The 288,358-nt window shown below is 37.4% G+C and overlaps 3 protein-coding genes across 9 annotated transcripts; 1 reads left to right on the top strand and 2 right to left on the bottom strand.

Moving 5' to 3' along the window:
- Positions 1 to 65,428: 65,428 nt before the first annotated feature.
- On the bottom strand, positions 65,429 to 213,150 carry DNTT (DNA nucleotidylexotransferase). 2 transcript variants are annotated; one of them, XM_071439172.1, is made up of 18 exons: positions 212,843 to 213,150; positions 192,748 to 192,840; positions 166,667 to 166,691; positions 166,286 to 166,399; positions 161,232 to 161,298; positions 158,417 to 158,525; positions 155,445 to 155,530; positions 142,819 to 142,898; positions 139,363 to 139,537; positions 132,836 to 132,961; positions 124,960 to 125,130; positions 123,600 to 123,671; positions 120,815 to 120,938; positions 119,577 to 119,709; positions 96,691 to 96,793; positions 89,826 to 90,089; positions 88,296 to 88,379; positions 65,429 to 70,171 (listed from the first exon to the last, which is right to left on the bottom strand). In XM_071439172.1, exons 7-18 carry the CDS (start codon positions 155,514 to 155,516, stop codon positions 70,085 to 70,087), a joined length of 1,491 nt encoding a protein of 496 aa, XP_071295273.1. In that variant the 5' UTR covers positions 155,517 to 155,530; positions 158,417 to 158,525; positions 161,232 to 161,298; positions 166,286 to 166,399; positions 166,667 to 166,691; positions 192,748 to 192,840; positions 212,843 to 213,150; the 3' UTR covers positions 65,429 to 70,084. The 2 variants fall into 2 exon arrangements, with proteins under 2 accessions (XP_071295273.1, XP_071295272.1); XM_071439171.1 differs by lacking the exons at positions 155,445 to 155,530; positions 158,417 to 158,525; positions 161,232 to 161,298; ... (2 more) ...; positions 192,748 to 192,840; positions 212,843 to 213,150 and having other exon boundaries at positions 142,819 to 143,021.
- Positions 166,453 to 254,743, top strand: BLNK (B cell linker). 6 transcript variants are annotated; one of them, XM_071439167.1, is made up of 25 exons: positions 166,453 to 166,721; positions 171,060 to 171,122; positions 195,695 to 195,741; positions 225,191 to 225,256; positions 230,327 to 230,383; positions 232,422 to 232,471; positions 233,424 to 233,464; positions 234,303 to 234,459; positions 235,595 to 235,764; positions 236,232 to 236,313; positions 237,052 to 237,132; positions 238,578 to 238,603; positions 239,129 to 239,157; positions 239,498 to 239,593; positions 240,364 to 240,406; positions 243,270 to 243,297; positions 243,593 to 243,665; positions 244,170 to 244,200; positions 245,171 to 245,213; positions 245,873 to 245,951; positions 246,363 to 246,394; positions 249,350 to 249,429; positions 251,600 to 251,683; positions 252,724 to 252,879; positions 254,130 to 254,743. In XM_071439167.1, exons 2-25 carry the CDS (start codon positions 171,066 to 171,068, stop codon positions 254,247 to 254,249), a joined length of 1,728 nt encoding a protein of 575 aa, XP_071295268.1. In that variant the 5' UTR covers positions 166,453 to 166,721; positions 171,060 to 171,065; the 3' UTR covers positions 254,250 to 254,743. The 6 variants fall into 6 exon arrangements, with proteins under 6 accessions (XP_071295268.1, XP_071295266.1, XP_071295267.1 ...); XM_071439165.1 differs by lacking the exon at positions 166,453 to 166,721 and adding an exon at positions 169,374 to 169,508; XM_071439166.1 differs by lacking the exons at positions 166,453 to 166,721; positions 230,327 to 230,383 and adding an exon at positions 169,374 to 169,508.
- Positions 254,744 to 257,149: 2,406 nt separating this feature from the next.
- On the bottom strand, positions 257,150 to 269,106 carry ZNF518A (zinc finger protein 518A). The gene is made up of 3 exons (XM_071439164.1): positions 268,985 to 269,106; positions 267,157 to 267,276; positions 257,150 to 264,822 (listed from the first exon to the last, which is right to left on the bottom strand). Exon 3 carries the CDS (start codon positions 264,701 to 264,703, stop codon positions 260,066 to 260,068), a length of 4,638 nt encoding a protein of 1,545 aa, XP_071295265.1. The 5' UTR covers positions 264,704 to 264,822; positions 267,157 to 267,276; positions 268,985 to 269,106; the 3' UTR covers positions 257,150 to 260,065.
- Between the last annotated feature and the right edge of the window lie 19,252 nt (positions 269,107 to 288,358).

The raw sequence follows: 288,358 nt of genomic DNA, 5'->3' as shown, positions 1-288,358 counted from the left end.
TCTATTTCCACAAAAACATTTCCACCAAGACGTCCTTCCCCCAACATTTTAGTGTATGAACTCATTTTGGTTAAAATGTCAAAACCAGTAGACACTTTAGTAAAAATGAAAAGCACCCCACTATCTAAAATCCTGCAAAGTGAAAGCAGTTTCAATATTAGAGGCAGGAAAATGATGTCTTCCTCCTCACTGAGGTTCAAGTGTTAGCCATTGTAACTGATAACAAGCAAGATACTAATGAAGTGTTAGCCATTAAAAGGAAGCCACAATGGCTCCAGCTCACATCTAAAGTTTATCTACAGTTTACCTTCTACTTGACAGTCAGTTTACAAGCTAAATTTTTCTTCAAATCCAAATATTCTAAAACAAGGACCAGAATAAATAATTTCTTAGAAATGTTATTTCTCTTAGTCTGCTGGTCCAAATTCTACCCTAGAGCCAAGGTACAATAATGTTAAAGGTTTTGTGATTTGAAAGCCTTAGCTGCTAAATTTTTCTTCCCTAATACACATTTAGAAATGCTTGTGAATTGATAGAAACGTTAGAAGTACATATAGCCTAAAACCTCAGAGAACCAAAGCTTTGAAATTATTCAGCTGTAGAGAAGAGAATAAGTAGAATTGAATCTGCTACAATTTTAAATAATTGAGTTTTCAGTAAGAAAAATCAGTAAAAAAATCGGCAAAAATTCCTCATGTCGTATACAATAATTAGATACTGGGAGAGAGGTAATTGTTGGAGACAGGAAAGGATTTTAATGTACTTGGGTTTGGGACATGCATGTCAGTTCATACCTTCTACACAAACGTCAAAGATTAATCCAATTAATGAAATATTCTTTTCTAAAAGGCATCAGGAAAAATAAGAGAATGACCCCAAAATCAAAAAGAGAAATATTAATTTATAGATAGTAGATATGCTTCATGTCAAAAAGTAAGTCATGCTGAACATTTTTTAAATTCCCTTTTGAACAACTGTTTCACTCTCCAATCAAACTTCTGACACTGCCTGCTATTAAAGTTATGGAGCTGAATTAAAAAGTAGAGGACTGAACTAGTTCAGTCATTCCTGGAAAATTCAACTACTTGTTACTAGAAGTCCCACTGCACTTGATAAAGTTCAGATCCTGACCAGAACAGTGACAAGAAGTCCCCCCTTTTTAGGCAACTATCACAAAAAGGAGAAGGGTGCATAATTATTTATGTTTTATTTTTTTTTTATGCACTGAGACTTGATGCTTAGCTCTAATAGAACCAGCAGCAGTACTCAAAAAGGACTTCCTTAACAATGGGACAACTGATTCACCATGTAACTAATCTATAAAATACACTTTAGTATAATCTTCCATGAGCAGAGTTATAAAATATTCATGGGGTGCCTCTACATCCAGTGTGTAACCAGGATACTGTTTCTGGAGATGCCATTACAGAAATATGATATTCAAAATGTGAACATCTGGTAATCAAATGCATGGCAGTGTAGTACTTACATGAGAAGCATGATTTATTCCCAGGAAAGAATATTAATTCTAAACACAGGGCTTCCAGACTTTCTGGAAGACAAAAACATGAAAGAGACTGGGGGGAAAGTAGAGCTGTGTGTATCAGGAGAAAAATCAGATCTGAAAAATTGCTATAGTGAGCCTCGGAGAAATATAATGAATCAATCTGGGATTAAGCTACTAGATAGGAAAAAGAATAAGGACAGAAGCACAAGGGATGTGGTAGAGACCTCCAGGGCAAGAGGAGAGGTGAGAATAAAATTCTGCTTAAAGATGAGGCAAGAAAAAGAAGGTAAAAGAAACCCCCACAAGACTATGTGAATTCGTAATTCCAACCCTCTAATTACCAAAAACCTCAGAGACACAGAGGAGGAGAAATATAGGAATGAAGATGTAGTGAATGATTAGATCTGAATTCATTAGAAACACAAAAACATGTTGAGAGCAAAGACTCTACTGCTGAGCATATTTGTTTGGCATTAGATAGACATGAGGATGGCATTAACACTTTCAGAAAATTGAAATAGTCTTGAAAAAAATTTCTATGTGAGGAGTTGATAGCTGTCTGTGTTTCATCACAGTAATGCATGGAAAATAAATCTTCAAAGGAAAATGCTTTTACAATCTACTTACACAGATCTGTTGAAAAGAACAGGAAAAAATGTGCTGAGTAATGGACATGAAAGACAGATTCTTCATCTTTGTAAAATAGTTCAGCTCCATTAACTTTTTCATATAGTTCAAGACAGGAAGGATCCATTAGATCATCTATTCTGACCCTACATGTCATAGGTCATTAGATTTCATTTTCAGTTCTACTCGGCTTAGTAGTTTATATGTTAAACATCTTACAGAAAAATGTCTACTCTTGATTTGAAGGCAGAGAGATGGAAAGTCACATTGCCCTTGGCTTTTTGCTCTGAAGGTTAAATACTATTGCTGCAGAAAAATTGTGCCTTATTTCTCATTTGAATTTGTTTGGTTTCAGCTTCCAGCCAGGAATTTTCTTTTTTTTTTTTTTCTGCTACTTTAAATAATCTTTTAACATTTAGTATATTTTTTTTGTACTTCTACATCATAATTAAGTCACTTCTTCTTTGGGAAGCCACACAGGACAAGTTCATTTTTGTAATGTCTCTTTAAAAGTCAACTGTCTCCAGCTTTAATAAATTTCCCCTTTTTTAACCCTTCTGTTTTTAGCAATCCACACCCCCAGTTATTGCACTGGTCAAAGTAAAGCTAACCTCTCTACCCACGTTCACTCACACTTTGGTATTAATAAAACACTGTAGGAGTAGGAGATTACAGAAAGTCTATTCAGCTCTCTACAATGAAACAGTAATTTTTTTTAATCTTTCCTTGAAAATGCTACAGCTAATAGGACAAAAAACTCTTTTAAACTCATTACCAAATTCTCCTCTGACTCCACCATTTCCTCTGTATTTGATAGAGGGCTGTCTGAAAATTCTGGGAAACAGGATCTCTGTGCTGTTTGATAAGGCATTTACCAAAAATTGCAAAAAAATTGTTTTCTCCTCCTTCTTGTCTCTCTTTGCTTGTGTTAATAGTAATTATTTCAGGAGAAAGGGTAAAAAAGTGCAACACAACCCTTTGGTTACCTTCACATACCTGCTTATTATTTACTTTGAAACTGCTGTCAATACCCCCCTTCAACCAAGGCACTAATGATGCTTCAGCACTTGATATAAATTATTACAGTCCATCAATGAAAATGGGTGTTCCATAAAGAGAACTTGTCGAGCAGACTGACTCTGTATATGCTATTTATTTCTACTGATAATTTTTCCTAAGTCACTTCCAGTTCTGTTTTTGCTAAATCACTTGTGAGTTATGAGATCATTTGTAACTTATAGAAATAAGTGATACGGCATGAGTTGTCTTTTTGTAAAGTGTTGTGTTAATATATTTAACTTGTATCATTTGGATTTTTTTCTAAAAAGAGGATATACATTTGTTTAGGACATATCAACTCATATAGTTCTTGTAATGAATATTAAAGTGACAATAAGGGAGCTCCACTCATAAGTATTTCCACCACTAACCATGACTGTGTAAATAAACATCACACTCTTTTTTTTTCAACAGTAAACTCCAAAAAATGTGCATCAAGGAATCTCTCACTAAGCTGGGAAAAAATTGCTACCTTAGGCATTTCACTAGGCGACCTCTTTTTATCATTTGAGGCTTTTGTCATCTAGACTATTTTAATTCTTCTCAGAAAATTTGTTTCTCTCCTGTGCTGAACTAAATGGTGCCTGGAAAAGAATAAAGGAAAACTCAGTGCAGTCTATGATGTTTTTCTTTCTTTTTTGAATCCCTTGACTAATCAGAGGTATTTATTTATTTACTTAGAGGCCTTACTAAATCTGACAAAAACTAGTAAGTCGCCATGTCATAGATTAAACAATAGGGTGTTTACATGCCTGGCAATGAGCCTTTGGTCCTACTCAGGCAAAGATGAGTTTTCTAATAAATCAGTTACAGCTCTGAGACCAGATGGCTCAGCTCAAAATGTTGAATGTGTCTGTCCTTTCTGATCTTGGGTTAGTTTCTATAATCTCATGATTGAATTCAAGCAACCTTTGGGTGACCACAATTTCACAATGCTAATGCAACACTGATAAGACTGATGAGAATAAGGATATGTAAGAACTGGGCCTCTCTATTGGGTGTAGCTTAACTTTTTCCCATTGCAGGATCCTTATTCCCCCAGCCAGCCCACAATTCACAAGGGATGCAGAGCAATGCAGGTATTGGCAAAATAACCTGTCAGAGTTTTAAAGTCCTTTTAGTGATAATGATTGATGTCCAAACCCCCATAATGCCATCTATAAAACCCTATATAGTTGATTTAAACTGAATGATAGTGAAAAGAAAATAGAATGTTGTTGAGGTAACTTCTGTTCAAATCAGATTATACAAATACTATTCCTTTGGGAATATTCTCTGTAAATCTCTCCAGTGAAGATGAGAGTAAGTAGTTTTATCCTCTTCATGAAAATAGAAAATTTTCTTTTTTGATAAGGTGGTGTATTTTTCTGAGTGTTTTTGCCAACTATGGAATAAAGCATCCAGAACAAGGATAAAGACTAAAATTGTAGTAAAAAATATAAAATGAAGGAATCTACTCTCAAATTAGTGAATAAATTGAAAATATTTTTCAAAAAATAATATTTTTTAAATATTGAGAATAAAATAAGTGGTCTTATTATGAGTTGATATTGCATCAGTTTATAAATTTTATCATTTTAAATTGGTGACATAATTATTTTTTAATTTTTTACAAACATGAAGTATTACTTAAAGACTGTCATTAATAATGGCACAGAGCAACATTATTCACCTGTAAAGTTCTCACTTCAATCTCTTGTCCTTGATCACACAGTAAATCTTTGAAGTGTACTTAGACACCACTGACTTCTTTACACTGGAAAAAAGCATATTTTCTGACAAAACAAACCATTATCCCCTGGCAATACACCAAGCCATTTAAGACTTGCAAGATGTAAACTATTAGTTCTGGTTAATTCTTTTTCTACATAACTTTCTTGATCAACATTGCCTAGAGCACTTAGTGAATTGTCTGCAGACAATTCTGGAAGCAAAGCACTAGAAATAAGAAGTTACTGAATTAGAAAATTGTTGGTTTCATACCACCAGTATTCTTCCCAGAGAGCCCAGAGAAGGCCAAAAAGATGATCAGAGGGCTGGAACCCTGTCCTGTGAAAACAGCCTGGGAGAGCTGGGTCTGCTCAGCCTGGGCAAGAGGAGGCTGCAGGGAGACCATGGAGCTCCTTCCAGTACCTTAAGGAAATGTACAAAAGAGCTGGAGAAACACTGCAGTATGTTTAGGGCAAGGGGAAATAGCTTTAAACTGAGAGAGGGAGATTTGAGTTATATCTAAGGAAGAAATCTTTCACTGAGAGGGGGGTGAGGCACTGGCACAGGCTGCCCGGAGAGGCTGTGGGTGCCGCACGTCTGGAAGTGTTCTGAGTCAGGGTGGATGGGGCTTTGGGCAGCCTGGTCTAGTGGAAGCTGTCCCTGGCCATGGCAAGGGCACTGGAACTAGATGATCTTTAAGGTCCCTTTCAAACCAAAGTTCTGTGATTTCCCTTGGCAGAGGGATGGAGAATTGTGAACTCCTCATCTTTCAACGAGGTGTTTGCATTGCAGCTCTGGATGTAGAGGCCTTCATTCATGGGGCAGAAGTCTATTTGTGCCATGTATTTTTGGACCCAATTTTCATCACACTCACTAACTTCTTTGCAAACAGAAAAGAAATTGTTCTTACAGGAATAATGGGAGGAAGAGAACATTTCTGTCAGAGTACTGGACTTACCTTTCTACTTGTTTGGCCTGTGAGGAACACGGGTTCATTGCTGGGTGAACTTGGTCTGAGGAGTACAAAGCAGATTCACTACACTTCAGCAATTCACAACCATGCAAATTGTCTTGTTAACTATTCTGAGTTCTGTGGGCTGTTTCAGACCCTGGATAAACTGTAGACAAAATGGCAAGCAATTGACTTTCAAAATTAATTCTTTGCTCCTTCATTGTTTTTTCTTTGCCTTCCCGTTTGAACCATGAAGAATCTGTGAAGATACAATCTATAGTTCATGTATGTTTTGAGGTTGTCTCATCATACAGAACATAGAATCTCATGTTAATCAGAAGAAAAGCACAAGCTGTTTTTTTAAAAAAAGATTGGAAAACACTATTTTTACTCTTAAAAATTTAGGTCAGGTGTCACCTACATCTTTCCAGGTAATTAGCAAGGAGAAATAGCATTGAAAATATAAGTAGGTAGGAGGTATTTCAGAGCATGCCTCTAAGGGATAGCAATAATTTAAAGAGGGATAACTAGCATAGTACAGCACAGGGAAAATTCTACCCAACTAGCTTTGTGGATATTATAGTGGAACTTACAATTTTTAACAGCAGATGACATTACTGATTTATATTTTTAGAAAGCCTTTGATGAAGTTCCTAATGACAAACTTCTACTAACTATAGAGTTCTACAGTCAGATAGCGAGAATCAGTTAGTATCTTATTAAAACAAATTTTAAAACCCAGCTCAGTGATCTAGCTCACTGGACACAGTTCTTGTTCCATTGAAGTCAATCTTCAAGACTTTTTTTTTTCTTATTTTAAACAAACATAGATTAACAAAGGTATTTTCACCTAAATTTAGTCATCTTGAAACAGGTTCACTGAGCTTGTTGTTTATGATTCCTCTTTAGGTATTTAAGATGGAAGCATTGAGCCTTCTGGCAGCTCCTCTTTTGCTCTAATAGTTACCAAGGGAATTTTGGTGACTAACAGAGTGACAAATAACTTTTGCATGTCTGAATTAAATCTGCTAATGAATCCAGGCTTGAAAGCCCTTCAGCAGTCACTGAGTCCAATGAATATCAAGAATAATTATTCCTTCTGATTTTGGATTTAATTTACCTGTATTACAGTCTTCAAAGTGGAAGATGCAGATAATATAGTCATACAAAAGAGTTGGTGTACTGCAGAATGCAATTGAATTTGTGTTATTTAAGTCACCAAACAATATATTCTCCATCTATTGTAGGAGAGCATATTCCACTAGTATTGGGGTATATCTGAATATAAAGGAAGCAAGTGCATTAACTCTTCTGTCACACAATTAACTTTACTTTTTAAAGACCAATGCTTCCAGGAAGAAAATGCGCCATTTCTAGATGAGAGTAAATTGATTACAAAAAAAGCTAAAGGCTGTGGCTTATTTATGTTAAATTTTTGAAAATCCAGAATTACCCAGAATCTGTAGACAAATACCAGCAAAGGAAATTTCCATGTATATGAACCAATCTAATGTCCAACAGTGATGCAAAACCTGATAGAACATCATCATGCCAATGATTTCTAACTAAAGCAGTCCTCCTATTCTAGGTAAGTAAATAAATCATCAAAATTTCGTGAAATCTCTTCTGCCACTGGGTAGTTTCTACACTGGGTATAGTTTCAAGATATATTGAAAAGCACCTAATAACAGGATACGATCAACTAGTTTCCACATTTTCCGTCCATCATTTAATATTCAGATCCATTCTCTACAATATGTGATCACATATGGAGCTATTCCATAATTTCAATATAAAAAAAAATACTTCAAAGACCCCCAAAAGACTTGTTTTCCATGAGATCACTAAATCGAGGGAAGAGAAACCACAACAGCCCATTTTGAGAACATCCCACTGTTAGGCAGGTATAACATCTACTATTACTCAGTCATAATACTCAGATACTCAGTGATTTGGGCATCTACATTTCTACTGCTTTCTGCCATCGTGTGCTGAGCACCTTTCAACTCTCACTAAAGCCAACGAGAGATGAAGAAACCTGGTACCCCACAAGGTCAATTCCCACTGAGCCATCAGGGAGATCTGATACTTTACAAACAGCAGACATTCATGGACTTACAGGCTGTAGCTGCTCTGATTTCATCAAGAGGTTTTCCTGAGTTAAGCATAAACAGGCTGAATTTCTGAGAATATCCTTTGAGATTCTGAGCACCTGCATTTCCTGTTAAGCCACACTGAAATACAAACAAGAAATAAATACTGTCCAGTTATACCCTGAAACTATCCTGTTTTAACAAATATGCAGAACAGAGTTCTAACAAAGAAGTATTTGCATGAAAGTCCATGTGCACATAGATTTACACAGAGAGAGGAGAAGGTAGCAAGAAATAATGGAGAAAACCCCCCCTGATTTTGACAAACCTTGTTAGCAAACTAATCACATGCTGTTACTTGTATCAAAATACATCTGCAAGCTAATGAGATCCAGAATATTATTATACAGCATCCCAAGACTGCTGGCAGTTTTCAAAATAAATTAAGACAGAGGTTTCGTCTCCAAGGAGTCTACAGTGTTATCTTCAGGTATGACAGAGGGTAGCAAAATGACAGGGAAGAAAATTGGGAACAAAAATGATAAGTGTTACATAGTGTCATGGTGTGCATGTCATAATGATTGCTCCAGATATTTTAAATATAATTTTTTCCTTTGTCCTCTATCTCTTTTAATGTTACCCATCTTCTTTGACACTTGGTGTGCAGACACACCTGAACTGGAAGGGTTTTTTCATTACATGCACAAACATGTGGGGCCAATTGTTTGGCTCACAAAACACTTAGTGGTTTTTGATGTAGTTGTTTCTCCTTCAGAATTGGAGCTCTAACACAGCTGTTTCTGTTACTGTTATTGCAGTCCTATTCAGCTTAACATCTACAGAAAATGGAAAGCCATATGAAAACGATACCCACACTTAATTAAGTGGAAAACACAGAATTGTTCTAGGAAAAATGATTAAGAAAATGTTTGTAATATGTTATCTGCTTGAGACACTAGAAATTTCTATTTTCCTTTTACATATTTCCCTCCTTTAAAATATCTGGAACTTTTCCATTACAGACTTGCTCTTTCTTTGAATAAAATGATATTTTTGTCTTTTAAACATGTTCATATTCCAAGTCTGCCTATTTTTTTGTTCAGTTGCTAAATCATGCATAAAACCATTGTGTTTAAAGTGCATTATTCAAAGATATGACAAAAGTTACAGTCAGAAATCTCTTTGTATTTATAGCCTTGTGTAGAAGGCTAAAGAGTACTCACCCTTCTTCTATTTTTCTCTAGTCCAACTTTTATTTCTGTGTTTGAAATTGGTGGGATGACTGACAGATCAAACAAGCAATTACAAGCAAAAAATGGCATCAATTGTGCTTATTTTGGAGAACAATTTCCTCATTGTTGTCTAACCAGTAAAAGAAAGAGACAGATATTCTTTGAGATAGCTTAAAAATGAAAGGCAGACAAAAAAGATAGTAGATCAATAGAGAAATCAGAGACATTAACCAACAGATAATATGAGACCTTTGAGTGCTGAAGAGCTTCCAAAAATCCATTTTCAGGCAATGTAAATAAAGAGCTAGATAAGGTAAAAAGATTGAAAAATATAAAATCAGAGGTATTGTTAATTATAAATGTATTTTCCATCACAAAGGGAAAGACACAGAAAATATTTCAAGCAAAATTCACAAACAAACTTATCTAAAAAAAGGAAAAGGGAGGGAAGTGTTTAAGTTGGAATGCCTATTAATGAACTGGATATTATGGTCTTCAAACTTCAGTCAGGACTATCACAAAAATCTTTGTTCTTAAGAATTAAATTGCTGACCTTGACTGACTCACAAACTGTTTGGAATCCAGAACAAACAGGACAATGACACAATGTCTTTTTCATTGCTCTGCTTTCTTAACCATTTTTGTCTCTGAATGGATAGATTCTGGATGAGCATGGGCCTGTTCCTCAAACTGAGGAATAAAAAAGGAGTGCACAGTGGAAGCAGGGAAAAGTGGCCTGGGAAGAGTGCTGGAATATGGCTTGAATGTTTAGGAATAGGACTGGGAAAGATAAGGCAAAGATATAACAGGACTTGGAAAGGGGTGTGAAGAATAACCAGGGATTCTATAAGAATGTAGGTCAGAGAAAACCAAGAGACCTAACCTGCCAATCTTTCCAGGAAAATTGCCTGGACTGTACCATGGCTGCTTCCTGGCCCTTTATGCAGGGTAGGTCGCCACAAAAAATCCTGGGGAAATAGACTGTGTGCTCTGAAATTACCTGAACAAGCAGATGATCTGTAATGGGCATCTGCATTGGCAGGGAAGTGCTGCTGAAACCAGCAGTTTCAACATTAACCCAGACACCTGGATGTAGCACATATTATACACTCTGTTATGAAGAAAATATGTAGCCACAATGAACAATCCATTTTGGAAGTAACCTTTTATATGGATTTAAAATTGTGGCTATGACTAACTTGCCTTCTTCAATAAATGAATAGAGAGTATAGAGTTTAGCCAAAATTACTGGGTGAAAAAGTGATGACAAAGTAATAACAGTTGCCTACAGATTACTTCTAAAAGAGTGAATGCCTCTATTTTTATGGAAAAAGTTCTTCCTCCAAAATGTTGATCCAGTACAACAACAAAAGTCTTCTTAGGCACTGCACTCTGAATAACAGGTGGGTAATTTGCAGTGAAACTCAGGCAATCAGCACACCTTTGGAAAGAAAATACAGACAGAAGGTACACCATACAGAAATAAGTCTTTGCTGTATTATTTAAGCTAGACTATAATTTTAAAATGCCTCCTTTAATTCACTGATGAAATTGGGAAAGAATACTTGCAGAAAATAGACAATTTATGTATATCTGTATATTCATGGACAAATAAATGCTGAAGATGTGCAGCATCTCGTAGCATAAATTTATAAATCATGGAATCAAGTGTGGTTGCTACACAACAGAGAATACCAGTGATTTCACAGCCTCCAACTTCTACCAAATCAAATGTTTCTTTTAAATGCTCTATTGGGAAAAATTTGAATCATGAGTGGCAGAACTACTCCAATTTTGAGGCTTTTCTTTGCAGTAGCACTCTGGGTCCTTGGCTAACAAGCTAATTTTTCAAAAGGTGTTGGGTGAAATCTGAAGACATGGAACATATGGTCCCAAAATATTTGAATCCTACAGGACTTTGAGGGGGGAGGGCAGGAAAGTAACAGTTCTATTGAGCTTTGATGATCAAGACTATGATTTTGATGATACAAAGGGATAACGAGGGAAGTCCAGAATAGCACATGCCATTCCTTCCAATTTGCTAGAATAATTTTTCCTGCTATAAAATGGAATACCATTCCATAAGTAGTACATAGAATATAGCAGAGAATTAATTTCATATAGAAATAAAACCTGGATTATTTGATTACTGATACAGTAGTAAGTGGAGCAGCAGTACAGTCTACATGGTAAAACTCAATCAACAGAATTAAAAATTAGAGGTTGGTGAGCTGGGAATATACCTGACCTACAGCTCTCCTAACACTTCCTGTCATTTCAAGTTGAAAATAACCAAATGAATTTTCACAGGCAATTAGTTGCTAGAAATACCTGTGAAAGCAAGTATACTCCCAGTGTCTCCAAGTAATTTAGCCCAGCAGGCGTTGAGGAAGTGGTACATCTTCAACAGCACACAAAAAATTTCCATGGTACGGTTAATAAGGCTAAGAGAAGTTAATTTCAGGAGGACATAAAGTTTATTATTTCTGTCTTATATTTAGCAAAAAAACAACCAAGTACAAAAGGTACCCCCACAAAAGCCATGGCACTCCTCAGGGACAAGCCCTTCTCAACCAGAGGACGTTTCATAATGCAGCACTCAGTGTTAGTTACACCATAAGAGTAACCCATCAACATACACAGCTTCATTGCAAGACACATAACTCATTTAACTTTCAATTAATCATTCTGAATTCCAACTGATTCTTCTCAGTTTCCTTAAATGTAGAAAGTAAAAAAACATAGAATTTTTATCTGAAAATAATAAGGTGGTATCATATATGCATATGTAGGTTTGTATATAGAAAACTTAGATAAGGACTGTTGTGATCTTGTGGTGGGTGCAATATCAGATTCATGAAAACAAGTCAAGTTGCTTTCTTATATAATACCTATTTTAAAAATATACAAAGGAAGCATTTCAATGTGCATCTACAAGATATCTGCAATTTGGCAGTGACCAAAGTCAATTGAAGTTCAGAACTTTGCCAGACATATTTTCATACCTCATATTAAAGCATAGAGATTTTTTACAATCCACATTACATCCAGGTATCTTGAGTTTTTATCCTTAATTTCTTAACTTGAGCTTCACAAGGAAAAAAAAAGCAAACAAAGTCTCATATTTCTATCCCTTCATTCCCAAAGAAAACATGAAGCAAACTTTGCTGTGCTGTGTCATTATGCCATCAAGAGCAGTAACCTGAGAATTTGTTTGCTAAATACTTTTTCCTTTTAGTGTTTATACAAACTGAAACGCATCAGAATGAAGGAAACTAGCTCTAAATAAATGAATACAACAGGAAAGTACAGGAGTTTTATTCTGTGGAGAATGGATTGCTATGGCAACAGGATTTAACTGTGCTCAATAAAGCATGGTGCATTTACAAAATTAAACAAGAATCCCATTCAATCTTTAAATGAGGAATAACTTCTGATACTTTCTTCTTAACTTAGTCCATTTACATTTTTAAGTAATTGTTCTCCAAACAGAAATTTATTATTGACTTCTGCAAAAAAAACCTAATATGTAACAAATATAACTTGGTCTTTACTGCAGCTATACATTAAAATTCTGTTTCAAGAACTGTAGAATATGTATGATATTTATTCTTACTAAGAACTGCTAAAAATCTTCTGAAGTACAATCAGAAAATCACATCAACATGCTGTTGAGGATTTACCTCTGCATTGTAAGCACAGTTAAGTATTTGATTTCTTGGGTCAGAGATACATAAATTCAAAATAACATAATTGAGGAGGGACAAAGCAGGAGACAAACCCTCTTAGGATTTGGTAATCCTGCTCATCTCTGTGTTTCTGATGGTGAAACTGTCAGCTCAAACAAACAGGAAGAACATGCTTTACAGAAGATCAGAATTTTTTATCAAATAAGGAACATATTTGAGAAGTGCCTGGATGGGATCCTGTGCCATGTGCTCTGGGATGAGCCTGCTTGAGCAGGGGGTTGGACCAGGTTACCCACAGTGCTCCCTTCCAACCTGACCCATTCTGTGATTCCATGAACAGCAGCTCAAGAATTTCATCAGCTCCAAACACTGTTAAAAAGATTTCTGGGGTAGTTGTAGGACTCATTTAAGGTTGCTTTTTACATAGAAATTATTTATTTAAATTCTGTATTTTGGTACATGAATCACCTCTTATTTAGCAGCGCCACAGCCCTTGCTGGGTTTGGTAGAAATTTCTTGATGTCTGATATTTATGGTTGTTGGATTGGACCCCTAAAATATATCTTTAAAGGGACAAGATTAGTCAGGTTCTGGCATTGCAGTGAAGACAAATACATTTTTACATGGTATGTTGCTACCTATTCCATGACACTCAAAGAATAGTAAATTAGAGGGAACCAAACATAATGAAGTTGACCATAACAAGCTTGCTTTTCTGAAGTCAGAATCTGTTAGCTCTTCTTTTTTTCAAGCAAAAATGCACTCTGAACTGATAATGTCCTAAAAACCATCCTAAAGCCCTCACAATGCAATGATGGGTATAATAGAACAAGCTAAGAATGAAAAGGTGAAAAGAATGAAGTTATGAGATCCACCCTTCTCAAATTTACAGTTAAAATATTAGCAATAAGGCTCTAAGATATCCTTAGGAACCTCAGTTACAGAAGTACAAAGTCATAAGGTTTAGTTGCTTGGGGTTTTTTTTATAATTACAGAATCCACAAAGCTATGAATATTAGCAAATTATTTTAGGTGACCTGGAGACATACTCTGAGAACTTGATATTTGAAACATTAGAATCCTATTTCTATATAATTTATATAACCACTTATCAGCTGCACAAAGTTTCCCACATCAAAGTATGACAGATACAATTAATTAAATTCCAGCATTAAACGATTATGAATAATTAAAATGATTAATTTCAATAAATATCTAATCACACGATCTGTATTATTTCCGCTATTATCCTTAACACCAAAAAGATACTCTGATAGAATACTTGATTTGTATGTCTTAGATTTAATCACAGTTTATAATCTGTTTGAATTTTTGTTTATGTACTATTCTAAGAGTATTACTAAAAAGTTTTTAAAACTTTTTTAACACGTACATTTTCTGTAATTCTTGAGGAAAACCCGCCACCATTTTGAGTGTAATGTAAATAAATCCAGGAATGCTGAGCTAGTATTTGGTTGAGGACGGAACATGGGATATGAAACCATTTTTCCTGAATATTACTGACTTTTACTAAAGTAATAAATGTGGTTTTAAACAGCTGTTTTTTAAAATTAGAGGATTTTCTTCCCCACCCCTGTAGTCAGATTCATCCTTTACCACTGAAATAGAAGATTAACTATGTAAGTTTTATCTAAACTGGTAAAATTGAAAAAAATCCCTTTAATTTGTTTAACAATCTTCATTTTCAATGCCTAGTGGCAGTATATAGGAATGTGTGGAATACTAAAATTTAAAATTGGAAGTTTAAAGGGAGTAATGAAATATATTTGGAAATAGAGCAAAAATTTTCTAATTCTTCCAGTTCTTCCTCACTGTTTTTTATTCAATTTGAGCATTACAAAAGCCTTGTCAACCTTTCTCCTTAACTTTCCATCTACTCTCGACACAGTGCTTTGAATATTTTCTGAATATCAAGTAAGAGAACACTTTCTTTATAGCTGTGTTGTAAAACTAATTGTTCCCACAGGTTATCCCATTTATAAAAATAAGATAAACTGTCTAGATGTACTCTATCATGCAAGAGAGTCTAGGGACCAGTCAGTCAAATTAGGAACCCAGTCTGGTTTTAAATTACAATAATTGAGAAGAATTGCTGTTTTGCTTATAACTACATTTTCTATTCTGATTTGCTTTATCAAGTTCCTCTTGACTATAGAAGAATGTGGATGTAATGGAAGAATTGACAACCTAAACTGTTTTTTAAAACTCTCCTAAAATATTTTTACAAATATTACTTGAGTAAAATTCCTATAGATTCAATATTATTATTGGACATCTGGAGCCTGTGACATTGGTATATATAGAAGTCCTAGAAAAGTGTGCAGGTCAGTGTACTGAAAACCAGCTGAAAGTCTACTGTGAGTATTCCATCAGACTATTTCACTTACTAAGCCTATTTGGATTAAAAAATGCATGCAGTTAAATCTCAGATTTAGGATTTTATGCTACGTGATTCATAGTAAAAGTCCACTGCAATTTCCTAAAAAGACAGATCAATACTCCAGTGCACTGAATGAGTAAATTAATGTTAATAAGCAACACTGCACTGTTTAATAACATCAGGTGTGCAGGTTAGGCTCGTGCAAAAATACTGGCCATTAGATGTCAGCTACTGAATAACTGTATTCATCATAAAGAATTTAATTCCATTCTGAAATACTACTTTGGTGCTTTCCCTTCTTTCCCTTGAGAAAGATAGAGTAAACTAATTACAATATGCTGTATTTGAGTATGAAGTATTATATCCTTCTAATTCATTTTTATGTGAAAGGAAACCTTTCCTGACAATTTATTTTCTAAGCTCTCTATTTCAAGCATTTGGTCTTACTGTAATTTAGAAAATTAGCTATCTGTACCAGTAAATTCCATGGAATTATTTCAAGAAAATAAACTTTTCAGTAGTTACTACTGCTAGTACTTATTATATTGAATTATCTGGCAGTTGACCAAAGGGCAGTGGAGGGTGATTAAAAGCAGAGAATAAATAACCACATAATGTATATGGTTGAACATTTGCCTGGTAAATTTTAAATATCTCCAAGGATGGTGTTTTCGCAGTCTCTCTTGGCAGCACTCCAGATCTAAACGTTGTGATTTTATTATTCTTTTTATATTCAGCTGGAATTTCCCTTGTAGTTTGCAATTGCTGCCTCTTGTCCTTTCAGTCTGCAATTCTTAGAAATGATAGAGGGTGGACAGTTGGCTCAGCACCTTTTGGGTTTTTTGTGGGTTTATTTCTGCTTTCATGGTCCTATGAATTTGTAGGTGTCTATTTTTGTATTCCTTTTCTTCCTTGAACATCAAAATATTTTTGTCAGACAAAGAGTAACCTTCACCCAGTTAAGTGGATTTGAATATTTCTCCTATGCAGGTATGCAGTGGTAAGCCCATAATACATATACTGGCACTGAGTGATAAACCATGGAAATACCTCTATTTCTAGCAATTATTTCAGTCACCCATGGATTTAGAATTCAAATGCTTATTTCACAGGCCAAATTTCACAGGTTTCATTTAGGTTGCAGCTTCCCTTGGGTTCTCTGTTACTCTCCCCTTCTTCCTTGTGATTGCAACAGAAAGGGAATAGGAGCTACAGCTTTATCTTTGAGAATAATGATGAAATGGAGGTAGACAGAAGTGTGCATGTATTAAAGAATGAGAAGATTCTCAGTCTCCTTGTCAAGTACTATTGTACTTTCTGGAACGTTGCCAGACAACATTTTGTTGCAGAAAAGCAATTCAAAATGTATGAAAAACTTTGCTATCCATGCCTACCTTCACACTCAATCTCTAGGTGCAGATGCAGAGCTACAAAAAGAAATCTAAATCCATTGCAAATCAAAGCAGCAAAGTTGCAAAACAAGTCTAAAAATACATCAGCTTTCAAGGTGAGTATGTAATTAAGTTCTTTATAAAAACTATGTATACAGACAGATGTAAAAAAAGCAGATATTTCTAAATCACTTTTCATGGTACTTACTATTATTTTGATCTTTCATGGTTTATTGATGCTTCATAGCAATCCATGGTCATATATGAAATTAGAATATATTATAACTATTTTTAACTACATAATGTAATTGTATTCCAAATTCCAGATGTGATTGTCAAACAAATTTGATTTGCACTGGTAACAGTGTGAACTGGCAGGGGGGAAAAAAATAAAGTATTTCAAGAGAACAAGAAGAACCTGCAAAGTCTGTAAACATCTTGAACTAATCTGTGAGTAATTCTTATGAAAGATGCACTCAAAATCAGAGTTGCCTCTTTTCAGTCTTTCAGAACTGAGTCAAAGTAGTGCAAAACTTTACCAGATCTGTTCATTAGTCTGTGCTTCATGTGTCATTGGGTTGCACTTCAATTCCAAAACAGAAATTTGAGCACAAGGAGATGCAAAGAATTCCATTCCATTCTTTTCCTTCCATCTTCTAGCATTTCATTATCTTAGAAGTCAAATGAATTTTATGATTGATATTGTCAGAAGTCTTCAAGGGTCTGACAGTCCCTTGTTATCATCTTAAACATTGTTAGATTTTTCTGTCAAAAAAAGTTATAAAACCCCAGAGGGCTGGACTGAAATAGCTACATGGCATAGATGTACCTCTCCAAAGACAAGCAAAATGCCCCTGAGGATGTAATTGATTGGAAACCTCTGGCACTGGTAGGAAAATGGCAACCTAAAAGAAACCTAATTGCAACCTAATAAACCTCTATTTTACCTAAGCGTTTCAAGATCCTATTCTTCCATAATACAGAATGTATTTTTGATTATCTGAATTAAAATTAATTTCAAAACTACTTCTATACCAAAGCGCTAGCATTTTCTATCATTATTGCTACAATGTACTCAGAAGTTACATTGTAAAAAGAAAAATTGAATAGTTACATTGGCTATAAAATAAACCACGAATCAGAGTTTGCCAAGTCTCTCTTTTTAAATCATACACCTTTTATTTATTTAAAGTCATATATCTCTTAGTGTGCCCTAAAAAAATAAGAATAAACTTTCAGTTAAGGAACTGGACAGTGAAACCAGCATATATAACTGTTTAATTGGAAGAGTTTCCAAAAAAGGAAAAAAGCACTATTTCTTTTTAACAGGAATACCTGCAGATCTGCTGATTTTGCACAAACTCAGTTTAGTGAAAAAAGTAAAACAACAAAATAAAAACCAAACATTTCTTCTATAACAGCAAAAAAATTGACCATTTTTTAATGGGACTTGTAATTTGTTTGTGATTTTTTTATGTACACAAGAAGTTCAAAAACTCTAGCTCAAGGAAAAATACTTTAACAAACCATAATGCTTTTACCCACATACAAATTTGTAATAAATTTTAATAAGAATTCTCAATTGCTTTTGTTCTGTATTCCACAAAGAAAAGTTTAAATTAATAGAATAAAAATTTGATTTTCTTTTGGCTCTAGTTAGTGCCTACCTCAGTAGTAACTTTGAGAATGACCTTGGGAAAACTTTTTAATCTCACTCAGCTCTGTCTGGGAAAATAATAGTTCCTCATGAGTGCTATAGATTGTAAATTAATTGAATTTCTGAGGTGTTCTGATATAACAGTGGTATCAGCACAGCATACAAGAAATCATTGGAGAATAATTCTTCAAGAATCCTAGTTGCACCATTTTTTCAATAAAGCCATGTCATAACAGGTCTCAACCACGATATAACTGGAGCACTTTCTCTTTTCTGGCTTTCTGCCAGGAGTGGATTTCACCCTTGGTGAATTTTACTGCTTTTTTCTTGCTAATAAATCCAGAAGACAGCAGCACTCCTAAAGAAAGGAAAACCCCACAATTTCTGCATCTTAATAGTGTATTCAGTTGCAAATTACTAAGATGATATTTGAGGAAGGTAAGAAAAAAGGGTTATTGTCATCAGTCATCACCTGACATCTGTGTCCTGTAACATAACTATGTCCATAATCAATCTGGTAACTTTTAAAACTTCCTTTTTTAAAAAACAAACAAAACTCAAACCAAAACATAAAAACATCCCTCCAGATTTAAATACTTGGAGTGAAAATGCACCCACTGTTTAGCTTTCCCAAAGTTCCCAGGTAAAATCTGAATATTTTCACATTTAGACTCTTATACATTTATCAGATAGATTAAAGAGCTCTTTGCCATCTGAAATTTTCTCTCCATGGGAATGTCAATAAGTATATTAAATTGCTTCTCAGGGTTTTGTAGGGATTTAAAAAGTAAAATAACTAGATAGTGTTTCTTGGCTTTCATTCCCTGTCAGGTTTTCTGACCTTAAATCATTGTTGTGGCTCCTGCAGGAATGTTTTTTCAATTTTCAATATCTGTTTTAAAGCACAGAGGGCATAGATATAATGGTCTCAATCACGTGGTGTAATACAGCATCACTTATTTGCCTACAATGAAACAAGGAACTCTGCTTGCTACAGCATTACTTTTGCAGATCTTATATTTCTGGCTGTGTTCTACAACGTCTAAATTCCTTTGGTTTCAGTACTTTCTTAGGAATAGGTCATAACCAGTAAGCAATTCACATTCTTCCCCATGTTGTTAAAAAAATTGGTGTGGGGCACACTGGGGAGTGAGCAAATACTGCCTGGTGGGAAGAACATCAACCTGCAGATTCACAGTTTTGCTCCCCTCTGCCTTGGATAGGTATCTTCAGGCTGAGATCCTTAACATCATTTAGATGTTGAATCCCAGAGAAAACATGTTAGTGAGATTTTTGTTACCTAAATACTTCTGAGATGAAGGTTCTGATTTTTAGGGTTGCAGTTCAAATCCAGTTATGGGACTTGTCAGGCAGGACCCCAAGGCCTGCTGTGAGACACTGTCCCTGTGTAACCTGGCCATCCAGAACCCGACCCAGCCTCTGAAAGGGTCTGGGTTTTCACTGGCTACAGATTTCTAAATTCCTAAGAGCACAACACACACAAACCTTCACACACTGCTAAATTCAACTCGTGAATGTATCAGCTTTTCAGATGTTACACAGGAGATTTATTGTTCCACTTCTGCACATTATCAAAGAGTGGTTACTGTGATGAGAGATTGGAGCAATAAATCAGAGTGATGCCATCAAGAATATACTGGAGACAGGCATTATATATTCTATTTAGTCTAATTTAGAGCCTTTTAAAAAAGTTACTCTATGAAAACCTTTTTGATATTATAAAATAACATAGCAAAAAGGGATTTTAAAAAACAGATCTCAAAGAATGTCTCATTCCATAGGAATTTTTCAGAACAAAACTTTTTTTATAAAAACAATCAATAGTTCATACTCACTTAAAATTACTTAGCAGTAATTTTATTTCAATTTAGCAGGATTTATTCCAATCAGATCTTTTGTTCCTTTGTGTCATACAGACAGGAGGGTTTCCATAAATTAATTCCAGATAGAGCTTCAAAGTCCTTCATTTCCAATCTTACTACCACATTTGTGGGTCTTCTTCAAACCTTTCTAATATCATAACGTGTCATATTCTAACATTACAACATTTTTCTCAAAGTATGAATCCCTAAAGGGATCTTAGTACTCCAAGAACTCTGTTATCCTGTTAATGCAGAGGTAGTATCCATCTTTCCACTGCATTTTGTTTTTATTCTGCTCTAGACCTTAAATCACATTGGCCCTTTTAATTGCCATCAGTACAATGGTCAACTAGTTTTCTACCCTGGCTCCAAAGAATTTTCAAAATCACTGATGTCCAGCACGCCATCTCCCATGTCATAGGTAAAGCCAACATTCCTAGTTTCTAGATGGCTTAACATTATTATTTCTTATTTCTTAACATAAGAAATATGTTCTTAACATTATTATTTCATATTCTTTCATTATTTCTTCTCTTGATGGATCCAAAAATATCATAGTTGGGGTTTTTTTTTATTAATAAAGATGCTTATTATGATTACTTAATGGAGACTCTTGATTTAAAACTAAGAACTACATAAGGAAAATAAAAATTATCCTGCTTACCTGTTTTGTTTTCTGAATATAAAACAATTAAACATAATTAAAGATCTCACCACAAAGGGAGCATTTTGTGCATATTATACAATGGCTGAGCTAATGTTAAAACAACCTGCTGACCAGTTCCCTTTTTTTTTTCTTTTGTAATTCATAATAAAAGCTAGTGACATTACATCCTTCAAAAGCCTGAGTAGTTTTAACAAATTGTAATAGGAACACTAAAATCAATTCAATTCAATTTATTTAAACAAGATGAAAACCCTGAGGAGACCTTCGTGCATTCATTTAAATAAAAACCTCCAATGTTAGGACCTAAAAATAAGCAGGAGAAAAAAACCCACACCCAAAACCAACAACAAATGAAAGTAGTTTAAAAAATATGTTCAGTATGTGTTTTATGTCCATTGCGGTATACCTAGGACTTTATAAAAATGATAAGTCAAATGCAGGTCATTGAATATCAGTAAGTTACTTGTTAAATAAATTATAATTAGGACCATATCTCAGAAACTTGCAGTCTTATTTACATGCAAGCATGCAAATAGGCATGTTTCTAAAAATGAGTCTATGAGATAATGTACAGTAACACAGGTAAAATCCTCATATCAGCATAATCAGTTCAGTCTATTCATGAGTCCTTGTGGAAATCACAAAGGTGAAAACAAAATAATTTAAACAGAAATGTGGCATATTGTTTGAATCTTAAGTAAAATGACAAAAGTTACACTGTGTACATGATCACTGAAATGAATCTGCAGCAATGAAAAACAGGAAACTAATCCTAAATGTCTTTCACATGAACATTATCTCTTACTAATGTAGAGAAATAATAATGTCTTATTCAAAATTAAGATAAAGTAATTAAATAAATGCATTAAAAGCTAAAAAATTATGTCTATTAAAAAAATGAGCAGAAATCCCTAAACCTTAAAAAAACCCCAACATGTAAATAGCATATTTTGCAAAAAATACTTCAGAATTCTAACTCAAGATGAAATAGGAACAACTTGTTAAAATCCATTTTTAGGCAATCAATTGCACAAGGTTCAAAATACATTTTACTTCAACTGGAAGGTGTGTGACAGATGGTCCACTCATGCAGATTGCAAAGTCATCTGCATAAAAGCAACTCTGGAACCTACAAGGAATCACAAGGGCCACTAATGTTTCTGAAGAGAGAAGAGTATCATAACACACAAAACCCTCTGGGGCACCTTGTTAATTATTACAGGGTCACATTTCTGTGTAATATTTTGTTCTTTACTCTAGAGCTAATTTACAGTCAGTTTGGTGTATGGTGCTGAAAGCCCAAGGCCAAAAAAGAAATTAGATTAAAACTTGTGAAGGACGATTTGAGAGTTGTCATTAGTGGAAATTAGTTTGCCATAATTGGTGGATAACTAGAGACCAAGAGCTAGTTCCAATCAAGAAACAGCAGATCATGTGAACCTGAGGGCTAAGTTCCAGCCTTCCAAAAAATGGAAAAAAAATCCCATTCATTTTGAAGGCAGTTGTGCCATTCATTCCTAGCCTAAATTTGGTCTGTGGATTGAAATATGAAATTTAAATCATATTACATCTTTCAGACCTTTAATTTTAGGTCATATGTTCTATGCTTTCAGTCCACAATTATTTTTTCTTTTAATTTAAAACAAGTGGCCATTTGATCACCTGGAGAATGGCTGCAGTTTTCCACTTTGAGAACAGGCAGAATGTTTTAATACCCTAATGAGAAGAGGATGAGAAGGAATAACAAGATGCAAATGTACTCCAAACATTCTTTGGGAGCATCAGAGTTCTGTTACCTATTTCCCATTGTGTTGTAACCATTGAAAACAGTGTTCCTCTCCAAATAATGTGCTCTCATGCCTTCAAACTGTACCATACAGAAGTATATAGGACCTCCTATTTATGCTGTTTACTATAACAGAATAAAGAAAACATGTGCACAGGATGAAAGAAGGGAAATGTTTAGAATTTTCAAGGAGGGACCTAAAAGGAAGAGGAAACTGACATTAAAAACAAACACCAACTTCATACAACCCTAGGAATGAGCAATAAAAGGCACTTTGCCCCTGTGCACGAGAGAACTACATTTTAACACCCCACATCCAGTGGGACCTTCACTGAAGATTCTTTCTTTTCCAGCCTCCTCGAGACAGGCAATAATTTCATTGTCAAACTTCAGAGAAGCCATATCAATACAGAATTTAATCATAATTTGCAAATAAAATCTTTCTGAATATCAAATATGAGACCAAATCTTCCTTATTAAACTGAAATTAATGGCTCCTCATCACTTACTTCACTAGGAGCAGTATCAGTCATGTAAATCTGTTTTACTAACACGTAACTTAATTTTTCATCCAATTAGGTCACACAGTCCAGCTTGTAAGACATGAAAACATAGATGTGGTCCTCTTTTAACCCTCTTCTACTTACTCAATTTCCTGACTTTCAGCCCTGAATGATTTTTCAAAAACAAGGTTGCTGCACACCAGATACAACACCCAACAGAGGGTTATTCTTGATTTACAGCTGTCTTTCACCAGAACTCAGATCATTTAGCCTATTTCTTTTATTCCCATATTGTCAAAATCAAACTGCACAAACATGGATTTTTGCAAAATAGAAAACAGAGGACTTGAATTAAGTTGTTAAATGATGATCATCACTCATGCTCTTCAGTGACATTTACTGAGCTTTTTTTCTTAGTTATTATTTCTGGATTAGTGTCTGCAAGATAGCACTGGACTAATAACCTAAAAGAATCATTCATACAGATCTGAATGCAAAAGAGGGACCTTGAAATATTTTTCTTTTCATATATAAGCTGAGTTAGAAGTTATATTGTGTCAAGTTGCTTTGAACCAGTTGAATCTGACCCCCTCTGTTGTCAAGATGACATTTGAATTGATGAAACTGCACTTTAAAATGGAATGGGAGCCAAAGTAGAAGGCTGTCAACTGAAAAGTATGGAGAATATTAGTTACTCATATTAAAGGTTAAATAAAGTAATAAAATGAGTTGGACTGTTCTTTTTACCATGATCAGGAAAAACATTTAAGAGTATGCCTCTCTAGTCTATTATTGTATTTCAGAAAACACTATAAAAATAGAAAGAAAAAGGGAACAATTTATTCTTTACTACTCTTCTCTGACAAAAATAAAGAGCTAATGCCTTTTAGAAGCAACTTATTCTGTGCAAGTTCTCCTGAATTTTGAGGGCCATTAATACCAGCTATTTCCTTCATTTTTCTCAAAGGTTTTGGCAAAACCTGGAGTCCCTGCATAGTAATACCATTTGCAGCTTATGGCTTGACAGGTTAAGAGCTTTGAAAAAGGCCAAAGTTATCTTTTATGTTATTTATAATATTATTAGGTGTATTTTTAGCCAGACAGTTTTTGCTTAGGTTTTTTTTTTTTCCTGCAGGATTAGAAGCAGTGACTAAAATGTACCATGATGAGAACATTTAAAGGTCATTGCTAAACACAATCTACCGCATCTAAAAGAAAACCGTAACTGTCTCGTTATGGACATTTTAAGAAGAACTAGTAAACTATAATCAAAGAAATTCTCCTTTATTAATTCTTTAGAAAGTGAGTATCTGAACAGTTTCAAGAGTTACCAAGTGTATTTCTGATAAACATTTTAGTCAGGAAGATGAATACAGAAAATATTATGTGACACTTAAGTGTGGCCAAAGCCATAACTCTCCACACATATATAAAGCAGTTTGTTGTTTATACTGGAGAAAGGAAAATCATTTGATCCCTCTCCTACTTTTTGAGTAATATGCATTGTGCGTGTGTTATGGAGGTGGAAAATAACAGGGTATTTGCCTTGACAGAAGTTTCCAGTGAAAGACTGTATATGGTTTAGAAAGTGAGATGCTGTCTATTTGAAAAAGTTATGCACAGATTTCCAGGTAATAATAGTAATCACTGTTAAAATATAAAGATGGCTGCTAAGAATGAAGAAATTCACAATTCTAATTGGTAGCTGGGGGCGAAAAAGTGCTTTTAAAAGAGTTAATCCACTTTTGAAATAAATTAGCTGTCCCTTAAGAAATTGCTGAAAAAGAAAGTTTGAAAAGCTTGTAGGTTTATTTATAAATCTCAGAATAAACTCAGGATGTGGCTGACTTACCCCGGACAGCCTTCATGTCTACAAATTATTGCTTATTAAAATAGTAGCAAACACGAAGGGTTAAACAGAAGGAAAATGATCTACTTAAATACAGCAGGGATCTAACCTAGATGGAAAATGTGTGCATTCCCTCTGGGCTCCTTCCATGCCCTTGGGATGCCAAGCTAGTACTGCCCCAAGACCAAGGGTGCCATATCCCCAGAGTTGGAGCACAGTACAAAAGCATATTCACACTGACTCAAATCTCAAAAAACTTCTCTTCTTCCCTCTCTTTGATCCATGAACATTGAAAAGCCTATATTGCACAGCCTGTGACCCCCAAACCTGTGAGGACTATTGCCTGGTACCCATTAGTGTTACCTCAACATCATTCTGCTGTATTGGCTTACAAATTCATAAGACAATTTGAGATTCAGTCTTTGCTCAGTACTTACTCTTACTAAGCAACTTTTCTGCCCTTGTGAATGCTGAGAGAACCTCAGCCATTAACAGAGCCATTAACCCCTTGCTGTAAATCAGGAACAGCAAAGGCCCCCTGCCCAGTGAGGTGAGCGCCCTGCACCAGGGCTCCTGCCCCAGCCTGGCTCCCCGTCCCAGCAGGCTCCTGCTGGCTGGGCACAGCCAGACAGCCCCAAAGGAGCCTGGGGACACCCAAGCCAGGCCCCCTGCCCTTCCCCTGCAGCCCAGGCACGGAGGTGAGTGCAAGCAGAGGATCCCTGCTCTGCACTGCAGCACATCTGCCTGCAGCACCTCTGCACAGCCTGGGGAGGTTCTGCTGCAAAACCACCTTTGGCACTGGAGTCCTGCAGCAACTCTGCTGCAAACCCTCCTCTCCCCACAGCCCCTCCATACCCAACAAAACCTTTCTTTCTAATCTCCCTCTGTAAAGCACAGCTACATGAAATACTCCTTTCGTTCTGGCCCAGAAGTAGGGCCTCCAAACACAGCAGGAAAAGTGGTATTTCAGCTGAGAACAGGATTGATAGAGGACAGCTGTCAATAAATATCAGTAAGTAAATATACCTTCTGCTTAACTGAGAGAAAACAATATGAAATTGTTTTGTTGAGATACAGTTAGGAAGCTCCATTTACACAAAAATTTTGCTGTACTATTTAACAAAGCAATCATCTGCCAAAGTAAAAATCTTATTAAGAATGTATTAAAAATTAAATACTAATGAAACACATCTAGCAATTTTTTAAAGTAAACTGATATAAGTTTCAAATGGCATTTAAGATATGGCAAACATATGAGATAGGGCAGATTAATTTTTTAGCATCTAAAAAATTTGGAGTCATGTTTGAAATGTTTTTAAGTGTGACTGTTGAGAGTTGTGATCCAGGGGATGAAGTATAATTTTAAAAAAGCACACAGAGCTCCTTCAACCATACTGGGGTTTTGCTGAAGTGCTTCAAACAATTTTTCATAGTTTTAAAAGGAGAGAGGTAGATAAATGACTATATTGATGACTCTGCAAAGACAATCTGCTATTTACAAAGGTGTAGTAAATTACCTTTGTGCTTCTCTCCAAAGGATGCCTATGAAATAATTATAATAGAGGTAGGTTTTATTGTTAAAATAATGCAGATGAACTTTTGTAGGTATTGAAAAGCTCAGTGTATTTCAACGAGGTCCAAATCTTTTCATCTCAGTTCACGATCACTGTATTATCTTAATATCTCTATAACCAGAGATGTGTAGCCCTTGAAAGTTGTGTCTGTTCTAAAAGGGAGTGGAGAGCTTGCAGGACCACTTTGCAACCTCAAGTATGTGCCTTCAAGTCACCAAAAGAAATTCCAGCAGGAGTGATAACATCTTTTCTCTTCGTGGCAATCATTCCCTATTTTCCTGCCACTGCAGATCCCGTGCATTTTTCTGCTAGCACTAAAAGCATACTGCAGCCCTTCCTACAGACACCACACCCACTGCACACACAAAGTTTGTTCATCCCAGGGATTCCCAGAACCACTTTTAATGATGGCAGTAAGATCAAGCCACTCTCCCATGTCAAGCTCCAAACCCATTCCTGTCTTTGTCTGAAAGGCCAGGCAGGGATGTGGCCACATAAAGGCCACGCAAACTCTTACAGCTGAAGGTCTCTGCTCCTGACTGACATTTATCCCCACCAAACCCTTATTGGCTCATACAGCAAAGGTCACTCATTTCTGATCTTTTCATTAATTTTACTGTCTCCTTCATAATCCCTACCTTTCTTTTTCTTTGCAGGAGAAATTTGTGACAAGTAAAGCATATAGAATTCTGGCCTCGCTGAAAGTTTATCTAAACAGCACTAGATCTAGTCAAGACAAAAAGGAGACCTCCTGAAAGAACCTCTGCATCTTGCAAGAAAAGCTGATGGCTGTCCAAAATATGCCAGAGACCATAACAAAATATTAATCAATTGAAAAGAGGCCAGTGTGCTACTGGGCTTGTTTTACAAAAACAAAACAAAAATCAGTTCAAAACTTAATCAGTTATTCTGTGCCATTTGAGTATCATAGATTGGGATAAAAGTAATTAAACTTACATTACATCCTAGTTTCAGGTAGATGCCTATTTAGTTAGTTCTTTCTATTCTGTTTGCTTTAAAGGATTGTTGATATTCATTAAAATTTTGTAAAGAGGCTACTAATTTCTAATGCAAAGGAAGTGAGAAAAGCTTATAAGGAGTCTGAAATGTAGTGAGTGCTTTATATGTTGCAGAGAAAGGGTTTCAATCCAGGTTGTTAAATTCACTAACAACCCGAATGTTTTAGTAGTTCACTGAATATTTTTCTTCAAGCTCATTGTACAAGCTCTATCTGCACTTCCTTCTCTTCTGTGCTTAGTATAATTTTTTAATAGTTCCAGTAAAACATCCAGAATACAATTAGGCACCCTTCTGCTTCACCTTCTAATTGACAATTTTCAGAGCAGCTCTCAACCCAGGTATTACATTGACATGCCTGAAGTTATACAGAGTGAACACACACTTCAGCATTTGCTTTTTGTGGCGTGCATTGGAAGCAAGGGTTGTAAATAAGCACACAGAATGTGCTATTTGTTCTTAGTCACCTCTCTGTTAAAGAAAAAAAAAAAATAATGGAGCAAAAAAGCAGTGTGTAAGTCAGCCAAAATATATTATAAACACTCAAAGTTGCCACCCACCCAGTGTCCAAAACCCGTTCAACCCTACTGCTCCTATTTTCTGAACAGATATTCTACCAGACCACAGCCACTCACATAAATTACAATAAAAGAATACTTAATAGAGAAAAAGTAGTACTTTTACAAGATTTATTACATACATAAATAAATTTTATTTGCCTCAGTTACTCTGACTGGGCAATCAGTACCTGGAGACAGTTCATGTTACCTAGAAAATAAAGTTATTTTGCAACTGGATTGCGCATTGCCCAATTTCACATGAAGTACAAAATAAATTTTTTATGGTATTGGGAAGTAATTATTTAGTACCTGTGCAATGCAAAATAATTTAAAAATCCCCAAACACCATACAATGGTATACATACATTTACAGAACTAAAGTGTGTTTAAAATGTAGTACCACACAGAATATAACAAAATATGAAGAGAAAGAAAATTCAAATAAATCTGTCATACCAAACACATCTCTATTAAAACATACTTCTCATTGAGGATGCTGAAATTATGAATTATTAAAAGCTACCCAAAAAACATTCACCAAATGCACAGTATGACTGAGATGATTTCTCAAAGTCAAAGCACAAGAAAATCTTAGAAATAAATACATTAAGACACTACATTTGAAGAAACCTACCCTACCCATGTAGATTGCTGGCATGAGTGAGTCATGCAACATTTTAAAGAATTAAAAATAGCATTAAATTGCTTTTATCCAAGCATGTTGTTAAAAGTAATATTGAATGAAAGAGTAAAACACAGGAATATAAAATCTAGAAAGAGGTTAATTGGGACATTTGGTGAATTACACATTGCTTTTAGCCACGTAAGACTCTTGCACCACCATCAAAATTGGTTTTGACCCAAGCAATCTGTGTACAGGTCAAATAAAAGAGAAGACAGGAATATCTGCTAAAGAAGGAAAGCACTATGAAAAAAAGAAACCACACACCACAAAAAACACTTTGACATTGTGGTGGAACAGGAAAGAAAACACTCAGTAAGCTCAGGAATATCTAATGTGACCATGAATAGAACAACAGGAAAAAAACAGATGCCAACTGTTCTGTCAAGCTTTGAGTGTTTTTCTAGATTAGACAAATAGGTGTCTTAAAAACTGAATGAAAAATCAATAAATAAATAGTGAAAGCTCATGCAGTTCACATCCCATTGCATGGCTCTTGTTTCTGTCAGGAAAATTCAGTGAGGTATCATTAACAGCATTATCTGAACACTGTAAGAGAGGAAAGGTGCTTCTTTATTAAAAAAGAAAAAAAATTAGAAATTTGTTATGGTGCTGGAGTATTCTTCTGATCTTCTGGGATCCCAAGCAGACCTCCAGAATTGTAGAATTGTCTGCACTAGATGAAACAATTTGCACAATACATCAGGTAAATGCAGTGCTTTTAAAAAATCATTTTAATATTTAAATGTACACTAGTGCCCTTTATCTCTTCGCCTTGAATAATTTTCCCATTTATAGATTATTTCCTGGATGGATTGAAATTAGGCATTTTTAAGATTGTTTTTTTTACTTACTGTTCTGAAAATGTAGGAGACTTTCCAGTACATAAAGTTATTGTCAGAGAAACTGACATACATCTTTATGAGCACAGGCTAATTCTCAAAAAATATCATACTATCAATTCCAAAATTATTAAGAGTCAGGCACTTGGATTTAATTTGACTAACTACACCTTTAAATGTGTTTTTTACTCCTGAATGTCGAGTGAATTGCTGATTTGAGAAGCCTGGAAGGGAAATAACCTCACCAAGATTCAGCCCCATCTGCAGGTACTGGCTCTGAACTGGAAACCAATAATGTCAAGCTTTGCAGCAATGTGGAGTGGAAAATCACATGAGAGAGGTATAATATTCTCCACCTTACAAACATCAAGGTTGTTAGAGCTTTATAGAGTTCAGGTTTTCAGAAATAATACATGATTTTATGCTAGAGCAAAGAAGATAAACAGTCCATTATTTTAGAAGATACAGAATAGCTTCAGGATATATTTCCTACATCCACCAGATGAGAAATAGATCATTTGTATTCTAATAATACTGGGTTTATTTAGTATGTTCCTATTGTGATTTTAGTAATTTATATAACTAATTTAAAGTCATTTCAGAGCAAATATTTTTAGCTTAGAATAATAATATTCTGGAAATAGTTTTTAAATGTTTGGTTTTGTTTGTTTGCTGGTGTTCTTATTTCTTGCAGTTTACAAGAAAAAAGTTATTAGCTGTTAAAAAAATTATTACAGTTCCTTCTGAAAGGTACATGGTATATTATCCTCTTTCATCTTAGGTTATTGACAATTTATCTGCTACTTAGTCCTCATTGTTGAGCTGAATTTAAGTGTAATTTAGTCATTTTGATTTCTGATTGGCACTGGTGGAGAAAATTATAGGTTTCAAAACGTAAGTAGAACAGTTACCCACACAGTTCTCTGCAAATTACTGTAGGAAAGGCTAGTGTTTCCATTTGCCTACTTTTCATAAAGGTTTTGGGAAAAAACAACCTCCTAACACAAAGATTTTTTTGATGTTGTTGCGTTTACACACATTTAATTACATAATTGCTTGGGCTTTCTAAATGAATGCTAATTTAGTAGTGTAGGAAAAATAAATGATATTAAACCACAAGATGGTGAGAAGGCAATTTATTGAATTGCACAAATGTACCTAAATCTGTGCTTCAGCTGGAGAAAACTTGCAAAGATTCATTCTGAGGAGCAGAATAAATTTTACAAGACAGAAAGTTTGTTCTGTCCAAAAAAGTCATAGATTTATTGCCATTTTATGAAAGAAAGCACCATAAGGTGATAGAGGAGCAGAAGCAGACTGTGAAACACTATTTAGCTGTGACATTCATCCACACCTTCTTCAAGTTGCTGCACATTAATGACTCACAAATACAGGCTGGGAAATTAGAATCAATATGTTTCTTTACAATTAAAAATGAACATGACCAAGAAGTAGAATTAACATCAAAATATCCCCTTGCTAATGATAGGTTCCTTCTGATCTACGTTTTCCTTTCTGGTTTTTCTTTAAGTTTCACCTAGGGTAAAACCAGCAATGGAATAACAAGGTAATCTCATCCTGAGAAGATAATAAAGTCTGACGAAGTCAGCTCTGAGGTAAATATTTCAAATCAACATCACCATGTGAGCTAACAGGTAACCGTAACCAGTGCAAAAAAAGAAAATGTTTTGAGTGGCTTATGAATCTTGATGTAATGTAAATTATTCTAGAGATTTATTTTAGAGTGTAAATTATGAATATAAATCTAGAAAGTAAATTATTCTAGAGATTTATTTTAGAGTTGTTCTTGGCTAGTGCAATTTTACAAGACTGAGGATCAAAGCATTGCATGGAAAGTAGCAAATAAACATAAAGTAGATCATAGCAGTCTAACACTGGTATGCAGTGTAGTGTAGTATGCAGTCACTGGTGTAGTGACTGCCTAACTGTAACTTGAGTTTCAAGTGTTCTCAGATTCCAAGGGTTTACTATGGCAACTTGGCTCCTCTCTTTCCAGAACACTTTCTTTCTTCCTTTTCCAATCTTTCACCTTTACTGGAATTGTCCATTTTCAAAAACTCAACTTTCCCATAAACTAAGGTGTTTTAAAATAAGGTGGTTTTCTTCTTCTAGATCAAGAATAGATCTTCCATTTCAGCATATCCTTTCCATAATACTTGTCAAATGCTCAGCCACTTAAGGCTCTATATCTGTCATCTAGTGCAAGAGACAGATGGTATGAAAATGAAAGCACAGTAGAGGTGAAGAGCCATAATAACACCAGTTAGCCATGGCATAGCATAGCAAGTAGTTGAATTTTAACATTTATTCCACTTCTAACCTCTGTTAAACCTTCTTCAGGAATTATAAATGGGGCTGTGTGTTGCACACCATCTCCTGTACAAGAAATCAGTGCTTTTCTGTATGGTCCTTACTCCACCCTGATAGAAAACACACTCCCTATTATAATTGCATTTGGCAGAAAACAAATGACACCATGTAATTTCACCTATAAATGTACTTTCTATAAGGCCTTTACTTTTTTTTTACCCTCTTTCCACCAAAATGTTTATGCTTATTTTGTATATGTTACAATGCCCTTTGTTTTCTTCTAAAACAGAAATTTGCTACTATGGCAACAGTACTTTCGGTCATAACCTGAAAAGAACAAATTTGCAATCAGGAATGAAAGGAAAAAAAGCCCTCAAATATAAAAGATTTTGCCCAAATTCCACTAGCAGTTTTTCCATAAACATTAGATTGTCAATTGCATTCTCTCAGCTTTTAGGTTCTACACAGGTGGGTGTGGAATTCTCAGACATGTTTGCAGGGAGCTGTACAGAAGGAAGGCATCCAGTTGAAGTGAACCACTGACTCCCTTTATACTCAGAGTAAGACAGGCACCTCTAAATCCATTTCACCTGAGAAGTAGGTGGGATGAGTTATGCCTGGGATGTCTATCTCTGCCTCTGGTAAAGAAGCATTAAGTATGTGACTTATAAAAACCTGCAGTAAGGCAATCCAAGCATCCCTCAGAACCCATCCTCAATAATCCCTGTCATTCACAAAGGATTTTTGGTGCTTTCAGAAATAACATATTTTTAAAGTTAAATATATATTCTGATCTCTCAGTCTGCACAGTAGATTTCCCTCTCATATTTCTAGTTAATTCTCCCTAAGCTATTTTTACGAAGTGTTCTTAAAGCAATTTTGTTTCTGCTTAGAGCCAGTGAATTGGAATGCCAAATAAAAACTTTTGTAATGTATATCAAAATTTGTCTTACTCCAAAAGAATCAAAATCCACATTAAACTGATTATCTTCATGCATTCTTCTAGTGAGTGATTAACATACATTTTAGAGATTATTAAGCTGACATCCATTAAGATTGACATTACAGAAGTATGAATTTCAATGAAATACAATTTTTCCCCTCAGCATTCACAATCCATGACTTTTCATGATCATGGTCTTTTAAATTTCAAGAAAACAGACTGCAAGAAATTACATAAATAAGAATTAAAACAATGCTCCAACAGAAAATTTTCTGGCTAACAAGATACAGCATATACACAAGAATCTGAGGGTAAGTGAGGGAGACAGGAAAAGGTCATCTGAGTTAACATAAAGCAGAATCTGATTTTAAAATACCCATCATTCTTACAAAATAGCAATGAATATAGGGCACTTGTGGGGTACACAAAAAAATTATATGTAAAGACTGAGAAGTGTTTTAAACAGGTAAGTTGGTACTTTACCTGAAAGAGACAACATGAAGTATGCCTAATAATGAAAAATTAGTATCAAATTGCTGTAGATTTAAAGTAAAAGAGAACTTTTAACACTTAATAAATTTTCTGAGTAACACTGGCATATGATGTCAATGATGATGCTTGTGTCAATTCATCTCCCCTCACTCAGGGACATTCCTGGCAAAGACATTCTGTGTGTAAGAACAAGACACTGTGTGTCTGTGTGTACACACATACACAGGCATATAGGGAGCAACAAGGCAGCAAACCACCTTTTGCCTCTAAACTCATGCCTTATAAATTGTAGAAATATTCACTTTCAGAGTATTGTTCTCCTTCTACACACTCTGTACTGTATGCATTTAGCCCCTACTGGATAGTGGGAGAGTGAAAAAAAGTCATATTTAAACAGGTACAAACACAAAGGTTCAAAAATGAAGTTAAATTGACCAAGTACTTTAGTGGAGTGAAAGGGTTAGAGTGGAAGCTTGCATCTAAGAATAAAACTGTAAATAGTGAATCCTTTGAAGCAGAAACTTTTGCATAGTGAAACTGCTATGAGACACTAAAGTAAACACAACGGAGAAAAGAGCTCACATACATCACTTAACTGAAATTAAGATCTGATACAGGTGAGGTATCCCATCAGTCAAACTCTTAATACCAACCAAAATGTACGAAAATGTGGAAAAACATTCAGACAAATAGTGAGAAGGAAACCTCAAGGGAACATACTGTGTCTAATACGATGGTACCTAAGTCCTATATAATTTTTAGACCCTGTGAAGACCAGTGATGCACAACTATCAAAACCATGTTTGGATTACAGACAGAGAATTGTTCAGAATCTTCTTCAGGACAGAACTGGAGAACCATGAAAAATAAGACTAAGTCAGCAATAGAACTTGTCAGTAAAAGAACTTGCTTAGTTTGAAGAGCAACTATGAGGAAGTCCTACAGTTACTGTCTTTTTCTTTTCAACAAATGATGCCTCTCTCTCTCTCCTAAAGGCAGAAACACAGAGTACTTTGGCTACAGCACAGCCAGCAGGGTAGGTTATGAGAGGTTCATCCTTTGCAGTCCTGAGACTCTTCAGCCCAGACACCCAAAGGTAAGAATGACATCCTAGTTCCTCAATTTTAATGATAAATCCCTGCTGCAAAATTTAAAAAAATACAAGTCCACCAAATGGGTAACCTGGCATTAAAACTTGACATTAAAACCTAGACTCATAGCTTATCTGTCAGAAAACTTCAGTCAGTAGCCAGAAGACTAGAGTTTATCCCCAGGTAGGTCGTGAGTCATTTCAGAGCTTTCTACCTCACATACACTCAGAATCAGAAAAAAAACCCAATACAGCAGAGTTGCATAACTCTCATCCTAGATCAAGCAAATACAGAGTGATTCTGTTTCATTTTTCTGACTTCTCTTGATATGAGCGAATGCACAGAAGGAATCAAAAAGGGCTAGGGAGGAGAGCTTTGGAGAACTGAGGTTTTACAGTCTGAAGAAGAAAAGTCTAAAGGAAAATACAGTTGTTGCCTTCCAATATGTTAAGGAGAGGTGCAGATAGAAGTGAAAGCAGCTCCCCTCAGAGATGCACAGTGTGCAATATCTATCTATCTATCTTTAAGCATTGTTAAGTTTCCAAGAAAAGTTGTAGAATTCCCAGTTGATGAAGATATTCTAAACTCAACCAGATAAGTGGCTGTGCAATGCAACCTGACTTGTAATTTAGCCCTGCTTTGTTCTGAGGTGAGTCTAGGTGACCTTCAATGTATGTCACAACCCAAGTTTTTGCATAATTCTAAGTTAAAGCAGACTTAGACTTCACTACTACTATCATCAAGTGTGAAAATACCCTCTAGGAGCTGAAGGGTGACAGCATGAAAAGAGTACCCTGACAAAAATGTATTTTGAATATTTCTGCAACTTCACCCACTCTTAAAACAAATACCTTACTCTGAACTGAGTAATTTGTGGAATCTCTATCTAGATGATGGACTGCATTTTAAATGCCATCTCATGACTAATTAAGGGAGCACACTGTAGTTGTACTGGCTCCCAAGAGGGAAAATACAATTTCTGGAAGCTTCCCAGTAGTGCAGTTTCTGAGGAGGTGAGGACTGCTTCCACTTGATATTTGTGTCAGTGAAGGCTTTAGATCAGTGGGTGATAGCACCATTTATAATATCGGAAAAATTCCAGCTAGCACTGATCAGATGCTTTTTATGTTTTCTTCCCAGCTATTTTTGATACAGGTAGTGAAAGTACCAGTACTACATAAGGAGAAAAGAACTGTAAAGTGAAAAGAGAATATTAGCCTGCTCCTTTTGCCACTAGCACACAGAGTGGAAAAATAAATAAGCTGACTGTAGTCCTGGGAAATGTGGAAAATGTGGTGGACAACTGGCCTGAATAAAATTCTACAGTAAATGCAAGACACTTACTACCATAAGCTTGTAGGCCAAATTCAGCAGGTCAGTGGTCAGTAGAAATTTACTGCACAACTCTTGGCAGTACTCTTGGACCATTAGATGTATTAGTCATCAGGTGAAGAAGAAGCAATTTCAGTTTATTCTGGAAGTAATATGGAGAAAATATCAATAGAAGATGGAAAAGAAAAAAAAAGGAAAAATAAAGAACACTGGTGAAGATGCATGACATGGATGAAGCCATTGTATAAAACAAACCGGCAACAGCTTTTTTGAATTTTGGAGAGTTGAAAGAAATTCCAGATTTATGAAAAGGTTGAGACATAGCTAAACAGAGCACTCAGAGCTAAATACAAAATGTTACAAAATCCAGGCCTCTTTAAAAAAATAATAAAAATTGGGTCTGTCAGCTTTAGTGGGACATGAGGAGCTTCAGAGCCCCCATTCACAAGCACAGGCAGCAAGGCTATTTGTCATGGCCCAACCAGCCACTGCATCAGTGCAAACAATAAAGGCAATTCTCAAATACAGGTGAGCTGCTGGCTTAACACAGTATTTGTTAGGAAAATGAGTTATTAGCCCTGTGCAGCATCCCTGCAAATCTCTGAAAAAGTTCAGTAAGGTGCTGACAATTTTCTACAATTCTGGCAAATTAAAAGTCTGACTTAATCATAATTCATAAGTATTCAGGCTGTTTTTTCCTCATGTTCTTGAGAACCATGAATGCAAATTTGTATTTATACATGCCTCTTAATTATAAACTTGTATACAAAGCAGTAGAATTCTAATAATTGGGCTGAACCTTTCAGCAGCATACAATCCAAACAGGTTTTTAATATCTTACATTTTATCTCTGCTTACAGAGATTTCAACTTTAAAGAGATTAGTAATAGGTTTAAAGAAGCATTTTCCCTCTATTTACAATTACAGCCAATAAGATTTAAATTTTTAATGTTGCAAATGTTTATTTATGTATTTCAAAATAACTTGGAAGCAGCTCTCACATCTCATCACAACTCCTAATTATCTGTACAGAGGAAAAAGAAGTAACAAAGTTCACTCCTTTCACTCCCCAGGCCATGCTACAGGAGCTGCAGAGTGAATAACAAAAGTAGAAGGCTGAGACCATGCAGAGAAAAGTGCAATGAAGCACAGCCAGTGAAAGAACAAGGATGGCTTATCTCATTGCAGCTGGAGGGGAAGGGTCCTGCCAGTGCCCCAGGTGACCCCAGGTGATGCTTCTGTCCTGCTGCCATTGCCTTCCTGGAGGCAGCAGTGGCTGAGGAGCTTGAGGTGCTTGAGGAGCACAAGCAGACAAAGAACCACACAGGCCCAGCTGGTTCACAGCTCAGAATTCTCCAAAGAAGGATCTTTCAGCTCCTGTCCTGAGCAGAGTCAGGCACTTAGACCAAAGTGCTACTACAGGCCTCACAAGATAACTCTAAAAATAAAAATAACTCACAAGATAACTCTAAAAATGGCATTTGATTTCCTTCAGAGAAGAAACTAGACCAGCCTGAAACCCTCACCACACTGAGCAAAAGGCAACATGCACTGAAGCAGGTATTCTAAGAAAATACCAATACTCCGGTTTTGGAGCCATCCACCACATTCTGGCATTCAGATCAATCCTTAAAATTGAAATTACATTGTATTTCAGACAATGTGACCATCTGACTCATCCTTCCTATTTACAAATAAGTTTAAAGGTAGCAGTCACCTTGTGGCCAGTAGGACTAAAAACTCTAGAATTACTCTACTGTAGACTGACTCTAATGATGCCAGCAAGTGATCTTTAGGAAATTTTGGCTACATCTTTGCCCCTTCTGTTTTTTCTCTGCTGTGGTGATATTTTATGGCTTCAATTTAAAAAAAATCACATTTTTAAGGTTAATAATTTGGCTTTCTTCCCAATTTAAGTATCTGAAATATAATACACTTGATTTTCTTAACTTTTCTTTCCCAAAGCTGAATGTACATTTGGTACTTTAGACAGAAGGACAACACAGTTAAATAGGGATGCAAGTTCATTGTTTTTCCTATTTTATTTGAGGACATTCATTATAAAGGTATGTCACATTAATGAACAGTGTGGTTCACACCACCTGCAAAGAAACATTATCAGCAACAGCAGCCCTGCAGGTCTCAAAATTTCTTGTCACTTTGGAATGTAGAATCAAATTAGCAAAGCTGTGCTCAAAGGATGAGATTCTGTAAGCTTTTAAACATCTCAGACAGAAATTCGATTAAGATTAATTCAAGCCAAGCAAGCAATTTTAGAGGCGTTGGAAGCAATTTCCTTTCACATCATGGTTGTGTGCTGCTGACATGAATGCCTGGAGAAAAATGTGCTAAGTTACCAGAAACAAGATCTTACTATGGAGCAGCAACTATGTATGTCCTTGTAAGTTCAGCTCTAAAATATTAATACTAAGGTAACAAAACTTGTAAAGAAACACAAAATATTCTTCATAAATCATAAATAAATTTACTCTTTTGACAGGGCATTTCAAACTCAATCACAATCACAATAAATTTACTCTTGTGACAGGGCATTTCAAACTCAACCACAATCACATTTTCAAGCTGGTTTGTGTCATCAGCTTCTAAAGGTGAGACTCTTCAAAAGAATTTGCTGCATGAATAAGATTTAATCTTATGCCATTTTAGAAAAATGATAGCAATGCTCATCAAATTATTAGTGCATTGGTAAAGCATTTTGAATCTAAATCCTTCACCACTTCCATTTATTTTACAATGTTGAAAAGGTTATCCTTCAAAAATTGTCAACCAATTCATATAAAAGATTTAATGTTTTAAGGATAGATAAAATGACAACATGTCATTATATCTTTGAAAGAAGATTGAGTCTAAAAATGGTAAAATTACCATTTTTCAGAAGATGGAAAAAGAATACATGGTTTTCACTTCAGACTCAATTCAACATAGGCAGCCTAAAGCTGTGTAATTATTTCCAAGACGTGAAAAAAAATTCAAAGAAAAAGATACTGAATTTTTTTCCTATTAAAATAATCCTGTGAATTTAAACCTAGGAATGCTTTTTAGCCATTTTCATTTTGCACACACACACCCATCTGTTTGGGTTTTGTTTGGTTTTGGGTTTTTTTCAATAGAGAGGCAGAGTTCCACATGTCTTACTTAAAGGTACTGACAAGTTTTTCCATTTTCTTAGTCACCATTCAAAGAGCTTTTAAAAGTAGTGGGTGGAACAAAATAAAGGATGAATAATAAAAACTCAGCCTAACAGCCTGACAGTCATTCCTGTATAGACATTCCCATTCTTATGCAAAAGGGAATTTACTTTCAAGATAAGTGACCATGAAGAGAAGAAATATACTGTTAGGAAATAAATATACAAAACTGAAAGACTGAAATTAATAACAAATATGTAAAAGATTCTAAGAAAATGTTGAAACACATATGAGTAGTCTACAAGTAGGTTTCCATCTCTCCTTGCATAAGGATTAGCAAGCATGAAACAGAGAAATGCTCTCTTCACCTTCATACTGAAAGAATTCTAACAGTTCTTACAGTGTACTTAGCTTGCATTACACAGGCAGGTAATGCAGGCTAAGTACACACTTAAAGGACAAGCTGGGTCTTGAAGATTATTTGCTCCAGTGTGCAATGGTTAAAGAATTTTAAAACAATTTCTTAGCAAACTCAACTTACCATATTTGCCAGAAGCAAAGGTTTATTACTGAGAGATGATGTCTCCATTCTGGATCAAGAGATCACACTCAGCTTCTTTATAGAAGCATAGAATCATTAGGTTGGAAAAGTTCTCTTAATCATGAATCCAGCAGTTAACCCAACACTGCCAAGTCCAACATCCAACAACAAACCATTGCTCTAAGTTCCACATCTGCATGCATTTGAAATATATTCCCCTCCAGGGATGGTGACTCAACCACTTCCCTGGGCATACTATTCAAATGTCAATCCTTTTGGTGAAGAACTCTTTTCTAATATCCAATCTAAATTTGCCCTGGCACAACTTCAGGTCGTTTCCTCTTGTCCTATCTCTGGTTAACTGGGGAGAGACTGATTCCCTCCTCACTACAACCTTCTTTCAGGTAGTTGTAGAGGCTCAGATCTTCCCTAAGCCTCCTTCTTGCCAGGTTAAATACCCCCAACCCCTTCATCTGCTCCAGACCGTTCACCATCTTTGTTGTCTTTGATGAACTATGATTAGACCAAGGAGCTGTATTGAAATATGTGAATGACTAATCATGCTGTAATCATAATTTCCCAAAGACTGTCAGTGTTATCTAAAAATCAGCCCAGTGCTTTACGACTTAATTTTAGTGATAAATTACTGTATATTGTCTACAATCCTTTGTCAGCATTTAGGAAACCAAATGCATTTTGAATTACCAGAGTTAACAGACAAATGTTCAAATGGCAAGCCTCATTCTTGGTGACATGTGTAATTCAGATCCAACATTATTCCTGCAATTAATGCTTTTTTTAAGCATGGGCATGGAACAATTTAGTTTTCAAAACACAGAAATCAATTAGTTCAAATTATGAGGTTTAAAATAAGAATAAGTGGATAAAATGAAATGGCTTTGTGCTATATTGCACTAAATTACTCAATGAGTCCTCCTGGCTTCCATGGCATAGGAAGATTGTAGACAAAATGACCCTGAGCAGAAAACAAACAGTGTTTAGGCAGAGCCTGGAACACCATATTTACACACACACAAAATCGAACAGCCTCCTTCTATCAGGAGAGAAAAATTGAGAAGATGAGAGTAACAAGCTTTGGATGTGAACACCGCTGAAACAAAGAGGACACAAGTTATTGATTAGTTTCAAAGACAAGTTTAGGCAGGGGCCAAAATGGGCAATGTTACATAGTGGTGACCAACAAATTTATGGGCACAAGGAAAGCAGAAGCAGAGGGATTGAGTACTAGGAAAAATTCAGAGCTAAAAATAACTCAAATGAGGCAATTTATTGTTTGTATTCCCTTGAATACAAACATCCATCTGTATTTGATCAATGCTATTTGGTTGAACCCAATTTTCTTTCTAATTTATGGGGGTTCTGAGCACTGATTCAATATCCTTCACTGCCACAATGTTACACCTTCTTAAGTAGTGTTAGGAGTGATTGCCAACTCTACCTGTTCCAGACTCTTTCCTGTAAGTATTTTTTCCTTTCATTTCTACAGAACAAAGTAAAACAATAAGGAAAAATATAAGCAGGAACAGGGAATGGAAGTAAAACCACTAAGTACAGAGTCTTAACTAAATAAGAACAAGAATGAACTATATCCTCCCTCAAACCCTTGGAGGTTGTGAACAGCTAACAATGAAATCCAACCATGAGAGAAATAGTATTCCTGAGGAAGCTCTGATAACTCCTTGTGGCAATACTGATCAATACCATAGGAAATACATTTGCTTTATACTAAGAAGAACAAGCAAAGTGCAAAGGAAAGTAAGTAGAGGATTTCCTGGTTCCAAATGTCTAGGTGTATTCTTTCCTAAATTCTCTACATTTCCTTGTGTGGAAGGTATTCCATCATTTTGGTCATCCTGCCTCTCTCCCTCAGGACCTTTTCCAGGTCTACCAGATTGCTTTTGAAATAGGAGCAGAACAGTCACATCGTTACCAAGGTAAAAAATGGATGTAGAGTATAGCACTTCTATGTTCTTTATTTCCTGCTTCTCCATTGATCTGACATATTCATGGACCTTCTACTATCCCCAGTTCTCCTGTGTAGTAATGGCCAGTTCAGAGCACATTATTTTGAATGTGATATTTTCACTTTCTGGCATGATTTTACATTTATCTGGGTTGGATTTCATTATTTTGCTTTTCAGTCTTGTGTCTTGCTATAATCTTCTGAAATTTCTTAATATATCATCTTTTTTCTTTAATACCATGAATAACCAGGAAACCAAAAAAACCAACAAAATCTTTTCATAAAGCAATTTGTGAACACTTCAGAAGAGCACAAACAAACTTTTGAAGAATTCAGCTGGTGTCCTGCCTCTACTGTTAAAACATTTAATGTGAAATAACTTCAGTAATTTCTACCGTGCAGGTAAATTTTTCGATGGACACAGACTGAAGTCCAAGCTAAAACTTAAATGGAAGAAAATAAATTTTAAAGTCACCATATCTCTGTAATTCAAGTCAGCTTTTTCATCAAATGCTGACACTTCTACTTTCATTCTTACTTTCAACAGAAAACACAGACAAGCTCAGTAAAACTTATCTGAATACATAGCTTATGGAAAGGGGGAAAGACAGAATCCTGTACTCACTTGGCCTCTTCACACCAAGATAGGGAAAATTTTACTGAGACAAATCCTTGACTAAAATTTACTCATAGAACAAGCCTAGATGCCCCCCAACCTCATCTACTCTACGGTATAATGTTTTCATCAAATCTACTGAGAACAGTATAAAAAGATCAAAAAAAATGAGGAAAGTTTTTATTTATAATATACCATATTAAACTTATCATACCATATTAAACTTTGTGAATCATGAGATGTCATAACAGTGCTTTGTAAGAAAGTAAAGATATAAAAATAGATCAGACTGTCTCAACATATTTCCTTTCAGTAAAAGTGTCTAGAACCAGAAGCAGCCCTATAACCTTAAATTAACTTGCATGAATTGGAAGTTGAAGATTCAAAATTAGATAGGCACTCAAATAAATAAATATGTTTAGTTCAACAGGAAGATCCTCTCTAAGGAGTCTATTTTTACATAAATGTCAGATTTGATGTAAAGAAAAACCTTAAAAAATTTAATATTATTTTCTGGTTTCATTTTTCCAAGGCCTTCATATAGACTCAGTATTGTGGAAAGTGACTAACACAAGATTTTGCTGTGTCTTTGCCTGTCAAAACAAAAGAACAGCTCCATGTGTGGAATAGCTGGAATTGTTGATTGAAACTTAGAGTCATCTATGAGAAAAATGGTCTGTGATATGTGGCAGAAATCTGTTTCTATTTGGAAACATGATGAGAAATCAACATGAACATCATTTTTCTAATCATACAAAATTGCCAGGTTGATTTTCAAGTCATTATCCCTGTAATCAGATAAAAAGTTTTCAACACCAAATTGTTTCCATTTGTGGTCCCTTGATCATAGTGTGTCTAGACTATTCTAACAATACATTCTGTTCAGAATAAATGCTTGTACCATCTGCACTGTAAATGAATAGGAAAAATGGTTTTAGAACGCTACCCTTCACAAGCTTCAACTGGCTGCATTCCTCCAAGAGCTCAGCTTTGCTATGAACACACAGAAGCATTCCTCAGAAGTCAGTTTACTTACTCATTTGTATTTGAGGCACAGACTTTGCTCACCACTGAGGTAAGCAGTTTCTACTTTAATTCAGGGAAAATATGCTCTCCAGCATAAAATTATTCAGACAAAGTGCACAAATATGATCGCTTCATAGATCTTGAACTTTTAAATAAAATCTCCCTATTGCTCATGTTCCTGAATACTTTTGTTAAACAATGCCACCAGTAGATTCTAATCCTAGCTTGGGTGAACCAAATATTTATTCAGTGGCCTATGTATTGCTTGCTTTTATGCAAAAAATTATAAAAGAGATAGTAGGAAAAATTCTTGGAATGACCAGGTTTGTTTATAAATAATATTTGACATTGTCAGTGAATATATTACTAATTATGGGGAGAGGGGGGGAAAGGAAAAACATCCCAAGAAAACCCAATTCCCATTTTGCTCTTGTTTCAGAGGCAGGAAGGAATGGCTGTTTAACACAAACAACTAAATTTAAGCCCTGTGTAAGCACAAACTTCTCAATCCATAGTAGCTTTCACTGTAGTAACTGTTCTGAGTGAATAATACAGATCAAAGGGATCACTGAGTACATGAACAAAAAAATAAATGCATCTTGCATCTAAACATATAAAAAATCAGATATAAAATTTATTAAATTATAAACATATGTTTAAATATAGTTTTAATAAGTCAAGTATATTTATATACATTGCAGACTTTCACTACCAACTGCTTATCTCACTTACAAGAACAAGCTAGAGATGGTGGTAGTGGTAGTAACTGGTGATCAAGCAGCAAAGACATAGACCGGCCTGAGGAGCAAACTGTTTGGAAACTGCTTCAATACTTTTTTTCCCTGTCTTTGGTCAGCCAGAAACAAATGAGTTTTGGCTAATGTGCCATTTTTATCTCAGCCTCTCTCCTGGGTACAAATAGTCTCTTATCCCTAAAAAATTTAGAGTTTTCCAGGTCTGTTTAATACTATGAACAACCTCCTGCAGTAGATGTGTTCTAGAAACCATACTTGTGTGGCCTCTCTGGTTGTGGCCAATCAACTGATAACCCAGTCTTGCAGCAAATAAGCAGCTCCCGACCACATCAAAGTAGCAGAAACCCCAATGAATACTTCAGAACTACTCCTGCTTGCTTTCTTCATAACAGGCTGTAAACACAGATAAATTAAAAAAGAAAATGTGTAGCTGAGAGAAACGTATTGTGAATTGCAGACATCATGAAACAGAGACATGTAAGAATTCCATTCTGCAGATCAAAGCTCACTCCTATCCTTTGTTCTTTACAAGTCAAAAACAAAAATCTAACATTCAGCTTTATTTTGAACATAGCCTAAGACTAGGTAACAACTGATTTCTGCCATTAGAAATGATACCTCATGAAAGCAAGAGGTTCCCCCAGCAGTTAGGATGCTCAAATATAATTCTGAATTCAAATATGTTTTAAACCATTAAATATTAAGTTGATGAGGGACTGTGAAGTATTACAACACTTACATTGCAAATCTTACTGTTCCAACTTGTTCAGAAGAGCCATGGGAATATATAGAAAAACATCAAGAATCATATTTTGCAGATAATTTAATATACTGTGGTACAGAATGATATACCATATACAGAATATCCAATGATAGGCAGAATATGAAATATTCTGTGCAACTACATTCTTTTATGTAGAAACACAACCACAACTGTTTGGGATTGTCCTGCTTATGTTAAACTTAGAATATGGAGCACCAACAAAAATATGTTAGAGGCACACATGAAGCACTTACAAAAACTGTAATGTGTGAAAATCTCTAGCCACATACAAACCATAAATGTGTTACAGAAAATTGCAGCATTTGTCTTTCCAACTTTCATTATCAAAGCTGTGATTTTCTCAGCATGTTCACTGGCAAACTGCACTGCTTTGAAACTAATAAAGTCAGTAACACTCTGCTATCCCTGGTATTACAGGAAGAATACCAAAAATACTAACAGAGTAAATTCACACACATCCATCCATGAACAAGGGATTTCTGCCATTATATTTGCCATTTTCAAGGAGAAGGCTTAATCTCTAGTAGCTATGAACAATATAGATTTTATATCTGCAAGATTCAAAAAGCAAAATATCTCTGATGAAACGTTTAGAAATGTTCCCATTGACTTCAGCCGATAGTAGACATATTTACAGATTTTTAATATGAAATATTTACCAAGAATATAGAATATGTCATGTGTTGAGAAAATGAATAATCTTCACTGTACCACAAACCAATTTATAGCCACACATCTAACTGCAAAGGAGATTTCTTATAACTACTTTTCACATAAAATATTTCCAGATATTGAGAGAACCTGCTGATATAATTTTTGTGTGCTTTTACTTTTAGAATAAAATTTCTGTTTATGAATAAAAGCTTTATTTGAGTATTCAAAGTTACAGACAAATATATTATATTTATTATTGACAAAGCATTTCAGTAACAAGCATGCAGAAATCATGCCATACAACTTCCAAAATGCAACAAGTCTCTCCTAGCTGCTCTTGAAAGGAATAACAGTGTGTGTATGTCATATCAAACATTCTCTTTACAACAACAATGGATGTCTCTTCCCCCATAAAACGGTATTTCTATTAATAACAGGGCATGCAAGTCACACCAGTGCACATATTAACTAATTCCTGCAGCCTCTGTAAAATCCAGTTCAATCTCCAAACAGGAAAGAGAGCTGGACTAAAAAATTTACAAGAAAATATTTAAACATTTCCAGAAGTTGAAAAACTCCATTATTTAAATGAGTGTTTTGTGCAAACTTGCCTATCTAATTTCCTTTAATCTGACAATTGAACTATAATGCTTCCAAATACAGTGTTCTAATGCGCAAATTAATTCTAATAGAATAATAATTTTAATTCTACTATCACATTTATAGTGGATTAGAGAGAAGTGACTAAAGAAATCGAGCCATTAGACCGTAAATCTTCGCTGAAACCTTTGTTGCATTTCTGTATAAACCCCTACAGAAACAACCTCTGAAATATTTTTTTGATTGCTTGAACCTTGAAGAACATTTTAGAAGAAATGCATAGGAGTGGCTGAGTGAGCTCATGAAGTGTTTCTATAGAGAAATAAATTCACTCAGAGTCACATAATGGGGAAGTTCTTCTCTTCACCCACCCGACATGATCACAGCGCTGCAATGTCTGGAAGCTTCCAGAGGAGTTAGTTTTGCCAAATGGCTGTAGTTTGTCACTGTTCCCCTCATCTCCTAGGCCACCCCTTGCCCAGAGCCTTGCAGAGGGTCAGCCCTTGCCCTCCAGCTGGGTATGGAACATTCACCTCCACACTCAGACCATGCTCCTGTCCCCTGCCCTCATCCTGGCCCCACAGAGCAGCTTCAGACACACCCCACCATGGTCTGACAGCTGTGACCTCTGGTGCTGTGCAGATGTGCCCAAGCATGAATGCAAATGTCATAGCTACACCAACATAAACCACCTCTAAAATTACTGGTGTTTGTAAGCCTTCAACCCACCAGATTATTTGTGCTCTTTGGAAGAACACAAAGCGCTGCACTGGCCCAGCTGTACCCATGATTGTTACAATGTAAACTGGTGAGTTAAATTGAAACCCTAAACATCCTCCCTTCTCTTTGATAAGCAAAATGTAGATAAAAGAATGAATTCTGCTAAGAATAAAGTGAAGTATATTTTACAACAAACAGAAATTTCAAATTATGTTTGGTACAGTGACTCATCAGCCCCTAAACCAGAAAGATTTTGTAAATATTTCTAGAGTTTCAAACTGAGGAACAGATGAAAACAGAGTCCCTGTTTCCTTTAAGTTGTGAAAGCCAACCTTAAGTGTATCTTAATGCAGGAGTACTTTTACAAAATATCATCCTTTGTGTTAAAAAGTCCTAATAAATATTAAGCGGTGCTCCTAATTACCTGGCATATGCAAAAAAGCAGAATACACCAAAATATAACATTTCCAGATTAAAATATTCCAAGTCTAAACATAAACTGAGTCTAAAATACCAATTTTGTTGAAAGCAGATTAATCAAATGCAATGAAGAATGTTATTATGTCCTCTTTGTTCTTTTTCGTGACAATTTTATTGATGTTTTATTCAATCTGCATTTATAAATAAGGGTTATGAATCTTTTAAATGGCAGCATTTGACTAATACTTTTAAACTGTCATGATAAGAAATAGTTATTATTCTTTTTTATTAGAAGAATTACAATGTATTGCTCATTAGTATTAGAATTCTCCTTAAAAAGAAACCTTACAATGGAAATCAACCTGTGAAAATACAGAAAAGGACAGTCTTCAAGACTTCACATCTACACAGACTTCTCTAAATCTAATTTGTGCTTTGAAAAAAGAAACAATGGCTTAACATAATTGTAAAAGAAAAGAACAAAATAATATCTAAATAAGTGCAGAAAAATCACCCTCTCCAAGCATCCTAACCAGTCAAGCCAGAACACTTTTAAAATTTTAAAAGAAAGCAGATATTTTAAAGTCATGCTTCTGATCTAGAGGTTCATGAGCTAAATACAAAACAAAGTGCTGAAAGCTTTAATGTCATCAATTTGTCAGGAAGAAAAATTTTAAAAAGCATAATGAAACAGGTGCTCTTACTAATGTATTTGTTTAATCTTTTAGACTCATACCAGTTGAATACTGTATTTATCTTTTTTTATTATTCCAATTTCTGCTGAAGTTATCTGCACTGTAGGAATAGTTTGGAAAATAGTTTGATTGCTGCACACCCAAGTTTGCAGATTTCTATATGTCTTTTTCTCTCTGAATGTTTATGTGAACTTTCTTCCTTTAATTCAGTTACAGACACTGCCAAAATGTGTCTACTTACATGCCAAAAATCAAAATATTCATCACATAGTTTCTATTCTACTCTAAAGCTTAGTATTTTTCACACACCAAATTCCAAGCAGCACTACATGAACCAGACCTGTCTGCAGAAGGCAGGAAAACAACTGTATGACTGAAACCATTTGCCAAAAAAGGCCAGCTACTGTAAGCTTGCCAAATTCATTGTTTTTGTGTAACCTAAATGTTTCAGCAGAAGGCTGTGGGAAAATCTGTAGCCAGTCTCAACTGTAAGAAGAAATCACCATCTATTTTGTGATTTGTCTCCTGCATGCATCTTGAACTACAAAAGAATTGTTCTGCAATCATAACTATTCACTCTAAAAAACAATTTAATTTCCTTCCTATTTACATGGGAGCAAAACCAATCCTCTAAAAACTGTCCTCTTTACAGCCTGATTCCACAGACCCCAACTGTAAAGGACTCCAAGTCCCCTCCTCAGGGAGGTGGTAAATATAACTTCTCTAAGAGAATATTTCTTAGTTTCTTTTGTTCTTTCTAAACATTCAGTGGTAATAGTCAGCTCTCCTGCAATGATTATGCTCTCCCATATCATCAGAAATATGCTTCAGAGCCCCTAGAACTAAAACTTTCATTTATTGAGCTTCAAATAGAAGAAAAAAATGACAGTACACCTAAAGGTGGGAAACCTCTTTCAGACTAGTTCTTGTATAGGTTACAGCCAGGAAATCAGACACCTGTAATCCTAAAGGTTTTCTCCATTCAATTCTCCACAATTACTTTAAATCAGTTTTTCAAATGAAACTTTGCCCAGAAAATAATACCTTTGTCAGTTCAAATTGGTATGACACGATTCCTTGTCAAATTTTCAGTAAAAATAACTGGGTTTGCAGCTTCTCTCTGCTGCCTCTACTTTATCAACAATTCGTTTTTCCTTTCCAGCAATGGAAGAACTGTTCAAAATTTCCATGTGGGTTTTGTTTTTTAATATAGTATGCTGCTTTATACTGAATTTTCTTTATCTGCACAGCAGTGATAACAGCATCTACTCAAATGTTACTCACTTACTAGGAAGCTTTGAAGGCAGTGAAGCTCTGCTGGCCATGGATGTTGCTGATTCTGCCACTCACGGTAAGGGGAGGAACTTCTGGCCTATCCTGCAGGGAAATGTCATGACTCCCAATCTGGAGAACCAGCAACAGCTGGAAATAGTAATTAGGGAGAAAGCAAGATGGGTTTTCCATTACAAACTGTTTCCTTCTTGTAGTTAACCAGCACTAGTAAAGAAACAAACATGTACAAGAATGAAGTCTGGGCTGTCTTTAATAAAATGAGGAAACACCCGCTGAATTCATTGAAGCTGACATTTCACCCAGGACATGATTAGACTCTGATGACCAAGAAATCAAAGCAGTGTTAAGTTATACCAGATAAATGTACAATGCACCTTAAAATCTACCCAAAGCCCAGGTTTTGACCTGCCCAATCATTTCAGCTATGCAAAATGAAACCATCAACGTAATGTTCACCACCAAAACCTAGTTTTTTTCTCCTACCTTACCTTGACCATCAGGTTTCCCTCGTGCTAATTTTCTAACTTTTTGTTTCCCTACTCCATACGTATTCCAAACTATTTTTCTACTCTTTATTATGTTTCACATGTTTCAGATATTATTTCCTTTTACAGAATGGTATGTATACGTATACAGAAGTTACAAAATTCCACAAGCATCTAAAATTCTGAATTGCAAAAACCTGTCTTTTTCTTCACATGTGAACTCTTTACACATAAGACTCATCAAAGCTGATTGATCTCAGCTCTGTTTACACATTTAACTCTACATGCCCAAATAGAGAAGGAAATATTACCCCAAACAATAACAGGAGGGAGAAGGAAACAACAGTTCCTTGAGTGGAATAAAAGTAACTTGGGTGAAGAATGAAGAAATAATTCTTGATAAATTCCCAATTATGTCTTTAATTAAAAAAGCCTTTTTACACATTTTTTCAAATAATTTTAATTTTATTTTCAGTGTTCTTCAGCCAACACCTCTTAAATAATTTTTTTCATCAAAAAAGTCAGAAACAGAAAAGACAATGTTTTACAAATGCCTTAAAATAAATGAAAAAGTTTTCACAAAGTCTGCATTAAAAATCAGATCTAAGTAAGTTCTATATCATTGTGTGGCATCACATGCAGTTCCTTTTGTTGGGTGCAACTGGTAATTCACATCTCTCTGGTAATTATATGTCACGTAAATATTTCATGCCACAATAATTAGGCAAACTCTATCTGTCTGATAGAGGCTGCCATGTATATAAGTACATTTTCCTGCTCTCTGTAGGGTAATTTGAACCAGCATGCCTCGATCAGCATAGGAATTTGGATGCATTTTGTATGTATCCATGGTATAATTTCTCTCAAAAATTACGGATTTAAATTATCACTTTTCCTAGTCAGACTTCTGAACAAAGCAGAAATTCATGCCATTATATTATATAAATGTACTCTCTGAGCAGTCAAACACTGCTCTTGAAAGTATATATTTGAATATTTTACAAGTTTTGCAGCTGGTACATCACATGTGAAGTAAATGAATTCCCATGGAAAGACTTCATTATTTCCTTAATTTCTACTGGGAGTCACAGAGGTGCCCTTTTCTTTGTCTTTCACAAACAATTAACCTTTTGCCATGTATGCAATTGGCTGAGAGCAATCCTAAGTGGCTCAGAAAATAATTTACAGCAGAAACTGTACAAAGTTAATTAGTATTAGTCTAAGGTTATTCATATATTATCAACCTGAGAAAATGGTCATCATGACCCTCACAGAACTTTAAGCAACAGCTGATTCTTCTCATTATCAGCCGCAGAGCATAAATGCTAATCACGTTCAAGTATAGACACAAGTCTTTTAACCATGTCTTTTAAGTCTAAATGTTAAAACTCCTCAAAGTACAGGTATATACAAGCATGCAAAGTATGCCATACTCTATACTATTACTCACTTCCTCTGTTAAACAAAACAGAAACAAACAAACAACCAAAACCAGAAGTACTCTCTTTTCATTTTACCGGAGAATGTTCTTCATTGTTCTCATTTTTGGAGATGAGTTCATTCAGATTTTACCAATTGTTTCTGCCTAAAGATTATGCCCCTTTAGAATTAATTATAAGAAGAATTACTTATAAAGACAGAATCATGGCATAGAGAACACAGTCTCAATTTGAATTTTGGTGAACCAGAAAGGGAGCTCTCAGTGTGCTTCTTCTACTACTTGAAGTGCACGTTATTTGCTTTCCAAATGTCTGCACTGCTAGCCATGTGTGTGAAAGACTGGAGTGTTGTGGATCAGTGACTCAAAACATTCCCCAGTTGTGAAGGTACCAGAGGGCTTTATTGGAGATGGGTTGGGAGATGGAGGAGTTGAGCTTTTGGGTATTTATATCACTAATAATAGCTAGTCCACACTTCCTTCTGGCACCTGTGGCAAGTGTGTCAACCAGCAGCCAGTCTATTATATGGAATCACTTCTACCATTGTATGCCTCAGGTATTCAGTTAAATCAAACTGACAGTCTCACTCACAAAGTAGACTTACATTCCCTATTTAGGGATATAGCTGTGTGAGTTGCTGGCTAATTAAAGGTCACTCAGAAATCCTAAAATACAGTTACAATGGCCAACAACCTTTCTGGGCTCCACCCAGACCACAACGTCCCCTGTGGGGTATTTAAAGGGAGCTTTGTTTCATTGGCTCCCGCACATGGGCACAGTTTTGCTGCTGAGTACAGACAGCAGATGGTGTCCAAAGAAGAGTCATGGCCAGGCCAGGTCTGGATGGGGATTCAGCCATGGCTGTGTCCACAGCACCCACACTGTTGAATGTTGTAAAGGCACCAGCTTTGCCCTGCACTGCAGGGCAGGAGGGACAACACTAAAATCCTTGTATCTAAGGGCAGGGAGGAGCAGGGGAAGATGAGAAATACCTTCTGCATAGACTGCTCCTGTCATGGCACACAGGCATGAGTGGCAGCCCTGGAGCACGAGGAGGTGCCAAGCACCAGGGCCAGCCTGGCCTCCTGCACTGCTCAGCCAGCAGTGCCTGCCCCTGCCATCAGGCCAGCACAGCCCACAGAGACAGGGACACAGCACAGGTCTGAGCAGAACCCTGGGAGCAGAATAAGTTTAGGGACTGGTTTTAGCTAGTATAAGGCTTCAGATAAGGAAGAGATTTGAACAGGATCGTTATGAAACACTGGGTCAATGGTACCTTGGCTTCAAGTCATCAGCAGATTTTAACAGCAACAGTGGACACCTGACTGAAAATCCTTGGAATAGTGATTTATTCAGCAGAGGTCTCCAGCCCATTCTCGAGGTCAGTGGGAATGAACCAAATAGTCTCTTTTGGATTTATAATCCATCAGTCTGCCAATCTAGTTAAATTTTAGCAGATGAAGGAGTGAATCGGTTAGCTGGTCAAAAGAGCTTCACTTTGCAGATGACTTACAGTTATCTTGTGGAAAAATTCTCATTGCTGATCTGAGAGCCTCTTAGATTCTTTCTACAATCCACTTCATATCTCAAAACCGTATTACAGCTTAAATAACATCTACTATAAACATTGTCAAGCTGAGTCAGTATCTCTGTGGTTGCTGGAAAGGAAAAATGCCTGATCCCTGATTAAAGAAAAACTCAAAAGATCTGCCATATTAAATCATTGCTTTAGAGAAGAATTAAACTCTTTAAAAACAGTGAACCCTCAGAGCTTTCCTTCTTGATTCTCCTGAGTTTTTAAAGATTAAGTCTAATAAGGATTTTTTGTACTTTTCCCAGTTTTAAACTTAAGAGGACAATGTGATTTTGAAAGTTAAACTTGGATTCTAGTAAAAATAATTGCATTCCACTAAAGTTCAAAAACCAAATTAACAAAAAAGACAATATAAAGGAATGAAAATCGAATATAAAATAAATCCTTTAAAAAATTGAGAGAAACTCAGTAGATTAGCAGAATACAGAGCATGTGAAACAATAATGGTGGTTTGGAAAGTTGGAAAAAGAAGATAAAATTAAATCTTGCTAATACTTGTGTAGATTGTATTTGCATCTGGAATAATTCATTTTTTTCTTTCTTTTTTTTTTCTTAGAAAACTTCTCATTTGTTATTGACTTCTAGAAGAAGATGAACATTTTAAAAACAAATGTAAGTGGTTTAACAATTTTACTCAGTTTAAGAAAACCCCAATATAGCAACCTGCTCTGAAATTGGTAAAATTAGTTATTTTTCTGGTTTCAGACAGTAGTTTCTTATGTGAAGCTAAGTGAAAATGTGAAAACATGCTGGTATACCAGAGGGCTGGCTGGTTGCAAAAGTTACATTCATAAGCAACAGGATAAACTAAGGAACAGCTATTCAGATTTCAGAATAAATAATTCAGGGAACAGTTAACAGTCTGTAAGTAAGTAAGGATAAGAAGTCCCAGGGATGAAGGTGGTTTTGGCTCTAGTCCTACTGCTTTAATCCCACCATTTGCAGTCTGTAAGGGCAGGGAGGCCCTGTGCCTGGGCCTCTAATCTCCTTGTGCGTGCTGTAGCTCAGCTCTGTGAAAGAAATGAGATTTTGCATATGTCCATACATTCTGAGATGAAGTATCATCCATAGTTTATGGGGTTGATCAATTTATATAGATGCCAAGTTTGATACCTGTCTCTTTTGTCTGTTTTTCTGAGCAATACATCCTCCAAGATTATAAGTAACTGTGCTCTTATCCATCTAGAAATTTAGTGGGGTTTTAAGCTTCTCTAAGTTTTCATGTTTGCTTTTAACACTCCATCAAACATTTATTTTACCTCCGAGCAAACATATGTTAAGCATAAATGTTTATTTTACATAGTAGTACAAGGGGAAAGCATTATTTATTGATAGTAAAACAAAAAATCTCTTGAGGAAACAACCACATATTATTTCCTGGCAAAATCATGGTAGTGCTCTGTCTGGATTACACTGCTAATACTCAGGAAACCCTTGTGAAGTCAATACAAATATTTTAAAATATTTATTAAAATACTCAAACACACTGCAGATTGCTTTGTTCCACAACATTCCATCTTTCAATCCATTCACATCCAGTTGAATCAGATGAAAGGAAGATACGTGGCAGGCTTTCTAAATTACCTGTCAGAATGAGGGAAGAAGACATTAGAGAAAGAACAGAAGACATGACAAGACATGGCTTGGGGAGTGTACTCTAGTCCTTGGAAGAAGATTGAGGCCAAACTACTGATGTAACAAACTGGATTAAATATCTCTTAATGTCACAAAAACTCTCTCTCCTTATTTGCTTAAATCAGGGGACAAAGATAACAACAGAGAAGAGCTAACAACAGGAAGTCAGCTAAAATATAGTGAGAATCACAGAATCTACAGCATAAATGGAGACACTGCTAAATAGATAAAATGTTAAACGAAATGTAAGAATGAAATTCTCTTCTGCTTAATTTTAAGCATCTTTCAAAACAGATTTCGTAATTAGTATTTTCTTTCATCAAAGCAAATGCGTTCTTGTGCAATGTGGTTTATGTATGCACTTATGGGACACCATGTGTAGCAAAATGTACATAAAGTAGATTACTGTAGAAAACTTAGTGCAAAAACACTGAAAATGAAATGGAAGTGCAGATGGTACCAAGTACATCTTCAGACAGTGGACACTGAAGGGAATCTATATTTTTGCTAGTTTTGTAGAAGGAACATGAAATTTTTACTTCAACTTGCCTAAGGAAATTTTCATTAAAATAGACCTTCTGCTGGGTTGTCAATTCCCAACCACAGTTTTCTACGGATTCATTAAAATCTGCTAATTTTAAGAATTCTAAAATCTTAACTAAATTAAGTATTGTAATGACTACACTATAATTTAGGTTTTACTATTATTTGAAATCTGTGAACTCATAAATTTCCTATTAGTGGCAACAAATTACAAGTATTTTTTCTTTCCTTTTTTGTAGCTCTTTCTTTTTTTCTTAGCTGCTTTAACATACAGGCATTTTTTTACTCCCTAAGGCCCTAGGTACATAACTTAATTTAGCATGTAATAGAAATGGAATTGTAACATTATACAAAAGTAATATAAACACCTGGATGACTAAGCAAAACAAAGCTCCAAGGTTTCCATTCATAACAATGCACACATCTAGGAACATCATGCAAAAGGTATACACAGAATGTCAGGAGCCATTTAAGCAAGCAATTTCTTCCTGGCTCTTTACTTAATATAAGACAGTTGCCAAAGAGGTCCCCATTTTCTGAAGTAGTGTAAGAGAGCAAGCATGTTGGTCCAACTCCTTCAAAGAACTGGAGCATGAATACTTGATGTTTGACAGTATTTGTACCTCTCTGGTATTCTCTTTCCATCCATCATTATCACCAGTTCATTGCCTCCCCTCAAATGTGAGAGTACATCCTTGTCTGTCTGCCAAGAAAAAGTCACTGTACAATGTATTCGAAGTGATTTATGAGCTGAAAGCAAAACAGAGGCACTGAATAACCAAACACAGATACATGCAGCAGTACCATTTAATCAATTACATTACCCACTTTTATGATACACTTGTGAATTATGTTCTTTTTGCATGTATAATTAGAAGGCAGAACAGATGGTGAAAGCTTAGTTTAAAGGCCTTAGATAAAGTTTTAAAATAACCATTGCTGCCAAGTGATCATTCACTGTAACAGGATATATTTTTCGTTAAGCTATGTTTTTGCCATGGTCTAATACACTAGATGGTAATGAGACTGTAAAAACATTACTCTCCAGGGTCTTACTCCACCAGAGTTCATTGTAATGGAATGTGAACATGGAGTGCAAGATTGGGGGTGGCTCTAAGGTACATTGTCATCATACATTTAAGTGTACTCTAAGGAATGATGACTGAACAATCATCTCTGAGAAAGCAGCACTACTTTGAGAGGAAGGAAAATGATATCCTAATATGTAACTACTAATGCTTTAGGCATGTTCCAAGCTCATATATGGACATTTATCAGCATGGAGCAAAGGAAAGTATTGAAAAAGAGAATTGTGTGCAATACATTAAGGACTCTAATAACTAAGGAGAGAAGAAAACATCAACTCATCTTCCTATAACCCTGCTCATATTTTTTTTCTCTCAGTAATGTACAGTACAATCTACATTATATATTGCATTCATGCTCCCTGAAGGTCTTAGTTTTATTATTTGTTTATACCAGAAAGCATTTTTAAAAGAGGTTTGGTGGTAGTTTAAATATAACAGCTTTCTCCCTGGCCTCATTTGGAAGCAAACCTGTGCTTCTGTATGCTTGTCTTTTTGTGTTCGTGTGTAGTCTACTAAAAACAGGTTAATGAAAGATACTTTCTTTCTAGGGAATAAGTAGTTCTAAGAACCCATGTAAAATAGCTGTAAAATAGTATTTCCTCATGTACAGAATGCCTAGGAGAGCTCCTGACTGCTTGACACAGTCTAGCAGCATCACAGTGGAGACAGTCTTTGCACAACTTTTACATTCCCATTGCACTGCAACACTGATGGACACACATCATATTTTGCTGGAGCAGGAATCAAAAAAGGTAGTCAATTAGGCAGTGATTCAGCCACTGACTTGTCTCTGGGTCAGCCTGGTGATATGTGACCTTGTAAAAGATGCGACCACACCCTTGGAAAGCTCAGCCATCATTGCAGATGCTGAGTATTTGATCAAAGTTGTTGGTCAAAGAGAAAGGTGGCACTGGATATGAAATGTGTTGATTTTCAGGAAGAATTATTAGCTACCAAGTCAAAAAATGTACAGTAGTTTTCCTTTGCTTACTTAAATCTACATGGTACATCTGCAAAAACGATACTTTTCCTTTCAAATCTTTTTTAACATCTTACAAAACAATGAACACAAACACAATGCACTTGGGTGAATCCTCTTTTAAAATAAATATACATATTTTTTATTTTATTTTTTATTTATTTTATTACAATACATCTTTGCATTGATTATATAACTGAAAAAGCAGAACATTTGAAATCATACTTGCCAGTTTTTACTACTTACTGTACAAATCTAGGAAGGTTATTTTACTAGTTACTTAAATATTTACAAAGATATGTCCTCATATATTTATACACTTGGCAGTGATTTGCTTTTTGCTCTGTTTTGTACTGTAGAAAAGAAAAAACAAACAACAAAACAACCCAAGCAAAAAATAGCAGCTGCTGATCCTTTCATTTTGTTATTTTTAGGATTATACTGATGACACACATATTCCTTTTAATGATCTTCAGTATACCTAAGCACAGTATATTAAAAGATCAATAAATAACATGTCCTGCTATTTATTTGTTTCACTGGCAGTACAATGCAGTGGTTGTTCATTAAGAGCCCAGAAGCTTCATAGGTTATAATGAAGCAGGATCTTTCCAGCTGGTGACCTTTCCTTTCCCTCTTACATCACCCACTAGTGATCAAAGGCTAGCAGGTATCTTTATGCCGTACCCTCAGCATGCTTCTCGCAGTATTTCTCATTTCACAGCAATGCTGAAATTACAGATGTACCAGGTGTTCTTAAAAAATAACATACTTTTTATAAAGGCTTTTAATAATAACCATCATTAAGTAAAAGGAAACAGAGAGAGTTGACATGTAGAAATCTTCTGATACCTTTTGAGTGCATGGGTACATTACACCACTGTTGCAGGCGGGCTCTGGAATTACTTTTTGGAGCAAACTTTCTGATTATTCCTATTGACTGTATTTCAGCTTGCAGGAGATGCACTCCAGCAAGATGACTAATAAATCCCACCTATTAATGCATATTGAGTCTGAGGGAGCCAAGCAGGCACAGGAATAATTTTCAAGTATATAAGGTATGGAAGAAAAGAAACAAAAAACAGCTGGAAGGTGCTTTTGGACTCCAACTGAAAACAATAATTTACCATAGTGAGACATCTCTCTATGTTAGAAATACCATCTACCTCATTCTTAAAGCCAGAAGCCATGGTATTTCCTGTGACAACTAGAATACCAAATAGCTCATAATAATTTAAATTTAACTACTGGTTATAATAAACACACAGTTTGTATATGTATGTAATACTCTCACCACAATAGCACAGTTTCCCCAACATATCTTGGTAAGCAGGAACTGATGTTCTGAGGTAACTGCTCTTCTGTTTCTTAACCAGCTGAAAATTATATACTGAATTACTTATCTTACATTCTTAGCTTTAAAAGTTGTACAAACAACAAGTAATCAACCTGTCATCTTTCACATTTAAAATATCCAACACCTTATTAGTACCACAATCTTCTGAAAAAAAAAATAATATAAATCTTAAATAAAAATCAAGGGAGATAGCCAGCACTCATGACTTTACAGTTTGCTGTTGGTATGATATGAAGAAGCAGAAACTGCTGCCACTTCTTTTTAGTAAAAAAACTCTTCGCAGACCTTGGAGATGAAGTTTTATGCATACAATAAATAATGCAGCATTTTCAAGAGCAGAATGTAACTAATATGAAAGCTACAGAAAATCCTCCTTCATAACTAGAGGTAGATTGCATAAGGCTTATCAATTGCATAAGGCTTATCAATTCCTTTGATCCCATTTTAACTGCTGCATTTGTCTTTGCAATGGAGGGTTCTTAGGAGTCTTAGATCTACTTTAACTTTGCAATGTGACATTTTTATCTTGAAACAGATTGAGAAAATAGAAGGACTTTTGTGATCACATCAGAGTTGACATTGCAATCTGCACCATACCTAAATCTCATCCTACACTGGAAGAGAACTCCCACACTATCCTGCCTGTTGAAGCTTTGCAAAATAGACAGGTTGACTGCTTGGTTATTTGAGATCTGGAGAATGACAGCCATTGCTTTTGACTCTATATAAGACTTACTTCACACTTTCATTTGTATTTAGCTTTATAGCAACTTGCCTCTTCAGGCCTTATTTATTAAGGAATTACTTTAAAAACCTTTATTTCTCCAGCTCTTCTATGTCCATTTCCCACTCTTGTCAAACATATAAAGGCACCCCTTCATCTTGGCCTGTCAATTATCAGCACCTCCATTCTCTCCCCAGAAGGAGCAATTTTTATGAATTCTATTATTGCCTCACTACTCACATCCCCATTGCTCCTTGCACTTGACTCCCTTGTCTGTTTTCTTATACTTTCCTCCTTCATTTTAAGGATTGTCAAACAAGATTTCTGACATATTCTCCAGATTCACAGTGACCGAGTTGTATTTGGCATCTCCACAGCATCACCAACACCTATGATTCAACACACACTTCTGTGCCAAGTGTAAAATCCTAAGATCATCCCAGGTTTATAGAGTGCAACTTCCATTTAGTAGTATCAAAAAAAAACCAAAACTGGTCATATAGATACACTTTTTTTTTTTTGTTTCCTCAGGATGAAGTGTTGCCTTACTAATTTATAAACTTTATTGCTGATAACGTTTTTATACCTTTTACATTTTTGTCAAATGTGCTGAGTGCCATTTTGCTTTTATCTGTTGTTAGGACTATCACTCAAGAGACTATCATGTCTCTCATATTTTATAAGCTTTCAGTTAGCTGTCTTCTGTATCCAAAGGCTGTATTTCCTTTATATATACCTAGAGTTATTTCAGAATTACGTGACTCAACAAAAAAAAACCATTTCAAAATATTTCCAATTCTTTATGCATTTCTTTGTGCTGTTTGAGTCGTCACTGCACCATGGGACTCTAATGAGGAGATTTAAAGCATTGGGTTTTTTCCTACACTGCCTATATTAGTCTTGTCCGGCTGCAATTTGGAGACCAGTGATCAGTTTCTGATCTTAGGCTGTTATGGGATTTTAAATTTCTTACAAAGCATAAAGCTTAGCTCTGATGTCTCTCAGATCATTCCATTCTTGGCCCAGTACTGCTTCTAATCTTTATGCTGGCACTTAGAGGACAAAGTCTTTGGCAGTATTTGCATGTCCCTGCATGGATGCTTATACTCCACTTATCTTTCTTTAACACCTTATATCCCTCAGGCACTTTTATTGTTCTTAGATCATTTGTCTGATCTCCACTACCAGACTTATATTTTCCATCTAAATTCAACCAAAAAGATGAAAGCAGGTTATTTTTACTGGCAAAGGTTGTTAAGTGGTTATTTTTCTCTTTAGCACATAAGCAATCCTGTATCTAACATTCAGTCCAAATATGAAAAGAAGAGAGCTGCCAGTCTGGTTATTAATATTTAAAGCTTAGGTCCATTCGGTTAACTGATCTTTATTTCTGCTAAGATAGACTGCTCTTTTATTATCTTGATATTGATACCTTGGGCTGTGCTTTTATTTCTTGCAGCAAGATAGCTGTGAACCTGTCCATATTTTGAAACCTACTATTTTTGACAAATTGGAACTCATAAAAAAGTATTGTTGCCTGTGTGTTCTCTGGAATATTTTAAAGTATTCATAATTCAACAGTTGAGTTCATCTCTGGTTGTATAGAGACCTGAAAAAATATCTGCACCCCAATTTTTTAAAAAAGGGTACAGAGTAGACCACAAGTCCTAAGAGATATTGACAGAAGCAAAACTCAAAGCTATGTCAACTAAGACAAAATTTATGGCTCACTTCTATCACCAGTAATGGGTTAAAAGAAGGTACTCTTGCATAGGCAGTACAGCTGGACAAACCATATAGAGCTGTTTAGTCTCTGCATTGATCCCTTTTAGTGCTTTGAATATCGATACATGGGATTTTTTTTTTGCAATGTTGCACAAAGAGCTGCTACATCTACCCTTTTTTAGTGCTTCTTTTTGGAAAGATTTTCCACTTTGCATTGTGTCATTCAGTTCTGTTGCAGGTGACTAAATGTGTTAACATGAATAAAAAGATTTGTGAGGCTTGTGTCAGTTACTATTCTTAAGGATAAAAAGCTCTCTGATAATGGATACATGGAGTGAAGGGTACCACAGGTGTTAGCAGCACCACAAAGAACAGTAGACTGATGAGTTTGATCCAAAGAGTTAAAACTCAAAGTGTTTTGTCTGCAGCATTCTTCCATTGTTACCTGCAGCCTGAAAATGGATGAGAACATGCTGGAAAACTAAGGAAAAGAAACAATGGCAAGCAAGGACAGCACAGAACATGCTGGAAAACTAAAGAAAAGAAACAATGGCAAGCAAGGACAGCACAGAGTAAAAAGTTAAAGCAAGGAAGAGACCAACAATGAATGTTCTTGAAGAGAAGAATTACAACAGAAGCCCAAATATTCTCCTGCAAGGGTTACCTTTCCTTTGGATTACTCCACAATGGAGAAACATCAGTGCATCCTCCACCACAGGAGGGCTTATGTTCCCTTGCAAATAAATACCGAATTTTAAGATGCTTAAACAAATAGAACTTGCAAGCTATCACTAGCACAAATGTTATTTTTACTCATTTAACAACAGATTATGATAATTTCCTTCTCACAATATGGACGAAAAGAAAAGGTTTAAACTGAAGTAGAAATCCTGACATTTTGAACAAGTTTTCTGACATGTCCAAACATGCATTTCTGCATCCTTAACACTTTTCTCAAATATGTGAAAACCTCTTTGAGCTTTCCATGAGCTGACAAGGAATGAAAGGAGAGTTGTCAAGGAAATTTCTGTGGTACAGTAAATGCACGTATGTACATATGGATGCGTTTCCCAGTGCCATTCCCAGACTTTTACCTCTGCTTCAGCTGTCACGCTCAGTTGTGGGTAAAAAAAAATTAAAATTGCTTTGTATAATTGCTTAAAATGTATTGAACAAATGAATGTGAAAACAAGAAACTCTAAATCAGGAAAAAAAACCTCATTAGATTTTACAAGGCCTTGATTTTATAAGTTTAGATTAGATCTTATAAGGGCTATCATGGCCCTTAGAACTCAAAAACTAGTGCCTATTTTCCATTTTTATATCAGTGCAGCACATTAAAAATTAAAAATAGCATCAGCACATGATTATAACTATATTTTTAAAGATGCAAAAGTCTTCTTTATCATTCATACATGTGAATATACATTTTTCATGTGCATGATTTTCATCCTACAAGCCAGAAAATACAGCCAATTCCAACAATGTCACAAATTGCAGTGTCATCACCATCATGAAAATTCAAGCACAGAAACCTCTACTGCAGAGAAGTTTATTCATCTATGCTCATGCTGGTTTAAAGCATCTCATAACTGTTGATGATGATTGCAGCAGCCTGTCAGTGACTGGCTTCAGCAAAAGCCATCTGGATGGGACATGGCACAATAATTTCCTCTACCATCTCAAAACATACTTGCAGCTGAGCTTTTCCTCTTTTCAAGATAAGAAAGTAGTTGAATGCTCCTAACATAATAGATTGTCAAAGTCCAATTTATTTATTCCATACAGTATCTGAACATATTGCATACCACATAAGCTCCACAGTTTACATTTACCAACAGATGTTTTTCTTTCTGGAGCAGATGGTATATTGAGTGTACTGTGATATAATTCACATTTGCATTATCAGTTGTGAATGCTAATGCATTCCATAAACTGAGTTTTTTGTTTTGATAAGATATTTTTAATAACCATACCTTCTCTGTATTAATCAATTTGTTTGATAATACAATCAAAAACCCAAATTTATCAGTTGCACAAAAAAGGTAAGATTTTTCTTATTCAAATGTAAGGTTTAGAAAGCAAACTCCAAGAATAAAAAGAAAGGGGCCAGAAAGGTAACAATTTTTTATTACCTTATCTGATATGTGCATACTTATTCTGGTTTTGGTTGTTAAATATTAAACTTCAAAGTTAAAGAATTTTTACTTTTGTAAGAATTCCAAATTTTCTAAGCTGTGAGCTAATATTGAGTAATACATTCTAATCAAAAAAACTAGATAAACTTGCTTTATATTGGTGCCTTATAGGCACCAATAAAGTGAAATAACTGTAAGTTGAATAACATATTGCCAGATAATGTTAGTAACTTCACTATTATTGGGCATCATGATGGTCCTGCAAAATTTACAAACAAAATCCAAATTATTTTGGATTTTATTCTCAACTTACATTATTTTTCCCATTATTTTCTAGAATGTCACAAACAAGTATCTGGAAGGCCCTGCTAAGTAACTTCCTAAAAGGAATAGAACAGATAATATGTGCAGGTCCCAACAAAATTCTCTTTTTACAGTATCCAAGGTGTATTTTCACATAAATGAATTCTGTATTTGTTTACTTTCTGCCTATGATTACAGGTTTATCTTGATTCAACTAAACATCCTATTGTCAGATTACTTCTTTCTTCCACGGGTTTCACCCCACACAGACACTGCAGGCACAAAGCACTTCTGCCACTGGCACAAACAAGCCCAGCCTTCTTTAAGGACACGAGTTCTCATCAGTTTAAAATCAGTGTGGCTGAAATGGGTCTCCTGATTGAGAAGCCCAAAGTCTGGTTTGTGCTGGGTGAGAGCAAACAGCTCCTCATAAATGTCAATCAATCATTGCTGAACACTGTGCTGCTGTTGGGTGTCTTAGTATTTCTTCTTACACAGTTTGCTTGGTTTTGCACAGAAATGCCTAAAATGTTTAATTGAAGACTTAGGGGCTAAGAAAGTGCTGAACAAATTATGAAAAAAAACCCAGATCAAAGAAAGGACATAGCAGTGAAAAGACCTCTGGTTGGATGAGGCACTGCAATTTGTAATAATCCTTTCTTAATTAGCTTTGTATGAGGATCAAAAGCTAAAATGTGACCTGTTTTAAAACCAGAAATCCATACAACAACAAGAAAATGAATCACACATATAAAAAGCTAAGAATTTTAGGCTTAAAATTCTGTTCCCTTGGAGAACCCTGTGGCATACTATGATTGATATATCAGCATAATTTGAGATTGTTGTCTCTGTCTGCTTTTAGATGAATTATTTGCAGTAAAATTCAACTAGCACTCAACATCATATGGCTGTTTCTGTGATCTTTTTGAAGAGCTAAAAAGGGAAAATGAACAGTTGTCCTGTTGCAATAAGAGTAACTGTCAATCCTCTTTGCTTCTTTTAAAAGGAATTGCTGAGATTACAGATTCTGCAAGCTGGATACTTTTGAAGATACTATTCCCCTTTCCCAACAGCAAGAAATCATTACCCATAATAATGGTCTTTCACAACTAGACCATTGAGAGAGATGTTTCTCATACTACAAGTCATTTGTTTTTCTTCAATTCTATTCATTTAATGTAATATACTTCAGCTCTCAGGCAAGCCTCCACTATTGTTTTATAAATATTATGACCATATCTTAAAACTTGTAACTCATTAGAGTTGATCATTATTCATTTTTGTTATTATTTCCCATTTGTCTGTGGTTATTTTGTTCTACCTTGTGCATAAAAGTTTGTTTTTCAGGGATTTTTAGGTACTCACCTTATTTTGCATGAGAAGTATTTTCTTCTAGAGGGATTTAATACAACTCACTGAGGTTCCTCTTTTGACTTCTTAGGGACTGGAATAACTGCAATATTAAGTTCATCACTGACAGCTCTGACAATCTTCATATGTGGTCATCCCTCCCTTACATTAGAAGAATGTTTATTCTCTGTTCAGCCCTTCTTTTTAAAAGCTTGCAACTCTTGATTTGCTGGTAATTTTGTATGATCATTAAACTTCAGTTCAAATGTTTCTTGGAGGCTTTTTTTTTTTGTCTTTTGAAAGCTTTAATGTATAGTCATTTATCATCTAGTGTAGATTGTCTTAGCAAACATCTGTCACTAAATCTCAATGTGGAGTGGCCCACCCATCTACAGTTTCTTTCTCACTTGGGTGGTTTTGAAAATCCTTCCCTGTATACACACGTGAAACAGTGGGGCTTGCAGCACATTTTAAAAATACATAGTTCATCAGGCCCCTTTATGTGCATCTGATAGAAACTTGCTTAGAGCTGTTCAATGTTCAATTTCCTGGTCATACGTAGTCAAAGAGAATCTCTGGGTCCTTCAGGTGAGTAAAAAAAGGGGTTGTGAACCTTCTCAGCAGGGAGGAGGAGAGCACTTGTTCTGTGGTTGACAGTGGACTCCTTCAGATGTGTGTCCTTGTCCCCTCATGAAACCAAATCTAACTGGGGATAAGGGGTGAGATTAATGGGAGAAAAACATACAGATTCCTTCTGTGATTGTGATAACCAGTCTGAAAGGACCCTGATATTTATGGTATTTGGCTTCTTTTTTAGTGTTGGGATTGTGAAGGATTCAAATTAAATCATCAATCATTTGTCAAGAGCCCTGCAACAGCTCCAGCCCTGCAACCAGTCTGTCAGGGTTTCCAAAACAACCACTTCCCACTTGTACAACGCCAACACAAAGTATAATTTACAGTCTTTAACACATTTTAAAGCATACTGTAAAAGGACAAAAGGCAGAGAATTAAGTCTCTGATATCCTAGTTTAGTTTAAAACACAGAAACGCAGTTCATGGATCATAACACAGTTTACAGCAGAACCAAAGGATTTCAGGGTCACCAGAAGCAGCAGATCCCAGCTCTCCTCTCAACATCTCTTGATCTTACGCGTGTCAGTGGAGTGAAAAGGCAAAATTTCCCCACCATTACATGTTGAAGTGTGGGATTTATAGAGTACACTCATGGAAGCCACAGGCCCAAGTGGTCTTTCAGCCCCATCCTTAGGCTACTAAAAATGGAACACTTTCAGACTTGTATCATCAGCAACAGTTTCCCACTGCAGAAACACTCCTACCCAGTCACACAATTACATAACCTCCTCAAGCTCCATTTCTGAAGTTAGATCTACCCAGCTGTGAAGAAAATTCCAAATCATTTCTCTTTTACTGGTTAGAAAAATACAAAGACCATTATTTTATTTTTGAAGTGCTGGGATATTATTTTTTATTATTTGCTTTTTTTCCCCTAAATGTTGCAACCACAAATTTCTGGAATATAATCTGCACTTCCCCAGCAGAGAAATCATCAAATAAAATAGAGTTCTTTCTTGCTATTTTCTATTATATCTTTATGCATAGCTTCCTTAAGAGGAAAAGACCCTGAAGCTCGTAGAAAACTTAAAATAATTTGGACATAGTATGTGTATATATAGCAGCAAACACATTAAATTATGCAATCCTGCTAAAAAGGCTTTATTTATTGGATAAAAAATGCATCTGAGTTATTTTTATATAAATATTGTTCACTTAAAACCTCATAATGGTGGGAAAGGGGGGTCTAGGGAGCCTTGCCATTTCCAAAAATCCCTTTCAATGAGCATGTTGATTTTGGCAAGAATGAAACACAAAAGGAAATATACCATTTAGGTTTTGGGTTTTTTTTGCTGCATAGACATGAAGGAACTGGAATCAAATGTCTGCAACCATAAAAAAGTAGCTTGGTTTTCAGTAAGTGTGTTCATGTATTAAAACACAGAAAACTGGGAGATTTTGTACTTACCCTACACATGTTCTCTCTCCTTCTCTCCCTATGGTCAGTCACCATGCACAGATAGGATTGATTCTCATCAGCCAAGTGATTTCCCTGAGGCACCTGGGCTTTTGGGATGTGTAGTCCAGCATCACCCCCCCACATGTGGAGTTTCTGTACCACCAGTAGTATTTGGGAATAGTTTCTGTTTGGAGGCACCCACTGAAAAATAGTATTAGATTTTATGGGTTGCCTATAGTACACATTTATTGAAGGAGACATTAAACAGCTTTCTAAGAGCTCTCTGTCTTCATTTGTTTATGTGACACTAACTAACCTGTTAGACCCAGGACCTGGTCATTTTAACTGGGGTCATTTTAACTGCAGTTGCCAAAGAAAATTGTAAAATAGAAAGTAACAGCTGTTCAAAAAATGAAATAATGTATTTCATACCAAGGAATAGGATGGTCTCACCTGAGAAAGCCAAAAAAATCTGCCCATAAACTGTAGAAAAGACATTTCATTTGGGGATTATAACATTTGCAAATATTTGGGTTTGGGTTTTTTAACGTTCTGGAGTTATTTATGCAAAGTAGCAGCAGTTCTCAGGTTTCCAGTTATTTGCAGAAAATCCATGTTGCTTCAGTTGTATGAGTGTTTAGGTTGCCCAGATTTGCAATTTTGTAGAGCTGTGTAGATAGAATTAGCTTTTCCTTCAATACATTATTCCTTTAGACATTAACTAAATACATGATTACCCACCAAACTAAATACATCTCATTGCTTTTGCCTTAAGAGATTATTAAACAAATCATATATTACTTCAAACCATGAAAAAAAAATAACACTGGCTTTCCTTTTCCTTCTTTTTCCCAGAGATGGAATTACTTAGTAATTTTTAGAGCATTAGTTTGTAGATGCTTATTAAACCAGTGATCCTTCTCTACTCACTATTTGCCAAATTGCCTTGGTGCAGAAGCAAGGGAGGAGGGACAGACATTTTAAAAAAAACAGCCTCCAGGGACTTTACAAGTGAATTAGTTTGACATGATTTGTTTCTGATGACCAAGTTACCAATAACTTAGCACTTTATTTTCCTCTAGGTGCATTAAAATACAGTCTATTAATCATTTGAGCAATTTAGGAGATATTAAGTGCACTGATCGGAAATGCTCTCTTCCCTTCCTCCTATTACAAATGTTGGTCTGTTCTTGTTACAAGTGTTTGCCCTTTCCAGGCCCTGAGGCCCCACTGGTCCTTCATGAGCTCAGAAGCTTTGCTACCACTGACTCCAACAGTTCCATCACACTGGAGGGACTTTTCACTAGCACATGGATACAGACATGCTCAGCTGATAAAGGCTTCATTTCCTTTAACCTGCTCCCTCCCAGCTCTCCTCTATGATTTTTATCTTTTCTAATTGCAGCCTCAGCTGACTGGTTTGGCAGCTGCTGTCAGGGATGGTCCTGCACACGGTACCTGCAATACTATTTGGGGTAGCAGCTGCTCCATTGAGGGTGTGCACAAGAGAAGGCATCTTCTTCATGGTCAAACCATCCTGGTCATCTAAGCTGTTCCTCTCTTTAACACAACCCCTCATTTATCAGGTCCATTTTTTTTTTAAATAGTTAATTCAGTGATCAATCTGTACAATGTATTCTAAATAAACTTCAGAAAAACTGATGGAAGTAAAAGAATAAAGTGATATGCTGATTTCTTCTAGTCTTGGAGGAGCTGACGGAACTTGTGTTGGTATCTTTTTCCTCACAGGTGGCATAATTATAAGTGATGCATAGGCACCCAAGATGTGAATTATTTATTTATAAATAATAAATGTGGAATTCAGAATTTTTGATACTTTGTGTGTGTCTTCAAGTTTGCAGAAACAGCACAACTGGAATGGATAATTTGTTATAAATGTTAGCCAAGTGGAAAGAATATTCAGACAAGGTACCATAGCTTTTTTTTTCTTTGATTAGGACTGAAAAATGTCACTGCTACTTAAGTGTCAGCATCCTGATGCAAAACACAGGGAAGCTACTTCAAACATCAGCACAATAAAGCAGGAAGCAATGCAAGTGCTTCATAGCTAGAGCAGTTTAGGAAGTAGCATTGTATTTTCAGCTCAGTTAGCAAAACTGCAACTTAAATGGGGTGGTTTTATTGACACAGGCAAGAAGCAAATTCCTGCCATCAACACATTTTTCTACAACCCTGACTGAGGTTTTGGAATAGTTTACAACACAGTCCTCTAAAAGTCAGTCACCCAGTTTAAAGTAATGAGTAACAAAATAAGCATACTTGTTAAAGTACCAGACACTGTTTGAATATCGGAAGCCTTTACTGTCAGTAATAACTGTTGTGCACAGCCCTGTCATTGCCATTCTTTCCTCATCATGTCAAGAGCTGAAGCCAGCCTCAACAGAGGGAAAAAAAATCCAGATTTTTAAGGAGAAAATTAATTGACCAATGCTGGTGCTCTTAATCACCTTTATTCTCAAATGATGAATGATCAGTAAATAGCTTCATTTCCTAAAGCACTGAATGCCCCTGTTTATTAAAGGATAAATGTATTAGGACTCCTTCATTGTCATTATGGTCACAAGAGCTACCTAGACGTTTTCTGGAACCAAAATATCTTGTAGGGATTTTATCAGAAAGCTTCTCACATCCAATATGAATTTCTGACTAAAGACAGGGAATACCACTCTAGAGCAGTCAATAGCCCAACAGCTCACACTTACTAGTAAATAAAGTTCCATCTATCTAAACTGAGCACAGATGATTAAAATTTTTTATCTTGGAGCAGTCACCAGCTTGACACTTAAAACCATTGTTTTCATGTAGGTTATGATTCCAATTCCTGATTGAGGACCATTACATCTCACAACCTGCCTCCTCTTCAGTCAAAATCAGTACTATAAATTTATAGTATTTTTCTACACAATTGAAGATTGCTACTGAGTGATTCCACTTTCCCTTTCAAAATCCCTTCCTGTGAAATGTTTTTTAACCCTCACTGAATTATCAACTTGTTTATAGTTTTTGTAGAATGGTGCCCTACCTGCAAAAATATTACAGCTGAAGCCGAAAGTTGCTGAGACTGCAAGGTAGTTACTGCCTAGGTCATTTAGCCTTATACACAGAGCAATTTTATACATGGATTCAGCAAAATACATAAGAAATTCAGTTAAAGACCAGCATACATTTCAGTAAAGTTTTGACTCAGCTCAAATATTTTGAATTATTTACATATTGTTGTAGCTGACTACTTAAAAAACAAGTATTGTTCATACTAATGTTAAATTCCTACCATAAGCAAAAATCTCACCAGTTCCAAGTTTTCCCCCCAAAGCAAGCTCTGTCTTATCACTCCCACATAGAAGCTTCAAAACTAGAAAGGACTGGGAAAGATTCTGAAAAACTTAAACTCTTATCTTCTAGGAACATTAGCAAGTGCAAGTGGCTTCTAATACTTATGTAAATTTTTTTGTTGTCATAGAAATACTTGTTATATAGATATGTATATATAACTATATCAGACTGCAAGGTGGGCAGAAATACCATTGCAGTCAACTGATGAATGTACACTGGAAAATAATTTTAAGCATTCCTTTCCCATGGTTCAACATAATCCAAGCCAAGATGTGCAAAGATTTCTTCCTCACTTCCAGCTTTGAGAAAGATCCTCTGTGAAAAAAAATTAAAAGGAATGTCAATAAGGGTGTTAGAAAGAAATTTCAATTGATGTTTTTTGCTGTTGAAAAGGAGTTAATATTTGACAGTTCTACCCATTGTATCCTCTATAGAATACACTGTCTTCATCAGTGTGCCTACCCTGAAATGCAAAAGAAAGTTAAAAAGAATTTTAATGATGCTTGATGTTTTCACTTTTAATGACTAGCTTAAAACTTTGTTTTGATTTACTTTTTCAAGGCCCTCAAATCCAACTTACGTTTCCCTTCCATAAGGGTCAATAGCAGGACTTCCTTCATGAAATCATAAATGTTTTTAAATTAATACAGTAATGTTCTCTATAAGTGCATTCAAACTGATTTGATGGTGAAACAAATTGTCCATAGCCAAGCATTAAGAGCACCAATTGAAAACCAAGCTTTTTTATTCTTTACACACACTCCTGAATATTTTACAGTACAAGGCAGTTTTGTTTTTTATACCTGCACTTCTGATAATACAGGAGATTATTTTTACACAGGAACACTCACAAGCCTACATGCTGTATGATGGCTGATATAATAAAGTACATAGCCTTATGCATGCCTTTCTTCACTAAAGTACAATAATAATTTTAAAAGCTGCTAAGATAGGTGAATATTAAAACAGTAAATGCCTCACAATTTAGAGTTTGGAAGCAAGAAAGATATTTCAATACTTCAGCAATTCCTGAATCATTTTAAGTCTAAATCAGTGTTCAACTCTGAATAATCTAACTCAAATGTTGGGAAAACTTCAGGGTTGAGTTTCTAGGTTTACTCACTACTGTGAAAGAGGAGATGCTGTCTGGAGAACCCACTGATAAATTCCTCTGAGTAGGGAGAATCTCCTAAATCTCCCAACGTTTAGGAGCCTGTGTGCCAGCAGCACCTGTGCTCTGTCACTGCCGAGCAGTGCCTCCAGGAGGGCTGTGCTGTCCTGCACACCCATGGGAATGGGCCAGGAAAGGAGCCCATGATTGGGTCAGATAGACCCATGGCATGGTGGAACAACTTCTGGCACCAGAGATCCACAACCAAGAGCTGAGTGATTAAAGTTGTCTCTGCAACAGCAAAGATTGCTTATAAAGCATAGAGAAAGAATATCCCTCTTTTTCCTAGGAAGTTCAAATGTCAGATTCTGGAATGAAAGGAACCTACCAATAACACAGAACAGCAGAAATACTGAACTTTTTCACACACACAGAACAAGGCAAAAATGGTAGAAAATATAAATTGAACAGGATAAAAGAGAAGGAAAGACATCAACAACTGCCCGTTGAATAACAATACTGAGATTTTGTTCCTCAAGTGTCACCTGGGAGGACAGGATTTTAGGGATTTTTTTTGCTATTTTTTTTCTTTTACTATTGTGAAGAAAAAGAGGGCAATCCATACACCTACATTACTGCAAAAAAAAAAAAAGAACAAAAGTAAAACAAGAAAAAAAATCTCACACTTGTAGACAGATGTTACAGACAGTCTTTAATAGAAGCTCTTCATATCTCTGGGACCCCAAATTGCATTCCATTTCTTTTTTTCTGTCACTTTATGTTTTCCTGCAAGCTAAACTCATTTCATTTGCTTGACAGGGAAAATTTCTAATACAAAGTATTTGATGCTGAATACCATTCTCAGTAGCTACAAGCAATGTTTCTAAATGAATCTCTGGCTGATATCTGCCAACTGCTTTAGCAATGTAAGTGTTATTAATGTTAATCATAACCTATGATTTTCCTTCTATGTCAATCTACGCTTATACAGGGCTGCAAATTTGATTATTTCATTCGCTACTATTCTTTCTTGCTTTTTTCTTTTTCCTCAAGACAAGTAATGAACTGCTTGCCTAGTTGTGATTTTATTTCATCTTCTTACTAATATTCTGGAGATCCAGAACATGCCCCACCAACATCAATCAAATGTACAAAAAAACAATGCTCTGCAGCTTCTGGTACACTCTTCCCTTATCCCATTTAATCAATTCTGTCATTTCAATGCATGTAAATATTACATTTGTGGTTGTAAACATGACCATTAACTACACCTAATGTAGAACAACTGCCATCCAAATGTTTTCTTATATGAGTTGCTACCACTTATTTTTCATTTTGGCATTAATGATCAATAATACTTTTGATGAAAGAGAAGCAGAGAGTGAAGGCACAGAGCTAGCATAGCTTTATGATATCCTAACTATCATTGCCAAAGTTCATGTCACTTAGTTTTATATCACATTTTAATATGATGAATCCAGCAAAACAAAACCATTACTTAATACAGCAGAATTCTAGTTTTAGTTATCTAAATCAGCAATAGCCACCAGCACAGCCTTCTTGAAAGGCACAAATTTAATTGTATTCCAAGCAGACTGATACCCAACTGTTTATTACCAAATTGCTTGGCAATAACAGTGCGTTGCCCAATATCAAAATAAATACTCTATTACACTTGAGTAATGCTATTAATAAGTCTTAGCCTGTCACTATAGCATTTCATTACTATTTAACCCATCTGAAGATGAACTTAGAAAATTAGTTCGAAGTACTCAAAAATAGAAGTTAGTACTACATATTATCATTAATGAAAAGGGATTTGATTGTTCTGAACCAGCAGAATCTGCTGCAGAGTGAAGTACTCCAGGTTTGTATGTACATGTGAAATCCACTGTTCTGAAGATGAGACACATGGTGGAAATTTGATTAATTTCTTTCTTTAAATCTTTATAATCCTTGGTATTAGCTGAAGAACAAGAATTAAGTATGAAGTTTCCTAATTGATTACAGGCATAACTCTGCTTTATAAACTATTGGAAAATTTGTTCACAGCCAAATTGTGCCCTTAAAGACCAAGTAATCTCCTTCAATATCCCATTTTTCCCACTCTTTTCAGAGACCTGACTTTTATATGCTTCACGGCTGTAATTCAGAAAGAATGCAGTCATACTCTAGCAGATTTCATTATCCTTTTGAAAATTATAACATTGTATACAAGGCACATCTTTTTGCAAAGGACCCTGAAGGACCATGAACACTGAGGTCTGTCTGGACTCGTTCTGCTGTACTATTACATAAAATAAATTGGGGAGGGGAGGAAGGGCATGGAAACTATTGCCAACTGTACCTTGTTAGGAATTTACAAAACACTCCTTGATAAAACTTTGCTTCTAGTCAAGCACCTAGAATGTCCTTAACATACATATTTATTCTAACCCTTACTTTTGTGTCCAGGATTATGCTGCATGCTTTAAAATGGCAAAATCTTACACAAGATGTTTAAGGATCTTAAATTTAATTTTTGTCTTTTATCACTGATTTTCATATTATTTAACATGTGATACATATTCACATCAGTTTAATTACCTTAATATTTCCTTTTCTTTTTAAAATTAATAAAGTGGAGATATAACGACAATATGATCATACCTAACTTTGTAGTTAGACCAGTACACTGAATGATAAATACCAAGCAGTCTAAACCCCATCACTTTACATCTCAAATTATTACAGTGGCCGTAAGCAAGACTATGATAAATGAACAACAGAAAAGAAGAGGACAGATTGTCATTTGCAAACTTGGAACTTAATTGTTCATTGTGCTTGGACAGAGTCCATTCTAAAAATAAGATTTATGGGTAAAGTCAGTTGTAGATGAATGATGATAGCAATAGGACTTGCTTAATCAGACATGGTCAAAGATACCACAATGCACCTTAAATTTCTTACACATGTATTTGTCACTTTAGTGACATCTTCACAAGTCCCCACTTATGTCAAGTCAATAGAAGAGTTTTAATTAAAGATAATTGGGACAAATGAAAAGATTATGCTGCTTACTTTCCTTGCAACAGCTTCTTTAGATATGAAAGGCCATGGCATTCAGTGAAGCAGTGCACCATAATGTCAGACCCACAATTGATAGAATATACCTCAATGGCATATCAGACTAAAAGTACAAAGCTATTAAATTGGTCACACTCCCTTTTTCTCTGATCCCATTTGCTCAAACAGCATTTGCATTCTTGAAAAAATAATTAACAAAAGGGGCTTACAGAAAGAATTGTGAAGGCAGAAACTTAGGTAATGCATCATATCTGTCCCATGACTGCCAGTGGGAATGTTCTGGGTGTTTACCTGACCCAAGTGTTACCCCACCCGTTCTCTGTCCCTGGGCCAGTTCTCCAGTTCAGGTACTGATGCACCACCAGGGCACATGGGTCACACCAGCACTGCAGAAACTTTAGGAAGAAGCTGTGTTTACTAAATCAGCCTTTTATAAGCTATACCTGACAGTGTGGGTATACATTTCACTATTTTGTGACTTTTGGATTATTTTGACCTAAACTCCTGCATACCAAGCTGAAAATATTCAGCTTGTGAGACAGTCTGAGCACTGCATCAAGGAAGTCTGTACAATCACATATCCACAAAACAATGCACTGAAGTATTTTTGTTTCAACATTTCCTGCAATTCTTAGATTGACTGCAGCTATCTTCTGTCCTCAGTGGTCCTATTTCATCGAGTTCAGTGCAAGGTTCTGACAATAAATGGGAAGAGCATTAAATTTATTCTCATCTGTGAAAATGTTGAAATAACCATATACTGAAAATAAAACCAACAAGTCAGAAGAGGTGCAAATAACCCACACTTTTATGGGAGGATTTCTGTGAATGTCATAGGAATCATTGTTAAAGTATTTTTAAACAAGTAGCTGTAGTACATGAAATTTTTTCTCGATATATGAATATTAAATGTAATACATGACAATAGCCCCAAGCAACTTCTTTTAATCCACAAAATACTGAGGAGAAAAGAAATAAAAAGACATTTGGAAGCTTGAAGTAGTCACATTTTCATTTACTGTATGATCAGAATTGCAAAATTTTTGGGGTTTGCTCTACATTATTCTTTACAAACAGAAATGAGGTCTGCCTGAAAGGTAAGAAAAGAAAGAAAGAAAGAACAAAGAGACCAGAAAGCAATAAATATGTTGTTCCATCAACTGGTCAAATTTTGCAAAGCTAAATTGTGTAGGCACCCACCTAGTACTTTCTACCTATATAATTGCATTTACTTGCTATTTTTGAGAGTTAAAGGTGCCTGTGCCTGAAAGTACACAAATCCAGTGAGAAGAAAAGGAAGGTCTCAGTGCAAAATTAAAGACATCCCAAAGGCTCTTCCATTTTACTACAGTGAGCTGCCTGAATTTTTGGTGAACTTTAGCAAACAAGCCTTAAGAAATCATACAAGTTCAATGCTGTTTCCCACTGGGAAGCCTGAGCTGCCTCATGAGCCTGAATACCTCCATTAGCTCACAACAAAAAGTAAACTTGAAAACACAGAGGTCATAAAAAAGTCATCCCCTAGCAAGGGAAGCATAATTTTAAAACAGAAACTTGAGTTCCAAAGCCAACCATTGAATATGTTGAAGGCAGATGTCTAAGAATCCTTGGATGTGACAAGTACAAGGACCACTGTCAAAGCAACTGAGTCAGGAAAACCCAAGAGAAGATAAGACAGACAGGCAGAGCATATGTTAGTTTTAGTTCAGACTTACATCTTCTCCCAAAAAGGTCAATCAGAAGAGAGGTAATCAGATTATACAGACTGATTGATGAAAAATTATCCAAATTCACTCCATGGCACAACTAATTGGACATTCTATTTATTGACAATTAAGTTATTGCAAGTCCCAGAATAAACACTTTGAGTTGTATATATCCTTGATCTCCATCAAATTTAATTAGGCTTATCCTGGAATCATAAATATGTAGATGCTACTAACATTTTCTAAAAATAAGTTAAAAAAACAAACCAAAAAAAAATGCAGGAGAGGACAGAATGGAGGGTGTCAGTAACAGGGTAGAAAAAGGCTAAAGCCAAACCTGGATGGATGAGTTATTGAATGAGTGACTTGAATGACCTCCTCAAGGGCCTCTCCATGCTAACAGTTCTCACCATACTGAATATGCTGATGAGCTGCTGCAGTTCAGCAACTTCCACATGGAGAATGAGTCCAACACACATAATAAGACAGGGAGGTAAAACTGAAGAAAGTAGTGAAGAGAAAATTCCAGTGGAATTTGAGTTCAGACACTTCTGAATTCAGGTAGATGCAAACTCAGACTAAAATATCTAATATAATGATTCAGAACATTTTACTCAAGCCAAAATTTACAGAGCCACACAAATTTACTCCAACCACCAGCCAGTGAAAAAGCAAACAAGGGCACCTAGAATAGAGCAATACTTTAGATAAACTTATTAGAGCCTTAGTTAAGACTTAGTTAGGGCCTTGCAGCAGGTTGAAAAAAAAGCTTAACCTAGTTTATCTTCATCTGAATGGATAAGTGGGTTAGTGTTTCTGAGAGGAAGGTGCAGGAAAGTGCCTGGAAAGTGACTCAGCAAAAGGAGCAGCTGCAAGAAAGGGAGAAAAAGGATGTTGCAAACTTTGAGTGTTTCAATTATTCCCTGTTCAGTAGTAGTTTACTTGCAAAAAGAGATTCCCACCTTCCTCATTATCAAAAAGCAATCACTTTCTAGAGTGATTTTTTGCAGACTGAATTTGTTGGTTAACTGGTGCAGATAGGAGCTCTAAAAAGTATAAGCCACAAGGTCTGAGGAAACCTATCAGAAAACGCATAATGACTCTTCATAACAATAGCTAGGAACTGATTTGAGGGAAAATAAGCATTTTGCTGACTTAATTATCATGTGGTTTTGTCTATATTTGAGTTTAATAACCTAAACACAAGCATAATTACTTGGTTTATATTGATTTATTCAGTGACTTATAATAATGCAAATAATGTGAGTGAAAGCTATCCACTCCCAAGCATATTTCTTTAAAATCTTCCCTAAATACCTAGCTCTATGCTATTTTCTACCCTTACCATGTGGAACTTGAGTCACTGAGCATCACCTTAAGCTGGAGAGTGGGCTGTGTTTTATATGCTATATGTCAAAAAGGAATACATACGGTAACAGAGAGAGATTTTTACTAAAATTACTAAGAGGAGCCCAGAGCCACCATCAACACTTAAAAATTATTGACATCAGTATCAGAATTTAGTGATACCAATGTTAAGCCGCAGGCACTATGATTCCATTTCTTTTTAACAGATGAAGGTGCATCTCTTTGCTCTCTCCATGACCAGTTGCAGCCCATGCACCAGGATTTCCAGCTGTCATTCAGGTCTGTCATGCTGTGCCAGGCAGCCTTACCTTCAGCATCACAGCCCAGTCCATTCCTCTCTGCTGATCTGCCCTGAGCAAGGTGAAAGCAGGCTCTGCAAACACTGAGCAGGAAGCCAGCAATTTTCTCTTCCTTCTCTATGCTACTGTTAACTTTACAAGATTGAATGTGGTACATCTTTGGTGGAAAACATAAATCTGCTCTGAGCCTCAGCATAACAAATAGCTTTGCAATTTTACACCACTTACAGACCCAGAATTTTGTAAAGCAACTGCAGAGAAAGCTTTATGGAAGACCCATAAATTCCTGCAGTGCACTGACTGACAGGAGGTTGAGTGCCTTCAACAGACAGTGAAAGTATGGGAATACAACATAACACTGGTCTGTAAAATAGTGGCCACTTCTCTAAAACCTTCAGCTGATCATCAGGTAGACAAAGTGCTAACAAGAGTCACTATGTTCAGTAATCTTCACAGCAAGCAAAATTATTTTATGGGGAGGAAACAGAGGAAGAAAAAAAGGCTAAGTAAAGCAATTTCCATATAAAAATGCATACAATCCTGTCATTATGTAAGAGCTTTTAAATAATTGTACTCAATTATTGTCTTGCATAGTATGAACACTGCTGGAAAGTACCATGGAAAAATGAAATTTCTTCATGGTCCTGATATTCATATTGCTATCTGCTGAGAGGGACAGCAGCTCATTCAACCAGTACTCTGTCAGAAAACACTCTCAACATGAAACATTGCTTGATGAGAAAAACATTACAGAATCAAGCCCCAAGGAACTGTGCAGTAATTACCTATCAGAATTTGCCTTCATTATGGTCAGCACACATTGTTCATACTTTGTGGATAGTTGCAACATCTGACAATCTGTCCTCTAGTACTTTCCTAAACAACATGACTAGCACCTTTCAAGCATTTTTCCTTCTGTGCTTTTCCCAATGTTTTTCATTTGGTTTTTTTGAAGAGGTTTGTTTTTAAGACTGGCTATTGTTGATTTTTGCTTTACTTGTAATTAGACATTTTACTATTTAAGCTGTTTGTGAATGAAACTACCAACAGCACAAACAAATTTATAATTATAGAACATAAATGATGAAGTACTAATTATGCTAGAAATGTGAAGTATGTCTACAAATTCAATAATACTATCCCACAACATTTGCAGACACAGTGCATTTTTCATTTGACAGTATCATAACAGTTTTCAGTAGCAATAACCTGAAGTTTCTCTGACTATAAATTATCTCATAGGTAATTTTAAGGTTTAACTGGTATTTTCTGCAGTAATATTCACATCGGCATGCTGGCCTTAAAATAAAATCTAATCTGTTCCTAAGCCAGCTACAAACAAGATGATAAATAAATCAGAGAGGAGAAGAATTACTTTTTGAAATGACAGTATAACAAAGCATGATTGAAAAAGCAGTATTGCAAGCACTACCCACTGACTTGATACCCTCAGGCAAAATCATATGTAATGGTACTGATGCAAAATAATACAGTGGAATTTATTCCAATAATTCTGGGCATGAATAATTTTCGAATGTAATAGAAACCATAATCATAAATTCTCATTTCATCTTACCACTGGACTTGTCCTGTGCTTTTAATCAGAAATACCAGACTGGAATGTTTCTCTTAAACTCATCTCTAGCTCTTGTTAGAGGCTTATTGATATTAAATTCTGAACAGTAACAAATAAATTAATTACATAAAATAGAATAATAAGGCTAATATTAGAATATTCTAGGCACTTACCAGGCTGTATCATAACATAGTGTAACAAAATATCTTCATGTTTTCTATATGCAATCAACTTACTCCAAGTAGTTTTGAAGAAGGAGAGAGAAAAAGACCAGTGCTGAAGTACTGACAGTTTGAAAAATAAAATATTAAAAAACATTATCTGTTGACTTAACAGAACTTGCTAAAATTTAGTTTGTAAACAAGACCATATTGTACATTAAATGGAACTATTGTCTGTTTAAAATGACAGATCTGTGGTTACTTTGTTGCAAAGCACTACATTGTTATGCATTCCAATGTCCCACTACAATTTTAAAAATTAAAAACGTTCCACAATACATCCCCATCCAGACTAAAATGTTTTTAGTTTGGGGCACATGAAGTGAAAGGAAACTTGGAACTTCCTGTCTGACAGCACAGGCAAAAATTTTAACAAGTTAAGTAGCACACAGTTTTATACAAAAACAGATCAAAAATTTATTGTCCTTGCAGTTCTCTGACAATCTCTGTACTACCACAGAGTCCTTAAAAATATTCTCAGGGACTATTTCCTTTTTCACTTTAGCTATACACACATTTCACTTTAAGTCTGTGCTATTTACAGCAGCTTTGTCAGATACTGTTGGGTTTTTTGTATTTTACCTTATAAAGCTTTGTAAGGCTGAATGAAATGAGAAAAAAGCAGAATCCTGGATTTAACAAAACTCAGTTGTGAGTAATTCATATGGGATTACTATAAACAAACCACTACAGAAGAACTTTATTTGGATTGCAAAATCAAAGACATGCAATTTAAGAAATCCCAAAATGTGGTGGATTGAATTTTGACCTTAATTCAATTTTCCTATGTTTATGCATAGAGACTTCATTTCTTCAAAGAAATGTTGCTTTCTTGAAATCCTGTAAGATGCTTAGGCTTTGTTCACGAGGCAGGAAATGTACTGTGCTACAGGGCTAACAAATATTTGCTGACAGCACTGACACAATCTTGAGTTGCAGACCAATGTGGGATCAATCAGTCTTAGGAAACTGAGCTTTTATAATCTGTATCTGTTCTAGCTCCCTGTGTTTGCTACTCTCCTATGCTGCTGTTGATGTCTGCTCTCAGATTTCTAATGTAGCTCTAGGCTGCTCTCACACCATCCCCAGAGTTAAGTGAGACATGCATGGTTTACTCAGTTATTTGGGGCAGCAGAACATTTACCTACTTCTTGTTGCCAGCTTAGAGCATTAGTCTGATGAATTTAATTTATTTTTCAGTCCATCAAACTTCCACTTACATCTCTTCCCTGTCATTCTATTTTTGTGGTCCTTTTCAGTTGTCTCTTCAACCAACCTAGATTCCTTTCCACAATGGAGCTGTTAATTAAATCTACCCTTTCCATTCCCCATTGCTTTTTCCAGCCACTCTGCAAGTACTTATCAAATTTGTACATCCACCATCGCCTTCTGACTCCCACTTCCTATGCCATTTTCCTCTCTGGTCCTCAGCTGCTTCCTTTTCCAGCTTCCTCTCTACCTAGCTTCTTCTCAAATTAATTACTTTTTTTCTTTTGACCGAAAATATGAGACTCAGTAACCTACCCCCCATTCAATAACTTACCCCAGCATACTGATTGAATTACTGAATTAACATAATTGAGAATTATTGGTTCTCTACTGCTCTAGAAATTAAAATGAGTAAAAAGCTATAGTCAAAATATTCAGGATCTGCACTTACTTATGCATTTTGAGAGATGTCTTTTCATTAGCAATACAGGTTTCACTGAACTGCTCAAAAAACACACCAAGCATAGGAAATGACAATTAGGTACTTTTATCTTTGTGCTAGATGTAAAGCTTGGTATTGCAAAGAGATTAGATTTAGCTAAATATATACATGAATTACATGCAAACTTTGTAAAAATGACCAATCATATGCTGTATGAGAAACATTTAAAATGCTAAGGAGAAGCACACTTAGGCACATAAGAAAATGCATAATCATTTTTTAACTTACCAAGAGGTAAGAAAAGTAGATTATTTTAATTCTTAATTTTTAAAAATACACCAGGTGCAAAAGGAAAAAATCACCCAAATCACATATGCAATTTCCACTTTCCTGAGTGAGAGTGAGAAGAATTAAAACATTAATTAAAGTATGTGCATCTCTTTACAATCACTCAGGGTTTAACTGTAGTAATCTTAGAATCACAGAATCTATTAGGTTGGAAAAGACCTCTGAGACCATCAAGTCTAATCTATGACCCAACACTACCTTGTGAACCAGACCATGGCACTGAGTGCCACATCCAGTCTTTCCTTAAACACCTCCAGGGATGGTGACTCCATCACTTCCCTGTGCAGCTCATTCCAATGCCCAATCTCCCTTTCTGTGAAGAAATTCTTCCTGATGTCCAATCTAAATCTCCTCTGATGCAGCTTGAGACTGTGTCCTCTTGTCCTGTCCCTGTTGCCTGGGAGAAGAGGCCAAGCCCCACAGAGCTACAACTTCCTTTCAGGTAGTTGTAGAGAGCACAGTGGAAATCAATATTATAAATTTTGGATCTTTGTGTTTACTGTAGCTTTAATCCAGTCATTGTTGCAGATGTCTAAAGCAAACTCTGCAGCTGCAGCATGTTTAATTCATCAAGATGTTCTCAAGGCTGATTATATCACCATTATAACTTTATAATTTTAGAGCAGCATCTGCCAAAATAAGACTATAACTTCCAGTTTTACAGAATCATAAAAAATGTGTCTTTAACTGTGCAAGTAAACTTCTGCAAGCAACTTTTTCAATGAAAGGTAGTATAGAGTAGATTTTCTCAGATGATACCAAAAAACTGACTTAGAGACTGCAACTACTGAATACACAATTAAACACTGTGAATATTACACAACTTCATGTAATAAAATGAGGTTAAAAAAATCATAGACAGCTCTTCCTGATGATAAAATTTTTTGAGAAGTAACGTGTTGGGCAGTGAAAGGAAAAAATACCTGCTTGAAAAACAAAGCTGGCTTTTTATTAGGAGACATATTTACAAAGTTCTGGCAGTGCAGGTAACCGCCCAACCACCTGCAATCAGTCTGGCTTCCTCAGAGCAGTTTCTGTCCTCTGAGCCAAGCCACCACAGGAACACATGAAATGACTTTTTGCACCAGCATGGTCACTGTCAGGTAAGCCACATTTTAAAATAAGTGTCTCAACACAGATGCAGACTCAGCCACAGAAAAACTGGAATATTATGAGGGAGGCTAGAAGCTCAAGGATGTTTCCAGGCATGGCTGGAAGGGCTGCCTGCTGCAAACACAGAGGTTGTCTGTGAAGCAGCTACTTGGGCAAAACATGGGCAGTAGCAGAACTCAGACACCCTGAAGCCAGCTCACCAGAGCATTGCTACCATAAAAACAGCCATTTACTGGGGCTGTGGTAACACCTTTATTTGGCTTTACAGATACCTGCTAAGGCAGGCAGGACAAGCCCTGCCCGAAGAGTCAGTCAGGTTTTTTGTAGATAGGAATTCACTCTGCAGGCAAATGGTAAAGGACACTGCAATACTGATGGTGACAATTGAGGGCATGTGAGCTTCACAGTGGGAAAGAAATCCCAGGATAAATTTCCCCTTTCATGCTTATTATGGTTGCCCAAGAAAAAGTAAACTCTCTCTTAAAAAATCTGGGATCACAGAATCTTACTATATTCAGTATAACTGCACAGCACTAAATGGCTTGAAAGGCTGGGTCCCATTATGAAGTTTTCTGAGCATCTTGTGAGTTTGTTATTCAGAACAGTTATATAAACCACCTCGCTTGTTATTCAACAACTAAATAACATTTCACGCCATTCAAATTCATACAAGGTTTTTTAAATGCAAAATTGTCATCAATCATCAATCAGTCATCTGAATAGTGTCATATTTTTTCCAATATTTCTCTAATAGAAAACATTAAGGGACCTATTTCCCATCTTAAATTTACATGGGACATAAAATTAATAACTGCTTTCTGCCTCAATGACTCTTCAAAATAACACTGAGCTCATGATCCTTCTCTTACAAAAAAAATCAACCTACAATGTCAGTGCAAGAACATTCATATGCAAATAATTCAATTAATCTATTATACCCCAAGAACTCCATCTATTCTTTCACAAAAATAAGCAATGCTAATTATTTACATCACTTCTCTTTGCTGCCATGAGCTGCATAAAGTAATAATTGGACTTGAAAGGGATTTTCTGGAATATTATGAAAATAAATGGGTTTATACAAGTTATGAATCAGAATTTACAAGACTAATTCAATCCTCCGATCTCACACTTGGTTTGAGAATTTCCATAAGTGAGTGGTGTATAAAATGCAGGAGAGAGACACTTTCTACATGGCTCCAATCCAGCTATGAAACTGTTCCACATGCCATCCTGACATGAAACAGATCCACGAGATCTCTCTCTATTTCACCCAGGTAAAAAGCTGTCAGGATGTCGTCAAAACTTGCCAACGATGCCCTAGTACGCACACCACTAGTCCAGAGACAATGGACATTGCACACAAAAAATTTCATTGTGGGTTAAGGGATAATTGCCTCCTAATCCAACACAGAGGAGTGTCAAGACAACTGTTGATGTCCTGGTTTACAGACTAAGGACCTTAATTTTTCCAAGAAAGAGCCTACTGTTCAGCTGACCTGACTTATGCTTCACACTGTAAAAATGGTTTGGGTTTTTTTTCGCAAAATCATCTCTGTTTTTCTTATAGAGCATATTGTTCACTCATTAATAGGGAAAGTTTTACAATGAGAATTTTATTTGCCCATTCATAAAAATGTCATGCCATTTGTAGCAGCAATAGTACCATAAGACATGGGGAATGTACAACTTTTCTTTCTTCCTTGTGACTGATCAGTGAACTCTATTCTGTAAGAGTGGGGATGTTTGACCTCCAGCTGGTGTAAATCACAGGAACTACATACCTCAGGTTGGAATATACCAGTGCTAATTTCCATACCTTTAGTGCACAGTTCTACAGACACACAGATTTGGACATACACTCATCTTTTTATCTAAAAGAGGCTGACAGATAATTGGTAGCAAATTTTCAATTTTTTTGTCACAATTTTCCTAAGAAAGGAAGATCTATAAAATGCCCTTCTTATTACAGAACTGAAAAAATCATTAGTTTGATAATTGCACACTGTCTTCCAAAACCAACAATATATGAAAAAGATTCACACTAGAAAGAAATAAAAATCAAGGCTGAGGAATAATTTCACAGTGTAACTTTGTAACAAGTCCCTGGAGAAAATTTCTCTTCCTTTTGTTCCCATCTGCAAAGCTATGTAATTGATTCCTAACTGCTATGTTAATGCTCCCAATTCCTGGCAGAATCCCTCTGGAAATACATTAAAGTAAGCAGGACTCTCTCCTGCTGCAGCCCTTTGAACACTGGAATCTGGGATTCTCTGACATCCATCACGTTTCAACAGTGGGCCACAGTGCAAGCATCTGGGCCAAACAGCTGATAAATATTAATACAGAAGTATAAAGTATACTGAATTATATATTGAAATGTCGAGCAAATCAGGAAATTGTTTTCTTTTGTAATGAATAACATTCTCTTACAAGTACAGTTACATTCCACCGAATAGAAATTAAATAAGAGCAAATAATATTTGCTATAGCATGGTTTATTAACTTCTTATAATGACTTGAAAAATCTTAAATGATGACAGGCAAGTGTTTTTTAAGGAAAGAACTTGGTCTTCTGCAGGATCAAGGAATAGGCTGACACTTCCTGATCTTCCTATACCTTTTTCTATATGCACACACAGACTAATAAAAGAAAAAGAATGAAGCAAAAAGGATTTGGTCCAGCTCCAAATTCTACCCCAGTCAATACCCCAGGGACTGTCAGAGCTGTGCATGAAGGTTTGCCTGCCTGGACAGAGCCAGTGACTTAAGATGACCTCTCTTCAGCAGACCAGGACAGAAATATGGAAAAGATGTATTTCAGTTTTCACATTTGGTGCCTAATTAACCCTAATTAAGCTTGTGTTGAGGGATCTTGAGCAGCTTGCACAAGGGATATCTGCTTCTTGATTTTTTTTAGCTTTAAGAAAGGAAGATTTCTTCTCAAAAAGAGAAATACACTTATGAAATACAAATTTTCATGTTCCAATCCAATTTTATGAGGCAGTACAGATAAAATACCCACGTTTTTATTGTTCCCTACGAGTCAAGCAATTTTAAAAGAAAAGAACAAGGATTATAATAAAGTAGATTCTCTGCTCTTCATAGTTTAATGTAAAAAATAACTAACAAACCAACCCTAAACATTTTACAATTTGGGCATATGCTCCTTTGTGCAAAATTAGCTTATTTTTATCACTTATTTTAAGCTAACTACTCTGATGACCCTAAAAATGAATCAACCTTGGCAGCCACACAATTTACTGCCAACATCTCCTCTTCAACTATGGGCCATCAAATTTCACAGACAGACACCACTGCTGTATTCTGCACATTTCTGATCTTAGTACACACTGGGCAGCAGTATGGAAGGGGTTTGTTCAAACTGTCATTTGTGGGAATAACCTAATACAAAATTGTAAAGTTAAAAATATTTATAAATATATTTGAATTTAACACATTAGATTATAAATATTCATATACTTGCCAGAGAGTTATCTCCCTGCTTCTTGTTAGAATAACAGTACTTGAAAAAAGAATCTGTGTTAAGCAGATTATAAATTCAGTGCTCCCTGGTCTGAAATTTTTCATATTGCATATCTGCCTGAGAAGTTTCTTTCTGTGTGGAAAATATCAGCTAATGTAATTTAGCTATTTCTGAGACTGCAGCAGAAATAAGAACAGTATTCTGCTGTGTCAACATATTAACACAACTTCTTCTGTTCGAAATCTGCATTGCATCTGTGGTTTACAGCAAAAAACAGATTTTGGAAGTAAACTAGCTGTGTTTGCAATTAAATGAGAAATGGCAGACCTAGATATTGGGGAACAAGGGGGGGATGATGACAGATTTGAAAGCAAAGTCCCTCCCTGAAAGGGACAGCTGACCCAACCATGTGCCTCGATACATGGAAATCATAGATTAAGGACTTTGTGGTCAAGACAGTTGAAATCTTCCCTGGAGATTTGGTCTGGGTGTTTTGGGTTTCATTCAGTATGGTTTTTGTTTTGCTGGTTTGTCTTTGCCTTTGTCAAGAACTCCTGCCTTATGATAAGGAAAGTTTTCTGACTTTTTCTTCTCAGCCCTCTCTTTAGGTCAATTTCTTCAGTTTTGGGCAGTCCAGCTGAGGAACTGAGGAAATGTAAATTGAGACTCAGACATGTAGAAGGTCTGGAGACTAAATTACAGTTACAGCTGATGGTTTGGGGAACCGCAACATGGGTATACACATTTCTTTGGATTTTTCAAATTTCCAAGGCAGATACTCAACAGGAGAAACTTAAGGCTGGACACTGCAAATGCAGGGCCTTTGAAATCAATGAATGTTTAAGACTTTCAATCTTTCTCTGCCTCAGCTCTTTACTTGAAAATTTGGGATGACAAGAACATCTTCCTAGAGCATACTGTGAAGATAAACTCATCATTTATCTGTGAATCATCCTGGCTAATCTAGTCAAAAACACATGGAAACTCACTTTTTTTTTCCTCCCCCAGAAAGATTTTAATGGTATATCATTTATAGAGCCTAAACATAGTCAAGAAAAAAGAATACTGATTGATGTTGTTCATGAAAGAACTGTGTCCATTTTTCATCTCTGAAAGTCTCAGAGCTCTGAGTAAAAGCAGCAGATATAAGGATACATACTCACACACCAAGCAGGCAAATTTTGCTGCATACAAAAAATAACACTGGCATTCCTCCAAAATTCTTTGGTTTTCCCTAGTGCCATTTTTTGTTACACCCAAAAAACTATTGAACAGAGCAGATATGAATGTGCAGATAATAACATCAGCCATATTATGTTGAGGAAAAGCCTTTATATTTTGAATACTTTCAAAATATAAAAGACAGACAGGAATACACTGACATCATCCCTGAGTTTGTGAAGAAACATCCTCTTTAGACACATCATAGCATATTTATCTACTATTGATTTTATGTTTTCTTCTGAAGCATCTAGTATTGACAATTGCTGGCGACAGGATATCTGACTAAATGGATAATTAGTCTGATCATTTCCCCAGGTTTTCATGTGAACTGAGGATGCTATAGCTGCATCTGGACCTGATGAGCACATATGGAGACAGCTGAAATGGAGTGATGGCTTAGATCACTCCTGCATCTCAGAAAGAAGCCATGAGACAATACTGCATGTGAGCAGGGGTGCTGAAAGCAGCCTCCATTCTATAAGGAATATATAGGAAAGATTAATGTAAAATCTTGATGTGGTACTTTGCCTTTCCCTAAATTGATATCAATAAGCATCTTCAGTATTGATTTTTGCTTATTATTTAAATGGCCTAATACAAATACAGACAGTAAGCCAGATAAATGCAGAGATCAGTATAACTGCAGCCAAGAGCCTTTATACCAGAAATTATACCAATTACTCCCCAGGCTGCCAAGCCTGACTAAAGAGAACTCCACACAGACTTCTAAATGCAGGGCTTTAAAAGCAGGATGATCCCTAATCCTTACTTAGTGTCATACCCTGCAAAAACTTCCTCAAAACTTCCTTCTAACTGAGCCTGTACCACTTACCCCTCTTCCTTTGCAATGTCAGACCAATATGAGATGAAAGTGTGTTGGGGACACAGAAATTATCTCTCCTTCTGAGACAGAGAGGCAGAGAAGTGCCTTTTTCAAATACTCGCAGATAGTTTGTTCTCAAACTATGTGTTCTCTCTGTGAAGGCTGCACAATTCCTATCAAACACAAATGCCTAATTCATGTTTCTTGTTACATTTCAGGAATTAACTCACAATTGCCAAAAAAAAAAAAAAAGAAGGATTTCCAGACTTACTTGTTCAGATTTAATCAGGCTGTTCCAGTGAAACTAAATCATGTGAAGGTGGAACTATTTACCAACAAATGGATAATCAAGCTAAAATATTCTATATACTTGAATATAAAAAATTAACTGGAAAGGCACTTGGAAATAAAAACACATTAGCTTTATTTCTGAGAATTAACAGTACCTTTCTCCTGTCATATAATCCATGGTTATCCAATATCATCTTCCTTTCATGTGTAGCATACCTCCGCAAGTCACGTCCAAATTGCTGTCAAAAAAAAAGCAAACATCAAACACATGCACAAACCAAAATTCTTATCTTTTGCACCTTCTAACACCAAACCAAATAATAAACTAAGGACCAAAAATTACTTCTATTAAAGGAATATAGTCTGATAAAATCAATCATGTGAAGGGAAATGTTTGGATAAGGTATCCAAACATTTGCATCCATCCATCATTGCGTCAGTTATTGTGACAGCAGTTGGGCTCTGTATAAGAAAGTAAAGCTGTGATGGGCTCCCACAGTCTGTTGGTGAATTAGCCCAACAGGGAGTAGAAGTTCAGTGAGGCAGAGAAAAATGAAGTCATTGCCTACTCATCCAAAGGGCCTCACACTGTGTGTTTTTAGTGTAGACTCCTATCTATAGACTCAAGAGAAGAGCTTTTAAGTTGCCAAACACTTCCACGATAAGAAAGGACCCCAAAGTCTGCAGAACTTAATCCAAAGTCCAAATAAATACATTTTGTTATCTCAAAAAAGTGAGTGAAGTAACTCAAACTCAGCAGGAGAACACATCAATTTCAACATTTGGCCTGGTCTAAAACATCCTGCTTCCAATTAACCTGAGTAGAACAGAGTGGCAAGGCACCAGTACTGCTTCCAGCACATCAAAAAGATAATTCAGAGCAGGCTCAGAAGCTCTCCATTGTACCATGTAAACACTCCCTAAAAAATTAACATCAGAAGGCAAGAAAGTAGAACAGATCAAAAAATAATTCTGTCTGGAGAGAGATTAGTCATTTGAGTTTTGAGTTTGCATTAGGTAGAATTTTTTTGTTTTGAAAATAGTGTACTATTTTATATTATGCCAGCTAACTAGTGTCTATTGAGAAAGTAGCTATCATTTCAAGCTTTCTTATTAAAACATAAATCAAAATATATTTTATTCTGGTTCAAAACAAATGTCTAATTTTAATTTTTTTCCAGTTTTTTACAATTTAAAGGAGTCAATTAAAATGCAACTGAAACAAAACATTTGATCTAATCCAAAAAGAAAGATATCAAATTGTTTTCAATTTCCTACAAAACAAATTAAGTTCCAATTCAGAGTATCTCTTCCTCAAATGTTTAATTTCCTGTAATTATGTGACGCTTTCCAAATCATCTCTACTCAGTAACCATTTAAATTGCTTGTTAACAGCATCATGATGTAAAAGACAACACAACTGACCAAAAACCTAGCTCTCCACTTCATAAACCTAAGCACTAAGCTTCAAGGAAAATAGAGCTTAACTCTCCTAGAGAGACATCCATAAATGTTAGTAATGAATTCATCAGCTCCAACCCATGACCAGGGGTGGATGACAACATGAAATGTGATGTGTGGACATCAGGAATATTTTTTTTTTAATACATGAACTCTGAATAGTCCTGCAACAAGAAAAATGTGTTTGCAATGCTAAGAAAACATACAGTGCTGTGGTTACTTACCCTGGAGCCTGTCCAGCCTAACAGAGCATATGAATATTGCTCAAAGGGGGTTATCACCAGATCCACACGGATTGCCTTCCAGTCTTTGACTTCTGCCATTTCCAATTGTTTTGATGTGTTGCAAGTGCTGTTGTCTACTCTTGGCTGATATAATTTTAAAATTGCAAAACACTTCTGAAAATGATCCATAGCATCAACTCTTCTGCTTGGCAGCTGTTCCTTTACAAATGTTGACTCAATGATATCACAATAAAGGAGTAAGCCCTGAAGAGAAGATATTGTTCACACTGAATTGCTGAACTGGTTTTACTGTCATTCCAGAGTTTCTAGACAGTTGTCTTAAAAATTCATGTGAAATGTAACTTCAGTAAACAAGGAACTGTGCCAGGGCAAAACTGGGCTAAGGAGAGACATGAAACATCTTCAGACTTTGGAAAAATATTTGAGGGAAATCTGCACTGGTTGATATCTGATAGTAGTGAGGTCCTGCCCTGTACTAAAGAGATAGAATTTGCAATTCTTCCCCTCCCTCCTTTTCTCCTAAGCCTTTTTCTAGTTAATGTCAACAGAAATTTCTGAGTAAGAATTGATGTGTTCCTATGTGGCAGACATCTAGAAAAATATTATTAGTCCAGTGCACAGTCTTGCTGAGGCATTCCAAAGTGGAAGATTCCATTTGGACCATAACTACTGCATGAGATTTCCTTGTGACAAGGTCTGGAGTCTCCAGAGAGATGGAAGATCCCTGCCCATGTCTTTTGCTCAGAGGGAATGCCCACTTCTTTAGGTCCTTGGACCACTTCTTTGTTTCTGTTTTAAAATCACTCAAAAGTTTACACATTCTCTTCTTCTGGACTAGGGGCTTTTTTAAATTGCACAATTGAACTGAGAGTGTCTATAAGTGGTTTTATTTGATGGCTGTCAGTTGTAGTTTAGGAATGGTATTCTCCCATTCAGCAGCCCAGATAAAACCACTCCTCTTGCTTCCTCCTCCCCAACTGAAAACACAAAAGGCAAAGATCATGGGCTGAGATAAGAACAATTTCCTGGAAACAGCAATGAGGTAAGACAACAAACAGTACCAGCAGCACTACTAATAACAAAAGGTATAAGACAAAGAAATTATTTGCATGTAAAATACCAGACCATTTCAACCACCACACTTTCTCCCACTGGAAGGAAAATCCTTCGAATCTAAGAAGAGACAAAGTCCCTTTCCCCCACCCCTGGCAATGATGGAAAGTGGTATTGAATAACATTAGGGTCTGGCCATGCCCCTTCCCTCTGATCTGGACCAGGACCAGGACAAAGGGTCTCCAGATAAGACTCTTAATGTCCCAGGTAACAAAGAACTGATTTTTTGGAAGAATACTTCAGTATTAAAACCAGAATTTGATTATTATTTCTTTTATTTAGTGCAGGTGTGGTAACTTTACATGCCAATATCTTAAATGCCTTAGAGAATTCTTTACAGTAATAAAATTATCTTTATCACTCAGAACTATAATTCTGCCCCCCCAAAGAAAAGGCATATCAAAAACACTTAATGAGATATGATTTCCATGAAGAGACTCTGATATGTATTATTATATTTTTAGCCTCCAGCTTTTTGTTGATGATAGCTCCAAATTAACAATACCATTATTCTACTGGAAATCAGTTATAGGCTTTTCATGGGTCAATGAGCCAGCCTTTTTAATGATAACTATTTTATTTGAATTGGCATTCTTTCACTTGCTTGGAATTTTTCTTGATTATGAAGATTTATTATAAACTGATATGAGAAAACTCCTTATGTAGCTTCTGCTCTTGTATTACTAGTTTCACAGTCTGATGATTTGAAAATGCTTAAATTTAGCAGGTGCTCTGTAATATCTATCTTTAAAACAGCATTTTTATCTTAATTTTACCCCAATGTCACAAGGCACTGATGCTTGCTCTTTCCAAATATAGACTCAAAACAGCTGTTGAGTGTTAATGCATAACTGCTTATTTTCCTGCTTTTTTTGATGAAGCTATACTCCCTTCATGTTAATTTTCTTGCTTTTAATGCTAATAAAAACAATTTTAATATCATTCATCACTGACCAATAATTGACGAATTCATGCTTTGATTAAGCATCAATATTCTTCCCGTTTTTGGTAAAAACCTGTTAGCTACTTAGCAGTATTTTCTCATTTTTTGCTTCATTTTTCTTTTAGGCTCTTTGAGATTTGGGACACTACACAATATATACCAGAAGTCAGGGTATCATCATTAATAGGAGCCAAAGCCTAGGTCATATGCATTGGGATAGCATTTCCAATTAACCTAGTATAATTAGACAGTGGACATCACCAACACCCCACAAAGTAAAGGTGAAATGCACTTAGGTACACTTGGAAAAAGCATTGCCTGAAGGGGCAGTCAGCTTTGAAGATTGTATGAAGTTCTGCTGGCTGCAGAGCTGCATCCTTCTCATTACTCTGAGTCAGGGAATCTGCAGTTCCTTGCACATTTCAGATTGATCTGTACACCATAAAGTGCTGTAGGTCCTGTTTACACAATCAAGTTTTAAAGTGTGGGCATTTTAATTTCTCAAATTTACAACACCATCAAAACTAAATGTATTTTTTAGAACAGTTATGTGAAGACTCTCAACAATTTTCCATTTTTAGAATGACTGCACACTTTTACTTAAATATGCTGAGTGCTGGCACATCAATAGCATTGATATTGGAGTAAATCCATGTTCAAATTGAGGAAAAGTATGACTTTTTAGAAAAATATTAAATCAATTACTGAAAAATCAATCAAATATGGTCACTAGCATTCTCAGTCATTTTTAATTAAATGGAATCTTATTCCATATTTAGTGTTACATGTTGTCACTATTCATAATTGTTGCTAGCTGGATTAATTCTGCTAAAGCTAAGTAGGATCATTTTATATCATCTGAAAATGTAATCCAATATGTTCTTCTGAAACGTATACGTTGTTGCTATAAATTTTCTTCTGAGATAGTTTAATAAAGTGAAACTGGAATTCTTTTTTTTTCAGTAAAATTCCTATATCTAATCTAAAATAGGATGTAGCATGTTCATTTGGAAAAATCTCAACCTAGATGAGACAGATGGAATTCTATAAAGTAGAAGAGTTAAAGGAACTGATGCTTGGGAGAAGTCAGGCCTTTTAGGATAAGAAGTCACTAGAAAATAGCATCAAAGGTTTGATCAGCAGTGTAAAACTTGGCAGCTGCTGCATAATCCTGCAGCTGCCTTGGTCACTTTTTCATCTTGAAGTTCCCTGTGTGTCGGAATGATCTGTTTCTGAGCATGTCTGGAGCAGCCTGACTTTGATAGCAATGGACAGATCAGCATGGAATCCATCAGTGTAGGTGCTTACCTCTCTATGCCATGGGCATTTCCACTGCTGAGCAAGAGAAAGAGACAGACAGACAGACAGAGAGTTACATGTACCTACTCATGCACACACAGCTATACAATACACACCAGAAAGATCACATGTCTTAAGAAATGCCAGATCTTCACTTAGAACACAGCAGGAAATGGAACACTTCTGCTTACTTTATACAATAACCTCACAAGCAGGATAATCAGATTCAGCCCTGTACTCTCTCTAAAGAAATTTAAGCCAAGATCTCTCATGTTTAGGGCTCTAACCACCTTGCAATAATCTATTTTAGGTAAGAATTTCCTCATCTGAGTCAGAATGAACGAAAAAAATTCATAACGAATTGTGAAGAAAGCTGAGACAATATGTGTTCCCAAAGGAGCTCAGCATCCTTATGCATTTTCATCTGAAACTAAAGGTTCTTTCCCCTGGCTTCTTAATAATGTCTGTATCTTGTCTTAGAAACAGGTTTTGTTGCTGGCAAAAATCCAGCTGTCACTTAGTAATGAATGTGTGGCTTTCCTGTGAACCCTCTTTCCAAAAATCTGTTTCCAGCAAAAGAAAAAATATTACTTGCTCCTCGCCATACTCTTTAACGGGATATCAAACCTTCCCCTTCCTGATCACCTCATCAAGAGTGAATACTAGAGTTTAAACCAGACAAGTAATATATTAAAATAGGTAAGCACAGGCAGGCATCTCCATCACTCATTTTCTTAAAGCCAAAAGAAAAACAACAGCATTATATTTACATGAATATAAAGGGAAAAACCGAAGAGTGCAGGAGTGCCTGTAGTAACAGCATCTCTTCCATTGTTGAAAGTATGTATATAACAGGAACAGTGCTAAATATAGCTATACAGGTTTTCAGCAAAAAATGAAAGCATTTTTTCACAGTATGTGAATGAAGCTACATGGACACAGATGGCTCAGCCTGTTTGCCCACAGACTCCCAAGCTCTAGCCCACAGAAGCAATTTCTTCCTTTCTTTATGAGGCTTTTTGGAACCATTAAGACCATAACCTGTGTACTGCATCACAGCTTTTCCATTTTGCCACTCTACTTTGAAGACTTTGTGTTCCCTGTTCCCCAAGCCGTTTATCCCTGGTGATGCTGGATCAAAGACCATAATGGTGCTGATTTAGCCATTTCATTTTCAGCAGCTTTCAATGGAAGGATCTTGTAACACTAAACTTTTGAGTTTAGTTAACACTAAACCTTTAAACTATTTAAAGCTGTGGTCCATAATTTGGAAGTTAAACATTGTGGAATCCTTCACTCATAGCTGCCAAAAGGAGGCCAACATCACGACCTCCGTGATGTACATCAATTAATTTGGGCTTAGAAGGAGCAGCACAAAAGTGGCAAGCTGTGATGCAGACTACTGCAAAAAGTTACAAAGTGCTTTATTTGGGGTTTTCTTTGTATCCTCCCCTCTCCCTTGGAAATCAAAGATAATAAAAAGGCAAGAGGTGTATAAATCCTTTCTTACTTTTTTGCATTTTGATTTTGCTGGCAGCTTGTTTTTTCAGTAGTGCCAGTAAAAGCCTGTATATTACAAATGCCACAGCAGAGAGGTAGTGTAACTACTATAAACCATGAAATGTCTGGAGGACAAACAGAACACAGGAAATGATTGTCCATAGGTTTAAACTACACCCAGCTTCTCTGGGTTTGGTCTCCATGACCATTGTTCTTCTGATATGCTCTACATGCTGGGATTTCTAGAGGAATCTTAATCTTTTTATCAAACTCCTGGCCACCCTTGACCTCCCATACTCTGCCTGCTCTCCTTTCTGCCAAATAGCCCCCTTAACAAGAAAACCAGTAAGAACAATTTATTTTCATTTTCTTTTCTTTCAATTCCTTTTAATGAAAACAGCTCAAATCGAACTGAAAAACTTTAGTACTTGTCAGACTTCTCAGATCACAGCCATTTTTCTCAGTAATGTAAGTGGGAAAGAAGGAATGAAAGGCTGCACTCAGGGCAGGCTCTAGCCTTGGTCTGTTGTCACTTTTCCAGTCTGCTCTATTATAACAAGCATGATTTTTGGAGGACCCATACCTGGTTTCCTAGAGATTCAAGTGTGTATAAGAAGGGAAAAGACCTATTCTAAGAAGAAAGGCAATGTTTCTCATAGTAAAGGGAATATAATAACTGTGAAAGGACCTATACATTAATAATAAAATGATTGATAAAAATAGAGTATTTCCTCAGCACTCATTAATTGCCATGGCTTCATTGCTTTTGAGTAGTCTAAATATTACCTGCTATCAATCTACTCCAACACATACAGCTTCCACAGAGGAATGAGAAAAACCTGAAAAATTAATAATAGTTTTTTGACACTTTAAAGACCAAAAATCAACTGGAAGAAGAGGAATTCAGCTAATGTTGCATTTTACCAGAAAAAAAACCAAATTTGAGGTCCTTCCATCAAAGCCAGCTGAAAGATTTTGACCACCTTGAAACATATAACCTCATACAGTCACATAAGCTTCTGTGTAGTTGGGTGTTTTTAATCTTTCATGTGTTAACCCATTATACATTAATTGAAGTACACAGCTCAAGAATCAATTCAAAAGCATCCTCTGCAGCCTGTCAGCACTGAAAGCTGACTTGACTTAGCAGTGAGGTACTTGATGATTCACCTCAGGGTGCTGGCCTTTTACTTGTTGAAATGTAGTCTATTTCTTTGAATAGTGTTGGTAGTAAATGTTGAAAAATATCTCAGCTGGCTAGAAAAGTAGAAGAAAAACTAAAGTTTCTTTTTCTCAACATACTGTATTTTTCTGACCCAGGAATATTTTAGCTACCTGCACCTGTTTTAAATGAGACACCTCCAACTTTAAAGCTGCTGGAAACTGAAGAGCTGAACAGAAAGAAAAAAAAAAAAAAAGAGCAAAAAATCCCCAACAAAACAACCAAAAATCCATCCCTTAGATGAGCAACTCCCCTAAGAAATGACAGAATTGTCTAGCACTTTGGATTGGAAGGGACCCTGAAGATGTGTGCATTTTTCCGAACACAGACATCATGGAAATCTGTGTCAATTTTTCTGTATTTCTACACTTACAGCTGGATCTCCCTGGAGCAGCTTCCCCTGGGAAAACCTACTCCCACCTCAAGGAGAAATTAAACAAGTAGACAGTTTTTTTGAAGTAAAAGAACAATTTTCTCCGACACTCAAAACTCTACCTAGCTTGACTTCTCACCTCTGACCAGCTGCATATTCTTAGAGTAAGATATTACAGAATATGTGCACAATTCTGATATATCCTTCAACTTTAGCATTCAGAGCTACAGGACGCACCTAGATCATGATGGTTAGTAATCAAATAGAGCAAGATCCTGCTCCAAAATACTGCAGTCAGTTGTAACAAGGTGTATGACATTCTTTAAGAGCTATATAGGCTTAATTCAGTGGAGTTAGAACATGTCTTTTTGGCCAAGTGCTCTTTAGTTCATACCTGCTTTTTCCATAAGTCAATAACTTTATGCAGAAGTTCATCATCTTCTCTTGGTCCTGGATTGGTTATCAAAAAATCTATGTCATGTCCAATATTCTTACCCCTAGAAGGAATAAATAACAAGGACATTAAAAGAGTTAAGTTCCTGTTGAATTTTGCTGTTTTCAAAGAGAGCATTTTTGCTGCATTATAAGAAAAGTTTGCAGAATAAAGTTAAAGCAATGTTGCTTCAAACATAAACAAAATAGAATCTTTTATTTCTATTATGGGGTCTATTAGTGTTCTTTATAAAATAATAATTACAATTTTTTTATCAATGTCCTCTGTTTTTCAACTAGATCCTACAGATCCATTTGCAGATGTTAAATCTCTTTCTTTCTTTCTTCCCCTTAAGTCCCAAAAAGGAAGATTTTAGTCATCTTTGGATTTAAAAAAAAGCATAATCAAAATACAATGTTACATATTATTAATCCAGTGCAGCAACAGCAGATAAACCTGTCAATCAAACTACCACAGATTTAAATATTCTTCTTTGCTTTTGATGCACATCTTAATGTACAAAACTGTGATTATGAACATTTATTGTTTCTTTTACTGGCACATATAAATCCTTTGACTATTTCACAGTTCTTATAAATATTACAATGCTTTTTACAGAGATGGAGATTGATTTTTTTTTTGAGGGCAGTTCATCCTTAATGTGACTAAAGCTTGTTCATTACATGCGCTAAGGATTTCATAATTAAATCTGCGTGCACAAAATTTAATTGCAAATGTTCTTAATGAAAAATTATGTCATAACCTCTTGTTTTCCTCTTTTAAGTCTAAGCATTCAGCTTGTCTTTCATCTACTTTCCAAAGGTGTTAAACTGAAATCTGATTAAGACTTGGCTATCATTGGAAAACAGGCAAAAGCATGTTATTGAATGTTTCCCTTTAGAATTATAAAATGCTTGAGAACACAAGAAAATTTATCTCACAGTGCAATTCATCTGAGTATTGCAGAACCAATATGAGATTTTAATTTTGGATTGGTAGTACAACAGGAACCGCACAAACATTTACTGAGTGCAATCACTCCAGCCTAAGGAGAAATGAGCAGAGGAGAGGAGAGATTTCTGCAATGAGAATAACTCTCCTTTGTGGAGTTGGTGGAGTAAGCACCCAAAATCTGGAGTAGTGACTCTTATGTGTAGCATATCTCCAAATGTCTCTCATGTGTTTATGGGAAAAGTCTGCTCTTGCTGAGGCTCACAAGGGTACCTGATGTTATTATTCAGGAGGGCTTCAGTCAACACTGTGCCAAGAATTCAGAGAACTTGTGAACTGTCATTCAAGCAATGAAAATAAAACTGTGCAACCCAAAAGATATTTTAAAAAAAAATCATTAGATTATTTATTCTCTTAAAATAATGCCTAAAACTGAACCTGGTTTCCTAAACTTGCAAATTTGTAGGAACAGAACTGATAGGCAGACTTGTCAGCTGCCATTTGTGTGACAGGAAGTCATCTAACTGATGGATAGTTGAACAGCATTAGCACAAAGTTGTAAGGAGATGAAAGTCTGGGGTTTGCATTTGACAAGCAGTCATACTCACTATAATGCAATTATTGTGCTGTGTCTGCAGCAAAATAGAAATTGCTTAAACAGATAGAAATTATTTCAAAGAGGTTTCAAACAAAGCATCAGTCTAGGCTTAGAAACTGAACAGCAATTCAAAGTCAAGAAGTTAGAAAATATTTAGTATTCCATGTAACACTGAGTTATTTTGTAGGATGCCATTCATTATCTCTAAAATTACAATAATAATGCAAAGCTCTTACATAGCACTTTTTACTAACATGTCTCAAAATATTTTTCGAAGGCAAGGAATTGACTATTCCTATCTTAGAGATGCAGAGTGGCATAAGAATATTTGCTTAAAATTATTTTTTAAAGAAATCAAAGGAAAAAATTGGAAGCTGATGGAATTGGGAGCTGACTCCCCATGCTTCCTCAACATCCACATATTTTAGGTTAACAACATCTACAAAATCCTGCATCAATCAAACCATAAAATCACAGGAAATCCAAGGTGCTTCATTGGCCCTCTATTTCCCAAGCCAGAGAGTATTTGTTGAAATGCTCTCAGTGGCTTTTCTTTGGTGACTTCAGCTTTCGGAAGCTTTGAGCAGGAAAATATTAAAGTTTTGGATTTCCTATTCAGAATCCACTTACATATTTTTCTTCTCTTCAAATTTAAACCTAAATCTCCACTGGGCTGGAGCTATAAGAATCCAGCACCTAAAAGAATGGAAAACGCAGCTTACCTTTTGTTCTAATAATTTATTCAAGCCTGAAGACAATAAAAAACAGTGCACTATTAATTAACTGTGTTCAATTCTTGGCTGACTAAACTTGTACAAAACTGGTAAATGTTTCTTAGCAGTCAATGAACTACCTTTAAGGTTGTTGGAATTATCTTTCTTGATGTTATTAGATCCCAAGTCATCAACTATAACTTTGAAAATATGTGAGGACATTTGACGATTTTCTTGAATATAGATGAGTAATATGCATAAACATCTAAGAAGAACAAGATGTAATTGCTGAAGTGATGATTGTGTGGCAATGGAAAAGGAATTAAATCTTGCAGAAGGTTGCACGTAGCTGAAGAAATATTGAGCAATGATCTTTTGTTTGAGCAGTAAAGAGAACACTTGAATAAGTAGCAGAATCACTTATTTTAGAAACAAATAATTTATAAGTACCATAAAATGCATGTTCCTGAGGGGGAACCCTAGTAACCTTAGTGTGCATGCCCAGTAAAACATGTAATTACAGTTCTAGTGGAACATGCACACATCTGTACACATAGTGCAAACATTTCTTTCTGTCTGTTCTGATATCAATGCCATATTTTTACTCTATCCTCTGTGCTGGGTCTCATTTAACTCCCACTGTAACAGCAGCATAGAATTACTGTTTGACATCAGTTGAATTTGACCAAATAGAAGTGGCTCAGGAATTCTGTCTAATAACTGCTGTCCTGATTAATTTGCTTCTACCACCTATCTCCAACCAACATGTGCCTTTCAGGAAAAGGAACATACATTTATACTCCAAATCCCAGGCAGTCTACATGCCTGTGGATTTGCTTATTAAGCAGTCTTTGCTGAGATGTTGAACAGGGGACAGACAATTTCTTACAGCCAGATATTAAAACAATTCAGTGTTACTGTCAGTCAAACTATAAAGAACTACATATTTTCTTTGTATAAACCTCTTATAAAGAGAAAAACCATTCTTTAAGCTTGAAGTACTGGAGTGTGACAGTGCTACAACTATTACACAGAAAGTAAAATCCTGGATGTTTGACAGAAGAAGAATTCTACCCATTGCAAAATAGTTAAAGAATAATTCTTGGTTCTGATACCACAGATTTTCAAAACCTTGCTACATAGTGTCCCATCTTCACATATAAATTATTAGAGTTAAAAAAAAAAAAAGCAGTGGTCTACAAAGTAGATCAATAAGTACAATTCCCTAAATATTTTGCCTAAAGAGAATTTACTGAATTCAGAATTTAATCACAAGTTTATTATTCCAGAACATTTTCTCCCCTAACCTGAAATCTAAACCCAGAGTAAATGGCTTTATTGACTCAGAAGGACATTAACCTTTGCTACTTCTACAATTAGTACACTGACAAGAAATTAGCAGAGTCGGATCTGTGCAAGGGTTTCTGAAACACCGATTTCATGCTGAAGGAGTTTGTTAAATGGAAGAAATTATTATGTTTGCAAAATAGTTGTTTCATTTGCAACAGGAACTAGGTAATAGTTAAAAGAAGTTAGAAAGTTATTTTGTTTGTGGCAGAAAGTGTCTTCCAAGACAAGAAAATGCTGTAACATTTATTTGAAGTTATTTCCTCAGCAACTCTCAATTACATATTCTGACAAATAGAAGTTCTGACAAATTCTGACTGTAGAGAGTATTAACAGCCTCAGTAGCAGCATAATACTGCACCAGGTCACTGCTAGCATAAATGACCAGCTAAGCTCTGTACACCACATGTTAAGCTGTTCTTCAAATCACTTCCAGCTTTATCTCAGGAGCTTTCCTTAATATTCAGGTCAGCTCCACATTTCCAAAACAACATTTAGATTCAACAGTGTCAATGCCATGGTGGTTCACATACATATAGACTAGGTAGCAAGAAAATAAATGCTCACTGAAGTGCAAAAGCAGCTCAATCAAAGTTAACAATCAAAACAGACCCACAGAAAGCAGAGACAGCAGAATACAAAATGGAAGTGTTGGCGAGCCTGACTCGCATTGTGCAGTGCCCACTTTGGCAGCCAAGGGAGAGGGGAAGAGGGAACATTGAGTCAGAATAAAGCAGGGGCTCCCAAACATGCCAAACTCCAGCACCAGCTTCATTTGTCCTCTCAGTGCTTCATCTCCACCTTAAACATGACAAAGATGTAAAACCAATGAGGATGCCTAAAGCAAGATGCCATTTCAGAGTTCATCAAATTAGACAGAAGGCTCAGCTGTACTATTTATCACATGAAGCCATACTGTGCTTCCCTAAATTTGCATTTTAAGAGTCATAGATCACTCTGATTCCAGAATTAGAACTCAGGAAAGCCTTCCAGTGCAGGACAGAGTAATAAATAGGAACAAAAAACTGTAGAGTTACTTTATGCAAACCAGGTTACTTTATGCAAAAATTAATGACAAGCACTAGATGACAATTTTGAGCATAGTTACTAAAAACAATAACCAAGATTCCTCCCCATCTTAACACTGCAAGTATCTATATCCTGATTTCAGTGAATGCCAACAGTCAGAACCTGCTTTTCAGAAATAAAGTAACATGCCTGAAGTAATGAGGAAAACAGTAAACCAAGATCTGATCAGGGCTCTGTAGAAGACAGATATGGGTTGGGCTTCTTCAGATAAGTTCTGCTCTCCTGGTTGTTATTTGAATTAGATCCTAATTGCCTTTGAAGGCAGTTTGACACTAGCGGTTGCCAGTCAGTGTCAAAATTAATTCTCTTCTTTCTAATGCTACATAGGTGGTAAGGTACAAAAAATCACATGTGGAGATGAAAAGTGCCAGTGTGGGAAGATACCTGTGCTAACATTTTATAGCTGGACTCTGAGTTCAAGGCCCAGCCTTTCAGTTTGCACCAGCTGATAAAAACTTTGGGTTGAATATTTCCAGAATTCTACATCCAAACTGACTGAGAGTTTTTATTCTATACCAAAGGAAATTCTGGAATTCCTGCTCCTTAAGGGTTAATTGTTCCCTGAGTGTACATTACAGTCACTTCTGGGGTATAGTTAATATCTGTAAGATGGTTTAATAGGATGCTGAATAATGTCTAAAATAGCAATAATATAATTAAATCAACTGAAATAAATTCTGCCACTAGCAAAGACAATTAAAATTAAAACTGATATAATTATATATTTAACTGAAAAGATACCATACAGTTATGAGAACTACCCTGATTCATTTTGAGGGAATGTGAGGGTAAAAAAAAAAATTGCTGTCATAGCTTTGTCTGCAGAATTACTTTTCCCACTAATTTAAGAATAGAATTATTTAGGTTACACTGTCTCTAAAAGAAAAATATAGTGAAAACTGCAAACTGTTCCCCTGGGCAGCTATAAATCTGACTTCTACAAAGGTTTGAATTGCCAAAGGTAGCATACAGCAGCTTCTTCACCCAGCCAAGTAATTCAACATAAACCCAGCTGAACTATGTAAGTATTTGGCAAAGATTCACAGGTATCTTCTCTGGAAAAAGTGCTTGAGGGTGGCCACTTCATTAAAATGCTATTTTTCTTGCCCAGTGTAACAGTAATTCTAATTCACTGGAGGCAGAACCTATTTTCCATGACTGTGGAATGTATTTATTTTATTTCTGAAGTTAATCCAACTCTGCAATGAAGCAGCATTGGGAAAAATCCTTTCCCTTTAGGATCAGAAACCTTACTAGACAGCATAGGGGAATACAACTTTAATAGAGGATACAAAAAAGAAGCATTTTTGGCTTCTCATTTATTCAGCAGGATATTGCTGGTATTGTGCATCAGTAGCTTCTGTTCAAGAAATCTTTTAGGGAATGACCAAACAATGCAGACAAGTAATTACTTAAAAGATCTTCTTGTATCAAGTCAGAGGAAAGGAGTATTACCCGCTGCAGCAGAAGGGATCACATCACTGGTTATTTCTACAAGTTTTGTTCTGAGGGTAAAAATCACTGAAGTGGAGAGAACCAGTGAAAAACCTGTGCAACAGCACTTAAATTTACTTGAAATGTAATTTCACCCTCAGTGACTGCATTGCCTCAAAAAAGGGAGTAATGCATGGCACTCACCTCGTCTCATTAAATGCACTTTCAAAGACCAAAGTATGTCATGCTATGCTTGACTGTATCTTTTATGACCCAAAAGAAACTTAGACATTTCCCAGGGTACAAGACACTCAGGTACTCCTCTTCATGTCATGATGATAAGTTTTGCTTTAACAGGTATTTAATTTAATGCAAAGAAAGGAAAACAGTTATTAAGAAAGTGTGCCTCTCTCTAGTGACTGTATCAGTTGCACAGCCTGGGTGGTGCTGCTGTGCTCTGGCATTCACAGAGTGGCTCAGGTTGGAGGGGACCCCCTTGGATCATCTGGTCCAGCCTTCCTGCTCGAGCAGGGTCATCCCACAGCACATGGCACAGAATTGCATCCAGACTGCTCTTGAATATCTCCTGTGAGGGAGACTCCACAGCCTCTCTGGGCAATCTGTTCCAGTGCACAGTCACTCACACAAGTGAGAAGTTCTTCCTCTGTGGGAAAAACGTATTTGTCTTCCTTCCATGACATTGATGCCTGGACATGGCTGTCACCAATTACACCCTGATGCTGAATATTTATCACTTTTGGCTTGCACACAAGATGACTTTTTTGTTGCTAACAGCTTTAGCCTCTCTGAATCCTCTACTTGGAGTAAATTCACTATTCCACCAAGCAAAACAAAACTATGCTTAAGCTTTGAAGTGCATCACTGCAAGTGCTGTCTCAATTTCATATAAATAGCACAACTGTACCTGGAAGCTGGCCATGTAATTTCAAGCTTTAAAGCTTATGAAATGTACCATACCAATCTGTCACAGTTTTATTTAAAGTCATGAAATACATTGCTGAAGTTTTGCTTTTGCTGTCTTGGCAAATTCTTTAAATTACACTTAATTTCAATCAAGCATTTCAAATGACATCATAGAAACGTCCTGCATAAACAGATTTTGCCCAGTGCCAATCAATGACAAAAAAAAAAACAAAAAACACTTCAACACTGTTTGAAAGAGACAAACAGTCCAATAAGTATTGATGTGGATTTGGGATCTCATATATCCAGCTGAAATGTGAGACATGCAGATGAATTTAGTCTTAAAACATCGATGTAGTTTTGCACACATGAACTGTTCTGTCAGCACATTCTATGGAAACAAGCTTTCTCACTCTTAAGAAACAGCCTGTAAGACAGTGGTACAGCATCCTTAGTTACTAGTAATTTTACAGATTTTAATTATTCTGAAACCTGCAGGGAAAAAAAACATATTCCACTATGTAATAAGTACTGAGAAATCAGACTTGACTGGAGAGAAGATGTGTTTTTATTATTTATAAGAGGAAGTATCTCAGACTAGATCTGCTCAGACATCCTGAAGTACCTAGTTTCTTTCGGCCTAATTAAAATCCTTAAAGACAGCTTTAGAATTATGCAAACTGGTGACAAGGAAATTCAACTTCCTCCAATTTTGAAGAATACAAATAAAAGATCAGAGTACTCAGATGCTAGATATTTTGATGAATTATCAGAAAGCATGATGTACTTTAGGGAAAAAAAAATTAAAAACCCAAACTAAAAGCCAAACAAACAAAAAAAATACCCCAGCCAAATAAACAAAACAACAACAACCACTAAGAAAGGAAGGTAAAGAAAATTACCTCTACCTCTATCCAAAAATAAATTAATATGAGAGGATGAAAGAGAAGGTTAAGGCTTTTTGAACTTCTGTCTTTGGAGGTAATTGGTGACTGGCACTTTCCAGGACAGACTCCCACAAACTGGGAGAGCACTGAATCCTTCCACATCTGGGTTATCCATTATGTATAGCTATTAATTTTTTTCAAGACCAATTCAGGTGCATTGTCCACATTCTGTTGGTGTTCTGCCAGAGAAGAAATTTGGCCAGAGCAGGTTATAGATTATATATGTACTCCAAATATCTAAAGGTAGGATGGAATCCTTACAATGCATTGACATTTGAGATTTAAAAGTCAGAAAGCTTTCCAGTTTTTTGCTTCCATCTCAGCTGGTGCAAACCAAAACCTCAGCTAAGTGAGACACATATTGCTAAAACAGTAACCTAGTGATCTCTTCAACATCATTAATAATGCAGCAGAAAAAATAGAAAGGTCAGCTGCATTCAAATTATTTACTGAAATAAGTAAACAAAAGTCTGCATTATTAATTATGAAAGGTGTATATTTAAAAAATGCTTTCAATAAACTACTTGCGACACCTTCTTTTTCTGCAACCAGTAAAAAAAGTCTTTTGCAACTAAGGTGGTTTCCATTTACTAGTTTAGATTTTTTTATGTCCAAGACAAAATTGCTTGGTTCAGAATTGTTTCTATTTTACTTATTCAGAATTCCATAAATATCTATAAGCTTAGATTTAAGATACAGTATTTTATTTTAAAGAAGAAGGTAAAAGTTATTTTTCTATGCTGCTACTTTAACAAAATTAACAATCAGCTTTATAGCAACAATTTGTCCTGAAGCTTTCTGGCAGTAGATTGAAAACATGAATACAAACCCCATCCATTTTAATTCTCTCTAACTAATTGTCTTGAGTGTTTCAAAAGGCTTGTTCCTTTAACATATCCCTTTGTCACAGAAGCTTTCATCAAAATGTTCTTTTTCATGCATGTCTACTTCGGCATTTCTAAAAATCAAAACGTTCTCTTTAAACAATTTAAAAGACAATATTAATGTTCATGTAAGGAAGGAAACATGCTTTTTCAGAATGCCTGAATGATATTAAATGTTCAGCTTGGGTTTCACTTACTTGGCAGTGATGGGACAATCCGTAGAATCAGCCTACCATAAAAATAAAGGTTTCTATTTGCTTCCTGCTCAGCTGTACTGAAGTTATATAAACATGACAGTTTTTCTATTAAAATTCCTTGAACTGAGAAATAGATTGCTGGCATCTACAGTGTGGGGGGGAGGAAGGACAACCAGAAATAAGACATCTCTCAGAAATTCTAACATGAAATAGGATTAACACTTCTGTTTGAGCTGATGGTGTAATGGCCAAGGACTGTAGGTAATTGTTCAGACATCTGGGGTAGTGACAAAGACATGAGAAGCCAAATTTTGAATTCTGGCATTTTGGGGGAATATGTCTAATTCTACCTTAGTTGTGATTACTTTAAGATATTTTATCAATCTATTCCATCAAAGGAGATACAATAAAACATTTGTGTAGTTGCCAGCAGACAGCTGCAACATGGTGAGTTTGAGTCTAACCTTTCTACCAAGTTTTACTCAAGTACTTCTGAAAAAAAAATATGCACAGTTTAAACTTCAAGCACATGTAAAATCTGGTTAGATTTAAGAAAATTGCTCACTCAAATTTTTAGAGTGAACTGTGGAATTCTTCCAGGATTGAGCTGACAAACATATTTTCAATAACTGCACTTGCAGTAGTAGTTGTCCCTACTGCAAGTAAGGTAGGTAGGGAATTTTACAGAAGCATAATGCAGAGAAAATGAGATTGTTCCCTTTCAATACCTAATTTGAATTGTTTCATCTACTAATTTTGTCTAAGGGAAGAGGACTTTACCCCGAATCTATGGGATATACTCAGAACACCAGCCTTTTACAGAGAAAGAAACTGAAATTCAAAACTTGTCTACTTGGTTTACATGAGCAGTTTGCCAAGATAGCTGTGAGGTGTGAATGTACACTGTTTGCCAGCAGTTCCCTGCAGCTGAAATACTTACACCTTTTGGGCCAAAATAGGCTATTCCATTTGAGAAAATCATTTAAACTATACTATCAAAGGAACACTGCATCTCCACTGAGAAACGCTGCCAATATATTCTACAAGTACAGGCATACCAGAAAAGCCTTTTAAAGCGTGGACAAGCCTGTCATTAAATTGAACTTCTAACTTGAGTAAATCCCTGCATTGTGAAATCTTGTTACCCTCCTTTACAGAGTTTCCTTGCTCTGCTCCAAGATGTGATTCTCCATCAGCCTAAGGAGCTCATGAAGTTGACTTAGTCGATTTATTCTAGATTGAAAACTTCCCTGATTATTACTAACCAACTTCCTTAATTCCCAAACCATGACAAGGAAATACTCTGTTTGAGAATGTAGCTTCTTAGAGTTCTCTCTGTGCCTTTCTTCCTGATCCAGATATCATAAAGCTCTAGCCATGTATTTTCAGAGTCTTTCAAAGAACTAGTCATGTCATACTTCTTGTATTCTTGTCCTGACTTCTTTCTGAAAACAATCCTGACTTTTTCAACCTTCACTTGTTTTGTTTTCAACCTTCACCTGAGGTTTTGTGACCTCAGATAATGAGTCATTTCAAGGGTCTCTTCAATATAGGTACATATTTTAATATTTAGGCGAAATGTGAAGATGTATTCCCTGTGTCACCATTTCTTGCCAGTTCAATTTTTCAAACAAACAGTTGAAACTGACCCCCTATTTTGTCATGATTCAACTGAAATCAATGTCCAAGCTCCCACCAGCCTTTCAGTGAGAACAGAAGGACAGGCTGTTCACATTTCATTTATAAGATAAGAATGGTGAGGGTCAAATCTATATTGGCTAAGTTTGGGTGTAGTACCATCTATTCTAGTGATACAAGTGCATACTATAACAACATCAAGACGTTTCATAAATTAAATAAGGATATTATAGCAAATACATAACATCCCCATTGGATATCGTATCCAATGACGATGCTATCACTAAGGTAGACAAATTAGGTGCAACTGGACACATTAACCACTGTAAAAGGACCAAATAAATGGGTGTTTTTCTTGTATTTATCCACTAGACCTGTCTCTAGCTGTAAGATATGCCAAGATAAAAGGAAAATATTCTGCCATCCTTGATCAGTAGCACAAGATAAAGCATGTAAGGTTATTACTTTATGAACAAGCATGAGTTTGTAAGTACGTATTTGAGAAGAAGCAATCCACAAGGCTTTAGTGGGGTTGAGTTTTGGCTTTCCAAGATAGGCCCTAGTGGTATGATAGAACAGTTATCATAGCAGATGATGATAACCAAATCTGTCATATTAGATTTTGCTACTATTTAATGCTGATTTTCCATTCTTCAAAAAGATTGCCTAAAACATTTCCATCTACCTCTCCCACTGTACAGCAACAATCCATAATATATTCCACCACTTCCAAACTAAAAGGACTATTTCTGACTATATCTTTTAATTTATGCCTTTCATACATGATTTATTGTAAACCTTTTTAGTCTTTTCCCGTTATCTGACATGCAGAAAATAGCCTGACTCATATTGTAACAAAAAAAAAAAAAAAATAACCAGCAGCTACCTCCTTGTTATTATGTCACCACACCACTAGCAAGATCACATCACACTTAATTAAAACGTTGCGGCTACTCTTGCTCACAGGGGTCTGCAAAATGTATCCCCTAGTTGCAAGGTCACTGATGTTTGCAGCTTTTCTCATGATTATCTGACAGGAAACATCATTCTTAACTTGTGCTGTCAACCATGCTTAGAGCAACTAACCCTTTCTACAATAAACTTGGACTGCTGCTAAAGAGTCTATCAGCAATAAGTAAACTCTGCTATAAACGTCCTGTTTTCAAGCCAGGTTCCTGGGTATAACCATGGAAAAAATTACAAAGTGCAATATGTAGCATAATTAAAACTGATTTTTGATCTCTTGGCTCTAAACATCAAGTATTTGCTTCTGCAATCTCTGAACCATGTGGCACCTGAACCTGAAGAACTCTTTTGCACACGGTGAACCATAGAACACTATTGTTTGTCACAGTAACTGCTCACTAAGACAATGCAAAATTCTCAGAACTTCATCTCTGACACAGATGCCCTGAGACACTTATGTGTAAAGCATATTAATAGTAAGAAATACACTCAAAAACATTGAGGCATCAGAAACTTCTCAGAGAAAACAACACACATCCAAGAAACACTGCACACAAGACAAAATGTATTAAATAATTTCTATTTCTGTCCTGAATCACTTAGGCACAGGCACTGCAGTTCATAGGTAAGAGATGCTGAAGTACCATTTGCAACAAAACACGAAATAGACACTTGTTTCCTGGTGCACCTAGATATGTCTAACAGAAAGCTGGCTAAGCATCATTAGCACTATTCTGTCTGTCTTAATTAACATTAATTAAGCCTCTTAATCATAGCCAAGCCCTATCCTTGGCCTATTAATGCTACCTTAGAGCTGACTCTACTGCTGGGAACTTAGTCTAAGACTGCTGCCAGAGTTTTGTTCCAACTACCCTTTATGCAGAGTTCTGATGATTTTCCTTTAGAAAGAATGTCACTTTCTTCTGCAAGTCTCTTACTGTTACAAAGACAATTGTTCTGTCTCTCTTCATTCCATTCCCACCTTGAGTGGCCTCGACTTTGTAAGGCATCCTCTTCATAGCAGGTGAACCCCAATGAAACTATTTTATAGATAACCTGTAAGGAAAAGAACTAACTATCAAACTAGGCATCTCCATCTCATCAAAGCCATGTATAGCTTTGATTTGACCTCTTGTGCTTTATGTTTCTCTTTTATCTTACTACTTTATCTGAAATCTCCTGTCTTTTTTTAATTTTGCTTCCTCATCTTTCCCTTAGTATATTCCACTATCTTAAAAGTCCTCCTTGTACCCAATGCCCTATAACTTTTAGAAGATTTTTTACTTACCAGTTTTATGTAGTATCATGAATATATTTTATTTTAGAGCTATTTATTTGTGAGACAACTTGTAAGATACTTAGGTGCTCATCCATATATGGAAAATACTTTTCAAGTAGCATATTTTAAATATTATACTTGAACATGCTTCTTGGCCTAAGTATTAAAATTGATCCATTTAAATTCACTGGCTGAGCATTTCAGAAAACTCTGCATGGTATTAACTGAATTCATGTCAAATGTCTATAAGAGACTCTCCAATTATCGTGACTCTTGAGAGAAGTACTTCAAAATATGATGCCTCTCCATAATATCCATGTAAAAGGCAAAAAAAACACACATTTTTTTAAAAAACCCTCACTAACAACTTGAAACATTTGGTTTTGCTACAAATTCTGAGTGATAATTTTAGCTGATTGTGTATTCTCTGTCTAATCACTCAATCTATAATTCACAGAGAGGATTTAGTAAAGCTGGCCAAGAAAATGAGAAAAAGCAAAAGGATTTAGGTGGACAGTTGAAAATAAATGAGACAGAAATGTTTTAATACAAGTTGTCAATTCAATTTGTTGTCTAAATACTCAATCAAAATATTTCAGTGATCTTGCAAAGGCATTGTGACACTTCACAGGTTTCTGTACCTCTATCTCTTCCAGATGCATATCCCTTGTCTTTAGATGAAATGACACCACATCAATATGAAATTTCTATAACTGAGGCTAATAATGAGAAAGAAATTCTAACTAGAAAAGTCATTTTGCTAAAGAAAAAAAAACATTTGAATTATAGCCCCTATCAGGAAAATAATTACATTTCTGTGCAATTCTTCATTGAGAATTGAAAATTTTCACAGAAAACAAACAATAGCCATAGATATTTTGGTAGATATGTTAGAAGTAACCCTAAACATAAATGTATGATTCACTTCATTGACTAATTTCATTTCTGGGCAGACAGCTGCTCCATAATCCTGTTGGTATGTTTTGGCCTGCAATGTCTATTCCCCAACAGCAATATACAAATTCTCCTATCCTCTAGAACTAAAAAGAAAATACAAACCAAACAAACAACAAACCAAACATCACTGAAATGCCACTAAAATTCCAAAAAGAATGAATCAAATCTTCAGAATTTAGACTGTCTTATGCCTTATGAAGCATACAATAAAATTAAAAACTTAGTGGAATTACTTATTCATATTCTCCCTGTATCATATTCCCTATGTAATATACCTAATATCAGTAGCACAAGAAAGAACAAGTCTGGCAAACTGCTTGAGCCCTATGTTATACACCTCAAATTCATTCAACTCATATAACATGACTCTACTACAGAAAGTCCTATAGTTACCATCTCTGATCTTGCACAATTTTTTATCATAAAGAACTGCTTGTCCTTCTTTCTACAGAGTTTGCAAATGAAGCTCTTTCAGTCTATGAATACATATCTGGACATGTTAATGTTAGGTACCAATTATTTGTACAGTTCCCTTTTAATCATAAGAGCTTTTATTCGCCCATGCCTTATCACACTAATCCATTCCCAAACTACCAGAACATTCAAAGAGCAACAGTTCAACCCTAATGCAGCTTATTAAATTATACTGATAAATCAATTTTAGAGCATGCTCTGTATCATGCAATCTGCCTCCCTGCCTCAGCCCCAGATTATGTGTTATAATAATACCTGGGGCAGTCAAACTTGATGTGAATTTTTTTTTAATGATGTGGTCCTATTCAGACTGTCTCAGCAACAGTGTCTGGGTCCTGTGAAAAAGACCTTTTCTGAATTTTATTTAATACACTCACTGAAAATTAAGTATTTGTACATTGGAGGAATGTACAAATTCAATGTTCAAGGAAGGGCAAAGCATTTCCTCTTTCAAAACACCAGAGCAGTGGTTTTAAGGTAAGTCATACCAGAACTTAGCAATTACATGTTTAATTTCCATAATGCAAATAGTAACCGCCACTGCATATGCTAATTGTTCTAAAATGATGAATTGATACTTTTCAGTTAACCTAGCATAATAAAAACCACAATTTTTATTGCTAACCTTTTAAAGTGGGAATGGTCAGTAGGATATGTATTATTAAGTATATTCATTGATAAAGCAGGACTATAAATAATTGTATCATACTCCTTTTATAACTTTTCAAAATATTCATTTTGGCAAAACTTGTCCAGAAGATTGTGTAAATAATGCAAAATGAGTTTTACATTTTTGGAATTCCAATGGTATATTATCTTTAGGAGTGGCACTGCAGAAGGCACTGCAGTTTGGAGCTGGTGGTGCTGTAATTGGTACTGACAGCTGTCACTGCTCCTTTCCACTTAGGTGGGTCTAATGAGCCAGCTGTCATGGGAGATTGGTGTTTGTTTCAGTGCTGGGACTTCACATCAGGAGCAAGCAACTTAGCTGTAAGTTATCATCTGACACTCACACAAGCCACCCAAAATGGCAAAACTGAACTCAGTGCTGAAACCTACTCTAGCTAAGGACAGCACTGTTCTCTTGCATTTTGATAAGCAAAGCCACTGGGAAGGGAGCACAGGCAATGTAAATCACTCAGCCCAGCTTTCTGCACATCAGATGCCTGAGATGGCTTTTCTTGGGTCCCACGCTGAGCAGTAAACCCAGAAGCCCCTTTGCCCATGCCTGCCCTCATACACAGGGCAGGTTTTATCACAGTGAGTCATCTCTATTACACAGTGAAGGTCTCGAGACACTCATCCAAAAATGAGAACAAACATCAAACAGAATTATGGAGACATCAAAGATGCTTTTGAACAAACTATGGTAGATTTCTAACAATTTCTCTCACTTTTTGTGTGTGTAAAAGGCATACTATGTTGTAAACACTAAACCCATGAAAAGATTAAATTAAAACATTTTACATTAGTACAGACTAAACCAATTTAAAAAACATTGGACATCTACTGTTTGGGTATACGATTATTTGTAAGATGTCAGAATAATTTTCTGAGGGGAATGTGCATTGTTAACTGATTATTCTTCACACCATTTCATAAAATGCTTTTAATGTATGACTCTTTGTCAAAAAAATTTCATCACTTCTCAGTCATGCATCTTTCTTAAAGTTTTAAATAGATCTTTTTGAGTTACTCTTCCTTAATTTCCATTCACTGACAAAACAAAGATGTGAATTTTTTGTCTCATCTCTGCACATTATCACTAGCATTGCACAAAAAAAGGTTCTTCTTTTGACATTGCATCTCTATAAATGGATTAAATGAGCTGTGAATATCAGCATTTAACCAATAAAAAGAGATCTTTATTTATTTAGAATGTATCAGATCTGCTTCATCTAAAAGTCTAATTGAAAAGGCTATTCAGGTCAGCTGTGATATTAGAAGACAACTGAATCACATTTAATGCTGCTTAAAGGATGTGAATGGGCTGAAAGAAAAATTAAACCGTGGCCATTAAAATTTAATTTGACTTAGTGAAGCCATTAACATTTTGGTTTTATGCAGTGGCAAGCATTCTACAAACATTTCCATATAGTTTAGAAACCTAGAAGTGCCAAATGGATGACCCTTACATAGCAAAAATGATTGAAAGTGACCTTACAGGGCAAATCAGGGAAAAGAAAGCAAAAAGGAGAAAAAATGCTTAAATAACATTATTAGCTGTCATTCTGTTCTTCTTTCAGATATAAACTGTCTTCTAGTAATTGCTCACTTTGCTTTTCATTTAACATTCAATTCATTTGGATATCAATGAACATGACATGAAGATGTGGAAAGAAATAACCTATTTTTGAGATAATTCCCTGTCTTCTTCTAGTAGTGTACCTGGAGTATGCTGCTTCGTCACCACAAGTTTGCCTCTGCAGTTTGAAAATTCCACTCCAATATTCCCTATACACTGTAATAACAAATATTATTAATAGCACAAAGCATCCATCAATGCAGTAACTTTAAAAACTTTCATCAGTTTCAAATGAAAATTTTGTCTAGATTAAAATGGTAACACATCTGATCATGTATGATAACTAAAATTTCAGACTGACTGCCTCACAATGATATAGAAGCCCTTAGTTTCAGTTTTTAATCTCATTTTTTCCAATTAAGCTTAAAAAGAAAACACCAATACAAGAGACTTTGTATCATTTTGGGACTGTTAAAGAGTCTGAGATTTCATATCTTGCTTTATAACGTGATTTGTATTGCTCTGGCTTACTTACTAGCAGTCACCATCAGACTTGATAGGAAACAGAAAATATTAAGCACTGTAAAGGCTCTTACAAATGCATTCCAGAAGGTAAAGGGTGATCATAGAAACTGTAAGACTAAGGCAGGAAATTTTCTGGCTCTACATAGAGAGTGTAAAACTTCTGGATTTGCAGAAATCAGCCATCTCCATTTCCAGCTCTATGCTTGATCCACCACTTGAACTAGTTTTAGAGATAAGAGAGGCACATAGCAAAACAGCATCCTTCTAATGAGCTAAAAAGTCTGTAAAAGTAGGAAAGGGTCAAGTAGTGTAGGGCATGTAAAAAGCTTTGAATCAACAAGTTTTTGAAAGACTTTCAAAGTATATGCTTGCTGAACGCTCAATTTTTATTAAGTTTCATGGATTCTTAAAAAGTTCTTTTTGTCTATGACTCCCAAATACCTTATTCATCAGTTTCTACTTCATGATTCATTGTGGCTAATAATAGATGAAATGACTGGGAAAATAATCAAAGCTCTAATGACAAAAGGAAGTATCTGAAATACTTCAATAGATTATCTTTTAAATTGACTTGGCTAGCCATTAATTAGATTTTCTCCTTTCCCAACTTAATTTTTAATGGATTAATGAAAATTAAAAGCAGAAACTTGTGATGATCCCTGTTCTTTCACAGTTGCAGTGCTTCTAACTCCTGCCAGAGAATATTTTTACTTGCAGTGTATCAATACCTCGAGTTCAAACATTTCTAATCCTAGGGAGTTTGCAAAGGCAAAGCTGTTTTACTAAGTTTTAAAACCAGATCAGATTAGAGCATCTCCAGGTTAAAACTCTCATCCAAAGTTGGCTACAGTTTATCAGAGGAAAGGCTGTGCTCATGAATGATAGCCAAGCAGTCTCTCCAGTCCGTTGCTGGAATAATTGCTAGATTATTGCAGGATCTGCTTAAATTTGAGTGTGTGCAAACTACCATATCAGCTTGAATGTTCAGTGAGCAGCTTGCCTCACAACTCCTTTAGAGCAGATTTCTCCCTGGAAAAAAAAAATTAAATACCAGCATATAAAAAAATCTAATTCTTTCAACAGCAGTAGAAAAAAAGTGAGCAGAAATTACAATATTTGGACTTGAGTACCTGGATATGGTTTATATCTTCTCTTACCACAGTCTGTGTTTCAGAGTGAAAAAACCAAAGTATAAGTAGAGTAAGCAATCTCTGCTTAGAAGTTTGCCTAAAATCTTACTGCAAGAATCTTTTGCAAAATTAATTCTATTAATTTATCAAGTAAGTCCTTGCATTATTTTAATCCTAGATCTGAGGAGAAAGAAAATAATTTGTGTAACAGCACTTCAATACATTTCCTCTGAGAACCTGAAAAAATTTGGTGTTATGTCAGGAATTCTAACCTCATTGCAGAACATTTACAGCCTCCAAAAGTTATTAGGAATATCCAATATCAAAAGGTCAAATGGAGCTTTTTATCAGGATCAGAACTTGTGATCAGATGTTCAGTGATTTATCAAGAACTTCAGTCAGAATCCACATGACAAGCTCGATTAAATAAAGCACAGAGTCTTGTGTATATTCCAAAGCCTGGAAAGTGTAATATTCTTCAGACACTCAATCTCACAGTCTCTCCTTTATGAGCATGTGCCAGCACAGTTAGATAAATGTGATTCCACATGCCATATAGAAGTCTTATTTCTGAAACGAAGGTGCCACAATAACCTTGGTTATTTATCACTGCATGAACCTGTAAAATAATCTCTCAAAGTGTTTCTTTGTCTCAGCTATTTCATCTTATCTCCAAGATTGAAAGAAGATATATCTTTAAATTATTTTCTTGGTACAGAACAGGAAAGAGCAGAATCCTGTCCCGTGTCATTACTTTATGCATTCCTTTGCCTTGTAGGAAATGTCACTGCACACAGGAAAGAATTTTTTGCATTGTAATATCCAAAAGTATGGCAGTGGTGCCTGACAAACACAGTCACCATGTTCTTTGCTCTCTTCATTGCTTTTCTATTAATAATTCTTATCTACAAATGTTACAGAGTATCAAATCCTCATTTCTAAAAGATAATAAAAAATTCAAGCAAGGAGATAGTGATCTACACTCAGGTCCATGTTAGGACAGAATTAACAATAGGAGAGACTGGGAATAAAACTTCCTTGAAGACTGATACAGCATGGAAAAAGTTAGCTAAAACCCAGGATCTTACAGAATATCATAATGCTCCAGTGCCTTGTCATTACTAATGACCCTACAACAATGCTATTATTACTATTAAAGGCATTAACATACTGCTAAATAGGACTAAAATATTCTGTAACATGCAGTGATATTCACAAAATGAATTAATGCCGTTACTACAGAAATCTCCTTAATTCTCTTCATGGAATAAAATTACTCTTTTAATACCCACAGGAAAAAGAAGTTGTCAGGTCCACAATTTAACTCATTTAAAAGTGATAACACATTAGCCTAAACTACACTCCTGTCTTGGATATAGCTGGGACAAGTGCATTATTGGTCAGGGATGTTGCTTATTAGAATAAAGGGTTTCTTCTCCCCATCCCAGGGCCCCTGTTTATGTAGGAAGGGATACTTCACCCTCAGGGCCTTGTGTAACCTATGAGGTGCTATTCTCCACCTCAGAATTTGTCTCATTAGCTTAAATCACAAAATAAGAAAGGCTGAGCACTGAATATAATACTATGCCAATTCAAACAGACTGCATGGCAAATTCAGACTTTCTAATAACGTTGTCTGTGGCATGATTTATATTGCACTATCAGCATCTTTGATTCTTCCTCTGCAGTCACCCTCCCTGACACCTTACCTGAATAGAAAACGAAATACCTTCCACACCATGTGGGTGTGATTTATTTTATAACTACAATTCCTCTATTTCTGTATTTCACGCATTACAATGTTGCAATTTCTGTTTCAAAATGACCCAGATAAGTGTTGGAAAAGGTTGACAGAAAAACAAAAAGAATAACTCTCCCAACATCTCTATTGAAACTATACCTACTGAAACTCAAGGAATGTTTTACAGCAGTTCCTGTAGGAAAGCAACAAGGGATAAACTTATCTAGACTTCATTAATTTATTAATTTCTGCTCCTGAATTATTTCAAATTAGAAAGATATGAAGGGTTGCCATCATGATTCTTTTATTTTTTAGAAGACTAGGAAAATAAGCCATACAAAAGCCTAGAAGTGAAAGATGAATCAATCCAAAGAAAAGTCCATTAACAAGTTTGCTGGCATTTAAAATAAAACAGAACAAAAACCTATTAGTTACTTCAGCTTTGTACTATGCTTCTTAATTTTGATTTAAAGAATTTCTACATCATCTGATCTCTTGACATTTCAGGAATTTAAAGGAAAATATCTAGTAACACAATAAATATATCTACCCATGTGTGTACATAATAGATTTAGTGAAAACAATGTAGCTTTCATCTCTACTTTCGTCTTTCATTTCTATTACATCTCCATAGCTGCAGATCTCTATGGAAGTTCTGCTTGTTTTGATTCATCCAGTTCTCCTGCATAGTAAGGTTTATGAGACTCATGACTTTGAACTCTCCAATCAAAAATCTGGAGGAAAACAATCAACTTTTAATTTCTTCCCAAGCTATGAAACAGGACTACAAAGCAAGGCAAATCTGGGGCCTGGGGAATCCATCTATCATTCAGTGCAATCATGAGCTATTTTTCCTCTTATAACAGCAGTGTACAGGGTGTAGAATGAGGGAATTGTTTAAATGATACAGCTTGCCTATTTTATTAAAATATTTATATAATGATGAAAGGAACAAAAAATAATTTGGTAATTGAAAACTGTGAACTACTAAGCTTACACAAACTTCTTGCTGAAGAGCATTTCCACTACAGGTGACAGGCAAAAAAGAACAGATGTAGTCAACCCTACTGCAACTCAGCAATTAAAATATAGGTGCCTGAAAGAGGTATCTCAATCCATCAAGTCATCTGCAAATCCTACACTGCAGCATTTCTTTTCCATGGGCTGGTAAAATACCATTAGGACTGACATATTGAAACCTACAGTTCAATATATTCTTGTACAGTTAAAGGCATGTAATTAGTGTACAGAATTACCCACTAGCAGGCATCAATAGATACTTAAATAATTTCTTTTCTGCCTTGATACACCCATTTAGAGATACAAAAGCTTATTCTTAATAAAAAAGAGAATGACTATCATATCTCCCCACAACAATAAGCAACATTAAAGGCTTTGATTTGATTTGTGAGTCAAACTTTGCAAACTATGCTACCAACAAAGCTCACAAATACATTACATTAGAAGAAACTGGGACTTTTCAGTAAATAACCTGTAAAGCTCTGACCCACCTAGATGTGTTAATCAATTACATCCAAGTTACCAATAACACAAGGTCTCTGACTGATTTGCATCAGTGGGGAGAGTCTCCTAAACAAAGATTCCTTTAAACAGAGACTCTCTTGAGAGACACCACATGTCTCTGAAACAAAGACTCACAGAATGATGACACGAGGTTTTGAACATAAAATTTCACCCTGTTCCTAAACCTCTGGTCAGGGTTCCTACTTAGCCTAATGCTTCTTATTGACCACACAGTTTTATTGAAATTATGTAGCTTGAGGCTACTAACAGTCCTACAATAAATACGGGATATACAATGAATAATTATGAATATCATTAAAAGGGACAAAGATGATAAAAATATTCAACACAATTGCAGTACTGTAGAAATTATAAATTATAAAAGGTCTTAATTTAGTACTGGATTGAGTCTGACCTATCTAGGTTTACAATATTAAAACACACAGGTGATACATTAATGATTAATATTCTTCTGTCTTTTGCTCTCATAATAGTTTTAGTTGCATGAGAGTCACAGAATTGTATATTTTGAGTTTTATGAGAAGAACTATCTTTCAAAGATACTTTTATATTTAAAATATAGTCAAAGTCTTACAAAGTATCAAATTCAGCAGCAAGAGGTAGAACTGGCTACATTCTTTTGGTTTTAAAGCATAACATGTAGAACAAGGAGGACATCATGGGAGACTGAGAGTAGAGCAAGGAAAGCAGAACTCCCGAAGACCATTCCTAGTCTCAGTACCGTGTTGTGTGCCTGTAAGAAACCTCTCAAGTGAGTGCTGAAATAGTGTATTTTTCTGAACAACAGCTTTGGGTTTAGTTTTGCAGAGCAAGGCCAAAATTATTTGTAATAAAAATCAACCAGGAAAGGAATTCTGAGATCATCCCATCTATATAGATGTTAGTATATATTTAATTTAGTCAGTGCTTTATAGTCATTTTAGTAACTGCTTATTCCAAGTATACTTCTAACAGTACAAACCAGACAGCCTTAAGCCTGTTGTATCTTTCCTTCAAGCATGGCCTTACAATAGTCTCAGCCTTGGGAATTCAGATGCAGTAAATCTAACCATCTACAGCAACAAAAAACAGGAACCCTGGACTGTCATAGAACTGCTCTCCTGTTCAAAAAAAAACAACCAAACCAACAAACAAACCCACAAAAATGTTGAAAACAAACTCTGATACTTTCCCACAAAGCTTCTTTGATTTTTCCAAGACACAAACATCTCTTTGTATGCACCTGCATCAAACAGCCAAGTGACCTCATTTTTTTTCACTCACCTCCTGAAACCACCAGTTATGGTAACTAAAGCATCTGGGAGAAATGTACACACAGTATTCTTGACAATCAAGCTCACTGCATCTGCTTCTGCCTTAGACACACAGCTAACAAGGTCCTCATAGTAGAGAAACCCTGGAAATCAAAAGAGAAAAGTGCTGATCACTCCACAGAATACTAAAATATACACACCATTATTCAAGGCCCAAATCACAGATGGTGTGGGTACAAGGGATCACAGGCCAGAGACAGCCTCTTTCTTACCTCATCTTTGTCCTTAGAGTTTATATATATTTTTGTCATTACAATTTCTCATGTAATTTGTCAACACAGCAACGACAACAATTCTCCACTTTCTTAGGACCTGAATATTTATAAATTACTCTAACTTCCCTATCAGCTCCCATCAATGGCATTTTTGTATGAACTGTTTCAAAAGGCTGTCTTTCCAAAATAATGGTGTTCTACACAAATATAGAGCCCAGAAGTATGTGAAATATCCCAGCTATCTTATTTCTGATCACAGAGCTTGGGTTGAAAGTACCCAGTATGGCAGCTTGCTTCACATTTCAATACGACATGTAAAATAAAGAGGGACAAAAGAGCACAAATACAAGAAATCTGATCCAAGGGAGCCTGAGGTGACAAATTTAATGCAAAATAAAGTTACATTATTTTAATGTCATATTATAGAATATGTTTTCCTTAATGTAACTAATTTCTTTGTTTAAACTAGTTCATTTATTTAGGGAAACAGTGTGAACACACAAAATCTGCAGGGAAGAAACATTATTCATGTGACCACATTTAACATTTTAAAGCTAAGATGTGCTAGGATTGTAGAAAAATTTTATAACTACTTTATTACAAGTCTACATTTATCAGTAAATTAGGGCTGCCTTGAGGGGGACAGATCTCCTCTGAAAAGTAGTTCTGGGCTTTCCCAGTTTTGTAATTTTTTCACAACCTGTGCAATAATGAACCATTAATAGTTTTGTGTATAAGAGATTTCATTTGGTATCTGTGCAAGCAATTTAAAAATATGCATATTCCTATGTTTTGAATGACACCATTTTTAATTAGGAGCTCAGCTGTTCCAAATATTTTCACCTAATAATTCAGTATTCACAAGACTGCAGCAAGAGAACAAATGTATAAGTGAGCTTTGCCTTCCCCTGTGACTCTGTTATCAAGTTCTTAGAGTACTGAGATACAAGTTTTTATGACACTCTCACCTTACCTGCTTTCTGCATTTTTGACAGCTTCAGGGTCTTGTCAGCTTTTATCTCTTCCACAGTTCGCAGACCCATTCTGTACCATTTCTCAGATGTCTTCACTCCCACTCCAAAGACTGAAGTAAATTGCTAAGGTCAGTAGAAAAACATTTCAGTGTTGTTTTCTAAAGCAGCAGTGAATTAATAATAAGTAGCAACAACAAGGTTCCTCAAGGAAAGCAATGGGCAGAGTTAAGCCTACACTGAAGACAAATAGTGTGATACAAACCTATAGGCTTCCCTTCTTTGCATGACTACATTCAACAGAACTGGTTTTTTACATGGACAGTTCTCATTAACATGACATCCAAACAAAAATACAGCAGTAGTCCCAGCACCTTTATGTAATTTACTAAAATGTACACTTTTAACTGAGGTTTGAAATAAGTTTTTTTTTTTTTTACTCCATTTCTTAATAGAAATCAAACAGTGACAGTAGGTAACTCGATTCCCTGACACTGATGGGATAGAACGAGAGATGTCACAACTTTATATTCAGAATTTGACTGACATTATGGCTGTATGCACTACCAGCTCTCAAAACGAAAAAAAAGGCAAAAAAAAAAAAAACAACCAACCAAACAAGAACCAAACCAAAAAAAGGCAAAAAAAGCAAAAAAACAAAATAAACAAAAAAACCCCCATCCCAAAATAAAAACCAAAAACCCACACATCCCGGAACAAACCAAAAAACTGACACACAAAAAACAACCTAAAACACCCCAAAATCTAACAGTCCACCGGAAATTTTTGTGTGGCCATATTCCATCTATTACAAAGTAATGTTGTTCATTAAGTTATTACCCACAAAAGGATGTAAATCAGAAGCATGATTCACTGGGTTGCTATCTCACATGAACACTGATATGAAAGAGGAGGGAACACTTTCATGTTTGCCTAAAATCATGCTCTTTATGTTCAGTTTGTCAATATTGTAGCTCTCCACCTTGCATTGTACTTCTATGGAATTCAATGAGCAGCTGTGTAAGACATTAATAACTACTCTTTTCCATTGAATCTACAACCTCTGAATCCCAAACATCCTAGCTTTATTTTGTGGTTTTGTGAATATATTAATTCCTTTGAAAAAATTAAGATTTTAAAGTGAAAAATTAAAATAATTGATAATATTAAATAGGAATTGCCCTACATTTTGTATATAATGTGTGAAATTACCTACTCTTTGTCTGAATCATGGGATGCTTATAAAAGGATATAATTTTTTAAATACTTTGATTGTTATCTCAATGTTTTTGCTAGTGATGAAATATTTTCAAAAGTGTCTATTACTGGGTTTTAAATTATTCTAGGAGACTTAATTAACACTGAGACAAAGAACTAAAGAAAAAGGATTCTATGCACCCAAAGCTTTAGTGGAAAAAACAAAATTGTGGTTTTTTTCTTTCTGTACTTAGATCCATTGTTATTTAGCATGTTTTTAGATGCTAGATATGCTGCCAGCAGTGCAGCACAAGTAACAGGGAGCCCATTTCTTTTCAGCTGGTGAAACCAATTACACAGACTCACTCTTTGCGGCAGCCACTTCTGTAAGAAAGCAAACTGACCTCGTCAGTTCATGTCCCTACATCTAAAACATTGACTATAACTTAATTCAGTCATTTGATAACCATGGCCCTGGGGCCAGCAGTGATCTTTCAAGCCAATGATAAGTGAAGCAGCAGGTACTAGGACTATGCTAAACAGGAAAATCTAAGAATTCGCTAATATGAGATTCTTCAAAAATCAGTGGAAACAACTGGTTATAACTAATTTAGACAAAATGTTGAGATGTATGCTCAGCTAAGAAGTGGAGCCACCTAAGTTTGTTGTAATTTTGCATGTGAAACAAGGTATAAAGCATATTTGAGACAATTTGTCTCCTAATAGGTTTTTTTCTAATCTCCAAGAGATTTTCTTAAACCCTGAAGATTTAATAGGTGTTCCTCAATCATGCTGTAATGCAATCATGCATTAATAAGCAAGACTGCTTCTTGAATCCTGCTGTACATGTGAATTTACACCTCTTTTTGAATATCACTAGAGATGGCATCAACAGCTGTCACTGAACACCCTTCCATTGTAGGTCAGAGAGAATGGAAGAGCCTTTGGATAGCTGAAGTAAAAGTGAGTGATGACAGGGAGAATTAAACAATCCTTACTCTCTTTTAATTTTTCTGAAGACCAAGGGTAGCTATAGAGATCAAAAATGCAGATAAAATTTTTAAAAATGTTTGTTCATCTTGGATGCTTCCAATGGAGACTTCAATAAATATTTCAGTAATGGGAACTGCAGCATTTATGTGGTTTAGATTCCCTGCAACTATGAAGTTGTGTGCATAAGGCTCTATAATGTGCCTAAGGAAGAAACAGCTCCAGTCCTCCTGCCTCCTACAAAAGAGAATTACAATAGATCTGAGTCATCTTCTTCATCTGGTATTTAATTAATTCCAGAATAAAATGAAGTAATTTTAAAAGTATAAACAGCTGAGGCAAAAATGAAACCAACATCACAGTAATTTGCATTACATCACTTAACAGCAACTATGTATACATCACATTAATTAAAAATAGAAAGATATTTCACATTATTCCTTGTCACTGTTTCTCAATATCCCTTTCTTTTTTTTCAAGACCTATCCTTCTTTGTACTTGATATTGGTTTTCCCTTTATAATAACATTGATGGCTTTGTCCAAGTTCTACTAAAGGGAGGGAAATTTTTAACAGCACCAACAAAACTCAAAGGATTTACCTTAAATGCCTTGTATCGCTCATCATTTAACACTTCTTTAACTCTGGAACTCTCTCCTTCCTCAATAATCTCCTAAACAAAGAAAAATATTACTTATAAAAAAAATTTAAAATCCATTTTAAGATCTTATTACAATTATAAGATTTAGTGAAATAATCTAAAATCAAGTTTTATCAATATTTATTAATCAATAAAAGAACCCCTAGCAAGCATATTGTTTTATTCCCTTAGGATCAAATTCTGCAACCCTTCTAAAGAAAGAAAATTGCTGAAGGATGAAGGAGAAACTGGAACCACAGAATGAATTTCACAGTCCTTATCTACTCATAAATTTACTCAAGGATGAAGTAGAAACTGGGACCATGGAATATATTTCACAGTACTTATTTGCTCATAAAGTCACAGCCAGAAAGCAGTTATTTATCACAAGCTATCAATGACTTGTCCTAAAAATTAGATTTCATTATTTGGTTATGTTTTCTACTCTCAAAAGTAAGACCATTGTATGAACAAATACATTTTTTCTGGAGTGTACATTTCTTTTAGTCTTTCTGATAAAAATTAAAAATAAAACTAACAAAGAAAACCACCAATAGCACCCCAACAAACCATCCTATTTTTTGTGGGATCACGATTGCAATCCCAGCCCCCACACAGCAGGTACTAAAAGCACTTCAGAGGGTGCATTCTTAACTGGGGGAATGGGGACATGAGGAGCCAGAGCAAAGCAGAGCACTCAGCAATGACCCCTGAGCAGCTCCTGCTGGAACAGCAGCACTCGGAGATGTGGGTCCTGAAAAGGCTAAGAACTAAAGAAAAATGCAGGGAATACTCCAATTTCCAGTAGGAATGTAGAGTTCATCCATCACCAGGCTAAAAGGCTCTCCTATAACTATATATAACTTGCTATAACCTAGCAAGGTAAGATTTAGCATTAAAGTACTAAAATATTTACCACTTCCACAAAAAATATATTTCTAATAAAGCATTCAGGTGAGTGAAGTGATGTTGCCAAGGGCAGAAGTCACATGAACAAAACTATTAACAGTTTAACTGTTGCATCCAAATCAGAGTGAGCCCTTAGAAATTACATGCAAAGCTGATACTGCTTTATTTATTCCCTTGTATTTATTCACTTGTTACCCTCATTCCTAAGAGTGGGGGTTCCATGACAGAGCCTTGTGTTATGACAAAAGGTTTCAAAAAATAGTTTCATTCTTGGAAGCATAGCTAACACACTGTATTACAGGAAATGCAGAAGGTTTGTACACACACATAGATGTACCAGTGCTCCTCTCCATGACCTGGAAATGCTGACCTGTAAAAGAATCCATTGGCAGATAATTCAGAAGTACATTACCTCCATGATATCTCTGACTTGGTCTCCCATGCAGGGCAACCCTTGTATATCTTTCATTCTGGTTACTGAAAATGGAAGAGATTTCAGCAAAGAAGCTGCCCTTAAAAATTCCAGGCAGAATATTTCATTTTCTTTGAATTCATAATTCTCAGCCATTACCTCAAAGGCATCCTGGGACAGGGGGAGGTAGAGGGAAAAAAAAAAGTTAAAGTTTAATAAAAGCTTAAAATGCTCCTTAGAAAGATTACTTTGTATGCTAATTCAAGAATTACTCCTTTTCACTACATAGAAAAGATAGAGTTCATTAAAAAAAAAGCAGACCAATTTTCTACCAACTTGAAGTTTTCCAGGTCTCATAAAAATAGTATTTTAGAGCCAAGCTTGAAAACCTTTTGTGAGGTTTGCCTTCTGTATTCTATGTGGATCTTATAAATCTGCATCAAATAGAGCCTTAATTTTTAGAATTATGCCCAACCATAAGTAATCCAGCATGTAACATCTGCATTTTCAATCACAACCAAATAGGAATCTGTGGCAGTACTGGAAACCACCTTCATTCTTTTTGAATATGTAGCCATGCTTCTACTTGGTAATTTAGGGAACAAATTCTCCTTTTCTTCATTTTTCAGATGTATAACTTTGCAAATAGAAACACATTTTCTTTATGGCTTGGTTTATTTAACATTGCACTCAAAAATACCTGAGGAATATCCATATAGTTGTTTTTTTCCTAAATGATCCATATGAGGTCTATCTCCCTTCCAGAATATATTAAAAAATATTTATATTAATAGCAGAGAATTTTAGAAGTTAAATGCAGGGAACAGACCACAGTGGTGTACAGGAATTTTGTTGCTGTTTGCCACTGCAGAGTCTCAGCTTTTGAGAGGGAACCAATGCTGCAAAACCATCTTCTTGATTAGAGTGCTCAAAAAGTCCTGGGATGTTTTTTCTCACTCCCAAAAGGCAGCTTCTCACATGCATATCTGAAGTGTTCTACACTGAATAATCAGCCTTAGTGATAATTGTGTCTGCATATCCCAGCACCAGCCCCGCTGCACAGAGGTGTCAGCCCCTTCCCCCTGCCAGAAGGGTGGCTCTCAGAAAAGCTGTGTCACCAGCACGACTGAAAAACACAATCACATGAAGCATTTCACTCAGAGGCTGTTGATAGGCAGTGAGAAAATATAATCAAAGCATTTTTATGATTCTAGCTTACATTTTTCAGTGTTTTCCTGCCTTTGTGAAGCTCATTAAGCTGTTTAAAATAAACAATTAAAGAGTATTGAATATTCATTATTCTCTGTGCAAAAAAAAACACACTGCCTGCAAATGCTGCAACTAATTACAGGTGTCTTTTAACATAAAACTGCTTTTAACATTCTTTTTTTAATAAAACATTTCTTTACTAAAAAAAGACAGCAACTGGACTTGTCTATTAAACAGTATAGCTCATATTGAGTAATATTCTAGAGGGGAAAAGCATACAAAAATCTAATATTATTTAATAAAAATTTACAATCTAATAGATCTCTGGTGAAGTGAACTTATGGTGATATAAAAAGGAAAGTTATTGACCATTTATTCTAAACTATTATATGTCTTACATGAAGCACCTTACCTTCACTTGATCAATCAGATCAATATTCAGATTACCTGTTTAAAAAGTACCAGTTTAAAAGGAAACTAAATTTCCAGAGATTTGCAGCACATGAGAATTTCATTATCTTCAGAGTACTCTGCAGGGTCTGCTCTAATTAAATATGCAACAGAGCTGGGCTACATTTCAGTTCTTTGGTTATTGAAAATTTTACTTCTGTCTCTGAAATTGTGGAATGTTTGTTGGTGAGACTTGGACTAGGCAAAAATGTGGGGTTTAAATGCACTTCCAGATTCTAGTGGATCAGATCCAAGACCCACTAAGATTTTGCTGAATTGTGTTAAAAATAAGAAAGGTGACAGATGTACACAGGAATTCTGATTCTCATTTAATATCTGATATTTAAGAACTAATAAGATAAAATATCATTAATTTCATCATCAAAGTTACCTGTAATCATCTTGTATATGCAAAAAATGCAAACTCAAATACTATAAACACTAAAAATCACTCCTGTGAAACCAACAAAAAGTGCAAGGTTCTCAAATAATATATGAGAATGATTCTCAGAAAAAAATAATCAGTTAGACCATGCTACTTTCTGTCTGCTGAACAGCTGACCCAATAACATTCAGCCTGATTATCAGAGTACAAGTCATGCAGAAAAGCAAAACAAATTAATGGTCCTATGTGCTATTTCATACTATTCTCAACAACAATGTCAGATCTGGTCCATTGCTACTTGCAAAACAGTCTTTAATAAACTCAGTTTAAGACTCTGCTAGAAGTGAAATTATAAATATTACACAAAAAAAACCCCCATATTTTAAATCTAATCTGTTTTGTAAATAATTTATTACAGCTTCATGGAGAGGGCACTTGTCTTACAGCTATGCCTACGCTCACAACTTTGCTGCCAGCTTGGAAAACTGCTCCACACCTCCCTGCCATTGTTTCTCTACCATTCACTCTCTATTAGGACTGTGAACACTCCAGGGCTTGCATGCTTTCACAATGTGCTTGTACAGCATCTCTCATCAAAAAGGCTCCTACCTTACTTGAGTCAGCAAACATTACTGCAGCACAAATTAGCTAAAAGAGCCAAAGAGCTTAATAGCAAATTGTGACTAAAAACCCCCAAAATCTTACATGGTATGTGTTTGAGAACCTGTTATACTCAGAACAGCAATTTGAGTTAAATTGCTTTCCTTCTCAGTCACTCTTTTCCACTTGTTTATTTAGTAGGTTGCAAATCCAAAGGACAGGTCCTACTACTCATTACATCAGCATCATCAGTGTTTGATGATCATTCAAAAGCAACTGAAGTTTTAGAATGCAGCTTTCATTCAAATGATTTTCCTCTCTCTTCCACCTCTGTAAATCTCAATTTTGTATTTTGGTAGGAGGAGATCTCTGGCATGTGAATGACCTTTGTATAGGCTGAGAGAGAAAATAAATACTTCAGGTGCTTATTCCAAGAAGAATTAAGCAATTTAGGCCAACCTGCAATATTGACTGAAGTTACTTCCAAATAAATGAAATTACTCCTTTTTGTTCAGTCTGATTTTTTTGGTTTTGTATCTGGACTGAAAAGCCCAACACTTTCCCAGATGCTAAGATTTTATCATGTTATTTTACATCAGCTAGAAAAACAAAAGAGCTGAAAAAGTAACAATAAAAGCATAATGTGCATGATCTCAAGGTCCCTGCATAAACACCATTACAAGAAATAAACATATTAGTTCCAGTTGCTCCTCATATTAACGAACAATAACAAGTTCATTTCTTGAAACAGAGAGAAATTCATGAGAATTTTTAATATTATTCCACATTATGTAAAAGAAAACAATACAAATGTGAAAAAAGGTCTGCTGACACAGCACAGAAATGCAGTTAGAGTGTTAATCACAAAACAATGACCTGCATGATAGATACATTGAGTAATAAGAAATATAAAATACATATATATTACATACATTAATATAGTCAAAGAAAGCAACACAGATTGATGTATCCCACAAATTTAAACTGCTGAAAAGTAAAGATGCCTTTGTACTCTGTATTTTACAAAGCACCTTCCCATTTATCTTAAAAATCTGAATACATATTTACTCCTTAGACCAAACAATCAATTATTTTTGAATAGGCATACAGTTTGCACACATTCACATCATAATTCATAGGTGCACTCTGCAGATTTTTACTGAAGCAAGCTGTGTCAGTGGGACACTACATGTTATTAAGAGTGTCCATTCAGTTAGTGGTTTTCTACTACACAGCTCCCAAGTTCATGATAAAACTGAAATTGAGGATCTTCTGAGGTATGTTTTAAAATTAAATAATAATAATAATAGTAATAGTAATAGTAATAATAATAATAATAACAAAAACAACTGCTTGAGCCATTGGCATAACTGATACATTCTTCAGTAGATACAAAAGAAGAAAAAAATATTTCTTTTTTATTTTTCTCTAACGTAGTGGAAAGGAAACCAGGCATCTTTCCCGTGCTAAACATCCACATTCTCATTACCATGAGTAACAGCCAAAGCAAAGTAACATCCAGTAGCATTAGCAATAAGCCTCAGAATCACAGAACCATTTGCCTCTGACTTAATTAGTTTCTTCTGTAAGAATTAAATTGCATTTTCCTCACAGAAGAATGTCTTTCTGAATTTTATTGCAGTCTGATATTAGTATTCAAATCCAACAACCTCTCCTGGGCACAGCAGAATGACTCCTTTTATTTTAGCACAAGAAAACACAATGCAGCCTCCAAGTGTATATTTTCAGTGGGAGAGGGAAGATAGCTACAAATAAGCCAGAGAACAATACTGGAATATTATATTCCATAAGAACGTTCATATTTAAGACAAACATAAAGGAAACTTGCTAAGGTACAGACACTACTCAAAGGCTCTGCTCTTTTGTTTTGCAGTTTTGCCCATCTGAGCAGCCATAGCTCACCTGTAAGTAGGGAGATGTGTTCAGGGGCATTCCTGGACCAGCCAGGCCAGCAAAGCCCCAGTAGGGGTTCCCAGCCTGCCTACCCCCAGGCCAGGGGACACTGGGGCCCAAAGGCTGCACAGAGACCGAGTCTGAAGCAGTTGCATCTCCACCCCATCAACTGAACCATGGTTCCACCCTCTACTCCTTGGCATCTGACATTTGTAGTGTATTCTTCACACCACAAGCCTTACTACACAACAGCTCAGAAATTATTTGACTGGGACTTGCCCCATACTGAATGCAATAACAAAACCTTGACATCTGCAATTTATGTCAACCCTTCTGTAGCTTCTTCCATGTGTAAAACTGGTTTGTTGTAACTTTCTGCAAGATATTTTCTGTTTATTACAACAGACAGGAAACATGAGACATTTGAACATTGAAATTGCACCTAGTATATTAAACCACCAGTTTTTCCTCATGAGCTGTCATCAAATATCTCTACTACTTTTTTAATTAGTCCTTCCTGATGAAATATATGCGGAACAGGACTCAAGATTAAAAAGGGTCACTAATTATCAATTTCTTCAGAAATCAAGTCCCCTAAAGTGCCTCTCCCAAGAAAACAGGACGTATAAATCCTGCTGCACCCACATTGCTGCCTATTAGTGTCTGTTCCAATGTAATTACTACCCTTTCTCAAACACAACTCCGACTTATTTGAAAGGGGAACTGGATACAACATCTCAGGGCAAAGTCCAGTAAAAGGAAGAATCCAAGAATTCATCGAAGAATGCATTAGCAAATAATCGGTTTGTACCCCTGTTATGGGCATGATCAGAAGACAAGCTAACCAAAGAAAACAGAAAATCTGCAAGAAAAGGGAACAAGCCTGACCCACAGAATAAGGTTGTTATAACAAAATGCTACCATGAGCACATAACTCAAGATGGTTTGGACCCAATTTTCAGGATGTATGGTATTGACCCAAGGAAAATCTGTCATTTAATGGTTGGCTGCCCACAGCATGCACAAGTGAATTACACCAATGCTTCAGTGCATTTGCTAAGTGCTTGCACTGAGAAATCTGTTGGAATGCTTTTATTTGAATACGTGAATTAAAGGATTAATACAAGGCCAACAAAACAACAGCAAATCTAAAAATCAGGCTCCTGTGACATTAGGCAGACTAACTGGCAGTTCTCCAAGGCATGGGCCAGTTCTGGCAGCCCATAAACACCCAACCCTTCAGCTGTCATTGCCAGGTTTGGCTGTGAGGAATAAGGGCAACAGCCCTGAGGAGTTCCATTACAGCTGTCAACATGCTGATTCTAGACAGACTCATAAACTTGCCCAGTTCCACCTCCAGAAACAAAACACAGCATGAACTCTGAGAAGTTACTCTCAAAATATGTTGAAGATGAAAAACTGACATCTTTGTCACCACAAAACCCAGTGTCTACCCAGAAATGTTTGATATATAGGGTAACAGAAGGGAATTTCAGTACTCCCATCATCAAACTATCCCACTTCTAATCTGTTCAGCTAAATTCACTCCACAAATACAAGCTGTATGTTGACATTAAGACTGCTGTATTGCTAAACCTGGAAGTAATTTAGGGACTGCCTCTGTGAAACACAGGTATAACAGAAACCACTCTAAGAATGTGGTCTAAATGCTAATGACGATTAAAGCAACAACTTTGTGCCTTCTGGGAGCAACCATTTTACTTTGCCATTATCCGCCACATTCCTTTTAATTTTTCACCTTTAGAATGTCTGTAAAAATGTTGTAATATAGAAAATTCATCAAAGAGCCAGGTCCCACATTCTACTGTTTTCAGGAAGTGTAGAACTAAGACACTTACTTCCTATTTCTCCAAGAAGTTTGTTATTTTACATAACGTTTCAGTCATACTATGTTTGGTCTGACATTTCCCCTACAGCAGCTTGTATTTGATATTTATAAACAGTGAAAAAGAACTGCTGCTTTCAAGAGGTTAAATGGTTGCAATCACAGCCCTTTTTTTCTAGCAGGAGGTAGGGAAATGCAGCCATTTCAAAAGCAGCAGTTTTGGGAATATTCATAACACTGGGGTTGGAAGGGACCTCAGGAGGTCTCTGGTCCAACCTCAGGCTCAAAACAGGGTCAAAATTCAATTCCCATCATGTTGCTCAAAAGGGGCTTTTTGTAAATAAGCAAACAGTTTAACCTACTTGGCTACCATAAATAGTAGCATATATTTGATGTAATTGCTGATTATTTCAAAGCATAACTACAAGCCAAATTTTAGGTTGTTTAATTTTGAACTGTGCATTCCCAGATCAAGACATTTTTGAGTTCCTTGTAGGTTTATCTTTAGTTCTGAATACCCAAAGGTTTTAGTATTTACCTTGTAAAGGGTTTATATTCACCAATAACTGCTATCTGTTGCTATTCTTTTTATATGAACCTTACAAATAATATTTTCTTGAAGTATTTGTATGTATTTACAGGAACACACAAGTAGAATCATAAAAATCATAAATAATAACAAAACACATAATAAAGCTTTAGTTTGATGTTATAGTTGAAACATATGCATGTAACCATGCCAGATATAGTTAGACTGCACTACATTAGAGTCTCTGAGAAATGTTTCCTTTTGAATAGTGGCCACTGAGTATTTAGAGCCAGGAGGACCCATTAAGCACAAGAACTCCAGAGGAATTTAGACCCAAGGACTCAGACCCTTCATACCCTCTGAAATGTGCAATGTTATGGGCATTAACTAGGATATATGACAGTCTCCAAGATTTCTGCCTTAGTAGACAATTCAAAGGGGGTTTTGTGATGTCAAAGTAATTAACATGCAGTCTGTTTTCATAATTGCTCAGTTGTGAAAATCTGAAGTTTAGTACCGAACTTGGAAGAACTGAACTTGGGCAAACCAAAAGGCAGCACAGCAACTGTGGAGAACCTTGGATTCACCTAAACCAAACTTGGTTTATCATACTTCCAGTTTGTCAAATAAGACTGTGATGAAAGGCTAAAAGACATTTTTGGAATGTTATTCTATCATTTGTTTTAAAAATTCATGTGTTTACAAGCTGTTAATGTATTTAAAGATCCACTGTGTTAAGCTTTCAGAAATACTTAAGAGGATGCAATTAAGCTTGCACTCAATTTTAATTTAAGTTTGGCAGATTTATAACTTTTTAAATTGTTATTATGCTGCCTGTTTACTCATGAATTTGCTGAGGGTGCCACAGAAAATACTGAGGCAAGTATTATAGTATTTATTCTAATTATACTAGTTTTTATTTTATAGATAGAATAAATATTACCGTGAATTTCTTGTTGTAGTTATTTAAAGTTGTCTTCCTCTGGCATGAATACTGAGATATTTTTGTTGCAATAAATGCTGGCATTTCCAATTCAGGTGTATTCAGAGGAGGAGATTGGGATTGCTCCTAACAAGGGTAAAAAAAAAATAATAGTTAGTGACACACATGGCAAATAGCTTAAAATTTAAAAAAAGTACATTTCATGAGCCCAAAATACAAACCTTTGAAGACCAGACAAGAAAATAATAATGCTCCTGTCATCCTGCTATGAAAAACAGGTGATTTCACATTGGCTGGACTGACAGTACAGTTTATCTGATGATTACTGGGATTTTTGCTTTTCTGCAGTAAGTTCTTGCAGGGAGTTTTTAATGGCACTGTCATTTTAAAAAAAAAGTTCTTTCTAAATGATCTGTGTCTCTACTACTCTCACTACCACAGTAAGTTTGAAAAACTACAAAACTTTAAGAGCAGATAAGCTCTAAAACACAGAGTTTTCACAGAAAACACTAGATTATTCAATACAAGATTAGGGATATTAGACCAAAGGGAAATGTTCTATTGACTTTTTCTGTCTGTAGATAAATTCAGTAGCGGGGGGAAAATTTTTGTATGAATTGGAAATCAAGTTTTCTTCCCTCTTGCAGGTAAAATGATAGAAAACTTTTTCTTTTGGATTTAATTCATCCAGCTAAGTGTTTAATTTTGGAGTCATTTTAGAGTGAAGGAAGCATTTATAAACAGCTACAGAAGAGTGATCACCATCCTTTATTCACTCAACAGCCAGCTGGTAATGTGGTTGCTCCCTTAGCCAATTCCCATAGATGCCGATCCAATCCAGGCATCATTTTTACACATTCACCAAAGCAGAGAATGGGCATCCAAGACTTGAAAGGGCATTTCCCAATCTCCAGGCTGCCTCCATGCTCATTCACTTTTCACCTAATTTTGCTCCATGCAAAATAGACCAAGGTTGTACAGGTCTGTGAGCAACCCACCCCTGAAAGATGGGAATTCTCCTGAAGGGCAGGATTCAGAGTCATATCCCCCCTGGCAAAAGAGAGCACAAGTCCTCAACATGTGAATGTCCTGACTAGGAGGCACCTAGAAAAAGGCAAACTCACACTGGTTTTCTGCTGCTTCAAATCTTATAATATCCAGTCCTTCAAATCTTTCACTTTCTTTAATGTGCCAAAATCTGAAATACTTCAGAAACATGCAGAACCTTCAGCAGTCCCCTGTATTTTTTGGTCTTGGTCCTTTTGCTTGAAAATTTTTGGCAGATGTGTCAAAAACTTATTCCATTGCACTATCCAAAAACTTATTCCATTGCACTTCCCCCACAGGGAAAGGGTTCAACAATTACAATAAAAAATGTCATGAAAATACATAAAAGAATTTTCACACCAAAAATGGAATAATAAGCCCTTTTTTCCTTCTATCCGATCACACAAAGGCTAGCAAACCTACAAGCATGTGTGTATCTTCATAACCACACCCCCAATTAGCATTTCATGCTAAATTGCCTTTGTATTTGATAAAAAAAAGTTAAATAACAGTATTCACACACACACACAAAAAGGTATTTGCTTGCACAACTGAAGGAGCAGTGAATTATATGGTGGTTTTCATAGCATGCCCTGAAAGGAAGAAAGCAATTTTAAGTCTAAAACCAGTCTTGGGAATAACCGAAATGGGTTTCAGTCAGGACAGCAACACAACTCATCCATTTCTGCACACATTCATGAATTATATTTTAAAATTGATTTTAAATCATATAAACTATGATTGATTAGTGCTAATATACTGCTTGAAATGATAGTGCCAGCTGCAAAGACTGTGAACAAACAGAATGTTCCTGAATAGAATATAAAATAAGCTGTTACCTTCTCTAGGACACACACACACAAAGAACAAGAGCCCTACATGCAGCATCAGCTGCTACTGTGGAGGAGGGCAAAACTAACACAGAAAATCTGTGCATTTAAGAGTGTGATAGACTGGACTCAAACATCCTATTCCTGCCTTAGTAGAGATATTTGAGCATTTTCCTTAATCAGTAAGAGTTATACATTTAGTTAACTGGCCTTGATTCTTTATAAGAACAGAAGAAATTCTGGATAGAAATTAACAGGAAAAACATCTGGCAAACAATGTTTACTACAGTCTGATTTGCAGGGAATATTATAATGCCTGCATGGGAACTACAGAAATGATCTATCAGCAGCAGAACATGAGCTGAATTGATACTGGTCGAATTGATATTTGGTGGGAAAACTAGATGGGAAAAAAATTGTTTGGACAGATTACAGGATAAACCTAAACTTCCATCAAGAGCAATTACAGTGCAGAACAAGGAATCCTGGAAACTCATTAGACCAAAAATAATTTCTAGTACTGGGGAGAAACAACTAAAGATAAGAGAAAAATGGAAAAATATAAGCATTAAAAATTCCTTTTTTTTTTTTAGAAAACTCTACATTAGAATGAATTTGCAGTAGGGCAACCACTGAAAAATACCTAAATGTGTAGGCTACTTAATCACTAGAGCTAGTCAGAGTTTCTACCCCACATCCAGGCTGCAGTGAATGTCACTTGCTATTCTTTCACAGTGACATTTTCCACATGGCATAAGCAGGAGAAACAGCCTTTACCACTAGCATCAATTTGTAAAGCAGACAGACTTGGTTGCAGAATTAATATTGTGGGGGACTACTTTGCTCTTTGTCAAATTATTTTTTAACACACCAAGAAGTTTAATGACACAGGGAAATAACAGGGAGAAAATGAAGCGGCAGTGAATGAAGTGCACAGAGACAAGCAGCCAGCAGCTCAGTAAAGCCCAGGCAGCATTGACCAAATAATAAAGTCCTCTGATATCCAGCATTTTATGAAGAGAAGGCAGACAGTTTATAAGTTTCATTTTTATTTCCTGAGAAACTCAGACTGTCAGGATGAAGGATTTCTTCCATTACTTACAGCCTCTCTCTTTCACAATGAAACAGAGTGAGATGCTTCAGAAAATGTTAAATATGCTTCCTGACACATGATAAGACAAAAGATCAAAAGATGGTACTTTCTTTCCCTAATGTGGAGAAAAATCCTTTCTTCAAATAAATAAATCTCTTTTCCTTTCTAGAAAAAAACAAACAAACAAAACCAAACAAACAAAAACTAATTAGCTAACAACTTCTGGGTTCTGACTGAGGAAAAGGCAGAAGAGATGCAGTTACAGCACAGTTCTTGAGGCTGCTGAGTGTGCAGCAACCCTTAAGGATCTTTTCCTCTCTTTTTACCTCTCTGAACACCTCCCCTCTGCCTCTTTCTCTTCCATAACCCAGGAAGCATCAGTAGTTTCTGGCATGTGGAGATGCCCTTATGCACCCATTAATGTCCATGTCCTGCTATTGTCAAGGATATCCTCCTGCTTGTGCTAGGAAAGGTGTCTCTGCACGAGGGCTGACCTTTGTCACAGAAATATTCTGCTTCCCTTTCAAGGCAGATATTTGGCTACCATATTTCCAAAGCTTATTAAACTAAATGATGGCTACTAACCCTAAAAGTCAACTGTGACTGAATGAATCAATAATAATTCTGTCCATCTTAAATCTGGTCAACCAACCTTTCATTCTCTATAAATCACTGACATCAGAGCATCTCTTGGATCATCACCACCACAGAAAGATGTACTTTAATGACAATTGTAATTAGGATGTTAGCTAATGGTCTGTAACTCTGACTTTATTCCCCTTGTTTTGCATGAAGAAGGGCATTTCTTGTTACTAATGCAGTAAAACAAATGTCCTGAATGAGGAGTAACCTTCCAAATAGGAAGGATTCCAAATACTGTAGGATCTGAAAGACAAAATCTTACTGCTATTGATATTAATGGGAATTTGACCACAAAACTACATGGGGACAAGATTTCACCCAAAACATTCCCCCACTGCAATCCATTCCTTTTACTTCAAAACCTTAATGATCTAGCTTGAGTTCAAGGTTTGTTAATTCACTTTCATTTCACATTTTACAAGTCTGACATAACGAACCAAATTTGTCTTCAGTGAAATTCCAATTAAATTACATTATGTATGAGTTCGGTCTAGCACTTAAAAAGAAAATTAACCTTTACTTCAATCTTCCCTCATTTCTTAAGGCAGAAAAAAGAATTAGCATGGTGACACTGCAACAATAAAATTATCTTAAAATTTGCTACACTCCTAGAATTCTTCTTTTCTCCTTGTTTTCTTTACAAAATGTTTATTACTTCAGAGCAACTATATAATTAAGATTGGTTTTATAAGCTTTAAAAATACCAGTATAGCTGTCACTGGCTTCCTTATTGTGCTCTACATTTATTAGCATGAAATCTTTATGTTTCAATAAAAACATAAGCTTTTACTTGCAGAGCCAGTCTCACAGTATAATTATGATCTCCTTTTTCAGAAGTTAATGCTCCACCAATATTCCAAAAGGAGTTTTATATAAAACTAAGGCAGTTTCATTGACTTAAAAAGACTTCTTGTTGACCTAAAAAAAAATTGGAGGAATTTTGGAGGAAAACAAAGGTGTTTCTAGACTTGAAAAGGAAAACAAATTATAAAATCACATTTTCTGAGCTATCTGAATCTATAGGTGTGCTCATATTGCCAAAATTAAGAATGCACATAAAAGGTAATTTGTTTTACTTTTAATGCTGATGGGAAACTCTCAGGAAGGCTCACAGGATTTTGTTCATGATTTTGATGCATTACTTTTTAGAGAACTTCTCTGCATTCCCTGTATTTATATTTTTGTGGCCTGTAACATAAAATAAAGCAAAAGTTACAAGGCTTCCTTTTGTATTTTTTTCTTTTTGTATTAATTTCCTTTGTCTATTCTCCCTCCAGCAGATTCACTGAAAAATGTTATAAATTTATTGCAAAAATATATCCTTGGAAGGATTTCAAATATAAACACACATTCTGTCATGGAATCATGCTGAGCCTGAGAGCGACAGCTCCATCTGGTGTATTCACTTCCCCCTCCCCCCAACCCAAACTGTTATTAAACAGTAATTCTTGTATGTAAAAACCTGGAAAATATTTTCTGGCAAGAAAAATGCAATATGAGTGGGAAAAAAAATAATCAGCTACAGTTTTTTTTCTTGGGAAAGGATGGTATTTATGAATCATCCTTCATAATCTAAATACCAAAATGATGAAGCAGCAAACAGAGCAATGTTGCTGTTAAATATTCAGGCATTCTGTGCCTCAGAGGAGGGCACATGCTGCACATCCTTCCCTGGTCCCAGTGTGGTCACACAGAGCCTAATCCAGACCCTCAGGAATCAGCAGGAATCCTTCACTTTAGAGAGCTTCAGAGCAGACTTGTAGTTCTCTTCACATATGAATAAATTTCTTTGCTGGTGCACATGAAACCCATCACCATGAGGCTCGGGTGGGTGCAGAAGGAGGGGACAGCTCCATTCCAGCTGCACTGCTGGGCCTATTTCATGGCTCAGTGGCACAAGCTGGGCACAGCACACCTGGCATCCCCACCAATCCCCCACCACTCAGAGTCTGTGCCAAGATATTGAGTACCACTGCTCCTGACTATGCTCCAATCTGAGAAATTAGCAGGTAATTCATCAGATATAGATCAGAGGAAAACATCATTATCCATTGCTTCAAGGTCAAACACCATGCAGCAAATCATCAACCAGCCATTTTCAACATCCTCTGACTAACAGCTTCCATTGAGAGATAATAGAATATAATAAAACTTAGCACAATTACTTGATGGTGCCAAGTCTGTAAACACATGTCCACAGACTACATCAGTCTTCTTTTCACAGGTCCTTCAAGGGCCCAGCTGTTACCTGATCACCCTGCAACAGTAAAAGTTGTAATATTTTTGCATTGTTTGCCTCATTGATGGATATTGCAGAGGAGTTGGGGCTGTTCAGCCCCTTAAGGCTTCAGGAAGGCCTAACAGCAGCCTTCCAGTAATTTAAGGGGCTGCTAGAGAGCTGGAGAGAGAATTTCTTACAAAGGGACAGTGAGAAGACAGGGTGTAATGGCTTTACACTGGCAGAGGAGAAATTTTGAATCAGAATACAGAAATTCTTTTCTGTGAGGGTGTTGAGGCACTAGAACAGGTTGTCCAGAGAAGCTGTGGCTGGCCTGGAAGTGTTCAAGGCCAGGTTGAATGGGACTTTGAGCAACCTGATCTAGTGGAAGGCATCCCTGTCCATGGCAAGGAAGTGGGAGCTGGATGATCTCTAAAGTCCCTTCCAGCCCAAACCATTCTGTAATTCTGTATTTACCAGTTTGTACCCCGTCATGAAACAGTAATAACCAGACACTGATAAAGAAGGCACAGAAAGTGCTTCTACTCTATTGAATCTGTGTGTATTACTCATAAATTTCACAGAAAAAAAATTAAAAATAATAACACAATTATATCTGTATTCAGTTAAAAAATAAATACGATCACAGCCATTCATTCTGGCTATCACTGCACTCACACTGCAGGATCTGTCTTACCATGAGACGATACTTCACTTCTGAATCAACTGGTCTTCCTGCCTCCATGCAGGCTGTGAACCAGGAGATGTCCAGCAGCTCAAACCTAGAGCTGTCACCCACAGCCTGTCCCTTCAGCCAGTCCAGCACCTCCAGGTAAGAGTTGTTCTCAGCCACAATATGAGTGACTGAATCACTGTCAAGAAGTACACAAAAAGTTTTCTTTTTTTTTTCACTGAATCAACTGTACACAGATACAAAGATGTTATTTCTGTATTTACTTACCATCCACTTCCTGACAATTGTAGTGTATATTGTACTTTAGGATGTGGGAAGCACTGAAGTTTTCATATCACCATATATTTATTCTAGTCACTGACTCTGCCTTGAGGAAAGACTGTAGTCTGACAGCTTCTGTAAGTGCAGCATTTTCTTTCTTGAAGGATCATTTACCTTCCATAGACACTAACCTAATACACATTCTTTGCAATTCTGAAAATATTTTGCTTACACAAGCAGTACCTTAATTAAAAGGCTGCTTGACAATACCTCTTGACAAGAGGTTGTTTGACAGCCTCTTCCAAATATTCCTCATCAACGAGTTAAAGCTTTGCAACATTAAGAAGTCAGTTAAGAATAATTATTTAAAACTTTACAGCCAGTAATATCTATTAGGATACTGAAGTTTTCTGTACTTGTATGAAGCTGTTTATTACATATGGCACTGCCAAATATTCATGAATTAAATCGTATGAACTACATGCTCCATATAAAGGCCATTTCCTTGCTGCTAAGTCAGTACAACAAAACTGATGGTTTAGTGAATACAAAATTTACAGCTTGAATTGTTATTCAATACATTATATGGTGTACATTGCCTAAAAATACAATAGCACAAATGCTATTGCAGTAAATTTCAGTTGTTGTACAAGAACAACATTGCAAAGGATCACCTGATTAAAAGGTGATCCTTTTAAAGATTAAAAAGAGACACTTCTGTACCCATCACAGAAAAATAATGGACAGGGACAAAGCTTTGTTTCAAGAAAAGATTACGTGCATACTTAGGATGATCTGTAAGTTTCTGTCTGGCCTGCTGATGTTTCTCAGCAAGTTGGAAAAAATACAGATTTGGTAGGAAATTTTGAATGATTCTGAGTGCTCCTGCTCCCTATGCATCCCACAAGGGTGCTGTCACCCCCACAAAAAAACATGAGAGAAAGGAGAAAATTCTTCATTTCCATCAACTTGTAGAATTAAGTATCTAGAAAATATAGTCCAACATTCATTTCTATCAGGCAATAGATTCCTAAACTCCTTGCAGGAAAGGCACAGACAGGCAGTGTCACTATTTGACACTATTTTTACAAAAGGAAGCTAGAGATGGAACATAAATTGTCTTAATGGCAGCCAAATCCCCATTTGGAAGTCTGTGACTTTCTGGTAGCCCATGATGGTGACAGCCTTCTGCATATACAGTAAATTTCCAATGGAGGAGCTGACAGATTGCTCTGCAAGCCCTCTCCAAGAGCTGGAGAAGTGGAGCCATCAGCCTGTCAAAGCAGAGAGGACACCACTGGTGGCAATCACTGGTTAGCATGGACTTCAAAACATGCTCCTGTTAAAGGCAGACTGCACACTTCAAAGCAAATTACCTTCAAGAAAACCAAGAAAATCCCTTGGCCCATCTCTGTGATCCTTATTCAAATGAGTGATCACCAGTTTCATTAAGTCATGAAATCACAATGACAAATACTGGAATTGCTCCATAAAAAATTGTTATCAAATAACTCTCCAATGCAATAAACATACTGTATTTTGGAACTATAAGAAAGGTACTGAAAGGACTGTACTTCAGAAATGTGTGTCATGCTATAGCACAATTTTTTTTCTCTCCATGTAGTGGAACTTGGAGAGCAGAGTCCATCAAAAAAGAATGAATCACATTTTTTTTCTAAAAGATTACAAACACAGATTAAGTGAATCCCCATGAAACACTGTTGGGTTTATTATTATTTAACCCTGCTAGGTCCTACTTTAATTAAACTGTCACATCTTTATATCTGAGTTAAAAAACCCAAACAGTTAGAGACATAGAACTTCTGCTTCCTGTGGTTTATTTCACTTCATATAAAATATTCATATGTCATGTATTTGTACCAAGCTGCAGAGCTGGGAACTTTGCCATAACTATGCACACAGCAGCAGTTTAGCTGCTGTGCTCCAGTTTCCTCTCATACCAGTACAGCTGTGCTATTTTCTTGGCATAGAACATAACAAATTTAACATTTCCTCTGTCATTTTCAAAAGCAAAAATCAACAGTTAAATAGTTTTGTTTTATCCAGTAGCAGCTACGCTGAAATTAAACATAACACCTGCCTCATAAAACTTACAGGAAGTCTAAATATTGGCAATAAATACCCATGTGTCAAAGCAGCCCAGATAAAGCATTTACTCTACAGATTATTAACGTAGGGTCCAGAACAGCACTCTTCATTTCTTTTTTCCCCAAGAACTCAATTAGTTTTGTATCAGATGCTAATTGCTTACTTCTGTTCAATACCTGCTTTAATCTTGCTTTATAAATTATTTTACCCTCCCTTCTTCCTCAGACTATCAAAGTTGATGGGGTTGAAAAGAAGACTGTAGAAATACACTTTTGTAGGGTTGTACACTCCAGAGACAGACCCAGAGATGTGATCAATACTTGGTTTTCCTCCAGCTTTTCAGAGAACCTATATAATGATGCAGCTTTTGGAAAACTGCATAATGACATAACCAGCATTTATGTAAAGCCCTGTTTGGAGGAAGGCTTCCTTCTGAATGAGCTGGTTTGCTGAAACCAGACAAACCTGAATCTGGAGTGTGTTTCCACTCTCAAATGCCACATCTGTGGTATTTTACTCCTAAGATTTTTCTCCAGTGCTCTTCCAGATTGTACCAAAGCAAAAGCCATAATTTTGAGACCCATATTAGGGTAAAAAAGTTAAATACTATAATACCAGAGATGATGTAGACAAATGTCCCCCTCAACCCATCACATTTCCATTCCTGTACATTTAACCTTTTTCGTTTTCAAAATTGGCCATTAAATTTAGCTTAATCTTAACCTGACTTCAAAGAGGAAATAAACAATGAGTGATTCAGATGAGCTAAAGACACAATTTATATGCAGACCCATGAAAATTGACAGATCTAAGATAAATTAGAAATGCACATTTTAAAAGTGAAAAATTAGAAATTTTGCTAAGTTTTGTGCTTTCCCTGCTTTCTGACCAGAAGATAATTGAAATAAACCACATACTAGGAAAACCCACTGAACTCTTGAAACGTATTTATAATGGAAAGAGCCAAGTATACCTACCAAAAACATAGGCAAAAGCTTCAATCACAGTCACTTGTATGACTATATTGAATTAAAATGCTTCAAACAGCATTACTACATGTTATTTCAAAACATATAAACATTTTCCTACCTTAGCTCACTTTCTACTCTGAAACCTTTTCTTCTTCCCAGTTCCATCAAAAACATCCTTCTGGTCAGCCCCATCTTCCTCTGCATAATAAAAATGACAAAGTCACTGAACTTTATTTCATAACTGCAGGAAAGTTTTGGGGAATGCAACCCTTTCTGTCTCTTCCTCTGGGAGATTACAGCTGGAGCTTTGAACCTATCCATGATGCAAGGTAGAAATGCTCTCACTTGGGTAAAACAGAGGTAACATGCTTTCTGCCAGGCAACAGCTGTATTTAATGTCACCACCCATTGAAGTAATTTTCTTGTTTCCCCTCTGAAATCAAAACCAGGTGCTACACAAGCAGAAACATCACCGGCTCTCTGCCAGCTGGGACTTCTACAACAGAAATACTCCAGACAGGTACAAAAATTATTTCATTCCTTAAAACAGCCATTGCCTACAAAGATTATACAGATAAAATTGATCAGCCAAATCATCTCAAGACTTCAACCAGGTCTCCAGCTGATTGAATGGCTCAGTTCCACCTTTTTGCATTTAAGCACCCAGTGACCTGCAAACAGCTACAGAGGAGATTATGGAGGCCATTCACATTCCTCCTCTGGAGGAGGGGGTACTGCTCATTGCAGAACTACACCAAAGTTTTTGCCAGTGTCATGTTGGATGCAGCTCTGTATCTCCCTGGATTTCTATTACAGCAAGGCGAGCACAATGACGCAGGTTTACAGCCTGTGCATCTACTTCAGCACAAATCTACTTCAGTGGTGAATGCCCCTATTCCCATGTCAAGCTGGATTTTTATTTTTAACATAGCAGACAATTTGGATTGTACCAGTCCCTCACAACACATCAGAAATGTTATGTTACAGTTCTCATTGCTCATGTTCTCATGGGGAAGCAAGGTGGAAAAATTCCTAAGTCAGATCCATCAATTATATTTTCAGTTCTTTTATCACAGGTGGATATACAAGCTGAGTTTCAGGAAAATTAGTCAAAACCCGCTTCCTGCAATTATGGCCCTGAGTTTAAAATTAAATTGTAAAAGTATTGCAGACATTTTCTGAGCCCTATAGCTCTTACTGCTTCAACAGTATTATTGCAGATATAAAGAAATACTTTTCATCCAAATAGAAACTAACCATCCAAAAATTAATATAGAGCTTTCAGCTCTGGGGTCTTCCTGAGGCCATGAAAAAAATATATACATAGTGCAGTATATAGATTAGACTGGATTCATTTCTTCCCTTGCCTAGGGATAACCCAGAAGCCAAAATATCTATTCCTCTTTTGGATTTATAACATTAAAATTGTCAAAATAAATCATTTGAAGGTTATTTTAAAATTATATGAGATATTTTCATAGGACCTGGAAAATGGACAAGCTGACTTAAGAGGCTTAAGCAAAAGAATAGCAGCGAGGAAGCAAAAAAAAAAAAAAAAGGAATGGATCTGGCATTAGGGCTGAGCAATCTGTTTTGGTTGTTCCATGTCTTTTTTCCAGACTACTAATCAACCATTGAACATTGGTCACTTCCCTGTTTATAGCTTTCCTAGACTCGGTAAAACACTTTTTCTCAATCCCTACAAGGAATAATGTATTGGAGAACAGATTCTTTACATATGTTAAACAAAGTTTTATTTTATGTTATAATTAATTCAGTGCCCTAAAACATGTAAATATAATTTTCCCCAGCGTAACATCAATATGCTCAGTGCCAGTAAAATCCTTCTGGCTTGAATAACAAGTTTTTATTCCTTTGTGTTACTGTTATAACTCTTAAGCCAGATTTTCAAGGGTATTTAGGTGCCAAAAAGCTGCCAACAGAGACCTAGTGGGATTTTCAAAATATCTAAGCAACCTAAGCATTCAGGTCCTTTGGAAATCAATTTCTGGCTTTGAACCTAATGCAAAGAGATTTTCTCTAATAAACACAGTATAATATGAAAAAGTCTCTGCCAATGATGCAATTTTACTAAATGCACCTTCTAAAATTAACAGGATTTCCATATCCCAGATGAGTGAATTACTTACTCTCCTACAATATTATATCATAATATTTTTGACAGTACCACAGAAAGCAGAACATGCATTAGAGAGAAGGCAAATACAACAGAGAAAAGGCATGTCCTTATTTATGACAAAGGAAAAGTATACATCTACCTGAGCCATGGCACCATATATGATTCATGGCCTAAAACCACTGAAACTTGCAGAAATTTTCCATCTCATTACAGCCTCATGGAGTTCAGAGTATTTCACATTCCTTGAGGGAAATCTGAACAAACTTTTATGTTCTTGCTACGGATCACTGTTGAACATTATCAAAGGCAAAGATTAAGAATTCGACACAAATACTGATGGCCATTTAAGCAAACATTTTTCATCACTTGTGATGTGGGTGCCAACAACAGCATTCCAGACTCCTCTGAGGAGCAGAGTACTGATCAACTTCAAAGGGAGATTCTTTGAGAGGAAAAGTGCTGCAAAGGACAGCTCCTCTGAATTTCAGTATTCACATTTTCACTGCACATTCTTGATTATTGTCAGTCTTTCAGTACCCTGATATCATGTGAGCTGCATTGTAAATATTTTATAAAGTAGTACTTGTCCATTCATGTCGCTTTCACGAAAATTGTGAAATTTTCTTTTAATACATAGCTACAATCTGCTAACCTTCAGAGAAAACATCTCTCAAATACCAACAGTAAAAATCAGAGAAGTGATTGGATGCTTTCTTATTTTGCATAGGCTTACCAGCATCTCATGCAGTATTGGTACACAATGATTAATTTTCCCTAGCTTTTTCATTTAGTAATTTTTCTTCAGTAATTCAGTATTTTCCAATGAACCAATTAATGGAATTTTTTTAATACTTCTCATGTTTGTTTTTGTCAAGATATTCCCATTACTATTCTTCTGTTTGAATTCTGGCTTTCTTGGCTGCCAAGCATTTCCTTTGTCATTTATACCCATTATACCAATCTTTCAGTGCCTAAAAACCATACAGCAGGTGTTTTTTCCTGTTTTAAAAATTAATTCTCCCACATTCCTTTTTATAGTCTCAAGCTGCAGCTGGGGAGATTCAGGTTAGACATTAGGAGGAATTTCTTCACAGAAAGGGTGATTAGGCACAGGAATGAGGGCACAGGGAGGTGGTAGAGTCACCATCCCTGGAGGTGTTTAAGGAAACACTGGATGTGGCACTTGGTTGACAAGGTGGTGTTCAGTCAAAGGTGGGACTCAGAGGTGTTTTCCAGCCTAACTGATTCTGTGATATCTTTATTCTTTGAACCACTAGAATATTTTTAGGGGGCAGTTCTGAGCTATAGGTGCTTGAATTATTCCCATCAAAGGTGATAAACTCCATAAGAAGTCATGTGACCAAGAATTTCAAAAAAACTTATTAAATGGTGGTATGCTTTGAATGTGCTTGCTTGGCTGTATGATGCTATTTGGCATATAAAGTAAAGTAGACTTAGAGAGGATACAAAATTCTGCAGTTGTTGTCATCAAATGTACAATATTTCTGATATATATGGTCAAAAGAGCTGGTTATCTTTTTTTTCTTTTTTTTGTGCTACCTAATTAAAAATGAAAATCTGAATAAAAAGAATTTATTTGGCAACATCTCTCAAATCATACCAAGAGATAACAGCTTGTTTAATTTACTGCATACACAGGTATTCTATCTGAGCCCTTTCTGAAGAAACTAGGGAACAGCAATATCATAGCTCTGAATAATTAAATAGAGCAATAGGGTTCTCCCTTACAGCATAGAGAAAAAGTAATTGGTGACAAATCCTGGCAGGAGCTGTTTCCTACTCACATCAATATTCCTATATTCCCTGGAAACTATTATTTTCACTCATCCTTCAGTCTCTCTGTTCAGTAACAAGGTTTACAATTGTTCTCTTTAGTTACTCTGCCTATGGTAGCTGCTTCTCCTTTTTGTGATTGTTATTGGACTATTCTTTGATTTTTGTGCTGGTACATCAATGGTTTTCTTTATACTTTAGTCTCATGAGAGCCTTGTGAACCTTTAGCAACAAGCAGAGACATATCTGCATAATCCCATCACTATACATGGCCAGACAGATCCTTTGACAGTTACACATCTCTTCCAAGCATAGTTTACAAAGGTAAATCTGCCTGGATTTTGAGCAGCATTTAGCTGGTCCCATTTATCTCACTGCTAGTATTAAAGATATTTCCATTAGCTAAGAAATACCAAGCAATCTTCCAGAGATGAGGCACTACACAAACAGGGCTGAACAGTCTAAATTTAGGCGGCTGTAAATGTTACTTATCTCAGCAATGACTCAATAATATTTCTGTGGACATTTCAAAAACTTCTTATATAACCATATAATAATAGAAATAAACACTGTTAAATTATAATAAAATTATAACACTGTTATAATAACAACTCCTATAATTCTTTATCTATAAAGAATATTTATGTCCTTTTCTGCTCCTCTAGTAGGACACTGCAAATAAAACACATATATTGCTAATTTATCTTCTTTTAATTAGTTGTTGTAACAGTTACTAGGTGGTAGAATTGATGCACCTTGCAGTGACACTGCAGCATTTCCAAACCTACTTACATTACAGAACATACAAACAGCAGTATGTGTGAGATTTATGCCTTCTATATTTACAGGTAGTAAAGCATGATGCATTTAATAAAAATAGATGTACCTAAGCCAAAGTAATGAAAACTGGGAAAAGGCTATTGCCATTATTCACAGAAATCTTTCAACTATAGGTTCAATTTTTAGTAGTACAGGAAAGCTCCCACACCATCAAGCTGAGGAGATAATGTGATCAATTAATATAAAAGAGAGAAGTAAGTAAGAATAAGTACCATAGATAATGTTGTTGCAAAGGGAAGAAAAACTTATGAATAATATTATACAAAATGCCCCCTTCTTAAGAGTTTATGCAAGTCAAACCAAGATAAAATTTGGCTCTTGAGCAAAAGCAACAGGTAACACCTAACAGAACAGTGAGTCCTGACAGAGCTCCTTCCGCACACTGCACTGAAATAAGCTGCAGGAAAAAGAGCCAGCATCAGAGAAGCTGAAGGAATTGCTGATGAGGATTAGACACATCTTTGTGTTATCTACAGAGAGAAAACAAAGCAGATGTTCATCCAAGTGATGTGTTGTGAATTTTGCAGGTGAAGGAAAAATCAATTAGAAGCCTTTTTTTTTTTAATCCTAGAAATTTGAACTAAAGGAAGCTGAAAAGCAGAGTGGAATGGAACAGAATTCTCACCTTTTTAATTTATTTAGGTGCAGCGTTCCACTAACACAGAACTAATTACTGCAGAAGTGACCTAGCTGGGTAATTAATTCATAGCAGAAAATTTTAGAATCAGGCAGCAGGAATTTTTTAACACAAAACAGATTTTGACAGTTTCCACAAAAAAAGCATACTTTCCACTTCTTACTGACTTCACCTAATAATTTGACAGCTGCCTGGAGTATCACAAAATATTTACACAGTTTTTATTTTGCAATGTGGATTTAATGGCTCTACCTTTAACTACAAAGAAGGTTAATTTATTTCCAACTGCATAAAAAAATATTTCTCCAAGCTATGAGCCATCCTTTTTCCAGGCTATCTCAAGGTTTGCTTCCATTGTTTCATCTTGCAGAAAACTCAATATTACTTATTACAATATTCTAGGTTGCAATAGCCCCTAGAAACTGTGCCCCAGTGTAGCACTCCATGTTTATTTAGCAGTAAACATGTATTGGTCAATCTTTATTTAAAAAGCACTATTTGTAGAACATTTTTGAAAAGGCAGCCCTTAGAGTCATCTGACTCTTTAAATGGCAGGTACAAGTCTCTTGCCATTATTTTATGATGCACACCTGCTTATTAGAAAATTCCATCACAAGCTATGACATATTTTTATACTTTTCAAAGACAGTACAATTGCACCTAACCGAGGTAGTTACACTATGAGCTTTACTCCTCTTTCCTGTGTTTTCTGCTGCAGAGTGGATTCAGTTTTAAGAAACCGAAATTAATTTTCTTTCACGTAAAAAGCCAGACTCAATATACTATCACTTCACTATTAATCAAGCTTGTAATTCAATATTTAAGTGACAAATCAAAAGAACACACCATAATAAAGAATTTCACCAGAAAACTTTCATGTCGTTCTTCCCATAAGGTTTCCTATATCCTTCTGTTTTTTCTGCTGCTGTGCTAAACCAATTATTGTTATGTTATATGAAGCATGACAGCAGGAAGGATATAAAGCAGGTAAGCATATTTGCAAATGCTGCTCTGTTACAATTTACTCAAATTTTACTAAAAATACATGCTATCTTTAGTCACTTTGTACTTGGTGATGTTATTAAGGACACAATTCAATATCATAGTCCTCTTTTGCTGTTGGCAGATCATTATGAGGTTTGCAATGCACTAGAATTCAAAATGTCATCCATTTAAACATGAAAAACAAAATAGGGGCTAAATTTGCCTGCATAACAAAGATGTAAGATCAGGACAAGTTAGAGGAGAGAAAGGCCTAAATCCTGAGACTGTGCTGTGGTTATAGACAGCAGGTACCAGTAGATCCCAAAATTGTTATATAGCCAAGAAATAATATTTTGACAAGTGCATTCATGTTTTCAAAAAACAGCCAGCTTGTTTCCTGATACTCTGGCCTGCTCTTCTGCAAGCTTGAGTCAAACACCAGAGCAGTCACACCAACCTACCACTCAAGCTTTCCCTCTCCAAAGCAAATGAGTAAAATAGGAGACTTTGGAAATCATCTCCTGTATATATTTAGGACAAACCACCAAGTAACTTATATGAGGCACTGAGGAAAATACTGCTTTTTTCTCTCTTATGGCCTTGCCCAACAGTCTGTGCTCTACAGACTCATCACACAGAACACCTGAATATCTCAACGTAATATTCACAGCTACAATGACCTTCAAAGGAACAAGGAAGCCAGAACAACGTACACAGACTACACAGAGTGAATGTATATCAAAATCATGTCAAGAAGTCTGCAGAGGAAGATACTCGATACTACTGAACTACTAAAATAATAAGATGTAGTCATGCTTTTTAATGTATGGGAAAGTAATCCAAGATGTCTCTTCTGAGTAATGAAATGTTATGTAAACAAAATGGGACATGATAAAGAAACTGTATAACAAGTTTAATTAAAGAACTGTAAAGGGGGGGGGGGGGGGGGGGGGGGGGTGTATAGATGTAAGTATCATAATCTGAACCATGCAGTTAACATTGATAAAATTATATTTTGCTAAGGGTATGGGTTTGAATCTACAGAAAATCTGACCATTCCATTATCTTGTGTAGGCATCTAACAAAGTACAAAATGTGCCATATTGCACAACCTGTAAAGGGAAAAATCCATGCATATTTTCTTACTTCAATAAATCCAGAAAGTTCTTTGTCACAAGTAATTCTATGTATGCTATATCTTTCCTTGTATACAGACTCAATGGCTTCCTGGCTCTTTGTTTCACTTGTCTATAGGTTATGGAGTTAAAATGTCTTCTTGATACCTTCCTACACATTGTAAAAGTGTTAAAAACAAGGAGAGAGGGTCAGATATGGGACAACTGGGTGGCAGGGGACAGAGAAGGCACACAATTGTGGGCAATTATGCTCAGCTTAGATAGCTGGGGAAAGAAGTTCAGATCAACTTTTTCAAGAGCCATTACTGCTCTGCTTTTAAAGAGTATGGTGAAAGGAACCAGACATAAACACATTTTTTGATGAATAATGGCAAAGGGATGTTAAAGAAACTACTTAAGTAAGACTGTAAGAGTGGATGTCTCTGAGAGGGAATAAACTCACATTTCAGGGAGAAAATATTACAGAAAGTAATATTCTTCACTTTTAGCAACCATTTAGACATATTCTCATCACTGCTCACTGGTCAAAATCACGAGACAACAAAATGCAAACCCAGCAGCTTTTGTGTATGATAGGAAGCCATCACACATGCTCCCTCTGCTTCTCTGCTTCACAGCAAACCACAACAGGATCACCTCACGTCACCTCCACAGCTGCACTAGCCACAAGCAGGTTACAGCACAAATACCAGTGCAAACAAGCAGCAGCACAACACAAAAGGGTAAAGGTGAGGGGCAGAAATTAAGGAAGACTCTTTCACAGGACTAAGCAGTAGACAATTGGCAATGCTTCTTTAGACCAGTTCTAATTTATGTATTTGCATTCATAATGTGTTCTCAAAACTATGTTAAACAGCTTGGCACAGGAATATAACACATTCATTAGGTAAAATCATTAGGAAAATAATGGAAAAGAAACTTGTAAAATAAACCTACTAAATACACAGTGCACAACAGGTGGAGTTACAATTTATTACTACCTTTTCAGTCACAGTATTGTACATTTGACATCAAAACTTACAACTCAGCCTCTCTCCAAAATGTCTGAGTCAAAAGAAGTTGACTGATGCACCTGACTCTTTAAACTATCCAGGAAAATCTGAAAAGCCTTGCCCTTGCAAAGCCTGAGCAAACTGAGGTTAGGAGATCCAGCTGAGACGGTATTTCATATATAGTAGAGCCAGTCAATTTATTATTCACTTTTAAGAAAGGCTGTAGAGCCTCCTCAATTATCTCCAGAGCAAGTAAGAAAGATTTTAGCAATACATCAAAACAATGATCAGTCAGACTCTTTTCTTGTCAAGTTTGAGACTGTTTTTCCCTTACAGCAATGACTGAAGCTCTGTCCTGTTGCTGTATTTCCCAAGAAGCCACATTAAATTGACATCTATTTAAATGGATACATTAAAAACACAACCTTGTTAAGGTTGCTTCAGTTCAACAAATAAACAAGACACACATGAACAGTTATATATCACTTTGCACCCTAATTTATACTGAACATGCCTGAAAAGTAGTCAATACCATTCCCCTCCCTCACATTTCAAAATAGGCACATGTGTAAGCTTAAGCCGTGTACTTGGTGCTCTTCGGGCTTTTTATTTTCAAAAGTGACAAGAGAATCCAAACTTATCCACCTTCCATTTAGATCACTGCTTTTCAATCTTCTTCTGCTGTGTGACACAAGATATCCATATAAACAATTAGACTAGGATAATCATTAGGATCAAAGGAAACAAAGCTCATTTGTCTGTCTTTTAGACTAAGGCTAGGAATGAGAAAATTGATTGAGCACAGATGTGAGGAAGGGTCTGAAAACTGTGCTTAGATTTTGGCTAAAAGGAATCATTTTTGAACATTAATGAACAAGATAAATCTTTAGAGCTCCAAGTTCACTAGTGCTAAGCATTGAATTCAATAGGATCCCATGGCCTAAAAGTACTGCAGGGCCAGCAGTTTCAGGCCAATGGACAATGTCAGGGTAGCGGGGGTCAGGATTGCTGGGATTATAGATCCACATTACCCAATGGGTTTATGATCAATTAATTCCTGTGCAAGAAAAGAAACTTCCCTGTTCATAGAAGGGTGTTAGGTGTGGGGAGGCAACAGTTGGGTTTGAGCTGACAGTATTCAAAAGACTGGAGTCAGACCTGATTCAGAGAAGCCACCTGGCTTGGGTTTGTGGTCATACAGGAAATAATTTCCCTCTGCAGAACTCTAAGCCCAGCTTTTGCACCTTTTTTTCTACTTAATCTTCTCTCTATCCTATAAAGTGATCATAGAAGGACCCTAATTGAATATAGTTCCTGGGCAATTTAGTGAATTCATGTGGGCAAGTGCTTCATACTGAATGCAGAGAAGCACATGGAGTAGGAGTGTGAGCAGGTAAACAAAGCGGATTTGGTTCATTTGCTGAACAATTGTTGAAAGGAATACTTGTTTGATTGGAAAAGGCAGGACACTGACCATAAAATGAAACCAAAATGTTTCTGTATGACTAAAAGTGTTCATTCAACCAAAAGTGAAACTCCTTGTATCAATTATCCAAAAATAGCCCATATTCAGCTTAGGTTGAATTATGTGTTTCACTTGATGTGAAGTCAGGAAACATAAAACAATTTCAAAATACTTGTTGTCTTAATTCCTTATTTTATTTTTAAATTTAGGGCTATTTTTATTTTAAATATCATTTTTGAGTGAGAAGTGAAAAAAAAAGCCACCTTATTCTGCTAGTGACATTTACAGGTTTATCTAAGTTCTGTAAACACTGAGTCCTATATGAGCATAAGCAAAATGAATCCCAGAGCAATCAGTTTAATATCTTATGTGTTGGATCTCTGTCTTTTGTTAGATTTTGCTAACAACACTGAACAATGTTTGGGGTGGGGGTTGACTATGGTTTGGGTTTTTTAAAATATATGCTGTTGTTTAAATGAGTTGCAGGCATTCCTTTAACTATGATCTTGGTTTTTAATAGTCATATTTTGACACATCAGGACAAGCCTAATGAGATATACTCAGACTTAGATATATTTAGACTGATATGATGCAATATGCAGCTATCTTGATATATTCAGGCTCTCACCAGAAACACGTGGCAAATGTAATCCATTCACTTTCATCTATTTCTGTGCAGATGCAATGGTGGCAAATTTTCAAACACCAGAAACTCCTTATCGAAACTGAATATTTTTATGAAGTATATTCTTTACTTCAATCACAGTCACAGAATATAAAACCAGATTTTCTTTCTCAATTTCTGTTAAGCTAAAGGTCACACTCTGTAATGACTGTTAGTAATTTCCAACCTTAACACCTATGAATTTACAAATCTATTTGAAGACTTCACAAAAAGAAGACCAAAATGAGTGCTGTGATTTCTACACTGAAAAATAATTTCATTTTCATTCCCAGTTTAAGGTTAACTTCTGGATTATTTCTGCTTCAGCTACTATGACTGAAACCTGAATAGATGGCAAGGAAAAACTTGTGTTTCAATAAGAGACTCTTCTGAGGTGTTCAGAAACCTAAATAAGTAAACAAGTGTTCAGTAGGATCTAGGGAAGAGTGGTGCACTTTACAACTGGTGCAGAAGAAATGTGCTTTTAACTTGCATACTGGTGCATTCACACATACTTTGCACTTCTATGAATGTTAAAAACATTTTGTCTGTGTTGGGTAGGTCAAATGCTCAAAGTTGAAAACATTTATCATTCAGTTGGTACGACTCCATTGGGGACAGCAGTCATATATCAACAAAGATTCAGGACAGTGACTTTTCCTGGGGGATTCAGGGAGCGAGGGAATACATTAACCAGAGGCACATTTTCTTGCTATTCAACTGCTTATGACTGTGCCATCCAGGAGAGCACATTATATCATAATATTTTGCATAATGGCTGAATATGATATATGCCTTTTTAGGACATGACAAGTCCAGTCTCACTGCACATATGACCCTTATGACCCCTCATATAAACTTTGGTTCTCTCCATAGAGAGAATTTCTTTCTTTGCGTGATTTGTTCCAAATATAAATTCTTCTAACCTAATCTCATAAATTTAATTGAAACTTGTAAGCGGATAATACTGTCCATAAAATGGAAATTAATCATTTTTAAAGCCAGATTCCAGTGTTACATCCAGCAATATTTTATCCAAAAATATTTGAACAGGAAACTAAAATGGAGAAATTATACCTTAAGTTTTAGCTTTCATATTTTCCAGATTCTGTACTGCTATAGTATATAACTCTGTTCAAGTTCCCTTCACAGTTTAGTTAGACAACAGAATCCTTTTCCAGCCAGACAACCAAGGACACCATTGCAGCTTCAGGCCCAAAAAGTGTAAACAATAGGGAATTGAGGAGAGCAATCTGGGAGGACAGCACTTCATAACCTGGAGCTGTAATTGGACAATTAACCCCAATATGTAAATGGACCAAAACTTATGAAAATGTGAAAACTTGTGACCAATTGTCCATCTTGGGTGGAGCCACAGTTGGGCTCTGCCAAGGTGTATCCTTTGAAGGCCTTTTTAATAAAAACCTACCTTATTCCTTTAACACTATCTAGTCTCTGTTCTAGGTAGCCTCAAAAGGCATCAGAAAGAATTGTTCAGCGAACAATTTAGATTAATTTCTTCAAAACAAAGGGATGATATTGCTACATGAGGACAATTCTATGCTAAGAACAGCTCAGCTAAAATTCCTTTTCCTGTGATCACTGTTTTTGCTGGGGAAGGGAAGGAACATCAAATACTCAAATAATTCACCCGAGAAAGGAGCAGTAACTACTGTTCCAGAGTGAGAACACATTCCTTGTTTCCTCTAAACACAAACTTATTTCAAGTAAAAGTAATCCTTTCAAAAAATGAAACTTATCTCTGGCTCATTAAGACAAATTTCAGTATATTTGTCCATTTTCAGAGATGGTTTGATAAAGGTATTGTTTCCAATTACTGTTGGCACATTTCTTGAACTTGGCTTACGAAAGCATAAAGGCATACGTGAAATGTCTGTGTTCAATATCACTTATTCCCATATGCCTAACTCAGAAATCACTGTTTAATCAATCCAAAAGTAGAGACAAAATCCATTAGGCTTACAATCAATGACTGTAGATCATCTTCAAATAAAGTCTTCACTAAAGAGCTCTTTTCAAACTGAGCAAACATTAAGTCCTGAAGTTATATAATCAGCAAACATCTACTCACCAGAAAGTGTATCAAAGTCAGAACTTGGCATATCATAACACAGCTTTTATTTACAAGGTGATGTATGCTCATGGGGAATATCAGCCCTGGCAGACAAAAAAGAAGGTGAAACTTTAACACTTATCTCTCCCTTTCATATGCTAGTCACAATAAATCACACAGAATTTCTAGGTTGGAAGAGACCTTTAAGATCATCCAGTCCAACCCATGTTCTAACACCTCAACTAGATCATGGCACCAAGTGCCACATCCAGTCTTTTTTTAAACACATCAAGGGATGGTGACTCCACCACCTCCCTGGGTAGATGATTCCAGTATTTGACCACTCTTGCTGTGAAAAACTTTCTCCTTAATTCTAGCCTGTATCTCCCTTGGCACAGCTTGAGACTGTGTCCTCTTGTTCTGTCTGTTGTTGCCCAGGGAAAGAGACCGACCCCCAGCTCACCACAGTCACCCTTCAGGAAGTTGAAGAGCGTGATAAGGTCACCTCTGAGTCTCCTTTTCTCCAGGCTGAACAACCCCAGCTCCCTCAGTCGTTCTTCATACAGCTTGTGTTCCAAGCCCCTCACCAGCCTCGTTGCTCTCCTTTGGACACGCTCAAGCATCTCAATGTCCCTCCTGAACTGAGGGGCCCAGAACTGGACACAGCACTCAAGGTGCGGCCTCACCAGTGCCCAGTGCAGGGGAAGAATGACCTCCCTGCTCCTGCTGGCCACACTGTTCCTGACACAGGCCAGAATGCCATTGGCCTCCTTGGCCACCTGGGCACACTGCTGGCTCATGTTCAGCTGACTGTCACCAGCACGCCCAGGTCCCTTTCCTCCTGAGCACTGTCCAGCCACACCATCCCCAGCCTATAACGCTGCAGGGGTTATTGTGGCCAAAGTGCAGGACTCGGCACTTGGACTTACTGAATTTCATCCCATTAGATTCTGCCCATCCATCCAACCGTTCCAAGTCCCTCTGCAAAGCCCTCTGTCCCCCTAACAGACCGACACATGCTCCCAGCTTAGTGTCATCTGCAAATTTGAAAAAAATTAATTTGAAAATGTTTTCTAGAGTTAGAACAATATTTTGCTTATGAAGTTTCAGTGAGAGGCTGTTGCACACTAGTACAGTGCAAAATTCTGTATTTGTTGTATTTTCACTGCTACAAATAGGGAGACATTAAGAATTCTGTCTAACTTTGGTAATTATTAATTACTTAGATTGTGTAAATAGCATTTAACAAGAACATGGAGATTCCCAAAAAAAAGCAAAGTATAGCATTTTCTTTTCAAAGCATGGCTTTACTCTATTGCCTTGCACACAAAATTTTCCAGGATAAACTAATAGTCAACTGTCATGTTAAGCCCCCTTGATACCAAGTGTCAGTTATCAAAAAATATATATATATCCTATATCTTGTCATTAATCTGCACTGGGTTTTATCCACAGATCTCAAAACAAGCCAACGAGCTGCCAACCCTGACAGCTGCAAATGTCTCCTGCATGAACGTGTACTGTGGGCTAGATTCCTATCTCAGTTACAGCAGTAACAATAAAAGGTCCTTTTGTAAGCAACATCAACATGAAAGAAGTACATCAATTATCTATGGTAAAATTACAGGTAGAACCTGCATGAATATGGGAAAGAAAATGAAACAGTAATTTTGTATGTATAAATATTACAAATTTAACTCTTAATAAATTAACCATCCAGTCAAATAAATGAGGAAAGTACTCCAAGCAACAAAAAAACCTCCCACCTCTCCATTTTTGAAAATTGATTATACTGCTTCTGCCCCAGTAAGACATTTGCTATTTGATTTTATGCTTACATGAGGTGAAAACTATTTCAAGTCTAAAGAACTGACAAACTCTTTTAGGATATTATTTTTCACTGTCAACAGGAGATCAACCACCTTGCATTAGATCTCCCTCTTTCTCTGTCCCTGAACTCTAAGGATTCAATGCAGTTGCATACTCCCCCTTATGGGCTGCTACAACATGACATTATAGTGCTCTGAATTTCTCTGAGCTAAATGCAACCACCTCCCACATGCACTGTATATACAGCAACAGACTTAAGATAGGTCTAGAGTGTTACAGCCCATAGGAACTGTTTCATTTCACTAAGTCCCTGAAAGCAGATTTTTGCAACTGCAAATTGTCATTCTTTGTTTTGCTTTTAAATGTGGTTTTGCTCATCATTATTAAATTTCAGAATAAATATATAGGAAGAGAATTGATTAAGTCAGGCTCTGCTGACTAGTGTTTTGTTCTTGTTGGAATTTACCCTGGACAATAAATACAGCCAAGCATTGTTGTTAGGAGATTTGCCACTGCAGTGACTTGTTTGAAACCATATTTATTAATCCTGTAGGAACCATATGTAGAATAGTGAAACACAATCTAATTAATTATAGTATTTACTATATTTTCCCGAAGAAGTGGAAAAAACTAAAGTAGGTGTATGTGGCCACTAGCACCAACTCTCTGTGTAGATATGGTGAGAAAAACTTCCTCCTCCAAGTTCACTACTCATTCTTCAAATCAAGCAGTCTATTTCAAAATGGATTTGCAATTTCATTGTGCTAATCCTTTAGAAGAAAAATTTACTAGTTAGACCTTATATAAGATCTGCTGTCCTAGATTATAATTAATTCAACTTGAAATGCCTTAAAATTCAGAAAGTCTTTCCTGGGTTCTGTTTTCACCCTATTACTGACTGAAAACACACAGGGTCTCTCATCTGCTATAACTGACTCTAATAGCTCATTCCTCAGGGCAGTTTGTGTTAGGACACCTTCCCTGTTCTGCTATGTCCTCACATGCTTGAGGAGAGGAAAGTGTGTTGATATTTTTAACCTGAAATGTTATTCAAACAGTAAAACACATAATTACCATTGATCCTTCTCACTTCTTTTTAACACTAATTCATCTTCTCAAAATGTGCCGAAAAACATTCATTAACAGTGATATAATTTCACCTCCTTTGTGCTGTGTCAGTCCAGCAAAGTGCTCTGTTCTCTTGCAAAGTCTTCAGAATTCAGCTGGTAACTTCAAAGAACAGCAAGCCCTAACTTCCCCCAGCAGATCCTGTAACATTAAGCAAAGCACATTAAGGATTAAGATCCTCTCTGGAAATAAACAGAACTTCATTTGATTTAACTTAAATCAAAGTTCTTCTTCCTGAACTTTAACTGAGTGGTTCTGGGGTCATTCTAATAAAACAGTTCATTAAAAGGCATCCTTTCTGAAAGTGCTTTTATCTTTGCTTATTCCGTTCATAAAAATAAAAATGAATGGGTTTATCTGCAATGGATTTACAATTTAGATATCTTAAAAAATAATCAGATTTACAATTTTCTGCAGCATATTCTGTGGGAGTTAATATTAAAAAAATTGTTTAGAACATTTATTAGAACATGCAAAGTGTGCAAACAATACAAAGGATAAAAGCAACAATGGAACTTGGCAAAAACCTCCTAAAATCCCTTTAAAAAATTAAGCTTCAATACTGGAACTCCGTATAACATTTGACAAATAGTTCCCAGTACTATTTTCATCTCCTCTGCGAACAGAGGGGGTGGTGTCATCTCCATTCAAGAAGTTCACTTGATTTTGCTTTTCAAGTTTCCAAATAATGTTAAATTCAAAAACCAAAGTTCCTCTATTAGGCAAAAATTTTACAAGTCTTAAAGTCTTACCTTCTGAAACAGGGAAGGTTATTCAACATTTCTCCTAAATTCTATTATGAAGCTATCAAAAAGCACTGAAATTGTATATGAAATGTTAAATTTCAACTTTGCTCTTTCTGAGACTGATTGTATTTGAACAGAATCTTCTTTTGTAAGGCAGATGTTCTAGGATTCTTCTATATGCAGTTGCACAAAATAGTCTTGAGGTTTTAAAACTGGAGTTCATAGTGGGAACTAATTGTATTTTCTTACTAGTTATAGGCAGTACAGGTAAGGATATTTTTCTTAGAGAACTAAACATCATAAATATGAAAGGTCTGTCTTTCAGACAGGGTGAACAGATACAGAAAGCTGCTTTGCCAAAACAGAATCACCTTGGTTTTGAGGTGTTTCTAATCTTTCAAGAAGGGGGGAACACCCCACTCCCACAGGCAGTTTGTAATCTAAAGCAGACAAATTGAAAGAAACTCACAGGGAAAAAAATAGGAGGCAGGAAGGAAATCCTTATGAATTAAAACATTGGCTCCCATTAAACAGAGGGGTCTGGTCTCCTCTTCAGACTGATTTGAATCAGTAGCAGGGTGAAAGCCAGACGTTCAGACACACAGTCAAAGTTGGCCACCATGTCCTTCCCAGCACCTTCTTAGAGATTCATAACCACACTTCTGCAGAAGAGGAGTTTCAGCTTATTTAGTTTGACAAGCAAGTATCTGGGCTCTCAGGTTTCCTGAGATACAGATAAAAAATCTAAAGGAGACTGATATAAGAAAACCCTCACAAAAAAACTATTGCATTCTTTCTGGCCTTTCTCTCCTGCTGTTCTGGTCTTACAGAAATTGCTGACTCACAGGGCTTTTCAGGCTGTGAGAAACAGCAAGAGTTAAGAGAACTGAGTGCAATTCATCTGTTATAAGAACAAAAAGGAAAATTAAAATAATTATTTAGAGTATGATGAAGTTCCTGAGTTCAGTCCATCCAGGGCAGAACCTCAGTTCTTAAGACACTGAAATCTTTCAATACCTCAATTCAAGCTTCCTTTTGGATCTGCAATTATTTATGAAGTCTTGATAGATAGTTATGGAGGAAAGAGGTGAGCAAGATTCTCAGTAAAAAAAATAATTATTTAATGAGTCAGTGATTGTGAGGCTTTCCAGGTGCAACCTGAAAATTACTTGATGGTTACTGTCCCTCACATGTTACTGAGCTTACTTTAACATCAGAAACAAAGACATGGCTGAAGCTGATGTAAGCACCCTGCAAACTGTCAGTAGACATCCAAAAGCTGGAATGGCCAGTGGAGCAACACTGATGGCATCATGTCAGTGATGTGACAGGGACACTGGATCAGAGTGCCTGCAGCACACACTGTGACAAAATACTAACTCTAAACAATACAATTATTTCTGTGCCTGAAATTCCAGCTAAAGGTCAGCCACCCAAGTCAACAGGAAAGAATGGAGATGAATACAGTTAAAAGCAACTTTTTTTTAATAACTTCTAATCTGTTATAAGCTATGGGCCATTCCAATTCATTCTGATACAGGTATACCAGGGCCAGTGTCTGTTCCCACAGCTTTTGCACTCATATGTGCCAATCACAGACACAGCACATGAAGCATTATGAACCGGGGCACAGCTCACCAAGAAGGTCATTGAGGAGAGAATTGCCAGGGCATTCAATTGTCTGCTGTGGTCTGCCAACAATGGAGAGATGCAAAATTGCAAGCAGAAATAATAGATCATGCTCTGGACAGTGGAGAAGAGATGACAAATGAGGCATGGGATGCTATGCAGAACATGTACGTTCCAGAGGATGAAAGTCATCACTGCATCATCTGATTTCTAACTTCTGGCCTCAGTGGATAACCATAGCATAGCCAAATCTCATTGCTTTGAAGGTCACTGCTGAGGTTTTTATCAGCCTGACATTTGTTGCCAACTTTTTTTTCTAAGTTCTCATTTCATTTTAATAACAAAGGAATGAGGACATGAAGGTTATGCGTAAAAAAACTCCCACTGATTTTTCATAAAATACTTGAATCTAAACAGACTTCAATTTATCAGGAGTGTAGGTAACATTACCAAGTCTTTATTCACATCATACCTCCAATCAGCTTTTGAAAACAGGCATGGAATTCTAAGGTAGGACTGCTTTTGAGGTGTTCAAAAACCTAAAAGAAGCATAAGAAAAACACCATAGAGAGTGCAAATGTTTGAGTTAATTTATTCTCTTTCTCACTTCCTATGGTTTATGGTTCACTTCTCCAGAAGGGAAGTTAATATTCACAAGTTCCAGAGAAAAGAATATTTCTAGAGAAGTGAAGCATTCATCACTGAGGAAAAACAAGAAGCTTCTATTTCTACTACTGTTCAGTTTATTGTCTGGCAAATGCAGGTTTGCCCAATGCAGTGCAAAACAAAACAAGAGGAAGGGGAAATCTGCTTAAAACCATGATTAAGACACTTACTATCCCCCCAAATAGTAGCTTATCCTCCTTTATACTATCTGATAAAACAGCAGTGTTAAATACATTAAGTAAATAATTTATACTATACACTGAAGTGGGAATTTTACAATAAAAATTCTTCTTGCAAATGCAGTTTAGCCAGTGTGTTTATTCCCCACATTGCTTCAAATATATTCATCATTTGAGATATATCATTCCCATGACAATGGGATCACAAGGAATCGTGGTATAACAATGCTAGACCAAACAGACAGAATGTCAGCAGTGTCAAACTGGCAAATGTATCATTTAACCAGAGATCAAAAGAGAAAATCTGAAGGTCAGAAATGCAATATTTATAATGCTGTCAGCAGATGGATGCATACCAAACAACTCATATCCAGACCCCTAAAAAGCTCAGCAGAGGAATGTTTACAACACACAAGAGAAGTGCTACTGGAGTGTCCTCCATTCGTTTCCAATATGAATGAACTCTGAGGCAAACATTTCCTAATACACTCCTCAGGAACAGCAAAAAATCTTGAGATACACTTTCATGCTACCAACATAAGCAGCAGCCAACTACTACCCCCATTCCCACTAATTCCACCTGGTACAACAAAATCCCCCCCAGCATTTTTCCAATAAGCAACACATTTCCTTGGAAAGAAACCAACATGATTACGATGGCTGCTGGCTTTAGAAAAGAGGAGAGAATAAACAGAACCAACTCTGTATTGTCACTGATTCATACAAGGCGCCTTGAACAGTGCAAAGAAAATACCTGTGAGAAAATTCATGGTTTTTCTTGACTATCTCTGTGACAATGGACCTGGAGATGCTAAAGGTATAGAAGGAAGGTTGACAAAAGCAAGTTCACAAAAAAAATGAAAAGGGAATTGACATAAGCTCACCAAACTCTGGTTTTATTCAGCATATAACAATAGAAGACTGCTCCACATTCGGTGTGGGAAACAATCCATCACTGAGTGTTTTTCCTTTCATACCTCTCCTGTAATCATGAGAGCATTTTTCCTAGATGTAATTTCACTTAATACCATGGTGATAGATGCTCAACAATATTACCATTACCTAAATGATAAACAAAATCAAGCTAATAATAAGGATCCAGAATAAAAAGTTATAAAATTACTGAGTTTAAGTTTGTGAGTCAAATGAGAAAAAAATCAAAAGCAGTTTGTCATTTTCTTCTTGATAGCTTTTTCATTTACAATTTATTAACATAAACACAGTATCTCTTGAAATATCTTTTTGATATCTCCCTGAATACAGTCAGAATTCTAAAAAAAATTAATCTCTCAGTTTTCATGGTCCTTCTTATTGAGATTTTATCATATTCTCTGTTGACTGTCAAAAAAACTCTGCTCATTAAATTTTATCTATGCCAGCAGGCTAAGGACATAAGAAATGTAAAAGCCCTATTTAGGAATCCAAAAACCTTGAGAAACATTATTTATACAGCTTGTATCCACTCTCCTTTTCTTTACTTTTTGTACCCCTCCACTTCTAAAACCCTCTCTCTCCCTTTGTCAATCTCTTCAATTTCTCTATCTTCCATTTCTCAATCTATCTTCAAGCTCCCCTCCTCTCTGGAATTCCTCCTTTTGTCTGCCTTTATGTAACAGGCTTAGAACTTCATTTTCCCAACTTCATTTTCAGGGATCTGCTGATGGGAAGTAGAGAGGAGGTTTGTTTGTTTTTGGTGCAAACAATATCTGGATGCTGGCCAGCTGACACGGGCGCTCCACCCCGTCCCTCTTGAATAGTGAATAGCATGCTTCCCTGAACCCTTTGGTCCTCCCAAAACAATCACCTCTTGCTCCTTTCCTTCCTTCCTTCCACATGCTGTCTTTGTGACAATAAGCAATAAATACCTTGCCCAAACAACTTTATATTGCAGATTCTGTTCTCAGACTCTCCCCTCCTCTCTCTAATATTTAGCCAGTTTCCCTCAAAACTCCTTCTGTCCTACAGAAAGGTCCTGGATTTTGAAGTGCCCTGTTCCCCCCATCCTGTTATTTATCCTTTCCAGTTTTATCTCAGTTGTTCTAAATAAGTAGAAGAACTGAAGTTCTGACCTTTGAGAATTCACCTGGTACAAGTTTTTGAGAGAAACCTGCATGTCAGAATCACAGACACACTATAATGCAGTACAATAACATACCATGGCACTGCACTATACAATATGGATGCACCAACAGGGTCAACTTTGCTGAGATCTTCCACTGTAAAATACCATGCAGTGATGCCCACTGAGAGCTGAGGTATTGCTTTGACATTTTTCCATTTATTTCATAGCAAGAGTCATGGGCATGGTAAAATACTTTCTATATATATCAGTGCTCAAGCCTCAAAAAGATCAATAGTGGTTGAAGAAGAATTCATTACACTAACAAAATACATCAGAGAATATTAAAAAAAATTAAAGCAAGCATCAGCCACAGCATTTCAACTTTAAGTTGCCTTATTTAAATAAAATTTCTAGGCGAGACACTGAAATAATACTGAATTTCTGTTTTTAAATTTACTCACTAGGTTTTAGTGCATAAAAACGTTTCCAGATGGAAAGCTGTTTGTACACATTTTTCCATATTTTATCAGAAGAGTCAACACAGATGAATTTCAAAAGAGAGGTTTTATAAAGAAACTATATAAAGTCTAAGCACAAACTATACAAGGCAGCACATAAATCTAGAGGAACAGACAGCAAGTTTTACCAATGTGTTCAAAAGAATAATAATCAAAAAAGTGGCTCAGTTAAACAGCAAAGAATACTGAGTGCTAGCAAAGGATATCACAACCAAGCACTACAGCATCAATTCCAGCCTTCAAAAAAAATCAAAGGGAATTTTTAATGAACATTGTCACTTTTGTAGCAGGTTGTGGTTTTATTACTGCTATATTTTATTGTACTAGTTAAAAACATGAATTTTTGAAAAGATAAAGAAAACTAGGTGCAAAATCCAGGCTACAAACAAATACCTATGAGAATGAGTACATTTTTAATGCATGGTTCGTTGTAGTGAAGCTCTCTAGAATAACAGCTGAATCTATTGGTCGATCCAAAGAGAAGGTCAAACTAACAATGAAAAGCCATATCAAAAGATTTCAGAAGGTTGAGTTATAACACAAAGAACAATTGTCCTTGAGACAATGGGGTTTATGTCACGTATCCAGCCTCTCTGACAAAACTTGCAAACAAAATCCCCCAGCATTTGGCAGTAATTAAAATTCAGTTGAAACTACATGCCCCAGAAATGGATTAAAGAATTACTGAAATAAAGAAAAAGGGCATATTTATGCAGCAAATTGTACGTAGTGGAAGTGATTTAAAGGTGACAGGTTTCAAATCAGTGAATAGCCTTGGTGTAGCAATGGGACAAACCATTCTCAGCAAATTTTCGGGGATCTGAGGTTTGTTTTCATATTTTTTCCATTTGAGGCTTCTTTGGCTCTCAGTCTTTTGTGATCCCAAGAAAAGCAAGACACCAAAACTAGAACAACAGACATGGAAAAAACCCAGGTGCCCATTTCATAACATGAAGATTGTAATAACTTTTGGACAAACATGGATATATTATGTCCTGTGATTCTCCCTGCTACAGCACTGAATGCTCTCACAGAAACAAGGATGGAGGAAAACACTGTGACAGCAAACAAGGAGATTGGCAAAGATCCATGAAGTTCTTAGCCAGGTGTAGGTCTCTTTGGCCTCTGAAAAATTCAATTGACTTATCAAAATCATAAAAAACAATCTACTTCAGTCACAACAGAAACTCAAGACTCTTGAACTGGGTTTTCATACCTCCTATATCTACAGGGCAAATATCTCCCCTTGAACGTCAGGGGGAAGGAGGAGAGCAAACTAGAGAACAGTCAGCCCAACTTCAAATCTCACAAATATATAATGCAAATGTTGGGCCTCAATATAGCTATAAATTATTTCTGCAGTAAAAACTGACTTCTCAGGAATAAACTGTGTCAAACCAGCCTCATTTCCTTCCCCATTATGATAGCTACCTAGATAAGGGGCACAAGGCCCATATTAAAACTGATGCTTTTATTAAGGTCCCACATAAAAATCATCACATACAAACTAGAGAAATATGATTAAAGCACTGTTTGTTATAAGACAAACAGTGTCTGACTCTCATTGAGAATATATCCTGTGAATCACTTGCAAACTCAAAAGAGTATTTCAAGTAGAGCTTCACAGGGGTTTGTCCTGGTCTTAACTGTGTTCAGGATTTTGTTAACAACATGGGTGCTGCACAGTAAGCATTCCTAAAGTCTATCAGGATATTACTGAGCCAGAAGGGGTTTCCATGAGCTAAAGAGTACACTGGGACCAGTTTAGACACCTCATTTTTCAGAAAGATACAGCCAAATTGAAGAGTGTGCTGAAAGGGAAAAGACTTAAGAGTTTCCCACACCACTGCTTATGAACAAATGCTCCTGAAACTGGGTTGGCTCCTTCAGAAACAGCAGGATGTCTCAGTCAAGCCCATCTGGTGCTTAGACAGCAATTATCCTTACAAACAGACATTTCCTTTTGCTCCCTCCAGCAGCAGAGCTCAAAATTTATTCTAGATCTCCTTCTTGCTGTTCCACTTAAGGACATGGTGAATCTGATGCATCCCCAACAACTCAGTTAAAAAAATGGGTTATTGAACTGTTTTCCAAGACTGACCCAGTTTCCTCTAGTTGTGTTTGATCCTGCCTCTCTGCTGAAGCCCTGCCAAGATCTCTCCAGGTCCCTTTCAGACTCTGTGATTTCTGTGGATTATGTTGCTTTTTTTATTTCCTGTTAAATGAAAAAAATAAAAGACAAAACCAATTAGTAAGACTTTTATCAAACTTCTAGACAGATAGCTGTAAGCAAGACTTCATTTTCCAACGTTCTTTATTGACTTATTTAGACTATGAGTATATTCTAGCTTTTTACTTTAAGAATGTTTATTCTCCCACCCACCATGAATACCAAGCCTGTCAATCACACTAACAACAACAAGATACATATGGGACAGTTTAGGAGGAAGAGGAGACATGAGAAACTGCTCCTTTAACTTACTTGGAATCAACTCCAACATGTGTGCCTGGGAGAAAAAAAAAAAAAAGAGTATGTGGTAAGTCACGTTACTTTCATTATTTTTATATAAAATGGGAAAAAACAAACAGGGACAACAGTTTGCATTTTCTGTACTGTAATATTTCATTGACCTATTTTGCTCAAGTATATTTTCCTGGGACAGTATTCCAATGTTACAACCAGTAAAACAAGTTGCTTGCTGCTGCTGAGGCATTTTGCAAAGCCGAACTTCACTGTGGAAGTTTTGAGATATGTTTAACACATTTAGAGCTCATGAATATATAGAGTAGTAAGAAATGCCAGCAGTATGATCTAGCAAACAGTTTTATACTGCTTTTTAGCTATGAAATCACAAAATGAGAACTTAATTTACAAAAAGCCAAGGAGCTGAAGCCTGCAAAAACTTGGTTTTTACATTGCTTGCACATTTCAGACTCTAGAAAATTAATTTTAGCCAATATCTACTGTAAAGATGTGTTAACTCTGCTTGATATACAGATTCTGTATGGGAATTAATTTCTCTTTAGAGGACAGGTATTTACCTGGTGTATAAAATTTAGATTCCTCTGAAATTTGGTAGTTCTCAAGTACTAGATGTCCTTTTTCATTAGGGCTCAAAAAATGAAATTTCTTAATATATAGAATCAGATTTCTACCTTTTTTTGGAGGAGTGAAATTGTAAAACAGTGCAGATTAAAATTGTTAATGTCTCCAGTAAGACACAAGTTTCTAAAATAGCAGATTACTCTCTGCACACATACCAAATACATTTTTAAGCCTGCCAGGGTTCACAGCAGATCAGGAGGCTCCAGGGAATTTTCAAGTAGCAAGCGAGCCTGACCTGCCCTAGGCTAGTGCTGTTTCACATTCAGGTATCTAAATTCTGCTTCAAAATTTTATGTAAGCACCTGAAAGTTTGGAAAGAAACCATTTCTGTGGGCTGTCTTTATCTGGGGAACTCTATCTAGAAGCCTCAGTATTCTGCTCAAGAACTCCTCCCACTACAGCCCTCACAACCAACATGTGTCCAAGTGCACATATTTATTTGGGTTTATCACCACATGAGAGGTGACACATTACACAGAGGAACTAGAAGTATGAGGGTACTAGGTAGAATCAGTAATCAAATTTAAGGTTCCCCAGCCAACAAATATTGAAATAATCCCCTTGAGGGTAATGGAAAGCAAGTGGAAGTGCATGACAATATTCTCCATTTCTGTCCCACACACTGAAGGACAGAAAACTACAGCATCAATTGAGCCAAGGGCAAAACCAGCATCAAGAGAGGAGACGCAGGAACCCAGATGAGCCTCCCCATGTCCCTGGTCTTTTTTTTTTTTTCTTCTTTTTTTTTCCCCTTTTGTCATTATGTTTAATCTGACTAAAACACTAATGGAAAAACATTTCCTGCAAGTCTTACAAGTCTCTTTGGTGGAACTAGCTGTGTTACAGCCCCTTTGGGAGCACAGAACTGAGCAGAACCTTCCCAAACAGATCTGCCTCATTCAATGGACAGAGGCAGACTGCACTAACCCTGGCCTTTTTAGAGACTGAACACAATTAACACAAATTAAGGCAATGCCAACACAGAAGGACTAGCCACAATCCAGTGTTGAGGGAGGGCAGAGAGAAACAGGAAAGAGAAGGAGGACGCCTGGGCACAGCAAGGTGGGGCAGCTGGCAGGGCAGAGCTGCAGCTCACCCTGCACTGCAGGAAGAGACAGCAGCTGGCAGCCAGGAGCAGTTCTCAGCATCTCAGTACTTCCAAAAATGCTCCCTGTCTGATGGGCAGGAGGAGGAGGAGCAGGTAGGGCTGGCAGCACACACTGAACTGCAAAATTCTTAATGCACTATTTTTAATTTGCCTTTGAGATGTTCTGAACTAGGACTGCTTACACCTACTCGATAAGCAAACAGCCTGCACTTCACATTATTAATGTTCCACACCTGATGCCAGCTGTTACTTGGTTGTTTCGTGTAAGCAGCCATTAAACCTGCAACTCACACATCTCCTACCGAGCTGTTCCCAACTCATAACAACTCTACAAGAGACAAAATCACTCCTGCACTCAAACTAGGCAAGCAAACTTTCTTATAAGGAATACATATACTTCTTATAAGGAATACATGCACCCCTCTCTTCTGGTTCTGCATATATATATTGCTGCCTCCTGTCATCCAGGAAGATGGTGCCTCCCCTTGGAAAAACTCACAGCCAACTTTCTGAAACACTGAACAACAAAAAGCACTATGAAATTCAACATCATTTTTTCATAATATGCCAGCCAAGCACCTCTAAGGTTTTTCTGAGGAGGCCAAATTTAAGATGCAAGAGCTTCAATCATATTTCTGCAACTCTGGGACTGGAGTTTTGCCAGATCCAGTTCTGCCAAGTCAGAAAATAGCAAAAAGGTATTCACTGGCAACACCTGATCTGTCAGTCACTCTAACAGTAAAAAAAACATGCAGGAAAATTTTAAGGATAGCAGATGAGACACTTAAACTTTTTCAGTAATGGCAGTTATGTGCATATGTTGATATAACAACCAGTTCCTTATACTGGAGTCACTCACACAAGAACATTGGTACTTCCTAAATCACCCTTTACAGGCGTTCACTTTAAATGACCAAACAGGAAAAAAGTTGCAAAAAGGACTTCCTCTTCAGATTTCTACATCAGTAAAAAAGCAGTAAAGCAAGAGTTCAGTAGTACTCTTGCAGATCAAGTTCTTTCTCCCCGGATAGAAGAATGACCACAAAACTACCACCTCAAGAGGAGTTTGAGAACTGGACAGCTTTTCAAGTTGCAGATCTCTTAAGACAGGTACTAAATCTGTATGTAAGACTTTAGAGAGTTCAGTCTATATTCAGCTAGCAGAAACACTGAACTTATCCTTGAAAACCAGATATCTTATCCTACATCTACCACAAATATTTAATAGAGCTAAAAATAGTTTAGTCACCACTTATATTAATATAACTTCAGTTTTCTGTAGAAATCTAATTCATGGTAGAAGCAAAGATCTCCAACATTACAAACCCTACAAAAAATGTTTTCTTACAGGAGTATTGCTTATAAGAGAAAAGATATTTCATGCCCAAATTTATTTCCTGCTGGGAAAAAATAATCATTTCAGAGAAAGTATGTCTAGTTTTATATGTGAATATAGCTTTAAAATTTACAGCATGTCAATAAGAATCTACTCTTCATGTTTTCTTCTCAATGCATATATACACACAGTAGTTGCTAGATGTTGTTTAAGTTTAATGTACTTGAACTTTTGGGGGGAGGTTGAGTCAGTGCTTTGTTGGCTTGTATATTTCTTTGCTCTACAAGATAAAATACACATTTAATATTTAAGCACTATCAGTTTAAGTAGTCTAGAAATACAGAATTATCTTAGGAAAGCCACATAACTATGTCTATAAGGACTTATTGCACTAATATTTCTCTGTTAGCATCTGATTTGGTCACTACTGATACTGACATTTACACCTCAGCATTACAAATGCTAAAACTCAATTTGAGAGTGGTACATTCTTAAAGAAAAGATTCCCAAAATTTTTTGCCACTTTCTACGCATAATAGTTAACTTCTTTTAAAAGCCACACTAAGCCATCTAACACACTATGAGATTTTTAGGACATCTTCAGCCTTGATCCATTCTTTTCCACTTTTTAATAGAAAATCCAATATGTCCATTTTTTTCCAAACTACTATTCAGTAGTTAGTTCTATTTCAAGATGTAATATTTCTGGACATTCTGGTTTCATTTTAATTAATAATCAACATCATCTTTGTTAGAAAACACGATTACCACAACCAAGTTACAGGAAAAAAAATCCTGTTTCTGAGCCTGAATTCTTTCCAGCAATGCCCATCAGCATGGTAAGCGCAAGACACAGCCCAAATAGCTGGTGCCAAAGTCGAGCAGAGCAAACAGAGGTTGGTAAACAGCCATGTGGGATGATGGCATGGCTACTGCCGAACTTTTGCCTCAGGTTACCTTTTAACCTGTTTCTAATTCTGGCTTCTTATCCCACAGCAATCCACAGTATTTCTGTTGGGCTCCTTGTGCCACTTACATGACATTTGCTGCTTTGAAATTTCTTCTTGTCTACTCCATTCACAATTTCATTAGCCCTTATCCCCTGTAATCCTTCTTCCTAAGAAAGGGGTAATACTGTGTCTTATCTCTTATGTGAAAGTCATTGCCTAAGCATTACAGTTACTCAATATTCTTTTTCTAATTATCCTTGTCAAGTAGTATAACAATTTCCACAACCCTGAGTATTTGAGCATGGAAATATTAGTTTGTTTACAAATGCCAAGTTTCACACTATTGTAATAATCTTGTCTTTTTTCTCACCCCAGTTTGGAATGTCTGAATCTGCTGTGGTTGTAGAGAAACTGTGCATGAATGGATCTCGTTTCTTGGTAAGCAAATATTCCATAAGAGCTCTCACTCAGGTGTATTTCAGCTTGAGGATTGTACTCCTTACAGTGCCAGGAAATAATGTGAAATGTTTCCTAATGGGTTGATTTCCACCTCTGACTTGAGGAATCCCCCTACACAAAAGAAATCCCAGTCAGCCTTCCCCCCTCCAGAGAAAAAGCAGATATAATCAGCCATCAGCACACAGGTGTGGGCAGGGGACAGCTCATGAAATATGAGGATGTTGTGGGCTTTTTTAACAATATAGATATTTTAAAGCCATCATTTATGTAAAAGCTTTTTCATAAAATTTGCATGATTAAGAACATTTACCAGCACAGAATTGTACATAAATTTTATAGTAAAAGTTTAAAGAAAATGTCTGAAAAATCTGATAATGTCCTTTCCTGACCTCTGTGGAATTTTTTGTATGAGCATGCTTAATTGATTGCAACTAATTAGGAGAGAAGACTAAAGTAACTCCTTGAATTGCAGCAATTCCTCTACCAATAATATCATTTGTGTAGCTACTGAAGTTCCTTAAAATCTATTTTAAAGGTAAAATTATTGTTATGGCGCATTTATGCACTGCAGAGATAATACATTTGCTTGGCAATTCATTGCTCAACAGAACTGTTTTCCTGGGTGCATCAGGAGTTACACCTGCTGTTTATTCTAACAAGAGCTTCAGTGCTGCAACATGATTCATGAGACTGCAGGTGCGCCATGGGCACAGAGTAAAAGTGGGTTTTACCAACAGCTCACACCAATGCAGGGGGGCTGACAAAGCTGCCAAGTCCACACTGATGCCTGTCCCATCCATCCATTACAAACTGGATCACTGAAGGTGCTGCAGTCTCCATCGCTGGATGAGAGGCAGTGAAGTTAAAGCTAAGGGTGGATGTGGCAGCTTCCTGTGGCTCTGCAAATAAAGCTGTAGAGCAGCAGTGGACTGAGAAGTAATTTCAGATGTTAGTGGTAACCTATTCAAAACACAAGTGAAAAAAGCAAGGAGAACAATGGATGATCTTTGGACAGTCTACAGTAGAAAAGTAGTATGAGTAAAAACAAAAGTATTTGCTAGTATGTTCTCCAAACTATGTAGTATCTTCAAAATACCTTTAAAGACTATTTTGCACTGCAGAAAACATAGCATTATACATACAACACAATAAGCAACATCCATTTTTTATGTCTGTATAGAAAAATTGAGACAGGTCTGACATACTGGTAGAAACTTTCCTACAAATTTTATATATTCTTTAATTGAATTGTTCAGTAGCATTGTCAACATGATAAATCTGCATGCTTGAAACAGAATTATGACAATACTAAAAAAAATTCAAATACCTATATTTTTCTATCATTAATTGTCTTATTTGAGTAATTGTAAGATGCTCTTCTCCTATGTACAAGCTAACACATACATCAACTTAAAAGTAATTAAATCAACAGCCAAGTTTTTATTCCAAGCTGCTAGCCCAATATTCGAGAAATCTGTACTATGCCAGAAATTAAATGTTCCTTATCTTCTACAAGGTGTGTTTTAGAAGGCACAGCCTTAGTAGAGCTACCTTAGCAGTATACAACGGAGTAACCATATGTTGGACATTTCCACTCAGAAAATCTGAGTTTCTTTCTACATGACATATAGCATGATTCCCTAACTGCATCTAATGTTCTGTGTAGAGATGTTCAGAATTCAAAAATCCTAAAAATCCTGAAGTTGTTATGTGCCTGTTAACTGTCTTTTGCAAGAACCTGAGGGTTTGCACTTCAGTTTATCCTTCAGTTATAAGAAGAATATGATTTCCTTCTACTCCTGTCTGCAAAGTCTAAACAGAAGCTCAATATCACCTTTAGACATTGAGCGTAGAATCACTAGAGAAAAGCTGGCCATCTATCACTACACAGCAATGAACCAAAAAGCTAAGCCCAAAACCCTTAAAACAAAACACTTGAACAAGCCAGATTACACCTACTAAATAGAAGTGACAGGTTTGCCTTTGCATGGGAATTTTTAAAAAGCAAATACAGGTTTGCTGCTGTGTGTGCATAGAGATCCTGTGCACACATGGAGATCTCACAATACATGTGCAATGTTTCTGTGTGTCTAGCAAAAGTTAGATGAATATTTAGATACAGCTCTGGTTTGCTGTGAGATCTGTTTGGAATCACTAAAAGTGAAAAATCCTTTTAGCCTGGCAGATAAAGAAGAAAGCAACTCTGTGGTATCTAACATGAGAACACAGTGAGCTTCCCCCATTGCACCTTCAGAGAGGCCCAAGTTGTGTTTTACCTTTGCATCAGCTGAAAGATTGTCTTCCATCCCAGCTGCAGAAGGCACATCCAAGTGCCTGGGAAGGCAGGGAGGGCACTCCAAGGGGAGCCACCCCAACACCAACCCATCCCAGCCAAGCCCTTCTTCTGACAGCGTGACTCCTCCAGCCTGCCCCAAACCCCTGCTATGGCACTGACCACTAAGAACATGCTGTACAGGGGTTTTGTGCCAGTGAGATGAGCCAAAATCCAGAGGTGGTGCCAGCCCCCTTCTGGGCAGCACTGGAGGGAAGCTCTCCTAGAAAGAAAGATCTGCAGCCAGCACACTGCACTTCTAGCAAAGATGTAAACACCAACCCACCAGATGTGCCTTTATTTCCTGGTTTTCCAGTGAGGACACTCATCTTTTCAATTTTTCCAAAGAGGAACATTGTCAAATGTTGGGAAAATGCTGCAGAAGGTAATCATCCTATAGCCTGCCACTGAACTAACAGGAAACAACTGAGGGAGCCATCCTGCACAAAATCCTTCATGTCAAATGCAAACTGCATTTTATTTGAAAGTGAATCAAACATTTATCAACAGTAAGGTCTTTTTGAACTTTAAAGTGTTTGGAGTCATGCAGGCATTATAGCCACAAAATCTGTGATAACTTGGCCACAACACCTTAAATCAATTTGACTGCCTTCAGAATAAAAATAATCAACATTTATATGGTCATTTCTTTGAATATTTCTTCCCTTTGAGTGGCTAAAAAACAATCATTTTTATGGTAATATCATATTCTATTTTATAAACATACTGAGCATCCAACTGAACTTTTCTAGGAAACTAAATTACATGCATTTCATAAAAATTTAGAAGTAATAGGTCTTCTTTTACACTTCTGTAGAATCTAAAAACACAAAAGGTTGGTATATTAGATCTGAAGTGTACCATGCAGTTTCATTTTTCATCAATAGTACCATACTTGTGATAGTTACTCAATATGCAGGTCACATCTGAGTGATGCTAATCTAGTCCTAATGTGCAAATCAGCATTAAGCCACAGCTGCATTGCACAGGGCATATTATATTCTCTCTTGCTTTTTAATGTCTGAACTTGCTACAGCGTGCTCCTGGCTTTTCAGTTCCCTCTAAGTGTAGGTTGCTTGTTTGATGTTTTTTTTTTTTTAATTCTGTTTTGAATTCCCAGTGACAGATTGAAAAATATATAAAAACAGGAAAGTTTTACTTGAACTTCAGAACTGAAAATAGGAGACTTTCTTATTAGATTTGTATATAAAAATTTACTAAAAGAAATCTAAACACAGCAAAAATGGTCAGGCATTCATTCTAAACCACTTTCATGTATTTCTCCTCTTTCTTGCTCTTTCAAAATGTGTTTTGAATTGCATGGCTGGAATAGGAATGCCCTGGAGAAAACCAGAGCCATGTTATTCACAAATACTCTACTGGGGATTTTTGAATAATATTTAAAAAATAGAACCTGTGTCTTCCTGTGGGACTCCCTGCCAGTGCAAAACTCTGCCAGAGCTTGTCAGGTTCAACTCACCGAGCCTGTCCTTTGACATCCATTTCTGTCAGCATTGCTACTGAGAAAAAGCAGCTCTTGTCCAGAAAAAGCAACCCTGGTCTCACTTGGGTGCTCCCTCCCATCCTTGCAATACAGAAGCAGTAGACAGGAAAGCACAGGAACCACATCTGCTTTCAATAGTGACCACAACAACCAAACACACCACACCTAGAGCTCCTCTGCTGCTATTTGAAACCTCTCACCTTCCCCAGTTTCAGCTAAAAGAGTATTTCCCAATGATGGGAGTGATATTTTCACAGCATGGGGTATGGGAATAGGTGGAAAGACATTAAAATTCGTTTAGGTGGCTTGGATTTTGGCTTGGAAAAAAGATAACCAGCATCAGGTTCTGTTCAGATTGATCTGACGTCCACCCCTGTATAGTTAGTTTTACAAATAAAATTCAGACCATGAATGCCTTGAGTTTCCAGAGAGGGGAAAAAAATCTTTTCTATAAAAACAAAAAAAAAAATTGAAGAATTACTAAGTACATTCTTATAAGCTAATTCTCCTGGGAAAGAGCCAAAAGAGTCTTGCAGTGTTTTCCCTGGGTGTCTAGTGAGGATAGAAAGCTCAGGTAAGGTCAGAGAAGCATGGTCCCAGGTACAGGTACTATTGAGTCCCACCCATGGGCTGGCTGTTGACACCTTAATGCCCTAAATGCATATCCAGGGTTTAATAATATACTGTATATCTCAGAAAGCCATAAAATAAGCTTTTTGCAATGACACAAAACTTTAATATTTTGGCATACCAAATTGTTTTGGAAATAGCATTGTTTGTCCTGCCTTTGGCAAGCACACAAGGTTACCATGGCAAAAAAAGGGATTGCTCACCACAGAAATGAAAACTGATGTTACAAAAATACACATCTTCAGCTACAAAACTAAATTAGGCCACGTAACTGCATCAATTTAGTTGCATTTTTACACTATTTTCATTCCTCTGACATTGTTTTCTCCTATTTATCTACCATCTGCCACCTTCCCCCTTTGCATTTCACTATGACTGAGCCCCTCTTCACCTACTCCCCTTTAAACCTCCTTGCCTCCAGTGCCTTCCAACCCCTAGTGCTTTGTTTCTGCTCCTCTTTTAGCCAGGGCCCTCCTTCCCGTTGCTCCTTAATTAGTTTCTATTGGTCATGGATTGAAATTTCTCCTACTGACATTCCTCATGGATGTACAGTCCTTCAGGCTTGCCTCATTTCCATTCTTCACAGATGTAAAGGTTTCCTGTCAGAGGCAGCAGAAGTGGCTTAGATATCAAAAGTATTTTTTTCAGAAACACCTTATATTCCAGGTGTATTTCTACAGGCTGTGCTCACTTTCTCAGTGAAGAGAGGATACTAGTAGGAGCTGGGCACTTTAAGAGCTGGGTCTCTTTTGTGCAAAGAGAAGTGATCTTAGCACCTATCCCTTTAGCAAGTACCTCACAGACTTTGAAAACACAGTTAAAATAAAGCTGTTTAAAATGAAACTTTTCAGGGCAGGAAGAAACTGAAAATAGTTCCTTCTCCAGGGAGACAGATGCAAAACATTAAAAGAGAAGGCAGAAAACATAAAGAGTAGAGCAGTACAAGCTTTGCTCCCGAGCAGTTCTTGCAGGGATGCAGTGGGGGGCAGAGCAAAGGGCCAGGTAAGAACAGCTCCCTGGGTCCCCTGAACATCAGCACTGCCAAGTCCAGAGGGCTTTGGTTCTGTTTCTCACTGTTTCTAACCAAATAGGAAACTGTTTCTGAAAGCAGAATCAGCTACTCAGAGTCATTTCAAGAAGAAGAAAATGCTAAGAGCATGTCTTAGAAAGAAGACAAATGTTGTTTAACTTATCCTGTAACTAGAAACAAAGAGTCACCTGAAAGAGGCATGAGCTAAAAGAAAGATATTTTACAGCTAAGCACCTCTGCTGCTTATCAATCATCTTCAACCACGTCATAAGGTACAAGGGTACTGCAAAAGACAACTGTAAAGTAAAAGCAAAATCTGCATATTTATCCTTATTCTCAAAAAAAAAAAGAGGCAAAAGAAATATGAAGCTGGATTACTGAATGTAGATACAATTTCTGAAATCCAGGGCACTGTGAAGATACACATCATTCTTGGCACACAAGAACACATGTCATTTTAGCAATCAAGTTATTAGTTAAACATATATGAATATTAGCAAAGAAAACAGTCAAAAGAAATTAGACTGAGATACAAAGTCTAACATCATTATCACCGGATTCCCATGATAGTTAGCTTAGAAACCGAATTTTATCCAATAATTTTGAATTCTTTTCCTGCCAAGTATTTTCAAATATCTCAAAAGCAACTTAATAAAACTGTCTAATGTCATAACCCAGCAATAGAATCCTGCAGTAAAAAATCCTGAGCCCATGCAAAAGTATTTATTGCAGGAGTGGCCCCTTATTTTTTTTCTGTGACAGAAGAGTATTTCTATTCATATTCCAAATGCTGCTGCCAGAAATTATTTGAACACATTCTTTTTGTTTGTTTTGTGCAGTAGTTGCAAAGGATGTAAAGTGCTTGTATGCTTTCCAGTCTTTAAGCTCCAGCCCATAACAATTCAATTGAATTCTAAATGTCATGATAATCATAATTACATTAAATATGGATTAAAGGAATATCTTTTGACACAGAATTCTTTGTTGTTAAAGTTTGCTGATAATTTTAAATGTTGAGTTTTGTGTACCTTTCAACTTCAGGGAACATGAAAAATAACGTGAGAAGTTGTGGAAAATAAAGCCACTGTGTCATAGTTTCTAATGTGGAATTTGTAAGCCCTTCACTGAAAAATAGGAAAACTCCAAAGAGCCTTGGGCTTTGTAATTTTTAATTTCCTCCTGTTTCTGTTTTGTTCAAGTATCCTATAAAAGTGCACCTCTTTTGAGAATTTGTGATTAGAAGAGTCTTCATTTTGGTTGCTTTTGTACTTGTTCCTTCCTGAAAGATCAGGGGATTTGACAATGCATCTAAGTTGCTTCATAATAGCAATGTCCAAAATCACTAGTAACATTTAAAAATCGAGCCAGAAACTATAATCACTACCCCATTGTTAAATACCAGCTGCTAACCATTTCAGAAATCTTCTAGCATGCCTAATCAGAATTTAGTCCTTCTGCTTTCCCATTATCTGTTTCCAATGCAATTCCTCATTCTCCACTCTTTACTTCATCCTTAAAGGGGTGGCTGAAGAGGGGCACCGTAGTGCTCTTAACCTGAGAGATATTTCCAAAGGCTTCTGGCAAAATACACTTCTCTGCAGTAAAGACTAAAGCCAGCTGAATATTAGCAATTCTCATGAGAAAGTATGAACAAAGTTAAAAACTGATGTTGCAGAGGAGTTTTTCCAAGAAAGGGCTGACTCTTAGGGCTCTGTTGGTTTGGAAAGGTGAACACATGTACAATTCCATGGAAAACAAGAAAACCCTGTGAGAACCAGAGAATGTAGCAGGGAGAAGGGATTCCTTGGGAATAGGCTGGAGAGAGTCTGAAGTTTGAAGTTGTCTGTTTCTACTGAGTTCAGAAAGGGAGAAATTCATCAGCCTGTAAAAACAGGATTGCATTATGTACAGCTGACTTTAGTCTAAGTTTCTGTTGCAAACAGAGGGAACCTGGAAAGGCCTCGAATATTAACATTTTATTTGAGGCAGTGGGTGATGTTAGTGCCAAAATGAGATAAATTTCCAAAGAGATACATTCCAAGCTGCTATTCTAAATCAAAGAACTAACTGGAGTCCTAAGTGCAGAAATTAAAAATAACTAGAAATTATTGAAAAAAATTAAAGGAACTTCCATTTAAAAAAAAAAAAAGGCAGGAAAAGAAATACCCTTTTGTTGAAACCTGTCTGGATATTGCAACTACAAAGCTACTAATTTTAAAGTCACATGAATGAACCTAAAACAAGTACACTGTTACCTCCACAGGACAATCACAGGGGTGTTAAGTGAGGATTATTATGCCAGGACAGTTCTGCTGGTAGATTTTCACTTAGAAACCCTTGTAAGTGAAAATCTACCAGCAGAACTGGTAGATTTTCACTTACAAGCCTAAGATTTAGGTATAACCCACAATAACCTGAGCACTTTTTGCTAATGTTGACTGAGCTATTATGGCTGTATTAAAAAGCCTAAGGCATCTAAAATGAAAGTACATAAAGTCTGCAATGCAAAGTTATAGAAACTAGAAACACTGAGAAAGTTACCAAGAGTCAGGGAGTTTCCCTTAGTAAAATGAAGCCATTCTGGGTTTTTTTTTGCAGGATGACATCTGCTCTGAATAAGCAAGATGATAAGGGGAAGGGGAGAAAAAAGCAAACACAACAGGAACACCAAGCCTATAGATTGCTACTAATGTAGTGACTTCTGAATTCCAATGTAATATTGTCTTTAATTTAAAATTATCAGTAGATGTCTTGCAAAAGCTGTCAGTTTTCAGCATACTGCTAAGAGCAAAAGCTTCCAGCCATTCTTAGAATGGCTCAAAAGACACTATTCAATATTTATCAATCTTTCCATATCTAAAAACTCATGGAATTTGCCCATATTAAAAAATAAAAACAGAACACACACAAATGCAATTGCAGAGATCTTTCATGCGTTTTCCCAGTGCCAATTTTGTGCATAAGCACAGACCTTACCATTAGGGAATCTGGCCTGGAGTTTGGGTTGGACTGCTGGGAAACCACATCACACACTGGGGCTCAGGAAGAGGCATGCTGGAAAGAATTTAGAATTCCCAGAGGTCCTACAAAACCAGTGTTTAGAAGAATAAGAATTTCAATCATTTCATGTATTTTAGGTCCCTGGAATATTGAAGAGTAAATTCTATTCAAAATTCACATTAGTGTGTCAAATGCAGAAACACAGATTCTACTTGTAGGGTATTTGACTTTTTCTAGGCACTCTTACCTGCAGCATTTCACTTCACTTTAATAAGCAGATAGGCACAAAATTCCTACAAAATATATTTTAAATTGTTTATTAATATTCTTTCAATATGCTATAGAAGATTTTTACTTTGTTTCTTTGCTTTTCTATTTATTTCTTCCAATGTTCCTGTATCGCTGGACTTTTTCCCTTAACAGTTAAACCATTTTGTCCCCTGCCACTTGAATGCAATTTACACTTTTAAAAGGTGTTATTATCTGCATCCATTGCAACAGAGTCCTTGAAAAACCTAAGACAGAGAATTATTAAAACTTTACAAATGCCATAGGGTTCATTTCTCATGGTATGACCCTGATAGAGTAAAAACTTGATTTTCTATCAAACTTACTTAAATGTCCCATTAGACATCTAGAACATCTAATCAGCATAATATGAGGAGGCAGGGTGCTTAACCATCTGAATGTAGGATGAGATACAAACCAATTGAACAAGTCATACCATTTTTTGGTTAAAAAAATTACAGGCATTAGACTACAAACATATGTTATCTATTTATAGCTGATGACCTATTTTATTCACTCAGAACTACTCAAGGCAAATGCTGACATTTGCCCTTAACCCCTAGTTTCCTGTGAAGGGGAAAATGCAACACTTCATTCGTGTTTTAGATTGTCTGGGTCCCACAGTATATAAAAAGCAGATTAGAGAAATGTCTGTATGCACCAGCTTTACACTGTAAGTGAAAGAGACTCTCCACTGGAACAAACAAACAAACCAACCTCAAAACCTCGCTCTTTTACCTGAATATTTTTGATTCAGGTTACATCAGAGTATCTGAAATGCATCTGTACAAACACAGCACCAAATTTTGAAGAGGCAGCAGGAAAAAAAGGGCAAATAAATTCTGTAACAGTATCATCCCTAAAGCCTGGGGTTTATTTGCTCATATATACACTTTCCAAACAGAAGTCCTCTACTGACAAAATTTCAGTGTTTTTTAGTGTTTTTTAGAACTGTACCATGCATTATTTATGGTGTTATCGTTTCTTCCTTTTCCCTGTCCAATTAAGTATTCTTGAACTTTACAGTGTAGAGCTACATTTTCTGTTGGGTCTTGAAGGACTTTTGTGACTCTGCTCATGAATAAATTCAGAAATATATAAAAGTGAGGAACTCAACAATTAGGTCATTGGAGATTTTTTTATGTTGTCCTATGTTTTTCATCACAACACAAACCACCACATTAATTCCAAACGTGACAAATATCCATTTGGCCAGCACAGATAAAACTGGTATCATTTCATATTGGCAGACAATAGCTGAATTTCCACTACACAACATGAAGTATGGTTGCAACATCAAGAGTTTCTTGGATATGATTTTGCCTTTGTTGAGCTTCAGCTTGAAGTTACCTAAACTTGCCAATTTTCATCAGCTAAAGCCAAATAGAGCCACTTTTGTCATGTTAAACAGTACCCAGATTCACTGACACTCTGCAAAAGCCTTGCTATCAGTCAGGTCAACAACTCTTCCAACATCCAGCTCCTGATCCTGTGCACCTCACACACATCTGAATGAGCTGCACATTGCCTCTCTCACACATGGATAATAGTGGGAAACTGTAGTCATTTTAAAAACATATTACAGTGGGAAATGCCAGGGTCACTGACTTGGCAGATAATGCAAAAAATAAAAGGAAAAATATATTTTGTTTTTCCTTATTTAAGTGTTCTAGAAGATATCTGGTCATACTATGCAAGTATATTATTTGGCTGGGTAATTACAGTCACATGTAAAAAGCAGTAGAAAGTACTAAGTAAATAAAGTTTTACTTTTATTATTCAATGTTTTCTTTTCCTGGACTAAAAATGCAACACTTCTGTTTAGTTTTATCTAAGAGACACACCACTATGGGCTATTTCTTTAATTTATATGGACAAGTTTCTTAACTGATTTTGTTTTCTAAGTCTGCATGTCTGAAGTTTAAAATCTGTGCTTCCCTCCCCCCCTCATCCCAGAAAAATAAGTGACTGTAAAATACAGATTTAGCAACAACACCCATCCATTTCATCACCATCTTACATTATTAGGGAGTTTGATTTTTTTCTTTTTTTTTTTACTTTTATTGCACCAGAAATGTCTACAAGTAATTGGAACCTATAATTGAAGTAAAATGGTCATGGCTAGCAGCTTTACTCACTAGAATGAATGTGGAAAGCCACGCTAAAAAATAGTACTTAGAGTATTTCTTGAACTATGAAGAAACTTAAGTAATCAAACTTTCCCAGTTTTATCCAAAAAAGTTTTTATTTTCATCATGGTCAATTAAAAAATAACTGGATACACGTTTGTAATGAGTTCATATTGAACTCATTACAAACCTTTTGACACTTCTAATAAACAATTTGCCAGCAATTGATAATTGACATATCAAAATTCAAATGCTCTCTCTTTTTGTTCTTTTCCTGTTTTACAAGTGTATATGCCCAATTGTAAGGATGGCTGTTATGTAATATGATCATCCATTATTGCCTCTTGACCTTCACAAATCATCAAATCATTTAGAGAGCAGCATATATGTTTTTATATATGTTTAGTGTTCATACAATTCCTAGTTTGCTTCGGCATGCAAACCCTACGTGATAGTCACCCTGCACAATACAATTCTTTAAAACCTCGATTAAAGCATTTAAGTGTAAGAAATGGAAATAGTCACTCTAAGCTAAATTTCAGTATTACTCAATGGTTTGAGGGTGAGAAAGGGAGAGATAAAATTAACCAACAGTGACTTTTCCTAAAAAGAAATTACTCCCACACACAAGGAAACTGGGGTTAAGAGAGTAATTTGAAGTTAACATGTTGGTCACACTCATACCAACATAAATATCATTGGCTTCCAGATACCATTATAAGGATAGGCTAATATTAGAACTGTTCAAAATACGTGTATTGTTTTCCTGGAACAAGCTTATTTTGGAAGCCATGTGAATCTTCTGAAATTACTAGGATGTGAAAGGACATCTGCATGCACAGTTTTGACCTCTTCTCTTGCTCTTTGCCTGTTAATATATCACAGCTGGTTTGTCTTTTAACATTCCAAAACTTCCAGTAGCTTTCACAGTGCAACCTTTCTCAAAGAAAACATGTTGCTTTTCCTTTCTCTCCACACTGAACTCTGCACAAACTTGGTAATAGATTTAAAGACATACTGCTCCAAAATGGTGCAATGGCAGCATCCTGAAACTCAAGTGCTGCTTTATGAATTGCCAGGAAAGGAAAGAGTGTCTGTATGTCAGTGGAAATTTGGAATTTCTTGTAAGCATTTAATCTTGCTGTCAACAACATATTGGGTCATTGACTTATAAAGCTTTGAAGCAAAAATATTTATTTTTAGACACTAAATATATTCTGATATTTATTTCACTTCAAGAGTCATGCTTGCTAACTACTGTAATTTAAATTTCAAAAATGGGTAGAAAAAGTTTTTTCTGAAGAAGATTCACGTATATTTTATATAGTGGAAGAGTCACTCCAATGACATTTGGCATCATTTTTAGAACCCACACCAATTTCCTTGCTCTCAATTAACTTGGGTCACTTCAAGAATGGGCCAAAAGGAAGTCTGTTCCACATGCATTCCTGAACAGTATCTAATGCTATAAAATATGAATATACTAGGAGCATGATTTTAAAATCTGAATACTTTGAAGGTTTGAGAACTTCAGATGTAGACAGACTTCACTGGGTACCATAAAGTGTCAAAGAGAAAAAGATTGATATTTACATTTATGAAGATTTATCATGCTGAAAGGGAAGGGAAAGATTCACATGCTGGGTACCCCAGGACCTTGATTAAATATGCAGATCCAGCATGAAATCCAAATAAATAAATGTTTGTGTGTAAAGACCAAGCAGCAATTCAGAAGTATAAAAAACACAGATCACTTACATACTTGGCATGTGTGCTTCACAGTCTGTAGAGCAATATAAATATACACAGGAACACCAAAACTTTCACCTAATATATTGAGTCCTGTATCCAAAACTAGATCTCCTTTTTCCTATTGAAATCATCTAACAGTCTAACATCTGTTAGACAGATATGTCACTTGACAAACAGGTCATTGTACTGTTAAATTTCCATGCAAAAACAAAGGCGGTGAAAAATTTTCAAAGCACCTTTTCCTTTGCTTCTTTCTAACTGACACCAACTGTTCAGGTCTTGACAGCTAAAGTAAAAGGAAATCAAACCTCTCAAATTAAGTTACTCTCTACTTTGATAGCTATTCCACAACATCTATCATCCAGAAGCATCATTAGCACCAGACAAAAGACATTGTTGATTGCATTAATTGCATTGTTAATTGCAGAAAATACTTTAATGAAACCATTTAAACACACTAACAAATTTACTGGCATCCCAGAAAGATGGGATATTGGGGTATGGGGGAGGAAATGCTCTATCTACAGGCTGTCTTCAAATTTCCAAACTGAGAAAAATAAAGCAGATGTTTAAACCAAATACGCTTAAACACTTTGTAGCTGAGTACTTAGAAAGTTTGCAAAGCTCTTTGTGTCACTGGTACACATTGAGTAATACTGTACTAGCCTTTGGCTTTGCCCCTTCAAGATCTCAAAATCTGGAGCTGTCCTGGCCATAAACCACTAAACAGCAACCTGTTCTCTATCACAGACCAGGAGAGAGGAGACTACTCTGTGCTATAGCTGTCCTCCTCCCCACCTTAGAAGTCCTCATCCAGACTCACTTCTGTGATCCAACACAGATTTTGTTCATACTTTGAATGAAGATATTTACAGACACAAGCATGTGTAGATGTTTTTTTCCAGGGGCAGAAAGTTTCTCCTGCTTGAGCCAGGGCCACATATTGCATTCACTGTTGGCAGACAGTCTTTTCCACACATAAGAGTTGTGAAGGCTGAGTTTGTGCAGCAGCTTAGACCTGGCATGTTTGCTTCACAGTAACAGGTCTTAATTGTGCTCAATCTTGATACCTCTACTGCTTACCTAAATTATCACTATTTGTGGTGTTTTGTCCTACTTGCAATGACTGCCAGCCAGCACCTTAAGGTCTAACTTTTCACAAAGTTATTTCAGCCATTGAAATGCAGCAGTTGTGATCTTGCTGTTGGAGTCAGTGATTACTCACTATTAATGATGTTGCTTGCTGTGGCTGAGGTAATATGAATCAAGCAAATCAGGTTCTCATTTTCAAGATGCCTACAGATATAAATACATGACATACTCATGACTGTGTGAATTAAAGAGTATTGATACAGGACAGCTTTAACCATTGTGATTATATATACATATACAGCTTTAACCATTTACAGCTATAACCATTGTAATTACTAAAATCTAAACAGTGGAACTCAAGCACTACTTCAAAAACCAGTATCAAAGGAGGTACAGCAAATCTATTCCACTATCCAGGGAATACTTTCCAAGTCAAATAGCCTAGCACATTTCTGTGTGGGCATTTGGAATTGTTTCTTCAATGTAGATGCTCAAGGAGCTTATGAGGTGGTTTATTTCCAAAGAGAAGACAGCCAGCCATCAAAGTGTTCAGGGTAGACAAGCATGTACTAAGCCACATTTGATTTCCTGATTATGTAAGAGTATTTATTCTTATAATTAAGATTTGCTACTCCTAGTTCCCTTGATGAAATGTAATGTGCTTATAATTATGCAGATGTTATTTCCTAATCTTTCAAGAATATATAGGTTTTGCTTTTAAGACTGCTGTTACAGCTTAACTGTTGCTGACAGCTTCTGCCATAGTATTTGCTCTGAGAGGTAAGATGATTCTCGTACTCCTCTACAGCTTTTTTGGTCTCAGCTGTTTCCCAGCAGTTCTTGTTGTAATTGTCTCTGTCTAGATGCAGGAAAGCAGAAGGCAGCAGATTCTGCAGGCAGTGTCAGCAGGGAGCACATCTGCACAGTTCCCAGGCCCCTGGCCAGCAGGGGGGAGCTGAAGGTCCAATGTCACCCATTTCCTGGGATTCTCCAAGATGGATCCCACTGCTCCCACAGCCTGACACACCTGGGGAGCACCATATTTAGTTACTTGACTTGTACAGCAGCAGTTAACTAAGATTATGACTTAACTTTCCCTAAGAAAGTAGAGTCCTTGCCAATCTCAGCTACCAGTGACCTGAGAATTGATTCCTGATAGGCAATTTCCTGGTCCTTTTCAGTGTCCCTCATGAGAGCAGGATGGAAACAGCACCCAGAAAACTGAGTTTTGTATTACAGTGCAATACACAGAGCATCTTGCACTGACTCAGCCTCAGCCTTTGATTACTGACATTACTCTTCCTACTAACTCAATACTCAAATACTGAAAATACCATCACTACAGCAATTTTAGCTCTTGCCTCCTTCCATTCCCTTAGTAAGCAAATTAGATGAACTGAAGGGACTTTTTCATACCTGCAGAGATGTCTGCTCACTTCAGAGAATAACAAATAGCAAAACCAGATTGTTTAATAGGAAAGATGAACTAGAAAGAAACGGTGCATAATCACCCAGCCAAGGGACAGTCTTTGTTTTCACAGTACAAGCCAGACACAGAAGGGCACCACTTGACTGAAACCACCTGCATGCAGTTACTGGAACAGCTCTCAGGTAACTGCTGGAAGCAGCAGCTGGTCTCAGAGCTGCTTCAGCCCTGACAAAGGCAAGGTTATTAACAGAAGCTGACAGTGTCAATTCTGCTGTATGTCACCATTAAACTGGGTCAACAGCTTACTGCACTCACCTTGGGCTGAGTCCTGAGGAAAAGTCAGTTCTTAAAGCACCAAGTCTGCTTCCAGCAGGACTCCCCTGCAGCATGTCCTGTTCTCAGGTGACTGGCATTTTAACTACAGACTAGAAATATTTTCCAGGCCTCAATGCTTAGATGTGAAAAAAAATGGAAACTTTTGACACTTCAGTATTTCCCTTTGCTCTGATTCAGAAGGAATAGTTGCAAACATCCCATAAAAGCAAAAATAAAGTGCTTTGGAACCACTAAGGCAGTAATGCTTACATGTCTCATTTGGGTCCTTTACCTTATATTAAAAAAACCACGAAAATTAATTGATTCAACTTCACAAATTTTTAATAGTCTTAACCATCAATAAAGTAAAAGAAACCCTGAAAAACAACTTGTTTTAATTGATGAAGCATTTTTAGAGATAAATGGTTCTACCAGAAGAACTTCAGCTGACCCTTTAGAATTATATTTTTCTCATAAACAGAAATCAGACTTACTAATCTTGCAGCCTACATCAGCAGAGGCTCTGCTGCTTTTTTGCTGAGGCTAAATTTTTGGTGGACCCAGTTATTTCTATATGTGGTAACTTCCTCTTTCAAACACTAAAACTCAATTTGCTTAAGCATATATTGGTGCATTACTGCAAAGATTTGGGAAGTGGCTTTATTTTCTGTGTTCCAGTAAATTTCCTTTCAATAAGGACATGCAAATACAGACAGAGCTCAGCCCACAGAATATTACACTGTCAGCGAGGAAGATAGCACAATTTTTGAAAGAACCTTGGAAACCTCTCATCTCTCCATCAGGTCAGCCTAAGACTAATGGGGACATCATGTTCTAGGAAAGATAACATGACCTTTCCCATTGTATGCACTATATAAATAGATTTATATTGCAAATCAAACCTTACTGTCTGTCTTAGAACAAGGCTATTTCTGCAGCCTGCTTTCAAGGAGAAGACCATTCATTCCACACATGAGATTGAGTAAAACAGGTTCAAAAAGTCTTGGACAGTCAAGCCAGAGCAAACAGCTCCTGGGGTATACAATAGGTTAGAAACACTAGGTCATAAACAAATAAATCATAGGTGAACCCACTCATAGCACATATAGGAATAAAGGGTCAACTAGTTTAAGGTTTCACTGAGCTCTTAATGTGAGATGGTACTACTGCAATAGTACCAGAACAATAGCATCAGAACAATGCAAACCTCAGGGGTTCACCGAGCTACTATAGAAAGAAAACATCTTTCAGTCAAGCAAAAACAGGTTTCTACCATCCCAACAGCTAAAAAATGTGGTAGGTGACGCAGTACAGAATCCTCAGAGCCATACAGCTCAATGCATATTACACTTCACAAAGTAATTCCAAAAACCCCTTGGTTTTAATTTGAAGTGTTAGAGCAGCAATACTACAGACAGTTCTCCATCAATGTAATAAATTCCAGCTGCCCTAAAGGATGTAGAGTACTCTACTGTTCCTTCCAGTAAGGGAAACATCTAGATCTCAAATTCCCATTACATGTTGAACACAGCTCTTAGTAACACAGTATTAGATTGGCAGGTTTTTAACTAAAAGCATGCCTCAAGACAAAATAACAGCAGCATTCCATGAGGGATGACAAATCCACAGCAGCCCAAGAAACCCAATCTCAGCAGTCCTATTTACAACAAGCACATCCTGAATATATTCCCTTGCTACCACCACTGCCAGCAACACAACTCCATTTGTACTATGAAAGGTTTTATATAAACCAAACACAGAGGCAGCTGCTCTGAAATCTTAGAGATCTCATATATATTAACCATTCTGGTGCTACTAGCATGCTTCCACAACTTTGGAAAGGCACCAGTGTCCCAGAGGTAAGAAGTAGCCCCAGGGAGTGCAGACAAAGTCAGAGTGACTTTGCACACAGCAATTGGCCTCATGTCATTGCAACAGCTCCCACTCAGACCCAAAAGGTCAGAAGCTTATTAGAGCTCTTAAGCACCTGCAGTGGATTACCAGGCTCAGGACAGACAAGATTGCATCTCCCAGCTCTGGCTGGCACAAGTGTTAACAACCAATCTCATCCTTAGAGAGCAGCTCTGCAGCACACAGGATTGCTGCTCAGCTCTGCTTTCCCACTAAAGCAGCAGGCTCGCCTATCTGAAATGACAGCTGCTGTTTCTTATACCACTCCTATAACTGTGACTCAAGTCTCACTGCAGAATGTCAACATTTGTGTTCAACAAATATGATTCACCATGTTTTGAAAGTAACAGAAATGGAATGTAGAGGCAGCATATGATTCACTCCAGCCTTGAAACTGCACAACTGCACAAACACAAATAGAATTATGCTACCAACATCTTTTGTCTCTGAAATATTTGCAACACTTATTGTGAAATGAGAAAACTGTAAAATAAACACTTACAACCAGAAATAAATCAATATAGTTTGACAATTCTTGCCACAAACTGCTAACCAAGAAAAAATAATCTATGATTTTTTTCCTCCCACTTCTAATCACACTTTCAGTGAAGCACACTTCCTTTCCTTCTTCCTTCAGATTTGTCTTTGTCTTCACCCAGTCTTCTAATGCTGATCTCTTTCATTTTATAATCTCAGAGATAGCTTTGAATTAAGCTTTTATATTTTTCCACGTTCATTTTAAATTGCACCATTTGACTGTAGGTATGGTGCCCCTAAGCCATGTTTTAAAAAATAATTTCTAAAATAATTGATATTTCATTTTTGCATAACTTTGCTTGTTATTAGTATTTATACATTATGTATATAATGGCACTGGAGGCAAAGATAAATTAAAGTCTCAGTGGGGCAGGCATGCAGAGTTTTAGCAAGGGATTTTTTTCTTCAAAGACACAAGCTAGACAAAAGAGAAAAGCAAAATATTTTTAAATGCCCTTTGAACAAAAATATTAATTAGAAATTAATATATTAACCATGATTTAGCAAATGAAGGTGACAATTATTTAGGCACATGCCAATGTGCTTTATTGATTCAGACCCCACATGCCTTGCCTGAATTCAGGTGAGATCTCAGTTTTGGCCATAAAGTTTTTGGCTTCTTCTCCCAGAGGAGCTTACACTCATGAGTAATGCCACACCTGAGAAGCACATCACAGCTCTGAGGCCAGACTTCTGTTCATTCACTGGAGGTCTAAGAATGGTATCTCAAACAGTTTCCCAATTGACCCTGAAGTTCTGTAACCCTTACTGTCACCTTCTTTTTTTTAACCCTCATGCCCCTTTCAAACTTTTCTCCTCTAATGAAACTGTTCATCAGTTCTCTAGCATGAGGCCATGCATACGCAAAGATGACCCACAACCTGGCATTATACAAGTGAGATATACTAAAAGAAGCAAGAACTAGTTTGAATGCTCTGTAAAACCCAGCTAAAGTACAGAGAACTGCAATTTTAGTATGCAATTTGAAATACAAAGCTGTGTTTCGTGTCAGGTACAAACAGGCGACGTGGGTATTTGTGAGTGCGAAATGCGTGGACACCGACAATGGGAGAGCTGTGAATTCTAATAATAACTGAGGAAAATAAAGCATGGAAAAAGGCCTTTGAACCTATCCTTTATTTGCAATTAACCCTGGTTGATTTAGGAGCATTGGAATTAAAGCATTAAGGATGTTGCTTTTTGCTTGCAGTTAATCCATAAAGAGCTCTGCAATAATAACCTTTTGAAGTATAATTTTAGAATATTACTTATTTCCTTTATATATATTCCAAAGCTATAGTTTCAAGGATATATGCTTATCTCACGCCTTATTGAAGCAGAGAAAAACAGCTTGAGAAAGGAAGATGAACATCACCTCAAGGATTTATGGTTTCAACCAAAGGGAAGCTGGACAGCACTGTTATTAGATTTATAGTCTCTGCAATTAAAAGGTGGACCCACATCTGGGGAGCTGGACTCCACCAGATGGGATTCGTCTTTCTTCTTTTGGAAACTGGACCACCACCATCTGGGATACTCCTTTTGAGATACATCCTGAGAGAAACTAAAATCACAATAGTGTATAGAATTGTCATGTAATAATTTGGAATAGAAATTGCTGATGAGTAAAAATTGGAAATTGAAACTGCTGAAAAAGCTGATGAGTACCCCTATAAATACCTGTAACCCTCAACTATCAGTGTGCAGTTGGAGGGAAAACTTCCCCCACTGTACCCAGTGCTGTATTGCTCACACTTTACCATATTAAATAATAAAATGATTGCTGCTTGAATATTGGCCTAGTCAAGCTTCTTATTCATAACAGTAATATAGTTACAATCTGTTAATCTGCTCTGCAAACTGGTCTCACTGTAAAGCCACTTTGCACAAAGTGCTATTGCTACCACTAGATGTCAGTTTTACACACTTAAAAATGGTCAATTCCCTTAAAAATAGTAATTCTCCATTCACAATAGAAACAGCTCTCTATTATGCAATTCTTTCTGAACTGACCTTTAATTTGAAGTGCCTCACATTTTATTTACCTTCTCTCCACTTCTTCCCCAGCCCCTCAGGGCATAGCTCTCCTTTATTAAAGAAAAAAAAAAACTCTGCTATGCATTTATTCCATGATTTGCTCAGTCTGAGACACTGGCCATTTTTGCCAGATGTCACTGACAAACGTCTATAATCTCAGATTGTGTCTCTAAGGCCAGCACTGAAATCTTACTTTTATTCCCCAGAGATATTTTTATATTCCATAAGGACACTTCTACTAAGAAATGCCATTACATTTTTTTACTAAGAAATGCCAAAGTAATTACAGATAGGCTGCCATGCCAGTTAATAAGGAATATCATTGATATGGCTTATTAAAATTTTATGATTTTTCAGATTTTTAGTTATATTGACTGCCTAAATGCAGATAGATTTTATTTATACTTCAAATCTCTGTCTCTCAAGAGTCAAAAACAGAGCTGTATATTCCTCCAATCTCCTACAAGGGCTCTTTACAGGTGTTTTTCTTAAGAAGAGTTTTCATTAGCTAGCCTTAACATAAACTTGGTCATACTGAATACAGAACTTCTATATTATGCATTTACTTTATCGCAAAATGGAATTGCTATTTGTCAAGTAGATCTGCCTTTACTTCCTTCCCCAAAAAAAAATCATTGAAGAAAATTGGGATGAAGTCAAATTCATTATACATTATTACAGTCAAATATATGTATACTCCACAGAAAGCAACAAAGCTCTCCAAAGCTCAGAACTGGCAAAGTTACAGAATATAGCTCTGAATTTTTACAAAGTAATGACAAGACTGTCACCTTTCATGAAGCTGTACTGTCCAGATATTGACAGTTTAGCTAGCAACACACTATGTTTGTTTATCATAATGTCAAAGGAATCCCCTAACCCTCATTCACATCAAATGCATTTGATGCGAATGCATTTTCAAGCTCCGACTGATCCTTCACAGCTCTCCTGGACTCCTCAAGGTATTCTTTGCACCTGCAGCCATAACCATCTCATACAAGTGCTTGCCTACCAGCAAGGGATGGAAAGCAAGGAAGGGGAAAGATGTACCTCAATGAACTTCAAAACAGAGTTGAAAACACTGTATCATGCAATCAACTCTATCAACAATCTTCTCCAAAGACATCCACAAACTTTTTTAGACAGCAACTCCATTGAAACCATCTCTTTGCACAGTCTCAGCAATGTAAAAGCATGGCAAAAAACCTCCAAGGCAAACATGGAATCCAAAACACATCCAGTCCCATGGCTGCTGACAGCAATGTTCATGACTTCCTTAGAGAAGTGCCACGGCTGGGGCAGATGAGGGTGTCATATATGCTACATTTTGTGTGGCAACGTTCTGCCCCATTCCCTCTGCCTTCCTACCACACTCACCATCCCTTATCCACCTACCAGGCATCCCCAGGACTGCAAAATGCCCTAAATCCCACCCAGCCACAGCATGTGAGCCACCTGCACCCACACTGCTCCCTCCACAGAAGGGGAGCACCTCAGAGACGCCAAACTGCTCTGCATGCACTGCGCAGTCCATGGGCACGAGCCAGTCCAAAGCTCTCCAGATGAAAATCCACAAAACCCCCTGTGCACCCACGGCTCCAGACTGCACAGCTCCTACCTGCTCTCTGCTTTTGATGCAAGGCAGCTCCTCTGTCAGTACCCATGGTGGCAGGCAGCTACAGCAGGAGGGGCTCAGGGCCAAGACATGCTTCTGCAAGGAAAGGAGCAAAGACACACCTCAGACACTGGCACTACTACAGCATTTCTCTGGCTCCAGGATGCTATCTGCAGAACAAAGCTGGTTGGCTTGATCTGCAAGATAGGAATTTTGGTTACTCTGAGCTACTGAACTGAGTGAGTGAGTGAGAAAGTTGATGTTGGGTGAATGAAGCAGCCAGTAGAAATGAGGAAATCAACAGCAGGCTAGAAGAGCACAGATTTTTTTATATACTATCTAAATTATAACTTGTATATTATATATTTTAATATTATCTATTTCTAATATTATATATTTTAAAATATTATATATTAATACTATATCTATTTATATGCTTTCTAAATTATAATTATGCTTTAATATAAAATTGTAAACATAAAACCCAAACAACAAGCCAAACACACAAAAAACCAAACAAACAAAAAAAGAAAACAAAAAAAAACCCCCTAAGAACAATCCGTCCCTTTATTTCCTCATTGTATATTTGACATACAAATCCCTCCAGGAAAGAAACTACTTTAACTTCTTCTTTATCACACGAACTCATTTGCAACTTATTCCATTCATGCCAATATGAATCACTAACAATGTATATCATGAGCAACAACAGAAGCAATGGTTAATTAAAACCTGGAAGCATTAGTCATCTTCCTACAGAAGTTACCATGTAATTTCAAAAGTGTTGAGGTTTGCAAGATATTTTTGTACTCTTTCCTAGGACCAGAATTCTGCTGCTGAAGAGCAGCAGCAGCTCTTAGTTTCAATCAATCATGCATTTTACTGAAGAAGGAAAAAAAAAAAAAGCTTTCAGCTGGACCCATAGCTATCAATCATCTCAAACCTCAGTGAGACACATAGCTTGATCCCTTCATTGAAGATTGTCCTGGGGAGGAAAAATAGGTTAAAACTCTCTCAATAGAACATTCTTCAATAAGGAAATGGCTTAGTTCCATAGCTTCCTTCTCTACCAAGCTCCACTGCAAGTTTTAAAAGTGCCTGATCTAACCATACACACAGCACTTGCCTGTGTGGAAAGGCAGCTGTGCTTAGGCAGCACATTCCAAAAAACAGCATCTTGGAAGGACTGAAAAGATATTAAGCTATTTCTGTGAAATCAAGCCATTATACCCCAGCAATTTTTATACGAACAAGTAAAGGTTTAAGTACTCTATTTTGCAAAGAAAAGGGATCGAACAAGAATCAAACCTTTGCAACAAAAAGCATAGCTGCCTCCTCTTCTTACTTACAAAGTGCAAGAGGAGGTGAGGAAATAGCCCTGGTCCTGCTGTTCATTGATATGCAGAGGCAATTGGGTGAGTCACCGCTACAGCTGATGAAGCCAAAGGAGCCCAGATGGGCCTGAATGGCAATCACACAGTTCAATGCAGCTTTAAATTTCCTCAGGAATTTGGTGATTTCTAGATCTGCTGGATCATCTGCTAATTACCATACCCACTACATGTAGATATACAGCTGCTTTTTGTTACAGTATAATTACAGGCTAAGTATTAAATGTAGGGGCTTCTCTACTGTCTGAAATGGCATATTTTCCCAACAAATATGTCAAAGAAACGCAGAGATTCACTGGGATTGAAATATAGACTGAGGAAATATGTTTTCTCTGAGAATGTGTAAGTCCTCCACTTGATCTTCTCTCATACACTTATTAGTGTCTCCACTTTTATGCCTGATACAAACCCATCTATCATGCTGATGAGATGGTGAGTGAAAAGGCAAAACAGTTTGGTTTGGGACTGATGGCTGGGACATCATTCAGAACAGATCTGAGCAAGCATCAGTCATACCACACTGAACTCACTACCACTGAGTTCACTGGAAAGTATGTATTTCAGAGATTTCACATCCACTATAGGTACACCTAGAAAGTGTCAGGAAATACACAAATTAATTTGCTTTTCCCAAGACAAAAATAGATGGAGGGTTAGAATTTTATCTATTAAATGGACACATTTTCAGCCTGACCTATCCTCTTCTGAAATCAATGCTGAAAAAGAGGGCATTTTAGCATTAGGTTTCTGGACCGAAAGCATGCAATTCCACCCCAGGTCTTAGTACAATCCAGAGACTGCACTGGAAATTTTGCACTAAAGAAAAACCCATAGATGAAAAAAGGTTTTATTTAGGCTAACTTAAAACTCTGATTTAAGAAGTTTGCCTGCAAGTTGTGCACTAGCTTGAACATCAAAAGTACTGCACAAACTCCTTGTTTACATTGAGCTGAGAGGTATATAGAGCTACACAAACTATAGAAATCATTTGGGGAAATTCTTTCCAGTACCTGCATTAGCTAGTTCAGCATTAGAATGGGCACTTTATAGTACTCTACAAATTCTATTTCTTTGTCATCACCAGCTCTTCATAGGTTGAGAAGTCATGCAGAACTTTAGAACAGAGGAAACATGAGGTTAATAATATCCCAGCCATTGTTAAAGTATCTTCCACTCAGCCATTGTTGTACTAATCTGCTGATTTGAGTGAAAAAAATACAAAGAAATTCTGTGATGAAGTGACCATATTAAATGGCTTGCTTATCACTTCTTGAATGATTCATTAACCAGCCTAATTTAATCTGCCACATGCCTGGTAAAATTCCGGTTTAGCAATGTAGTCTGTACTACCAGCTTTCTAGAAATGTTACAACAGGCTAATAACAAAAAGTTAAGCATTAACCAAGATGAGACAAGCATGTAGCTACAGAACTAAAAACTGTTTTTTCAGGTCTTTCCTTCGTTCACTTTTTAAAATATCATGTATTTCACTTCTTGAATTGCTCTTGATTAAAATGATCTTCATTTAATTTAAAAAAACCTGTTTTCTCTCTTTTCAGAATGCATCAGCACATGAGCTGAGCAGATTCAAAACAATGCACCAGCCGTAAGTTTCTCATTATTTTCCACTTCCCCATTGAATGACTAATACACTTCTACTCTGATAGTTGCTCTGTTAATAAATCAGGAAAAATGAGAATTGAAACCTCCTGATCACATGAACTTTAACATTAATTCACGGGGTGGGACTTCCTCAGGATTAGGATCCTGGAATATTTACAAAAACTGTGGTTCAGATCAGCTGATGGGAAATTCTCTTCTGCATCTCTCTGCAGATGCTGGATGTTATTCTTCCTCAGAGCAGAAAGGATGTTATTCCAGAACATAAAGGCTCTTTGCTTGTATTGTATTTGAGGTCAAATTTTCATCTGCTACTTAGGGATTAATTTAACCAATCAGTTCAACAAAGTGCTATTTTGAAAGTAATTTAACCAGAATTTAAATATAGTACTGAATAAGCAAATATAGATATAACAGATGAGAAATGCCTTCATATAACTTGTGACAAATCAAGTCCATTTCAAAGGATATCCTTAACGTTCAAACATATTATTTCTCTTGTAGTACTACACAGAAATAATATTAGGGAATTTTCTCTATGAGCCAGTGAAACCAAGACATCAGTTTAATATAATGTGTTGCTGTCACCTAATGGTTGCTACTATTCCATGTAGCTTTCCCCTCCACCACTAGCTGGGAAAACATTGATCAATTTGCAAATTGATTTCTGAATTCCACTCTATTGGTAAGAAACTGGATAAGCTTGAAGGCATTTTTACCCAATAAATTCCTATTCCTATTGATAGGAATTCATTGAGAGCATAGGTAAATATTCTTCTGGGTCTAATTTAATAATTTACTAGGTAAGTAAAAAAATGGACTTTCTTGCAAAGCACTTTAGTCTAACAGGACGTCATTTTGAGAGAAAATGTAGAGAGAAAGTCAACCAAGAATACATTTTCTGTTTCTGACATCGATGAATCTGATCTGCTAAAATATTGGGGTAAACAAACATTGAACTTAGGCCAAGAGTTGCACTTCTACTGATGTGAACATTCAAGCTTTGAATCCTCAAATTGCATATTGGAATAACAAAAGTGTTTTTCCATTTGAATTCCATTGTCCAAAGCATTAAAATTCCTTAAATGCACAGTGTGGAAGTCATATCCTTAGTACCAACTCCCAATCTAAAATGTGTTACTCTTACATCGTACTACTTGCTATTGCAAAAACTGCCTGAGTTTCCAGCACTCCCAGTTTAACTGGAGACATTGAGTCTACATTGATCCACCTAAGACAGATCAGCTGACCTGTTCCAGCATGTTCACACAGCAGGTAATTCCCAATGGACCAAGACACTGAGGACAAATAAACAGAAAATTAATAATTGCCAGACATGGTGATCCTGTGTTTCTCCTGGCAGTGGCCAGAGCTTCAGGTCTCTGCCTTGATGAAAGTTTCTTCATGGGGCTTCATCAGGCAGGAGATAAGCTCTCTAATCACCAGCAAAAGCCCTTTGCCTTTCCTATTCCAGTTCAACACTTGATATTCTTGTTTTCCACGAGATTTTGAGTCCACAAGGCTGTGAGTGCTCTTTGAGCTAAAACACCCAGTTATTCCCCATTCTTCTGGGACATCTCATGACAGAGGTACCACAAGCAATCTGCAGCCAGGCTTGGTTGTGATTCCCTGCCCTCTGCACCAAACACCTCCACCAACTTAATGCAAAGCTCTTTTCCCTCCAGCCAGTACCGCGCTTGTTCTCTAAGGGGAAAAAATTGTCTAGGCAAAAAAGACAAAATGGTTTATCTGGAAATAGTTTATCATAGTAATTCTGTTTTGATACCCGTAAGTAAACTTTTTTTGCACTACACTTCTCATAAAGTTTCTTACTATATTCTTTTGAGATTACTGTGTCAATGTTGGCTTTGACAGCCTAATGACAGCCCCATATAAACTACTTCCCACCTACACTTAAAGCCACAGGTCTACCTAGATTGTTTCTGAGCAACTACTGGATGTTAAGGTGAAATTACCAAGGTGCAGTCTCTACTAGTGTCTTGCCCTACCTCTGAAACTCAATAATGAAAGATTTTCCTCCCCACTTGCTAAACCTTATAAGAAGAGAGGTGCTGCTTTAAAACACAGGACAGCAGAGCACTGACTCACTAGTCCAAACCCTCTCTGGAGCTGCCAGGGTTGTGCAACAAACTGCTCTCACAGGTTTACATGTTTGCAGCAATCCCAACAGCATGTTGAAATCTCGATCTTTGCTTAAAGCCTTTCCTCCTGCACAAGCACCATTGTATTTTTCACTCCACACAGCAGACTCAGTTGATAAACTCTCACCCTGAAAGCCTGAGATCACCCAAAACACTGAACCAGTTCACTCTCAAGAATGCCAGTACAACTACACTTTCCAGATACTTCCCCTGAGAGCAGTTTCAAACATCCCACTGATTCCAGTCCTGGGCTCCTTTAGTCAGTGCTAGTATTTATGCCAGGGAGAACACTCTATAGAAAAACATCAAGCTACATTCAGGAGCACTTTTTAAGACAGTGCAGATACCATAATCAACCTCTTACCACAGATACACAAGAATCCTGGAACTTAAGTCCCTTCCAAACATGCTGTCTTACTGTGCAAATAAGATTGGTATTTATCACTGTATCCAGCAAAACCCAGCATATAGGCTATAACTCAATTACAAACACCCAAAATTTGGAAGGATATCTCAGAAAGAAATGTAATTACAGCTTCATCACCTCAGTGTAGATATTCCAAGACTTACAGTATCAGATGTTTATGCAGAAGTTTTTTTCATAATGCTTTCAGCCTACCCAAGTTTCATTTTCCCAGGGACCGTGAAATTAAAAGGCTGCCTTTATAGCTAATGTGATTAGAAATTCATCCCAGATCAAACTCAGAATAAATTTTGCTCTCAGCTCTCGGGAGCTCTGGGGGCTACTTTACAAAATCAGGATTGAAATCTTTCATCACAAAATCAGTACTTTCTATCACATGCTAATTCAGAAGCCTGTTCTGGCTGTGACAGATTGCCAGGTAAATGAGAAATCCTCACCTGCAAATCAGGTCTGAGGTGTCAAGTCTTGAGTTTACCATTTGTATATAGCAACATGCAGTTATGGAAGATCCTGGGTAATAAGTGAGCTGAGTTGCAGAACACATAATTACAACTTCTGTGTAATTATGGTTTGGGCAGCATTTGATCTTCTTTGCTTGAAATAAACATCTATCAATTTTCACTTCTGCGAAAAATGTTAATACTTTATTCCACCAGGAATTTATAGTATATGCAGAAAAATTAGCTGTTTTTAAATCATGTAAGTATTCTACAATTGATTTCTAGATTAGTTTCTAACATCTTTTTTATTTGATTTGATCATAATTTTTAAGAACTCCAAACTGAAATTTTCCATCCTTGCCTTCCAAGAATAGGCAATGTCTCTTCCTGAATCATATGAATAAATTCTCAATTGTAAGAGCTGTTACATACCAGGAAAGTACCTTTCCAGTAATGCTGAGGTGTTCCACTTGAGATGTCTGAACTTGCATAGTTCAAACTACAAGAACTAGAAATGTTGCACATTAACATCTTTTTCTGTTCTCCCCTCTCCGCTCACATTTTTTATTTCTTTATTATGAAGGCAAACTACTTAATGTGGAAAATTAACTTTTCAGCTTTGACACAGACATCAACACTTACATACACTTAACCAAAGACAATTCCTAACAAAAATATGAATAAAACTAATGAGATTTCTATGACAACTAGGGTGTTTCCTTAAAAAAATAAGGAATAAATAATAAAGAGCTTTTGCTGTCTCTTTAAGTAAGATCCAGCAGTACAGACATCTTGTCTTGTTCAGACAATCTGCATTTGGACTTTCCCCAGTCCAGAGAAAGCTTTCAACTAAAAAACAGGAAGTAGATGACTTCTATTCCAATATTTAGTAAGCAGGAAAGATTTTCCCCTATCCTTGGGATAGATCATAATGTTTTCTTATTATGATATATCCTTCAAATAACATTACACATTAAAATTAATGTTCAGGACAATTTATAAATTAGAAAATTATAGAATTAATGAACCTTGCCCAATCACTTTTCATGCTACCCTACCATGCTCAGCCATCTATGGAATGTCATTAGAGGGGATGAGGGTAAAATTTTTAAGTGTTTCTTTAATATTGAAACTATGCTGATTTTTAGGGACCTTCAGCAAGATAGATGAGAGGTACACTTCAATAACAGTGAGAGACTAGAGATCTGTCAGCCCTCTTTGAAGAGCAAGAGTGGATCAGCCTCTGAGAACAAAGCCTGTGCTGGTCCAGGCAGAGGGACTGTAACACCCAGCTTCATCTCACTAAGTTTTTGTGAAAGTAGATATCTTTCGCTTTGTTAATACTCTAGACCAGCCTAAATAGCAATGCAATATCAGTCACACAGCAACTCAATTTGGGTACCAAAATTCAAATAAATGGGTCATCTGTTTGGGGCATGTATGCAAATGACCTGCTTAGGTTTCCACATGAAGCCAGAAGCAAAGACCAGAAATGGAAGCTGTTGCCCAAATCACAAACCACTTCTTCACCAACATCATATTTCTGGACAGGATCCCTTTCCTCCACCCTGTCAGTTGATGTGCGTTCCTTTTCTCTATTACATGTCTGTACTCAGACCACAGAGAAGAGGCTGTTGTAGTTTCAAATCATTGGTCTTTCTTCCCTTTTAGAGAATCATATTTGTTAGTCAGAAAGTGCTGCACCTGGGACTCAAAACCAGAAGAAAATAACTTCTGGCTCATTCAAGCAATGAAGTGTGAAGGGCCATTAATTTATAATCTCATTTTAGCAGGATTTCACATGTGCCCCAGCTCAAGTACACACTGGACAGAAAACAGAACAGATGTCTGGGCTCATTTTGCTCCAAGTGTCCAAACTGGAGTCCTCTCAGTTTTTGGAAGAAATAAAATATTTAATTTACAGCATGTTATCAACATATATTTATGCTCTCTGCAGGAGGGACATGTCATTCTTCTTGCTTTAGACTAGCCTCTGTGAAAATAAGTGAAAACACAACCTCTTTTTGCTTTTGTATAAGCAAGGGGAGAGGTTCATTCATTAGTTCATAAGTTTATGCTGTGATGTCAGGGGGTCTACACACTATTGCTAAGATAGTGGAGGAAAGTATTAAACCAAATAATGTAAACTTTTTTCAGTTCAGAAATGAGAAAATAACAGGTTGAGATAATACTAAGCAATGAAAACAGCAGTACTTAAAAATGGGTCATCAAGACAAGCAAAGTAGAGAAGTTACAAGATAAGCTGCAAGGAGAAGTTAAGGGACCATAGCAGGAGGGTCAGAGGCAGCTGCAAGCCAGACAGTTGGGGCTGCAGCAACCAGACACTTGAAACAGCTTCAGAGGAGGCTGCTCAGTGCAGCTGGGCTGGAAAAGATGAAGTGCACTTGGTAGGAATGCCACAGCAGCCCCTTGTGCAACAGAATTCAAGACCTGAAACCCAACTGTCTGAAACCCATAGAATTAACAAGTTTGCCAAAAATACATATTTCAAAGATTTCCCCCCAAAAAATGCAGAAATTGTGTTCAGCATACAAATAAATACCTTTTTACTAGCACCTTCCTTATAAAGTCCCTTTCCAAGAGCAAACAGTAGGAGGAATGTAGGATTACCTTAGTAACACCACAGACACTGACACTTGTGCATAACTGCATGCAGATGCATTGACCCTCATCAACACATGACTCAGGGCATCAGAGAGCCTCTCTGGATGGATCACCTGCAACCACCTAAATACAGACAGTATCATAATGTACATATTTACTAAATTATGAGTCATGAGCACCTTCATGCTGGCCTTCTCACTGTCAGTGCTTCAGAGCACCTGTGTGCTTGCAGTGGGTGCAGGAGGGACTGAGGAGTTGCCATCCAGCAAAGGAGCTGCCAGCAGCAGGGACACTGCTCCAATGGATGCTGCACATGACCAGAACCAGCAGCTTTCCTGCAGGATGCTACAGTTCAGGACTACTCAGGCCATGTCTTGCAGGTCATTTTGTCAAGCTCCTGGAGGGCAGAGGGATTAAAGAACATTCTCCATAGCAGGGAAGCAGGTCAGTCTCCCTACCCAAATCTGTTTTGGTCTGGACTGAGACTGCTGCTAAAAATGATAATGGAACAGTGTTACCTAATCTGTCTTTAAAAATATTTTATTTTATTTTATTCTTCCACAAGCCATGCCTAATTTTTCAAACCCTGACAATCTCCTTCTGTTTCTAATAGCCAGGAATTCTGGGAAGAAAAACAAAAGGAGATTTCATGTATTTTACACTTCTTATACTAGCTTTTCTGTTTTCCATTCTCCTCTACCTACTGCCATTGCACATTTTAGGTACTCTCCAATGATATCCTTGACAGAGCATTGGGTCTCAGTTTCTTCTTCACAGTTCTGGCACTGAGCTTGACAGACACCTGCTACCACAGCTCTGTCATTTCTCCTATTTAGTTCCTCACTGCACAGTTTCATGGCTTTTTATTATTTTACCAAGCTCTCAGAATACAGACTAAAGCTCAAAATATGTTACCATTTCAATTAACATACCTTACCATGCATTTCACGAGTGGAATCAATCCTTTCCTAAATCACTGATCTGGCTGATATCATTAATTACCTTTATCAGTATATTAGTTCCTCATTTCATTCCTCTGGCTCAGGGAATAATCTGAAGAAATACACAAGAATATTAGACATTTCCATACTGTTGCTTTCATTAACAGATGCTACAGCTCAGGAACACAAAAGTAAAAGAATTATTTGTATTGCTTGGAATGTCAACATGAATTACCAGCTATATTCCTTTATATTACTGGTATAAATATTGTTCACATATAGCCCACAAATAGATTTAAATACTCTCTGAAAAGGCATTCCAAAGTCAATTATTTCTTAGTGTTAATTTTTATTTTTAATGAAATAGAAGTATGATTCACATGTATAGTCTTAGAGGTAATCTCTGCTAGATTAATTCCAAATTACAGATAAACCAACAAATTTCAACAATTTCAGCTTTTAACCAAAAGCAGTACTATTTATGTATCGTATACCTCCATGCATTGGTATTTTATTGGGTTTTCTCTTAAAAACAAAAAAAGGAAGCTAAGTAAATACTGCAAAATAACAACTGTAGCTAATTTCTGATCACAGACCTTACAGATAATGTCTTTCCAGCAACACTTTTCTATCATCACCAAGATGACTATAGCTTCAGATCCTCTGTTAATCACAGTGAATAATGGGAATAAATTCATCAGGATTAAAGAATTAAATGCTCCTGAACCAGCCTAAGACAAAACCAACACATCTGTATACATCTATACCTGTCATGTACCTTGTAGAGTCCACAGGATGGAGCACCACTTTCTGGACAGGTTTGAAGTGCTGTTCAGTCACAACCAATGCCCCAAGAACATTTTGAAGCACAGCCCCAGGGCATAGCTCCAGCAGACACCCAGGCTTAGGCTTAGAACTCATTCTACACCAAGCTCAAAATGTCCTTCCTTTATCAGCATTTCTTTCTACTCTGACATCCTTGTGCATGAGCTTCCTTAAAGCAAAGCAGTTCTGGGCCAGCTCAAAGGTGGGTGTCAGGTGACATTTGTGCCACCCGATGCTCGAGGAAGAAAAGATGGAGCGGATGGGTTCGGGTGGGCGCCTCCACACCCGTGCGTGAACTGTCACTGCTGGGCTGCAGTGACACCCCACACACCACCCGAAACAAACAAAATTGCACTGTGCACTTCAACTCAGGTAGTATCAGTTCCACCAGGAATGAGCACAATATCAGAAATCTGTAATTTCTTTAGAAGCCTCATGATACTCTGAGTAGTATTTTTCATACAAGGAGCAATTCTCCTGTGAACAGAACGATGAAAGTTAACCGACCTCAAGGAAAGGTTAAGCTTGAAAGAAATCACAATGCCTAAGGAAAAGATACCTTAAAAACCAGTAACTTCTCCTTGGAAGACTCTGCTGTATCACTATTGTCTTCCTATTTGCTAATACAAACATTTTCTATCAAAAGCTATACAAATACCATACACCTTGTGAGTAGTTTCAAATGACAAACAGTGCAATCTAGTCTGCACTCATCAGTCTGCTTATAAACACAATCCTGACTCAACATCATTAGGACAAAATGAACAGGACTGTTTCAAATGTATGACATAACCCTAGATAGCTACAATACAGAGAATAGTGTTAAATATCTAAATCCATGCTGCAGATGTTGATAAAATTCACTAACAACCAGAAATTAAAAATCTTTTAGAGCTATCACCAATGCATATTATTCCTAAACTAACAGTCAGAAACTTTCTTCCATCACAAAATACTTTAGTTGGTAATTTCCTCAATGCAGAGACCTTCTTGTTCTCTATTATAACACTATATAAAAAAGGGAAGATTGTTTATAAATAATACAATGAAGTATAATGGACATTCAAATTTACATATATGCGTTTCTTTACATGTAGACTTCTGTTATATTTTCTTTCTTCTTTCCTTTCTGAATATTGTATTTTCCCTTTGTATTTTAAAACTGAAGGGAAGTTATTCTGAAATCCAGTGTTTGATAGTAAACATAGATGTTTTGTCCCAATATCCTCTGGGAGGGGAAAGATGCAGAATCATATAACCACAAAATTATAAAGTAACTCTTTTAAATTATGTACTACAGCAATAAATGCTTCACATAAGGATCTATAAAAATAATTACCCTCTCTGATATAGTGTTGGACTCCAATGCATCTGCTACATTTTTGTGGTCTTAATGCAATTAAAGTTACCAACGGTGTAAACATATCCTTAGCAACAATCCACAAAATTTGCAGCTGTAGACAACAGAAAAATTTCATGGCTGTAGTTACAAGTCTAAACAAATTTTCTCCACAGAAGAGAGTATTCCATTAAAGTGTTTATCTTTGGTCATAAGATGTTCTCTTGCTATTATTTCAAATAGTAGTTTGATACTTATTAAGACAATAATTTCTTTCTTTAGAAAGTCTCCCATCTCCCTGATCATTTTACTGGGGTTTATTTAGGGTGGCGAAAAAACTTTTGAAACTCTTTCTGTTCAGTGATATCTCTGCTTCCAGAACACAGTGGCAGGCAATTCCAATTATCCAGGAAACAGGAGAGAGCAGTCTTAAGCAGATGGAAATACATGAGAATAGAAAAGACTACAGATAAAATAATCGTTCCTGTTCTTAAGCAGGAATAGGAAAACGCTCAGACAGCATAATTATGGTCAGTGAAGTGCAGATTACCAAACTGTGCCAGAGAATACACCCACCAACCCTTTCCCTTTGCTTATATGTATTACAGGCCAGTGCAGGAAAGAAGTGGTTTAGAAATTGTTAGTTTTTAAGCTACTGTTTTTAGATACTGAAGGCATCATGGTATGTGTAACGGCCCTAAACAAAAATGACCTTATTTCAATACATTCCTTTCACTTTGAAATTTTAAACATTTGTGCAGCCTTTTGTCCATGTGAGCAATTTCATCAGGAGGGACACAAACATATTTAGAGCATTCACCATCCAAGCCTGAATGCTGACTGATGCTCGTGGCTGGCCAGGCTGCAAAGAGCCCTGTGTCCCTACACCCTCCCTCCCGTGGTTAGGCTCACAGTGGGACAAGCTGGCCACTTAGGGGCATCTCCATGGCAGTCACTCGGGACTGCTGGAAGGGGATCAGGTTTGCAGCACATGCAGAGCAGTTCCCGAGTCACTGTGGGTGTCAGCTGGCTCCAAGACAGGTCACTGCCTCTGAGACAATCTGATCTCAAATGCTTTGAGTTTGACATTAAATAATTAGTGTGTCTGTAGGAGCAATTCTTGTGTTTCTGTATGCACATGAAAGAGATGACAGTAAAACTGAAAAGCAGAAGTGCAGCTTTTTGCACAGTCCCCAGAGAAAGATAACAATATTCTCAGCAGGTGCTAAAATGTGTTTGCTCAGAAGACTCTTCATGAGAAAATCCTACTAAATTTACTGTTCACATCTTTGCCTGCTGTACATGCCTACATGTATGACCTGTTTCCTCCAGTGAGCCTAATGACAAACCCAAATCCCATTCAATAAAATTTAGAGTTGCATTTTCAACAGCATCTTCTATTACTAATACTGTAAGACCAGCTTTGAGTATGCCATTGGTATCCAAAATGATAGAGGATTAAAGTTTTAAGATTTCTAGGGCAGCTGATAGGAATCGTCCAAAATCAACACTGTGACATTGAGCTATTTGACCCACAGTGAGAAGACCAAAACTCCTGAAAATCAGTATTATGTGAAAACACTTGGGACAGAAATGTACTCTCTTCTCATCACATGTAATTTTACCTGTACAAGAAGTGTTTCCTAGTTTAAAATGGCATATAAGCATCCTGGGAAAGGAGAATATTCCATTGAACCAGATACTAGATTGGAAAAAAATAGAGATGTATTATTTTAAATAAAAAGCAGAACTATTTCACCTGTTTGTAGCAATCAGTAAGTAGCAAATATAGAGAATATTATGAGAAATCATGTTCCATAAACTCATGCTTTCCAAATACCAGCTATGGGACACTGAATAGTAAGTTACGTAGGCAGCGTGTTGACCAAAATAGAAATTGAGGGGGCAAAAACTACGTCTAAATTGACATAGTTTTAAACAATAGAGTTTGAGTGCATTTCTGGCCTGGTATGAAGTACCACTAATTTGCATTCAGATCCATATGATCAAGCACAAAACCCTCACAGGCAGCATGTGACCATCTACTGCTAATTTTCTGTTTCCCCTGCACTCTTCACTGCCACAGCCCATTGCTGGCACATCTTCCTACAGATATTCTGAAAGTAGAAGAAATCAAATACATACAAAATATTATCAAACAGCACATTCTGTTAGGGAAAAAAAATGATCTTGCAGCACGACTGCAGACTCCAGTTCAGATTCACGTGGTTTGTACTTGGGCTGTCTTCCGATGCAGATGGCACCAGTTTGGGCTATTTTCACTCTACAGCCATGAAAAAGAGAACTGTAGCAATCATTTCTTAACTTTCATGTGAACACAGACTGATCAAGCCAAATTCCTGTTACTGACCAGTTATATTTACATTTACATTACAGTGGCTTCTATGGCTGGAGCTCTCTCTTTAGTGCTAATCTAGTAGCTCAGAGCTCAAGCAGTAGATGCCTCTTTTCAATAGAGTCCTTCATGTTTGAATACATACTGTCTTTGAAGCAATTATCAATCTAAGATCAAAGACAGCCTGTAGATATGGGCAGGGAGAAGTACCTCTGAGCTAGGTGAAACACTATGACCTCAAGAGAGTAAAATCACACAGATATTTTGAAGTGAATTATCAATCATTTTACATACTGCTCAGGAGAGCTTATAGTGGAGCTCTATTGCTGGGATTTCCTAAAGGAAAAGCCAAGCAAAAGCTCACAAAGCTGTCTTTTAAAGAGCAAATTGTGCAATATCCTGTGATTCTCCACACTCCCCAAAAGTAGGGAAGTCAAAATCAAAGAACACACTCGGCAAGAGACGGTTGTACATTAAATACTCTCCATTAATTCTTTCCTATAAAGAACAGTTGGATCCTTCACTCCTGAGTATTTCTAAGAAAAAAAATTGGCCCAATCACTTCTAATAATGTTGGAGAGAAATCTTTGTTAATAGAGAAGGAGTTAAGAAATGGGTTTCCTAACATGACTGAGAGAAAAAGTCATGTATGGTCATGTTATGAATAAAAATGAAACCTGGTAATCCAACTGATTACTTACTTCAAATCAGGTTTCTTGGCAGTTTCATAGACATTGAAGGCACTAGACTGTATCGATGAGCATTAATGTAATCTGTAAAAAGTAGCTTCCTCTTGAATCATCATGCATAGATTGAGATCCTTTGATGCAGCACTGTCTCCTCAAAGCATCAAAAATAAGCATTAAAGAGATTCACTGTAAATCACTTTAATCTACTTGCAGTTCTTTTTATTCAGCTTCTCATTGCTCAATGTGAGTTTACAATTAAAGCTTTTATCTCAACTGTGTGAAACCCTAGAGGTTCAGAAATGGCAACTGAGAGCCAAGGCTGCACCTGTACCCTGGCTTGGACTTTTCACCCTTTCCTGCAGCTTGATTGTCCATCTCTCCTGTGTGCCAGAGCTCCTGCCTGGGACACATTCCTAGCGTTTCTTGCTGGGCAGAAGTTGCTAAGGGTAGATGCTGCTGCACCACTGAGCCTCACCCCAGCAGCAGCCAGGATGTGGCTTCAGGCACCAACCCAGAGCAAGAGCTCAAACAGGCCCCCAGGTTCCCTAGAATAATTAGTTCCCTAGACTAATATGTCACAAAATCATACTCTGTAACTTGCATTAAGACAATGGCAAAAATGGTCTCTTTAAAAAGCTGTTAGCATCAAAACTTAAGAATCTTAAAGGAAGATATGCATAGCTGTTATATTATATTTAAATTTAATAGCTTCAGCAGGAACCCCCGACAAACCCAAAATCAGCATACAAACCATGTATTAAACCAGGGAGCATTAATTTCGGTGGAAATAAGAAAAGGCAGTCATCAAAGGAGTCAGAGAAAAACCTTCAGGCAAGAAAATACACCCATCTTGTCAGTGATAGCTGCCAAACCCTGGACTTTGTTTATTTCTCTACAATTGACTCTACGAAGATGCTTTTTCTGATCTAGGGACATCACGTAACAAGAACTAAAATGCTTTAGACAAGTCATCTGATCCTTTGTTTCTATGCTACAGGAGTCTTTTATCTACTCAGAAATCTAAAGTAAAACCAAAAATTATTCTAACAATAGGATATAGAAAACTGGAGTCCTGAAACAGGACATACCTGGCAATTCACAGTTTTGACCAAATGAAGGTAGGATGCTCACAGTCTTTGTCACAGAGTTTGTTTCAGCAAGTCTAGTTTTGACCATGCCTCAATGGCCTCACAGCTCTGAAACAGAAACCAGAACATGCCACCAGAATGAGGCAGCATGTGGAAGGAAAGAGCTGGTTGGAAATTAACAGCAGAAAATAGCAGAGGGGATAAAAAACACATTCTGTTTCTGAACATGTTTATCAACATACTTTATCAAATGCTAAAGAAGTTGCTTTTAAAAATCAATCTATTTATGAGCATAAATGGGGAATTACGCAGTCATATTGGGAGAGGATGAGAGAGACCAACCCAGACTGAGCCACAGCACTTGCAAAGAAGACAAAATTATGTTACAACAGACAGTGGCATTTATAAAATCTATTCAAGCATATAGAAGGCCTTTTTCAAAATTACAATGGCATTTTGAGCATCAAAAATTTAAAATAGAAATGCGTGTATATTCTGTAAGCCATCCTGCCAAGGGACTTAACTGGCAAATCCTGCATACCTGCACCAGGTAATAGTGCCAGGAATTCATCCCCTATCCTTTGCAGCCATATAAAGGAAAATAAAGTTAGTGCCTATCTACATAATCACAAAAGTTACAGTCTGTGTGGATGCAGGTTCTTAAAACATTAGATAAGAAAATACAATTTAGGCAAAAGGCTTCAGTGATGTTGCTCCAGAGAAGCAGTACTGTGGGAACACCTCTGCAAAACACCTCATCCAAGATTTCAAGATACATTCTTCTGGAACACCATTATGCCCCACAGCCCTGTCCCTCAGCTGGGCAGGCTGGCCCAGGCTTCCAGGCCATGTCTCAGCAGACAGCAGCACAATCCCCAATGGCCCCAGATGTGCCAGGGAGCAGGAGGTGACACAGGCATCCCTCAAAACAAATCCCCATCAACCCAAAACAGTCCCTGTGGCTGGGGAGGAGAGTTTCTTGTTAACCATCACTATGGTCAAGATGCCACCCACGTGGTAAAAAAAAATCCCAGTTCCTCTTTGGCCTTATCCAAATGAGCATATTATGTCAAAGAGGGAGAGTTGCTGGGGTTACAACTACAGAAATAGCATGACATTATGTGTGCTGTGTGGCTCAACCCTACCACCGCCTGCAGCTCTCCCAGGGCTCCTGAAGAGGAAGGCAGGGTGTTGTTTCCTGCACTGGGGGTCAGTCAGGCCCTGCCCTCACCTCAGCCTGGGCCCCAGAGACACCGTTTTGGGCTGATAAGTAAGGCTGTAGTGATGGAGAAACTCTTGTTCCTTGCCCTGTCCCTCGTGCAGGGCTGCAGGTCCCTGGTGCTGTCCCTGCCAGCTGGACACTGCAGCGTGTCCCTGTCCATATGGGCTGTACAAATCCACCTGACCACAGACAGGATCAGTCTCAACATAGGCCAGGAGTTCAGACTCTGCAAACACCTGCTGAGCAAAAAGGAGAGGCCTGGGGCTGTTTGGAGGGACTTGGCCATGCCCTTCTTTATTTAAGGTTTTTCTCTAGTGGATTTTCTATATCGTTGTACCCAAACTGGCCTTTTCAGCATTGGGGCAGATAGCCCCAGGCTGACTTGGAGGCAAACCAGTGAGAGCTAAGCAGGTGCCACAGAATCTCATGAACAAGTCTTGTGTAATGAAGACTTTTTTAGGAGTAACTTCTTGGCAGCAGTACCAGTCTAAGAAGTCACATGCGCTATTCTGCTCACCCTGCACTGCACACTCACAAACATCTGTGCACCAAATCAAACCAAAGAACTGATGCAGCTAAAAACCCCAATTTTTGTGACTTTTTGCTCAACTGTTTGTAGTGGACTCCTTCCCCAGTCCATGTAGCATAGCTACACAAACACAGGGGCCAGCAGATGACCAGGATGAGAAATCCTGTGTGAGTCAAAGTGTCACTGAGCCCTGCGTGCACAGGACTGGGGGACTGCCCTGAGCATGACACATCAGCAGCCACCCCTTCCTGGGAGCAGGGAGGTGACAGCACCGCAAGGACAGGCGAGAAAACCTCGGCACTGGCACTGCAGAGTTTTAAAGCTGTAGCTTTGGTTGAGTCAGGAAGAAACAAGGTTAAACCAGCACAGTATTGCAGATGACAGATCCCAGAGATCCCAAAGGAAAACAGCCCAGGATTTCTGCGACAGCCAGGCAAGAGGAGTTGTTGTGTAAGGGAAACCACTGCAGGAGCCTACTGAGCAAATCTCTTATTCTGATATGTGTTCAGATAAGTGGGAAGATTAAATAAGCGAAAGGGAAAGTGACACAGCAATATATTCCCATCTACTTGACACTGTCAGTGTGAATTTTAACTAATTCAAAATTAATTTAATTTTCAAAATAAGTTTTAGGGAGTAAAATTGCAAAGTTGACTGGACCACAACCAGATACAATGCAACATGGAATTCCAGTTTTGTGTATTACGTGACATTCAACATTATATTATTTCTTAAAGCCAAACTTTTTAAGATACCCCAAAAAAAAGCAAGCAATTTGTACCCTATCAGCCCAGCCTAGAAAATACTGTATTCAAACATCAAGAAATTCCTATGCTGAAAGCTCAGAGACCAAAAACACCAGCCTGCCAAGATCACAACGATACTGCTATCAAAGACAAAAATCTCCTGGCAGGCGATTTCCCCAGAGTCACCTGCACTAACCAGGAAACTCTGTTTTGCTCCTTCAGTTTCACAAGAAAAAAACTTTAGTCAGTACTGTCTGGGGAGAAGAATTCCATGGGAAAACCTAGCCAAGTGGCAATCAGAATCCCACCAAGAAATACCTTTGTGTGTCCCCAAAGCATATTGTACATATCAAAATACATTAACATGATGTAGATGTACATGTAAAAAAAAATATATAAGGTTTCTTCCCTAGAACAGCCTTAGGTTATAAACTAAGCTGCAGAGAGGCCAAAGATACAGAAGAGGAGCAATAAGAGCCATCCTCCAAAGGTGCAGAATTCAAATGAATCAGCCCATAATAGTAATAATAATAATAATAATAATAATAATAATAATAATAATAATAATAATAATAATAATAATAATAATAATAATGGCTGGATGTGAGCAACTGCCTACGCTGCCCCTCAGAAGCAACTGGCTGCCTCCAAAGTTCAGCTTTATAGAGGAAAATATGGTTGAGCTTAAGACTGAGCAAAAAGTCCCAAGCTCAGAGATACCAGAGCCATAAAACACAGTCAGCTGCCTGTACCTTGGGTGGGAACAGCCTTGCTGTGTCTCTGGAAGGATCAGGGTTTTAAATTAGTTTTAAAATAGGGTAAGAAACCTTTTTTTTTTTCCATTACAGTTAGATTCAAAAGAATGGGGGAAAGGATGGTCATTTTCTCTTGCTTTTACTGGGCAACCTCGGGAAAGGAAAAGTTCGCACGCAGCATGTTCCCACCTGGCACAAATTCACCAGGAGCGGGGAGGAGGAGGGCAACGAGGCCCCGCATCTCTCCCCGCAGCCGGTGAAATCCCCTGTGGGCCGGACAGGTGACAGCGAGCGGCTCACCGGCCCCGGCACGGCCCGCTGGGCTCGCCCCCTCCGGGCCCCTCCTCAGCTCCCCCAAGCCAGCGCGGCCGGGCCGCTCCTCAGCTCCTCTCAACCAGCGCGGCCGGGCCGCTCCTCAGCTCCTCTCAACCAGCGCGGCCGGGCCGCTCCTCGGCCCCCCCGAGCCAACGAGGCCCGGCGGCTCCGGCGGCAGGGGCGGATCAGCGGGGCCCCGCGCCCCCGTTCCCGAAGGCTCCTCCTCGGCTCCCGCCTCCGCAGCCACCTGTACGCGCCCCGGGCGGGGCGGGGCCGGCCAAGCCCCGGGTCCCTCCTCTGCCGGTGCCTGCGGGTGGGACGGGACGGGGAGAGGCTCCGGCAGCGCGGCGGGACCCGGCGGAGGGAGAGCCCGGCCCGGGGAAGAGGCGGCGCCGGCAGGTGCCGGGCCGAGGGCAGCGCGTCCCGGGGGGGGCAGCGCTCACGGGCATGGACAAGCTCAACAGGCTGACGGTGCCGGCCGGAGAGAAGTTCAGGTAGGGCTGGTCCGCTCTCGGCTCCTGCGGGAAGGCAGCGGTGGACGAGGCGCTTCCCGCAGCGCAGCGCGGGGGGATCGGGAGCTGCCGAGGCACGAGGAAGTTGGCAGAGGTTTTAGAGTAAAAGAGAGTTTTACCCGTTTTGACCCGCTGGCCAGGGCGCCGCAAGGAAGTGCGGGAGGTAAACACGGGTTTGGAGTGGATAACGCAGATTTCGAAGCAAAATATGTGTCGGTTTCACCTGCAGCGCAAAAAGGAATATTTTCAAAGTGTCTATTTTCAAAGCTGTAAGGAAATACTATGTAACTCATTATGATGTATGAGTCTTATGCAAATTAGAAAAGCTTAATTAATTGCTTAATGCTTTAATGTCTCATGAAGATGGCTTTTGCAGTTAAGTTTTGTAATGTTTCCTAATCTTCGAAAGAACTGGTGGAATAGAGGGAACTGGAAAACGGGAAATGTTCCTAAGTGAAGGAGAACAATGTTAAATACAGGGTTTGAGAGGAAAAAAGCAGAAGCTGGCCATTACTGAAGTATTTTTAGTGTGTCTCGCTTCGTGTGCTGCTACAGTTGGCACCTCGAGTCTCTTTCATCATGACTTTTTGTATTTCTGAATGCTTAAAAGAAGTTCTGTTTCAGATTAAGGTAACATGGAATTCTTTTCCTCCTCTGAAAAAATATGAATGAAATACTGAAAAATATTTTGTCCTAAAATAAGTCATACTTAAAGACTCAATACTAACTTATAAACCCTTCTCAAGTCTCTCTCCCCAGAAACCTTCATGCAAACTGGAATAATCTTTTGTAAAGCTAATTTTGATGGAATGCAGTTTATTGATACCGAGATTCCCCATACTTTGGCAATGTTGTTGTTTGGGGCTGTACTTGCAGAGCTGCAGTGACACTGATGCTCCTCAGGCAGGCACAGCTAATGAAAGCCAAGCAGGCTGCATCCTAAGCCCAGCCAAGGACTCTGTGGAAGGCTCAATGAACAGGGGGAAGAACGCAGGGAATTTCCTCATTGCCTGCAATTTACCACCTTAAGTAGCCTGAACTGGTTTCAATGGTGTCAGCTCAGTGTTGGTCTAAACTAGCTAAATAACAAGTTGAGAAACAAGATGGAAAGCTTGATTCTGTCCATTAGTGGTACATAAAAACATTAAGAACATACCCTCTGCTGTCATAAAATTGTAGCTGGGATTCTCCTGCACTTTTGCAAACAATTAAAGCAGGATTACTTTCAAGTATCTAAAGTGGGTCTATGTGTGAGAGTTATAATGGCCCACAACTTTTTGGTGAACTGATTCAAAAGCCCTAAACCTGAAAGGCAGCACCACCCCTCTGCTGCACCTTCACGTAGACTACCCTCTCCATCTCATCTGAGGTTTTAATATTGTTGTAAAATAGGAAAGAGAAGGAAGTAGTCTGCTTTCCAGTATTAACCTGAAGTATTACAAGTTAGTTTTTCTCTTCTACTCATGGCAAATTCAACCGATTTGTGCAGGGAAAGGAGCACCCATTTCTCAAGTGTGTGAGTGTTCTCACCACACACAGCAGACAGCATGCTTCGACTTGAGCATGTTGAAATACTCCTTAGAAACCTGGATATGTGGCTACAAAATCTTCCTGGTGTCAGAATTTTAAAACCTGAAGGCAGAGCTTTCCATGAGTAGATATTCACAGGATAAATTTAAGAGAGATATGCAAATACAGGAAGAAATCAGCATAATTGGCAGCAGCCTTCTTCTCCATCTTTGAAACACCTGGGTACCCCCTCGTGCTCTGTGACCTGTTGACTTCCTAATTCCACACCTGTCTCTATGGAACACACATAGGTGGTTCAGAGTTTGTACTGAATGTTACATGATCTAAATGGTTATGTCAAAATTGTACTTTTCTTCATATGCTAAGATGCAATGCCAAGAAACATTCCTGCCAAACACAGTTTCAATTTATGTGATTATAGTTTGCATTTTTAAAGACAACTTTCTTAAAATTTCTGCTTTGTTGCAGCAAAAGTTAAAAAAGCACTACTGTTGAGTCTGAGAGAGGCTCTTTTTATTTTTTTAAGTGTAGACCTGAAAAGCTAGATATTATGTGGTTTTGCTAAGCTCAACTATTCTCCATGGGTGTAGTTGAGCCTACCAGATCTAGCTTTTTGTTGCATTAGCAAATCTTACATCAGATCTGAATTCATAACATGTTCCATTTGTTAAGTTTATTGCTACAATAAGAACTTTAAATGTTCTTATATGTCTGTCTGCCTAACATGTTGTGGTATGTACATTGTTTGCAGTTAAGCCACTCAACTTCAGTAATAGTTGGACAGGAATGCTGGAACTTCATGGAATTCTGGTATTAATTTCTGTATAGTTTCTCATAAGGTATGCACAGTATTATACAAATATTCCCTCAGAGTACATTGTGTGTTCTAACCACTTCCTTATAGTCAGGAAAAATTAATTCAAAGGCTTGGTTATTTATTGTGAGATAAACTAATCTGTGGTTCATAGAAGTAATTTGGTACTTTGAATGGTTTCCCAAAGAGTGGAGTGAATACATGAGCAATACCCATACTGCCATAGCAAGCTCTAGTGTTTCTGCTCTAGCAAGCTCTGGATTTCAGTCTGAACTTCAGGAAAAAAAATTATGCTGCAAACATACAGAAATAGATGCCCTCATGATCAGGGACAGTAGGCAGCATGGGTAATGGGAAGTTAGAAGCTCAAAAGAAAAGTCTGCACTAACCTTGCAAACTCTTTTATGGTTTAACTTCCCTATTAAATAATTTCTAGCTACTATATGTGACTGTGTCACAGCATGTTTTCAGACTTGCTGCATTTTTTTATTAAGACCACAAACCTTTTGATGACCCTCTGCCCATAGCTGGCTTTGCTGTGTAGCACTAAGTCCTTCTGAAGGTGTCATCACCGCTGTGGTGATGGGCAAACCATGGCACAAACCAAAGTGTGCCACAGGCTTTCACTTGCCTAAGGTCATGCAGCTAGGAAGTTCCAGATTGCAAACAGCCTTTTCCAAGGGCAGTTTCATGTTAATTTCACATGACTTCATTAATTTGCAGCACTCCTTCTCTGCCCCCAGCAAAAACAAAGGTTTAAAATCCCTATCTCCAAGCATGTTGTCCATGTAAAAGGAAGTGGAAATAAACTGGCAATTTACTTTTCTCAGGTTGAACAAGTGTGTCTGGGGGGTTTTTTGCAAGACTTATAAGTCCCCGTTGTTAAACAGAAGGGTTTAAATCCCAATTCTATGAAAATCAAGAGGGATTTCCTTAAGGCCTGAATGTCTGTTGTCTGTCAAACCAGGATGTGTTTATAGTCTTCACTAATTTTCTACTGGTAGCTTGGCTGTAGCTGCTAGACCTTTTTCTTTAACAGAGGATCTTCTGGCAATGTCTTCTTGAAAGTGTATAGTAGAAAAAAAATAATTCATTTGGGATTGAACTTTTATTTATTATCTCAAATTTCATCCTATGTATAGGATGCTTTACCATAGGGAGCATTTACTTTAGGAGAAAATGTTTGGGGAATATCCAAATAGGAGTTTTGTACTGTAAGAAAATATTTTATTATAGTAGTTCTACAAATTTCTCTTAGTGGTAGCAAACAGTTTTAGAAATTTAATCTGTTTTTTCAAGGCAAATTTTAACTTAGTTTTTTACCTCAGTGAACTTGAACAGGACAAAAGAACAAAAATAAACTCAAGCAAGAAATGAACTGGAAGTAACCTATAGAATGTTCTCCATGACAGAATTAGGCATCAAATCCCACATCCAATTTTAACATCTCAACCTCTCATTAGTTACATAGAGTCCAGAGGAAAGGCTCTGCTAATGATAGAATCATTCCCTGGTTTGTGTTGAAAGGGACCATCCTGTTCCTATCCCTCTGCCATGGGCAGGGAAACCTTCCACTAGATCAGGTTGCTCAAAGCCCCGTCCAACCTGGCCTTGAACACTTCCAGGGATGGGACAGCCACAAGTTCTCAAGCCAACCTGTTCCAGTGTCTTACCACCTTCACAGTAAAGAATTTCTTCCTAATATCCAAACTGCTCTGTTTGATGCCATTCCCCTTGTCCTATTACTGCATACCCTTGTAATCAGCTACTCTCCAGCTTTCTTATACACCCCTGCAGTTACTAAAAGGCTGCAATAAGATCACCCCAGAGCTTTGCCTTTTCCACGCTGAACAATCCCAATTCTCTCAGCCTCACTTCTGCTCTTCCACCTCTGGAGATCTCCCCTTTCTACCAAAAGTCTAATCTGCCCTAAGGAGATAACAGCTGGGAAGGTCTTCTGCTCTTCAGCACCCATTGCCACCCACAGCCACCTCCTGTCTCAGCTTCCAGTGTCTCTTGACAGCTTCCCACTCACAGTACCACTCTGTGGTGGCAGCAGCTTTTGTGGCACACCCATGTTTTAGCCCAGCAAAGTGTAGGCTGAACATAAAAGGTCACATGAAATCCCACTTGAGTGATTTGCAGTCTTCAAAGCTGAGTTTCACAGGCACAGGGAAAGGAGGACACCAGCTGCATTTGCTGTGCTGATGAGCACAAGCAAAAGTTTTTTCTGTAGGATTGTTAGGTCCTGTTTGCCATACAAAGCACAATTTATGTCAGCTTAAATAGTTCATGAGTTCTCTCTCATCTCTGGACTTTGGAATGAAATGAGATAGGAAGTGCAAACTTCCCCAAATGCCACTGCAAAAATCTATTCTTCCACTCAGTGGGACTTCTCCAGTCAAATCCTCTTGCTTCTTCCTCTGACCTTGCTTCAGCACAACATAGCCTCCATCCCATCTATATTTGTCCTTCTTTATTTCCTTCTCTCTGCACAACCACTTCATTCTACCAATCCCTTTAAAGCTTCTTTTCTTCTTTCCAGCTATGTCATCCAATCTGGACTAATCCCCAGGCTAATAAGGCAACCAACCAAAACAACCAAACCTGAAACACACTAATTTTTATTAAAAAAAACAAAAAACAAAAACAAAAAAACAAAAAAAAAAAAACAAACACCCACCCACAAACTGAAGGGGGGGGAAGAAACCCAAACTAAACCACCACATAGGATTTATTTCTTTATTTCTGCCTATAATGCTGTTTATAGAAAGTATGTTTAAGTTTGACTGTGATCTATGTTTTAAACAGAAATATGGCAATGTGGACAAAATTATGCAGTATAATATTGAAACTATCAAGAGATGCCCTGCTTGCTTATGTAGTGGCTATAGCTGCATTCTTCTTGTGCTGGCAAAATTATTAAGTAATTGGCAAATAAAATATGTTCCAAATAAAATAAGGTCTTGAAGTGACACTAAAGCCTGCTAAAATAACTGCTAAAATAACTGTCCAGAGTAGGAGCATTTGTCAACCATAGCAATGACAAGTGACACCATCCTTGGCCTGCAACTGTCAGTTACTCAGCAGAAGTGAAAAATTTAGATTTGATCTAATGACTTAGGGTGGTTTTTTTGGTTTTTTAGTAAAATAATAAATTATTAAGAGCCAAGCAAATAACCCAATAAATTAATTTTCATCCCCATGGGGAAAAAACATTCTAGCAAACGTGGCACAACTTTTTTTTTTACCATTAGTTTATAAATGTGCCCCACACAGCTGTGTAGAGTGCTAGATATTAAATCATAATTTGATATTGCAGGTACCCAGTGATATGTTGATTCCAGAACAAACAGTTTTGTGTTTTACAGAATCATACAAAATCTATGTACTGCACAGGACATGAAAATGTGACAGATGCTTTGCTTTTGGAAGGCAAATATGACAATCATAAATCATTATGAAAATGCCCCACTGGAAAACTATATTAGTTTATATGCTCAGCAGACAAGAGGATTGAAAAAATTGATGGAAAACAGTGGCTAAAAGGGACAGTAGTTTCCCATTTGGCTTTAGGTATCATCTTAGATCTTTGGTAAACTGTAAGAGGATGCAATGTAGATATGTCTGGTTTGTGCCAGCTGTAATCAGTTACTGAAGAGTAACAGAAGCTTGAAAATTCTATCAGCATCTTTATCCTAATTGGTTAGTATATACATTTTGAACAAGTTTATTTTCCAGACATAAGCAAAGCCAGATGTGCAATGCTACAGGTTTATGACCTCAACATAAATTACTACATGGTAAATACTTTAAAAAGAATTGAAGTAAGGTATTTTATATGTAAATGTGAAATGTAAATTATAATGAGTACATAATGTACTCATATGTATTATGAGGCAGTAATATGAAAATGACTATGTTTTTTCAAGCTTGATTCAAGGGGAAACCAGGTGAAGTGAGCTATTAATAGAAGAGGCTCTACCATGTGTCTTAGTGTTTCCTTCCTGTCTTAAAATATGGATGCTGTAGGCATCTCTGCAAGATGCACAGAGGCAGTGAAGTGCTACTGAAGCTGTAGCTACATGGCCAGTTGAATTTGGCACAAGTCTGAGCTGCTGCCAAAAGAGCAGATCCCTTTCTTCCACCCTCCCAAGGCCCCTGCTCACCCTGCCTCTCTCTGCCCTCTCACTGGCACCAGGGCTCCAATGAGCACGTGACAGAGCTGGCTCTGATCCTGCTGATATCTAAATTGGCAAAAGAAAAAAGAAGTTAGTTTCCCAGCTGGAATTCCTATGATTCATCATAGTTGGGGAAGCACCTAGGGCAGAGAGGAGTGGAATTTCCCCTTTCAGTGGCAGCCCACGTGGGCTTCATTAAAGTGACCTAGGGACCAGCCAGGGAATTTCTCCAGAGTTTTAACAAAATTTGATTGGCTTCAGAACAAAACAAACAAAACTGATCCATGAGCAGCCTCCATTAGGTCTCTGTTAGTGCCACCCCACATCTATGATGGGTATAATGCTTCTGTAGCTTGAGCAAGAACACTTTCAGCCCAAGTACAGTAGTGTTTGTCAGTGGGAACATTCTGGGTCCATACCAGATCCTGTCTTTATTCATTTCCCTACAATGTCTTTCTGCTGCTTCTTCTTGTTGAACTATAAAAGCCACTTAAGTCTTGTAAACTTCTGCCCTTGTTCTCCTTCAGTGGCCAGGCTGTAGGGTACTAATCCTTCAGGGAGGTACAGCACTCACTTAGTTTTAACTGGAACTGCATTTTAGAGTAGCTGAATGGGTTGAACTTCTTCCTGCTGCTTGAAAACCTTCAAGAAAAGTGGAGTAAGTCTTGTGAATGTGGTTTCTGTGTGGGGGTTGTTTTTTTTGTTTTGTGTTTTAAAACATTAACTCACATCCAGAGAGCTGGTGCAAAAAAGATCAGCAAACCAAAAAATGGCTCAAAACAGAGCAGATCAGTTACAGAACAGAAAACATAGCTTATCTTTTTATGTCAAGGAGTGACATGTAATATTCACTTACATATTGTACTGCCTTATTTTCTGTATTCCCTACAGTTTCACTGTTATTCAGTTGGGCTAAAGGGAAGAGCAATCTGCTTAAGAGGGGAGAGGTGTCCAAACCTTGGAAGTTTTGTTTGCTTGCTTGCTTGTTTGTTTGTTTCCAGGCAAATTCAAATGCTTAGCATTGGAAACCTAGAATGGGTTCTTTCAATATGCAAACTCCCAATCACCTCAAAGTACTTACACTTTTTACTTTCATGTTAGGCATGATTTCTGTCAAGAATGTATTATTCCTTTGCATGCTACATTTTTTATTAACTCAGTGAGTATTAGTACTTACCAGTACAAGGAAGACTGACAGCTTTTTTGTAAAGATTAGTAGAGGACAAATGAAGATGAAAAATACAATCAATATTTAGCCTTTCTGTGCCTCTGTGTGTACCATGTAAACACACACCTTCTCTAACAATGGGGTTTGCCTTTAGGCAAAACAGTGGATGATTCAAAAGTGAGCAGAACAGGATGTTTCAGAGACTTTAAGAAATCAACACTCTTGTCTAAATGAATATAAACTATTGTCATTTCCCCTTGTGCATCTCTCAAACACGGGTGAGAACAATTCCTTGTTTCCTCTTCCTCTCAGATAGGTAGCTGTAATTGACTTCTCCCAATAAGCAAACCTCTTTGAACTTTTCTTGTCAGCTTTGAGATAGCTTTACAGATAAATATCAAAGGCTCAGTGCCTTGAATGGATGGTTTAGTGCCACAGGTTACCACCTCCAGTTCCAAACTTCCTCTTCTCCCACCAAGAAAGCCATTGCAGGGGGGGGGATAAAGTCCCCAAGTGGATGGGGGCTCCAAGGCCACCTTGGACCAGTAGCTACTGAAGTGGTTTATCTGACTGCACCTCAAGGATTTAGCTGTCTCTCTTACACATTTTTATGCAATTTACACATATCACAGCCTTAGAAAACACCAGCTGTGATCCAGGTGGCTGATTCAACCTGCCATTTCCTTGCAGAGGCTCCCACTCTTGCTGTTCCAGTAGAATATATGGGTGTGCATCTGGAGGTCTGAAGCACCTGAAGGAGGTTTAATGAGATGCTTTATTTGGTATTTCTTTTTACTTTCTACTGAGGAATTAGAAGTGAAGTTGAAGGGGGTAGAGTTGTTTTATAACATTTAGTTGCATTGTCTTTGAGGCACAAAAATGACAAGTAATATGAAAATACATCTGAAAAGACACCCAGTTCACCAAAATCCATGTTCTTCCACAAAGACCATGGCAGGAGCATTGCTTTCATGGAAGCCTGGCATAGGAAAGGTGGTCCTTTTCTGGTTTGTTAATTCAGTTTGAGAAGATATTTCAACAAAAGAGCTACATGCTTTTCAAAATCTCAAGTAGTAGTTTTATAAATCCCCTTGTAGGTAAGCAGGTTCTCTCCCCAAAAGGAAGCAGGAGTCTTCCCTTTGTCCAGAAACAATAACTTTCTTTCTTGATTTGGTTGCCTGCATAGCTGTTTATAAAACTGAAGGATAATAGAAACACAAAACAAAGACCAGCTGGGGAGAAGGTGCTGGGATAATTGTGCTGTGAGAAGCCATAAAGGAGGGGTCTGGACATGCTATTCTTTATTCAGTTTCAAATTCTAATGTGGGTTTTTTTTTTAATTAACAGAAGTAGCTGTTATAATTTTTAGATGTCTGCTCTTTGAGTTTTGGTTTGTACCTTCTAATAACTTAGCTTTTATTCTCCAAATTTCGTTGCTTTCTGTTTTGTGGTTCTTTCCTTATAGCTGAGGCAAGTGGGTATTTTTGGAGATTTTTTTGTGTTACGTCTAAATTTGCACTTAATAAATCTCACGCTAGGTTTCTAATGCCAAGTATTTAAATTTACCTGAAAAAGAACCCATTCCATATTACACAAATCTGTCTGAAAGCAAGACAGACTCCTCTTTCTCAAGTCTAGGGACTCTGTACCTCATCTCACATCTGAGTTGAAAACTTGTTACACACTTTATTCTTCTTCATTTTTCTCTTTAAAACCTATTTGGAAAGCTTTTGTAGGATAGTGTGCATGCAAAAGAGCCAAAGGCTTCCAGGTGATGTTTGAAGGTGGGGATGTGTCACAGGCCAGGTCCACCCATCATCCTCACTTCATCATCACATATTCCTCATGAGCTGAGCTGTGACCAGATCAAAGAGAGGGTGGGTTTGTTTCATTTTGTTTTATCTTGAGGCAGCTCTGACAGTCCTTGAGTGCAGCAAGCACACAACAAATCCTTCTTTCAGGATGTATGGTATTTGTAATGGGAAAACTTTGCACCTTCCTTCAAGTATTTATCACAGCTACTGACCCCTTTGTCATTTGATCTGATAATTCTCAATTACTGGAGTTTTTAGCTACAAAAATAGCAACACAGGGCTAAAAAGAGTTTTGGTTTAGGTTTCTGTCTTTTTTTTTTATTTTTATTCCTTCCAACATGTAAGAATTTCTAATGTACTTGTAAGAAACCTAAAACTTTTATTAGCACCTACAGCCAAGACTTCCAAACTTGCTATCTGCAGAACTTTGAAAATCTATTATGTGCCATAAGATCCTGAACAAAGGGTCCCATCCAGTCTATGCAAGTTACAATTAAAATGGATCTCAAAATATCTATTGCTGAAATGTGTTTTCAAAGATTAGCAGTAACACAGACTGCACTTTTATCTGCAAACCTGATTTTGCATAAAAAGATCCCAAGCAGGTTTAATGAAGAGTTGGAGCTTGTAGTTAAAGAAGCAACTTTAAGTTTTACCTCTTGATTATCTTTAATTATATGCAATGCCAAGTAAGACAAGCATTACTCATTATTTTTATTTACAGTACTAGCTGATGGAGGTCCTTGAGTGTTTCTAGTATCTGCTCATCCCAAGAGAGCACTAGGGAATAAACATTAGATGGTGACAAGGTCCTGACTCAGGTGTTGTGAAGGAGGAGGTTGTAGTTCTGTACCTGACACAAGGGCTGCCTGCCTGCCCTGGGCCATGGCAGCCCCCACTGCCTGGGTGCTCTCGGGGCTGCTGCTCTGGTGAGGTCCTCTCTCAACAAACCCCTTTTCTTGGAGTGCAATCTCAAGTATTTGAGAGCCATACAACAAGTATTTTAGTAGTCAGATATGTAGATTCAGTCAGAGCTTTAGTTGTATATATGCCCTTCTGTGTTTCACTTTCCTCATCACTCTGGAATGGCCTTTGGGCCTGGGATTGAGTGCGTGAAGATTTGGAGAACCCTCTTGCCATGGACTTTTCTATCTGCCTCTCTTCTTTTCTTCTGTCTCTCTAAGATCACAGATCAGACAGACAGCTCTTCCTCAAACTTTTCAGTTGTTCCCTTTTATATGGCCTGGCACTTCAAGAAATTTCAGCCTCCAGCTGACTGGACAGACTGGTTTTTGCAGCTCATTCAACTCCATGGTGGAAGGGGATTCCACTTGAACAGGAGATCAGCTGTGCTTGATGGCTTCCTATACTTCCCACTTAGTGCACTGGTTATCTGTTTACTCTCACAGGCTTCAGACAAGTTAAATTCTCCAGAGGCAGCAAACAAGGATTTCAACAACTCCTACAAGAGCTATGTAACTTTAAAAGCTGAAAAAATTCACACTAATGCGTATTAGGTACTCTCTAATTTATCAAAGTTGTAACTAGAAATCTAAATGCCTCCATAAAAAGAGAAAAGAATAAGAGACACAGATTTTTAAGAAATTTGACTATGCAAAAATGGGAATGTTTTCATTTCAGTCCATCTGCTTGGAAGAAATATCATAATAGCAACAGTGCATGTGATTTCCTAATTTAAATGCACCTTTTTTAGTAGAAATATGGAATAAAGTGATCTTTTAAACTATAGCCTTATTCAAGACTCATGGAATATCCATGATGCTCTAATCAATTCACCTAAATGTGATCAAATGAAAAGCAAATTAATTCAGGTAGTTGTACTTATCAGTTTTGTGTCGGATCTTATTGGCATGCGTGTGTGAAGATTTTTTAGCAAATAAATGACATAGAATAAAACCAGTAACAGGAAAAAAGCCCACCTTTTTTTTTAAATAAAGTAATAGTTTTTCTAATGTAAAGATATTGGTGTCACTGATGAGCAGTAAGCGATATTCAGATAGAAATCTACAATTCGATTTTTGTTGGTGAGTTCTATCTCTAACAAACAACAAAGGAAATGTAACTGATGCTGACGTCCATCCCTAATTGAAGTCTGGCAAGCCTTTTTGAAAGAAACACAAACACTTACAAGCATTCTCCCCAAACTAGAACTAAACCATTTAGATCTCCTCTCATTCTTTTCATTCCTCATTACTTTTCATTTATAGACACTGCCAGGTGCCAGCTGGGGCACAGCACAGAAACAGCAAACTGCAGATGATGGCTATTTCTGATGTTTCGAGCAGAACCAGAAGCAAACCCAACAAACAGAACAGAAAAGCAGAAGTTCTGAGCTTTTCACCTCAGATTTAATGTATCTGGTTAGTTTAGATAATAATTCAAGCTACTCTTATAGATGTAGTACATTGTTGTTGGAAATTTTGGAGCATTTTGCTGTACACCTATTTTTCATATCTGTAAGTAATTAATTTCTTTAAATTAGTAGGTAACATTATATCATTTTGCTATAAATTATCAGTTTGAGTTTTCAGCAGGAGTTAAAGATGTGCTTGTGAATTATTTGTCCATTATTCTCATTATATTTAAGTGTCCCATGTATGGCCAGAAATCAGAGGGCATCACCATTAGAGCCTTGCAGAGTTTTGAAGTCATTTCTAGATAAAATGTCAACATTTAAATATTCAAAACTATTAATTTAGGCAAGGATTTTTTTCCTGATGCACTTACTCTTAAATTGATTGTTTATACCGTATTTAATGGTATTCAGAAAGATAACACAAATAATGCTAAAGAGTTCTATAAAAGGAAGGAAAACTTCATGCACAAATGATTTAACAATTAAACTACTTATTGAAGATATATTGAGCATATTTTTCTTAATTTATATTAATGTTCAACCACTTAGTAAATTAATGCTGGCTTTGTTTAATATCTTACAGGAAGCTTCAAAAGATGGTGCATGACATCAAGAAAAATGAAAGTGGGATAATAAACAAGTTCAAAAAGTAAGTTTGCAATGCCAATCCCTAGTTTTATCAATGTGGGGAAGTTTGGATTATGAGCAGAGTGGTGTGTGGTACTTTAGTCACGGGACCATTGTCATTCCAGAGGGATGCACTTCTGTACATGGAAAGAGCTTTGGTTCAGACTGCAACCTGCAGAATGGTCATCAGTATTAAGACTATCATAAAGGAGTTGCAGAACTGGAGTCCAATGATAGGTTGTGTTTGTAGCCTTGGAAAAAGCCAGTATTTGAGTAAAGAGCCTTTTTAATGTTTGCTGGGAATGGTCATTGCTTGTTGTTTGCATGTCTGCCTTTCTCCTTAGGCAACTGTTCAGGCTTCCCGCTGCAATTAAGTTGAATTTGAGCTCCACCTTGAACCAACTGGTCAGACATCATACTTAAAATTCCCATAAAAATGCAAAGTCCTCCTGTGTTTCAGTCTCATAAAACAAAATCCAGCATTACCTAGCACCCTTATTCTAGTAAGACATACTGAACAGCATGCAGATTGTGTCACGTGCATGAAAGTGTTATAAAATATTCATATGTATTTATACATAGAAAGAAATCCCAGTAATTTTGCATCCTTGTCAAATGAATACACTATTCACTGTTTCCAGACAAACATCTATTTAAAGCAATTAGCTATTTAGCACACTTTTCTTAATGCTACAGCTCATTTGCATTGAAATTCCATTTGGATGTGATTTTCTCATTCAGATGTGTTTCTTTACTTGGGTCATTGGCAACAAAAGTATTAAGTACTTTTAGAAGTTAATTACAACACCTATCTGCAGTGTTTCCAGGACAACCATGTTAAATTCTAGAAATACAGCTCTTGTACATAAAAGGCACGTGGAAGCATTGTTTTAAATTGTTTTTAAGGAGGGACCGTGATGGCTGAGCTCAGGGGAAGCAGCTAATTCTGGGTGTAGCTGCAGTGTTCAGTCAGCTGCTGGCAGCAGCAGCAGCAGGGCCCTGCCAGGAGTGGCTGTGCAGGAGCTCTGGAGAGCCAGGCTGGCTCGGCCCGGGCTGGGCTGTGTTTGTGGGCAGCTGCTGGAGCTGCCAGAGGAGGGGATGCACTCCCGGGAGCAGCAGGGCTGCCCAGCTCTCCTGTTCCCCAGGCAGGAGGGGTAATCTTGGCCTCCTTTGTGCTCTCATTTCCACAGCTGTGTTTTCTGCCCGCAGACATTGAGCAGGCTCTGATGGTCAAACACCTGATCTATCAGACAGATTTTGGAGATAATTTTTTTCCTGTACTCATCCTCTTTCACGCTAAGATTGCTGCAATTCACAGTTAATCACAGTCACTTGCTATACTTATTTCCATGGAAGCACAAAAGAGAGTTTCCCATAAAATGGCCCTCTTTCAATTACTTGGGGTTTCAAGTAAATTTGTGTTTTTGTTTTTAGCACGGTGACCATTGTGTTCACCACCCAGCTACAAAAAACTCATTTTCACCTGGGATCTGCTCACAGGGAAGAGCTGCTAGGCTGTCCAAGGCTTTTTGTGGAGTTTTGGAGGGGAGAGGGTTAGAGGTTTCCTTATAGTTGTTGCTTTTTAATAAAGGGTGGCTTCCTACTTCACAATAGTTGCTTAACTCTAATTAATAATGTTCCAGTGGACTCAGTTCAAAAGCCTCAGAGAGGAAAGATGACAGAAACAACAGAAGCATCTAAGGTTTATCATTTGAGGCTACAAAGTAGCCTATAGTAGCCTGAATGTGAATTCTGTTGTTAATCAGTTGCTCTGAAGCTGGGAAGGTCATCATTAAGTGTCAAAGATTGCCCCTATAGCAGTCTAATTCTTTGGTTCACTCAAGATAAATATATATATAAAAGAGCAGACTCATAAAAACTCAAAGTATGACTGCAGCACAAAGCTCACGTCACCTCTCTCCGTTATAAGAACACAAGGTATAAAAGCATAATAATCTTTCTGATGTTACTGTGATTCATCTGAGTCATAATAATCATTTTTGCAGCTATGAAGATCAGAAATTTAATTTTTAAAAATTGAAGAATTTCTGATATTTGCACATGACTTCAGAGTTCAAGTCTTGAACCCAGCACATAATGAGACTTGCAATAAAAGCATGAGTTGACAGCACTGATAAGGATATGTACAAGAGGTGCTAAGCTTTACAGGATTAGAGCTGGCTTTGTTCCTTACTGGGCAATCTTTGGGGGCTTTTTGTAAAAACAAACAAAACATGGTTATCCAGATGATCACTACTTCCATTTCAGTTAAAGGCTTATTTTATTAAATGTCAAGGTTCTATACATGACTAAAGCAGGAAAAAATTTATTTAATATAGATTTTGTGTAGCACAGATTCATATGTTGGGAAGAAAATCAAAATGAAACCTATTATAAGTAGAAATAATTCTAGAGAATTCAAATAGTGTACTTGCATATCTGAAGCCTAAAGTTGTCACCCAGATATATGCTGTAAGCCTCTGCTACACAAATTGAAAGAATTATCAAATATTTGTGAAATGCATTAGACTTAGTAGCAGTATTTGTTAAAACACTTCTAAAATCTGATCTGGCTCCTGATTATGCAGAAATGTAAAAGGTCTTGCATCAAAATCTTTCCTATCCAGTCTAGTTCATCTGTGGGGTGCAGGTGGGGAGGAATTCATCTACTATCCATGTGTGTCTTAAAGGTGTGGGGAAAGCAGGCTGAGCAGTCCTGGTAGCAGGAAAGAAATAGAAAGCTTGTTTTTTCATTGCTTAAAAGTTCCTGTTTGTTCCCCATTCCACCTCAGCGTTTTCTGGCAGTAAAAATATTGGCCACTGCAGGGTAGCTGTCACCTGCTTGCCCTTTATCACATGCAAAGCTGTTAACAGCCCTGAGTCCCAGCTGCTGTGCAGATCACAGTGTCAAGGAGGATTATGGACTCAGGTGTAGAAGCAATGAGTGTAGCCAGCATTGGATAAACAATGAGAGCTGGGGGCATTTTTTTCATACTCACATCCTTGGTAATACAGAAGAGGGAAGCAGAGAAATCATAGGTTTCAGGATGTAGGATGGTGGCCTGTGCTTGAAACACGCTCTAAAGACAGAGCACTCATCTGTGCATCATAAGCTTTAAGCCTCAAGGCTTTGTTCAGTGGAATCCTGGCTCCACTGAAGTTGGGTGTTAAAAGTCACACTGCATGCACAGCAAAGTCAGGACTTCACCTAAAGTTTTGTATGTGCTGACCTACTGTGTTGAATAAGAAACAAGAAGTTCATTTTATTCTCCTTGTTGTAATATCCCATCCTTCACAAAGCCATCAGAAATCATGCGCTTGTACTCTTGTTTCTGACTGCGCACTCTCCAAATGTGTCCATTTCTTAAACATTTGCCATGTGACCTGGAAAATGGAACAACGATGCTTTACCCAGCTTTTTAGTTGGGTAAGTCTTTGCTTCAGATTTGTGTGGTCCATTTTTCTATCCCATTTATATTTTAGGCAGAAAAATAATTGTGTCACTAAATGTCTATTCAACCTGCATAGCTACAACCAAAAGACATTCATGATCAAACCCTTGGCAGAGGGAAAAGTGGTATTTTATGAACCAAACAGTGAGAGAAAGTACCAAAATCAAGCTCTACCACACTTAGAAAAAGAAAACAGGAAAAAGTGTAGTACCTAATTTTAACTGTTATGCTGAAGAAACATGAAAATTACTGTGTAACTGAATAGAATGTTTTGAGTGTCAGGATTTTTATTACTATAACTGCCACAGCATATTGTAAGAACATGCGTGAAAGAGTCGTAATAACAATTTCAAAAAAAATCCCTTTCAGTTTAATTTTGTCTTGTACCATTTCTGCACAATTCCAAACGTATAGCAAACTCTTCCACTAGGAATACACAGTTCAGGAAAAGTTTATCTGTTCTCATCGCACCTTTTGGACATCTGAAAATGTTTCTGGCAAAATTCAATTAATTTATTGTGTAATCACAAGTGTGATGTTCTAGTGCATGTACAGCTAATACATACTATAAATACTCAGGTCAGAAAAGATGCCAATATAATTTTCATAAAAACTATTATGTTAAAATGGTTCCTAACAAGGGAGTGGACTTTGTACAGACTTAACAATACAAAAAATCAAAGACTTTTGAAAACAAGGAGTTTTCAGACATATCTTTAATGCGGGGGGGCTGAGCACAAACATTAGTAGAGAAATGCACCATGGGAAAATTTAAGTGCTACATGTAAAAGTCTACTAATATGTATGTTTGATTGTTTTTCTGGGTGTAGCCTGTAAAAACAAGTGTTGCTAGAGCAAAACACCCAGATCTCTGCTGTAGTTTATTTTAAAATTCTTCACTTAACACAGGAAAACAAAAATGTGCTACAAATTCTAAGTAATTAATATTTGCAGCTCCTACAGGACCATATATGTCAAAAAAGTTAAGTACATGCCTAAATGTTTTGTTGGATCAAGCTCAGCATATTATAGGGGGAAATCTTGGAATCAAATAAATTGTTTTAAAATGGAATAATTTATTCTCTTAAAAGCTGTTCTGAATTTCTGTACCCTGCATTATATTCTTATGTGAGAAGCATCTATAACATATGAAGTGTCTCAAGTGCGACCTGGTTATTTGTTGAAGCTCCAATATATGTGCTAGGATTAAATACATTTAAATATACAAGGTCAGTTGGATGGCATTTGATCCTTGCAGTCCCTTCTCATTAACTTCAGGGAACAGGACAGAGTCAATTGCCATTCTGCAAGGATCTGTGTGGACAGTGAGGTCAGCGTCTGCAGGAGCTGGGTTACCACGCCTTGGCATAGGGTTGTGTCTTTTGAGCTTGTGTTGTGGTTTGCATGTTGGGTAGAGCTCTGGCTCCTGTAAAGTGAAGCTCCAGCTGACTTCAGAAGAGCCTGGATTCCAGTTCTGGCACTCAGAAAATCATACCAGTACCATGAAAACTTCTTTTTAAGTGGATTTGAATTTTAGAATAAATAACATATTGAAAAGATTCTAGCAAATATACATTTGGTCGTGAACTGTTTCAGCTCTGTGACAGAAACATTATTTCTTTTCTTCTATTGATATTCAGGTTCCAAAATGAACAAGTGGCCTTAATTTGCAAAACTGGGAAAGATACTTGGGATCGGTATGCTCTCCATAGCTGCACATGGCATGATAGGCTGCTTAGACACAGACCTCTGTTCTTCCCTTGTGTGCTTTCGTTATAACGTATTTACACTTTCTGCCAGGGCCACTGCCAGGATTTACAGGGCCTGGTACCAAGTGTGGAAGATTTCTCTTTAGCAGCTTAGAAATGTGTGATATTGCTTAAGCCATGTACTTTATACCATGACCCAGACAGCCTCTTACTGTTGCCTCAGTTCCACTATTTTCCAAGTCTCCACCATTTCCGAACAACTCCTGGCAGACATGTTGCAAAATACATCAAGAGATCTTGGTCTCCCCTTCCTAAGATGTGAGATGAGCCCTGGCAGTGGCCCTGGGATTTTCTTTCTAACATGGCTGTGCTAACCTGGACAGAAGACCAGAGCAAAACTGTTGAGAATGCTTTTTAGTTTACTGTTTGTACACTGAGTTACATTATATTTCAGGAAGTTAAAACCTCTGAGGAGACAGCTATCCATCATTAGTGTTGTTAGCCATGAACCAAGCAGGCTAACATTGCAAAAATAATCTTCCTGGTTTGGTTTTTGTTTGGTTTAGGGGATTGGTCTTTTTTGAGTTTTAGCAATACCCGCACCATTTATTAATTGATTGATTCATGTATGGGGTGTTTTTGGTGACTGTCTGAGCAACAGAATCCATTAATTCAACCCAGAAGTAGCCAAAGCATTTCTCAAAACAGACAGGAAAATTTGTAAGTTGATGTGGTAGTGCCAGCCTGCCACCACCCTGAGTAAAATGGTACCTGAACAATGATACCTAGGCAGCAAGCCTAAATAGGACCTAAATATTGAGTGTCAAATTCTTGTGGTAAAGCAACATTTGTAAACACTATTGCTCAGAGATCCCAAAAAAACATTTTAAATTCTTTGGGGATGTGTTTTTTAAAATTATTTGCTTATTTTTGAAATGAATTTGTTAGGACCTGACTGAAGAATGAGTGACATCATCAATTTAGTAGACAAAGCTTCAGGTCCACGGTGAAATCTCGTCAGTGCTACAAGGAAGCTGTCAGACAATGTTCAAAAGTCACTTTAAAGAATAATTTTAATGTAATTAATTATCTTAATGTTTTATCTGGCTACTAAAAACAAAGGATTGTTGTTTTTTCCTTCTGCAGAGGCATCAGTCTGGCCTGTGATGCCACACATGCATTGTTCATCTTGACTTTAAACACAAATTCTTCTCTTTCATTACAGGGTAGTGAAATAATTCAACTGACTGTAATTCAATAGTAATACTCTTTGGACAGCTGCAAGTTAGTAAGGAGGAGTATACATGAATACACACACACATATATATATATATGTGTGTGTATGTGTTTACACACATGTGTACTTCTGCTTCCTAGAGATATATATATGTGCACATACTTACGAACCTACCTGTATAGCCAAAAAGATCCTTTCAATATTTCTACAAATCAATCATCTTTTGATTCACTTGGTATGTGATGCCATTGTAACAATTTTTACCAAAAAAGGGATATAACATCATAAAATAATAAAAAGTACAATCTTTCACTGAAAGACCTGGTATACATTTAAATATTAGCCATCAAATAAAGTGCATGCAAAATTATTTAGTTCTAAAAATACAAATGGAGAGTTCCACATCGCTTTCTTACACCATAGTCTTAATAAAGCTTCTGTGAACCTGGACAGATTTTAATCTTCTAATAGATCATAATTTATTTCTGCCCCCATCTTATCTCTTTCTGGAAATGAAGAAGACGTGGGGTGAGCAAAGAAGCTGTCCTTTCAACATGTGTTCTTAGTGAAAAAAATATATTAAATTCTCAGTTTCTATTTTATTATTTTATCAGTTTCTAGCTTTTGAAAGCATTCTTCTGCAGCTATTTGCTAAGCATCTGTGATGGTAATCTGTATTTCTTTAGCTGCGGGTATCTTTAGTTATCAGCTTTTTAATGTGTCTGGCTAATACTCCTTTCTAATGAATGTTAATGATGAGATCATAAATGTAATAATTATAATTTACAGCCTTAAAAAAAAGCCACCACCAAGTCTGCCACAAAGGGATTATGCTTCAGGTAAGGCTGTATTAATGTAAATTTAAACTGCATGTCTGTGTTAATTTGCTATCTATATGCCTAACAGTATTTCAGCCATATAGTGCCTCATAATTTGTTTTTAATGAGAGAACAACATACCATTATCAAAAACTCTGAAGGTAGTTCACACCTCTGAAATGAAAGGCAAGAAAGAAGTTATTAATTATGCCAGCATAAAGAGTAGCAAGTAACCACTCTTTCAAAATCAGTCTTAATCAGAGTTCTGTATCTAGGCTGCTGTAAAAATGGAGGAGAATTTGCATGCAGCCCCTCCTTACAGAAACTGTGAAAGTAAGAACAGAAGAAGTTGAACAAATGCATCATTACAGATTTAAAATCTTCATGCTATTAATGTAATGATGGCACCATGAATTATCTTAAAGGTAGAATCATCATGAACTATCTTAAAGGTAGACCTTTACTTGCTTCTCATACAGCACTGCCCACAAACTAGTTCATGGCTGTTTTTACAAGTTAACAGCCATCTTGTTAAGATAAGAATAGAAGAAAGCAGGACAGAGTTTGGAACTTATCAGGTAACTGTTCCCTGTTTAATATAAACACTTAACCAACTTTAACCAGGGCCCAGAGGTCAGCAAGAGTTCCATTATCTAGAAATTGGCACCCCTACTTAAAAATGAGATGCATTAACAGGACATTGTGGGTGAAGTGCATGCTCTGCTGTTCAGACCATGCACAGTTTGTCATTTTCTAATGCTTTTCCAATTGTTCTGAAATAATTTGTCAAAAATAAGCAAAAAGGCATTTAATTTACTATTCTGTCCAAACAGCTGTGTTGCTCAGAACTGTTTGGAAATTTTGCTTGCTCTTTTTTAACCGAATATGATAACTATAGATTGAAAAACCAACCTAAGACAAACATTTATATTCACTGTTCTATCTCCTTAAATAACTCTAATGTTTGGTTTAGAACACGCAGACAATGAAGAGGAACAATGGTCAGATGATTTTGTAAGTACATATTTTGGGCTAGTAGGAGGTTACTGTGGCAACAAGTTAGCTCAAGAAATAATAATAACAGTTTCTTTTAAAATTATCTACTTGTGGTTGAACTAAATACTATTGAAATGTTGTTATTTTTTACCTCAGTTTAATTCACAAGTAGCCACTGATTTTTAGCTACCTCAATTATTTACATTCAACATAGAAGTACTTTCAGAAGCACAGTCAAGGATTGCCATGAACACTAAGTTTTTGGATAAGGAAGCACATGGCATCAATTTGAGGGACTTTCTAAACTGAACAATAATTTCAGAAATCAGAAGAAGGTTTTATTTGGGGCAGGAAGGATGGGAGGGGTGAGGAGAGGAAAGCCACTTCTTACTAAAAATGAAAACTTCTGCTAAGATTTTAGAAAACATTAGAATGAAGCAATTCACGGCTGTCAGCCGTGTGAAGTAATGGTGCAGCTGTCAGCCTGAAGTGATCAGTCTCCTTCTGGAGTCACATCTTGAGTACCCCTTTAACTGAGAAGGGAGTGGAAGTGACAACACACACTGAGATCCATCTGGCTGGATCTAGAAAGGAACTTTCATTCCTTCCTGTCATGGGAAAGGAAACAAGCTATGGTCCATAATTTGAAGACTGAGCTCTTGAGGTGAAAGGACTCCTTGGAGATAGCAAAAAGACAGGGAGCTCCTGTGAGGAGCAGAAGGGGAGGAGGCAGGAGCGCCTCTTTGCAAGAGGAAGCACAAAACGGGAGTGTGATGTGTCTCTTCAAGGGTACATTGTTGTAATTTTGTGTTCTAGAATGCTATGAGATGAGAAATGGGGAGTTGTGTCTTTCTAGGACAGTGATTATGAAAATCCAGATGACCATTCTGACTCTGAGATGTATGTGGTCCCCAGTGAAGAGAATCCTGATGACAGCTATGAGCCACCTCCAAGTGAGAAGGAGAAAAAGAAGATTCCCTCTGCATTCCCTATTTCTAGGGGTGAATATGCAGGTAGTTATGGAATAGTTAAGTATGTCACCTTGATAATTGCTTTTTGATCAGTACCAGAAGAGAAGAGGCCCCAAATGCACTAATCTGTCCTTTTCTCAAGAGTTTGCTTTTAATTCTCATACTCAGATCTTAAGCATTCAGGGGTATGATATTTTTTTTTTAATTACAGCATGAAACAGGTTAGTATTGCCAGTAGTGATGTTTATAATTTTAATATAATGTGTCCTAGAGACTGTGCTAGACATCTCCTAATGACAAAATTCAAGCAGAGGTCTAGGAGATAGTATTAGCTTGGGGCTCCAAATTAATCCACATAAATTGATGCAGCAATTACTCTTAAGATGAAGCACATAAGACTAGACAGGTCCCTTCTTAAACTTCTCTGTTTCTCCAATCATTATTCCCAAAGCATTAAAAGAAGTAGCCCAAATATTCACTCCTTCAAAATTGGTACTAAGGATGATAAATATCCTAAAAAACAGGACAGGATCAAGATTTTATTTTCATCAGTCCAGTATAAAGGGATTTTTTTCTTTCTGATTTGATTCTTTTCAACCATGGATAGGTTGCATTGAAGTGAATGAAAGTTAGCTTCAGTTAATGAAGATTTGAGTCATGGAGAAAAGAAACATTGACATGATGCCTGCTTTCATTTTTGTATGACACCAGACTGTTACTGGTTGTAGACTATTCATCAAAGTGTTAAAATACCACATATGTACTCACAGAAGTTTATCAGCCCTTCACCTGTGTGTTCTTTGTAAAGGGAAGGACTTGACACCCCAGAGAACCTGGCATAATTCATGTTGCAGTCCCACCCACTGTCATTTTTCCCATGCCTCATATGCACTACACCACCAGCCAGCACCTTTTCCCCAGGGAGTTGAACAGTTGTTCTCACAGAAGCCAGTGCCTGGGCACCTGCTGCACCAGATACAGGCGGCCAGGCTGCTACCCCGGGCAAGGGAACAGGACCTGTTTACACACAAATCTCAACATCAGGTCCAGCTGTGCCCAGGTCTGCCATTTGACTTGTGCTGCAGCCACAGCAAAGACTTTGCACAAGCAGTAGAAGAAAGTGCAGAGACTAATGTGTAATTTTTACTAAAATTGTTGTTTTCTGCCAAATGAAAAGACAATCGCCCCAGTCACCAGAAGCTTCCTCCCATCAACAAACCTCTCCCAACTACACCCAGTCCAGCCATGTCCAGACCAAAGAAACCATGTGTGCCATCCATGCCATTGCCATCTCCTGCTGCAAAACCAAAAGTGCCACCTAAGCCTAAGGATTGCAGTGATGATGAGGTAAAGTTTACAGATGTATTTGTTATAACAGTGTAAATGTCATAGCAATGCCACAGGCTGGTCTCTTCTTACCCTTTGTAGTACAAATCATTTTGTACATCACTAACAGTGACCTGCAAGTACCACACTGACTCCTAGGGGATATCTGCCTGCATTGAGCATCAAGGAGGCTCTTTAGACCATGGAATAACTCCTGATCATCCATAACAAGCTGCAGGCAGTGGGGAAAGAGTAACCTCAAAGGCTCCAGGACAAGAGGGAAGGGAGGGCTTCCACACACCAGTGGAATAATTCAATAAAGGGATTTCAGTCTTTGGGATTCCCTTCCACACAGGATGATAAATGTCTGAAATAGGGGTCACTGTGAAATGGCAACTATTGTAAACTGCTGCCAGGGCTTCAATCCAAACAGTTTGATGGCATGATGGACGTTTAACTGAGAGATTTTTGTCCTGCATTTCTCATAGGATAACTACATTGTGCCAGTGGACAATGATGATGATAACTATATTCAACCCACAGAAGACAGCATGTCACTACCTACAAGATGTGAGTTTAGTCATTTAAGCTTATAATTATTGCTTTGTTAGGAATAATAGTAAAAAAAAATGGGTCAAATTAATGGGTCTGTTTCTAGGGTTCAAAGAGTGGAGACGCAGCTATTAAAGAGATCACAGCCTGCAAAAAGGCACTTGGCTCCTTTGGCTTATGACAAGGCCAAGGAAAATGATTTTTTAACTATCGAAAGATATGTTTAATTTCTGCCTCTCTCAGCTATTTCCAAGTCCAGCCCTTGTACAACCAGGAGGCTTCTCATGACATATGACCTGCCTTCTCAAGCAAGGAAGCAGTAGCATTAAAATTCTCTGTTTGCTGAAGTGCTTCAGGAGAAAAACAAGCATTTTTAGATATTTAGTAGATAAAGATAAGCTTTGCTTTTTTTTTTTTTAATCTCACTTTATATATAAGTATATTTAGCTAGAGAATGAAACTACTACAGCCCAAAGGTGAAAAGTAAACAGAGAAGAGACTGTAGTTCTGCTCTCTGACATTACTGACAGTATCAAACCTCTTCAGAAAGGCTGGAATAATGAATAATCCTTCTCTTTTAAAATGAGAGCTGCTTTCTGACTCAGTTGATTTATTCAAGGTCACACAAAAGGTTGTCATTTGGACCTACTTAATATTCATTCTTATTGTATAAATGTTACATTGTTAGTATATATGTGTCTATATACACACGTGCACAAATATATATATATGTACATGAATAAAATATGTTTTTAGCACCTGTGAACAGATTTATGAAGACAACAAAGCCAGCCCCCCCTATTTCTCCAAAGCCTTCTCTTACATCTGATATGCAAGGTATGTGAAGCTTGTATTGCTGTTAGAATAAAATAATGTAAAACTGTGAAATATTAAATTATGCCTGATGTATTCACACCACTAACCCTATGACATACTAAAGTAAAACAAAAATATGTTCTCCTTTAGCTTTTCTGTGTTGTAGCAGTTGCTTTGTCTAGCTTGAACAGTAAATCCATTTTAAGCATGAATAAAACTAGAACAAGTTATTTGCCCCAAATTAATTTATTTTTAGTCTTCTGCTCTAGTGGAGGAACACAAATTGATCAATACAGCAAAAAGAATTATAGGACTCAGTATGTCAGTAGTCCCATTTCACCATAGGAATCAAGAGCCAATACTTCAGACTTAACCATATAGAAATTCTGTACAGGCTGATGTCTTGCATGGCCCTTTATAACAGTGCTCCCATTGAGGTTCTGTAAAGAGCAGTTTATTTGGAAAAGAAACAAAAGCAGAAGCAAATAAGAGGAATCCTATTTGCTTTTATAAATTCAGATATTCTTGTTAATCTCTCTCTTCCAACTTAGACTTGTTTTGCATCCTCAGCCTCATTAATTGCTTGGATGTAACCTTTCCAGACATGACACAGTTCTTTAAAAAGCTTTGCATATTCATTAGCAATGTGTTTAACTTTAAAGTCAAAAGCTACAAGTCATAAACTAACATTTGTTATGAATTGCTTAAGACTTCGTGAGTTATTTTCCAGACATTTTAAAATGCCCTTTTCAATCTCAGCCTTTCTGTAAATCAGTGTCGAGCAGCAACCAGCTCCTGACAGATGTTACTGCAGAATAAAACATCTCCCCCTGGTGGGAGCTGGGACACTTGAGTGCTGTAAAGTGTAGTAAAGTGATGAAACCTGACATGAAATTTACTGAAATAGGATTCTATTTGCATTGAAGAAACTGGGCATCGATGAAGATGCTGGTGTTCTTTTTTCTTTCAAGATCTATGAATTAAAATATACTTGTGGGTCAGAACTCGGGGAGGTATGTTGGCCATGCAAATGAGCCAGTTTGTATTTATGACTGACCTGATTTCTTCCTCCCTGAGTCAAGGAAAGGCTAAATGCTCCTACAGGTGTGATAACACATTTTTTCCAAACTGACCCAGCTTTGCACAACACAAGCATTCATCTTGCTTGCAGCAGGGAGGGAATGAGAAGAAAAACAAAACAATAAAAAGGTTTTGCAATGGGAGGAAACTTGATTCATACAGTGACTGTATATCAGAATTCCTTCAGACTTCACCTGAAGTTTTCCCTACAAGACAGGGGATGTTGCTTTTCCAGGGTGGCAGATTCAAATTCTGAGCAGATTCTCCAAGTTGTTTTTCTGGAGTCAGAAGTATGACTGATACAAATTCAGATCAGCTTTTATGGTAACATGCACTATGGTTTTGCTACACTAAAGAATGCTTTTTATTTCTTTCCTGTCCTGTAGAGGTCTACGAGGTTCCTGAAGAAGAGGTGAGGCCTTTCTACAGTATCACTCCCATTGCCCTCAGGCAGGGTACAGATGTGACTGTGAGAAAAGATTATCAGCCTTTCAAAAGGGAAAACTGGGAACATAACTCTTCTTGCACTTAAAGCTTTCTGACACTCCCTTTTCAGAAAAACTGGCAAACCATTTCAAAAGAGTAAATGGGAAGGGGAAAGTTTCCCAGTCCTCTGTGATAGTGATCCAATCTGTGAAGCAGCAGCCTAAGGGAATGTTTTGCAGAAAAACTGCAGCAGAGGAGCAATGACAGTTCTGACACAGTAATTTTTTTCCCATTTGCTGGTACTGACATAACATATGGCCAAAGCAGATTTACTGATGTTGAGTTCTTGCCTGTCCCATCCTAATGTAGATTACCAGACAGAGCTCTAGTAGAAATCTGTATCACAATGCAAAAATAATATCTTGATGTGGTAACATAAATAGGATCATAATATCTATTTTATGAAATTAAAAAGTGACCAAAAAACAATTCAGTGCGTTTTCTCTTACAGGAAAAACCATCACCACCACCAGTAACCAGGTAACCCATTGCTGTCAATGTTTGTGCATTATTTAAAACTGTCAGAAAATATTTTTTCTCATCTAGATACTACATGTCTGGTAATTCTTTCTCTAGAAGAAATACAGTAACAGAAGTAAGAAATACATACAGTAAATATCTCTTCAGATTATCTGCACAAATATTATCAACCATTTCTATGTTAATTTCAATAACCCAAATGTAATACATACTAAAAAGAAATACTCTTAAGGTTACTTATTAGAATTTTGAGGGGGTGTGGGAGAAGACAGAGAGGTTTTGTTTGTATTCACTGTTGTTAAATGTAATTTTCCTTTCTTAATTCATGTTTAATTACTAGGTTCACTAAGCCACTCATGTTCATGCCTGCTCAGAGTACAGAGCACTCCCACATGCACAGCATGACCAGAGAGTCACCGAAGCAGGATAATTCCAGGTAAGTTAACAGCAGCTTTGATCAATAGGAAATATTAGCAGAGAAAAAAAATTTCTTCTCTCTAATGTGTAGACTTCAAACAATAAACAGTTGTCAGGCCACTCCAATAGCTAGGGATGCTAGGACAAGGTGAGAACCAAAAGCTCTCCTTGCTTTGTGAACTTCTGTGTTGAAGGCAGTTTGCCATATAGATAGGATTTTCTTAAATAACCCTTTAGGGATCCAGTACAGGGATAAAATATCTCTGCCAGCCAGTTGAAGGTCCTATTAGCCATCTCTGCACCCTTGCAAATTAGATGTTTTTGCAGTTGTATAAAATTGCTTGTCAAGAAACTGGGCTCAGTAAATCCATTGTTTATATCCCAAGTCTGTGTCAGAAAAGGGCCAAATCATACTTGTGTGTGCAGCCTACTTCACTCCTGTGTACCCAGAGGCATAGAAAGCTGCATCATAAGCCCTGCCTCCTCTCTAGGTCATTCTTTTACAGAGTATGTTATGTGCCCCCAGAAGCAGGCATCCACAATACTCTGTGTGTGAGGATGTTTGGTGAGGTCCTGTGCAGTCACAGGAGACCCAAGGTCTAGGACAGGACCTGTTCCAGAGTAGTTCCACACCAAGGGCACAGCATCCACAAAAGCACTGTAGCTGTGCAGAGCTGAAATCAAATCCATTTACTGCAGATCTCCTTCCCTCTAGATCTTAAAAAGCCTATCTGAGCCAATTAAATAAATAAATCCTATTAATTATAACTTACTGTGTGTATTTTTCAGAAATATTTTGCCTCTCCCCAGAAGTCGTCTTCATCCAAAACCAGTGAGTAGTTAATGGGCCACTCTAAAAGAACATGTTACATTTGGTCCTGTGTTTCATATCTAAATAGATGGATTATCTATTTATTATCTGGATTAAATAATGAAAACAGATGACTGAATGTCAGATTAATGTAATATTGTGATTGTTGCTATTAATCCTTTGGGCAAAAGAGCACTGGACATCTGTATTGATCCAAGAAAAAGTTCAAATGTTTTTTGGGATATATGGGATATAAGGGATATATGTTTCAGTCCACAAAAACAATTTTTTGTACCAGTTGTACTTCAGGAACCTTACTTTAAGTAGCAGAGGATTATTCTGCCCAATCTGAAGCACTTTTCCTTGAGCCTCATTCCTCTCAGATGGTGAATGATTAATGCTTTCTGAAAATGGAAACCTTCTAAAATGTCAGACTGGGTAGTGTGAGTAACCAGTATCACTAGAAAATGCAGTCCTTGAAGGACTAATTACAAGCCTTGGGTCCTAAGGCTGTGTTTCAGCCAGTCCTCTTCTCCCTCTGCCCCCTGTGCTCTTATCCTGTCTGTCCTTTCCACTGTGCTGGGCTGTTTTAAGCAAACTATTTGGAAACTTGTCCAGCTGCAGAAAGGAGCAAAAGGAAATCTTTTTCAGCCAGATTAGCTCCATTAATTGATCTACACCATAGCTCTACTCACAGCTGTACTCTAGTTTGAGAGGGTCTTCCTGAGGAGCCAACCATACAGAGCAATGTGTCAACTGTGTCAGCATCTGTGCCAAGAGCTGCATGCTCAGACCCTGTCCCAGCCCTGTGCTCTGAATTGTACCTAGGAAATAATCAGTCTACCAATAACTGTATAGAGAAACTAGACACTTGAAACCAGGAATTTGGGGTCATATAATAGGATTAGAAGTTATGGTAACAGTGCAAATGGTATATGAGCACCTTATAGTCTTCAATCTTTAAATTTCTAGATGTACCAAGCAGTTTGTATGTACAACAGCATTTAAGTTTCCCTTCCACCTCATTACAAAGTTCTTCCCATTTAGATCTGTATCCTGTGGGATTCTGAACAAATCCTAAATGGTGCCAAATTTGGGATTTCTCTTTTAGGAAATAGTTTGATTTCTCAGCTTTTCTTACCAATACAATATAAGAAAAATCTCACATCTCAAGGGAGGATATTCAACAGAAATTCCACTATCTGATCAGCACTAAGGATACTCCTGCTTCAGAACAGACTCAAGTGCCACATTGCAGCTGAAACCTCTCTATTAATGCATTTTCAAAGCTTGCATTTGAGATGGGTATCATCCTAGCTTTGCAGAGAATAAAAAAAGAGACTATCCTTTAGCTGGAGCCACACACTGAGTGAGTTACAGCTCCAAGATGAAGCTCCCAGACAAACACTCATTGGTACCATGGGTGTATTCAGCTCCTGGGTGCTTGCAGCTCACCAGTTTGTCACAAGAGTCAGCCTAGGAAAGAGTTACCCAGTGCAGTCCCAATTCTGGGGTCTTTGCTTGTCTTGTAAGTGGCAGCCTTTACAATTTGAAACAAACACATGGTAATGAGCATGACGTTTGTCCAGTGCTCTGTTGTTCCTTTCCATCCCTGGCTACAGCACACTGGTGAAGCCCAAACAAAAACAGAAACATCTGTTAACTGCTCCCATTCAGTCTGCTGTCAGCACTAACCAGCACTGATCATGTGCACAGAACTGTAACCCTTGTTCCTCTCAAAGGCCTGAGCTGACTGGGAGAAAAAATTTGCCATGTCTCATTTCCCCAACTGCTGGGTGATGGATTACACCTCTCCAGCCAGAGAATGGAGGCATTTGTCACTAACATTAGTGAAAAGCTATTAGCTGGGTAGATAAAGACAGACAAATTAATAACTGGTGCTTCTTTGAAAAATACTTACCATATGGGAGTCTTGATTCCCTAAAAGTCAAGAAATGGGAGCCAAAATTAAGCCTCTCCCAAAGAAGCCAGGAAATTAGGTGGATTGCTTCAATTCTAGCATGGTGATAAGAGGGTCCACTCAGTTTTCTCCATTCAGTGGAAGATGTGGTTTTAGTATGTTGAAATCTGCTGCAAAATTTCTGTCTTCCAGGTCAGAAATTAAACATGAACCAAAAGGTGTCACTGCAAAACTAAGGCCAAATTTTCTCAATACTTACTACAAGCAATCTCAAGATGATTAGAAAGTTCAAAGTTTGATGGTTGCTTAAAATTTTTCAAATAACATCGTGAAAGTATTCTGGATACTATATGCCTTCTGTACAAATATTTCTTTAAAAATTACTGCAGATACCAAAACCATATTGATTATTCATGCAGTTCTCATTTAATAATCAAAGAATCATTCAGGCTGAGAAAGACCTCTAAGATCAAGTTCCAGCTGTTAATCCAGCACCACCATGTTCACCAGTGAACCATGTCCCTAAGTACCACATCCACGTGGCTTTTGAACACCTCCAAGGATCGTGATTCCGCCACTTCCCTGGGCAGCCCATTCCATGCCTGACCACCCTTTCAGTGAAAACATTTTTTCTAATATCTAATCTAAACCTCTCCTGGTGCAGCATTAGGCCATTTCCTCTTGTCCTGTCACTTGTAACCTGTGAGAAAAGCCTGATACCCTCCTTTCAGGTACTTGTAGAGAGCAGTAAGGCCCCCCTGAGCCTCTTTTCTCCAGGCTAAACATGCCCAGCTCCCCCTTCCACTCCACATAACACTTGTGCTTCAGTCCTTTCACCAGCCTTGTTGCCCTTCTCTGCTCCATTACTTCTGTGTCCTTCTGGTAGTGAAGGAATTAAAACTGAACACAGTAATTCCTTTTTTAATTCCTTCATATCAAATCTAACCTCTTTTTCCATTACAGGACCATGAAGCTAACAACAATGATGAAAGTAAGTATTCAGATGAAAACACAGCAATATGAGAGGGACTGATATGCCACCAGTTAGCAGAATACAGTGTGCAATGTAGTGTGTCAGTGTAAATCTTATCTGTACAGTCAGCAATAAGCAAGAAGTGTTACTGAACTGTTCTCTTGTATTATCATACTGAAAACATGTTAAGAAAAAATTAAAGCAGTGGATATTTTTTACCTTTATTACATTAACACTAAAATGGCAAATGAGGAAAATCCACTGTTCAGATACCGCTCACATTGCATACTAAATATATTGCTTGCATCTCTAGGTCAGAGGTTCAATAACACACAAGAATCCAGATTTCCCACTGGAGCAGCTCCATCTCCATTACCAAGGGGCCTGTGAGTACAAAACTATAAAAGTACTTCTTTGATGGGGATGGGTTTAATAGGTGTATTAGGAGCTAACTCCTATCCTTGCCTATAACAATTAGAATTCAGGAATAACATTTATTCCTGTTTGTGAAAGATATCCTGACTAGGTAAAGGCAAGTTGTTATTTTGCTATTTCTGGAGGAACACTGTTTGTATGCCAAGTGGCCTTGCCCTTCACTGCCTGCCACTGATGGCAGATGCTGGCTGCCTTGGCTGATTTAGTCCCATGTTAAGTATTGGACAGAGTTGTAGCTTCCTTGTGCAAGTACCTTTAGTGAGTCCCCACATTGCATCTGATAATAGCCTTATTCCTTTTTTATTCTTGTTTCTAACTGCTACAAGTATCCAGTGAATCCCATCTTAGACAGAAATACCCTGAGAGCCAATGAAACTGATGCTTAGTTGCTATATGAATCCATGTATCTGCTAAGTAACCATATTCTTTATTTTTCTTTTTCCTCCATACTTCAGCAAGAAAACTTCTAATGCAGTAATTTCACCAGTAAGTTGACTTGTAATTGCATAATCACCCAAAACTTCTATTATATTTTTAATTTATTGTAAAACTTAATTTTACATGGGTTTGGTTACAAGATAAATGTAAAAAATGCTAGGGGAAAGAGTTATAAAGACAGGAAATATTTGGGTGCTATTACACGAATGAAGATCAGTGATCTTTCTGCTCAAGCAGAAAAATATTTTGATCAAAGCAAAGTTTGAATTCAATGCCCTGAGATGTAACAATAAACACAGTGCATGAGCTGAATAAATGAGAAATAGATAGGAATACAGACAATTCAGAAGTATTCCCAGAATGTACAGGGCTGCTTATGGGGAACATGAGTTCATTGAAAGTGATAGCTCAAGGAAATATGCAGGATTTTACCAGAATTTGTTTGAGGTTTTTCAGTAATTCAAAAAATATCCCAAAACTTCTTGTGGCAGAAAGTAAGAGGACTGGTTGAAATTTTCAAAGAAATTAATTCAAAAAATGTTTCAAAACTGGCAGTTTATTATCATTGTTTCAAAGTGAAAGCAAAAAAAAATAAAAGTGGAAGATTGGTTCCAGTTTTACTGTGAGCTAAACCAACAGTTTAACTTCCAGTAAACAGAAGAAAATACGTTCAGATATTTGTGTGCATAGTTCAATACGGATGAAAATCCAATTTTCATTTTCAAGTATTTGGGATAGACTTCTGATTTTAGGTCCTGAGATAAGAATGAACCATCTAGATTTTAGTTTTTCTCCATCTATTTATACCCACAAGCTGGGATTCTTTCCAAATCTCCTTTGCAAAATCGCAAACTTCAAGGTCATGCAACTAGAGACTCTTCACAGAATGGCTATGTCCCTGCCTCCTAATTCTTCCAGGATGTTGTCAATTCTAAACTGTTTCACAAAAAGTATAAATTATAAACATTTGCTACACAAGTGCCAGTTAATACTTGGTTGTCCTTCTCTTTTATTGCAGAAACCATGTTTACCTTCCAGAGAGACCTTAACTGCAAATGAAGGTAAATTATACCCACTAATGTGAAAAGTTGACATTTTTCCAATTTTTTTTTTTACTAAAACATGAAACAAACAGCACGACATTCAAGTTACTGTAGGTTTTTGAGGGGTGTTTGGTTTTAGTTTCAAACTGGATCTGGGCAGCCTCAGTTGCAGTGAGTATCATTGTTCTCTGAAAGCAGTCCCAGTAAAGCTGCTGAGGTTCCTGGCAGGGTGATGTAGCACAGTGATGGAGCAGCAGTGTGCCCATGGAGCCCTGGAAGTGGAGAAGGGGGAAGGGAGGGACAGGCTCTGAACTCAGCCAGAACCATCCCTCCCAGAGCCGACTCCTGGCAAGAGGCAGTCCCTGGCACAGGCAGGGACTCCATCCTGGCTCTGGCTGTGCCTGGGCGAGGTGGCTCCAGCAGGAGCTGCTGCCTTGCTCTGGACTGGCTGCCCTCCTCCCCCTGTGTCACAGAGTCCCACCCAGCCCCGCAGGCATCCGCAGCACAGGTATTTGCCTAGCATTAGTTAACAGCAGCGCAATGGCAGGCTGCCATGTCAGAAAAAAACCCAAATTTATAGTAAAAGAAACCTTCCCTCATCTACTGGGACTCCCTTACCTGGGATAATATATTTCTGAAGAAATCGTGACTCTACCGTTTGTTTTCCCAAACTCCAGAAAAACCTATGGTACCAGAACGACGGCGCAATTCCAGCCAGGAACTTCCACTTCCCCCCCTTCCAAGTGGTGCCCAAAAGTAAGGTCCCTTTCCATCCTCTTGGGAATATTACTGTGCACCAGCTGTGAGAAGCTCAAAGGGGGCACTCTTTTCACTGGAGCCTCCTTGTTGCTTTTTCAGAGCTGAGATTCCTGAAGCCTCACAGTGGCAAAAAAATAAAACATGGCAATGCATACAAATACTTTAACCGTCACCAAAAAGCATGAGGGGATATAATCTGTAATAAGGTGATGGAGATTTAAAACACATGTTTAAATTCCTACTAGTGGGATATCATTTTTTAAAAATACCTGTATCAGACCCATGTTTCTCAATGAACACATGGGTGAGATGGAACACATTCTACCACTGCATATTTTCAGTTTTCATATTATCAGGACTGGGTCCATCCCCTCAGACCTTTCTGTAATCTCTCAACATTTATTTCAGGCCTCTGCTCCAAAAGCCCTCAATTCTGCCAAGTAAGTATAATTCAGTTTTTGAATTAAAATGTGACTAACTTGTAATTTCAAATTAATCTCTGAGTTAAAATTATTTCAAAATACCTTGCATGTTAATTAGTTTGGAATTAATGTATCTGTAATGCATACAAAGAGAGGGTCAAGTATCCAAGATCTTAGATCTTAGCTCAGCTAGTAAAATTAAGGGAGTATCTCAGGATTATTGATGGAAAATGGGTGCTTCATTTATATTTATGAATACTGGAAATCCTAGCAAAGGCAATTTGGGTCATTTCCCATCATAATAAAGATTCCATCAATCTTCCTTGTCACAGAAGAATCTTAAATATGACATTTCTGGGCTGCTCCAGGCTTCTGTTGCCTACAAGACAGACAGATTATTATTACATTCAATTTATTCTTTTTCTACAGAAGGAAAAAAGAAGGTACTTTTATAATAGCAATTGTTGAAGCTCTTTTCTAAGTAGTGCTTTCCAAGATGGACTTTGTTTCAGTTCACAGCTAAAAACAAATTAGGTAATATGTATATAAACCCTCTTTGTGCAGAAGTGTAAATTAGATTAACATTTTTCTAGTTGCTTGTTAGCAGACACTTGTCTGACCTCCCTGTAAGCCCTTTACTGTACTTATTCAGTCTGAACATATCTTTCATATTGTAAACAGATGGTGAGAATGGCACATATAAATCTACATTTGGTGTAGCTTAAACTGACATGCTGTTATTAGTGTATCTCTTTCCTGGAAACATTTGCTTGATGCATGTTGCAATTATATCTCCTGTGCTGAGAAGTTCACATTAATACATGGTTCACATTAATGCTCTTGACTGATGCACTCAAGTTTGTCTGCTCCTATCACACAACTGATGTGCTTCAACTGGAAGCATAAAGTCTTACTACTCCTGGAACTGTAACTATTCTTCAAGACCATCTAGTGGTAAATGATGCTGTGATTAGTAAACTTTCTTTAGCATAATCTTATTCAGTGCCAGGTCCAATAACAACTTTATAATACATACCACTGGTCCCATAATCACTGATGTCCCTTGAGCATAACCTTCCATCTCTTCTTTGTATACAAGCCTAGAGCTAACTTCTGTCTTCATCATTACAAGTACTTATTTCCCATATGGCACAGTGTCAAATGCTCCTCTGAAGTCCAGATTAAGTACACTGCCACATCCCCTCTTTGTAGAACTCTGTTATTCTATGAAAGAGCTGTAACATTTTTTCTACTTGGCTAAAATTCATATTTTCTCGTGCTAGTTGTACCTTTACTTCCAAATCTTGATGTTATTTCCTTCAAATTCTCTCCTAGGGCCTTGTGTTCTGTGGAATCAGGCAAAAAACCCTGTAGATGCTCAAGTCACTTTTTCCACTTCAGGTGTAGCAGTTATGTTTGGTATTCTTTAATTATTTGGTACCATCCTGACTTGAAAATTATGTAAAATAACTGTTACCACCCCTGAATTACATGTGCCAGTTTTTAAAATTTCATAGGTAATCTGGGCCCATCAGTTCAATTGTATGATGTTATTTAAACTCTGCTTCCAATTTGATTGTAAATTTCTATTTCTGTGCCAGAACTACTATTTGTTTAGTACCTAGATTATCTTTAAAATCAATAAAATTCTTATTGTATAAAGCCCCATCTCTCTTTACTTTTTTTAAACACAGCCAAGGCATCTTTCATTACTTATTTTAATATCCTTTTGTCAGGTCTAATTCACTAATCTGACTTCTGTCAGTTCTTGCTTCATTCATACAGTCGACTTTCAGATGTAGCTTTAACAGCCAGTCAGTCAAAATTTGACAGAAAAACCAAAATCCATAATATTGAATAGCCTTCTTCAGGTGATTATTAATTCATTGAGAGCTGGAACTGCTCTCTATAATGTCTCCTCTCCACTTGGGGATGCAGCTTCCAGACAGTTGCATCTTTACTGCAAAAGAAGTTCTAAACGTACTTCACACAATTGGCTTTGTCCTCCAGTTGCATTTTTTTAGTTCTGGTCACTGTATGGTCTTCTCTATAACATTCTATTGCTTTCTAAACCAATATCTAAATCAGAATTTTATTAGTGCAGATTTAACAATGAAGTCTGCAGAGCACCATATCCAGAAAGGGTAGCATTTGTTTTCCCTAATAAGTAAAACACACAGGAAAAAAGCTTCCCATAATAACAAAATAAGCATCACTTAACTTTCTACAATGATCTTCTCTAGTATATTGATTTGCATCCAGCTGTGTTCACAAGTACCTATAGCAGACACCTACACTGTTGGGCTAAATTATTTTTTTACCAGAAAGCAATAATCCATACTTCTTTCATCATATCATTACTATGCAACACTACTCAAACATTTCACTTCTGATTTCTTAAACTCTTATATCTGTATTTCAGCCCTAGTAACTATTTTCAACTATGCTTTGTTATTCCAATTAAGCATCATAATGTTTTATATTAATTCTGCTTCTCCATTTTGCTGCCTGGACTTCTTGCACGTGAGTACAAACAATTCAGGCAGTCTAAATTGGTGAAAAATTATCTCTGAAAAAAATTCATTTTCCTGACTTGCTCATCTGTAAGACTGCTTCTCACAGGACTGAGAATTACTTGCATCAAGTTCCTGCATTTTCTTATCTATTGCTACATTCATTCACTTTGGTGGTGGAAGAGGTTTTTTCCTGTACTCTGAATCTAGTTCTGGCTAATAACCAAATTGTTATTCAGACTGGTTTTTCCTTCACAAGCAAGGCTACCCTTTGGGCAGGCAAGTGTCCCAGCACTTACATAGGCCCCATCTATTTCCAGTAGAAAGCTTTCCTGACTGATATCAAAGGTCAAGTGTTTCCAGATCTTCCAAAGTAACAATTGTAACAATTCAATTTCTTACATCATAGCAAACATACTTTGAAAACTCATACCTGTTTGTTGTTCTTTCTCTTTTCTAGAAGTCCCAGAAGCTGCAAACCGTTCCTTGGGTGCTTCCCCTCCTAGCAGCATTTCATCTGTTTCAAGTTCTGCAGACCAGGTATAGTATTAGCTAAATTCATATTATAGAAATCTCCTTATCCTTTATTTTAAAATAGTATTTCCACCTCCTTTCAATAGAAAATTACATTCCTGGAGGGCTTCTATGCCCCCTTTTGCAATGAGGCTTTTCTGTAGCACAAATAATCTGAATGTTAGCTTTCATTAAAACATGCTCAGAACAGGTAGCATTGGAGAGGTTTAACAAACTGTAGAAAAATATGTAAACAGTATTATATTAAATCTTGGCACCCTACCAGTCACAAAAAGCTTTAGTTTCATGTCTTCCTGACTCTCCAGTTCTAACTTATAGCTGTACAAATTGTGTACAGGAAAAAAAAAAGGTGCAGTAAGCAAATACAATGATGTTGCAATGCCTCCCCTGTGTGTTTTAGTCTCTCCCAAGTCCAGCTCCTTTCTGTTTCTTTAAACAGCTCTCTTCTCATTACAATTCATGCTGTCAGTTTTATGGCCACTTCTTTTTTTTATGTGTTTTGTTGCAACATTAAGCTTTGAATGATCTAAGCAAATGCAAGGTTATTTTAATTTCACTGCTATTCCCCTTACTCTTATTTTGAATGAAGGGAAACTACAAAATGCAAAAACCCATTCTTATAAACCTAGTAGTCACAAACAAGGTAAAAATAGTTGAGTGTAAACCAAAGGCTCTATCATGCAGAGCCAGCAACAGTAAGCATTCTAAACTCTGACATGACAAAGATAATACAACAGTGAGGAACACTAAGGAGTTGAAGTTCTGGAAAAAATTTAACTATATGTAATACTAGATATTTATTATAAAAATTACTTTCAAATAAGCAATCCAGAAAACTCTACATAAACAGCTTGTAGCAATTACATTTGCAATTTTTATGTAACAGCCATGGGCAGAAACAGAACTTAATAAAAGATCCATTTAGTTTAAAAAAAATTAGCTGCTGCTAGTGTTATTTTCCCAGCAATTATATACAGTGGTATCATTTGCTGTAGCATCCTCTACAATACAGGTGCTCACAGATTAATGACAATTAATTATGTCATTAATTCCCACGACATTCACTGTTTGCTTGGTTCCCATCCAAACTTTGGCAGCAGCTCTCTGCTTCTACAATACAGGCCACAGATAGGGGTAGAAGAAAGGTCTGGGGGTCATCGATTCCTTCTTTTGTTGAACAAAGATTTGTTCACTGGACTCATTCTCTATGTGGGCAAGTACTTTCATATTTGCAATTCCTCTCAGCCTTTCTTTTTCCAATGAACAGTGTGAGTGGAGAAATAAATGGAAAAATTTTGAAGGTAAAATTATATGTTATGGCTTGAGCCAGTCTCTAAGAATTTAGTACAATGCCCCCAAAATTGAGGCTCTGCTCTCTCCTCACTGTCAGCTCCCCTCCCAGCTTCTGTGGTGCTCCTTCCTGATCCTGCAGTGGGTTGAGCCAAGTCATTAAACTGACAGAAAATCAGCTTGGCAGTCAAACACAAAAAAAGACAAAACAAAAAAGGAAAGTTTTTTGGGTTTTTTTCTGCAAGTTTAATAAAGTGAATTATCTCACCATGGGATCAGATGGATTTATTGCCACTAGTCACAAAATGAGCACAAAGGAGAAGCCAAGACATTCCCTTTCTGGCAGCAATAAGTCAGCTAGACCAGCTCAGTTATACTGTGCAACCTTTAATCTGTTTTGTACAGAGGTGACAAAGCTTGTGTGAAAATTAATTTTATCATTAAACTTGTTACTGTAAAGCTGGAGCAAAACTTATCCAGGCATCATGCTGTCCATGTGGAGACAGGCATGATTGTGTTCACAAAGAGCATTATTCCTCAACATTCCTCGACAATTTGTTCCTCTTTAAATTCTGCTGGAATAGCTTTTGTCTTTAGAACGATCCTACAGTTGAACCTGACTGCTTTCCTCAGGGTATCTGTCTTTTGTCATTTATCAGCCTTCTATCACAAATCTGTTACCACTGTTTTGATGCTCCCAGTTTTTCTTTACCCTCCCTGTACTCAACTAAAACTGTGAACTCCTGGCAAAGACTTTTTTAAACTCGTGAGTTTTCTGCATTTTAGTTCTTCATAGCTGTCACTATTTAGCAATAACTCCCCTACAGGCCATATTCTTTATTATTGTTATTATTTTACAGGTGAAACACTGTTCCTCTCTTTTTAGGATGCTGGTGTTCACAGTAAAGCATGGTATGCTGCTACCTGTGATAGGAAAATGGCAGAAGATGCATTGTACCGATCAAACAAGGTAGGTCACTTTTAAAGAATGTCTGTTTTATGGGGAAAAACCCCAGAACTTCAAATAAAAAATTTTTTAAAAGACAACCAGAAGTATTCAAAGAGCATCAGTTGCCTTCTGAGCAGGTCAGAACTACTGTGCCATGCAAGTACTGTCAAACCTGGAATTATTGGGGTGACATTTAATTAAGCCAGTTAATGCTGGCTTTCATTGCAACACAAAGTTGCGTTGCAACTGCAGTGCAACTCAAAGACCAAAGCACTGCAGAGAATGCTATTGCAGACTAGAGAGCTGAGGAAGATCTTACAGCTCATGCACACCCCCTTAAAAGAAATGCAAAGCCCAGTGGCTTTTAAGTGGTCTCCACAACTGTCCAGTGGCTCATGTGGAAACAGCTATTTGGAAAGGCTGGTGTTGCTATGCATTTTGAAATAGCAACACTGCATTTGGGTATTTGGAGAATTTGAATTCTCTCAACTATTCTTGTTACAAAATCTAGTGTCACAGGAGGGAGGAGGACCATGTAGAGTTGCATCCTCAGCATCAAGTACATTTCCACTCTTGCCTAAGTCCACAGAGGATAAAGGGGCAGAGAATGGGGGCTATCACCAGGTGAAGGCTACTGTGAGTTAGTGAGCACAGGGCTGCATAGTCAGGAGTTCAGGTGCTTGACTGTGGTGAGCTCCTTTTTTCAGCTCTGGAGAAAGGGTGTCTCCACCTCTCCCTGCTTTCTTCCCTCCCTACTGCCACTGATAGGAACTATTCCCTAACAGTCTGTGGATCCCAACAGATGGCTGCCACTGTGTATTTATTTCTTCATTTTCTCTCTGGTTGAGGGAGAGAACAGGCAGCAGCAAAGCTGATTCTAAAATGATGCCTTTGCAAGCTACTGTTAGCAGGAACACATGCTACTTCTCATCTGCTGCTCTTATTTTTCTAATGGGAGAAAAGGGTTCAATGCTAATATAAATCAAAAATGTTAAACCAAATCCAGACTAAGTTGTTGGAAAGAAATGAGCCATATACACTGACTACTTTTCTCTCTTTAGGATGGATCTTTTCTAATAAGGAAGAGTTCTGGGCAGGACTCACGGCAGCCATATACACTGGTTGTGTTTTACAACAGAAGAGTGTACAACATCCCTATACGATTCATTGAATCAACAAGGCAATATGCACTGGGCAGAGAAAAAAGTGGTGAAGAGGTGAGATGATGTGGGGGTATTTTTCCTAATAGTTTTCAATTATATACCTTTAATAAGCAAGGACTAAGATATATTGCACTATGACCACAAAGATTCCTCATGTATGAATATAAAAATATACCCTTCATAATGACCAATCTGTCAAGCTAGAGAAACCAGTGTTAAAACAGCTCCTGTACACTGTAACTAAAATCACAGACCAAATTTAAAACATACTCATAGAGCTGTTTAAATAAAGTTAAAAGGATAAGAGCTGCAGCCACTAGATAAATTTTCTGACTGTTTACAGTCCTCCACTTACCTTCTATCTAAAACTGTAGTTATGTTTCTTGGAAAATTGCAAAGGAAGAACAGCCATGCTCAAAAAACCCTCCAACACTACTAAAAATGAGAATGACATTACTGTTAGTACTGTTTTCACATAAAGAAAATATTAAACTTTAGCTCTGGAGTGAAAAGATCACTGGTTATCAACTCTGCCACGGAGATAATTACTGTGATAGCAAAGCAGAAACTTGGAACACAAATACCAATGAAAAGAGTTTATCATTGCATAGAGTAGGCTTTTCAGCAATGTGAAAGTAGGCTTGACATAGCCTAATTATCTGCCTTCCAGGCACCAGTTTTGAGATCAGAGAAAATATAATAGCCTGGAGCTCACCTGGTCTTCAACAAAGATCTCAGGATAAATCGATAGTCCAAAGTCTTTATTTGACCAAAGTCCAAAAGGAAAAGCAACAGACCCAGCAGATTCTGGATACTAATTTACATTAGTAACATGACAAACATTAAAACTGTGTAACTAGAACAGGTCTCATAGATGGCTGCCTGTACCTGTTACTCCTGGACATGGCCTTCCCTCTGAGGTGGCTGAACCACATCTGCCACAGCTGCTGAGCAGCCAGGCTGCAGCCTACTATACATTCAGGGAAAATGAAATGTCAGTTCACTATGGCCCACAGCAAACTCAGTGGTTCAGTTTGTGCAGGTGACAATCACAAATGGAAAGGAGGGGATAGCTGGTGCCTGTAATATCTTCTGTTGTCTAAATCTAATCTGTTAATGACTAAAATCAGAACTAAGGGAAGGATCAGTGCTCTCACTAAAAGGCAAAGCATCTAACTTGGTAACAAGTAGCTTAATTTGCTTCAAATAGATGAGAAGCAAAGATAAAAAGATGCAGTGATTACTGTCAATATTACAGCATTAAAAGAAGCCAGCACTAATTATTTTTTGCCTTCTTTTTCCAGCGCTTCGACAGTGTTGCTGAAATAGTAGAGAATCATCAGCGCACCTCCCTGGTTCTAATTGACAGTCAAAACAACACAAAAGACTCAACAAAACTGAAATATATTGTAAGAGTTTCTTAATCAAATTGAACTGCTGAAAAGAAGACCTCTTTAATAATTTCTTTCAATATACCAAGACGTGGACAAGTTATTAAAAGAAGAAAATGATGGGAAACACTCTTCAAGAGTAGTAAGAAACGCATTTCACAGAGCTCAACCCCACGTCACTTTTATCGGGAAAGTTTAACACAAGAAGCCAAAGCAGATGCGCTGTCATCTGTGACAACATGGGTATCCAAAGTCATGGGAAGAACAACTGCATACCACAGCCTGGGCCTCTGACTGCTGTTTGAAGATAGATTTCTTGAAGGACATTTTCATTTTAAAAATGAGAATACCCACAGTGATCTATTCTTTCAGTTTATGTTTACCACATATCACTGCTTTCAGCAATTTCTTTGTAAAGTGCACAGCCCCAGAAATTAGAGCAACTTGACCTAATGTACCACTGTGCACAAGTTGAAAACAGGACTGTACTTTGTGACTAGTGGCAATAAATCCATCTGAACATTTTAGATTTATGGACATGTGTTGTACTTTCCCTCAGCTTCACCCTATTTCACTGATATTTTTGTTTGTATTTTCAAATGTAAAAATAAAATTTAAAAATACTGTAAACTCAGTAGTGCATGGAGACTTTGCTGGACTGCATTTCTGGCACCCTTCCAGCAAGAAAGCATCAGTTCACTAGTGTTGATGTTTTAATGTATATATTTGTATGTGCTCCTTCACAATGTTATGAAAAAGCATTTCTTTTTACAACTTTATATCATATATATATATATATATATTACACACACACATAATTTGACTTAATGACTCTCAAATCTTTTGTCTTTAAATTGCCTACTGCTGATGACCCAGGCACATTGCATCATTGCTAATTACCCACTCACTTCTTGCTGACTTACTTATGGAGACACACACCAAAAAACCCCCACTTTTTTATGTGATAGCCTGTTCTATCACAGTGGTTTACTTACTATAATATTGTTAACAAAGTAAACTTCCACAAATATTCAAGTGGTAAAAATTAATTTGATGAATGTATAAATTGCATCAATGAAAAACTTTTAGGAGCAATTGTTTACTAGTTCTAGCAGTGTTTGATTTCACTGGACCTGAAGACTCATCCATCTTAAAGGTATTTTCCAAAACTGACACTTTATACACATTTAGTTTATTCTTTTTGTTCCAAATTAAGCAGTGTTCTCTAGGATTATATTCAAGGCATTAAAGGCAAGTCTAGTTAAGACCCGCAAAGACTCAGCAAGTTACTTAGGGCCATAGGGTGGCTGAATTCTGCAAATACTTTCTTATGCTTTTGATCAGTTACTTGTAAAAGTCATGCACCTGCCTTCTAGAAAGAACTGTATGCCAGTAGGATGCTCAGCACATGGCTCCCTACATACCTTGAGGCAGGTCAGCTTCTTCCCTCTGCAACACAGGCAACCCAAACGTGATGTGATTTCACACTGGCAAGTAAGAAACAATGTATACAGACTACACAAGCCTACCTATTACAGACCATCACAGTACTACATAAGGGCTATGTTTAGTATATTGCTCAGTTGGTATTTTATGTTTCACACTATGCCTAATATTACTGAAATGTTTAGAACATTAAGATTGCTAAGTCAAGGTGTAAAAACACAAAAGTTAGTAGTGTCTGCAAGCTTCCTTTACTCTTTCTATATGTGTACTATTATATTATTTAGCTACTTTAGGCATCACTTTAGAAGCTATTTCAAGCAATACTCACAATGGAAGTATTCTGAAAAAGTAGCCACTGAGTATTTAACTTCCTTTGCATTCATGTCCTTGCCTTTCACTCATGTACTGCACAGTATTTCAACTTGGTACTGTCTGTCTGCTAACCTTTCTGTGTGTGTTGCTCCTCAAAATCTCTAGATTCTTCATTCTTTACAAGTTAAGTGTGCAGTATCTCCATCATTCTACAACTGAGGAGGAAAAAATAGTGTGAACAAGGGAAGTTCAAGTGTGTATATTTCATAACAGAGACTAGGTATCATTTTTTTTTAAAGGTAATTAGCACTGACCACTTTAAAGCACTGCTGTTCCTGCCCCTCAGCCCTAAGTGCTCAGCACTACGTATAATATTGTGGTTGACCTACAAATAACAAATGTGCTCTAGATAAAGGGGCCAGTTACCTTCATCCTCAAACCTTACTTTACTTTTTATCCATGTTCTACATGATTATAGGGCTACCTTATAGTTATGACAACAAAACAAGGCAGGGAGCTGATAGGTAATACAACCTTCCACAAAATAATCCTATCTGCCTGAAATGAGAACTTCTTAGGCACAAAATAAGGATCCCTAGGGGTACAACCCTCCCCCAACAAACACACAAAACACACCAGTACATTGTCACCTACTTTACTACACTTGATGTTTTGTACAGGAACAAAGGCAGCAGAGGTTACTCTGCTTTCCATACTCGAGCTAGATCTGTTATAGCTTGGCAGGACTATGGTACAGACATACCATGAAACGAAGTTTTATCTGGAGAAGATTTAAGCAAGTTTCAGGTATAGGATTGCACCAAGTTACCATTTCCTACATTGTAGACATAAAATAAATTGGGACTCAGGATGAAGCCTGCTGAGTTAAAAATCCCAGTGCTGTGGGCTGAAAAGCCATTACAGAATGCAGGAAATGGTGACTTGGTGTGGCTGTTGCAGTGCCAGCAGATATCTCCAGGTAACAGGTATATCAAGTCTGACCTGACAGACACAGCAACACACCCCTCCCCTCATCTTTCTTTGATATTGTCATACTGTTAGCTAATTTCCCTTCCATATAATATGTCATTCACTGAATAGTTAAAACAAAACAACAAAAACCAAAAACACCCCAAAACCTCACACCAAAAAACCACACACTCAGAAACAACCCATAAACCAAGAACTAAAAATGAATTCTTTTGTCTGAGAACTCAGGGCAAAGTGTCATATTTAATAATACACAAAGGAGAAGTGTTGTCTGCCTACCTGATACAGAGAGTACAATGAGTACTGCATATCATTCCTGACAATGTTGCTCCATGAAAGGAATAAGAACCTGCATTCTCAAAAATCCAATTGTTCAGAGACACAAGGTACAAAACTACATTCTTCCTTCAATCAAAAGCAGCAGCAGCAAAAAGAGATTATTAGGAATCGTTAAGAAAAAAAGCATGTCACATAACAACAGCTCTATAACAAATTTTTGTTAAAAACACTGGAATTACTGAGGAAGGGCACCATGACTTACTGATGAATACACATCTTGCCAAGAACACATAATGGGGTAGATTTTCGGTCTCTTCAAGGTCGTACAGACAGTTGATAACCTTGTGCTTGCACCTCTCTTTGTATGTCCCAAAACAATTAAATCAATGTGAGGTTTATCTTGCTATCTGCAATGTTATAAACTATTAAAATGTTATGGTTGCATAGTAAAGCACTCAAAATCAAGATAATTCACATTACCTGTGCAACCTTGTCACATGAGCTATATCCATTACAATACAAGCATTAAATATTCAATCAATGAATATTTTTCCACATGGATTTATATGTTTCACTTGGTTCATGCAATACTTCAGGGAGAAATCGTAGCTGTATAATGAAAAACTGTGGTTTGTAGGATATTTGTAGAATACCTTTCCCCATTTACTAAAATGCTGAGAAATGCACCAACATTGAAGAATTCAGCCAGTAAAAAGATGGCTTCATACAGTAAAGTAGCTGAACTGAAGAACTGAACATATCTTCCCTGCATTTTCTACCACACCATATACTGCAACACAGGTCAGATCACTTCAACCTAATTTTCTCCTGATGGTAATTAATTTTGATCTTAATTTCAGTGAAGGCCCACTTGAGATTTTCTGAAACCTGATCTGCAGAAATGCCAAACTCTAAGGACCTCAAACAATGCACTATGAAAAAGGTTGTAAGAATAAATTGTGTATTTAGAACAGTACTTGAGCAACCTGCACTAAATAATATGAGGATTCACCCAAACTATGCTGCCTTGACTGCTTCAGTTGTCTTCTATACATAACTCACCAGATGCTAGACTAGTGTGCATCTTCCTGACAACACAAATATCAAGAAAAACTTATCTAATCACTGAAGCAATTGTTTTTAAGTAATTTTAACACTTTTTAAAATATAAGTTGAATTCAGGTTAGTGGTGCCATGCCTGTGACATCCATGACTTCTTACTGTTTCATTGGTAGCAAGCAATCTTCACTTTCACCTTAAGGAACCAGTAACAGAAAACTACTTGGGCTTGCATACAATCTAAACCCCAGGATTTAAATGCCCCAGTCCTCTCCAAGCCTACTGTTCAATTTTTACAGTTTTGCAATCAATACTTTGGGAAGCTGGCTTACACCTTCATACTTGGGCAAAAGGTGCCAGCCATATGGTAAGAGCAATCCCAGGTAAGAATGAAACTTCTAGCCTACAGAGGTTCATGAAGAATCTGGAGGACAAAGCCTCGAGACATAATTACTGTGGATAATAACCTTCATCTGTCACTATGGTTAAGAGGTCTTTTGCTTACATGCCTTTCTATAAGGACTAAAAACTGTAATGCATAGTCTCTCCCTTCATTACCTCTAAAACTGAAAGTAGAAAGCAAGCAGGCCCCTAAGAACATTATCCTTCTGGGCTGGTAAAATATGGGAATAACAACTCAAGCCTTGGTTTTGCCAAATCCCTGGTGCCCCAAAAGGCTGTATATCTGAATAAGCAATAGTAGAAAACATTAAGTCATTATGGGAACAAATTCCATCCACCTGAAATAAAGCTATGAAGTAATTACAAGCCTAAAATGGTGCTCTGCACCTCCCCAGATCCTGACCATCCCTATAGGGTTTGTGGCAGATACAGCAAGATAGAAACATTTTCTATAAATGCTCAAAGTCATTTGCTGTAAACACAAGTTATAGCAAATTTAATAGTGACAAAATCAATACAGATTAGGAATGTTCACCATTCTTAAACACCATATACATTATGAATATATATACTGTATATTTTCAATTGATTTCATTCTGACTCACCGTATTAACACAATCATAATACATTTTATTAATTTATATGAAAAATACTTCACTAAGAAAGTAGACAAACTGCACAGAAATAGTACAAGTGTCATGTGCATAGCAATATAGCTTAAAGCATTCACGTATGGCTTTGTTTAAATGAAACTGTGGGGGAATGGCCCTATCCGGACCCATGGTTACACAGTCAACATAATGTAAACTGCTTCACATCTTTGAGGCACTTGCTAATAATAGTGTTCAATCCCTGAAAAACAAAATCAAGAGCTAATAAGTGAAAATAACAAAATCCCAGGATAACAGCTGTGTATATTTGAAAATATTTTAAAAATTGGTTTTAGTAGTGCATGCACAGAACTGAAAAACTGGAGGGGAAGGGGGTAATTTCTGTGCAAGAATTATACCAAGAAAAGTATAAAATATTTACATGTTTAGGGATTTTAAGTATGTACAGAACAAAGGCCCTGAAGACTTATTCTACAGAATAAAAATATAGCACATGATAGCAGTAATAAAAATAATATTTTTTTTATGGAATTGTATTTGCAGTTAGTTACAAGTTATTTAAACCACGTTTTTTGATCTTTCTCAAATCTGATGGCAATAGGGAATACACTCTTTCTTTTATAACACAAGAACTTTGCATCCTTTTTCAACCTCAGTTACAATACTGACATAAAAAACAGAACGACTTGTGTATCCTAATCCAGCTGGGGTGTTTTTTTAAACTTTAATGATTATTTTCTTCACTGGTCATCATTTCATTAATGAATTCCAATCTCGAGTAGCCTCCATCAGATGCCTCTGTCCATGTCCTACCCAATTATCCTGGTTGTCAAATATTCTACCACAAAACCAGCAGCTAAACTTAGCTTTCAAGGTATTATTGGAGGTAGTTTTCACAATCTGGTAATTGTTTTTGCTAGTCTTTTTCAGTGTCAATTTTAAGACAAATCTTTCTTTTACAGGGTTAAGGGGTTTTATTGTCTTGTATCTTTTCTGAGAAAAATTATCAGTAGTTACATCTGAAGGACTGCAGAAGTCTGGCTGCAGAAGAGCTTCAACGGTTCTTTTTGACAATAAAACCTTAAGAACATGTCCCTTAAATTTAGCAATAGTTTTCATTACATTTACAACTTCTGGAACATCTGCATCAGGATGATTTAGCACAACAACTGGTTGATTTCTCCGGGGGCATTTTACAAGCTGGTTAGAATTAAAAGGGAGTAATTTCAAAGTCCTCACAGTTGTCTTTGATGCCCTTGGTTTGTAAGGGCTTACTGATTCACTAACAATTTCAGCTTGATTCTTTTCTTTACACTTTCTGTGCAACATTGCTTTCTTTCTAGGAGGTTCTGGGCAACCAGCCTTCCTTTTACGTTTGAAATTCTTGTTTCTTTGCCCACCCACAGTTCCTGAACTTTTAGATCCAGCTTGTTTTAAACCAGGTTTTACTTTTGCAGTTCTGTTTTGGGTGCTCCATGTGGACTTCTGACAACCAGAGTTATTCCTCTTGTTAGCAGCTATTACTTGCATACTCTCCATAGAACATTTCTGCAAACGCGTCCCTGCAGATTTAGCAGAATAAACAGGTTCTACAGGAGGAACATGACATGCTGGATTAGAGCTTGCCAAAGAGGCATTTGCTGGCATTAACCCACCTGGTAAGTTTAAGGCATCATTAAAACAAAGATTAGTTTGTTTCTGTGCTAGTGCAGGAGTAAGGGACTGCAAGTTATCCACCTGTAGTGAGGGCACCGAGTTGCTTATTGACTGAGTGTTATCAGACAGTGTATCTGAAGTACGAGTTCTTATTTTCAGCAAAGGCTGTTGTTGCATGGCTCCAGTTTTCTTTGGTTGACAATTCTGATAAGCATTATCCTGAAAAAAAATTGGTTTATGAACTACAGGCTTGTTTGGTGTCAAACATTTCAGAAAAACTCCCTGCTGTCCATCAGGCGAAAGTGCATAAACGTGTTGTTCCTGTTTAATTTCCTGTTGTTTTACTGACTCCAAAGACCCAAAGACAGCATCCTGGTGCTCTGGTAACACCTTCACAGAAGAAGTTGCCTTCACAGACGACACTGATGAGTTTGCTACTACAAGAGGTGCTTTGAATGGCATACTATTCAATGAGTCATTTACTGTACCACATACTTCCCCATTACAGGAACTTCTTAAATTTCTAAAATTACCATTTTTCCCCTTCACTTCTGAAGCTGGTATTTTCCCAAATTCTCTGGATGCAATTCCCCCTAAAACCTGAGAACTATCATTAGCGGCATTTGCAACTGTTCCAACTGCCCCACTAAAAGTCAAAATCATTCCAGGTCCTTTATTTGAAACACAAGATGCAGGTACACCTTTAGTAACATCGGATGAACTGGTTGATGGAAGAGGTTTTCCTGACACCACCTGCTGCCTAGATTGGTTAGAAAGGTGGAAAGGAACGAAAAATCGTGATGGAAGGGACTGAACAAAAAGGGCTTTCTTTTGTTCCTGAAGAACAGGCAAAACTGGTGAAAAGCTGCCAGGATTTTGAGTTGCAGACAGTACTTTATCTTTTACTACCTGCTGTGTAAACTCATCTGTAGGAGTTTTTAGCAATGTACCAGCACCCGGAGTTCTGGATAATTTGTCCATGTCCTGTGAATCAAGTGCTGTTTTGGGTGTCTGTCTTTCTCTCCCACAACATGTACCTTCATTTCTGCTACATCTTGTGTTGAACTCTCTCTTACATAAAGGGAAGTGTACATTAGGTGGAGGCCTCTGAAAACCACACACAGTTGCAGAGCTTTTTAAACGCACGCAGGCTGCACTCCCGGTCTCAGGACCAGAAAGCAGCTTATCAGAACGAAGTTGGACACAGTTAGTCTTGCTGTGGAACTCCTGCTGAGAAGCTGTTTTTACTTTTAACACATCTTGCAGTAATTGGTTTATCTCAGGCGATAAATAATTAGCTGCCTGCTCACTTTGCAATGAGAAAACGGATGTGATTTTAGGCATTAAGAAAGAGTTAACACCATCAGAGCCATTTTCCTGGAATTTCTCAGCTACATTCTGAAAGCCTTGCTCTAGGTTAGTGTCCAAATACTGTCGGCCATTATGCTTGTCCTCTGTAAAACACTCGCTGTCAACACCACATTGAGACTGGCTTTTAAAAGACACAGAGTTATTCTTAGTGTTTATGTGTTTGTAAGTTTTATTAATATTTGATTGGGCTGACACAACTTTCTCTGCTTTTAAACCTTTCACTGACTCTGAATGTGAAGATGGAAGTTCATTTCCACTGTTTTGAAAAGAACCTCTTTTGCTAAATTCTCTGTACCTGTCATCTGTTGACGTCCAAATGCTACATGGATTATCCAAAGAGTCCACTTTGGAATAGTTGTGAAAAGACAACAACCCTTCATTAGATGAATCCACTGAGGTTGAATAACAGAGATTATTAGTTCCATTGCTATTATTCAGGCCACCATTTTGCATTTTCAGTTCAGGAAAGTAGGGCATTTTCATAGGGTCATAATGAAGGGTATTTGTAATAGCGGGTGATAATACCTGAGGATGACTCGAAGGACGAAAGCTTCCCCATGAGATACTAGTTTGAGCTCCAGCTTTTGTTACTGCTTCATGTGGAGGTACAGTTGAGTCCAGCTTCATTGGCAAACAATTTGGACCTTTTCCTTCAGCTATATTAGAAGGTGGTACAGTTTCAGAAACACTCTTACTGTACAATAAGGAGTTATTTTGTTTTTCCACTTTTGTTTTTCCTGAATGAGGAGCAGGACAGGAAAACGGAGGGGAAGTTAATGGATGAACACAATTGTTCTTTAAAGTCGACTGATCACTTACATGTGGTATAGCACCTGAAGACAAGCCACAGGGATCAGCAGTCTGTAGCAAAGGAGTTGCAGAACCATCTTTAACAGGATCAACTTTCTGACCCAACAGATAGTCATTTTGCTTACTTGTAGGTAGTAATTTTATAACAATATGTTGTTTTCCATCTACCATTTTAAAGCCCATAAATTTCGCACTGTAATTTGCTGGTACAGATATTTTATTGTTTTTAAACATCAATACTGTTGGCCCATGAACAGCACTTTTCAATAATCCCAGGCCATAACTTGTGCCATCATCTGCCTTATTGTATTGTGCAGTAGTAGCAGAGAGCATTCCACCGATAAAATGACGCTTTTCCGTGTATTTACCTTGATGTTTCTCTTCATTACTTTCCACATCTCTCATACACTGGTTCAGCTCCTCAGCATTTGGCTGAATTTTATTCACACTTCTTAGCACTTGTGTATTTTCTTCTCCAGCACTGTCACTTCCACTGCTTATCTTCTTCCGTCTCCAGAGTGGTTTTTTTGATGCTCCCATTTTATACCTCCTTAACACAAGCTTCAGTCCTGCTGGAGTCTTAACTATTCTTTTTTCATATTTATCCTTTTCCAGTTTTTCTTTTGCAATTAAGTGGTCTCTGTGTAAAGCTATGATGTGTTTTAAAAGATAATCTTTCCGTGATGTGCTGTAACTGCAATAAGGACAACCAAAAGAAAACATACTGGTATGAACAAGGAGATGATTTTGGAGCTCCTCTTCTGTAAAGTTTTCTTGATGGCATTTTCCACATTTATAGGGAATCTCCTTATGTTTGTGAATGTGCTGAACAAACGTACCCACATCATAGGTAGAAAACCCACATTTTTCACACTGAAAGTGTCCATTTACACAATGCTTTGATATGAAGTGTTTTGTCAAAGCCAACAAAGTGTATATCTGCTCATCATTACAGAGCTCACATTTTACTAAAGTGCTACGATGGATGCGCCTGTGCTGTTTAAAAGACTGAAAGTCATTAGCTGAGAAGTTGCACATCTCACAAGGATACAGAGGCAACTCACCATAGTGTAACAGCTGAAAATGTTTCTGTAGGTCATTTGGGCTGTATCTAATGTTATCCTTGCACTTCGTACAAGTGAAATTCAGTATCTTTGCTGCAGTTTTCAATCCTTCTTCAAATTGCACTTCTGGTGTGATTTGCAAGTGGTTTCCTTCTGAACAACTCAGATTGCTTCCACTAATTTTCTCAAGACTTAAGGATTTCCTAGCAGTTTGCTGCTTACACTGAAAGAGTTTTCTAAACCTATCAACTTCATGTTTCATTAATACTTCATTTGGAATGTTCACCTTGGGCAATTCAATCTTCACGTTTTTTAGTCCATAAGCGAGATTGACATCTAAAATTGCTGGTTGAATCGTCATACTTGAAGGATCACTCACCAGTTCTTTTTTCAAAGTAATGTTTGTAGAAAAATTCTTCATAGCATTGTGTTTTAAGAAAGTGATTTGCTTTCTGTCACAAAAAAAGTGTTCCCGTTCAGATGACATGATTTTAGGTTCTACTTTTCTTTACATGAATTCTTGAGCTTTAGTCTTACTGCTGGCAGCAAATGAGACAACTGTGCTGAGTTATTCTCACAGCTCTACAACTTCCCCATTTCATTCTCCTGAAATTAAAAAACAAACAAAGCAAATAATTACTTTTAAAACGAATGCAATTGGAACACCTATTACGATTCACTAACAAATCTATGCCAATCTCTGAAGTTGTTAATTTTTATAATATTACTCAAGGGATGAAAAAAAAAAGGATGAGGCAAAAAAAGCTATTACACTATAACCTTTGTTTGTTTGTGTTGGGGGTGTTTGTTGATTTGTTACTTGGTGTTTTTTTTAAAATAAAACTTGAAAAATAAGTTTTAAAGAACATCTACTGAAAGATACATGTCATCAAATTTTGGGTTTCTCCCACCCTCTAAGCACAAAGAAGTCCAAAAACCTATTTTTCTTAAATGAAGCCTGTGTTTATTACTTATTTGGGATTTCATGCAAATAAAACCACTCCTTTGTGACATGCCACTAACTGAAGTATTAAAAAGAAGTCAGATCTACAGAATTTGACATTTTTATTACTCAAGTGTGCTACTCTATTAGTTACTATTGTACTTAAAAAGGAAAGAAAGTAAAATCAGAATCTGACAAAATATCTACTTCACCAATGGAGACATGACCTTTACCAACACCAAAAACCAATCACACTGACCTACAATGAATTTTTCACATGCCTACCTTTAGTACCACACAAGTCTGAATCAGTCAACAGATAAAGTTCTCAGGTTTCTCATTGCACGTTCCTGGGTACATGTTAATATTTTCAGTGCATGACTGACCACAGTACCCCTCTATGGATTAAAAGGCTCAAACAGTTATGGTCAGCATCACTGTCTCACTACAGATTTCATGTCAGTGTTTCCATAACAGGCTGCATCAACAATTTATATCAGCTCAAGTCTATGCCTGAACAACACTCCTGCACAGAATGTCGACACAGAATCAGCAGAATTGGAACAGCAGCAAAATTAACTTGAATTCTGAAAAGCAACACTGGAAAGGAAGAACTGTTTCTTCAGCAGTATAACACTTTTTACTAAAAAACTTTTTCCACAGTACAAGTCACAAAGTCACTTTCTTCTTTCCTAACAAAAGTTAGTAAATTGTTAGCTGAAGTCTGATTAGCGAATTTCTCTCCACTACTCTGGGGCTTGCCCTGAAGCAACACAGACTTGCAACTCATTAGATCATTGTATCTATTCACATTCAAACTAAAAGAATGATCACACCCTCACTGTGAGTAAGTGCAAGGGCTGCTTCTAGATCTCCAAGCCATCATAAGCATTAGCCCTAAGATCTTTCAAATATTTTCCCACAGTCCTGGGAGAAGGAAGTTTCTAGCATTAGACATGCAAATACCTGACAAAGAAAATGGAGACTGAAAAATTTTCAAGTCCACGTTCTTGTATCATGTAGCAAGAAAAGCAACACTTTTTTTTTAAGCACATGCTTTAATGCCTTCCTTTGGAGAAGATACTAGCACTTCTGCACAATTCTTGAAAATAATAAATACAACAGACTCTATACACAGACTCTAATATCAAGTAAATTCACTTAACTGTGTTCTCCAGATATGAGACCGCCAAGACTTCAATTACATATCTGACATCCAAAAAAAAAATAAAAAATCCCAAAAACACCCCAAAACAACAAACCACAGAGACATACACTCTCTCCTCAGAATCTCTCCAAAGGAAAACACTTTGGATACAGAACTTCAATTTTTCTTTTAACTCAATGACACACTCCCCATTTTCTACACAGAAGATTAATACGTGGGCTATTACCCAGCTTTGAGCCCTGAGAAGAGAGCAACTCATGTGCATTTATATTCCATTTCCACCAAGAGTACTGCATTAAAATGCATTCTCTTGCCAATGGCATTTATTTGAATAGAAGCAAGCTGAACTTCCTCATAAAGAATAAGTAACTAAAAATTATTTGGATTTGTTTGCTTGAACAACTTTTTAAAGACACAGGCGCAACACAAAGATTAGGGCTTGCATGATGCAATATATCATCCTGCTGGTAGCTGCCCATCGTTCAGGTTAAAAGGTTATACTGCCAGACACTGAAACCTGAAGTATGTTTACAACAAAAATTATAAAAATCAGAAGTGGATAAAGCGCTTCAGAGAACAAGGCTCAGGCTTTCAATACCAAGCCAATGTGGTCCTCAACTGGGCAACACATTTGGTGAAGAGTCACGATCTAAGATCCCCTTTAATTAACTAACCTTATACTTATTATTTTTGGGTAGCATGCAACAATCAACAAGCTCCTGCAGCATGACAAATAAAATATTTACTTGAAACAACCATTAGAAAAAAAAAGGGCTTTCTTTTATCCCAGGGATCTCTAAAGGTATATGTTCAAAGCAGTCTGACTTACGCGTTTAAGAAAATACTTGACTTCAATTCTCCAACAGCTGGGTATTTTCCACACACCCAGAAGAGGTAAGATTGCAAGACTCAGACAAGGCCACAGTCAGGAGAAATACTAGAAAAAGTTCTGGAAACAAAAGGAAAGGTATTTTAAATGGTGTAAATACAAGCAATAACTGAAAGAATAAGGTGAAAAGCACAAATCTCTTGCAAATTTACATTATGTGGATTTTTACAAGAACACAAGAATATATACCAACTTTTCTCCCAGAGAACGCCATCAAATGCAATACCAGTACTGTATATACACACAATATAACAATGCCTATTTTACCTTAGCTTTGCCACTACACCTCAGGCATCCATAGCTGGGAAGCATAAACACATGATAACTTAAAAACACCACAGGAAGAAGTGACTGGTATCTCAGTCCAACAAATTTTAACCTGAACTCAAAAGGCATTTATCTTTTTTCAAGCAAAAATTTTAATGGCAAAGACATAACCATAAGTTTCTATAAAATTGTGTAAAAGCCTGGGAAAGAGGCAGAATATTACATTCACAGTATCTGAAACCAGTAAGTAGATTTAAATGCAGATAAAATGAGTACCAACACTGAAAATACATAAGCATGTGCCACAGTTAACTCTCACTCAAAAAATCCCCAAACCACTAAGAACAAGGATAAGCAACCACTTGAGGCTCTCAGACACAATTTTCTTCCCCCCAAAACGCTGCAATTTGTCCATATTTCGTTTTTAAAAGTACAGATAAGAAGTTTAAGCTATATATTTTGATCTAGAAAGAAATTACAGATAGCAGTTGGACACTGTTAAATTGGGTAACTTTTACAGTTTTTCCATTTCAAACTACATTCAAAATAGGTATCCCAGCAGGCAGGATCTTCAAGATTTCTAAAGAAATTTCGGCTTATTTAAATTTTATTAAATAAATAAATAAAATTATACTGAAGTATATCCCATGCCCAGTTCCATTCTATGTGCCTGCAAATTTAGAGTGGTGCCTTAATCTCTCCCCAGACCTGGACACAAGCAGGAACTCACAAAACTAGATCTTATGAAACCCATAGAGCTGGAGCAGTCAGACACAACCCGAGTAGCACAACGATGTTTTAGTAGAAAAAAAGGAAGAAAAAATCACCGAAGCGCTCTCAGAGCTCACACACACAAACTGCCCGTGCCACGGGGCGAACCTGCCGTTTACAAACACAGCAGCTGAACGTGGCGGCGACACACGGCCAGCGCCAGTCCCCGGGCGGGCTGACACTGCCCCCGCCCGCCGGGGCTGCCGGGGCAGCAGCGGTGCCCAGGAGCCGGCCAGGGGCTGCGGCGGCCGCTCCGCACCGGGACAAAGCGCGGGGCGGCCGCCGAGGCGGCGGCAGCTCGGGAGCTCCGTCTGACCGCGGGCACGGCAGCGGGCGCGTCCCTGCCCGGCTCCTCCTCGGGAGCCCCGCGGCAGCGCCGCCCCCGCCCGCATGGACCCGGGGCGGCCGCAACTCTCGGCGCGCAGCCCAGCGGAGGGATACGGTCCCACGGCCGGTCCGGCGGTGCACACGAGGCCATTTCTGCCCGGTCCTGCCGCCCCGGGCGCGCCCCGCGGTCCCGCCCGCCCGCCCGAGCCCCGGCTGCCCCGCGAGCCTCCCGCCGCACGCGAGCGGGGACTATTTAATGTCTCATCCGCACCACGGGGCACCGTCCCGTCCCGCCCCGCCGCGGCCGCTCGCGCCCCCTGCCTGCTCCGAGCCGCTCCGGACCGTCCCTCCCGCCCCGCGCGGGGCCTCCCCGCTCCCCGCCCGACGCCCCCCGCGGAGTTACCTCGGGTACCGCCACCGTCCGGCGAGGCGCCGCCGGCCGCCATCACAGTTTCCATCCGGGGACTGCCGGGTGCGAGCCCGGCTGAGGGGCGGCCGCGGCGGAGGGATACGCGTTCACCTGAGGGATGGGCGGACGGCGGCCGACGAGGCCCAAGGGGGGGGAGGGGGCGGGGCGGTCCCGGCAGGTCCGGCTGCTTTCGCCTGCTCGTCCCGCTCCCCGTCCTCCTTCTCCTCTTGGGATGGAGCCTTTGGGCACATGGCACGGCCGGGGAGCAGCACGGCCGCTCCGCCCATCGTTACCTTCAGTGTCACAGTGCACCCAAGGGAATGTTTGGGCCAATGGCAGTGGCAGGGAGAGCCGCTGCCCCTCACAAAACGCTCACAGGCAAAGGCCTGGCCCGCGATGATCGTGCCGCACTCGTGTGTTCGCTGAGCTGCACAGACACAACAGCAAAACATATGACATATGCCACTGTAATTTTTGCCTCTATATTTCTTATGATAAATAGTCTGCTTTTGTTTAGGGCAAAACAGCAGGAAAACATAATGTTAAGGCTTCCTTTTCTACACATAATATCTTATAAACATAACAGCCTTAATGATGACAGCTAAAGGTGTCATTATTAATATCAGAACATTTATGAACTCTTTCCATTTCTCCACCTGCACAGCTAAAGCAATATTGCAACAATGAAGGAAGTCAACAATTAAGTTTTCTTTGTGGATTTCATGGAGCTATCTGAGCCATAATTGTTAAAACTTCAGGAATAAAAGTTCAAATGAAAATTACAGCATTCAATGTAACAAAAATTTAAATTAATTTATCTTTCTACAGGAAGAAGGGTGAAATAGAACCATGCCAAAAATTTGATGACAGTAAGTTTCTTAAGCCAGCTTGGGAAATTGCAGCCTTTGCCATCATCTTCTACAGCTCTGTTGGAATCTGCTTTTGTCCAAATAATGCTCTGCTAAATAGACCCCGTACATCAGTTGCCTTTGTTCATTATTTTAATACAGCCACCAGATGGACACATCCAGTTAAGAGGCCCTGTTATAATGAATATCCTTATTCATACTCTTATTCTCAGCATAGCTTTTTCAAGTACAATTTCTGATCACTGTGTCTGTTATACAATTGAGAAAACATTCTTAGGAACTTATTGAACCTTCTTTGGAAACCTGTGGAAAAAGCATGTCTCTGCCTTCACAATATGTGAAATGGGTAAGAGACTTTTTATTTTTTTAATTTGTGAATGGGGAAGTGTTGCCAAACAGCAAAAGGAAGAAGCACTCTTAGAAATGTGTAAACAATTTTTTTTAAAGTTTATCATTTTATTTATGGTTCTACCATGTGTAAATCAATTACTGATAATCTGATTCACCTTCATTAATAGAATTTCTACAGATCTTACTTCTTTATTAGACTATCACTGTCTAATCACTGTCACTGTCCTTGGAAAATGTTTTAATCTCCTGAAAGCTAAGGCTTGCATGGTTAAGTGAAGATCCCATTTGACTCATTATAATTTTAGCCTCAATGTTTGCAAGTGTCTTCACCATCATGGGCAGTCCACACTGCAGCAAGTTCAGGCAAGTTAATTTAAAGCAGAAACTGGACCTGGAAAAGAAAGAGGCAAGATCTACGAACAAGGCTGAATCGATGAAGGGCAGATTAGGATCTAGCACTCAGTAGGAGGAACTAGGACAAGATCTAAGTCTAGAAAGCAGGAAATTGGATCAGGATTTTAGACAGAATACTCAAGATTAAGATTCTAGAGCACAATTACAAGTAAGAGGTATTAAGCTTTCCAGATTACCTGGTCCTGTTTCACGTGTACTGAGACAGGCTATACCAGCCTCTCAGAGGTGAGGCCATCACCCTTTGGAAAACTAGTTCTGGCCAGATGACTAATAAAGAGGTGCCTGAGCCGGCTGTGGGAGATACCTTGACTTCACAATTTTCAGTGGCAGCTGAGCAAGCAGGATATCTTGAGTGACACGAGCATCTTCCTCATAGTCAGATAGTCATGACCCCAACACTTTTCATCAGCAGTCAAGTGACATGTGAGCTGGATCATGATTGCCCAGGTGAGACAAGAGAGACTGGCAAACTGCAATAATGTTCATGCTCATAAATGCGATTAACCTCATGCCTTTCTGAAAATGGGGAAGATTTTACTCTTGGTAGCAATCAAACTAGAAACCACACACCATTGCACATACTGTCCTGATGCAACATTGCAAAATACATCCTGGATACTGGGCTGGTGCTCTTTAGCAAGGCGGGTACTCATTTCCCTTTTGGAAGGTGCAGATAAACGGAAATATCTAAACCAACAAGTTGTTCTGTGCCATAACATAAGACATTATATATTTCATAACACTATAACTTCTGTCCATTTTTGCATTTCTAATAGGTATGAGTATCTGTCAGTAGAGGCCTCTCATGAGTTTTTAGCATCTGGATGCACATGTCCACACTTGCACACTACAGGTCAGGCTGTTTACCCTCTCTGCTTCAGTGTATCCATCAGTGGGAGTGAAGGTGTGCACTCGTAAAGAATTAGTTATTTTAAGATTAATTTGTTTTTCTGACCAATAGCTTTGTACATTCTTTGATATCAGTTGGGAAATTCTTGAGTTTCTTTTTCAAGAACTAGGTGACATTTCTTATACAACATATTTTTCTCATGAGTATTGACAGGTCTTTCTGCATTTTAACCAGAGATACATACTCTTCACACCAAATTAAAACCGGAGAAGTAAACCACATTCAGGCATGAATGTTTTCTTCCTGTTGAATTCTGCACAAATTGCAGAAGTATCTCCATGCATAATAGGACAGGACTTGTTTTTCCTCTGCTGCTTGAACAATAACTTCCCTTCCAGTCACTGCTGATAAACCTTTCCTAATAAAATACATACCGACTTTGAACACAATGGGAAACTAAATTCCTTTCTTTTCCTCACATAACTTTGTGCTTTTTTTGTACCTTTGTTATATCACCATATGTTGAATTTTACCTGGGTCTTCTAGAAGTTGCTTTGAAAACATCTCATCATGGTATCAAGTTAGATATTGGCAGAAATCTTTCCTAGTTTATCCAATTTTGATCTGTTTCATTGGCTCCCTACAAGGTTTCAAATCGATTTTAAATTATTATTTTTAAACTAAAATCTAGCAATCTTTTGGTTTAATATAGATTTCAATTCTTAAATTTTGTGTAATTTTGCATTGTGAATCTTAGGCTAGCAGATCCTCTGCTGCACTGCAGGTCTGACAAAGGCAGCAGCACAAGAGAGTTTCTCTGCATAGCCCCACAACTATGTAATTGCATTTAATCATCTGTAATTGCACTGCAAATAAGTCCCACTCCCATATTCATTCATCTGATGCACTTTTGCTGAGGTAGTAACTTTTGAAGAGTGGGAGATAGAGACTGGACTCCCTTTATGTAAGAGTCCAGGTTTTTAGTACTGGACTTAATTTAAAGTAGGAACTTACCATGGATAATCCTTCATATACCATCCTCAGCCTCTTGATAAGCTGCATATTCTCTTTCTCCTATTTTAAAAGGTTTATTGGAGACTGCAGGTGTCAGGTTGCCTTTTAATTGTGCTCAGTGGCTTCGGGTTTACTGCCTAATGGCAGGAGATCAGTTACACTGTGATGATGTAGTTTAGCAACAGGCTAAATAAAGCCATTTTTGTTTTTCTGGCTCCTTAATCCATGTGTTGGCTATTATTTTAGTTCTGTGCCCCACAAGGCTTTCCAAGCAGTTCTCCAGACTTGTACATTGTACCCATTCCTATATACAGAAACAGGCAGACTGCTGGTGTGAACATGTTCATTTGTTTGTAATGAAGTGTCTTTGTGTTGGAGAAACTAAGCCTTTAATTAAAACCAGCTGGCACTTATAAACTGTTTGGTGCTCCATAATACTGACCACGGATTTCAGTTAGATATAGACAAAATCAGAGAAAATACCTAAAAACTGTGGTTGCTGATTTTCCTCTTAGACTACTCCATCCCACACAAGAGGTGAGTAAAACAAGTGCATTGTAACAGTTTTGTATCCAAAATGCTGCAGTATTTGCAACACAGAGAGTTTTACAAAAGGATAAATAAACCAGGTGACAACCACCTTGTTACTGCTTCTGCATTTCCAGTCAGCCAATTTTCTTGAGTTACAGTCAAGATAAATAAATGCTGAGTCCAAAAATTTCAGCAAATATTGTGCTCTCAACAGCGTTCGTACTGACAGCTGACAGGGAGAGTGGCTGCATGTGCACAGCTTTGAACCATAAGAGATCAAGAAGAGAAGCACAACACAGCCATTACAATAATATCTCCCAGAAGCAAAATCCAGTCCTAATTGTTTTCCATTTCAGTTATGAGTTAGCTTTGCTAATGCTATTTCATTATTTCCCTCCTCATGAAACCTATTCCCCCAAATTAAGGGAGTTTGCCCAAAACTTTTTGTTGGTGAAACTACAAAGATAAACCTGTTCAGTATTTGCAGAAAGAGACTACAGTGATTAATTAGGCAAAAGATTAGGAGCAAGGCCAATCTGGGTCCTAATCCCAGCTGAGCCATTTATGGTGTAACCTTGGGGAAGTTACTTGACCTTCATGTTTCTCAGCAAACTCTGCTGGAAATTGGATACCAGCTGGACCTCAGAGAATACCAGACACAACACGTCTGCTGAACTGCCCCCAATTAGCATTGTTAGAATAATGGTGAGGAGACTTGCATTATTTTTGTGGAGTACTATGCACATAAATACAGCCAAGGACCTTCTTTTCCTTTCCTGGCAGGAGTAAACTAATATTAAAAGGTGGCCTATGAACTACATATCCTGGCCAATTGTTGGCTGTATCATACATTAAAATAATAGTGATCATGTGGAAATTAGGCTTTAAAAGAATTCCAATTCTTCCCTTCCAACCAGCATTCTTCTGCACTCTCAGAAAGGACATTTATCAGATTAACTGATTAGAAAGATTAGATTTATAGGCCCAGACTCTTAGCTGCATCCATGATGAACTATGTGCAGTCCTTTAATATGAGATCAGTTCTATGCAACTGGAAGAGATAAGTCCAGGAGTTCATAATCCCTTAGGTGAAGTACTATTTTGGCCACATTTACCTCAAATACATCTGCCAATTATCCTATGCCAGTGACTTTATATCATCAAGGAAATTCCTCTTGCCAGGTGTATACCAAAGTCCTTTCATGCAACTAGGTTATTTTCCTGAACTGAGCCTAAATTTTCTTCTGTCAATCTTTGTTCTATTATTAAATTAGAAAGGGAAAAACAACAACAACAACAACAAAATAAATAAATGAAAGGAACAAAAAAAAAAGGAAAAAAAAAGGAAAAAATGGAATGGTGAAGAAAGGCTCAGTCACTTTGGCAATAAAATGATAGGAGTCCCACATAATCCTCAGGGGCACAATATGGGGTCCAGTATTTGTAAGCTCCTCATTAAAGGCTTTGGTGATGGGGCAGAGTGCCCCCTCAGCAGGTTTGCCAGCCATCCTTGGGGAGAGTGGTTAATACACCACTCCTTGTGCTGCCATTCAGAGACACCTGGACAGGCTGGAGAAATGGGCAGACAGGATTCTCAAGAACTTCAGCACAACAAAGTCTTTGAACTAGATGATCTCCAGGGCTCCCTTCCAACCTCACCATTTCAGTGATTTTGTGAGTCTGAACAAAGCAAAAAAAAATAAAAAATTCAAGGATAATCTTGTTGCCTTCCTGATCAGTAGTCCCGCAAGAACTTAAAATCCATAAGTTTATGCAATATCTTTTTTTACATATGGTCAGTGGGATTTTATTAGAGATTAATAACTGAAATTTTAAAGATGGTTATTCCTGAGCAGAATTAAACTTCCTTGCAACTACAGATGAAAATATTTGAGCCTCTTTTCACTTATTTCTCAAAGGATCTTGTTTCACTTATTTCTCAAAGGATCTTGCAGAATTTCACTCCATGGATAGCAAAAAGCCTTCTAATCCCCTCTTTAATTTTCTTCATAATGAATTATAACATTTCCCTCTTACACTGATACTACTATTTGACATCTTGTTTAACTTTAAAATTAAGGTTAAATGAAAACAAAGATTGTGTGAATTTTTTTGAGAAGTAGGTATGAAGCTAGAAGCAGGCTCAGGACCAAGGGTGAGTTGAGAAAGATGCAAAAGAAGAGGAGAGACTGTCAAAAGCCCCTGGGATTTTGTTAGGAGCTACTTGTGGCAAATTAAGACTGGTGATTGTTGAGGAATGCAGGAGGGGAACCACAACCCACAGGTACAATAGAGCTTTGTGTGATGGGGCATTGTGGCCGACAAATTACTTAGACAACAAATCTACATTGAGAAATGTGTGAAACGGAGGTAAGTTTACTGATTAGGAGCCTGAAGATGGAGACAACTGGAATAGGTATTGTGAACAAACTGAGGGGCAAGCCTGAGATACAGGGAACAGTTTGTGTGTGAGACTGACACTACAAGCTGATGACCCAACTGAGTCAATATGTTGCAATCCAATAGATTAATTTATCTATGGAACTATTAATAAAGCTGGGAAATTATGTTTGTAGAAGTTACTTAGTTAAAATTAAAACTAAGTAAAAAACTTGAAGAGTAACAGGACTAAGACTTATTAAAACATTTTATTTCATCCATCTCAATGAAAATCTGTTTATTATAAGAGATTTTTTTATTTTAAAAAAGTGTCAGTTTAAACAGTAGTTGATAATAGCAACATTTGGACCAACTCTGCTTTTAAGTGCTAATTGGATGCTGGATTGCTGACATAGGTATGATCAGATTAGTTCCTTGGATGAAATGGCAGAAATGCTTGGTCAGGATTTTATGCTTGTGGTGGTTAATGTGTTATTTTGTCCTACTGTCAGCTAATTTATATTCCTTGAAGTGAAAACAGCAGCTAAGCTTCCATGACCCCCTTAATTTAGCTTCACTGTGCATATGCAGCTCTTGCTCGAGTTTCAGAGAACAACTCACTATGGAATTGAATAGGGCAGTGTGGTGAGGGATGCTGGGACAGGGTTACTGCAATAGTAAGAACAGCTCTGCACAGTAGATGCAGCTGCATGGAATGCTGGAGAACACAGTTTTATGTCTGCCTTTTCTGGAAGTCCCCTGGCATGCTGACTAGGCAACTGAAGCATCCTTACCTCTGGAATCTCAGTGTCTCATTTTCTGAATAAAAGCTATTTACAATCCCAGTGAGCAGAAGTACACAGCAGTTGAATCTGCCACCCACGCCAGTGGAAAACACTGTCAATATGCACAGTGAAATATCATGCTGAATTTCATATTTCAGTGAAATATCATGCTGAATTCTCTGAAGGGTTACTTTCCAGTTTTCTTGAATCAGGCACCCAACATGAATTTCAGTATGACTGTCCTCATGACCTAGATCCACTTCTATACAAGGAAGACAACACTTATCTCAAAGAGATATTGTGAAGATGATTATTACTGAAGAGACCCATGAAAAAGTTCAAACTTATCTTTTCAAAAGTCTAACTAAACTGCAGTGAACAGAGGCAGAAATCCTGCAGGGAAAAAAGCAAATCTGTTGGGATGTGTGGTCTGTCCTGCTCCAAGCCACAGTGATCAGGTATGGGGCTGCTCAACAGAGACCCTACCACAGCCCTGTCTGCTTGATTTTATATCCCTTCCCCACACACACCTTAAATAACCAACCAGCCCTGTTTTACTCCTTCCCCACTGGCTTCCATTTTGCTGACTACATCCTTACTTGAGAGTTTCAGCCTCATTCTGCACATCCCTGCCTCTGTCCTTGAAAATTTACACCCACAGGGAGTCCCCTCCCTCCCCTTCACATCTTTTGTCTTGTAGTCCTTCTTGTAACTCTGTTGCTATCTTAGCCTTGGCTTGGCCCACTCCTTTCTCCCTTCCCCAAGGCCAGCAGTTTCTCAGCTATCAGCCCATGGTGCCAGTGAGGAGTGAGGGCAGCTCCAGCCCCAGGTCCTGCCTTGCCAGCACCAGAGCAGCCCTAGAGCAGCAAGGCAGCCTGCACAGTGAGCTGGCCTGCAGTGGAGCTGGGGAGAAGGCAGCCTGCACAGTGAAGGGCCCTGCAGTGGTGCTGGGGAGAAGGCAGCCTGCACAGTGAGCTGGCCTGCAGTGGAGCTGGGGAGAAGGCAGCCTGCACAGTGAGCTGCCCTGCAGTGGAGCTGGGGAGAAGGCAGCCTGCACAGTGAGGGGCCCTGCAGTGGTGCTGGGGAGAAGGCAGCCTGCACAGTGAGCTGCCCTGCAGTGGTGCTGGGGAGAAGGCAGCCTGCACAGTGAGCTGCCCTGCAGTGATCCTGGGGAGAAGGCAGCCTGCACAGTGAGGGGCCCTGCAGTGGTGCTGGGGAGAAGGCAGCCTGCACAGTGAGCTGGGGAGAAGGCAGTGGTGCTGGGGAGAAGGCAGCCTGCACAGTGAGCTGGCCTGCAGTGGTGCTGGGGAGAAGGCAGCCTGCACAGTGAGGGGCCCTGCAGTGGTGCTGGGGAGCCTTTGGCTTTGTGGCACACACCAGATGTCCCTCGCCACCAGGTGAGGTAGAACACACGCCTCCTCTCCCTGGCTGGTGACACGAGGTCTGGTCCCTTTGCATGGCTTGTTCTACAGGCAGGTCTGTGCTGACCACCAAACCGTGGGATGTCCCTCCCGGTGACAGGTGACACACTCCTGGGGCCACTGCTGTGTGGTCTCTCCAGCTGGCCCACTCTACCTTCCCAAAGTACCCAATCATGCCATACAAACCACAGTAAAAACTCTCATACAGTTTCACAGGGGCCATGCTCTGTTTCACAAAACAATAAAACTGACTTAGTGGGAATTTCTGCTTCAGAAGTGTCACTTGGACAGATCAAAGTCAGCTTGGTGTCATTCCCACCTAGCACCCACTTACTGTGTCATATTTGGGGTAAAGGAGTGCATGTGTTACTCCTTGGGGATGTGTTCACAGCTGCTTTTAGGACTTATTATAGAAATTGGATGTTATTAAATCGACCCTCAAACCTGGAAAAAAACCTTTTTAATAACAACGAACATTATCTTCTTATTCTGGTTACTTTGTCATCCAGATAGCCAAGCCTCTAAAGTTTCTCAACCAGACTACAGTTTACTTCTTCCATTTTTACCCCCAACATAATGATTTCACTTTAAAGTTTTGACTACTGCTTTCAGTGTAATTGTTAAAAGAAAAAAAAAAAAAGAAGAAGAAAAAAAGCTGATCCAGGAACCGAAGTAAAGTTGGGGTCTGCAGGCAGCAGATGGAAAACAAGTACAGACCACTAGAAAAAATGTGAAAACAGGGTCAGCAGGAAAGTGAATGTAGGTAGCTTCCTCTATGGAAAATACATTTGCATTGACTTCATTAGCTTTGTTTAAGAGAAAAGGCAAACTTTAGGCTGCAGAGTTCTTGTGAGCAGTGACTTGGGCATGTAAAAGTTCATAGATTGCTGGGGGGAAATTAACCTCTATGCAGTGTTCTTTAACAAGGAAATAAAAAAAAATAATCTGGGCACGCTGCCTGAAAAATTACAAGACTATAACATTAAATATGAAAGTAAATAAAATTCAAGGCAATCAGAAATGCGTACATGTTTTTTCCTTCAGAGCAGCAACAAGAAATCACATCTTGTGAGCTTGTAACTGATACAGAACATAATTCTGCAGATGCTTCCAAGAGTGTAGAAGCTGACTCATGCAAGTAAAAGCTTGCATGAGTTGTGTGTTCAGCAATGCAGGTAACAAATTCAGTGCATGATAATGAAGACTTCAAACCTGTTGGGCAGTTGAACAGGTTATTTTGGCATCCCTAACACCCATTTAATTTTGAAATGCTGCCAAGAATGGATTTAAAAGAGCTCTCTGAAACTGCTGGTTCTGATACCCACATTGCTGCCACCTAAATGAGGGTAATGTCCCTTTGTTTAAAAATAGTTGAAACAATTGAAAATCACCAGCCCCCCAAAGAGATTCAGAGAAAATGGACAGTAATGCTGTCTGGGGTTCCCCAAGGGTCTGATAAAGGTGGGAGAGGTGAAAGACTGGTTTATATGGCAGGATGAATAAGAGAGTAAAAGCAGAGAAATGCCCAAGGAACACTCCAAGAGAACAGCCATTACACAGGGGTGTCCCCGAAATTTCTCTGCTACTTTCCTTTTGCATAACTTTCAGAAAAGAGACAGCAAAATAGCATGGTTGCTATGAAACTGCTTCCTGCTGTTTGGTTACTCTCTATCTACAGGATGCAAGAACAGGACAGCAGGGAAAAAAAAAAAAGCCCAACCCAGTAGTCACCTTCATCACCACTGTCTTCTCCTGAGAGTGACTACCTGCAACAGCCTGACTATAAGGGTAACTGTAGGAAGATGATAAGGTAGCATGGGGAAAGGGTGAGGCTGTTTTCAAGAAAGAAAATATTGAGCTGTTCTTACAATTTAGCAGGGAGAAAACTGTAGATGCTTCCAAAATGAAGTCCCTTGAGCGTTATGATCTGAAAAAATTAAAGTAAGAGTTGATTAATTCATGGGAGGAATCAACCAATTTTTCATGGAAGGAATCAACCAATTTCCAAGTTTCTATGGAAAACAAAGCTCATTCCATGAAGACATTGATTGCTGGAAAGCAGCAGCAACCCTCCACCCATGCAGAAAAGACTAGTTGCATCACCCACTGTTGGAAGCAGCAAGACAGACCAGGAGTGTCGCAGACATCTTTTTCACTAAAAATCCTTTTCTTTAGGATTTTCCCTTCTGAGGAACTGAGGCCTCAGAAAAAGAATGTAAACAATGGTTATCTGCTGCTGTGGAATGCAACAGGTGGATTTTTGATTGGGCCATCTTGAATGTTTATAATTAATGGCCAATCAAGACGGAGCTATCTCGGACAGAGTCTGAGAGAGCTGCCTTTTGTTATCATTCTTTTCTTTTCTATTCTTAGCCAGCTTCTGAGGAAACCCTTTCCTTCTTTTTCTTTTTAGTATAGTTATAATGTAATATATATATATTTATATCATAAGATAATAAATCAAGCCTTCTGAACATGGAGTCAACATTCTCATTTCTTGCCTTATCCAAGAACCCCTGTGAACACTGTCACATAGGAGGGTGGCCTATATTATGTGGAACAATTTCTCCAGAAAAAAGAAAGTCATAAAAGAGCTTTGGTCTGCCAACTCCCTCCAGCAATTACAACCATCTCTTTACTTCATGCAATGGTCCCTGATATAAACAGGGGAGGAGACTTTATCCCCTTTTACGGTCTCTCGGCAAGAGAAGAATATGCACAGCTTTGTTCACCAGGGGCAAAGCTGGGGGTCCAGTCCTCGTGGGACCCCTCAGGGTGCGACCCAGATGTTGACCTCTGTAGCTTCTCTCTCTCCAGGTCTCAGTCCTAGAGGATTTTCTGCTCAGGGTGAGGGGTAACAAAGGCCCCAGCATCTCTGCAGGCTCAGCACTCCACTCCTTACGTCCAGACATCACTCCAATTTCCCAACTCTATATTGGCTCGTTGTTTCGGGGGTCTTTTCAGTACGTTTGGAGTAGTAGCTTCTCATGGCATGCTTGTCCTGAGGTTATTTTGCATGCCCCCCCTCCCAAGTCTCGTCCTTTCTCCTCACTGTCTGGGGAGGTCCCCTCCCTTCACTCTCTCGGGAGAAGAGCCATCAACTTAGCCCTAGCCAGGGCCTTTACCGATACAAAAAAGAACCATTAACGACAACGACTTGTAATTATCATAAAAAACAGGTAGTGCTTTAGCAGCAACAGTGGTCTGACTAGTTTTTGTAAGCTTTTTCTCACAAAAAAATTGGCAGATTTTTTGTTTATAACAGTCCCCTCTCTTCCTCTTTACCTCTTTTCAGTGGAGAAGAGGTGAGAAGTGTCTGACCAAGTCCCAGGCAGACACAGCTCATTCACCTAAAAGACCTCCCAAAAGAGGGTTTTCCCAGGGATGTGACCCAAAACAGTGAAAACATATAAACTTCACTATCTACACCCACAGATGCTGGAGCACCTGTTGGACTTGGTTACTTGCACAACAAAATCTATGGCTGGGAAGCCTCCTGAATTTTGCAGTTGGTTTGTTTCTGATCATTTATTTTGCAACCACCAAGTGGTAACTTGGTCCTTGCAGTAAGCTGCTCACTTGCTACATTCAGCTGTTGCTCCAAAAACGTAGACACAGGGTGATGTGTAAGTGTGAATAAAAACACTGGAAAGTCACCTTCCCTGCAGTCTTTCAATTCTCCTTTGGAAGCAGAGCAGAAGCATACACAGCAGAGCAGGGCTGAGCAGTGAGTGTAGCAATGCCCAGCATGTTACACCAACTCAAGGTTTAGCGGTGCTTAGAGCTCCACAAAGCATTAGACAATCAGTACTCTGAAAGGCTGCCTAAGTAGACAGCAGAAAATAAGTATTATTATTCTCATTGCAGTGATGGCAAATGGAGCCTCAAAGAGATTAAATGACCCACCCATGGTCAGATAAGAGATATCTTGCAAAGCTAACTTGTATATCCAAACCATCAAATTACTAGTCTAACATCCTACGAACCAAGTCACTCTTCTTCAGTTTTTTCACGAGTTTGTCACTGAAGGTGGAGTAGAGCTGTAGAAGTTTTGTCCCATTTTTTCCAGTGCCCCTCAATCTTTTCCACTCAGATGCAGAGAGGCTACAGGTATCACACTATCCTGCGGGCTCGCAGATGTTGAGGAATACATTCGGTGCAGGTACTGGGTGATGCAGGTAGAGCTCCAGTGAGGAGAGCCCGAGACAGGGACAGGAGGCCATGAACTGTTCCCTTTGCATAACAAAGGGACCGGGACCTGTGGCGCCGGCCAGGGGAGCGGACACGGACACAGCAGGAGCGCTGGGCCCAGACTTGCACGCGTAAGGGCATAAAAACTCCAGGGTTCCCTTTGCTCCGAGCTGTTATGCTGCTGTTGACCCAAGATTAATTTTTTTTAAGGATTCAGAGGCCTGAGGCTCTGCTGTGGGAAACCTGGAGTGGAGGCGCTAAGGAAAGCTGGTGTGACTGCGAGTGTGGCGAGGGCAGGGAGCCAAGCAGAGCCCGGAGCTCACTGGAGACTCCGGCCGGGAAGGGGCCTCGGCCCCAGCTCAGGCTGTGACTGCCGGAGGCTCCTGATGGTCGGACGGGAAGGTTCCCTTAACACAGATACACCCTTCAGTGTGAACCTAAAAAGAGATGTTTAGTCCAGGCTTTCCATATGAAGAGCAAAGATACGTTTCAACTCCACAAATATCAGTAAATGATAGAACACAACTATGTCAATAGTCAGGATGGAGCAACATAATTTTAAAAATGTGCATTGTGTGATCACCCAACCACAGTCCAGAGGTCTGAGCTGAAGAGGAAGGACTCTGCCTATTGGAAATTTCAATCTACGTATTCTTTTAACTGGCTACAGTATTTTCTATGTATCTATATAACTACATTTGTGTACCTAAAGCTCTTCATTTATAGAGGGTTAAGATCAAAAAGCTGAAAATGTATTCAAAGCATTTCACTGTAAGTAGTTATCAAAAATAAGTAAATCAAAGAAAATGGAGACACATTTGGCAGAGTATGAGGAAACTGTTCAGAATTTTGCGTGAAAGAGTCATGCTGAAGAGCAAGCTCAGACTAGTTTGGAGAGACAGTAACAAGGAAATCACGCTCACCTTGTTCTATTCTGAATCAGAGGCCAATGAGTGATTTCTCATCTTTTGTCAAAGTGCTGTTTTCTACCCTAACCGATCCTAGCAGAAATTCCACAGTGCAAATGCTTAATGCAGAGATGAAAACGCTACAGGCACGTCCAGACATCACCTAACCCAGCACATTCTGAGGGCTCATCCTGCCCTGACGGTGGTGGCAGAGGCCAGACTGGAGAGAAACTGTGCTTTAAAGTTGTTTGAACTGCAAATACAAATCACTGAAAGCAGTAACACTGCCTACATGAAGCATGAGTGCAATCATCGCCTCTCTCTCACAGGGAGGAAGGGAACAGAGCAGACATTCGAACCCCATCAGGAGGGATTTCTCGCCGCTCTGAACACTACACGTTGCCAGTGCCACTCCTGTAAACATTTTGCTTCCCGCGGTTCCTCTCCTTTCAGGATTTCGTTGTTGCTGTTCTGGAGAGGCCTGGGGCGCTCTGTCCTGAGAGCAGGTTCGGGAGGGAAGCAGAGCAATGGAGCAGCCGCGCTGCCGCCCGTGTGGCACAGCCTCATCTCCGGTCCTGGGCGTCCCTCTAGAGGTGAAACAGCAGCCTTGTTCCCAAAGCTGCGAATCCGCACACATCCCTGCCGGGCCGGCAAACAGGGATAGGAGTGTGAGCTCTGAGAAGCCGGCACGCATCCGAGCAGGTCTCACTGAGCTGTACAAACGATCTGGTGTGTGCAGTAGGCACCGAGTGGCAGCGCCATGACCCCACCCTGGAGCTGAGCACGGGCTCTGCTGCTGCGCCCCCAGCTCCTGAAACCCCGAGGCTGAAGATTCCAATACACTAAGAATGATTATGCTTGATAGGCTATTTCTTTTCCTGTACCTTCATCCCTTACAGCATTCATGTCTGAATAAAGGGAAAATAAAATCACTTAAAGGAGGACTGTTATGTGAATAAACAAAATTACTTTAGCAGTGTTTTTTGACTTTTTATATCATCTAACCTGTTTAATTATGGTCAGGAAAAATATCCAAGTATTTCTAATGAAAAAAATATGTACACATGTGTGTACATATATATATATATATATATATATATATATATATATAAAAATAGATAAGGAATAGTAGATCTTTTGCTTCTTTCTCACAGTGATTACATATTGATCACAACAAACTCCTCAAGAGAAGAGATAGCAACAAAAGCTCTTTGTCTGATTGTTCTGCTGCCAATTGACAGCATTTCACAGTCTGGATGCTCAATTTCACACACACACGAATACATTTGCCTCTGCTCTGCAGTTGCACGCAGTCAGTGGAGCTCTAAGCCACCAGCTTGTCACTTACTGTTCCCAATGAACTGTGCAGTTCAAATCAGCAAGGCACCCAAGGGAGCTGCAAAAGATTTTTCCATTGCATTTCAGGGGAACTGAGCTGCATCCTTGGTGAAGAGTACAGGAAAAAAATGTACACCTACAAACCTGGAAGCCACAGCTGACACGAGCCCAAAACCAGTGCCTTGCAGTGTGCCTACCTAGGCTGTGGCAATCTGTCTGGGAATGCAGCTGCTCAGCCCCAGGCTGCATTGCTCCAAACCTGAGTCTTTGCTACCAGCACTAGTTTCTCACCACAGCCCTTCACTAGATCCCAACCAATCTAAGCATGGTGGGAGACTTTCCAGGATGTATGTTCTGGAGGCAGACATCCATACCAGCCTTTTTCAAACCAATATGTGATTCTTATCTAGCAAAATCAAACATTTGTGCACATGCACCTACCAGATAAATTCATAAAAAGCCAGAAAATCCTCCAATGCCTTTTAGCTGAAGTGACTAATCCCAATGGCATACACAAGATACTCACAAATATAAGGAAAGTTCTGTACCTAGAATGACAGAAAATTCAATAATCTACTAGTTCACTTATGTCTGAAGATGATCCTGAAACTAAGACACTCCCATACATTCTCAGAGTTGAAATTACTTTCAACTTGTGAGCACTTATCATTTCTGTTTCTTTTGCAATAGCACTGTGTATATTGTAACCCTGTTTCAAGTGAGATGCTTCAAAATTCTTTGCACACAAACAAACCTGACAGGTTTCTTTGCAGCATCCACCTGGCTAAGTCTTTGTTCAAAGCACATAGATGCCACCTGGCTTTTCTTTACACCAGGGCAGTTTTAAATCACACTGCACTATCAAGAGCCTGCAAATGATCTGCAATCTGTCATAGCTTCCTATTCAGAAACTCTAAGCTGAGTCTTGGAATTTAAATCCCTAAGAAGCATACAAAAAATTGTGGGTCTACATCAAATTACTGCAAAGGAAAAGCTGTCTGCTTTTGCTGCTCTCTCCTTATTGTCATTGCAAAAGCCATTCATTACTGAGTGACTTTAGTTTCTGCACACAGCTCCTTCATTTATTGGAAACTAATATATGTACATATTAATTTTCCCAGCTACTTTTGCTAACAACATTCAATGCCTTCTTTTAAAATATGTGAATGGGGCTAATTCTAGATATACACGTCAAAAGGCTCTGCTAATAGGAACAAAGCTGCAGCAATGAATAAAGAGAATTAGGAAGAGGGCTTGAGTTTTGTTTGTTGTTTTTAATAAATTGTTTCCTTCTCCTGTTTAAATCAGGACATTGTGTGAATACCACTGAAAGGACAGCATCATTAGATACTATTGGAGAATTAGAAAGCAAGTGGCAGTGCTAGATTTGACAGCTCCATAAACAGAAACATTACATTATCAGGAAAAGGGCCATGGCAAGTTCAGCAAATTTCATCCCAGAGCCTTCATCATCCTCAGCCAGGGTTGCATAAGTAGAGATCACAACAGTTCTCACAGATGTCCTTGTCTCTGCTCTTCTTAAATACTGATCCTCAAAGTAGCCCCCATATTCTCTGAAATCCATTTGATTCATATTGCAAAAGCCTGCAGGCAGTTACTGTGACAGTGTCTGGGAACATACTGAGGATGGAGGATGGAAGAAGATGCACTAATGCCACAAGCCACACTAACACAAACAGCCTCCTTAGGGTTTCTAAGTAACTGCTCCTTCTGTGTCAGGTGGGACACCCTCAGTGATCTGGCAATTGATGTAGTCTCTAAACCTTTTAAATGGCATGCATACAAAATTATTCAATCTTCTGTTTCTAAAAGATTTGTTTTCAATTATATCATTAATATCCCAGGTAAGTAGACTCTGTGAGAGAGAGAGCTACACTCAGTTTACAGCTATTCCTGCAACTGGGAATAGGAATGGTACCAGAACTGCTTCTGCTGCATGTGGCACTGAGAGTAATAAATTATTTAGTAAAGACTGTACAGGTCTGACAACTTAAGAAAAAAAAAATTCTCAGTATCAAAACTTCAACTGACTTCAGTGGGAACAGAACCAAACTTGCAGTAACTAGAATCAGTTTTAAAAATCTGTATTATGGGTAGCCCTCAATTAAACCTTGGTGATGATATGCTTATGACATGTTTAAATTATATTAATACAGCCTTTGAATGTTTTATCAATTCCACTGAGCAACCTGGCTGTTTCCCAGCTGGTTGAAAGCAGGTCAAAGTTAGGCAATGCTTCCAGGGCAGGCTCCTGCCAGACATGAGTAATTACCCTGGAATCTTACTCCTGAGAACTCTTTCTAAATGATGTGAAAAATAGCCCATGTTAAACTGCATTTTCCAAATGGACATTTTCTCTCCATACCAGACTCTTAGTTAAGTAATTCAGGTGTTCATAGGAAAACCCTGGCTGTAATTGTACCATTTATTCCTCTGTTTTAGAAAGTAGCTAAAAACATGAAGGCAAGACAAATGCTGTGTTCTTTTACAATGCTGCTCGCCTCATTTACCTACTCCTCCTGATACAGCTAAATAAAAGTGATGATTCCATGAAACTATAAAATTAATCTTGATATATTTATATAGATTTGTGTTGCAAATAATCCAAATTTGAAAATGTCTGAAAACAGATGTGTGCACTGAACCTGTTTTCAACTTCTACATCCATATACCCACTTTTCCTACTTTGTGGAGATTTTTCTGATCATATTGCTGGCTTGCTCCCTCATTTTCTCTGCCTAAAGTATGTCTTATGAAGTGAAATGTACATTACCATTATTCAATTTTACATCATGACCTCAGTAGTTTCATGAGAAACACAAAATCCCAGTCAAAGGGAATGAGGACAGTGAAATAATGTTTCTCCTGTTGTGAGGGGGATGTTGTAGCTGTGCTGAAGAGCTCTGTCAATTCACTTTGTGTTCTGTAACCTCAAGAGTATTTCACTGCTTGCCCTCATTTAACTGCCTATCATTAATCAGTCAAAAATGTATCTGTTGGCTTTGGAAAATTCTCACAAACCACTAGAGGAAGGCCATGAAATAATATTCAGTATGACCTAATCTGAACTCAGAGGCAAACCCAGTAGATCCTTTTATTACTTCTCCTGTGTTTTTTCTTTGAATTCAGTTAATCTGTATAAAAGATCCACAAAGTTGATCAATAAGGATGCAATCTTATCTTTTTAAAATAATTTCAGTTTTCAACCTCCTCCACTGATGGTAAAAAAAAAAATATCTAAGCCTTCATTATCTTTTTGCTTCCAGGAACTACATTAATAGTTGCTCTGTCTCATGTACTCTCATGTTATTAATCTGATTTCAATTTAGTATTTAGGTGAGCATGATTTGAGGGATTATTTGGATCCAGTGATTGTATGGCACAAGTGTCACAAGTTACTTGGGCCACAGCTAACTAGCAGTTTTCACAGAACAAGGAAGAGAAACTCAGATACCCAGGATACAAATGTTCTTATCCATAGCTAAGACCAGGCTTCCACAGGCACTACCACAAATCTATGGCTGTTGGATCAGTCAGCAGCAGAAATTTGAAGAATAGAAGGATCTACACAGATCACATTTAGATGTGATAGAAATAGTAAGAAGATAAATTACAGAGCTTATACCAGCTTTATATTTTTACATGAGTTTTCAGGGTCTGTCAGAGGACAGGTGATTCCTGTTCTTGTATAATGTAAGTGTCATAGTAAGAGACAACTGTTGATATAAACAGCACAAGAGTAACCCAATAAGTATTTTAAACAAAGCTGAACTATCAGAGAAACTTAGTGCCAAAGATCAAAGCTTTGGGTTTCTGCAGCAGCACATTTTTAAACTACTTGTACTAATCCAAAAGTTGAACTTAATATTTTGTTAAACCCTTACCCAAATTGGTTCTAGCATCTGTGACTTCATGTCTGCAGCATTATACCTCTGGTTTTCATAAGTAATGTGGGTGGCATTTTAAATTTCACTTCTAGTTTATAATCATGGAAGTGCTTATCTGAAACCTTAAATAAACATCATTAGGCAGTAAAGATTGAAAAAGTCAGTCTAATCTGACATGCTTTTTTTCCTCCACATTTAGCCCCTGTGATCTAACAGACATGTTGATCTAGCAATGAATACCTGAAGCTGTTTGAACCACCAACTTTTCCGTGGTGACCCCAACCAAGCACAATATCAGTGTCTGAGCATTGCTTTGAATATCAATCTCTAAAGATTTACCAGTTCATGGTCAATCCTATTAATCATCTGTTTCTGCTCCTCTCCAGCTCCATCCCACCATATGCCCCCA

The sequence above is a fragment of the Agelaius tricolor genome, unplaced genomic scaffold (genome assembly GCF_023055355.1).
Source record: "Agelaius tricolor isolate 1412-34295 unplaced genomic scaffold, bAgeTri1.0.p SCAF_13, whole genome shotgun sequence".
NCBI lineage: Eukaryota > Metazoa > Chordata > Aves > Passeriformes > Icteridae > Agelaius > Agelaius tricolor.
The sequence above is the reverse complement of the archived record's forward strand: the minus strand, read 5'-3'. Positions and strand labels throughout refer to the sequence as shown.

Excerpts from the sequence above, each read along its gene's own strand:
- DNTT (XM_071439171.1), bottom strand. The coding sequence starts at position 143,021 with ATGGATAGGTTCAAAGCTCCAGCTGTAATCTCCCAGAGGAAGAGACAG. Across the intron at positions 125,131-132,835 it reads ACTACAACAAGAAATTCACG|GATGCCTTTGAGGTAATGGC; the intron begins GTAATATTTATT and ends CCCCTGTCCCAG. Across the intron at positions 123,672-124,959 it reads AAGTCAGAGATATCATGGAG|GAGATTATTGAGGAAGGAGA; the intron begins GTAATGTACTTC and ends TTCTTTGTTTAG.
- BLNK (XM_071439165.1), top strand. The coding sequence starts at position 169,434 with ATGACCACAAAACTACCACCTCAAGAGGAGTTTGAGAACTGGACAGCT. Across the intron at positions 238,604-239,128 it reads ACGAGGTTCCTGAAGAAGAG|GAAAAACCATCACCACCACC; the intron begins GTGAGGCCTTTC and ends TTTCTCTTACAG. Across the intron at positions 249,430-251,599 it reads TTTCAAGTTCTGCAGACCAG|GATGCTGGTGTTCACAGTAA; the intron begins GTATAGTATTAG and ends CTCTCTTTTTAG.
- ZNF518A (XM_071439164.1), bottom strand. The coding sequence starts at position 264,703 with ATGTCATCTGAACGGGAACACTTTTTTTGTGACAGAAAGCAAATCACT.